The following is a 288,358-nucleotide window of genomic DNA, read 5'->3' on the forward strand; positions in this document are numbered from 1 at the left end:
CACACATTGTATTAACTTAGGCCCATTCAATTCCTTCAATAACTGGGCAACTACCAACTAATTTCTACCCAATTCGGGCTCGACCCAATTCCCTTTTTACTTCAGCAGTACACGTTGCAAGTTCCGTTGGCTTGGCTTAGACATAACCCATAAAATATGTAAAAAATTAGCCTAGGGTCCACTATAGCATGTTTCTAACCCACTTAGTCCACTGATCAAGTTTCTAACCCACTAAGTCCACTAATATGTATTTGGTAAGGCATAAAGTCCACTACATTTAAAAAGAGAATTATTGCCTAACAGAATTACCCTTCCATTCAAATCCCATCAATTTAGCCTATTATCCTCCCTTTATCTCTTCTAGTTTTGAAATCAAAATCCCATCAATTTAGCCCATTATCCTCTCATTATCCCTTCTAGTTTTGCAAATCATGCCAATCATGGGTATCTCTCTCTCTCTCTCGTCTCTCTCTATTTGGAATGTTGATCACGTCAATCACGGATATACTGATCTTGATATAGATTCGTATGTAACGTTGTTGTACTTATATAACGTTATATAACAGTCGAAGATTCTTTTTTTCTGATACACTATATATAACGTAGTGGACTTTATGCCTTACAAGAACATATAACATGAGATACTTACGTTTACATCTGAACGTAATATACTTGTTTGTCAGTTCACATTTAACATGAGATACTTACATTTTACGTTATATACTCATTCATCAGCTCGCATTTAACGTTATGTACTCATTCACTCATGACAGAAAACCACATATAACGATATTAATGATGCAAACCTAAAATGATTTTTGGTTGTTTAGGTTTAACCTTATATAATGTCAATATAACGTTATTGTACATATATAACGTTATATAACATTATATACTCGTTCATCAGTTCACAGTTATTGTGAGATACTTACATTTTACGTTATATACTCATTCATCAGCTCGCATTTTAACATTATATACAATGCAGTATAAACCTTAACATGCCATCAATTTCAATTTATCCAAAATGTACGACCTAAGTCAGTGGGCAAGTCAAAACTTGTTCAAAATGAAACATCATTAATGTTCGAACCATCGAAGACAAAGTTTGTTCAAACCCCCACAAAAAATAAAAAATAAAAATAAAAATTGTCCCAATGACACCATCTCAGTCATTCTCTATCACCATCTCATCAGTTCATCCGTGCTGGAGGATCTATCCTTGCTATTGGCGGGACATTATATGTTCGTTCCACAGGTACCAACTTTTTATCTTTCTGATTTGGTTTTCTCATTCCTGCAAAAATACACAGAGTTAAACATATGCAAATATATATAACCTAAACACTAGCATGGTAATAAAGTAGATTCAGAACAAAAACAATCCAAAGCCAGCAAGACATTAATAAAACACGTAACATTATGTCATATATATAACCATATATATTTAAGGTGAAAACATGATATATAACCTTCCGCAAGTCTACTGATCATATATAATATTTTATCAAAACTAATATGGAACATGTAATATTTGTATGTTGTTGCAATACAATGAAAATGATACGGTATATCATATATAACCATATATATTTACGTTATTGAATTGGTCCGCGCAGCGGTTTATAGACCTGAATATATAACCATATATAAACTTATAAAATAGTCACATATAATGTTATATATTATTAACTGTCCAATTGTGCTTTACTAATGAGTTCCTATATATACCTTGAACTGTACTCAGTTACCAACATTGATATAACCATATATACTATCAATCGAATCCCTAACTTAATTCAACTATACCATACCAGATCAAAGATTGATATAACCATATATACTCACAATCAACACCCTATCTTAACTTAACCAATACCTAACCGATTAGAGTTTGATATAACTATATCTACTCGCAATCAAAACCCTAATTTAACTGAGCCAAACCATTTATATAACCATATATACGATGAGAAACATAATCTACTCAGAACAGGGTCTCAGAGTCGACGAATACCAATCATAAATTTTCCCCAGGATGCTGTGTACAAAACCCTCAATCACAGGGCAAATAACTTAGGTTTATATACGAAGAGAAACATACCTAGTGTATCGATTGCGTTGTAGGATCTGACGAAGGCGATGGAGAAACGAAGGCGAAGAACGGCGACTATCACTGAAATGAAGGCGACTAGATTTGACAAAGGCGAAGAACGGCGTCCGACTGAAACGAGGGCGAATCAAAGGCGACTAGCGCAACGGAGACGAACATGGGTGAACAAGTGCGATCGTTGGTGAACGATCGCGATTGACGAAGGAGGGCGACGATGAAGGAGGGCTGATGATGACGAAGAAGGACCGGCGACGAAGAAGCCCGACGACGATGAAGGACTCTCAGTCTGGTTCGTTGGGTCAATGGCTTTTTTTTTTTCCTCTCTCTGGTTCATTTTGGAAATGGGGGGAGGGGGGGAGGGTGGACGGGTTTTGTAATGGGAGTAAATGGATATATTTGACATGGAGGAAAATACGGAGATTGAGAAAAAAACGGGGCAATTTTTTTTTTTGAAAGGAGGGGTATATTAGACTAATCAGGGTTATTATATCTTTACTAATAGGTTAGTGGACTTAGGAGGTTACAGAATTTAGAAGTGGACTAGATGGGTTTGGAAAGTGCTATAATGGACTTATGAAAAATTCTCCCTAAAATATGAATGGACCCCTCAATTAAATTAGTATCATTGGCCATGCTGGAACTCCACGTACCAATCTGCCAACTCATATGCCAATTTTGCCATAGTAACGCCCATTACAATGATAACCCTCCAAATACCTACAACACAAAATAAACCCATAAAACTCTAAATAATAATATAAATAGACGTAACAATGATAAATTAGAGGGCGCGTATGTAAATATTTACGCGCCTATCACACCCCTCAACTTACATTTTGCTAGTCCTGAGCAAAGAAAATAAAATGCAACTAAAGAACACAAACAAAAATCGATAGTTCTTTTAAACCCCCAGGCGGCCCCGGTAGGATGAGTGAAGTCTCGTGAGGGTTTTCAACAGTGATCACCCACAAAACATCGTGAATCCTCTTCACATGAAACCCGAAAACATGTAAGACAGCTCAATGATAGCTCAAGCAAAGAATATGAAGCCATCGCAAAGAGATAAGGACATAAGCAGTTCTAGATACTATCAAGTCATAAAAATGAGTCATGACACCTATACACAAGTGAAAAATAACCAAAAGTTCTCTTCGGACCGAGTCTCGACTTAAAATCTCACCGTGTCATGCACTCAACAAATGAAATCACTCGAAACAAAGTGCATATTACACTCAATATGTGCAGGCAGACGTTATATAAATGAAAGCAAAATACTTCTGCACATAATGACACAAAAAGAACGCTCTATAAAGTGGACACACGATCTCATGAAAGGAATACCAAGTGTTGAAAACTCTCTCTATCCACCAATTCATAGCCCATTGCCCCTAGGATCAAATAGGACTTCAATTTTGGTGATAACGTTAGGTAAGGGAAAGTATTTCAAGGTTAGGGTAAAATATTCAAGTGTCCGAGAATAGGCCAACAACTGCTCACATAGGGCAAATATAACAATGCGTGCCCTCTTTTTTTCTTTAATTTTTTTTCCTTCTTATCAACTCCACCACATCTCTCTTTCCTACCTTTAACACAATCCCACATTAAGAACAAGTGTATCTCATTTTAACAATAAGTTGGTGTCTTCCCTTTTTGTTTTTTTTTTTAATTCCTTACAAGCCCATTCTTTTGTTGTTGTTTTTTTTTTTTTTTTCTATTTTTGAATGGGAAAGATCACCACCAGTCAAGCATAATTCTCAACTCCACTCATCTCCTTTTTTTCTCAATAACTCACCTTCACATCATTAACTAGCCGTTTTCAAGACACAATATAGATGGCGGAGCTCAACAAGAGAATGGTTATTATGCAAGAGGCTCAAATAGGCTTACAAGGGATAAATGTATGAAAGGAATAAACTAACCTGCTCAAAATAGCAAAGATGGCCTATAATCCTCTTCAATGGGCAACACAACCATGCAACTTTCCAAACTCAAGAGATAAGTAGGCAATTCAAAACATTTCCAGCACTCGACGACAAAAATAATGAAGGAAACAAACTGCCGATCGAGGGACTAAAAGAAGGAAACCTTACTGGAATGTCAACCCAACTAAACAGGGAACTACTTTTTCGCCTTTTACTGAACCCGTGTCATGAATTTAAGATCGGAACACAAAACAGATACCATAGCTGCAACAAAATAAGACAAACCTTTTGGATCAATGATAATTCACTAATTAGATAAATTTATGCAGTCTGTACCGTACTTGTATTTTCACACTAAATTAACCATCAAACAAGAACAGAATCAAGTTAAGGACCTTGATTTATGGAGTTTATAATATCCAAAACACTTCCACTTGGCCAAAATAACGATAAACATTACCGAAACAAAAGGATCCTATCACAAGGCCCCTTGCCAGTCCCCAGGAGTTAAGGGTATTTACATGAGGCAGGTAATGTTGGCATCCACAGGGTATTTACAAGAACAGAATCAAGTCGCCAAGTTTTGTTTAGAGGACTCCATAGCCTGTATTCAAGCTATCCATGTCTAATGTCTAACTCTCCATGCTTCTTAGCTTCTCAAATTTTATCTCGAGCTGTGAGGTGGACTTTCTGCATATGTTTTCAAATTTTATCTCAAATTTGAAAAGCTTTACAACACCGGATTTTCGTCACCAATTTAATTCAGTGCTTACTGGAATATATGTGAATCATTCTACATTGTTGAAAACACTAAAAAGAGCCAAAGTTAGCGTGAATTCCATATTTTCATGCAGGCATAGAATAAAATGAAAATCTTGTCATAACAAGGGTTGATGAACGAACCACTTGGGTTCGAGGTTGTATTCATTTATCTTAAAAAGAGGAATCGAAAAAGTAATATTTGTATGTATTCATTTAAAACTCTTTTTTAGATTCCCATCAATCCTATGACCCTACATATACGTTTCGGACCCTCTAAAGATGACCGGACGCGTTCATTTTTTGTCGGGTAAGTGGAGCCGTTCATTTAGTTTAAAATATTTTTTTTAGGATTCCCGTAAAATATCAGCTTAGTCAAATATCAATAACGACGTTTACGTAGCACCCAACTTTGACTCAAAATTCAGGTCTGGACTTGCAAAGTTGAATGTATTGTAAACAGTCTTACCGATATCCGACTAAGCTAATCTTTTATATAAAGCTTGTCAAAATATTTTAAACAAAATGAGCGATCCTGATCATTTTTTAAGACTCGTGATAGGTCCAAAACGGATTGTGTGGGATCAAATGTACACTGAGTTGAGTGGGATCCACCTCGGACTTCTATACAAATGATTTGAACCTTGCATTTTATTAAAATAGCTTTTAGAATGTTGTTGTAAAAAAAATTTAGTTCAAATTGAGTACCGGTAAGATCTTATCAATTTTTTTAACTTTTGACTCCTGTAAATTCAGAAACCAAAAATCGACTTAGGACCCTTAAAATAATATTTTGGACAAATTGAATTGCTCGGATCAATTGTGTAAAACCTCGATGCACGTCCCGCCGGTGTAAACTTGGTGCACTCAATGATTTTCCCACTCAATTAAGTCCCGCCGCCCTAGCTTCTGTTGCGTATATATATATATCCCTATAACCTCCTTTGTCAATTTTCGAACGTAGTATCACACAGTCAGAGAGAGAGAGAGAGAGAGAGAGAGAGAGAGAGAGAGAGAGAGAGAGAGAGAGAGAGAGAGAGAGAGAGCAACATGACTGTACCAAAAGGCTATCACTTTGCGCCTACAGATCAAGAACTCCTTCTAAAATATCTCGACAAGAAGTGTTCCAACGAAGCCCTGCCTTGTGACGTCGTTATCGATCGTGAGATTTATGGCGACAAAGCCCCGTGGCAGATTTTTACGGACGAAGAAGAAGACCCATGGGAGATATCCAAAACCAAAGACAAGAAGACAGATTTATGGAAGACAGAAGGTACAATCTACGTTTTCACGACCTTGATCAAGGCCAGCCAAAACAGGATTGCCAGAAAAGCCGGTTGTGGCTCATGGCATGGAGAGACGGCTCGTGAAGAAGTTAAGAACGGTAAATGTGCAATAGGGTACAAGACAACGTTGTACTTTGAGATTGCCGCCGACGAACCTATTGCAATGGACGGGCCTGTGAAAAAAGGCCATTGGATCATGCAAGAGTACTCTCTCCATGATAGCAATACTGATAAAAGTAAAGGCAAATATGTTCTTTGCAGGATAAAAAGATTCGACACAAAGTACACCAAGATTTCTCCGAAAAAAAGAAAGATTGTTGAGGCTGCCACTACTGATAATGACCTTGTAGTTCCGAAATCCGCAAAGCGTCCGAAATCTGCAAAGCGTGTTAGACCTGAGGTTATGCAAGAAAAGAAGATGGAGTGTGTTATTACTGCGACACCGGATACAGAAGTTGTTCCCTTCTCAAAAGATCAACAATTTGTGCAAGATCAGAATTTTCTAATGAGTGATGATGCGAATGAGTTAACCATTGAAGAACTTGAAGCTATTTGGGAACAGGAGGAGCAAGTGGCATTGTGATAATTCTGCACTAGTTCATTGAAACGATTCGTTGTTCATTTTTAAGTACTCTAAATTTCAACAAACTGCAGAAATGATAGTTTAAATGTTGATTGTTTTTTTATTTATTTATCAATTAAGAGTTTTCTATACCTTTGAATGTAAGGGCCTCTTCCATCAGCCTATTGGTTTGCTTCTGTTGTACGTCGTGTACTACACAATCTCTCCATGGAGGCACGCATTCGACATTTGAAATATCAACTGATTTTCTCCTTGTTAAATGTTTGCCATCTATTTAGTTTGGAAAGTATGGTTCATAAAGCTATTGCGGGACATAATTTCAGCTTGTGGTTAGTGAAATGTAAAGGTATTTTAACTTAAGATGAGATGATACAAAGAGGTCACTGTGTCATTTATATTTACCATTGTGGTTTATGCCAACATGGGTGCAGCTAGAATTTAGTAGAAAACCCATCACCAGCTTGCCAACGAGTTCCTCTTCGTAGTAGCTCCTGGCCTCTCTCGACCCTTTCTCCACGAAAAACACACCTTAGAAGCATTTATTTCCTAGATGTTCTGCCCCTCCCCTTGTACTTGCGTCTAAAGACCCACAAACTCATTTTCTTGCACAAGTTGCCAACCCAGTTATGTTAAGAAGACTTTATAGCTTGTATTCAAGCCATCCATGTCTAATGCCCATCACACATTACTCTTAGGTTCACAGATCTCATCTCAGGATATGAGGAGGATATTCTGCTTGCGTTCGTCTTTTTCCTCTAAGAAATGAATGCTACAGCCTTATGAATCTATTGTTTTCTGCATAACATAAGCTAAGAGTTGATCGATGACACCCACCTGTGAAGCCTGTACGTAGACCCCTTGGGACTGAATTCCCGCTCTTTATCTCGGTGACCATTTGGCTTGCGTGTGTGTTTTGGGAGGGGGAATGAAAAACAAAAGAAATTGGAGCTATAGATGTTAGTTTATTAGTAGTTCATTTTGCCCATTCACTATTTCATTTGTAATTAATCAGAATTTCAAGTAACTGCTGATATGATAATTCGAATAATGCGATTTTTTTAGAAGTTATGTTTTTGCTTTGGAATGTAGAGCTGCTTCTATTTGCTTGATGGTTTGCTTCTTTTGTACGGTATGTGGTACACAATCGCTGCATAGAGGCATGCATTCAACATTTTAAAATAGCCACTGAATTTCTCTTTCTGAAATGTTCACTGTCAGTTTATTCTTGGACACAATTTCAGGTTGAACATCTTTGACTTACGTTCAGATGATGCAAAGGGATAGGAAGGAGTCACTGTGTAATTTAATTCTTCATGGTAGTTTATGCCAACAAGATGTGGTTACAGATGAATTTGGTGGCAATCATGACATAAATGGAATGAGGCTGTTGAGAGGGCAGCAGCAACAATGTATGCGTAGATGCTGGTCCGTATTAACAAGAAGAAAGATTGCAGCTTGAAGCCAAATATTTCACTATTAGGGGCTGCAAAATTTTTCCTAAATGCTCCTCAAAACCAAGTAACAAGCAAGACAAAAATAGACCCGTGACGACAAAAACAGATATCAAACCTACAGCATTTGCAGCCAGGATTCTTGACGGTTCACCACATACACATATCAAAAACACCACAGCTAAAGCAGAAACTTGGTAGATGTTTCGCAAAGGCTCCCAAATTCTCCTATTTTCCTCATAAGATAAAACCTTGTGTCAGATTCTATACAAGCTCTAATGAAACTAACGATGTTCAAAATAACAATAGCTTTAAAAGTAACAATAACACACTTTTGAAGTTCTAATAGGTATTCACGGAAAAGCTTTAAAATTTACGAAAGCTACCCCGCCGTGTCCCCATATGTGTCCCCGCCGTGTCCCCATGTCTCAAGCTTGTTCCACCATAAAGAAAATTAAAATTAAAAAAGTATTTTGGCTTCTCCCTAGTGTGTTGCGTGATCCCAAACTGTCCGATACAGATATGGAGACTCGTAGGTGTGTCGGTGCTTCATAGGCCAGCTCTAACTCCAATATTCAATTACAGAAACCCATACCAAGTATCGTGCAGCTGAACCTAAGATGAAAACACGTGCCTACAACAAGATTTATATGCATGTTTTTGTGTGAATATATGTGTGTGCGCGTGTGTGTGTGTGTGTGTATATATATATATATATAGATATATATATATATAAATATATATATATATATATATATAAATATAGAGAGAGAGAGAGAGAGAGAGAGAGAGAGAGAGAGAGAGAGAGAGAGAGAGAGAGAGAGAGAGAGAGAGAGAGAGAGACTAAAGTAGGCACATTGTTAGAAGGCATTTTTTGCTTATGATTAGAAGGCTTCACTTATTTACCAAACAGAATTTCCTCAACTAGTGAAGATGAGTTCGTAAAGCTCTGTTTGTAGCCTAAGGCTAGCAAATCCTTAAGGAGAATGGATCACTGATTAACTTGCACAAACAGATTAGTCAGGAAGTTCATTACAGGTTAGGGAATCTACCATCCACCGCCAACTAATAGACCTTTTCAAAACAGTTGGACTCCATCTTCACTTTACACAACATTGAGTTAACAGAACTTTATAAGATTTATAGGCCAATGTGTCAAGTTCTCCTATGAGATCAAAGGCATAACTACTACCAAAGGGATAGATCAAAGACAATCCTAATAAATGGGGGACATGGTTCTTCCGTCTACAGACCTCAACAGTTAGTGTGAACATTATATGCATCTGCACTTTTGTTTTCATACTCTTTAGCTAAGTTCCAAATCATCTCCGCACACAGCTTTCTGAGAATTCATTCATCTCCAAAACATCGCCACTACAATCATGAAGTCCACACAAACAATAACAAGAAGAACCTTTACCTCAGACTGAGAATTCTGGATAAACTGCAACCTATCTAAATGTCCACATATAGTCCATGTCCATCGTAGCCCCTAATACCAAGTTAATGGTAACAAGGTAACCTAACGATGATCCTCGCTTGCACAGAATCTATTCAGTAAGATAAAAAAAAAAAATGCTCATATAATTCCCTTTTCTTTTAATTCAGCAGGTGGTAATACATTTTAAATTAACCAGTTGAAAAAACTAAACAGCTTGGCTGTTGGAACTCCTTGCAATCCACAGAAACCTAAAATTGCCAGCTAGTGTGCTTGGCCAAGAAATTGTGTCATCATTCATTTACACTTGTGAAAACACGGACAACCTATGTGACAAATTAGGTTGTCATGCCTTTCATTGCTATTGAGATTCAACTTTCTTTTCAGTTACCAGAGAAAGGTCTTTTGGTGTTCAACTTAGTATAATTAGGTAAATCCTGTACCAACAAATGTTGCCATCTGCCATCTGTTCAATCTCACAAGAACTGATAATTTCTTCTACTAAGCTAAACAAGGTTAACAGAGCAATTCAGTCAGGCAATTATCACGATTCACATGCCACGTGGCTAATGATGCACACCTGCAATCAATTGACTAATGTCTATTTGATCTGCCACATCACTGCTCAAACAATGTGGATAATGAAATGATATTATACCGACTAAAGATAATTGGAAGTCCAAATAGAACTTTGATTTCCTATTTGGATAGTGAAGTTTTGACTCACAAGTTGCAACTCTATCTACGACCTCGAACATAAATCCCAATAGATGACTTGCATGACAACTGACGGGCTACTCCTACAGCCTACAACCGAATAACTAAAAAGCAAATCCCCACTTTTGTTCCTAACCCCATATTGGGCTTGGCTCGAAACCAAGCAATCTCCAAAATATTGCATTCTGCATCTTGATGAGCCAAAAGGAGATATGTGTACAAAAGTTTCAGTCTTTGACCATGCAAAATAGAGTTTATAAATACTTGCCATCAAGTTTATCGTAGGCTTCTTCAGATATTTTGTATTTCTCTACAAGTGACGTGTCTTCTAGCCAGCCGCCAGAGGTAACTGATGATGGATCGAAATCAATAACATGCAATCGATACCTATAGCATAATAGAGATAAGCCAGTTATCTAACGAAACCATGGACCTATTTGCATACGATTTGCCAAAAGTATACTTCTAAGAAAACAACAAAAAAACAAAGAAGAAAGAAAGAAATCAAATAATGCAACACAAAGTAATGAGTGCTATTGGTTAACACAACACATTTCAAGGCACGACCTAATATTTCATTGTAATGCACCTTAAGCAACGATAGTAAACAAGGAACAAACTCTTCAATGAAAATAAAACTAGTCCACCCATGTATTGGGTATATCACAACTTCAGCGTCGAGAATTTATCCAAGCAGCATAAAAAACAGCTTGACACAGCGAGGAAAGCAGGGGAAAACAGCCGATCAACAAAAAAGCTGGGGAAAACAGCTTTGAAAAGAAACAGGAAAAATGAACGCGAGAGCATTTAAAGATATATTCCTTAAATGGATTTTCATTTTTGGAAATGATTTTCACACTCTTCTCTCTCTCTCTCTCTCTCTCTCTAAATATATATAAATATCATATATATCCATACGTATGTACATTTATATGAGTGTATCCATAAATCCAAAATGCCTATCATCTTTTCTGCATATCTATGTCTATATGTGAAACCTATGAACACAAATCTAAAGATCACGTAGAATGCGTAAACCAAACTAAGACAACAATAGAGAGAACTGGTTCGAATACTGCAAAATTAAATTAGGGCAAATCGGAGGTTCCACAAACTTCCTGCATATTTAACGAAACGAGCATCGCATAGGGTTGGCATTTAATAAGTCCCATATCGTTGTAGATGCTGGAATGCAAACTTCCTACTGATGTTAACAACATAGAACATCCATAAGTGCCTCATAACAGTAATAGAGCAAAGCAACTAGCACTGCATAAATCAAAATATGCAGAGTCACTTCTCACAACATAATGCTTCTATTACAGATCAAAAGAACACTACAAAAGCATAGTCAACTAACCCGTCCTGTGGAGAATAAAAACCAAGAGGCCTCGAGTTATCACTTAATTCTGAAATTTTGGCACCCATGTCATCATATAGCTCAAGTCCCATTGAATTAACAGAAGTACCACATTTTTTCCACATCTTTTCCTTCACGGCTTTGACTGTCAACTGTCAGAGAAGTAACAAAACTTGGTCACAGAACACATTGCAAGTAGAGCAAGTAAGCTAGTTTCGTGTGTCAAACAAAACCCCCCCTCAAAAGTAAATCAAAGAGCATATTCAAACAAATTGCTAAATGCCAAATACACTATGAAAACACTACAAGTTAATGCAGCATATGAGCAAAATGCAACCTAGCAAACTAAAGCCAGTGGACTTGAAGAACAATGCACATTTCAACATTGAAAATCGGTTATGTTCAGTACCTGAAGAGAAAAGCGAACATCAGTAGAGAAGCTCTTGAGGTTGGAATGTGTAATGCGTAAAAGAACTGACTCGTCCCCTTGAATCTGTAAGCGAGACCCCATGGCCTTGAAACTCAACCTCCGTGTGTTCTCCCCAACTTCTATAGCAAGTGACGTTTTCTTGTCACGTAATTGGGCCCTTTATCGTTTTATCTGGTCATACATACACATATGCATATTATCTACAATGACTAACTGGTTGACTAAAATTGAACAACTGCATATTCTTCTCAGTACATGATTGTTGAGGTTTTACGTGGAAGTTATTTCCACGTGAAAGATATCAAAAGTGCAATTGAATAAACATCGCATCATCTTTTAGTGCTTGGTTGAATGTCACAAACTTTCAGGTGTTTGGAGCACAGCAACAACAGCAGCGCATAAAATTAACGAGTACGATCTCCCAGTCCAAAAAGGGAATTAATACAAGCTAAAATTAACAAGGATAACTACCCTGATTTTGAAGCCAAACAACTTTTCTTTTTTTGACAGCTCAGGTGTTCGAGCCAGCTTAAGCATACTTCAACTAATCCTATGGACCAATCCCACCGTCTATTAGCGGGGGCCAATTAAATCCCACTGGCTGCTAGCAGGAGCCAGTTAAAACCAAGGCACAACTCCGTATGGACTCACCCCAAAGGAGTTGATGGCACCTTAGGAGAGCAAACCCTAAGTCCTGGGTTTGACCACTAGGCCAACCCCTTGGATTCAAGCCAAACTAGTTTGCAATGGCTTTAAAGATGAAAAGCGATATTACTGATATGGAAGGCTGAATTTTGAAACCAACCCATTTAGCACATTTATAAATGCAAAGCAAGACACGAGATCAATGAATGACTTTGCCCTCAAGCTCATCCAAAAGGAAAAAATAGTAGACAAATCTGTATCGCGTCGGTTAGATGAGAATTGGTAGTACAAAGGTAGAAGGAAAGCAACTGAATGATTAATAAAATGCCAAACAAATATCCGAAATTTTTGCAGAAATTATGAAGAAAAAAAGCCTAATTAAGTAATTATAGATCTTGAGAGAGAGAGAGAGGGGACCTGTTGGGATTTTGATTAGCTTCGAGCCATTCGGATTCGTGAGATCTCTTTGAAATTCTTTCCCTGCTTTTGGTGGGAAGTGGGAGCAGGAAAGGGAAAAAAAGAAAAAAGAAAAAAAAAAGACGGTTTTTTTTTTTTAAAAAACAGCGTCGTTTTTTGGGTTTAAGAACCCCTGGGGAATGTACGGACGTTTTTAGGGCCTAGAATAATCGGATCTGTTCATTTTTTAGAACGGGTAGAAAATTTTGATTTTACAAAAAATTATGTTAATCGGATACCAACTAGTATCTCATCGAGGTGAATTTAACTTCGTAAAAATTGGTTTGGCCACGTTGAATTAAACCCACCGTATTGGACTCCTTGAGCCTATGTCGGGTTCATTACTTCATTTCGTTAATAGAAGGGAAAATGACTTTAAGCACGCCAAAAAATCATGTCGGTCTAATAAATCTCAACACATAACTCTTGAGACCCCATATTGTTTTACAAGATATTCTAACTTTGTTCCACAGAAATCATATTTTTCAACTATCAAATAGGCATGATTTTTGTCGAACTCGAATCGAGCTTTAAGAATAAAAATTTCTGATAATCAAAACAGACACGAAAAGATATCACAAAGAGCCCTACCAAGACGGTTCGTTCTTTTAATTCATGTATAAGAGGGGTACTTTTACAAGAGATTATTCTGTATTTCAGGAGCAATGATCCTCTTCCACACAAAAGTATGTGAAGTCCATGCGCCAAACACTTTTGTGAGAAGAAGAAGCATTGCTCCCGAAACACAAATAATTTTCTTTCTTTTTTTTTTTTTCAAAACACATTAGAAATTTATTAATATCAATAAGGATTATAACCTACCTTGTGTCTCTAATACGGATTTTCCTCTAACATTAATGTCAAGCAGTAGAGGAAACATGGCTAAACATTTGTGATGGGGGGTTGATGGAAAGAGGACTCAGGGGAGGTGCTGCCCCAAGCGCGTTGTCTTCCGTGTTGTGCCCCAAAACAACGTCGTTTTTGGGGCTGGGAGGATACAAGCTGCATGTTAGCCCATGACGGCCTTGTCACACCCCAAAATGAGAAGTGACCGGCCGTGAACCACAAGGCCAGCTCATGAAACACGCAGCCTAAAATAAAATAAGTCGTTGATCAATAAATATTTTTTTGTCATTAAATAAATTCCAATCATAAGCATGGGGCACAAACATCCTGTTACCCAAATTATGCAACCTAGAGGGGGGGTGAATAGGATTGCTAGTAATAATTACCAATAAAAATTTATCTCTAACAATATATGCAAACAATAAGTATGCAATCAAAATAGAGAGATAGAGAGATAGAACCCGTTTATAGTGGTTCGGTCCGGATTTGTCCACGGTCCGGCCCTACTCCACTTCTCCTCAAGCAATTACTTGAAGGTTAGACTAATCTTTAAAAGATTACAACTTGTAAGTCTTGCGGGTGCTTACAAGAACCGAATGCCTCTAGCTTTCCCGAGGAGCTAGCACAACCGCAAGAATTTTCTCCGAAAACTTCTCAAAAACAATAACACCCAAATTCCAACCCGAATTTGGTCTTCTAAGCTTTCAAGTGTTTGACTCAAACACTCACTTAGGAAATACAAGTATGTGAAGAAGGTATGAAAATTATCGCTCACGACTTGTACAAATTTTCTCTCAAGAATAATATGAAAGTGGAAGAACAATGAGAATTTTTGGCTTTGATCTTTTGAGAATTTGCTCTTGCAATAATATGGAATGTTGTAGCTTGTGTATGTGTTCATTAATGAGTTCTTGATGCCTTATATAGCCATCCATATGCTTCCTAGCCGTTGGAAACTAGCCGTTGGAACTAGCCGTTGGAAACTAGCCGTTTGAAACTAGCCGTTGGAAACTAGCCGTTTGAAACTAGCCGTTGGAAACTAGCCGTTTGATAGAGTGGTCATCCGGGTGGTCGTCCGGTTGTCACAGCTTTCTGTTCAGACAGCCGGCTTGTCAGCCGGTTCGTCAACCTGTGGCTCACAATTTCATCTAAACCGTTAAAGCATGTATTGAGCTCAATAGAGTCTTTGTAAATATAAATCATGAATCCAAGAGACTTTATGCTATATTTCAAGGTCACGAAAATATTTAATTCGGGAATCGACTTTTCGATAATTTTGTATTTGCCGAATAAAAATATCATTGAATTAATCATCAAAATAATTAATAGAGATGCATATAAATTTTCACAAATTATAATGCATACATTTTTCAACAATCTCCCCCTTTTTGATGATGACACAAAATGATAGTTTTTATTCAAGTAGGAGTTATGCCAATCTCCCCCTTAATACATGCACCAAAGCAGTTATCTATGATCAACGAGTAATAGCAATAATCATCAGATCATAGCAAGCAATTTTTTAAATTTGCCCAAAATGGCAAGATAGATCAATTAAAACTTGGCTTTTTCTCCCCCTGTGACATCATAAAAAAAACTAAAAAGAGAAAAACAATAGGGCCATGGTTCCAGCACCATGCCGCTCTTGCCCTGTAGCACTCTATCTTCGTTCATTGAGAGCTTGGCGTCCTTGATTTTCGTATTCTCGAATAATGGCTGCTACAACGGCAGCTATAATGCCAATCCAATACCACAGAGTATCCACATTTACATTCCACCCGAACCATGGTGGTATTCTTATTGTAAGTAACGCACACAGCAGAATGAAGATAAAGAGTTGCATCCAAATGGTTTGGATAAACAACCTGAACTCTGCTCGTTCGGCATCTCTTTCGTAAAACTCAAACGGTAACCCTTGCGGTATGTTTGCCATTGCTTGATGAGAGATTTAGGCCGAGAGAGAAGGAAAGATAGATAGATGAAGAGATAGAGATTGTGTTGTTGAATTTATAGAGTATGAGATTGCCGAATTGTTTGAAATGCTGCGCCGAAAGAGAGATAGATGAAGAGATAGAGATAGGATAGGGGATGCGGTAGAGATGCGGCGCCGAAAGAGATAGAGATAGGGGTGGCGCCGAATAGAGATAGGATAGGGGTGGCGCCGAAAAGAACAAGAATAGGGGAAGAAAATTGTGTTCGGGTGTTTATTGTTGTGTCCCCTTAATACATGCTCCCCCTAAAAGAGAGCTTTTTAAAGAATGCGAGGGGTATTACCGAGAATGATTATCCCTGCAAGCTTAGAGACAAGAAATTCATATCGGCGAAGTATATAAGAGACAATTTAAGCACTAAGCCATGAAGTTCATACAAACTAAGTGTAACAGACTTAATAAATCAGAGTTAGCAACGCAAAAGCTTGAATAAGTCTCAACCTCACGGTTGTCCGGTTGGACATCCGCTTGGACATCCGACTGACAAATGCAGGTTAAGTCCAGAAATCGTTTAAGAGGAGTAACATTAAAGACCATAAAACTGATTTTCTTCATACCAAACACAGGAAAATGAAACATATGATAAAATGTTTGGAGGGTGATTTCTTTATCAAGATCATTTGTACTCTCCATCAAGTATGATATTTACGAATTCAATCAACTCAACATTGAATCCAAAAAAAACTTTTGACATCAAGAACACAACTTTTTCATAAATGATTAGACATGCCGAGTTCTCGTCGAATGAAACAAAATTGTTCTTCACCAAGGGGTTTTGTGAAAATGTCCGCCAATTGCTTGTCGGTACTAATAAAGTTAAGTTCAATATCCCCTTTTTGAACATGATCTCTTATAAAATGATGTCTAATCTCAATATGTTTTGTTCGAGAATGTTGAATTGGATTCTTGGTTAAGCTAATTGCACTAGTATTATCACATTTAATAGGAATATGATCATATTGCAAATTGAAATCCTCCATTTGTTGTTTGATCCACAATATTTGGGCACAACAACTTCCGGCCGCTACATATTCCGCCTCGGCGGTAGATAGAGCTACGGAATTTTGTTTCTTGCTATGCCAAGACACTAGAGAGTGCCCTAGAAATTGGCAAGTCCCACTTGTACTTTTACGATCAACTTTGAAACCTCCAAAATCCGCATCCGAATAACCAATTAAATCAAATGCAGCTCCACGTGGATAAAACAATCCTAAGTCATGAGAACCGGCAACATATTTAAAAATACGTTTAATAGCTTTTAAATGCGATTCTTTAGGACATGATTGAAATCTAGCACACATGCAAACACTAAACATTATATCCGGTCTACTTGCCGTGAGATAAAGTAATGAGCCGATCATACCTCGATACATCTTTTCATTGACGGCCTTACCATTCTCATCTTTGTCTAGCTTAGTTGATGTGCTCATTGGTGTGCTCGTTGGCTTTGATCCTTCCATGCCAAACTTCTTAATAAGTTCTTTCGCATACTTGGCTTGGTTGATTAGGATCCCCTCATTAGTTTGCTTGATTTGAAGTCCGAGGAAGAAGTTAAGCTCCCCCATCATACTCATTTCAAACTCACCTTGCATACACTTAGCAAACTCTTTGCACATATTATCATTAGTGGCACCAAAGACAATATCATCAACATATATTTGAATAATGAGCATATCTTTACCTTTGGCTTTAATGAAAAGAGTAGTATCAATTTTTCCACGAGTAAAGCCATTGTCAAGCAAGAATGAACTAAGTCTATCATACCATGCACGTGGTGCTTGCTTCAAACCATATAAAGCTTTTGAGAGTTTAAAAACATGATCGGGGTATACATGATCTTCAAAGCCGGGAGGTTGTTTGACATAAACTTCCTCATTTATGAACCCATTCAAAAATGCACTTTTCACATCCATTTGATAAAGCTTGAAATTTTTGAAAGATGCAAAGGCAAGTAATATGCGAATAGCCTCTAATCTAGCTACCGGTGCAAAAGTTTCTTCAAAATCAATACCTTCTTCTTGATTATAACCTTGAGCAACAAGTCTAGCTTTATTCCTAACAATATTTCCGGATTCATCTAGCTTGTTACGAAAAACCCATTTAGTACCTATAATAGTGTGATCAAGAGGCTTAGGTACTAATGCCCAAACTTTATTCCTTTCAAATTGATTTAACTCATCTTGCATGGCCAAAATCCAATTTTCATCATCTTGAGCTTCCGGAAAGTTTTTAGGCTCAATTTGAGAAACAAAAGCTTGATTTTCACAAAAATTTCTATGAGACGAGCGAGTGGTTACCCCTTTCGAAACTTCTCCAAGAATCAAGTCCTTTGGATGGTTTTGCACGAATCTCCAATCCTTGGAAAGATCTTGGTTGTCTCCCATGGCATCTTGAGGTTGATTAATTACTTCATCTTCTTTGATTTGAGAGCTTTCTACTTGAGTATCACCATCAACTTTTTCTTGAATTTTCAAGTCATGAATCTCATGTGTAATTTCTAAGTCATCATTATCAACAACATCCTTAGTAGCACAAGGATTAGATTCATCAAAGGAAACGTGAATAGATTCTTCAACAAGATTAGTGCGCTTATTATAAATTCTATATGCTTTGCTAGTAAGAGAGTAACCGATAAAGATGCCTTCATCCGATTTTGAATCAAATTTACCCAAGTTATCTTTTCCATTGTTTAATACATAACATTTACAACCGAAGGCATGAAAGTAATTAATGTTGGGTATTCTACCATTCCAAAGCTCATAAGGAGTTTTCTTGAGGATAGGCCTAATTAAAACTCGATTCAAAATATAGCATGAGGTATTAACGGCTTCCGCCCAAAAATATTTTGGCAAAGAGTTTTCACAAAGCATAGTGCGGGCCATTTCTTCCAAAGTACGATTCTTTCTCTCAACTACTCCATTTTGTTGAGGAGTACGAGGTACAGAAAAGTTATGACCAATACCATGTTCATCACAAAACTTTTCATATAAAGAATTGTCAAGTTCTTTTCCATGATCCGTACGAATGTTAGAAATAACAAATCCTTTTTCATTTTGAACTCTTCTACAAAGTTTAGTGAAATTAGGATAAGCCTCATTCTTATGAGCTAGGAACATCACCCATGTATATCTAGAGAAATCATCAACAACAACAAGACAATAATAGTTTCCACAAAGACTTGGAGAGCGAGTTGGTCCAAACAAATCCATATGAAGTAATTGCAAATGTCTAGTAGTTGAAACAACATTTTTGGACTTAAAAGAAACCTTGGTTTGTTTTCCTTGTTGGCAAGGACCACAAAGTCTATCTTTTTCAAATTTGATTTTAGGAAGACCTTTTACCAAATTTTTTCTAGAGAGTTTTGAAATAGCATCCATACTTGCATGTCCTAGGCGCCTATGCCAAAGTCAACTATTTTCACTCAAAGCGGAAAAACATTTTATATCACAATTACTTAAATCATTGAGATTAAAAACATATACATTTTCAAGTCTTTGTCCAACGAAGAGTGTCTTGTTGCTTTTGACATTTTCAATGATACATTTGAATTTTTCAAAGATAACATGATTTCCTCTATCACATAATTGACTTATGCTAAGAAGATTGTGTTTTAAACCACTAACAAGTAAAACATCTTCAATAATAGGAGAATTACCTATATCACCGATTCCTATGATTTTGCCTTTGTTGTTGTCTCCAAATGTGACATGTCCACCATCTTTAGGCGAAAGAGAATTGAAAGCCCTCTTGTCACCGGTCATGTGTCTTGAACATCCACTATCAAGGTGCCAACTTCCTTCCTTGAGAGAACTTTTGAAGCATACCTACAATAGCACATCAATTCTTGACTTTTGGTACCCAAATCATCTTGGGTCCTCGAAGGTTAGCATTGATACGGTTCTTAGGAACCCAGACCTTTTTTGCATTAGAAGATGAGTATCCTTTCATAGGACAAGTAGGAGAAATATGACCAATTTTACCACAATAATGACATGTCAATTTAGAATGGCTAGAAGGAGGAACATCTTTTCCAAAAAGATTTTTGTGTTGAGTGGGATTATAACCAATTCCGGCCTTGTGAAAAGAAACCATTTGTTTTCCAAGAAGAATGTCTAAACTTTCTTTTCCATTAGTGAGTTTTGAAAGAGAATTAGTTAATTCATCAATTTGTTTTTCTAAAGATTCGTTTTTGGAAGTATCCTTCAAATACTCTTTTTCTTTTGCCAAAGAGGTTCTTAAACTTTCATTTTCTTCCTCCAAAATATCTTTCTCTTCAATTAAATCATCCATTTCTAGTGAGAGATCTTTAGCAACCTTTTTAAGAAATTTGTTTTTAGAAACAACCTTTTCAAATTCTACTTTCAACTCTTTATAGGCAATAAACAATTCATCAAAGGAATAAGATGAGTCGAGATCTACCTCATTTTCTTCGATGGCCATGAAACACAAGTTAGCGACCTCTTGTTGCTCATCGTCCTCATCGGAGCTACTATCGTCACTATTGTCCCATGTGGCCATCATAGCTCTCCTTTTGTCCTTCTTTGAATATTTTTTGGCATATGGACATTCACTTTTGATGTGGCCGGGCTTCTTGCACTCATAGCAAATGATTGGATCCTTTTTGCTACTTTCTTCTTTGCCTCCATCTTTTCTTGAAAATCCTCTACCTTTGCGAGATGCTCTATTTTTGAGGAGTTTCTTGAACGTTTTTGTGATGAGCGCCATTTCATCATCCTCACTTTCGTTGCTTGAATCCTCCTTGCTTTTTGATTTGCTTGTTGTACTTTTGAAGGCAAGATCCTTATCTTTCTTCTCTTTTTCACCCTTGAGGTTGTGATGCATTTCCTCCGTCATGAGAGATCCCATGAGCTTGTCCATCGTGTATGTTGAGAAATCTTTGGATTGTAGGATGATGGAGGTGGTAGTGTCCCAATTGGTTGGCATGGAACGGAGCACCTTCCTTGTCATTTCGGATTGACTGTAAATCTTTCCAAGAGCTTTTAAACCGTTAGTAATACTAGCAAATCTAGCAAACATTTGAGATATAGATTCATCCGGTTTCATTTTGAAGAGCTCATAGCTATGCACAAGAATATCAATTTTGGACTCCTTAACTTGACTATCTCCTTCATGTGACATTTCTAACTTATCCCATATTTCTTTAGCCGATTCACATGCGGAAACACAATCATATTCATTGGGAGTAATAGCACAAAAAAGAAGATTCATAGCTCTATAGTTCTTTTCTATTGAAGCCTTTTCCAAATGACTCCACTCATAATCTGGTTTAGGCATAGTCTCTTCTCCAACTTTCGTAGTAGGAATAATGGGACCATTTTTGATAATTTTCCATAGATCATAATCCGTGGATTGAATAAAGATCATCATTCTATTTTTCCAATGAGAGTAATTTTCTCCGGTGAACAAGGGAGGTCTATTGGACGATTGACCTTCGATACAAGAAACATTACTAGTGGTTGCCATGGATCTTAACTCTTAGATGGTTAAATCTACAAACAAGAGCCGAGGCTCTGATACCAATTGTTACCCAAATTATGCAACCTAGAGGGGGGGTGAATAGGATTGCTAGTAATAATTACCAATAAAAATTTATCTCTAACAATATATGCAAACAATAAGTATGCAATCAAAATAGAGAGATAGAGAGATAGAACCCGTTTATAGTGGTTCGGTCCGGATTTGTCCACGGTCCGGCCCTACTCCACTTCTCCTCAAGCAATTACTTGAAGGTTAGACTAATCTTTAAAAGATTACAACTTGTAAGTCTTGCGGGTGCTTACAAGAACCGAATGCCTCTAGCTTTCCCGAGGAGCTAGCACAACCGCAAGAATTTTCTCCGAAAACTTCTCAAAAACAATAACACCCAAATTCCAACCCGAATTTGGTCTTCTAAGCTTTCAAGTGTTTGACTCAAACACTCACTTAGGAAATACAAGTATGTGAAGAAGGTATGAAAATTATCGCTCACGACTTGTACAAATTTTCTCTCAAGAATAATATGAAAGTGGAAGAACAATGAGAATTTTTGGCTTTGATCTTTTGAGAATTTGCTCTTGCAATAATATGGAATGTTGTAGCTTGTGTATGTGTTCATTAATGAGTTCTTGATGCCTTATATAGCCATCCATATGCTTCCTAGCCGTTGGAAACTAGCCGTTGGAACTAGCCGTTGGAAACTAGCCGTTTGAAACTAGCCGTTGGAAACTAGCCGTTTGAAACTAGCCGTTGGAAACTAGCCGTTTGATAGAGTGGTCATCCGGGTGGTCGTCCGGTTGTCACAGCTTTCTGTTCAGACAGCCGGCTTGTCAGCCGGTTCGTCAACCTGTGGCTCACAATTTCATCTAAACCGTTAAAGCATGTATTGAGCTCAATAGAGTCTTTGTAAATATAAATCATGAATCCAAGAGACTTTATGCTATATTTCAAGGTCACGAAAATATTTAATTCGGGAATCGACTTTTCGATAATTTTGTATTTGCCGAATAAAAATATCATTGAATTAATCATCAAAATAATTAATAGAGATGCATATAAATTTTCACAAATTATAATGCATACATTTTTCAACACATCCCATGAACCAAACAATCTCAAAAAGATCCAAACATCTGACAAAATATTTCAATTGCGGAAGCGATAAATAAAATACTAAATTATGATGAGACACCCTAAGGAGGTCAAACAACAGAACACCCTGAGATACCACCAGTCTTCCTAATGGCCCAACTTGCCTGAAAAAAAGTTGGAATAAATCCGTCAGCTGACGAGTTCAGTGAGTAGCAAAGCATGTATATTAGAATAATGTTCTGAAACAGGGATTTAAATAATTTACCAGTCAACATAATTTGGCATATGCAGTGAACAACAAAATAATCCATTAATCCAATTAACGATTCATTCGATAAGTCTTAATGGTGTTATCAATCCAATCTCCAATAACAATGGGAAACCACAACCAGAACCACAACCAAAATCAATAGTACCAAGTGCCAGTGAATAAATATCTCTAAATTGGATCCAATATCGAAACTTAGAGTCACCACGAGTAGGCAGCCCGTAGAATTTTTCCCTAAGAATGATCCAGTCAATAACAACCATTGAGCATTAGGGTCACCGGCCTAATCCGGTCTCTTCCCTAATGGCCAGAGTCACCCCCGCACACAGATGATTAATTTCTCTGGACTTCCAAAATATGTTCCCAATAATATCCACAAAGTTCTCACCAAAAGATTATCCGAACAATAAATAGTTTCACCAATCTGTATGCCAATTTCAAGAACCAAATAAAACAAATACATGTTTCCAATTTCAATCATTAATTTTCTAAAACAATAATTTAAGGGATACGGGGAAGTTCGCAAGTACATAACATGCTTAACCACTCACTTGGGTCCAAAGCTAATGCAATCGAATAATGCGGAACAAGCCTAACCTGAACAAAGAATCATTTAACAATATTATCACTAACTGTATCGTGTATAATATTGTCTATAACAATGAAGGACTGTCTAGAAGAATATTTAACTAACCTAGATTAATTACCCAAGTCGCTAGACAACTAAGAACCCAAAACCCTAATTAACTATACCCATAGTAGCCACCAAAATCCATCCACGGAAACTCCAAGGATTTCTTTGTTTTCCAAGAACAATACCATGACACCACCTGCTACCCCTTTAAATTACTCACCTTTGTTCACCATTAAATCATGTATAAAGAACATGTACTCATATCAGTCCAAAATCAATATTTATTCCGAAATCAATAGTGCAATTGGTATCAAAATTATTAAACTAAGAACTCTTTCCAGTGCGTAGAACATCTTCAAAATCCCTATGCACAACACTAGATCACCACGCGCCACCACAAAGCCACGTAGAACACTCTGTTTGGTGCTGCCCCTTTATTCCCGTTTCAGATTTTTGGGACAATAAACCCTTCATCGACTCCTATTTCTCCCGCCAAAATCGTTCCTCCTCCTCCCTTATGGACTTCGGGTGCTTCTCCACTTCTCCATCGCTGAAAGCTAAATCTCCTTCTCCCACATTCTAAAGGTATGCCAAAACAACACCATTGATTGATAATAATTTTTTTCCCCTTTCCTTTTGTTTTGGTTTTTAATTTGGGTTAATTTATGTAAAAATCAAGTTGTTCATGATCGATTACTTCTTGGCCCTGAAATATGAGGATTGAAAAAAATGGGTGAATTGGTAAATGGGTAGGAAAACAACTAGCTCACCGAGAACAGGTTCATAGAATACAAAAACTCTCTCTTCTATTTTCAATATGTTTCTAAGAAAAATACTTTTAAAAATACTTTTTTATTTTTTTGCAAAAACTTGTTTTTTTTTCAAAACTGTTTTTTTTTTTTGTGAAAACTTTTTTTTATTAAAACTGTTTTTCCCAAAAACTTTTTTTTTTTTTTTTTGCAAAAATAGTATATTTCAAAATAATTTTTTAATTAAAACATTTTTATTTTCATAAACTGTTCTTTTTTTATTTTCAAAATCTTTTTCCCAAAAACCTTTTTTAGAAATGAAAGTTTTTAAAAAATTATTTTCTCTTTTTCTAATAACTTGTTTTTATTAGTTAGAAAACTATTTTAAAAAGTTTGTTTTCTATATCACAATTTTTAGATTTTTATAAGTTGAAAAAGTATTGTGTCAAGTTTTGGTTATTCAATTTTAATTGTACTATTGTAGACCTCTACATTGCTAACCTTAGCAACTCTTATATGAATAACCAAAGGATGATGTACAACTTTTGATTATTCCATTGCGGATGCTCTCATCCATTTCATTTTGATTATTCCATTACGGATGCTCTAATAGATTTTGTTCCATAATGAAGTTGAATGTACTTTTCTCCTCTTTAGAAATTGCCTTGTATATAGAAACTGATTTTCATAATCAAAAAATCTTATTTGCAGACCATTCCGTAAAGAACGCTTTATATAGCCAATCATGTATTGCCAAAGTATTTTTGACGGTTCGGATTGAAATTGAATTGTGACCGGTCAAAATTGAAAACGAATCTTAGCCATTGATTGCGCGAATGGATGGCTAGGATTGCGCCGCTCCGTGAATAAGTTTCTCTCTATCAATAATTCAATATAGGAGTATTTGCAAAAATTGTAGGGGCAAAACAGTAAAATCACAATAATAACTGCCACACCCAAAAAATTAGTTATAGCCAAGAAATGAATCTTGTATTTCTCTTCCCCACAATTCGCCCAAACGGCCAAACCCACCTTCAACCATACCACCAACAAACCCCCAAAAATCATTCTCGTTTCCCCTTCCTCTCGCGCTCTACTCGGTCGATCTCGCCGCCACGAATCCCACCGTGGAGAAGCTTGATTTTCCTTCCGCCGAGTGGCCCAAGGTTTGGGGATCTTGCCATGGCTTGGTTCTGGTTTCCGGCCCAAGTAACGATTCCAACTTCTTGTGGAATCCCTTCACTAAAGAATGTAAGAAACTACCCAAATACCCAATCTCTTGGAATCTGTTTACTATACAATTTATTCTATTTGGAGTGGGTTATGACTCGTCGACAGATGATTACAAGGTTGTGGTGCTCCTTTACCTTCTACGTGCTGTGTATTCATTGAAATCTGATGCTTGGGGGTAAGTCAAGTTACAGATTACAAGTATCCAGAGGTTCCGGACGGATTTTATTTTAATGAACGTCTCCATTGGCTTACTGTGGGTACCCCTATGACTGTTGCTGGTTTTGATATGTCGGGTGAGATTTTAAGGGAAATCAAGCTGCCTGCTTCTTTTGATAAGTATAGGTATTTTGGTGAGTTCACTGATCATCAAATGGCGGTTATTGGGGGTTCTTTCTCTTTGTTGTTGTGGCCGAGTCTTGACTACGGAGTTGAAGTTTGGATGATGAAGAAGTACGGAGTAAGAGACTCGTGGACCAAATTTACGATTTCTAATCCTTGGTCGGGAATATTCTATGTGTCGTATTTATCAGCTGAAGACAAATTTGTGTTGGCAATAAGGGGAAAGATATTTTATTTTTACAAAGAGATAGCGGATGAGTCTGTGGGAAACAAACTGGTTCTATACAATTCCGAAAAAAAAAACACTGAGGATCATAGTTGTTTCTGGCATTCCAACTGATTTTTATATTGGGGACCTGTACCTCGAGACCCTCGTCTCTCCTAATTATGGAGGACAGATTCGGAGACACAGTGAAGCTTCTTTAGGTGAAAGTTCAAAGCCTTATCAGGTATATTTCCAACATAGAAACCACTCTGTCCCTTCTAATAATTGATTAGTTGTATATACATGTCATATATTACATGAGCTTCCAACAAGCTGTCGGTAGCAATTTCATTAGTTTGGCTCTGGTAAATGGAACATATTTTGATCGAGGATATTGAAATAGAGGCTTTGAAATGTTAGTAAGCGAGTATTCAGTTGTGCCTCAAATGTGATTGGGTAGCTCCCCCATCTAGTTAAGAATGCCTCCGGTATTGGAGGGAATTGGCTCCATACTTCATTATGCCCTTTCCTATACCAGTTATTTATACTGCTAGGCATGGATTCTGGTATGCCCGTTATGTTTTCTCCTCATATGGTTAGAGATTGTTCTCTAATACGGATATATGCCTAGTGTTCAACACTTTTAGTTATGGACAAGTTTGGAAACAACAATCGTTACTATCATCTGATCTGCTGAAGGGTTTATTTGCTGTTGGTGTTATGGACAAGCTCAAGTCACTGTATAAAATAAATATACAGATAGGTACAGAGAATGATCATAGTCAAGGTCTATCATTAGTTCTGAATCAAAAGAGTAGCATCAGCAAACTACGAATTTTTTTGTCACGAAATAACCTTTTAGCTCAATTCCAAATGAAAACTTTGCTTTCCAAAAGGGAAAAAAAGAAAACAAGATTTGACAGTAAGAGAAGCACAACCAAATGACAGATTGTGCACAGATCTTTTGAAGCACAACCAAGCGAAAGGAAAGGTTCGGTTTTTTTGGTTTTGTGACAAATGAGAAATCTTGGTAAAATATGTGGGATTCTTAGATATATATATGCTTGAAAGTAGTTATATAGTAAGAAGAAATCAGATGGCACTTGGGAGTGAAGTTTTTGGAAATTAGGAAGTACTTATAGCTCAAGTTTCGTTAATACTTAATGAACAGAACTTGGTATTCGTACTTGTTCTGGGCCTATCTGAGAACTTGGTAGTGCATTTTACCCCGTGACTGAGAAAAATCAAAAGAAATGGTACCCCCAATTCCCTTTATCTCAAAGATTAAACATCATTATTGCTCAAGTCCCATAAGTGGAAAGAAGAAGAACAATAGGAAAGACTTTAGAAGGAATATACTTTACCTTATATCAATGATGTTCATACATTTGTTGAAAAAAATAAGAAAAAAGCTCAATCCTTTCTATAATTTGTCATTGTCGTTTTTAAAAATGAACTGTGTCATTTATTGGATCAAAACATAAAGCGCTTTTGTGTATAGTTAGTTTGTCATTATTTTTCATCAATTTAAAAATTAATTGTGATTTTTAAATTGGAATGAAAAAAGGTTAATGCACAGAAGTGTTTTATTTTCTTATTAAAAAACTGGCATGAATATTTTTATAAAGGGCTAAAATTAGGGTACGGGAGAATTATGATTAGCTATGTACTTATCCGAATGAATAAGTAATATGTTTTGTGCTTGTGTCCATGCTCTCATTAGTATGAACATGATCCAAATGTTTTTTGTTTTTTTTTGAAGGGCAGCATGGTTTCTAGGGATATGTATTGGGTAGCTATCAATTGTAGTGCTGGGTTTGAGAAAGGAGAGAGGGAAGCTGTGTAAGGGTGACACTGTTAGAAACTTAGAGTGGGGCAGCCCTTGGGACAAGAGAATGTCATGGGAAGGTTGTGGATTGCTTGGGATAGAGTCCTCATGAAAGCCAAAGAGAGGCCATGGCCTCAGACTTCTTGGGGCATTCTCACCTTGGGGCTTGTTAAGCAGGTAATTAAATAGCTAATCCCAAAAGTAGGTAATTAAATAAGGAAAATGTTTGGAACACAGACGCTCAGACATTGAGAGTGAGAAAAGGGATGCGGGAAAAGGGTTTGACAAAGGATGTTGGCTACCGTTGGGTTAATGTGGGTTGTGTTAACTCTTTTGTGTCTAAAAATCAAAAGCATCCTCAGTGTGATGAAATATATGAAACATTAGAACAATTAGCCTTAAAGATGAAAGATGCGGGTTATAGGCATGGCCTTGGTTCAGAAATAGGCACGATACCTGAGTTTGTGGAATGAATAACCTTACACTCTAGATTTTGACGGCATGTACTTCGTAGTAAACCAATCCACGAGCTATGGAATAGAGGCTTTGTTGAGTAAGTAGTGGCAGTTTTCATGTGAAGTCTTTTAGGGGACTCCGTTGGGAAGTAGGGAGAATGGATTCCCATGGAAAGGTATCTGGAAGGTGGGGGCCCCCGTCTCTCGCTGCATTCTATTTTAGGACCGCTAATCAGCTAGTCTTCTTATGGAAGACGATCTGATTACAAGGAGGAGGGTTGTCAATTGGTGTTGCATGAGTCGCGGGGAGGGGGGAGATTAGTCTTGCACTCTGTCGTGCATTGTGAATTGTCAAGGGATCTTTGTTCTGATTCTTGCTTGTTTTGGGGTGAGTTTGGTGTTACCGAAGAATATGGGCTGATGTTTTATTTGGAAGAGTGTATTAGGCTAGAAGAAAGGCTTGGCTACTCTCACCTCCTTAGTGAAAAGTAACGCGACAAAGGGACTTTTGCAGGGATAGAATTGTGGGTGCGCAGATTGAGAAGTTATTTTTTTGGTAATGCTGTATAGTTCGATTTTTGTGAGATAGATGCTTCTTTTTGATAGTCTAACGAATTTTATAGATTCATTTGTCTGAAGAGTATCCTTGTCTTTTTGGCTTGACCGTTTTTCTTTGCTCTGTTGTGCTTTTTTGGGATGTTATAAGTGTTTAATGTCCTTTCTCTTGTATTGTCTATTGGTCTTCAGATATCTTCCTAAGTACTATTAGTAACTTGAAAAAGAACTTGGCTGAGTAGCGTTCGGTTTCAAGTTGACAAAATCTTGGTTGCTTGGATCGCGTGACTAGAAGTCCAACATGATGCTTATTGCTTCTCTCTGGTGTCTTTCCCATGGCAATTGGCTAAAGTATTCCAAGCGAAACAGTCATGTCGATCACAGAGCAATGGAAACCTGCAAAAAAACTTCTAAAACTGCACATAATCAGCAGCTCCACGTTTCATTGGAGAATTAAAACTCTTATAGGCAGCATTAATTGAAAATTTCGATGACAGTAGGTTCCATGCTTACTGAACTTTCTTTTCCCCATAACAAGTTTCCATATGGAATATCCAGAAATATCATGCCATTCAACATATTGCCACTGCACAAAAATTTAGTTCCTATTTGTGATGTTTGGGTTTGATATATTGGAACATTTCTGATCAAACCCTTGCCTTTGTCTGTGTCCCATAAAGAACAATCCAACTGGAAAAGGTTAGAGATTCTAAATCAACATATGCTGATGGATTTCAATCCGGATTTGAGATTCTCTTGACAACAACTTATGTTTTTTTGGAAAAGGTAACAAGAGGAAACCAATCAATTAATGAGGGATATGAGGTTCTTGATTGAAAGATGAGACCCCAAAAAAATTGAGTATCAAGCCCATATTGAGAAGGATGGATTTCTAAAGACTGAAGCTGTTAGGGACTTTATCCTTCTTGAGTTTACGTGTTATAAGTTCACAGTTAGTCAAATCAGTAGTGAGTGAATCCTGTTAGTCAATGTTCTAAAAATCGCTAGGCGCGAATCGGGTGGAAAAGGTGCGCCTAGCGCCTAGGTGGGACTAGTCAGCTGTTTAATCTAGAATCAACATCTATTCAAATGTTGTTTTCGCCCACTCAACAGCCTTATTCCATTCATCACATTGCCACTGGATCGAATTAAATTTTATTTTTTACCGGGCATATAACAAAAACTTGTTGTCATAAACTACAAAGAGTGAAATAAATAAAACAGTGACTGCTTCCTATCCCTTTGGTATGTAGCGATTTTGGGCTACGTGTCATACAAAAGAAGCAAACCAATAGGCAAATAGGAGAAGCAAACCAATAGGCAAATAGCAGAAGCAAACCATTAGGCAAATAGAATCAGATCCACATTCCACAGCCTAGAATAATCATAAAACTGCCTAGAATAATCATAAAACTGACAAAAAAACATACTGTTTTTAATCTCTAATATCTGCAGCTTGTTGAAATTTTGATTACTTACAAGCAAATGATGAATGGGCTCAATGAACTACTAATTAAGCTATCATCTACAGATCCAGTTTCTTTCGTTCTTCATTCCCCCTCGGACGGACACACAACAAACATACCATAATGTGCACTCTCTTGCTCTTGATGTTGCTAGCTCCATTCTTCGTTCTTCAGGAATGATCAATCTCACCACCATATTGAGGGAAGATGTTCTTACATGTTATTTTTCTGTTGATCCAAAAACAAATCATTGGAAAAAGAGAATATCGATGATGGTTCCGCTGTGGCATGAACAGGGCCGGCACAATGGGGAGGCCCAAGAGGCCGCCGCCTAGGGCCTCCACATTTTGGGCCAAAAATGGGGCACCCCCTTCCTAGATAAGTATATATATTTTCTGTGTGTAATTATAATTCAATTTCCTTTGATGGTTCAATGGTAAAGTGTTGGCTCCTTTACATAAGTTGCCTAGGTTCAAATCCTGGTAAGGTATTTTTTTGTAGTGTCTTTTTGCCAAAAAAAATTTCCTCCTATCACACAAATTGGGGCTGCTGTGATTCAAACTTGAGTCTACTGAATATTATTGCAACCGTACAAGCCATTAAGGCCAAACTATTTACCATGTTAAATAATATGAATGAAAATTATATATAGAAAAGTATTTTTATTTATTATTTTTAAATTAGAAAATTTATGTAGGGCACTATTCTATCACTTGGCCTAAGGCATCCAAATACATTGGGCTGGCCCTGGGCATGAAACATGGAGTTTGGAGACAAGAACCGTTCACTCTCGCGATTGCTTGGAAGAAGCTTCACACTCAACTAGGTTTTTGCATTCTCCTGTTCCTCCCAAATGGCTTCAAATTCTTCAACTGTAAGCTCATTTGGATCATTACTCATCGCAAAACTCTGTTCTTGCACAAGTAGTTCTTCCAAGAAAGGAGCGACTTTTGTTTGTGTGTTTGGTGCCACAACAATATGGCAATCCATATTCTTTTCTTCCCCCAAATTCGTTCGAATACGCTTTGCAGGTTTCGGAACTCTAAGGTCATCATCAGTTGTAGCAGCCTGATCTACATTCTTTCCTTTCCTTGGTGATATCTTGGTGTCCTTTGAGTCGTCTCTTTTTATCCTACAAAGAACACATTCGCCACCATCGGGTAGAGAGTACTCATGCATGATCCAGTGGCCTTTTGTCACACTCCTATCGATTGCACCCATTTCGTTTGAAATCTTAAAGCACAAAATCCTCTTGTACCCTATCAAACTGATATTATCCTTGTCAATTTCCAACACTTGTTCAAGAGCGGTCTCTCCGTGCCATGAGCCACAATCGGCTGTTCTTGGTCTCTTTTTTCCTCTGCCCTTGATCAAGCTCGTGAAAACATAGATTGTACCTTCTGTCTTCCATAAATTTGTCTTCTCGTCTTTGGTTCTGCATATCTCCCACGGATCTTCGTCGGTAAAAATCTGCCATGGGGCTTTGTCGTTAGCCCCATAAATCTCACACTCGATAAACACGTCACAAGGCAGGGTTTGGTCCATAGACTTCTTTTTAAGAAAGTCTAAAAGTTCTTTATTTGTAGGCCTAAAGCGATATCCTGGTGGCAGAGTACTCATGTTGCTTCTCTCTCTCTCTCTCTCCAACTATCTACTCTATTACTAAGTACTGCTATTCTCTCAACTCTTTCTGTGAATGTCAAAGGGGTTATAGGGATATATATACACAAGAGAAGGGTGGCGGGACTTAATTGAGTGAGAAAAATCATGGAGTGACAGGAAAGTCTTGGACTCTTAACTCACTCAGAGTTTGTTGAGAAATTAAATATCGGACTAAAGGATTTACATCATAAGATGATAACAAATTAAAATTTAGGACAAATTTTCGTAGTCATCCCTCTAGTTTTACGGTTGTCTCAATTTCGTCCATCTACTTTCAATTGCTATCAAATAAACCGTGTAGTTTGTTTTACGTTCCCAATTGGTAAAATCGTTAACACCGTTAATGAAACTAACAGAAAAATATGTTTAAAAAATTAAGTGCTCCAATTTTCAATTCGGTTGAACCGGTGCGAAGATCTTATTTTTTGATCATTTTATCCTAGATGGTCGTTATGAATTTTTTGCTCTAAGGCCTTTCAACCGAAAACTCCTTATTTAGTTTTAGGGCTCTCTTAGGGTACTCATTGAAAGGCTTTAGAGCCAAAAATCCATTATGATCATCTAAGATAAAATGATCAGAAAAATAAGATCTTCGCACCGGTTCAAAGGGATTGAAAATTGGAACACTTATTTTTTACACCGTTTATATATTAAAAAATATAGTTAAAAAATTAAGTGTTTCAATTTTAATCTGTTTGAACCGGTGCGAAGATCTTATTTTTCTGATTATTTTAGCTTAAATAGTTATAATGAATTTTTAACTATAAGACCTTTCAATGAGCACCCTATAAGAGTCCTAAAACTAAATAAGTAGTCTTCGGGTGCTTGTTGAAAGGCCTTAAAGCCAAAAATTTATTACGACCATTTAGGATAAAATGATTAAAAAAATAAGATTTTCACACCGGTTCAACCGAATTGAAAATTTGAGCACTTAATTTTTTAATCATATTTTTCCATTAGTTTCATAAACAGTGTTAACGATTTTACCAATTCGGAATGTAAAACAAACTACAGGGTTTATTTGGTAGCAATTGAAACTAGATTGACGAAATTGAGATAACCGTAAAACTAGAGGCACGACTCTGAAAATTTGCCCTAAAATTTATCTAAAGTACCATGGGTATGCCAAAATGTGTGCACCAAGTTTACAACCGGTTAAGTGGGATCGATGTGCATCGAGGTCCCACACAGTCGATCAATTCAATTTTATGTAAATAGGAGTATTATTTTAAGGGTCCTAATTTGATTTTTGGTTTCTGAATTCACATGAACCAAAAGTTAAATGAAGTGATAAGATGTTACCAATGCTCAATTTGAACTAATTTTTTTTAACGGCAACATCCTACAAGCTATTTTAATAAAATTTAAGGGCTCAAATCATTTGTATGAGAGCCCGAGGTAGATCCCACATAACCCGGTGTACATTTGATCCCTCAAAATCCGTTTTGAATCTATCCCGAGACTCAAAAAATGACCAAGGCCGCTCATTTTGTTTAAAATGGTTTGTTCAGGCTTCATATAAAAGATTAGCCTCATTCCGATGTCGGTAATAGTTTTTACGATATATCCAACTTTGCTTCTCAGAGATAAAGTTGGATGTTACGTAAACGTCCTTATTGATATTCAAATGAGCTGATTTTTTACGGAAAGTCTAAACAAAATATTTTAAACATAAAATGAATGGGTTGACTTACCTAAAAAAAAATTGAACGGATCCGGTCATCTTTGGAGGATCCAATACGAGAGAAACTTTTATGTATATTGGGGATACCAAGGACGTTGATATCCCCTCCGGTTCGTTTTGCATTTTCTGGCCATGCATTTTCCGATCACATTTGGATGATCGGCTCCATTTATTTTGTAGAGTTCGGTGACAACCTTAATCATACCAAAAAATGTGTTTATCGAATTTTAGTAGGTATATGATCGGCACACATGAAAATTGAAGAAAACCAAAACTTGGTAAAAAATACACTAAATCGGAACCCAATTTTGGATTTTTTGCAATTTTCATATGTGCCGATCATATCAAATAAAGTCTGATGAATAGAATTTTTGGTATCAATAAGGTTTTCACCGAACTCTACAAAATGAATGGAGCTGATCATCAAAATGTGATCAGAAAATGGCCGAAAATTGAGAAACGGACCTGAGGGGATACCAACCCCCTTGATATCTGGGAGGTGCAGATGATGGTGGTGGTTTGGACCCCTAGCTCTGATGGTTGCGTAAATATTCACATAAACGCCCCCTAATTTATTCCCGCTAGGTTCATTTATATCGTTACTCGGGGTCTGATGCTTGATTTCTGTGTTATAGGTATTTGGATGATGTTGTAGAAAAAGAGGCAAAGTTGAAGTTTACTTGGTGTCGAAACGACACGATGGCCGGTCAAATGAATTTTTTTTTTATCCAAAACCCATTTCAAAACAACCAAAGTGGCTAAAACAGCAAATCCATCCTAGAACAGAGAAAGAGAACCTATAGCAAACCATCACAGAAAGAAAAACAAGAAAAAAGGTGACAAAGGGGCAATGGCAAACAGTCGCAATAACTAGTGTCTAGATCCAACCACTAGAGACTTGGGAAAGGCTTGAGTGCTTATGGGAATTGAACTCTGCCCATATGCATGAGAGTATAAGGTAGGCACCAACAGCATTCCGCCTCACTTGCAATTGGGAGGATTTGGTTCTTCCCTTTTCTGCCTTTTTCTTGGAGTATATTTTTATTTAAAATAGGTGAGGCCCAACGCCATGTAGGCGAGCAGTGGAAATAAGCGTTGGGGGTAGACTATCCGCATCAACATCTTTAAATTTCAGACCAAACTGCATCTTAAAAGGCCACTTCATTCCTATAGCCACTCACTTTTCCGCTAAACGTGTGTAGAATTAGCTATATATATTTGTCACACCCTAACTTTTAATCATGTGTTCTGACTTCTGAGTTTTCCACACATAATCCGTCAATTTCGATACATTCCGAAGAATCTTGAACAAGGGAAAAAGGTGTTTTTGACTTCTAATGTTTAAGGGAAGCATTTTTCTGTGGAAACAATTACCAGGTCTACTATGAGGCGATTCAACAAGAAACGAGGAGATCACGACGTCGTTCATCCTCCTGATGATGCAGTTTCTCCGCGAGCACAAGCACGATGACATTTCGCCACCAGTTAGTATCTCCGACCATTTCTCTCTTTCGAATTAACTATCTTTCTTGTTTAAGGCTGTGTTTGGGTCGAGTAATTTATGGAGGGAACCGAAAGAAACGATTTAAATGCTGAGAGGGGTCTTCAAGAACAGATGAAAACAGAGCATTTGGAATTCAAAACATTAACAAATCATGTGATAAACCAAATAGAACATGAAAAGAGGGGTCTTAGAGAGAGAGAGAGAGAGAGAGAGAGAGAGAGAGAGAAAGATATGATAGCTTTATTAATTTTTAACGGAAAAAAAACTACTCCAAGTTAGTTAGAACGGGCGCGAAACTGTTATGGACGTTGGTGAAAAAGTGGTTATTTTCATGACCCGTTTCAACACCTTCCATGCGTGCAACACCTTCTGATGAACAATAAAGAGCAAAACCAGTGCAGGAGACTCCCGCCATTACTGGGTCTGGGGAAGGGTTGATGTAGGCAACCTTACCTTTGCAAGCAGAGAGGTTGTTTTCGGACTTGAACAATTCTTTTTTTTTTTTAAAAAAACTTTGTGAATGCACGACCTACTACATTATCATTTACATGTATACGAAGGCTAGAATTCTAAAAGTCGGCCGCCTAGGCGCTGGGAGGTGATCCAACGCCTAGATGCTTCATACTTGGGGCAAATTTATTAGAATTGTGGAGTCAAATTCTTTTGCCAAATTAACAGGTACATGTGGAGGTGACTTGAAGTGTAGGTCCGCCCTTGACTCCACTCACCCACGCGTATTCACACACAGGAGGAAACCTACACTCACAAGAGCAAATCATTACAACGAAGAACAGGAGAATGATAATTACGAAATCTCATAACTGAGAAATCTCCATTTCAGATTTACAAAAGTCCCTAGCTAGAAGAGTATTTGAAGCCCAAAATAAAGAAAGAAAAGTCTGGACGTACGGCCTCTGGATCCGTTTGTGCAGAGAGAGAGAGAAGAACAATCCATGGCGATTCCATCTTTGTGCAGAGCGAGAAGAACAATCGGTGTATGTGTGCGTAAAGTTTGGGGATTTTTCTTTGTTTGCCCTCCTTAGTTTGGAGAAGAACAATTTGTTCTTAATTTTAGTGGGGATGCTTCATACTTGGGGCAAATTGAATTTGCTGGTTTTAAGTCAAGGATGTGCTACCATGGACAATCTGGAGATCGACCAGGTGAGAACGGAGGAAAATCGACTGTGAATCAGAATGGATTGTAAGTCGTAATGGTGACCCAACAACTGCTACTACACTCGATCACACATCATATTATCATGCAGGAAATTTCGAATCCAGAAGTGTTGAATACCTGACAAGAAGCATTGAGTGGAAAGGAAATACATTTTCATACTGCTTAGTGCCATCATTGCCGATACAATGACAAGTTCAAAATCATGTGTCGTGCACATACAATGCTATCCTCTTTCTTCCCGAAATCAGTTTTATAGCCAAGCGTATGTTTTTGAGCCAATGGATACCGTTCGAGGAAAGCTTTAGGAACAAACTTGTTCTCTATCATATGACAAGTTCAGGGGTACGAAACAAACTGCCGATCGAGGGACTAAAAGAAGGAAACCTTACTGGAATGTCAACCCAACATAACAGGGAATTAGTTATTGAACATGGAATGAGTCTTTGCTAAAGCACCAAAACTTGTTCTCTATCAAATTAGAATGAGTCTTTGCTAAAGCACCAAAGCTGAAACGCAGCCATGCGGTGACCAAGGAGCGAATTATTTTTGCCTTTTACACTACCGAAGCCTGTGGAATTTGCTCTGATCAGGCTTCTATATAGTTACTTGTATAGATAGGACCATAGTAGCTCTTCTGGCCATAGATAATTGTGATGCTTTACCCAGGTTGCTTGTGAAGCCTATACAGTCTTCTGGAATCAATCAATCCCATCTCAACCACCGAAGGAGATCAGATGCAAGGCCAGCTCTACCACGAGATCACAGAGATGATCTCACACTTATTGGGCGGTTGCTGGTTAACGATTTCCTAGTCCTAAATTAAATGGTTATCCCAAGCGTAGAGCTGAGACCGACGTAGCATAATATCCGGTGAGTCCGGAGTCGAATCCATAGAGACGGTGATGTGTGTTCGTTAAAAACTCGGGCTATTACTATTAGAAACGGGCTCTTAGGTAGCCATCTCTTATCAATTTGATTGAGATTAACTAAAACCTAAGAAATTGATTGTTCTCTTTGAATAATTTAAAGGAGGTACGTACGGTCGTAGGGGTCATAGCACTCGTAACTAGTCCGGATTAACCTGCTCCATTCAGTGTTCTTTAAAACGTTTGATTTTAGACTGAAAAAGATACCCTGCAAGAAGCGAACCCTTATGGTCGCCGTTTACCCATTAGCAACGGAGAATGAGTTTTGGACCCTCATTCTTCCGTTCACATGGGTTCCAACAATGCCCAGGTTCGTCTTACGAATGTTCTTAATTAACCTAAAATTGCCCTTTCAATTTTTATGTCAGAAAACAGGAGCAGAACGTGTCCGACCTAGTCACGGTGTGCTAATCACCCCGCAACCTTACCCCGACGTCTACTCACTCATTATTAAATAAGAAGCAAAAGAAACCATAATTAGAGACATGCTTCTATTACGCGAGATGAAAAATAAACAAGAAATATCAACTAATTAAATATCAATGAATAACTTTTATAAAGAACTGAAATTAAAACGAGTTACCAGAGTGTAAGTAATTGAACAAAACTTAAAACTAAACAATATTGAATCTCGCGGCAGCCCCGTTCTTTGTTTCTACTGTGGAAAAAAAAAAACCCCTTTTTTTAAAAGCTGCCGAAGTCCCCTTTTAATTTATAAGCCATGTAGCCGACATCATTAACTTAGGCCCATTCAATTCCTTCAATAACTGGGCAACTAATTTCTACCCAATTGGGGCTTGACCTAATTCCCTTTTTACTTCAGCAGTACATGTTGCAAGTTCCATTGGCTTGGCCAAGACATAACCGATTTATTCCCAAGGGAGTTAAATCCATAAAATATGAATGGACCCCTCAATTAAATTAGTATCATTGGCCATGCTGGAACTCCACGTACCAATCTGCCAACTCATATGCCAATTTTGCCATAGTAACGCCCATTACAATGATAACCCTCCAAATACCTACAACACAAAATAAACCCATAAAACTCTAAATAATAATATAAATAGACGTAACAATGATAAATTAGAGGGTGCGTATGTGAACATTTACGCGCCTATCACACCCCTCAACTTACACTTTGCTAGTCCTGAGCAAAGAAAATAAAATGCAACTAAAGAACACAAACAAAAATCGATAGTTCTTTTAAACCCCCAGGCGGCCCCGGTAGGACGAGTGAAGTCTCGTGAGGGTTTTCAGCAGTGATCACCAACAAAACATCGTGAATCCTCTTCACATGAAACCCGAAAACATGTAAGACAGCTCAATGATATCTCAAGCAAAGAATATGAAGCAATCGCAAAGAGATAACGACATAAGCAGTTCTAGATACTATCAAGTCATAAAAATGAGTCACGACACCTATACACAAGTGAAAAATAACCAAAAGTTCTCTCTGGACCGAGTCTCGACTTAAAATCTCACCGTGTCATGCACTCAACAAATGAAATCACTCGAAACAAAGTGCATATTACACTCAATATGTGCAGGCAGACGTTATATAAATGAAAGCAAAATACTTCTGCACATAATGACACAAAAAGAACGCTCTATAAAGTGGATACACGATCTCATGAAAGGAATACCAAGTGTTGAAAACTCTCTATCCACCAATTCACAGCCCATTGCCCCTAGGATCAAATAGGACTTCAATTCTGGTGATAACGTTAGGTAAGGGAAAGTATTTCAAGGTTAGGGTAAAATATTCAAGTGTCCGAGAATAGGCCAACAACTGCTCACATAGGGCAAATATAATGATGCGTGCCCTCTTTTTTTCTTTAATTTTTTTGCTTCTTATCAACTCCACCACATCTCTCTTTCCTACCTTTAACACAATCCCACATTAAGAACAAGTGTTTCTCATTTTCACAATAAGTTGGTGTCTTCCCTTTTTTTTTTTTTATTCCTTACAAGCCCATTCTTTTGTTGTTTTTTTTTTTTTATTTTTGAATGGGAAAGATCACCACCAGTCAAGCATAATTCTCAACTCCACTCATCTCCTTTTTTTCTCAATAACTCACCTTCACATCATTAACCAGCCCTTTTCAAGACACAATATAGATGGCGGAGCTCAACAAGAGAATGGTTATTATGCAAGAGGCTCAAATAGGCTCACAAGGAATAAATCTATGAAAGGAATAAACGAACCTGCTCAAAATAGCAAAGATGGCCTATAATCCTCTTCAATGGGCAACACAACCATGTAACTTTCCAAACTCAAGAGATAAGTAGGCAATTCAAAACATTTCCAGCACTCGACGATAAAAATAATGAAGGAAACAAACTGCCGATCGAGGGACTAAAAGAAGGAAACCTTACTGGAATGTCAACCCAACTAAACAGGGAATTAGTTACTGAACATGTAATGCTATGCTCCAATAGTAGAATGAGTCTTTGCTAAAGCACCAAAGCTGCAACGCAGCCATGCGGGGACCAAAGAGCGAATTATTTTCGCCTTTTACTGAACCCGTGTCATGAATTTAAGATCGGAACACAAAACAGATACCATAGCTGCAACAAAATAAGACAAACCTTTTGGATCAATGATAATTCACTAATTAGATAAATTATGCAGTCTGTACCGTACTTATATTTTCACACCAAATTAACCATCAAACAAGAACAGAATCAAGTTATGGACCTTGATTTATGGAGTTCATAATATCCAAAACACTTCCACTTGGCCAAAATAACGATAAACATTACCGAAACAAAAGGATCCTATCACAAGGCCCCTAGCCACTCCCCAGGAGTTAAGGGTATTTACATGAGGCAGGTAATGTTGGCATCCACAGGGTATTTACAAGAACAGAATCAAGTCGCCAAGTTTTGTTTAGAGGACTCCATAGCCTGTATTCAAGCTATCCATGTCTAATGTCTAACTCCCCATGCTTCTTAGCTTCTCAAATTTTATCTCGAGCTGTGAGGTGGACTTTCTGCATATGTTTTCAAATTTTATCTCAAATTTGAAAAGCTTTACAACACCGGATTTTCGTCACCAATTTAATTCAGTGCTTACTGGAATATATGTGAATCATTCTACATTGTTGAAAACACTAAAAAGAGCCAAAGTTAGCGTGAATTCCATATTTTCATGCAGGCATAGAATAAAATGAAAATCTTGTCATAACAAGGGTTGATGAACGAACCACTTGGGATCGAGGTTGTATTCATTTATCTTAAAAAGAGGAATCGAAAAAGTAATATTTGTATGTATTCATTTAAAACTCTTTGTTAGATTCCCATCAATCCTATGACCCTACATATATGTTTCGGACCCTCTAAAGATGACCGGACCCGTTCATTTTTTGTCAGGTAAGTGGAGCCGTTCATTTAATTTAAAATATTTTTTTTAGAATTCCCGTAAAATATCAGCTTAGTCAAATATCAATAACGACGTTTACGTAGCATCCAACTTTGACTCAAAATTCAGGTCTGAACTTGCAAAGTTGAATGTATTGTAAACAGTCTTACCGATATCCGACTAAGCTAATCTTTTATATAAAGCTTGTCAAAAGATTTTAAACAAAATGAGCGACCCTGATCATTTTTTAAGACTCGTGATAGGTCCAAAACGGTTGTGTGAGATCAAATGTACACTGAGTTGAGTGGGATCCACCTCGGATTTTCATACAAATGATTCGAACCTTTGCATTTTATTAAAATAGCTTTTAGGATGTTGTTGTAAAAAAAATTTAGTTCAAATTGAGTACCGGTAAGATCTTATCAATTTTTTTAACTTTTGACTCCTGTAAATTCAGAAACCAAAAATCGACTTAGGACCCTTAAAATAATATTTTGGACAAATTGAATTGCTCGGATCAATTGTGTAGAACCTCGATGCGCGTCCCACGGGTGTAAACTTGGTGCACTCAATGATTTTCCCACTCAATTAAGTCCCGCCGCCCTAGTTTCTGTTGCGTATATATATCCCTATAACCTCCTTTGTCAATTTTCGAACGTAGTATCACACAGTCACAGAGAGAGAGAGAGAGAGAGAGAGAGAGAGAGAGAGAGGAACAGCAACATGACTGTACCAAAAGGCTATCACTTTACGCCTACAGATCAAGAACTCCTTATAAAATATCTCGACAAGAAGTGTACGAACGAAGCCCTGCCTTGTGACGTCGTTATCGATCGTGAGATTTATGGTGACAAAGCCCCGTGGCAGATTTTTACGGACGAAGACCCATGGGAGATATCCAAAACCAAAGACAAGAAGACAGATTTATGGAAGACAGAAGGTACAATCTACGTTTTCACGACTTTGATCAAGGCCAGCCAAAACAGGATTGCCAGAAAAGCCGGTTGTGGCTCATGGCACGGAGAGACGGCTCGTGAAGAAGTTAAGAACGGTAAATGTGCAATAGGGTACAAGACGACGTTGTACTTTGAGATTGCCGCCGACGAACCTATTGCAATGGACGGGCCTGTGGAAAAAGGCCACTGGATCATGCAAGAGTACTCTCTCCGTGATGGCAATACTGATAAAAGTACAAGCAAATATGTTCTTTGCAGGATAAAAAGATTCGACTCAAAGTACACAAAGGTATCTCCGAGAAAAAGAAAGAATGTTGAGGCTGCCAATGATGACCTTGTAGTTTCGAAACCCGCAAAGCGTGTTAGAACTGAGGTTATTCAAGAAAAGAAGATGGAGTATGATATTACTTCGATACCGGATACAGAAGTTGTTCCCTTCTCAAAAGATCAACAATTTGTGCAAGATCAGATAATGAATGACGATGCGAATGAGTTAACCGTTGAAGAACTTGAAGCTATTTGGGAACAGGAGGAGCAAGAAAATTATTCACCTTGGCATTGTGATAATTCTACACTAGTTCATTGAAACGATTCGTTGTTTTTTAAGTACTCTAAATTTCAACAAACTGCAGAAATGATAGTTTAAATGTTGATTGTTTTTTTATTTATATATCAATTAAGAGTTTTCTATACTTTTTGAATGTAAGGGCCTCTTCCATCAGCCTACTGCAGAAATGATAGTTTAAATGTTGATTGTTTTTTTATTTATATATCAATTAAGAGTTTTCTATACTTTTTGAATGTAAGGGCCTCTTCCATCAGCCTATTGGTTTGCTTCTGTTGTACGTCGTGTACTACACAATCTCTGCATGGAGGCACGCATTCAACATTTGAAATAACAACTGATTTTCTCCTTGTTAAATGTTTGCCATCTATTTAGTTTGGAAAGTATGGTTCATAAAGCTATTGCTGGACATAATTTCAGCTTGTGGTTAGTGATATGTAAAGGTATTTTAACTTAAGATGAGATGATACAAAGAGGTCACTGTGTCATTTATATTTACCATTGTGGTTTATGCCAACATGGGTGCAGCCAGAATTTAGTAGAAAACCCATCACCAGCTTGCCAACGAGGTCCTCTTCGTAGTAGCTCCTGGCCTCTCTCGACCCTTTCTCCATGAAAAACACACCTTAGAAGCATTTATTTCCTAGATGTTCTGCCCCTCCCCTTGTACTTGCGTCTAAAGACCCATAGACTCATTTTTCTGCACAAGTTGCCAACCCAGTTATGTTAAGAAGACTTTATAGCTTGTATTCAAGCCATCCATGTCTAATGCCCATCACACATTACTCTTAGGTTCACAGATCTTATCTCGGGATATGAGGAGGATATTCTGTTTGTGTTCGTCTTTTTCCTCTAAGAAATGAATGCTACAGCCTTATGAATCTATTGTTTTCTGCATAACATAAGCTGAGAGTTGATCGATGACACCCACCTGTAAAGCCTGTACGTAGACCCCTTGGGACTGAATTCCCGCTCTTTATCTCGGTGATCATTTGGCTTGTGTGTGTGTTTTGGGAGGGGGAATGAAAAACAAAAGAAATTGGAGGTATAGATGTTAGTTTATTAGTAGTTCATTTTGCCCATTCACTATTTCATTTGTAATTAATCAGAATTTCAAGTAACTGCTGATATGATAATTCGAATAATGCGATTTTTTTAGCAGTTATGTTTTTCAATGCTTTGGAATGTAGAGCTGCTTCTATTTGCTTGATGGTTTGCTTCTTTTGTACGGTATGTGGTACACAATCGCTGCATAGAGGCATGCATTCAACATTTTAAAATAGCCACTGAATTTCTCTTTCTGAAATGTTCACTGTCAGTTTATTCTTGGACACAATTTCAGGTTGAACATCTTTGACTTACGTTCAGATGATGCAAAGGGATAGGAAGGAGTCACTATGTAATTTAATTCTTCACGGTAGTTTATGCCAACAAGATGTGGCTACAGATGAATTTGGCGGCAATCATGACATAAATGGAATGAGGCTGTTGAGAGGGCGGCAGCAACAATGTATGTGTAGATGCTGGTCCGTATTAACAAGAAGAAAAATTGCAGCTTGAAGCCAAATATTTCACTAATAGGGGCTGCAAATTTTTTTCTAAATGCTCCTCAAAACCAAGTAACAAGCAAGACAAAAATAGACCCGTGACGACAAAAATAGATATCAAACCTACAGCATTTGCAGCCAGGATTCTTGACGGTTCACCACATACACATATCAAAAACACCACAGCTAAAGCAGAAACTTGGTAGATGTTTCGCTAAGGCTCCCAAATTCTCCTATTTTCCTCATAAGATAAAGCCTTGTGTCAGATTCTATACAAGCTCTAATGAAACTAACGATGTTCAAAATAACAATAGCTTTAAAAGTAACAATAACACACTTTTGAAGTTCTAATAGGTACTCACGGAAAAGCTTTAAAATTTACAAAAGCTACCCTGCCGTGTCCCCATATGTGTCCCCGCCATGTCACCCCATGTCTCAAGCTTGTTCCACCATAAAGAAAATTAAAATTAAAAAAGTATTTTGGCTTCTCCCTAGTGTGTTGCGTGATCCCAAACTGTCCGATACAGATATGGAGACTCGTAGGTGTGTCGGTGCTTCATAGGCCAGCTCTAACTCCAATATTCAATTACGGAAACCCATACCAAGTATTGTGCAGCTGAACCTAAGATGAAAACACGTGCCTACAACAAGATTCATATGCATGTTTTTGTGTGAATATATATATATGTGTGTGTGTGTATATATATATATCGGGACGGTTCAAGAGACACCCAAAAAAACACCTAAAAAAACACCCCAAATCTCAATCTCATAGTTTCCGATCAAATTTTTATGATCCGAACCGTTCAATGTGTGCAGAATGTGATTTTAAGGGTGCCCGCGTGAAATTAGCAAACAAAATGACCGGGAAAGGCTTCATTTGAGCAGTTTTTATTTAAACCGTTCAATAAAAAACTGTTCGAAACTGTTTGGATCAAGCCCTTACCGATCATTTTTTTTGCTGAAATCTCACGAGTACCCTTAAAATCACGTTCTGATCACATTGAGCGGCTCGGATCATAAAAATTTGATCAGGAACTATGAAGTGTTTTTTTAGGTGTCCCCGGAACCACCCCGTATATATATATATATATATATATATATATATATATATATATATATATATATATATATAGAGAGAGAGAGAGAGAGAGAGAGAGAGAGAGAGAGAGAGAGAGAGAGAGAGAGAGAGAGAGAGAGAGAGACTAAAGTAGGCACATTGTTACAAGGCATTTTTTGCTTATGATTAGAAGGCTTCACTTATTTACCAAACAGAATTTCCTCAACTAGTGAAGATGAGTTCGTAAAGCTCTGTTTGTAGCCTAAGGCTAGCAAATCCTTAAGGAGAATGGATCACTGATTAACTTGCACAAACAGATCAGTCATGAAGTTCATTACAGGTTAGGGAATCTACCATCCACCGCCAACTAATAGACCTTTTCAAAACAGTTGGACTCCGTCTTCACTTTACACAACATTGAGTTAACAGAACTTTATAAGATTTATAGGCCAATGTGTCAAGTTCTCCTATGAGATCAAAGGCATAATGACTACCAAAGGGATAGATCAAAGACAATCCTAATAAATGGGGGACATGGTTCTTCCGTCTACAGACCTCAACAGTTAGTGTGAACATTATATGCATCTGCACTTTTGTTGTCATACTCTTTAGCTAAGTTCCAAATCATCTCCGCAAACAGCTTTCTGTGAATTCATTCATCTCCAAAACGTCGCCACTACAATCATGAAGTCCACACAAACAATAACAAGAAGAACCTTTACCTCAGACAGAGAATTCTGGATAAACTGCAACCTATCTAAATGTCCACATATAGTCCATGTCCATCGTAGCCTCTAATACCAAGCTAATGGTAACAAGGTAACCTAACGATGATCCTCGCTTGCACAGAATCTATTCAGTAAGATAAAAAAAAAATGCTCATATAATTCCCTTTTCTTTTAATTCAGCAGGTGGTAATACATTTTAAATTAACCAGTTGAAAAAACTAAACAGCTTGGCTGTTGGAACTCCTTGCAATCCACAAAAGCCTAAAATTGCCAGCTAGTGTGCTTGGCCAAGAAATTGTGTCATCATTCATTTACACCTGTGAAAACACGAACAACCTATGTGACAAAATTAGGTTGTCATGCCTTTCATTGCTATTGAGATTCAACTTTCTTTTCAGTTACCAGAGAAAGGTCTTTTGGTGTTCAACTTAGTATAATTAGGTAAATCCTGTACCAACAAATGTTGCCATCTGCCATCTGTTCAATCTCACAAGAACTGATAATTTCTTCTACTAAGCTAAACAAGGTTAACAGAGCAATTCAGTCAGGCAATTATCACGATTCACATGCCACGTGGCTAATGATGCACACCTGCAATCAATTAACTAATGTCTATTTGATCTGCCACATCACTGCTCAAACAATGTGGATAATGAAATGATATTATACCGACTAAAGATAATTGGAAGTCCAAATAGAACTTTGATTTCCTATTTGGATAGTGAAGTTTTGACTCACAAGTTGCAACTCTATCTACGACCTCGAACATGAATCCCAATAGATGACTTGCATGACAACTGACAGGCTACTCCTACAGCCTACAACCGAATAACTAAAAAGCAAATCCCCACTTTTGTTCCTAACCCCATGTTGGGCTTGGCTCGAAACCAAGCAATCTCCAAAATATTGCATTCTGCATCTTGATGAGCCAAAAGGAGATATGTGTACACAAGTTTCAGTCTTTGACCATGCAAAATAGAGTTTATAAATACTTGCCATCAAGTTTATCGTACGCTTCTTCAGATATTTTGTATTTCTCTACAAGTGACGTGTCTTCTAGCCAGCCGCCAGAGGTAACTGATGATGGATCGAAATCAATAACATGCAATCGATACCTATAGCATAATAGAGATAAGCCAGTTATCTAACGAAACCATGGACCTATTTGCATACGATTTGCCACAAGTATACTTCTAAGAAAACAACAAAAAAACAAAGAAGAAAGAAAGAAATCAAATAATGCAACACAAAGTAATGAGTGCTATTGGTTAACACAACACATTTCAAGGCACGACCTAATATTTCATTGTAATGCACCTTAAGCAACGATAGTAAACAAGGAACAAACTCTTCAATGAAAATAAAACTAGTCCACCCATGTATTGGGTATAACACAACTTCAGCGTCAAGAATTTATCCAAGCAGCATAAAAAACAGCTTGACACAGCGAGGAAAGCAGGGGAAAACAGCCGATCAACAAAAAAGCTGGGGAAAACAGCTTTGAAAAGAAACAGGAAAAATGAACGCGAGAGCATTTAAAGATATATTCCTTAAATGGATTTTCATTTTTGGAAATGATTTTCACACTCCTCTCTCTCTCTCTCTCTCTCTCTCTCTCTCTCTCTCTCTCTCTCTCTCTAAATATATATAAATATCATATATATAAATATCATATATATCCATACGTATGTACATTTATATGAGTGTATCCATAAATCCAAAATGCCTATCATCTTTTCTGCATATCTATGTCTATATGTGAAACCTATGAACACAAATCTAAAGATCACGTAGAATGCGCAAACCAAACTAAGACAACAATAGAGAGAACTGGTTCGAATACTGCAAAATTAAATTAGGGCAAATCGGAGGTTCCACAAACTTCCTGCATATTTAACGAAACGAGCATCGCATAGGGTTGGCATTTAATAAGTCCCATATCGTTGTAGATGCTGGAATGCAAACTTCCTACTGATGTTAACAACATAGAACATCCATAAGTGCCTCATAACAGTAATAGAGCAAAGCAACTAGCACTGCATAAATCAAAATATGCAGAGTCACTTCTCACAACATAATGCTTCTATTACAGATCAAAAGAACACTACAAAAGCATAGTCAACTAACCCGTCCTGTGGAGAATAAAAACCAAGAGGCCTCGAGTTATCACTTAATTCTGAAATTTTGACACCCATGTCATCATATAGCTCAAGTCCCATTGAATTAACAGAAGAACCACATTTTTTCCACATCTTTTCCTTCACGGCTTCGACTGTCAACTGTCAGAGAAGTAACAAAACTTGGTCACAGAACACATTGCAAGTAGAGCAAGTAAGCTAGTTTCGTGTGTCAAACAAAACCCCCCCTCAAAAGTAAATCAAAGAGCATATTCAAACAAATTGCTAAATGCCAAATACACTATGAAAACACTACAAGTTAATGCAGCATATGAGCAAAATGCAACCTAGCAAACTAAAGCCAGTGGACTTGAAGAACAATGCACATTTCAACATTGAAAATCGGTTATGTTCAGTACCTGAAGAGAAAAGCGAAAATCAGTAGAGAAGCTCTTGAGGTTGGAATGTGTAATGCGTAAAAGAACTGACTCGTCCCCTTGAATCTGTAAGCGAGACCCCATGGCCTTGAAACTCAACCTCCGTGTGTTCTCCCCAACTTCTATAGCAAGTGACGTTTTCTTGTCACGTAATTGGGCCCTTTATCGTTTTATCTGGTCATACATACACATATGCATATTATCTACAATGACCAACTGGTTGACTAAAATTGAACAACTGCATATTCTTCTCAGTACATGATTGTTGAGGTTTTACGTGGAAGTTATTTCCACGTGAAAGATATCAAAAGTGCAATTGAATAAACATCCCATCATCTTTGAGTGCTTGGTTGAATGTCACAAACTTTCAGGTGTTTGGAGCACAGCAACAACAGCAGCGCATAAAATTAACGAGTACGATCTCCCAGTCCAAAAAGGGAATTAATACATGCTAAAATTAACAAGGATAACTACCCTGATTTTGAAGCCAAACAACTTTTCTTTTTTTGACAGCTCAGGTGTTTGAGCCAGCTTAAGCATACTTCAACTAATCCTATGGACCAATCCCACCGTCTATTAGCGGGGGCCAATTAAATCCCACTGGCTGCTAGCAGGAGCCAGTTAAAACCAAGGCAAAACTCCGTATGGACTCACCCCAAAGGAGTTGATGGCACCTTAGGAGAGCAAACCCTAAGTCCTGGGTTTGACCACTAGGCCAACCCCTTGGATTCAAGCCAAACTAGTTTGCAATGGCTTTAAAGATGAAAAGCGATATTACTGATATGGAAGGCTGAATTTTGAAACCAACCCATTTAGCACATTTATAAATGCAAAGCAAGACACGAGATCAATGAATGACTTTGCCCTCAAGCTCATCCAAAAGGAAAAATAGTAGACAAATCTGTATCGCGTCGGTTAGATAAGAATTGGTAGTACGAAATTTTGCAGAAATTATGAAGAAAAAAACCCTAATTAAGTAATTATAGATCTTGAGAGAGAGAGAGAGAGAGAGAGAGAGAGAGAGAGAGAGAGGGGACCTGTTGGGATTTTGATTAGCTTCGAGCCATTCGGATTCGTGAGATCTCTTTGAAATTCTTTCTCTGCTTTTGGTGGGAAGTGGGAGCAGGAAAGGGCAAAAAAAAAAACAGAAGACGGTTTTTAAAAAAAAAAAAACAGCGTCGTTTTTTGGGTTTACAAAAAATTATGTTAATCGAGATGAATTTAACTTTGTAAAAATTGGTTTGGCCACGTTGAATTAAACCCATCGTATTGGACTCCTTCAGCCTGTGTCGGGTTCATTACTTCATTTCGTTAATAGAAGGGAAAATGACTAACGCCAAAAAATCATGTCGGTCTAATAAATCTCAACACATAACTCTTGAGACCCCATATTGTTTTACAAGATACTCTAACTTTGTTCCACAGAAATCATATTTTTCAACTATCAAATAGGCATGATTTTTGTCGAACTCGAATTGAGCTTTAAGAATAAAAATTTCTGATAATCAAAACAGACACGAAAAGATATCACAAAGAGCCCTACCAAGACGGTCCGTTCTTTTAATTCATGTATAAGAGGGGTACTTTTACAAAAGATTATTCTGTATTCCAGGAGCAATGATCCTCTTCCACACAAAAGTATGTGAAATCCATGCGCCAAACACTTTTGTGAGAAGAAGAAGCATTGCTCCCGAAACACAAATAATTTTCTTTCTTTTTTTTTTTTTGAAAACACATTAGAAATTCATTAATATCAATAAGGATTATAACCTACCTTGTGTCTCTAATACGGATTTTCCTCTAACATTAATGTCAAGCAGTAGAGGAAACATGGCTAAACATTTGTGAGGGGGGGTTGATGGAAAGAGGACTCAGGGGAGGTGCAGCCCCAAACGCGTTGTCTTCCGTGTTGTGCCCCAAAACAACGTCGTTTTGGGGCTGGGGAGGATACAAGCTGCATGTTAGCCCATGACGGCCTTGCCACACCCCAAAATGAGAAGTGACCAGCCGTGAACCATAAGGCCAGCTCATGGAACACGCAGCCTAAAATAAAATAAGTCATTGATCAATAAATATTTTTTTGTCATTAAATAGATTCCAATCATAAGCATGAGGTACAAACATCTCATGAACCAAACAATCTCAAAAAGATCCAAACATCTGACAAAATATTTCAATTGCGGAAGCGATAAATAAAATACTAAATTATGATGAGACACCCTAAGGAGGTCAAACAACAGAACACCTTGAGATACCACCAGAGTCTTCCTAATGGCCCAACTTGCCTAAAAAAAAGTTGGAATAAATCCGTCAGCTGTCGAGTTCAGTGAGTAACAAAGCATGTATATTAGAATAATGTTCTGAAACAGGGATATAAATAATTTACCATGTCAACATAATTTGGCATATGCAGTGAACAACAAAATAATCCATTAATCCAATTAACGATTCATTCGATAAGTTTTAATGGTGTTATCAATCCAATCTCCAACAACAATGGGAAACCACAACCAGAACCACAACCAAAATCAATAGTACCAAGTGCCAGTGAATAAATATCTCTAAATTGGATCAAATATCGAAACTTAGAGTTACCACGAGTAGGCAGCCCGTAGAACTTTTTCCTAAGAATGATCCGGTCAATAACAACCGTTGAGCATTAAGGTCACCGGCCTAATCCGGTCTTTTCCCTAATGGCCAGAGTCACCCGCACACAGAGGATTAATTTCCCTGGACTTCCAAAATATGTTCCCAATAATATCCACAAAGTTCTCACCAAAAGATTATCCGAACAATAAATAGTTTCACCAATCTGTATGCCAATTTCAAGAACCAAATAAAACAAATACATGTTTCCAATTTCAATAATTAATTTTCTAAAACAATAATTTAAGGGATACGGGGAAGTTCGCAAGTACATAACATGCTTAACCACTCACCTGGGTCCAAAGCTAATGCAATCGAATAATGCAGAACAAGCCTAACCTGAACAAAGAATCATTTAACAATATTATCACTAACTGTATCATGTATAATATTGCTATAACAATGAAGGACTGTCTAGAAGAATATTTAACTAACCTAGATTAATTACCCAAGTCGCTAGACAACTAAGAACCCAAAACCCTAATTAACTATACCCATAGCAGCCACCAAAATCCATCCACGGAAACTCCAAGGATTTCTTTATTTTCCAAGAACAATACCATGACACCACCTGCTACCCCTTTAAATTACACACCTTTGTTCACCATTAAATAATGTATAAAGAACATGTACTCATATCAGTCCAAAATCAATATTTATTCCGAAATCAATATTGCAATTGGTATCAAAATTATTAAACTAAGAACTCTTTCCAGTGCATAGAACATCTTCAAAATCCCTATGCACAACACTAGATCACCACGCGCCACCACGAAGCCACGTAGAATACTCTGTTTGGTGCTGCCCCTTTATTCCCGTTTCAGATTTTTGGGACAATAAACCCTTCATCGACTCCTATTTCTCCCGCCAAAATCGTTCCTCCTCCTCCCTTATGGACTTCGGGTGCTTCTCCATCTTCAATTCCTTCTACCTCTGATCAATCCTCTATCACCAAAGGTCTCCTAAACCGTTCCTCCTTCTCCGTCATGGATTCCTATCGCTGCTTCTCCATCGCTAAAAGCTAAATCTCCTTCTCCCACATTCTAAAGGTATGCCAAAACAACACCATTGATTGATAATAATTTTTTTCCCCTTTCCTTTTGTTTTGGTTTTTAATTTGGGTTAATTTATGTAAAAATCAAGTTGTTCATGATCGATTACTTCTTGGCCCTGAAATATGAGGATTGAAAAAAATGGGTGAATTGGTAAATGGGTAGGAAAACAACCAGCTCACCGAGAACAGGTTCATAGAATACAAAAATCTTCTCTCTTCTATTTTCAACATGTTTCTAAGAAAAATACTTTTAAAAATACTTTTTTATTTTTTTGCAAAAACTTGTTTTTTTTTCAAAACTGTTTTTTTTTTTTGTGAAAACTTTTTTTTATTAAAACTGTTTTTCCCAAAAACTTTTTTTTTTTTTGCAAAAATAGTTTATTTCAAAATAATTTTTTAATTAAAACATTTTTATTTTCATAAACTGTTCTTTTTTTTTTCAAAATCTTTTTCCCAAAAACCTTTTTTAGAAATGAAAGTTTTTAAAAAATTATTTTCTCTTTTTCTAATAACCTGTTTTTATTAGTTAGAAAACTATTTTAAAAAGTTTGTTTTCTATATCACAATTTTTAGATTTTTATAAATTGAAAAAGTGTTGTGTCAAGTTTTGGTTATTCAATTTTAATTGTACTATTGTAGACCTCTATATTGCTAACCTTAGCAACCCTTATATGAATAACCAAAGGATGATGTACAACTTTTGATTATTCCACTGCGGATGCTCTCATCCATTTCATTTTGATTATTCCATTACGGATGCTCTAATAGATTTTGTTCCATAATGAAGTTGAATGTACTTTTCTCCTCTTTAGAAATTGCCTTGTATATAGAAACTGATTTTCATAATCCAAAAATCTTATTTGCAGACCATTCCGTAAAGAACGCTTTATATAGCCAATCACGTATTTCCAAAGTATTTTTGACGATCCGGATTGAATTGAATTGTGATCGGTCAAAATTGAAAACGAATCTCAGCCATTGATTGCGCGAATGGATGGCTGGGATTGCGCCGCTCCATGAATAAGTTTCTCTCTTTCAATATAGGAGTATTTACAAAAATTGTAGGGGCAAACCAGTAAAATCACAATAATAACTGCCACACCCAAAAAATTAGTTATAGCCAAGAAATGAATCTTGTATTTCTCTTCCCCACAATTCGCCCAAACGGCCAAACCCACTTCACTTAACCAACCATACCACCAACAAACCCCAAAAAATCATTCTCGTTCCCCCCTCCTCTCCCCCCTCCTCTCGCGCTCTACTCCGTCGATCTCGCCGCCGCGAATCCCACCGCGGAGAAGCTTGATTTTCCTTCCGCCGAGTGGCCCAAGGTTTTGGGATCTTGCCATGGCTTGGTTCTGGTTTCCGGCCCAGGTAACGATTCCAACTTCTTGTGGAATCCCTTCACTAGAGAATGTAAGAAACTGCCCAAATACCCAATCTCTTGGAATTTGTTTACTATACAATTTATTCTATTTGGAGTGGGTTATGACTCGTCGACAGATAATTACAAGGTTGTGGTGCTCCTTTACCTTCTACGTGCTGTGTATTCATTGAAATCTGATGCTTGGGGGGTAAGTCAAGTTACAGATTACAAGTATCCAGAGGTTCCGGACGGATTTTATTTTAATGAACGTCTCCATTGGCTTACTGTGGGTACCCCTATGACTGTTGCTGGTTTTGATATGTCGGGTGAGATTTTAAGGGAAATCAAGCTGCCTGCTTCTTTTGATAAGTATAGGTATTTTGGTGAGTTCACTGATCATCAAATGGCGGTTATTGGGGGTTCTCTCTCTTTGTTGTTGTGGCCGAGTCATGACTACGGAGTTGAAGTTTGGATGATGAAGAAGTACGGAGTAAGAGACTCGTGGACCAAATTTACGATTTCTAATCGTTGGTCGGGAATATTCTATGTGTCGTGTTTATCAGCTGAAGACAAATTTGTGTTGGCAATAAGGGGAAAGATATTTTATTTTTACAAAGAGATAGTGGATGAGTCTGTGGGAAACAAACTGGTTCTATACAATTCGGAAAAAAGAAACACTGAGGATCATAGTTGTTTCTGGCATTCCAACTGATTTTTATATTGGGGACCTGTACCTCGAGACCCTCGTCTCTCCTCCTAATCACGGAGGACAGATTCGGAGACACAGTGAAGCTTCTTTAGGTGAAAGTTCAAAGCCTTATCAGGTATATTTCCAACATAGAAACCACTCTGTCCCTTCTAATAGTTGATTAGTTGTATATACATGTCATATATTACATGAGCTTCCAACAAGCTGTCGGTAGCAATTTCATTAGTTTGGCTCTGGTAAATGGAACATATTTTGATCGAGGATATTGAAATAGAGGCTTTGAAATGTTAGTAAGTGAGTATTCAGTTGTGCCTCAAATGTGATTGGGTAGCTCCCCATCTAGTTAAGAATGCCTCCGGTATTGGAGGGAATTGGCTCCATACTTCATTATGCCCTTTCCTATACCAGTTATTTATACTGCTAGGCATGAATTCTGGTATGCCCGTTATGTTTTCTCCTCATATGGTTAGACATTGTTCTCTAATACGGATATATGCCTAGCGTTCAACACTTTTAGTTATGGACAAGTTCGGAAACAACAATCGTTACTATCATCTGATCTGCTGAAGGGTTTATTTGCTGTTGGTGTTATGGACAAGCTCAAGTCACTGTATAAAATAAATATACAGATAGGTACAGAGAATGATCATAGTCAAGGTCTATCATTAGTACTGAATCAAAAGAGCAGCATCAGCAAACTACGAACTTTTTTGTCACGAAATAACCTTTTAGCTCAATTCCAAATGAAAACTTTGCTTTCCAAATGGGAAAAAAAGAAAAGAAAATTTGACAGTAAGAGAAGCACAACCAAATGACAGATTGTGCACAGATCTTTTGAAGCACAACCAAGCGAAAGGAAAGGTTCGGTTTTTTCGGTTTTGTGACAAATGAGAAATCTTGGTAAAATATGTGGGATTCTTAGATATATATATGCTTGAAAGTAGTTATATACTAAGAAGAAATCAGATGGCACGTGGGAGTGAAGTTTTTGGAAATTAGGAAGTACTTACAGCTCAAGTTTCGTTAATACTTAATGAACAGAACTTTGTATTCGTACTTGTTCTGGGCCTATCTCAGAACTTGGTAGTGCATTTTACCCCGTGACTGAGAACTATCAAAAGAAATGGTACCCCCAATTCCCTTTATCTCAAAGATTAAACATCATTATTGCTCAAGTCCCATAAGTGGAAAGAAGAAGAACAATAGGAAAGACTTTAGAAGGAATATACTTTACCTTATATCAATGATGTTCATACATTTGCTGAAAAAAAGAAGAAAAAAGCTCAATCCTTTCTATAATTTGTCATTGTCGTTTTTAAAAATGAACTGTGTCATTTATTGGATCAAAACATAAAGCGCTTTTGTGTATAGTTTGTTTGTCATTATTTTTCATCAATTTAAAAATTAATTGTGATTTTTAAATTGGAATGAAAAAAGGTTAATGCACAGAAGTGTTTGATTTTCTTATTCGAAAACTGGCATGAATATTTTTAGAAAGGGCTAAAATTAGGGTACGGGAGAATTATGATTAGCTATGTACTTATCCGAATGAATAAGTAATATGTTTTGTGCTTGTGTCCATGCTCTCATTAGTATGAACATGATCCAAATGTTTTTGTTTTTTTTTGAAGGGCAGCATGGTTTCTAGGGATATGTATTGGGTAGCTATCAATCGTAGTGCTGGGTTTGAGAAAGGAGAGAGGGAAGCTGTGTAAGGGTGACACTGTTAGAAACTTAGAGTGGGGCAGCCCTTGGGACAAGAGAATGTCATGGGAAGGTTGTGGATTGCTTGGGATAGAGTCCTCATGAAAGCCAAAGAGAGGCCATGGCCTCGGACTTCTTGGGGCATTCTCAACTTGGGGCTTGTTAAGCAGGTAATTAAATAGCTAATCACAAAAGTAGGTAATTAAATAAGGAAAATGTTTGGAACACAGATGCTCAGACATTGAGAGTGAGAAAAGGGATGCGGGAAAAGGGTTTGACAAAGGATGTTGGCTACCGTTGGGTTAATGTGGGTTGTGTTAACTCTTTTGTGTCTAAAAATCAAAAGCATCCTCAGTGTGATGAAATATATGAAACATTAGAACAATTAGCCTTAAAGATGAAAGATGCGGGTTATAGGCCTGGCCTTGGTTCAGAAATAGGCACAATACTTGAGTTTGTGGAATGAATAACCTTACACTCTAGATTTTGACGGCATGTACTTCGTAGTAAACCAATCCACGAGCTATGGAATAGAGGCTTTGCTGAGTAAGTAGTGGTAGTTTTCATGTGAAGTCTTTTAGGGGACTCCGTTGGGAAGTAGGGAGAATGGATTCCCATGGAAAGGTATTTGGAAGGTGGGGGGCCCGTCTCCTGCTGCATTCTATTTTAGGACCGCTAATCAGCTAGTCTTCTTATGGAAGACGATCTGATTACAAGGAGGCGGGTTGTCAATTGGTGTTGCATGAGTCGCGGGGAGGGGGGAGATTAGTCTTGCACTCTGTCGTGCATTGTGAATTGTCAAGGGATCTTTGTTCTGATTCTTGCTTGTTTTGGGGTGAGTTTGGTGTTACCGGAGAATATGGGCTGATGTTTTATTTGGAAGAGTGTATTAGGCTAGAAGAAAGGCTTGGCTACTCTCACCTCCTTAGTGAAAAGTAACGCGACAGAGGGACTTTTGCAGGGATAGAATTGTTGGTGCGCAAATTGAGAAGTTATTTTTTTGGTAATGCTGTATAGTTTGATTTCTGTGAGATAGATGCTTCTTTTTGATAGTCTAACGAATTTTATAGGTTCATTTGTCTGAAGAGTATCCTCGTCTTTTTGGCTTGGCCGTTTTTCTTTGCTCTGTTGTGCTTTTTTGGGATGTTATTAGTGTTTAATGTCATTTCTCTTGTATTGTCTATTGGTCTTCAGATATCTTCCTAAGTACTATTAGTAACTTGAAAAAGAACTTGGCTGAGTAGTGTTCGGTTTCAAGTTGACAAAATCTTGGTTGCTTGGATCGCGTGACTAGAAGTCCAACATGATGCTTATTGCTTCTCTCTGGTGTCTTTCCCATGGCAATTGGCTAAAGTATTCCAAGTGAAACAATCATGTCGATCACAGAGCAATGGAAACCTGCAAAAAAACTTCTAAAACTGCACATAATCAGCAGCTCCATGTTTCATTGGAGAATTAAAACTCTTATAGGCAGCATTAATTGAAAATTTCGATGACAGTAGGTTCCATGCTTACTGAACTTTCTTTTCCCCATAACAAGTTTCCATATGGAATATCCAGAAATATCATGCCATTCAACATATTGCCATTGCACAAAAATTTAATTCCTATTTGTGATGTTTGAGTTTGATATATTGCTACATTTCTGATCAAACCTTTGCCTTTGTCCGTGTCCCATAAAGAACAATCCAACTGGAAAAGGTTAGAGATTCTAAATCAACATATGCTGATGGATTTCAATCCGGATTTGAGATTCTCTTGACAACAACTTATGTTTTTTTGGAAAAGGTAACAAGAGGAAACCAATCAATTAATGAGGGATATGAGGTTCTTGATTGAAAGATGAGACCCCAAAAAAATTGAGTATCAACCCATATTGAGAAGGATGGATTTCTAAAGACTGAAGCTGTTAGGGACTTTATCCTTCTTGAGTTTACGTGTTATAAGTTCACAGTTAGTCAAATCAGTAGTGAGTGAATCCTGTTAGTCAATGTTCTAAAAATCGCTAGGCGCGAATCGGGTGGAAAAGGTGCGCCTAGCGCCTAGGTGGGACTAGTCAGCTATTTAATCTAGAATCAACATCTATTCAAACGTTGTTTTCGCCCACTCAACAGCCTTATTCCATTCATCACGTTGCCACCGGATCGAATTAAATTTTATTTTTTACGGGCATATAACAAAAACTTGTTGTCATAAACTACAAAGAGTGAAATAAATAAAACAGTGACTGCTTCCTATCCCTTTGGTATGTAGCGATTTTGGGCTACGTGTCATACAAAAGAAGCAAACCAATAGGCAAATAGGAGAAGCAAACCAATAGGCAAATAGCAGAAGCAAACCATTAGGCAAATAGAATCAGATCCACATTCCACAGCCTAGAATAATCATAAAACTGCCTAGAATAATCATAAAACTGATAAAAAAACATACTGTCTTTAATCTCTAATATCTGCAGCTTGTTGAAATTTTGATTACTTACAAGCAAATGATGAATGGGCTAAATGAACTACTAATTAAGCTATCATTTACAAATCCAGTTTCTTTCGTTCTTCATTCCCCCTCGGACGGACACACAACAAACATACCATAATGTGCACTCTCTTGCTCTTGATGTTGCTAGCTCCATTCTTCGTTCTTCAGGAATGATCAATCTCACCACCATATTGAGGGTAGATGTTCTGACATGTTATTTTTCTGTTGATCCAAAAACAAATCATTGGAAAAAGAGAATATCGATGATGGTTCCGCTGTGGCATGAAACATGGAGTTTGGAGACAAGAACCCTTCACTCTCGTGATTGCTTGGAAGAAGCTCCGCACTCAACCAGGTTTTTGCATTCTCCTGTTCCTCCCAAATGGCTTCAAATTCTTCAACTGTAAGCTCATTTGGATCATTACTCATCGCAAAACTCTGTTCTTGCACAAGTAGTTCTTCCAAGAAAGGAGCTACTTTTGTTTGTGTTTTTGGTGCCACAACAATATGGCAATCCATATTCTTTTCTTCCCCAAATTCGTTCGAATATGCTTTGCAGGTTTTGGAACTCTAAGGTCATCATAGTTGTAGTAGCCTGATCTACATTCTTTCTTTTCCTTGGTGATATCTTGGTGTCCTTTGAGTCGTCTCTTTTTATCCTACAAAGAACACATTCGCCACCATCAGGTAGAGAGTACTCATGCATGATCCAGTGGCCTTTTGTCACACTCCTGTCGATTGCACCCATTTCGTTTGAAATCTTAAAGCACAAAATCCTCTTGTACCCTATCAAACTGATATTATCCTTGTCAATTTCCAACACTTGTTCAAGAGCGCTCTCTCCGTGCCATGAGCCACAACCGGCTGTTCTAGGTCTCTTTTTTCCGCTGCCCTTGATCAAGCTCGTGAAAACATAGATTGTACCTTTTGTCTTCCATAAATTTGCCTTCTCGTCTTTGGTTCTGCATATCTCCCACGGATCTTCGTCGGTAAAAATCTGCCATGGGGCTTTGTCGTTAGCCCCATAAATCTCACACTCGATAAACACGTCACAAGGCAGGGTTTGGTCCATAGACTTCTTTTTAAGAAAGTCTAAAAGTTCTTTATTTGTAGGCCTAAAGCGATATCCTGGTGGCAGAGTACTCATGTTGCTTCTCTCTCTCTCTTCAATTATCTACTCTATTACTAAGTACTGCTATTCTCTCAACTCTTTCTGTGAATGTCAAAGGGGTTATAAGGATATATATACACAAGAGAAGGGTGGCGGGACTTAATTGAGTGAGAAAAATCATGGAGTGACGGGAAAGTCTTGGACTCTTAACTCACTCAGAGTTTGTTGAGAAATTAAATATCGGACTAAAGGATTTACATCATAAGATGATAACAAATTAAAATTTAGGACAAATTTTCGTAGTCATCCCTCTAGTTTTACGGTTGTCTCAATTTCGTCCATCTACTTTCAATTGCTATCAAATAAACCGTGTAGTTTGTTTTACGCTCCTAATTGGTAAAATCGTTAACACCGTTAATGAAACTAACAAAAAAATATGATTAAAAAATTAAGTGCTCTAATTTTCAATTCGGTTGAGCCGGTGCGAAGATCTTATTTTTTGATCATTTTATCCTAGATGGTCGTTATGAATGGTCGTTATGAATTTTTTGCTCTAAGGCCTTTCACCCGAAGACTCCTTATTTAGTTTTAGGACTCTCTTAGGGTACTCATTGAAAGGCTTTAGAGCCAAAAATCCATTATGATCATCTAAGATAAAATGATCTGAAAAATAAGATCTTCGCACCGGTTCAAATGGATTGAAAATTGGAACACTTATTTTTTACACTGTTTATATATTAAAAAATATAGTTAAAAAATTAAGTGTTCCAATTTTTAATCTGTTTGAACCGGTGCGAAGATCTTATTTTTTTGATTATTTTATCTTAAATAGTCATAATGAATTTTTAACTATAAGATCTTTCAATGAGCACCCTAAAAGAGCCCTAAAACTAAATAAGTAGTCTTTGGGTGCTCGTTGAAAGGCCTTAAAGCCAAAAATTTATTACGACCATTTAGGATAAAATGATCAAAAAAATAAGATCTTCACACCGGTTCAACCGAATTGAAAATTTGAGCACTTAATTTTTTAATCATATTTTTCCATTAGTTTCCTAAACAGTGTTAACGATTTTACCAATTCGGAACGTAAAACAAACTACAGGGTTTATTTGGTAGCAATTGAAACTAGATTGACGAAATTGAGATAACCGTAAAACTAGAGGGACAACTATGAAAATTTGCCCTAAAATTTATCTAAAGTACCATGGGTATGCCAAAATGTGTGCACCAAGTTTACAACCGGTTAAGTGGGATCGATGTGCATCGAGGTCCCACACAGTCGATCAATTCAATTTTATGTAAATAGGAGTATTATTTTAAGGGTCCTAATTTGATTTTTGGTTTCTGAATTCACATGAACCAAAAGTTAAATGAAGTGATAAGATGTTACCAATGCTCAATTTGAACTAATTTTTTTTAAGGGCAACATCCTACAAGCTATTTTAATAAAATTTAAGGGCTCAAATCATTTGTATGAGAGCCCGAGGTAGATCCCACATAACCCGGTGTACATTTGATCCCTCAAAATCCGTTTTGAATCTATCCCGAGACTCAAAAAATGACCAAGGCCGCTCATTTTGTTTAAAATGTTTTGTTCAGGCTTCATATAAAAGATTAGCCTCATTCGGATGTCGGTAATAGTTTTTACGATACATCCAACTTTGCTTCTCAAAGATAAAGTTGGATGTTACGTAAACGTCCTTATTGATATTCAAATGAGCTGATTTTTTACGGAAAGTCTAAACAAAATATTTTAAACATAAAATGAATGGGTTGACTTACCTAAAAAAAAATTGAACGGATCCGGTCATCTTTGGAGGATCCAATACGAGAGAAACTTTTATGTATACTGGGGATACCAAGGACGTTGATATCCCCTCCGGTCCGTTTTGCATTTTCTGGCCATGCATTTTCCGATCACATTTGGATGATCGGCTCCATTTATTTTGTAGAGTTCGGTGACAACGTTAATCATACCAAAAAATGTGTTTATCGAATTTTAGTAGGTATATGATCGGCACACATGAAAATTGAAGAAAACCAAAACTTGGTAAAAAATACACTAAATCGGAACCCAATTTTGGGTTTTTTGCAATTTTCATATGTGCCGATCATATCAAATAAAGTCCGATGAATAGAATTTTTGGTACGAATAAGGTTTTCACCGAACTCTACAAAATGAATGGAGCAGATCATCAAAATGTGATCAGAAAATGGCCGAAAATTGAGAAACGGACCTGAGGGGATACCAACCCCCTTGATATCTGGGAGGTGCAGATGATGGTGGTGGTTTGGACCCCTAGCTCTCATGGTTGCGTAAATATTCACATAAATGCCCCTAATTTATTCCCGCTAGGTTCATTTATATCTTTACTCGGGGTCTGATGCTTGATTTTTGTGTTATAGGTATTTGGATGATGTTGTAGAAAAAAGAGGCAAAGTTGAAGTTTACTTGGTGTCGAAACGACACGATGGCTGGTCAAATGAATTTTTTTTTTGATCCAAAACCCATTTCAAAACAACCAAAATAGGCTAAAATAGCGAATCCATCCTAGAACAGAGAAAGAGAACCTATAGCAAACCATCACCGAAAGAAAAACAAGAAAAAAGGTGACAAAGGGGCAATGACAAACAGTCGCAAAAACTAGTGTCTAGATCCAACCACTAGAGACTTGGAGAAGGGTTGGGTGCTTATGGGAATTGAACTCTGCCTATATGCATGAGAGTATAAGGTAGGCACCAACAGCATTCCGCCTCACATTGGGAGGATTTCGTTCTTCCCTTTTCTGCCTTTTTCTTGGAGTATATTTTTATTTAAAATAGGTGAGGCCCAACGCCATGTAGGCGAGCAGTGGGTGGAGCGGTGGAAATAAGCGTTGGGTGTAGACTATCCGCATCAACATCTTTAAATTTCAGACCAAACTACATCTTAAAAGGCCACTTCATTCCTATAGCCGCTCACTTTTCCACTAATCATGTGTTCTGACTTCTGAGTTTTCCACACATAATCCGTCAATTTCGATACATTCCGAAGAATCTTGAACAAGGGAAAAAGGTGTTTTTGACTTCTAATGTTTAAGGGAAGCATTTTTCTGTGGAAACAATTACCAGGTCTACGATGAGGCGATTCAACAAGAAACGAGGAGATCACGACGTCGTTCATCCTCCTGATGATGCAGTTTCTCCGCGAGCACAAGCACGATGACATTTCGCCACCAGTTAGTATCTCCAACCATTTCTCTCTTTCGAATTTACTATCTTTCTTGTTTAAGGCTGTGTTTGGGTCGAGTAATTTATGGAGGGAACCGAAAGAAACGATTTAAATGCTGAGAGGGGTCTTCAAGAACAGATGAAAACAGAGCATTTGGAATTCAAAACATTAACAAATCATGTGATAAACCAATTAGAACATGAAAAGAGGGGTCTTGAAGAGAGAGAGAGAGAGAGAGAGAGAGAGAGAGAGATGATAGCTTTATTAATTTTTAGCGGGAAAAAAAACTACTCCAAGTTAGTTAGAACGGGCGCGAAACTGTTATGGACGTTGGTGAAAAAGTGGTTATTTTCATGACCCGTTTCAACACCTTCCATGCGTGCAACACCTTCTGATGAACAATAAAGAGCAAAACCAGTGCAGGAGACTCCCGCCATTACTGGGTCTGGGGAAGGGTTGATGTCGGCAACCTTACCTCTGCAAGCAGAGAGGTTGTTTTCGGACTTGAACAATTCTTTTTTTTTTTAAAAACTTTGTGAATGCACGACCTACTACATTATCATTTACTTGTATACGAAGGCTAGAATTCTAAAAGTCGGCCGCCTAGGCGCTAGGAGGTGATCCAACGCCTAGATGCTTCATACTTGGGGCAAATTTATTAGAATTGTGGAGTCAAATTCTTTTGCCAAATTAACAGGTACATGTGGAGGTGACTTGAAGTGTAGGTCCGCCCTTGACTCCACTCACCCACGCGTATTCACACACAGGAGGAAACCTACACTCACAAGAGCAAATCATTACAACGAAGAACAGGAGAATGATAATTACGAAATCTCATAACTGAGAAAATCTCCATTTCAGATTTACAAAAGTCCCTAGCTGAAAGAGTATTTGACGCCCAAAATAAAGAAAGAAAAGTCTGGACGTACGGCCTCTGGATCCGTTTGTGCAGAGAGAGAGAGAGAAGAACAATCCATGGCGATTCCATCGGTGTATGTGTGCGTAAAGTTTGGGGATTTTTCTTTGTTTGCCCTCCTTAGTTTGGAGAAGAACAATTTGTTCTTAATTTTAGTGGGGATGCTTCATACTTGGGGCAAATTGAATTTGCTAGTTTTAAGTCAAGGATGTGCTACCATGGACAATCTGGAGATCGACCAGGTGAGAACGGAGGAAAATCAACTGTGAATCAGAATGGATTGTAAGTCGTAATGGTGACCCAACAACTGCTACCACACTCGATCACACATCGTATTATCATGCAGGAGATTTCAAATCCAGAAGTGTTGAATACCTGACAAGAAGCATCGCGTGCAAAGGAAATACATTTTCATACTGCTAAGTGCCATCATTGCCGATACAATGACAAGTTCAAAATCATGCGTCGTGCACATACAATGCTATCCTCTTTGTTTCCCGAAATCAGTTTTATAGCCAAGCGTACATTTTTTAGCCAATGGATACCGTTCGAGGAAAGCTTTAGGAACAAACTTGTTCTCTATCATATGACAAGTTCAGGGGTACGAAACAAACTGCCGATCGAGGGACTAAAAGAAGGAAACCTTACTGGAATGTCAACCCAACAAAACAGGGAATTAGTTACTGAACATGGAATGCTATATTCCAATAGTAGAATGAGTCTTTGCTAAAGCACCAAAGCTGAAACGCAGCCATGCGGTGACCAAAGAGCGAATTATTTTCGCCTTTTACTGAACCCGTGTCATGAATTTAAGATCGGAACACAAAACAGATACCATAGCTGCAACAAAAGGATCCTATCACAAGGGTATTTACAAGAAACAACGATAAGGGTATTTACATGAGGCAAAATAACGATAAACATTACCGAAACAAAAGGATCCTATCACAAGGCCCCTAGCCACTCCCCAGGAGTTAAGGGTATTTACACGAACAGAATCAACTCGCCAAGTTTTGTTTAGAGGACTCCATAGCCTGTATTCAAGCTAGCCATGTCTAATGTCTAACTCCCCATGCTTCTTAGCTTCTCAAATTTTATCTCGAGCTGTGAGGTGGACTTTCTGCATATGTTTTCAAATTTTATCTCAAATTTGAAAAGCTTTACAACACCGGATTTTCGTCACCAATTTAATTCAGTGCTTACTGGAATATATGTGAATCATTCTACATTGTTGAAAACACTAAAAAGAGCCAAAGTTAGCTTGAATTCCATATTTTCATGCAGGCATAGAATAAAATGAAAATCTTGTCATAACAAGGGTTGATGAATGAACCACTTGGGTTCGAGGTTGTATTCATTTATCTTAAAAAGAGGAATCGAAAAAGTAATATTTGTATGTATTCATTTAAAACTCTTTGTTAGATTCCCATCAATCCTATGACCCTACATATACGTTTCGGACCCTCTAAAGATGACCGGACCCGTTCATTTTTTGTCGGGTAAGTGGAACCGTTCATTTAATTTAAAATATTTTTTTTAGGATTCCCGTAAAATATAAGCTTAGTCAAATATCAATAACGACGTTTACGTAGCATCCAACTTTGACTCAAAATTCAGGTATGGACTTGCAAAGTTGAATGTATTGTAAACAGTCTTACCGATCTCCGACTAAGCTAATCTTTTATATAAAGCTTGTCAAAATATTTTAAACAAAATGAGCGACCCTGATCATTTTTTAAGACTCGTGATAGGTCCAAAACGGATTGTGTGGGATCAAATGTACACTGAGTTGAGTGGGATCCATCTCGGACTTCCATACAAATGATTTGAACCTTGCATTTTATTAAGGGAAATTTTCACCTTGACCCCTCATGGTTTGCGCCGGGTGCGGATACACCCCTCCTCCTTTGAATATCAGCACATAACACCTTCTGGTTTCTGGACTAATGTGCACAGTGACGATGTTAACGGAAACAATTAAAATACCATTTTGCCCTTTCTTATATACTTATACCCCTTTCCCTCCAAATCCCATTTCACGAAGAGAGAGAGAGGAGATAAGAAAGAGACCAACACCTAGGGTTTCTTTCTGGAGCTGCGATTCAATTCACAACGATCGATCGAGGTTGAATGCTTGGTCGCGACAGTGAAGACGTTGAAGGATCTTCTGCGTGTTCGTCAAAGTAGCCTTTATTTAGCGTATGCAGAGAAGGTATCATCTCAAACCCTTGAACCATAACTGGGTCAGACCAAATTATTTAAACTATGACTATTTTTCTGTCGATTTGCTTGATTTTTGAACTGTATGTGTATTTATATAGCCTTCGAAATGGTAGTTGGGATGTGGTCCCCCCATGTTTGCTCTATTTTTTAAAATGTGTGCGTAAGAATCGATTTTTTTACTAGTTGTGCACTTTTCACTTTTATTTAAAGCTAGTGGGTGTCGGTTGTGTGGGTTGGTGGGGTTTTGGTCAATGAATTAAATAGTGCATTTTTTGTTGCTTTGCTATGCTTTTGACAGAAATGGGGGACCAATACTTCAGCTTTGAAGTACACCATGGGGGACAATTTGTTTGGAATCCACAAGTGGCCTATATGGGTGGTAAGGTAGATTATGTAGGTGAATTTGACCCTGCTAGGTTGTCATTATTTGAAATTAGGGATGTGTACTACAAGATGTTAGGTGGTACAGGTGCAATTGACCTGTATTACAGGTGGCCTGGGTATACACTTGATACAGGTTTAGCAATGATAAATTGTGATGGTGATGTGCTAAAGATGTTAGAGATGTACAAGGGTTTGACTGTCATTATAATATATGTGGATAAGTTAATGGACCCCCTCCTAGTTATGTCATCCAATGGTGAGATTTTATCAAGTTCTCCAGTAATGCCAAATGGACTTGTCATTGACCTATCTGATAATGATGAGGGCACAGGGGTTAAGGACTTTGGGGCTGAAACTGTAACTGAAACTGAGGTTGAGGACATTGGGGATGAAAATTTAACTGAGGTTGGGGACATTGGGGATGAAGAAGAGGCTAGAATGGAGTGTGATCTTAGTGATGCAGATTCTGAGGACTTAGATTATGTTGCTAGTGAGGAAGATAATGACGAAGTTAGTGATGATGATGAAGTTAGTGATGATGCTAGTTGGATGTATGAGGATTTAGAAGGTCCAGATGATGACATTTTTGAAGTTAATTCCCATAGGAGGGTACCTGAACAACCTCAACCACAACCAACCAATGCAGATGTTAATACTGATGAGAAATGGTACTCTGACCCAGAGGATGAAGAAAATCTTAGTCTAAAGGGATCATCAGATGAAGAGGGGGATGGACACCCAGAATTCAAAGAGAAGATCCACATGGCCAACCCTATATTGGTAGAAGGAATGAAGTTTACTGGAGCAAGACAATTTAGGGAGTTTCTTAAAGAGTGGAATGTGGTCAATGGGTATGACATAGAGTACAAGAAAAATGAATCTACTAGGATTACAGCTGTTTGTAGGTATGGCTGCACTTGGAGGATTCATGCTTCTCCTATAATGAGGACCACAACTTTCCAAATAAAGTCAATAACAGGGGAACATGAGTGTGGAAGGCAGTATGATAATAGGCAGGCCAATTCCAGCTACATAGGGAAGAAGTTGTTGGATGAAATCAAGGACAACCCTGCCATTAACATAACTAGTTTGAAGAACAAGATAAGGAGGAAGATTATGGTGGATGCTAGTAGGTACCAAGTTTACAGGGCAAAGAGGAAAGCAACAGAACTGATTGCTGGTGATATCAAAGAACAATACCTAAGGATTTGGGATTATGCTGAGACAGTTAGGAAACACAACCCAGGGAGCCATATCATTATCAAAACTGATCCAGATACAGTTGAACCTACCTTACAGAGGATGTATTTCAGAGTGTCAGCAATGAAAGATGGATTCTTGGCAGGGTGTAGACCTATCATAGGACTTGATGGATGTCACTTGAAAGGTATTTATGGAGGGCAGTTGTTGACTGCTGTTGGGAGAGATGGGAATGATAACATGTTCCCTATTGCTGTGGCATTGGTGGAGCTTGAATCAAAGGATTCTTGGACGTGGTTTCTACAGGTTTTGCAAGAGGACATTGGCAGTTATGAAGAGATGGGTTGGACATTTATTTCAGATAGACAGAAGGGATTGATTGAGACATTTAATGAGCTGTTGCCAGGGTGTGATCACAGGTATTGTCTTAGGCATATGTATAGCAACTTTAAGGTGAAATTTCCTGGTGCTTTTTTGAAGGATTTATTCTGGAAAGCAGCCTCCACATGCAGTGTAAGTGGGTTCAATTATTGGATGAAAACAATTGAAGAAGCTGACCCCAAGTTAGATGAAAGGAGGCAGACAGCTGTAGAGTGGTTAAGGGCTATTACCCCTTCACTGTGGGCAAGGTCTCACTTCAGTACAAGAAGCAAATGTGATGTGGTAGTTAACAACATATCTGAGTCTTTCAATTCTTACATCTTGGAGGCCAGGGAACTGCCAATTATCTCAATGTTTGAATGGATCAGGAAGAGAGTGATGCAAAGAATTCAGGTTAAAAAGGCTGGGATGCAGAAATATTTTGGTCATTTATGTCCTAATATACATGAAAAGATAGAGAAGTTGAAGGTAGAGAGCAGGATCTGTGTTGCAGCTTGGTGTGGTGAGTTAGAGTTTGAGGTTGATTACTATGACAGGACTTATATAGTGGATTTGAGAACCAAAATTTGCAGTTGCTGCAGATGGCAACTAACAGGTATACCATGCTGCCATGCTATTGCAGCCATTCAGAAGAACAAAGAACATGTGGAGACTTACGTCCATCCTTATTTCACGAAGTCTGGGTACCTCGCTGCATATTCCTACATGATCCACCCAGTTCCAGATATGCTTGACTTTGTAGAAACAGGTTTTCAACCTCTAAACCCACCAAATTCTAAAAGGGGAAGTGGTAGATCCAAGAAACTGAGAAGAAGGACTACAGATGAACCTAGAGATCCAAACAAAGTTACAAGAAGAGGGTTGAATGTTACATGTGCCAAATGTATGCAAGTTGGGCACAACAAAAGATCATGCAAGAACAGGATCCATCCTAAGTCCAAGTTAGTCAAGGTAAATTTATGTCACTTAGTCATCTCCATATATTGCACTCATGTTTTCATTTTATTTAATGACGTGTATTTGTTTATGCCAGAATGGTCAGACATCCAATGCAACATCTCAACCAATGGGAACACATACTGATGTACCTCCCATAATAGTAATATTCAGAATCATTTCATGTTGTTTATCATTTCATGTATTAGACAATTTCATATTGTATTTGACTTGCTACTCTTGCATGACTTTTTAGGGCACAAGAACTAGAGCTGGAAGAGGAGCAAATGGAAGGGGAATGACAACTTCAATTGGAAGGGGAGCAACTGGAAGGGGTGTCACAACTGTTGGAACTGGAAGGGGAAGGGCAAGGGGGGCTGGATCTTCACAACCTCCAATTGGTTCATCATCACAACCAGTTGGAAGAAGTACCGGAAGAGGTGTGACTGGAAGGGGAAAGGGGGTTGGATCTACACAACCTCCAACTGGTTCATCATCACAACCAATTGGAAGAGGTACTGGAAGAGGTGTGACTAGAATAAGTGTTGGAAGAGGTGGCAAAGCTTCATCATCAGGACCAGTTGGAGGACCTTCTTTGGCAACAGTGCTTCAGAACATAAGGGCAAAAAAGCAAGCTACAGTCACTGGGATGTAGTGGCTTAGGGCTTTACTATGTGTTTGTGTTTTTTTTTGGGTTTCTGATACTTATGGTAACTGTTAAGTAATGTTGGTTGCTGCTATGCAATCTTTTTGACATTGGTGGTGTAGTTGCCAATGGTTAATTATGTTGAAACTGAATTATGTGGCTGCTATGCAGTCTTTTTGACATTAGGATTGTTTGTGTGCTTGCTCGGCAGGCTGCTACTTCATTAGGAACTGTTTGTGTGCCTGCTCTGCAGTCTTTTTGGTATTAGGAACTGTGAACTAATGTTGGTTGCTGCTATGCAGTCTTTTTGGCAATGGAATTCCAGTTATTATTGGCAATGGAATGTCTATTTGCAATGGAACAGCTAAGCGTATTATTTTATTAAGTTAGAACTGTATGTTTGAACTATATTCTACCCATATTTTTTCATGTTTGAACTGTGATGTGGAATGTGAGTTTGTATGCTAGAACTGTAATGCAAAACATTGGAATCACAAGCTGCACTATTACGATTCAATCACATAAGTTCAACACAAAGTTAGAACATTGGCTTTCAATTTTGCATTACACCAAAACACTCCCACTCCCTAACCACTTCCCCAGCTACTGGAAGAGGAACCCAACAAAAAAAACCAAAAAAAAAAAAAAAAACCTAATCCCCTTCCAAACCCTACTTACTGCCCAGCTTCCCTTCCAAACCCTACTTACTGCCCAGCTTCATTTCATTATCAACAAAATTGTGCAAAGCACACACAATGCAGAGGTCCACCAGATCCACTTCATCATCGTCTTGAATGCTTCCACATTTGCTTCCACCATCATCAGTCTAGCCATCAAATGTGGGTCTTCATGAACCACCCTAGGGCTCTCTTCCACCCTTGGCCTCTCTTCCACCATTGGGCTCTCTTCAACCTTCTCGTCTCCTACATTACTGATTTGAACAGGTTTACACCAAGCCCAGGTATCACAACCCCTTGGTTCAGAATCACAGACGTAATAGAGCTTCCCCTTCGATGGCTTCTCAGACTCCACCACTCGAATTGCAGCTCTCTTCCCACATCGACACTTCTTTGGTACGTACCTTAAGTCTAGAGCATCGCAACCCTTAGAGTTGGTTGTGGATGAGGAAGCCATGGCTGGGTTGCAGAAGATGATGAACGAAGAAGGAAAGAGGAATAGGAGAGACGTATGGGAGAAGTACCAAATGGATTGATAGGGTTTTGTTCTTATATTTGTTATTTGATACTAATTAAGGGCATTTTGGTCATCCATGGTAGGACAAAGTTGATCCAATTGCCGAAGAAGAGCGTGTACACCACGATCTGTTACTGTGGATGGAAATGCTCACTGTGCACATTAGTCCAGAAACCAGAAGGTGTTATGTGCTGATATTCAAAGGAGGAGGGGTGTATCCGCACCCGGCGCAAACCATGAGGGGTCAAGGTGAAAATTTCCCTTTTATTAAAATAGCTTTTAGGATGTTGTTGTAAAAAAAATTTAGTTCAAATTGAGTACCGGTAAGATCTTATCAATTTTTTTAACTTTTGACTCCTGTAAATTCAGAAACCAAAAATCGACTTAGGACCCTTAAAATAATATTTTGGACAAATTGAATTGGTCGGATCAATTGTGTAGAACCTCGATGTGCGTCCCACGGGTGTAAACTTGGTGCACTCAATAATTTTCCCACTCAATTAAGTCCAGCCGCCCTAGCTTCTGTCGCGTATATATATCCCTATAACCTCCTTTGTCAATTTTCGAACGTAGTATCACACAGTCACAGAGAGAGAGAGAGAGAGAGAGAGGAACAGGAACATGACTGTACCAAAAGGCTATCACTTTACGCCTACAGATCAAGAACTCCTTCTAAAATATCTCGACAAGAAGTGTACGAACGAAGCCCTGCCTTGTGACGTGGTTGTCGATCGTGAGATTTATGGCGACAAAGCCCCGTGGCAGATTTTTACGGACGAAGACCCATGGGAGATATCCAAAACCAAAGACAAGAAGACAGATTTATGGAAGACAGAAGGTACAATCTACGTTTTCACGACCTTGATCAAGGCCAGCCAAAACAGGATTGCCAGAAAAGCCGGTTGTGGCTCATGGCATGGAGAGACGGCTCGTGAAGAAGTTAAGAACGGTAAATGTGCAATAGGGTACAAGACAACGTTGTACTTTGAGATTGCCGCCGACGAACCTATTGCAATGGACGGGCCTGTGGAAAAAGGCCACTGGATCATGCAAGAGTACTCTCTCTGTAATGGCAATACTGATAAAAGTAAAGGCAAATATGTTCTTTGCAGGATAAAAAGATTCGACTCAAAGTACACCAAGATTTCTCCGAGAAAAAGAAAGATTGTTGAGGCTGCCACTATTGATAATGACCTTGTAGTTCCGAAATCCGCAAAGCGTGTTAGACGTGTTAGACCTGAGGTTATGCAAGAAAAGAAGATGGAGTACTGTGATATTACTGCGACACCGGATACAGAAGTTGTTCCCTTCTCAAAAGATCAACAATTTGTGCAAGATCAGAATTTTCTAATGAGTGACGATGTGAATGAGTTAACCATTGAAGAACTTGAAGCTATTTGGGAACAGGAGACCTTGGCATTGTGATAATTCTGCACTAGTTCATTGAAATGATTCGTTGTTCATTTTTAAGTACTCTAAATTTCAACAAACTGCAGAAATGATAGTTTAAATGTTGATTGTTTATTTATTTATTTATCAATTAAGAGTTTTCTATACTTCTTCCATATAAGGCCGAAACAACACAATGTCAAGGACTTGAGCCTCTTCTAACCGAAACGAAGTATCTAATGTCATATTCATCACAACAAACATTGCCAATCCCAAATGAGACAATAGGTACCATAGGCCGGGAAGCCTCTCCATCCTGGAAAGTGGATGAAGAGCTTGTGCTGCAGGCGATTGCGGTCAACAATGGATTAAACAGAAACGATACCGTTGGGTTGGGTTGCCAAACAGCAGCTCTTTGGATGATCTCGAGGAACTGTTTGCGAGTAAAGGCTTCAATTGTCTTGCATCCTCCATGTTGAGTTGGTTCGATGATCAGCCCACACCTAATCGCAAAAATAGTTAAACGCACGAGAAAAACAATCCAATAATGAAAACATGGACAGTCAAATGACTTCAAGGCAAAAAAAAAAAAAGGGTAAAGCCAGGTACACAACCATTCTGAAGATTTTTTATCTTCCCACTTCGGCCAAAACAATATTGATGTTCCTCTAAATTAGAAGCATGCAAAATCAACACGGAGTTAGTTTAACCACTTCAGTTTCCAATACACATTTCCCCAACAACAAAAACTGAACGGAAATTCTTTTTCAAGGCGATAAGACATAGAAAAGTAAAGGGCATCGATCTATATGGAACTTAAACAGAAAATACATACCAGGAGTTGGCTTAAGTAGAAGGTCATCTCTCATGCATGTTCCGAAAAGTTCCAAATTCTTATCAACCTATTCCTTCAACTTTCCGAAAGTTATAAAAGAATCAAGGGCCACCTCAACACCCCATCGTTTTCCAACATTGTCACAGATACAAGGACGTGAAACCACAATTTCTCAATAGTATAATTCAGTGACAAATTTCAATCTTGCTAAAATTTACCATTAGTCATTATAATGATCAAGTTAATGTCTTGTAGATTTGAAATGCTTAGTAAATTTACCATTTTACCTTTTAAATTATCATTTGCTTGGTAAACTTATCATTCCCTCTTTTATTGCATGATGGGAAGTAGGTTGGAATACATGAAGTCCAGTATTACTTCTTTTTCACTGATTTAGAGAGATTTTAGTTTTTAATGATGTAGGAACCACCCCATGGCAAGGCCTCTCCAAAACTTCTATGGTGCTCCCTAGTGGTATGGGAGAACCATACTCCCAATAACCTTTCCACAGAAATAGGTGTTATATACCATTGACTAAGGCAACACTTACTAACTTATAAAGCTAAACTTACTATAGAATATGACAACACTTACTATCTTAAAAAGGTAAATCACAGTCCTTGGATCAAACAATCAACAAAAAGTAGAGTGGTTTTGTTAAAAACGAGATGTTTTTTAAAACTTTTGACCAAAAAAATGTAGGATTTACTAACTACAGAAACAGATGTTATATACCATCAACTAAGGCAACACTTACTATCTTATAAGGCTAAACTTACCATAGAGTATGACAACACTTACTATCTTACAAGGCTCTACCAATGGTTGAGATGAAACCAATCAGATCCAACGATTCAGGAACAAGGGGAGTATGGTGCTCCCAAACCGCTTGGAAGCACCACAGTTGTTGCCCACATTGGTATGATTAATATGAATTGTACCATTAATAAGGAAAACTCGGACATATTCCTAACTTAGGAGCTCCAAGGGTAGACGAAAACTAGGAGGATTTATCTCCAAAGGGTTAAATTCCACGAACAGCCTCTCATCTATTCACTTTTCTCACACGCACCCTCCTAACTTTAAAAGTTCCCAAACTGATCCCTCGTCTATAAATGTTACCCGACTGGAACCCTTCTATTACATGACCATTTGTTGCCAGGGCAAATATCACGGGTTTGGGTACTTTTTGGATAAAAATGCCCTTGAACACCACTATATACATGCTACTGGGGTACATGACACCTCAACAGACTCCCATTGACGGGGGAGGATTCTGAGTTAACTTTGTATAGACATGGGTTACTTTGGTTTTATGTAAGGAGCTAAAAACGAGTCCTTCGGAGGGCTCCTCATTCTCAATGCAAGCTAGTTCTTACTTGTTTTTAGTGAGGAGGCTACCCTAAGATAGAAGTGAATATAGCCCGGTTGTGATTTCTTCCTTGGGCAGGCCTGACTCGGGACTATGGCAGGGCAGCACGCTCTGCTCTCTCGCGACCCCTACTGTCGCCAAACTACGACAAGCGTTTTGCCTTTTGAAGCGCCAGTCGCGTAGGGCGATTGGGCTAGGCCAAGTCAGAAAGGCTTTGGCAACGGTAGGAGTGACTTCCTCCTCAACTTCCCTAATAAGCATATTCTTTCTTGCGGATTCGTTATGCTCCGAGATGAGTGCCCAATTCTGGGCTTTTAACCCCACCTTTGCGTTTTTAAAGTTGAGGGGGTGTGTATGAGAAAAGTGAATAGATGAGGGGGTGTCCATAGAAATTAACCCTAAACTTTTGCTATAATGGGACTTGACACGAATGCCCCGGGTGAAAAGCAACGGACCTCACGAATGAAGGAAACATTTTATTCTTCTAACTTCCAAAAGAAGCACAAAAATAAATGGTGAAAAGCAACGGGCCTCACGAATGAAGTAAACATTTTATTCTTCTTACTTCCAAAAGAAGCACAAAAATAAATGTAGAGTCAGAAGCATGCAAAATGAACACGGAGTTAACCCCCATTATTTCCAATTCCCAAAAAATGAGAAGGATAAAATCTTTTGTGTGCTTTTGAGTTGGAAGCACACAAAATGAAAGCATAGTTAACAAAATCACTACCCATTTCAGAAACACCAACAACGAATTCCATTTCAAGACCATAAGACATAAAAAAGGAGGATCTGCACATAAGAAACGTATATCCTATTTGATTGGCAATTGGTTAATGTCATCCGTCTTGCATGTTTGGAAAATTTTCTAACTTTCCTCAACATGTCCCTTTAAGTATCCAGAACGTTATACAAAAAATCAAATGCCACCTCAACACCCCATCGTCTCATCAAGCAATGTCACAGATATGATAATACGAAACTAGATCTACACAATTTTCTTTCACAATTAACAGTTGGTTTTATTTTTGTTAAAACTTGGGATAAATCTGAGCAACGGAAGATTTGATCTTTGGTTTCAACAGCAACATTGAGTGCATCACACGGAGAGATAAAAAGATACAAAAGAACAGGTAGAAAAAAAACACCTTGTGTAATGAAAAGGGTTGGGAAAGGTGAGTAAGACATTACATCTGACCTTTACTTCCTTCAATACTGTTGTTGCTGCTGAATCCCATCGTTAGAGTTGGGCGAGACAAGGCTCTCAACGTAGGGATATGCACTAAAAGATGCAAAACAATTTTGAATCTTAGGATTACTAAATTTGGCATCTTTTGGACAGTACCTCACTAAATGCATCCCAGTACCCACTAAAACTTCATTGTTCTTCAAAATACACAAAGGTACGGAATAGGCATCATCTGTTGGAGTTAAATAAGGTATCGCAATCAACTTGGTCCAAGACTCTCTGATACCATAGTCCTTCATCACCCATACATCAGCACAATCATTATATTGACGCAACACACATAGGCATCCACTTAAAACACCTACTGTGGAGACCAAACAATAGTCTCTATCATAATCAGGTTGCAAAACCTCCCCATATGTCTCCTTTGCCAAATCAAGAGAAACAATAATATTCCAATAAGAATCAAGCGAAGGCCAATGGAGTGCCCCACTCACAAATGGAGTGCCCCACTCACAAATTTCCCCGAATCAGTCGTGTCAAGAGAATGAGGACAGTCTCCAATCCTCCTCCAAGAATGAGTCCTCAACGTATACACCTCCACTCTTTCCTGAATAAACATATCGACATCGACACCAAGGAAGACCACCACCTTGTAATCGTCAGTACAGTTGTCGTAACCGATACCGCATGTATTGATGAAGAGAATATTTGGCATTTTAATATCGGGCAGTTTCGTGGATTTCCTAGTGGCCGGGTTCCATAGATACATCATATAATCTGGAACAGTGATGTACATCAACCCGTTACCGGAACCGTTAAACTCAATCCAAACTCTTTCGCGAGGTTTTTCGAAAGGATAGTCGAGGTCAACAGCAGTAGTATCAGACTGCTCATGCATAATAGAACTAACGGAACAGGACTTGATTCTTGGATTCAGAAAACCACTAGTTAGGAGCAGTCTGTGGTGGGTATAATCAGTGCTGGCAGATGCTACATTAAGATGGGCTCTCGCGAATTTCGGATCGGAAATCAAAGAGCGCCATGATTTGGAAACGCACCTGAATCGCAGTAGAGGCTTGACGGGAACTCTGGAGAGTATTTCCCCGATGGTTTCGAGCGGGAGATGTGGCAGTCGCCGTGAATCTTCGAACCAAACGTTTTCCCGACGAATGGAGTAGGATTCGATCGCCATAGATGGTGCTGGTATGGTGGGGGTTTTTTCTGGGTTCGGGACGTAGATAAAATCATAAAAAGGCATGGAGAAGACACAGAGTCGAAGACCTACTGGTTGTAGAATCAAATAATTCTAGGTACCGTTGATTTATGTTGTAACGAGTAAAGTGAATCTTTATCTGTTTCGCTGATTTGTTTTTGATGTGAATCTATACCGTTATTTTATCTTTTCGGGATATATTTTTTCTGTTCTTAGCATTGATTTTGTAAAATTTTTAGAGAGGTGCCCCGTTGAAATTCTCTCAATTTGAATCGTACATGATACTTTTCGTCTAAACTACATGAATTGCGTGCAATATTCAAATTGTTTTTGATAAATAATATTTTAGTAGATGTATCTGGGAAAATTGATCAGTCTAAATATCCTTAAAAACATGCTTGAGTTCTAACATTAAGTTGTTGTTGCATACTTGTATATATATTTTTTCTAATAAAAAGCCAAATCAGTTTGATTTGAGGACTTAAACCTACACTTCGGTCAATTTTTCTTTCTATAAAAATAATAGTAATAATAATAATTACACTTCCGATCTCCTGTATCAATTTTCTCTTTCCGCCCTCTGTATTGCGGCTATAGTAATGTCACATTGTCAAGAGTTCAGATGTCTGAACTGTCGAGAAGCGTTGTTCAGTGTTGAATCTTTAGAGCTAGAAAGTTAAATGACGTGTTGCATTTAAAAAAGAGAGTATTCCATACTACAAATGAAAATTGGAAATCTAACAATTTTCGTTCTTCTTTCTTAATTTATGTATTACATGGGCGACATGGTGGCAACACCGGAAAGATGGTGTTGGTGGAGATAGTGGAGGCATAAAAGTGGAGACTTTATGGAACGAGTTGATAGTGGTAGTGATGGAGTGGTGATGGTAACCATCATGCATGTGGAGAAGTGGCGGTTTCGTTTATCGAGTACGTTCACCCTTGACTGAAGAAAATGGTTGTAGCAACGACCGTAAAGGAATGATGAAGATAAAGGACAGAAGAAAGCGAAATTAAAATGATAACAACAACAATGAGTGGACCGACAGAGAGTATAAGCCATTCGAAATTGCAGCGGAGGCGCTTGCGAAAAATAGACGAGGCCACGAGGGTCTTGAGAACACAATCAATATAAGAAATGCCAAATTCTAGCTTTCTTTCCCCAACATAGTGTTCCTTTCGTTTTAGCCTCAGATTGTACATTCTTATTTTGTGGGCTATGAAAGAGGAAGAGAGGATACTCTTGCCAAACCTAGGTAAATCCATCTCGAAATAAAATGCCAACTATGGCTTATTGAAACTGAAATACAAGAACAATAGGATTGAGAGCGGGAGCGAAACGAGGATTGGGATTGCAAGTACTAGGTTATGTCAATATGATATTAACATTTCAAAAACAAATAAAAGAGTACTAGCTCTGATTACCAGCCAATTTTTTTAACATAAAGCAAGTACAAGTCTTCACATCATGACAACTACAATGTAACCTAAGCCGATTCTAGAAATCAAATCTCCTCGTTCTCAGCTCCTGAAAACATGTAAAGCAATAACATAAGTTAACGCTTATATGCGATATTCCAAATAGAAGTTATAATGTGCCATGGACGAGTAATTGAGTAAACAATTCATGTAACAAGGAATTTGTAAAACCGGTTGATCTATAAGTTCCTCAATAAGCAATTCAATAAAGAACCATTATTATTTTTGTGCACGACCAACCAAAGGTCACTTGAAATACGACCGATCGACAACGGAACACACAATCTAATAAAGCCATAATCTTACGGTCCGGGCCTGCTCTGACTGTGAGTTCCCAAAAGAGCAATTATGAAAGTCAACGCAACAAAACCCAAAAGATCGACATGGAATCCTAAGACTATTCGATGGCATTAAAGCCATAATCTTCTCTGAATTTCTCTAACTAGAATTAGGTGATGGGACCACCTCAAATTCCATGGAAAGTAAACTTTTGAGGCCTCAACTAGACATGAAACTCAACTCAATCCGAGTCCAGATGGTGGAGATATAGTTGTTTGAAGTTGGTGGACCGTGCAACAAAAGACTGGTGCCTGGTGCCTAACTCGTGCCTAATCCACAATCGAGCGCCAAAAACAAAATGTGGCTCTAATTTGCGCCCAATGCCAATGCAACCCTTGTTGAGAGAGATTTCTACAATTCGACACAAAGAAAAAAAAGAAGAAAAAACGCCCACGATCTCAATTTCAGTCATCATAATGGAGTATCCAACTCCACATATCAATGCCCAAAATATTGCAAGTATGAACATGCAAGACTTGCTAAGAATTGAAGGATTCAAGCTCAAAAACTCATCAATGGTTACCAAACTCATACTTACAAGTAAACTAAGTGAAGACCTGAAAACTACTAAAACAAGTGGATTAAGTATGAATTAAACATGCATGGCTTTCAATTCTCGTCGAATTTTCGCTTCTTATTTGGCTTTGGCTACCGTAGGAGTGAGTCGAGTGACTTCCTCCTTAACTTCCCTAATAAGCATATTCTTTCTCGCGGATTTGTTACGCTTCGAGGCAAGTGCCCAGATTCTAGGATTTTAACCCCACCTTTGCGATTTTAAAGTTGAGGGGGGTGTATGAGAAAAGTGAATAGATGAGGGGGTGTCCTTCTAAATTTAACCCTAAAGTTTTGCTCTAATAGGACTTGACACGAATGCACCTAAAAAAAGGTGAAAGCAACGGACCTCCCGAATGAAGGGAACGTTTTATTCTTCTTCCTTCCAAAAGAAGCACAAAAATAAATGCAGGGTCGGAAGCATGCAAAATGAACACAGAGTTAACCCCCATAATTTCCACTTCCCAGAGGATAAAAATCTTTTGTGTGCTTTTGAGTTAGAAGCACGCAAAATGAAAACGCAGTTAACAAATACAATTTCCACTACCCATTTTAGAAACACTAACAACAAATTCCTTTTCAAGACCATAAGCCATAAAAAAAGAGAGGAGGATCTGCACATACCTAACGTATATCCTACTGGATTGGCAATTGGTTAAGTGTCATCCGTCTTGCATGTTTGGAAAATTTTCAAACTTTCCTCAACATGTCCCTTCAACTATCCGGAATGTTATACAAAAAATCAACAGCCACCTCAACTCCCCATCGTCTCATCAAGCAATGTCACAGATATGATAATATGAAACTAGATCTACATTATTTTCTTTCACAATTAACAGTTGGTTTTATTTTTGTTAAGCTTGGAATAAATCTGAGCAATGGAAGATTTGACTTTGGTTTCAAATCAACATTGAGTACGTCACGAAGAGAGATAAAAAGATACAAAAGAATAGGTGAAAAAAAAAACACCTTGTGCATTGAAAAGAGTTGGGAAAGGAGAGTAAGACATTATAAGACATCTGACCTTACTTCCTTTAATACTGTTGTTGTCGCTGAATCCCATTGTCAGAGTCAAGCGAGACAAGGCTCTCAACATAGGGATATGCTCTATAAGGTTCAATACTATTTTGAATCGTAGGATAACTAAATTTGGCATCATTTGGATAGTACCACACTAAATGCATCCTATTACCCACTAAAACTTCATTGTTCTTCAAAATGCACAAAGGTGCGGAATAGGCGACATCTGTTGGAGTTGAATAGGGTATCACAATCAACTCGGTCCAAGACTCTGATACCATAGTCCTTCATCACCCATACATCAGCACAATCAGCATATTGGCTCAATACACATAGGCATCCACTTAAAACACCTAATACATAGTCCAAACAACAATCTCTATCATAATCAGGTTGCAAAACCTCCCCATATGTCTCCTTTGCCAAATCAAGAGAAACAATAATCCAATTAGAATCCCACGAAGTCCAATGAAGCGCCCCACTCACAAATATCCCCGAATCAGTCCATTCAAGAGAATGAGGACAGTCCCGAATCCTCCTCCAAGAATCAGTCCTTAAAGTATAAACCTCCACTCTTTTCTGAATAGCCCTATCAACATGGGCACTAAGGATGACCACCACCTTGTAATCGTCAATAGAATCGTCGTAACCAATACCGCATGTATGGCTGAAGACATTATTTCGCATTTTAATAAGGGGCAGTTCCATGGATTTCCTAGTGGCCGGGTTCCATAGATACATTATATATCCTGGAACCATGATGCAAACCAATCCGTTACAGGAACCGTTAAAGCCAATCCAAACTCTTTTGCGAGGTTTTTCGAAAGGATAATCGTGGTCAACAGCAGTAGTATCAGATTGCTCATGCATAATAGAACTAACGGAACATGACTTGATATATGGATTCGGACCACCACTAGTTATAAGGAGTAGTCTGTGGTGGGTATAATCAGTGCTGGCAGATGCTAAACTAAGATGGGCTTTCGCGAATTTCGGATCGGAAATCAAACAGCGCCATGATTTGGAAACGCACCTGAATCGCAGCAGAGGCTTGACGGGAACTCTGGAGAGTATTTCCGCGATGGTTTCGAGCGGGAGATATGGCAGTGGCCGCGAATCTTCGACCCAAACGTTTTTCCGACGAATGGAGTCGGATTCGATCGCCATAGATGGTGCTGGTATGGTGGGGGTATTTTCGGGGTTCGGGACGGAGATAAAAAGGCGATGGAGAAGACAGAGTCAAAGACGAACGTACTTTATATATTTTTTTGATATTCAAGACGAACGTTCTTCGTTGTAAAGTTTCTAGGTGACTTGCGCTCCGAACTCTACAAAAATACAGAAAAATAAACAATAATGCCTTTTCGATTTTAGAAAACATACGTACCGCTATGTAAGCTAACTTTTTTTTATAGAACCTCATAAAAATATTTTAAAATTTATGCTTATTTTTTTTTATTTTTGTGGGGCCTGAAATAGGCCTTACGTACGTACTCCATTTGGAAAAAAAAAAAAATTTAGCAAAGGTGTTACGGTCACTGACCACCGCACGCCTACTTGAGGTCCACTCCAGACTCTATAAAAAGCGATGGAGAAGGCAGAGTCCGACCCCATTCCAGAAACCTCTTAAAAAAAATAGTAGTTTATTTCATATTTTTAAACTTAAAAATAATGTAAATAAAAATAAATTTTCAATTTTTTTTGCATTATATAAAAGATCTCGATCTATATTGCATATTTTTAGATTTTAATAAGTTCATAATTTTTTAGTTTGAAATTGCCTTATTAAAAAATAAGGACTTTTTTTGCATTCTAAAACGGGACCTCAAAGACCTACTGGTTGTAAAATCAAAATTCTAGGTACCGTTTATTTATCTTTTAAAATGAATCTATACTGCTGATTTATCTTCTGAAGTGAATCTATACCCTTAATTTATCTTTTCGGAATATATTTTCTATATTTCTAGCATTGATCTCGTAAAGTTTCTAGAAAGGCGGCCCGGTTGGAATTCTCCCAATTTGGATTGTACATGGTGCTTTTCGGCTAAACTACATGAATTGCATGCGTGCAATATTCAAGTTGTTTTTGCTAAATAATATTTTAGTAGAAGTATCTAAAAAAAATAATTTGTCTAAAAATCTGTAAAAACATGCTTGAGTTCTACCATTAAGTTGTTGCATACTTGTATTTTTTTTTTTTCTAATAAAAAGCCAAATCAGTTTGATTTGAGGACATAACCCTACACTTCAGTCAATTTTTCTTTTTATAAAAATAATAGTAATAATAATAATTACACTTCTGATCCCCTGTATCAGTTTTCTCTTCCCGCCCTCTGTATTGTGGCTATAGTAATGTCACATTGTCAAGAATTCAGATGTCCCTATTGTGTATAAGGCCCCGTTTCAGAACTTGAATAAGTTCTTATTTTTTTTCAATAATAAGGTTTGTTCCACAAAATAAGAAGTAAGTACTTATTTTTTGGTTAAGGCAACTTTAAGCTTAAAAATCATGTGTTTACGCAAATAATTTTCCTATCAATATACATCTTATTTGATAAATCTCATTGAGACTTTTAATACGGTGCAAAAAAAATTGAGAAATTATTTTTCATTTATGTTATTTTTGAGTTTGAAAATATGAAATAAGCTGCTTATTTGAGTTTTCTGAAACAACCCTTCTTATTTTTCTTTGAGAAGTTTCAAAATAAGTACTTATTTTTTAAGAAGGTTTCTGGAACGGAGCCTAAGTGTTATTCCCCCTTACATTTTTTATTATAGTGTATCAGGCATGGGCCCACAAAGGTCCAATTATACAGTGTAGTCCCCTTGTCAATAACCATAAGGGAACTGTCGAGAAGCGTTGTTCAGCATTGAATCACTAGAGCTGAAAAGTTAAATGACGTGTTGCATTTTAAAAAAAGAAGTATTCCATACTAAAGAAATGAAAAATGGAAATCTAACAATTTTCGTTCTTCTTTCTTAATTTATGTATTACATGGGCAACATGGTGGCAACACCGGAAGAATGGTGTTGGTGGAGATAGTGGGGGCATAAAAGTAGTGACTTCGCGGAAGTTGATAGTGGCAGTGATGGAGTGGTGATGGTAACCGTCATGCATGTGGAGAAGTGGCAACCATCATTCATGGAGAGAAGTGGCAGTTTCATTTATCGAGTACGTTCACCCTTGGCTAAAGAAAATAATTGTAGCAACGACCGGAAAGGAATGATGAAGATAAAGGTTAGAAGAAAGCGAAATTAAAATGATAACAGCAACAATGAGCGGACAGACAGAGTATACGCCATTCAAAATTGCAATGGAGGTGCGCGCGGAAAATAGACGAGGTCTTGAGAACACAATCAATATAAGAAATGCCAAATTCTAGCTTTCTTTCTCCAACATTTTAGCCTCAGATTGTACATTCGTATTTGTGGGCTATGAAAGAGGAAGAGAGGATACTCTTGCCAAACCTAGGTAAATCCATCTCGAAATAAAATGCCAAAAATGGCCTATTGAAACTGAAATACAAGAACAATAACATTGAGAGCGGGAGCGAAACGAGGATTGGGATTGCGAGTACTAGGTTATGTCAATATGATATTAACATTTCAAAAACAAATAAAAGAGTACTAGCTCTGATTCCAAGCCAATTTTTTTTTTACATAAAGCAAGTACAAGTCTTCACACCAGGACGACTAAAATGTAACCTATGCCGATTCTAGAAATCAAATCTCCTCGTTCTCAGCTCCTGAAAACATGTAAAGCAATAACACAAGTTAACGCTTATATGCAATATTCCAAATAGAAGTTATAATGTGCCATGGACGAGTAATTGAGTAAATAATGGGAAATGATATTGACACTCCAAAAATTGATGCAGACACTCCAAAAACAAAAGAAAATGGCTTTGGAATTACACTGCTTTTAAAGTGTCTGCATCGATTTTTAAAGTGCCGATATCATTTCCCGTAAACAATTCATGTAACAAGGAGTTTGTAAAACTAGTTGATCTATAAGTTCCTCAATAAGCAATTCAATAAAGAACCATTATTATTTTTGTGCACCACCAACCAAAGGTCACATCAAATACGACAGATCGACAACGGAACACACAATCCAGTAAAGCCATAATCTTACGGTCCGGGCGTGCTTTGACTGTGGAGTTCCCAAAAGAGCAATTATGAAAGTCAACGCAACAAAACCCAAAAGATCGACATGGAATCCTATGGCCCTGTTACAGAAATTTTCTTAAAAAATAAGCAGTTTATTTTACATTTTCAAACTCAAAAATAAAATAAATGAAAAATAAATTTTTAATTTTTTTTGCATCGTATAAAAGATCTCATCGAGATCTTACAAACAAAATCCATACTGCATATTTTTAGATTTCAATAAGTCCATAATTTTTTGAGCTTGAAATTGCCTTCTTAAAAAATAAATTTTTTTTTTTGGTTCCAGAACGGAGCCTAAGACTATTCGATGGCATTAAATCCATAATCTTCTCTGAATTTCTCTAACTAGAATTAGGTGATGGGGACCACCTCAAATTCCATGTAAAGTTAACTTTTGAGGCCTCAACTAGACATGAAACTCGACTCAATCTGAGTCCAGATGGTGGAGATAGAGTTGTTTGAAGTTGGTGGACTGTGCAACAAAAGACTGGTGCCTAACTCGAATCCACAATCGAGCGCCAAAAACAAAATGTGGCTCTAATTTGAGCCCAACGCCAAAGCAATCCTTGTTGAGAGAGATGTCAAAAATTTGACAAAAAAAAAAAAAAGAAGAAGAAAAAACGTCCACGATCTCAATTTCAGCCATGAATTCATCATAATGGAGTATCCAACTCCTCAAATCAATGCCCAAAATATTGCAAGTATAAACATGCAAGACTTGCTAAGGATTGAAGGATTCAAGCTCAAAAACTCATCAATGGCTTCCAAACTCATACTTACAAGTAAACTAAGTGAAGACCTGAAAACTACTAAAACAAGTGGATTAAGTATGAATTAAACATGCATGGCTTTCAGTTTTCGTCGAATTTTCGCTTCTTATTTGGCTTTGGCTACTGTAGGAGTGACTTCCTCCTTAACTTCCCTAATAAGCATATTCTTTCTCGCCGATTTGTTACGCTTCGAGGCAAGTGCCCAGATTCTAGGATTTTAACCCCACCTTTGGGATTTTAAAGTTGAGGGGGGTGTATGAGAAAAGTGAATAGATGAGGGCGTGTCCTTCTAAATTTAACCCTAAAGTTTCGCTATAATAGGACTTGACACGAATGCACCTAAAAAAAGGTGAAAGCAACGGACCTCCCGAATGAAGGGAATGTTTTATTCTTCTTACTTCCAAAAGAAGCACAAAATAAATGCAGGGTAAAAATAAACGAACACGGAGTTAACCCCCATAATTTCCACTTCCCAAAGGATAAAAATCTTTTGTGTCAAAATGAAAACGCAGTTAACAAATACAATTTCCACTACCCATTTTAGAAACAGTAACAACAAATTCCTTTTCAAGACCATAAGACATAAAAAAAAATGGAGGATCTGCCCATACCTAACGTATATCCTACTGGATTGGCAATTGGTTAAGTGTCATCCGTCTTGCATGTTTGGAAAATTTTCAAACTTTCCTCAACGTGTCCCTTCAAGTATCCGGAACGTTATACAAAAAATCAACAGCCACCTCAACACCCCATCGTCTCATCAAGCAATGTCGCAGATACGATAATATGAAACTAGATCAACATGATTTTCTTTCATAATTAACAGGTGGTTTTATTTTTGTTAAGCTTGGAATAAATCTGAGCAATGGAAGATTTGACTTTGGTTTCAACATCAACATTGAGTACATCACGGGAGAGATAAAAATATACGAAAGAATAGGTGAAAAAAAAAAACACCTTGTGCATTGAAGAGAGTTGGGAAATGCGAGTAAGACATTATAAGACATCTGACCTTACTTCCTTTAATACTGTTGTTGTTGCTGAATCCCACCGTCAGAGTTAAGTGAGACAAGGCTCTCAACGTAGGGATATGCCCTAAAAGGTTTAATACTATTTTGAATCGTAGGATAACTAAATTTGGCATCATTTGGATAGTACCACACTAAATGCATCCTATTACCCACTAAAACTTCATTGTTCTTCAAAATGCACAAAGGTGCGGAATGGGTGACATCCGAAGGAGTTAAATAAGGTATCACAATCAACTTGGTCCAAGACTCTTTGATACCATAGTCCTTCATCACCCATACATCAGCACAATCAGCATATTGGCTCAATACACATAGGCATCCACTTAAAACACCTAATGCGTAGTCCAAACAACAATCTCTATCATAATCAGGTTGCAAAACCTCCCCATATGTCTCCTTTGCCAAATCAAGAGAAACAATAGTATTCCAATAAGAATCAAGCGAAGGCCAATGGAGTGCCCCACTCACAAATTTCCCCGAATCAGCCGCGTCAAGAGAATGAGGACAGTCTCCAATCCTCCCCCAAGAATGAGTCCTCAACGTATACACCTCCACTCTTTCCGGAATAAACATAACAACATTGACACGAAGGAAGACCACCACCTTGTAATCGTCAATAGAGTCCTCGTAACCAATACCACATGTATAGCTGCAGACATTATTTCGCATTTTAATAAGGGGCAGTTCCATGGATTTCCTAGTGGCCGGCTTCCATAGATACATTATATATCCTGGAACCATGATGCACACCAATCCGTTACAGGAACCGTTAAAGCCAATCCAAACTCTTTGGCGAGGTTTGTCGAAAGGATAATCGTGGTCAACAGCAGTAGTATCAGATTGCTCATGCATAATAGAACTAACGGAACATGACTTGAGATATGGATTCGGACCACCACTAGTTATAAGGAGTAGTCTGTGGTGGGTATAATCAGTGCTGGCAGATGCTAAACTAAGATGGGCTTTCGCGAATTTCGGATCGGAAATCAAATAGCGCCATGATTTGGAAACGCACCTGAATCGCAGCAGAGGCTTGACGGGAACTCTGGAGAGTATTTCCGCGATGGTTTCGAGCGGGAGATGTGGCAGTGGCTGCGAATCTTCGACCCAAACGTTTTTCCGACGAATGGAGTCAGATTCGATCGCCATACGAATGGAGTCGGAACTCCGGAGAGTATTTGAAGACGAACGTTCTTCGTTGTAAAGTTTCTAGGTCACGTACGCTCCGAACCTTACAAAAATATAGAAAAATGAACGATAACGCCTCTTCGATTTTAGAAATGGCGTTGCTATTCGCAGCCCGGTATTTTCTTCCATAATCCGTTAATAATTTTCAAATATATTCGATAGTTAGTTACCGAAATTGAGATACATTTTCAGCATCCAATTACTGAAATATAATATTTTTTTCAACAGCTATTTACCGAAAATGTATGTTCGGCAGTTGTTTACCGAAGGTTGAACATATTTTCGACATGTAATTACCGAAATATAATCTTGTTTTCAATAGCTATTTGCTGAAATGTTATGTATGAATTTCAACAACTATTTACCGAAATGCAGTGGGCTAAGGGAGAAAATACGGGGCTGCGAATAATAGCGCCCTTTAGAAAACATACATACTGCTATCTAAGCTAATTTTTTTTTTATAGAATCTGATAAAAATATTTTAAAATTTATGCTTATTTTTCTATATTTTTGTGAGGCCTGAAATAGGCTTCACGTACGTACTCCATTTGAAAAAATTCTAGCAAAGGTGTTACGGTCACTGTCCACCGCACGCCTACCTGAGGTCCACTCCGGACTCTACAAAAAAATGAGGAGTTTCGTCTTTTTAAATTCAAAAAATATACTTATCGATATTTAATTGAGCTGATTTTTTATGAAATCCCATAAAAAATATTTTAAAACTTATGCTATTTTTTTTTGTATTTTATGGAGTCTGAAACGAGCCCCAGATAGGAGTGCGGTGGACTTGTGCAATGACTATAAACTTAATGAATTTCCATAGAGGTGCCCCCGGAATTCTCCCAATTTGGATCGTACAGAGTGCTTTTCGACTAAACTAAATGCATTACAACTTACATGCAATATTTTAGTTGTTTTCGTTGAGAAAAATAATCTGCCTAGAAAATTCGTAAAAATATGAACGGCCAAAACATAGACCATTTAATTTAGGGGAAATGCACTCTTTGTATTTTGTACTACTCCGGATTAATTTGTTGTACACTTTGTATTTTTCTATTAAAAAAAAATGCCAAATCAGTTTGAGGACATAAACTACACTTCAGTCCTTTTTCTTTTTTCCCTTTACACTTCTGATCAGCTGTCCAATTTTTCCTTCCCGCCCTCTGTATTGCGGTTATGGTAATTTCACATTTGTCGAGCGTTCAAATGTCTCCACCTGTGTATAATTGTTATTCTGCTTGCATTTTCTATTGTAGTGTATAGGCATGGGCCCACAAAGGACTAATTGTATACTATATTCCCCTTGTCAGTCTCCACAAGGAAACTGTTGAGCAAGCGTTGTTTACCGTTGAATCTCTTCAGCTGAAAAATTAAATTTAGTGCTGCATTAAAAAAAATCAGTCCATAACTAGAAATGAAAAATAGAAATCTAACAATTTTCGCTTTTCTTCCTTAATTTATGTATTACATGGGCAACATGGTGACAACACCAGAAGGATGGTATTGGTGGAGATAGTGGGTGCATAAAAGTGGTGACTTCGCGGAACGAGTTGATAGTGGTGGTGATGGAGTGGTGATGGTGACCGTCTTGCATGTGGAGAAGTGGCGGTTTCGATTATTGAGTTTAGTTCACCCTTGGCCGAAGAGCAACGACCAGAAAGGAATGATGAAGATAAAGGTTAGAAGAAATTGAAATTGAAATGATAAACAGTAACAATGAGCGGATCGACAAAGAGTACGAGCCGTTAGAAATTGCAGCGGAGGCGCGCTAGAAAAATAAACGAGGTCTAAAGAAAAGAACACAATCAATATAAGAAATGCCAAATTTTAGCTTTCTTTCTCCAACACAGTGTTCCTTTCATTTTAGCCTCAGATTGTACATCCGTATTTTGTGGGCTATGAAAGAGGAAGAGAGGATACTCTTGCCAAACCTAGGTAAATCTCGAAATAAAATACTCCCTCCGTTCTTTTTTAAGTGTCCTGCTTCGTAACTCCAACTTATTAAAAAGACATCATCATTACACCTTTCACATCAATTTTTTTCTCCATTTTCTCTATTTACCCATCATCATTACACTTTTACTCACTAATTTTTCAAAATAAAATCTACTTTTAGGGACAAAATAGACAATACACCAACTTTTACCCCTCTAACTTTACAAAATGAACACTTATTAAGGGACAACTCAAAATGAAATACTGGACACAAAAAAAGGAACGGAGGGAGTACTGAATATGGGCTATTGAAATTGAAATACAAGAACAATACGATTGAGATTGAGATTGAGAGCGGAACGAGAATTGGGATTGAGAGCGAGTACTAGGTTATGTCAATACGATATTAACATTTTAAAAACAAATAAAAGGGTACTAGCTCTAATTACATGCCAATTTTTTTTTACATAAAGCAGAACACAAGTCTTCACACTAGGACGACTACAATATAAGCTATTCGATTCTGGAAATCACATCTCCTCGTTCTCAGCTCTTGAAAATATGTAAAGCAATAACACAAGTTAACGCTCATATGCGATATTCCAAGTAGACGTTATAATGTGCCATGGACGAGTAAACAATTCATGTAACAAGGAGTTCATAAGACCGGTCGATCTATAAGCTTCTCAATAAGCAATTCAATAAAGAACCATTATTATTTTGGTGCACGACCAACCTAAGGTCACATGAAATACGACCGATCGACAACGGAACACAAAATCCAGTAAATGCTAGCATGCTTATTGTCCTACTGAACAAGAACTAATCTGCAGTGCCATTAATAGATAGCCCGTTCTAGAACACCTTAAAAAATAAGTACTTATTTCACATTTTCAAACTAAAAAAAAAAATTTCAATTTTTTTTTGAGATCTATCAAACAAGATCCATACTGATAAAAAAATTATTTCCGTAAGCACATAATTTTTGAGCTTGAAATTGTCTTCTTAAAAAATAAGTATTTATTTCCATTTCGGGATCGGGGCCAAACATTTGACACCCATAGAATATAATCTCGTGAAGCACGGAACTAACAAACATGGAATCAATACGGGATAAACAAGGTATGAAATACTCACCTAAATTCATAGCAGGATCGAATAATCCTGCATAATCAACTGTGAAAACGTGCAATTAGTGATTTGGGCACTCCACATTTAGCCATTGACACTCCACTTTTTGTCTTTATCCTATGTGAAATTATCAAATTATCCTTTATTTTGTTAGTGTTAATTTACTTTAAAGGGTACTGTTGTAATTTCAAATAGGAAAAAGACTAAAAGTGAAGTGCCAATGGCTAAAAGTGAAGTGCCAATGGCTAAAAGTGAAGTGTCCAAATCAATTTCCGTGGGAATACGCAATTGACTAACAAAGTGAAACTCATCTCACCAATGCTCAAAGGACACTCCAAGGTATGGTCCAAGGTCAACTGTGGTGTTCCCAAAAAGAGCAATGAAGTCAACACAACAAAACCCAAAAGATCGACTTGGAATCCTAAGACTAGTCGATGGCATTAAAGCCATAATCTTCTCTGAATTTCTCTAACTAGAACCAGGTGATGGGACCACCTCAAACTATTCAATGGAAGTAAACTTTCGAGGCTTCAATTAGACATAAAACTTGACTCAATCCGAGTCCACATGGTGGAGATATAATAGTTGTTTGAAGTTGGTGGACCGTGCAACAAAAGAGTGGCGCCTATCTCGTGCCTAATCCACAATTGATCGCCCAAAACAAACTGTGGCACTAATTTGCATCCAACACCAACGCAACCCTTGTCAAGAGAGATTTCTACAATTCAACACAAAAAAAGGCCCACGATCTCAATTTTAGCCACGAATTCATCACAATGGAGTATCCAACTCCTCAAATCAATGCCCAAAATATTGCAAATATGAACATGCAAGACTTACTAAGGTTTGAAGGATTCAAGCTCAAAAACTTATCAATGGCTTCCAAACTCATACTTACAAGTAAACTAAATGAGAAGACATGAAAACTACTAAAACAAGTGGATTAAGTATGAATAAACATGCATGGCCGTTAGTTCTCGTCTAGTTTTCGCTTCTTGATTGGATCTATTTGGGGTTCCAAGCAAGAAAAATGCTTCAGCCTTAACGAATCGTGTAACTAGTTAAGGAGCGCTAAGTCCAACTGTTAAAAGGTCAACAGTCCAATGTCCTCAAGGCAATTAAAGAAAAGTTGAAGCAGTGGACCTTAGCAATTAAGGGAACATCTTTTCTTTTTTTTGGCAAGTGTCATCCCAGGCTGTAGGTATTAGGTACCCTCCAGAGTTATGCAAGTACTAGCTAGCTAGTGTCCACATGACATTACAACAACAACAACAACAGAATCCATGTAGTCCCCAATCATTGGAGGTATGGGCGGGGGAAGACCGGAGACACGACATTCACAGTACTACAAAAACAAGTAGAAGAGTATCAGCTCCAATTACATGCCAAATTTGTGACATAGAGCAAGTGCAAGTCTAAGTACGAACATCCAAGACATTAGGTTTGAAAAATTCAAGCTGAAAAACTCAAATGCCCCCAAGGAAATTAGGAAACACAATTGAAGCAATGGACCTCACAAAAGAAGGAAACATATTGTTCCTCTCACTCCCAAAAAAGATAGAACATTGATGTTCCTCTTTTTTTTTCCGTTTTTTTTTTCTCCCCAAAACTTGATGTACTCTATGCTAGAAATGTTGCATTGGTAGAGCCTAGTTGATATCTGACTTGACTTACTGAACCGACAGTAATACGTTTTTTTTTTTTTTTTTTTAAAGCAGAACCGGCACTGCTAAGTTAGAAGCGCACAAAATGAGCACAGAGATAACAACTAATACTGTAATTTCCGCTACCTGTTTCTGAAAAAAGAAACACCAATAACAAATTCCTTTTCAAGACCACAAGGCATACAAAGAAAATTGGATCTATATGTAAGACACATATATCCTAAGATTGGCAGTCGGCTAAAGTGTTGCTCGTAATGCATGGTTTGGAAGTTTCCGAATTATCCTCCACCTGTTCCTTCAAGTTTCTGGAAATGTTATAAAAGAATCAAGTCCCATCCTCTCGATAATTAAGCAATGCCAAAGATATAGTGATGTGAAACCGTATTTACAAATGAGCAAAGGAACCTCTCCTTTTTTCGGTTTTAACATCGATATTGAGTACATAACTAATGAGTACTAAGAGATTAAAAAGATACAAAGGAAACATGTAGACACATTGTGCATTAAAAAAAAGTTGGGAAAGGAGGGAAAGACAGAATCAAACATCTAATTTTACCTTTTACTCCCTTTAGTATTGGTGTTGCCACTTAACCCCACTATCAGCATCAACTTGAGGCGAGACTAGGCTCTCAACGTAAGGATATTGGCCAAATAACCATGGACAATTATGGACCGTAAGATGACTAAATGTGCCGTCTTTGGGGCTGTACCGAACTAAACGGTCCTGGGTACGCAGTAAAACTTCACCATTCCTCAAAATCCACAATCTATCAATTGGATGTGAAACGCAAGGTACGGCACCCAACTTTGTCCAAGACTCTCTAATACCATATTCCTTCATTACCCATACATCAACACAAGAATCGCGGTAAAGGACTATACATAGGCATCCGTTTAAAATATCCAACGTGATATCATGCAAATAATCATCTCCATACTCCGGTTGCAAAACCTCTCCATATGTTTCCTTCGCTAAATCAAGAGAAACAATATTATAGGACTCACTAACCACAATCCAGTGGAGGGAGCCGTTCACAAATGTCCCTAAACCCTCCAGAAAACCACGATGAGGAAAGTCTCTGATCCTCCTCCACGAATCAGACCTTAATGTATATACCTTCACTTGAACCTCATGACATCCAGTACTTGAAAAGAATCTCACCACCTTGTAATCATCTATAGAATCATCATAACCAAACCCTTTCATCTCGCTGTAATGGTATGGCATTTCAGAGTCCGGCAATGTCACGAATTTCCTAGTGGACGGGTTCCATAGAAATACTTTTTCTCCTACAGCGACGCAGACTAAACCATCACAGCAACCCTTGTTCCTTATCCGACGATGGGGCACTTTAAAAAGGCAATCAAGCTCTACAGCAGTATCGGAGTGCTTGTGCAAGACATTGTAAAGAGAGCATGACATTACATCGTAAACGGGACACCTAGAGATTAGTAAGAGTCTGTGGTGGGCGAAATCAGTGTTCGTAGATGCAAGACTGAGATGGGCTTTTGCGAATTCGGGACTTGAAATCAAGGAACGCCATGGCTTGCAAACGCACCTCAATCGCAGCAGGTACTTGACGGGAAGTCTCGCCAGTATCTCGACCATGATGTCACGCGGGAGGTTCGGCAATGGCCGAGAATCTTCTGTCGGGACGCGGCATGGAGGTGTTTGATTGGTATTTTCGGATTCTCCACAAGTGGAGTTGCTTACGGTCGCCATGGATGGTTCTTTGATAGGGTTTGTGTCTTCGTGGTTGGCTTAGGGCTTGAAGCGTTGAACGAAAGAGAAAGGGTTCGTGCTCTGTGTATAATAGGATCGGTTTGGGTTCCTATTTATACTCGGTGAAAGTACACAGAGACCCCTCAACTATGCATTTTTCTATGGAGACCCCCTAACATTTAAAATTATTCATACAGACCCCCTCAACTATAACCGTTAACTAATTATCACCCTTCTATCAAAAACACCGTTAAGATGAAGGGGTCAGTGTGGACAATTTTTATAGATGAGGGGGTTAGTGTGGATGACTTTTTAGGGGTAGAATCGTCATTTTTTCTCATTCCGTTAACAGAGTTAGCCAATTTTTCATTTCATATAATTGAGCGGGTCTGTATGAGCAGCTTTAAATGTTAAGAGATCTTCGTGAAAAAAGCATAGTTGAGGAGGTCTTCATGTACTTTCGCCTTTATACTCCCTCCGTTCCTTTTTAAACAGAAATGATTCTTATACAGAGAATTTTGCACATATCTTGCACATACATTTTTATGGGATCCATATCGGGGTCCCACAAAATGATCCGAACTGTTCATCTTTTTCAAAATATTTTTTGAAAGATTCTTGTAAAAAATCAGCTCCAACGAATATTGATTTCTCATAAATCGTAAAGCGAATCATTCTGTTTTGCCCTATGAATTCTGAAAGCGCCCTTACCGATATCCGTTAGAGCTGATTTTTTACAGGAATCCTTCAAAAAATATTTTAAAAAAGATGAACGATTCGGATCATTTTGTGACACCCCGATATAGGCCCCACAAAAATGTATGTGCAAGATATGTGTAAAATTATCTGTGCAAGTAACAGAATTGCTTTTTAAAGCAGAAATGATATGAGTACAGCAAAAATTGTATAAACAGCTTGCAGATTTTACAAAGGTGATCTGAGCCGCTCATTTTGTTCAAAATTTATTTTTTAGGGTTCCTGTAAAAAATCATCTCAATCCGATGTTAGTAAGGACGAAGCCATGTTGAATGATTCATAAACGTCCTTACTGATATCGGATTGAGATGATTTTTTACAGAGACCCTAAAAATCAAATTTTGAACAAAATGAGCGGCTCCGATCATCTTTGTGGGACCCGAATTGGATCCAAAATGGATCTGTGCATGCTGTTTGTACGGCTTTTGCTGTACCTCTAGCACCTCTGTTTTTAGAGTCCATTATTTCATTTTGGACTGTCCCTTAATAAGCATCTATTTTGTAAAATTAATGAGTAAAAGTTGGTATATTTTTCATTTTGTCCCTAAAAATGGATTCCATTTTAAAAAGTTAGTGAGTAAAAATGTAATAATGATGTCTTCATAGAAGATAAGTAGAAAAAGTTGAGGTAAAAATTGATATGAAATGGGTGATGATGATGTTTTCTTAATAAGTTGGAATTACGAAGTGGAACACTTAAAAAGAGACGGAGAGAGTACAAAAAAATAATATGAGTACATCAAAAATGATCCGAGTTGTTGAATGTTTATCTTGAACAAAATGAATGGTTCAAATCATCCTTATGAAACTCAAACGGGTCTCAAAGATGTATGACGCGGGAATATGTACGACTCAGAGCCCGTTCCAGAATACCTTCTTAAAAAATACATACTTATTTCACATTTTCAAACTCAAAAATAATGTAAATGAAAAATAATTTTTCAATTTTTTTTGCACAGTATTAAAAATCTCAATGAGATCTTTCAAACAAGATTTATATTGCATATTTTTAGATTTTAATAAACCCATTATTTTTTAGCTTGAAATTGTCTTCTTAAAAAATAAATATTTATTTCGCGTTCCGGAACGGAGCTCAATACGATATTAACATTCCAGAAACAAATAAAAGAGTACTAGCTCTGATTACATGCCAATTTTTTTTTACATAAAGCAAATACTCCCTCCGTCCCTTTTTATGTGTCCTGCTTCGTAACTCCAACTTATTAAAAAGACATCATCATTACACATTTCACATCAACTTTTTCCTTCACTTTCCCTACTTACTCATCATCATTACACTTTTACTCACTAACTTTTCAAAATAAAATCTACTTTTAGGGACAAAATAGACAATACACCAACTTTTACCCCCCTAACTTTACAAAATGGACACTTATTAAGAGACAGCCCAAAATGAAATACTGGACACAAAAAAAGGGACGGAGGGAGTACAAGTCTTCACACCAGGATATGAAAATCAAATCTCCTCGTTCTCAGCTCCTGAAAACATGTAAAGCAGTAACATAAGCTAACGCTCATTTAAGGATTGAAAAGGATGGGATTCTGTGTAGAATTCAATTATGGACCAACTGGAATGCTTAGAGGGAGGTCTAGCCTACCATTTCTTGGGAAAAAAATTGTATGGTTTGCCCATCATGTCCCTAGATGGGCATTCATTGAATGGCTCATTTTCTGGGGCAGATTATCTACTAATTAGGACAGGCTGGGAAGTTGGGGCTTGCTGGTAGATATGGCACATGCATGCTGTCTTTGTAATGGCTAAGTGGAGTCCCATGAACATTTGTTTTTTTGCCCGTCCATTTTCTTGTCAAGTTCGGGGTAATTGTGTTTTTGTGTCAAGTGTTCGAAGGAGAGTGCAATTGTGTTTTTGTTTTCTAATTAATTATCTTAACTTGCTTCGATAAAATAAAGTCGGGTAAACGCTTGTGTATATCGTGTGGCAAGATAGCAGTTCCATTGACCTAAAATGTGCAGGCATAGTTGCAAAATTGGGATACGAATCATATATCATCTCTCTAGTTTCCTAAATCAAGTTTTGTATAGTATCATGCTCCATGTGTCTCAAAGACTCATAAAATAGAAAATACGTTCGGGGATCGGGGATAGGCCGCATCAATTCTTCTTGTTGACATATCAGAACACTGAATCGTGAATGATGCAAAAACTCAATGCAAACAGAAATCCAACTTCTGAAATTCTGATAGAGATAGAAGATCGTGCATATTCATACAATGACGCGCTTTATTTTATGCAAAAATGGATGGAAAATCACTGTTCATTTCCTCAAAACATATCAATCAACGAAGCAAACATAAAACTGGGTTCGGGGAAAAACCGAACCAATAGATACCTGTCTGGTATGGTTATAGATTAGGTGATAGAAACCCTGTCGGGTTTTGGCTTGATTTTTTGTTTTGGTTGCAAATTTTTGTTTGAAACGGATTTGGCAAAAACTCAGGTCGAACCGATCAGTTCTTGTCCCTACTTTCTTCCTTCTCTCTTCACACGCTCAGCACACGAACGAAGATTGAAATTCTCTCTCTCTCCCTATCTCTCCCACATCGATTTAAGCATCTTCTCTTAAGTTGTACCCTCCAAATACTATTATCAATTGGAATCCCAATCACCTAATTGAAAGACTATACAATGTACTGCAAATAGGTACGCGCATCTCATGAACAATATTGTAGCCCATGAGAATAGCTCGATCGGTACGTAAGCCTCATTCAAGCAGTTCAACATTTCTTGTGAGTTTGGTCCGAGTAGAAAAGATGTTTTTGTTTTGTTGAGATTATCGTAGAAATACAAACATCAACATGAGAGAATTTAGATCACTCATCGTATATAGTCATATCAAATTGTAAAGGAGACTGAAGTTACAGCAGATTTAGCTGGTACTAGCTGCTAACTAAATCTACTGCAACTTCATGAGAGTTGGAATCAGCTGAGGTAGAACCAACTAAATCTGCTGTAACTTCAGTCTCCTTTACACAAATCCATCTTGGTGGAAGCAGTATTTTCTGGATTTTAAAAATAAAAATACTACTCGATCGGGAGGTTAAGATAAGTTTACTCCCTATCTAGAAAGGTAATAAGCCCTAGGGCTGTCCGCGGATTGGTTTTGGACGGATCGGTTCCCAATCAGATCTGCTAGTGGCGAATTGTCATTTTCTCCATCCGCCACCCGTCCGTGAGTGTTGTTTGGTAGGATTGATTTGGAGGCAGTTTGGGCCATTCGGTTTGGATGGATTTGAGCCTGCAGTAATTATATACTAGAAATTTGAAAAATAGAGCACCAAAATTTAAAGTCCAAACAAGTGTAAGTATTCATCTTTGGATTTAAAGCCATCAAATATCTTTTCTTGACTTCCATTTTCTTGGCAACCAAACCAAAACTGTGTACAGTCTGTATAAACTATAAAGTATATATGTATTGGTCAAAAAAACTATAAAGTATATATGGACAAGAACACCAACAGAACATCCACGAGTAGATGCACAAACCATTGGCATGGGATTTTCTCATTCCCATAGCATCAGAATAGAGCCTGACGGCTTGGTTAAGCAACACAAGTTTAATTTGGTAACAGATAAACAGTGTACTAATGTAATTAGTCCTTCTGTGTCAATGTTCTGCATTTTCAACCAACCGGGGCTAGCTCAGTTGGCCTGCAGGACTTCTACATTTCACGAGGAGGTCAGGAGTTCGAGTCTATCCACCTGCTTGCAGTTATGTTGGATTTGTAGTGGTTGAGATTTCTTGCCGATTCTCACACAATTGATGTAGTGTCTCATGGTTTGTACTTTGTAATTCATACATGATCTAATGATCTCTCCTAAGTCCTATCGATTGACCAAAAAAAAAAAGAAGAAGAAGAAGAGATGTCCTGTATTTTCACATGTCTTTTGATCTAGCATTGGTGGCTTCTTTGTAACTACTTGAACAAAGCAAGAGATGGAAGAAAATGGAGAAACCCCCACTAAGGACCTTGATATGCTTGTGGTATAGATATTCGAAGTCTTCCACCAATGATCCTCTTGATGCCGGAGTCCACAAGTCCAAATTCAAGTCTTTTCGTGTAGTGGATGGATAACTGCAAAAAGCAATGAAAAGAAACTTAATTTGATAAACTTTTCTAGCCATCCCAAGCACAATGAAACAACCAAATTTAATAAAACGTCACATAATAACAGGAACAAGAATCTAGCAAATTTCTCTATAGTACTTTTGGAGTTACGGAGTAGTAACATAACCATAGTTATATGGATCCATCATTTTGGACTAAGTACCCGTGCCGACACGACACGGGTGTGGGATAGGGATCAGATACGGCTGTTTCGAAGAGGATGTGGTTGTGAAACTTCTAGCTTTTCTTTGTATAAATGTGATGAAAAGAAGAAAGTATTAGTATTGAGTCCATATCTCTTGTATTATAAGAACATTAATATTGTGGCATCTTTTTCAATTGTTTAGATACGAAAACATAATAAAAGATAATTATGTCATATATGTATCCTCCTATCACCCAAATTTGGATTACTTGCCCTCTATCTTCAGGTTTGAGACATCCGATATCTAGATACACACCCACACGATATTTGCACCTGAGTTAGGGTGTAGAACATAACATTCAGGCGCTGCCTGGCACCGTCATAAAACACCACAATTGAGCCTTATATATCCAACTAGCAACAAGTTGAATTTTTTTATCAACAGATGGAATGGTACTTGGGAACACAATATGTTTATAGTTAAATTATTCAAGCCAATTAAGCATACTAACAAGATCTAGTACTCGATGTAATGAATGGCGGGATAGACGCGGTTGCCTGTCTCGGAGTTAGCGGTACTGCCGTAACCATTGACAAAATTGGTGGTGCAGTGGGTTTCCAACTTTCCAATTCAACTGGTTTGACGCGGTTTCAACTAAGCAAGAATGAAAGACGACTTCCGAAGGTCATCACTTCCTAATTCTTCCAAAGTCACTCACTAAGTCTTCCCACTGCAATTGGAAAGCAGAAGGGGTGACCCAAGACAACTTCCTAAGTCACTTACTAAGTCTTGTTTCAAGACAAATGCATATATACTTGAGGCTCAGTTGGTTGTTTTCTCCTCCAGGACTTGGTTGGTGTGTTGTTGGTTTTGGACTGCCTGGTTGTTGGCATACCATTTTAACTTTATGGGAAAAAGTTGATCGGGTTGGCTCAGTTACTCCGGCCTTGTCTCGCTAATAAGCAGAACGCCTTTGTTCTCCGTGTGATATAAGAATTGATTTCACACACACACAAAAGAAAGCAGTGAAAAAAACATTTGAGCTCACAAATTTTTCTAACCATCCTAAGCACAATGAATTGAAGAACCGGAGTTTATGGAATTCTCACATAATAAAATGAACAGGAATCCAGCAAATTTGCTATATACAATGTCATGACATTCAGTTGCTAGCTAAACTAACCATTGGTGCCGTCAACACAACATCAGAATTGAGTCCCATCCCACAGATGAAATGGAAAGTGGGGAACACAAAAAAGCTCGAGTGCGGTAATGGGTAGTGGGTTTCCCATCAATTAGTGGAGTAGTGGGTTTCAACAAAGCAAGGATGAAGGACTAGGAATAGCCACATTCCCCATACATACCATTTTCACCAGTTTGCTTCACAACAACTGAAGTTAGAAAAATGAGAATGGAATTCATTACCTGGTTTTTCTCAATCACCACCCTCACAATCTTCTGCTCTATCACCATTCTAGTACACAGCCAATGCCTGGAGGATCAAAAATCTTTGTTGCTTCAATTGAAGAATAGCCTCCAGTTCGATCCAGATTCCTCTGTCAAGTTAGTGAATTGGGCTGGAACCAACGATTGTTGTCAATGGAATGGTGTGACTTGTGACCATTCCGGCCGTGTTATAGGTCTCGACCTGAACACGGAATCAATCTCCGGAGGTTTAAATGACTCAAGCAGTCTTTTCGGGCTCAAGTTTCTAGAGAAGCTGAACTTGGCTAACAACAGCTTCAACTTCGCAGAAATTCCATCCAGTTTTGGAGTCCTCACCAATCTAAAATATCTGAATTTGTCGGACACTCAATTTGTCGGGCAGATTCCGGTGGAATTCTCGCGCTTGACGAGGTTGGTGAAGCTTGATTTGTCTAATCACGATGTTTTCAATTCCTATGGAATCCGAATTGATAACCCAAATTTATTCACACTTTTTCGTAACCTTGGTGGGCTTACAGAGCTTTATTTGGACGGGGTAAATATATCAGCAAATGGGTATGAATGGGGTCAGGCCATTTCATCTTCACTGCCTAACCTGCGAGTTTTGAGCATGAGTGATTGTTTACATTTAGGCCCTATCGATTCTTCCCTTCAAAACCTTCAGTATCTTTCAGTAATCAATCTGGCTCAGAACAATCTCTCGTCTCCGGTCCCGGATTTCTTTGCGAATTTTCAGAACTTGACAGTTTTGATTCTCAGGGCTGCGGAATTGTATGGAACGTTTCCAGACATCATATTTCAGCGGGTACAAACACTAAAGACTCTGGATTTGTCAGGTAATAAACTACTCAATGGTTCTTTACCTGATTTCCCAGAGAATGGATCCCTTTGGAATCTGGTGCTCAGCGACACCAGTTTCTCAGGGAATTTACCAGAATCTATCGAGAATTTAAGGGAGCTAAGAAGGATAGAGATTCACGGCTGTTATTTCAGCGGACCAATTCCGAGTTCACTTGCAAACCTTAGTCTGCTTGTTTACTTAGATTTTTCAAACAACAATTTTAGTGGTTCAATACCTTCGTTTCAGGGATCCAAGAATCTCACTTCCATAGACCTCTCTCGTAATGCTCTAACAGGTCCAGTTCCTTCCATTTACTTTGAAGGCCTTTCAAATCTTTTAAATATTAATCTCGCATTCAATTCCTTCCATGGGAGTATTCCTTCTTCTCTGTTTTCCCTTCCATCAATGCTAGAAATTGACCTTTCCAACAATCAATTCGTTGAAATTTCGGGGTCTCTTCCCAATGGTTCCTTGTCTCCTTTGGTTATACTAGATTTGAGTAGTAACAAAATACAAGGGCCTTTCCCCTCGTACTTCTTTGATTTTCAAAGTCTGAATTCCCTCTTTATTTCTTCCAACAACTTGAGTGGCACTCTACAGCTTGAAAGTTTCCATAGGCTTCAAAATCTTGAAGTGCTTGAGCTTTCATACAATAGCTTGTCTGTCAATGCAAGTATTAGCGAGTCTAGCTTATCATCGTTTCCCCAATTCGTAGATTTAGCATTGGCTTCTTGCAAGCTGCAAAAGATCCCTCCTCTAATGAACCAGTCGAGCTTGTTGGGTTTAGACCTTTCTGACAACCAAATTTCTGGCGTCATACCTAATTGGATTTGGAATATTAGTAATGGATATCTAAATCTTTCTTTTAATCTCCTAGTGGGTTTTCAACAGGGTTTCATTATTCCTATTGTTGGTTACCTTGACCTTCATTCCAATCAGCTCCACGGTGAAATCCCAATACCAACAGAAGGAGCCTATGTGGATTACTCAAGGAATAATTTCAGCTCTTCTATCCCTGCTGAAATTGGCAACCGCCTTCCCAATGCTTGGTTCTTCTCTCTTTCTTATAACATGCTTTCTGGACCCATCCCTCCAACATTATGCAATGGGAGTCGCCTTGAGATTCTTAATTTGTCCAACAATAGATTCAGTGGCACTATACCTCAATGTCTGATAGATAAAGGGACTTCAACCCTCAGCGTATTGAATTTGCAGAATAACAATCTTACTGGTAACATAATGGGCACATTCCCGAAAGGTTGCACTTTGAGGACCCTTGAGTTGAATGGAAATAATTTCGAAGGGGAGGTTCCAAATTCCCTAGCAAATTGTGCAAATGTGGATGTTTTAAATCTCGGTACCAACAATATAAATGGTAAATTCCCTTGTTTTTTGGTGAACTTATCAGAATTGCGCATCTTGGTTTTACGATCCAACAAGTTCCATGGAAATATCGGCTGCCGAGGAATTCATAATTACCTCTGGCCAAAGCTTCAAATCATTGACCTAGCTTTGAACAACTTCAGCGGTATTCTGCCGTCAAATTTCTTTTCGCAGAGGAAGGCAATGATGGATGGGGGTAATCGACAACCAAATGCCACTCACTTGCGTTTTGATTTTTCTCAAAAGATCTACTATGTAGATTCAGTGACAGTTATCAACAAAGGGTCAGAGATGAAACTGGTGAAGATCTTAACTATATTTACAATCATCGATTTCTCTAACAACAGTTTCAAAGGAAAAATACCAAACTCGGTTGGGGATCTAAAATCCCTCTATGTTCTCAACCTATCACACAACGCCCTCACTGGTTCAATCCCATCATCAATTGGAAACTTAACACAGCTTGGATCACTTGACCTCTCGTGGAACAAGCTCGGCGGAAGGATCCCGGTGACACTTGCACATCTGACATTTCTTGCATTCCTGAATCTATCATACAATCAACTCGTTGGAATAATCCCAACTGGCCCCCAACTTCAATTATTTCCAAATACATCGTACCAAGGAAACAAAGGATTATGGGGACCTCCTTTGACTGCTAAAGAAGCAGAATTGGCACCGCCAACATTGAATGGTACACAGTCATATTTTGAGGAGGATGAGATTAACTGGGTCTACATAATTGCTACGTTGGGATATACTGCAGGGTTTGGAGTTGTTGTTGTGCCACTTTTATATTCAAAAAGATGGAGACAACGCTACTACAAACCTCTCGATAGAGTTATTGTGAGGATTCTCCATCATCGAGAGCAGCGAGCAAGACATCAAAGAGGAAGAAACAACACAAACCAGCTTCGGAGACGCCAGGCCAGCACAACTGGAGGGTTCAATTGAGTAAAATCAGGTAAGGGTTTAGTTATTTAAAATCTTTAATTAGAAAATGTAAAGAAAAGTATGCTTATGGAAAACACTACGGAAAATATGAAAACAAAAGATTAATTGTCCGCAAGCTAGCGGAAATTGTGGCAAACCGCAAACCTAGCTTTCCAATATATATACCGATAATAAGCTACTTTATCACTTATTTAATCAAACAGAACTTCTATTCAAGCCTATAAAAAGCTACACCAAACCTGCTTACAACTTATTTAAGTCTTTTAAGTAAGTAGTCAAAAAATCTATACTTAGATATGCAATAATGTGATATATATACACACACGGGGCGGTTCCGGGGATCCCTAAAGAAACCTCTAAAAAAATCCCCCAAATCTTAATCTCATAGTTCCCGATCAAATTTTGATGATCCGAGCCGCTCAATGTGTTTAGAATGTGATTTTAAGGATGCTCGCGAAAAATTGGCAATAAAAATAACCGTGATTTTAAGGGTGCCCGCGAGAAATTGGCAAAAAAATAACCGGGAAGGGTTTGATTTGAGCAGTTTTTTATTGAACCGTTCAATAAAGTTCACTAAAAAACTGTTCGAATGAAGCCCTTCTTGGTCATTTTTTTGCTGATTTCTCGTAGGTACCTTTAAAATCACGTTCTAATTACATTTAGCGGCTCGGATCATCAAAATTCGATCGGAAACTTTGGGGGATTTTTTTAGAGATTTGTTTAGGGGTCCCCGGAACCGCAGTATAAGTAATTATGTGTATATAAAAACTAACAACATATGTTATCGGGACCTCTACAAGTCAATTATTTGCGTTCATCAAATGCCACGGAAATAAGAACATATAATTTGTATGAATTATCTATTAACTTTGGTTATTAATTGACGCATCCGAACCGTCGTCCTGTACACTAGAGGACGATGCGGAACTAGTGGGATATGCAATATGAGGGTGCCGATGTTGTGATTCGATAATTTCACTAGTGGGGTAGCTCCCCACCACATGTTTGCTACGTATACGATGTTGTTGTTTGGCTTCGGGCCTATTTTAGTTCACAGGTTATTTCTACGATTATACAAGTTGATTCAATAGTTGTTAATTCCCATGGTAAACTTGAACTTTGGTATTTTAAATTCTCAGCTGGACTCGTTTATCCCTTTTCAGGCGATCACGTGGAGGGGACAAGATCGACTTAGCATTGGGTACTAAGTTGGCTATCCTTGTTTTATGTCATCTAGTAATTTCGGTGACTTGAATTGGATTATGTTATAATATGGCATGGCATGTTTACTTCTCTATTTTCTGCTTTTCTAGTTGGGTTTAGCAAACCCAATGATTTGAAATAAATTGAGCTTGTACTATTTATTTGTCAGTGTTCTATAAATAAAAGATCTGGTGGTGGATATATTCAATAATGCTTTCCCATTTTATTTTATTGATAGTCTCTTAGCTGGTAGAAATTGCCGGTCATAGATTCGTAGACCCCCGGGTTTGGGTTTGTGAAAAATCTGAAAAAGAAGAGCTATGTACGTAACATCCTTCCTATTCCAGTAGATTCTCTCACAGTCAGCCAGGTACTTGGGACTTGGGAGTGGCGTCTTTGGTATCCACCATGGTCTTAACATTCTGAAACAACAAAACTAAATAGGACTGGAAATTGAAATAGATGCAGCAAATTTAGTCAGCCCCTCCTCAATTCGGATGACGGCGCGCGGTCACCACCTATACAATCGAATTCCTGATTGCATGTGCCTACTACAACAGCTGGGCAAGCCACCGATTAAGCACATCATTGGGGAAAGAAACAAGTGCGCCGAGTCGCCAACCTTCAATTAAGAACAAGACGCTGAAATGCACTGTTTTTTCTTTTCTAAGTTAATCCTCATATTCCTAATTGCATTGAGATCCAACTTTCGCAAGGCGAAAGGGTGATTCTTATCCCCAAACTCTGTACCCGTAATTTTATTTTGTATTGCATGGTTTCCTGTTTAGCCAAAAAAAAAAAATTGCACTGTCACGGGCATAGGGTATATATCTAGGGTCCATTTGCGTGTCTCTGCTGATTTCAAATGGAGGGAATTGATCTATGTTCAGCTTCAGTAAAAGAGATCAAAGGTTTTGTCGGAGTAGTTTGCTGAAAGTAAACTGAACGATAGATCGAAAGTAGAAGAGAGTACGACGTGGAAGAGATGTCTTTTTATTGAGTTGAGAAACTACAATCCCTAAATACCCGGCGGCGGACACATAATTTTCACAGAGGGAGTCTCGTAAAAAAAGTTTACCAAGAGTTTGAAGAGTTAATATATTACTCAGTTTTTCAGTGAGAATGAAAATGTTTACAAGATTTATTTCAAGGGGTTATATTAATTCTAGTGTAGGGGAAGGCGGAGGGGATAGGGGTAGAGCGATGATTTAGATTGAGGTACGTGGCTCCATTTGTGTTGTTACGTGTTTTACGCAAATTAAAGTGTGAAGAGAAAGTTTTAGTGTCAAGACATGTGACTGAGTTTAATTTACTGGTTAATTTTGTCTTTTGTCGAAAAAAGAATCAAGGCTTGGTACAACTCTCTTGTGATTTTCAAACTCGTTCACTTTTCAAATCCCTTTTTTACAAAAACAAATTATACGGATAGTGGTAAGTGTCTAATCGAATTACATATGTAAAATAATTTTTCTTTTGATTGAAACACGGATGGGGTGGCACGTGCCCCAATTTCTCAACACAGTTTGGAAAGGGGTGAGATTTGGACCTGCACCAATGGTAACTGCTAAGGGCCACAAAATTACTACCACGTGAGCTGGCCACCATTTGCAAAGTTTACAACATATAGCTCTCAAACTCCATAACAAGTACTATCTAAAACTCTCACATGTAAAGTTGAGCTATTTCTTATCGAACAATAAGGACAGATCCCTCCATTCCAAATCTGTTGCTATCAAAATAGACTTGTCAAATATGGAGAAATCACTTGAGCGAATATATAGGCTGCTGATTTTGCTATTTTCTTTTTTGTTAACGCCACTTCCTTGCAAGTGTATTTTTTGTGTAAAAATACACTTGCATGAGAGTGACGTTAACAAAAAAGGAAGTGGCAAAATCATTTCCCAATATATAATATCTCTTGTGGAAAAAATGTAAGGACCAGACCCAACTAACTATGGATCCTCTTTTAGCCTATAAATTCGGCCTTAAAGGTATACCTAAGAAGGAACCATGTAGCATTTGGTGGGTGTTAATATATTAAGTGAGGCTCTTGCTTCCAACTAATGTGGGACTAAGCTAGCACTCACTTCTACTAGAACTTGAATACTACAATTTGCCTCCTCACGAATCCAACGTCTTCGTCGCATGGTCTCAACAACCTCTCTTGGTGTCTGTGGTGGGAGAACACCGCATCCTACCCACCACTTGGATCAGGGTGGGGGTCTAAAACTATTTGTAATGACCAAACTCAGCAAACAATGGGCCCTCTTTTGACCTGAACACTTGATCTTAAAAGGTATACCTAATAACATGTTGAGCAGGCGAACTTCTATACCATTAAATATTGTTTTGAGAAACAACTACAATATTTTGAATAAAAACTACGAATCTCATGAGTAGGGCAGTCGCCCGGACTCATCCAACCCTCGGTGCGCCCTTGCCTATTGACAAAAATCGAACAACACCATCACATAATAACAGGAAAAAAAAAAAATTACTCCGTACATGAATTTCCCATTATTTTGGACACCAACAAAGCAAGATATAACAGTAACACTAGGGACAAAGACCTTGACCTTGATGTGGTATGGAGATTCAAAGTCTTTAATCCAAAGGGGGACCAAGACGTACGACTTCCAAAGTCTTCCTATACCATTAACTGCAATTGGAAAGCAAAAGGGGGACCAAGACGACTTCCAAAGTCTTCCTATACCATTAACTAGACTGCAATTGGAAAGCAAAAGGGGGGGACCCAAGATGACTTCCAAAGTCACTTGTTAAGACAAATGAATATGTATAATATATTTCTTTGAGACCTCACTCACAATCTTCACCAATTTGCTTCACAACCAACAAAAAAAATGAAAATTCAACCAGTTACCTGGTTTTTCTCAATCACCACATTCACTATCTTCTGCTCTATCACCATTCCAGTACACGGCAAATGTCTGAAGGATCAAAAGTCTTTGTTGCTTCAATTGAAGAACAACCTCCAGTTCGATCTAGATTTCTCTGTCAAGTTGGTGACTTGGGCTCAAAGCAACGATTGTTGTCAATGGAATGGTGTGACTTGTGACCATTTCGGCCGTGTTATAGGTCTCGACCTGAACACGGAATCAATCTCCGGAGGTTTAAATGACTCAAGCAGTCTTTTCGGGCTCAAGTTTCTAGAGAAGATAAACATGGCTAACAACAGCTTCAACTTCGCAGAAATTCCATCCAGTTTTGGAGTCCTCACCAATCTAAAATATCTGAATTTGTCGAACACTCAATTTGTCGGGCAGATTCCGATGGAATTCTCGCGCTTGACGAGGTTGGTGAAGCTTGATTTGTCTAATCACTATGCTTTCAATTCCAATGGAATCCGAATTGATAACCCAAATTTATTCACACTTTTTCGTAACCTTGGGGGGCTTACAGAGCTTTATTTGGACGGGGTAAATATATCAACAAATGGGTATGAATGGGGTCAGGCCATTTCATCTTCACTGCCTAACCTGCGAGTTTTGAGCTTGAGTGATTGTTTACTTTCAGGCCCTATTGATTCTTCCCTTCAAAACCTTCAGTACCTTTCAGAAATTAATCTGGCTCAGAACAATCTCTTGTCTCCGGTCCCGGGTTTCTTTGCGAATTTCCCGAATTTGACAGTTTTGATTCTCAGTTTTTCGGAATTATATGGAACGTTTCCGGACTTCATATTTCAGCAAGTTCAAACACTAGAGACTCTGGATTTGTCAGGTAATAAACTACTCAATGGTTCTTTACCTGATTTTCCACGAAATCTGCCCCTTCGAAATCTGTTGCTTGGCGGCACAAATTTTTCTGGGAATTTACCGGAGTCTATCGGAAATTTGATGGAGCTAAGAAGTATAACACTTTCCCAGTGTCATTTCAGTGGACCGATTCCAAATTCACTGGCAAATCTTAGTCAGCTTGTTTCCTTGGATTTGGCAGACAACAATTTTACAGGCCCAATACCTTCATTTCACGGATCCAAAAATCTCACTTTCATAGACCTCTCTAATAATGCTCTAACAGGTCCAGTTCCTTCCATTTACTTTGAAGGCCTTTCAAATCTTGTAGAGTTGTCTCTCGGGGAAAACTCATTCAATGGGAGTATTCCTTCTTCTCTGTTCTCCCTTCCATCTTTGCAGCAAATTTGGCTTCCCAATAACCAATTTAGTGAAGTTTCTGAGTTTCTTCCAAACAAATCCTTGTCTGCTTTGCATATACTAGATTTGGAAAATAACAAAATACAAGGGCCTATCCCGTCGTACTTCTTTTATTTCCAAAGTCTCCGAAGACTCTATCTTGCTTCCAATAACTTCAGTGGCACCATACAGCTAGAAAGTTTCCATAGGCTTCAAAATCTCAATTTTCTTGACCTTTCACACAATAACTTGTCAGTCAATACAAGTATCAATGACTCTATCTTACCATCCTTTCCCCAACTCGGCGATTTAAAATTGGTTTCTTGCAAGCTGCGAAAGTTCCCTCCTATAATGAACCAATCAAGCTTGTTACTTTTAGACCTTTCTGACAACCAAATTTCTGGATTAATACCCAATTGGATTTGGAATGTTGGTGATGGATTTCTAGTTAGTCTGAATCTTTCTTGTAATCTCCTTGTGGGTTTCCAACCGGAATATGTTATTCCGGCTAGTCTTCGTACCCTTGACCTTCATTCAAATCAGCTCTGCGGTGAAATGCCAATACCACCGAAATCAACAATCTTTTTTGACTGCTCAAGGAATAACTTCAGCTCTTCTCTCTCTGCTGAAATTGGCAACGGCATTGCCTCTGCTTCTTTCTTCTCTCTTTCACATAACAAGCTTTCTGGACCCATCCCTCCATCAATATGCAATGGGAGCTACCTTGAGATTCTTGATTTGTCCAACAATAGATTCACTGGCACTATACCCCAATGTCTGATAGATAAAGGTACTGCGACCCTCGGCGTACTAAACTTGCAGAATAACCAACTTACTGGTAAAATAATAGGGACATTCCCATATGGTTGCGCTTTGAGGACCCTTGATTTGAATGGAAATTGCTTGGAAGGGCAGGTTCCAAAATCGCTGGCCAATTGTGCAAATGCCGAGGTTTTAAATCTCGGTACCAACAAATTAAATGGTTACTTCCCTTGCTTCTTGGCGAACTTATCCAGCTTGCACGTCTTGGTTTTGCGATCCAACAAGCTCCATGGAAATATTCACTGCAAAGGGATCCATAATAATATGTGGCCAAAGCTTCAAATTATTGACCTAGCTTTTAACAACTTCAGTGGCATTCTGCCGGCAAAATTCTTTTCAAGGAGGAAGGCAATGATGGATGGGGGTAATGCACAACCAGATCTCAATCACTTGCGTTTTAAGACGACTAGTGGTGACTACTATGAGGATTCAGTGATAGTTATCAACAAAGGTTTAACGATGGAGCTAGTGAAGATCTTAACTATATTTACCGCCATCGATTTCTCAGACAACAGTTTCAAAGGAAACATACCAGATACATTGGGGGATTTGAAATCCCTCTATGTTCTCAACCTATCACACAATGCCCTCACTGGTTCAATCCCGTCTTCACTTGGAAACTTGTCAAAGCTTGAATCACTAGACCTCTCGTTGAACAAGCTCCGTGGAAGCATCCCAGTGACACTTGCAAGTCTCACATTTCTTTCATTCCTGAACTTATCATACAATCAACTCGTTGGAATGATCCCAAGTGGCCCCCAACTTCAATTATTTCCAGAAACTTCGTACGAAGGAAACAAAGGATTATGGGGACCTCCTTTGACCACTAAGGAAGAAGAACCGGCACCGCCAACGTTGAATGGTACGCAATCATATGCTAAGGAGGATGAGATTAACTGGGTCTACATAATTGCTACGGTGGGATATACTTTGGGGTTTGGAGTTATTGTTGGGCCACTTTTATATTCCAAAATATGGAGACAATACTACTACAAACCACTCGATAGAGTTATTGTGAGGATCCTCCATCACCGAGAGCAGCGAGCAAGGAATCAACGAAGAAGAAACAACATAAACCAGCTTCGGAGATGCCAACACCACTGAAGGTAAGTTCTCGAAGCATAGTGTAATTTTTTATTTTTTATTTTTAACTTAATTAGCTCAACTTGTTTCAACTAAGTAAAACCAGATAAGGGTTTGTGTCCATCAGGTGGCAAGATAGAAGTTCCACTGACTTGAAATTTGTGCAGGCATATCACCCTCGATTTATTTTGTTGAGGGACGAGTTTGTTTGAGTAGGAGAATCCTTATCTTTTTTTTCACAATATCACAACTTAATTTAAGACTTTTAAGTAAGTAGTCAACAAAACTATGGTCAGAAAATCTAAATTATTATAAGTGATAGAAAATAGCGCAAATTATGTACCGTTTCAATAATACATTTTCAAAACATAAATGTGTGAATTTATAAATGTTCATAAGACTTAGGTAAGTTTATAAAGATGTTCTTTTCAGCAAGTCTAAAGATGTTCGGGCTGGTTCCTCCAACTATCGTGAACTTTCTCTCTCCTGGTAAAAAAAATTAACGCCGCTCTTTACCTCACCGTTGTTCTCTCTTCCTCCCTCATAGGGCCGACCCTAAGATAAGCACAAGAAGCTTCCGGGGGCAACCCCCACGGTCCCGCCATGCATGGGGCAACCGAAAAAAATTATCCATCAACTAAGTAATAAATATTTAAGTTAGTGCTATAATTTTAGTTAGCTACTTTGGCCCAGTGGAGAAGGTGTGTTCCACAAAACTTGCCCAGGTTCAAGAGTCCCCTTTTTCATTTTTTAATCCTTCCAAGGGAGCCTCCCTTCCTCTTTGTGTCTCCATAAAAATCTCTCTCTCTCTCTCTCTCTCTCTCTCTCTCTCTCTCTCTCTCTCTCTCTCTCTCTTTTATTTATAATTTGCTTAAGCCTCCTATTATTACTTCATTTCGTTTTATTTTTTCATGAATTAAAACTTAAAGGGTTTATTTGGTAAATAAACATCGTTGTAACATATTTCTTTTTATTTTGGTTAAACTAATTTACTTTCATATTCCTTTTGATTATAATAACTAATATAGACGTTAAAAAGTCTATATTGGTAAATATCAATACTCACTTAATTTTAATCTTACATGGTAGGCTTTTTTGATAATTTTTTTTTGTAAAAATAGTTGTTTTAGCGGAGAGTAGTTTTTCTTAGTTCAAGTTGCATGTAAATTTATCTTCGGACTATTACGTCACATGAGAGATTAAGTGGATTGCCAATGATTTCAATTGAAAATGAGTATATGGATAAACTGCTACAGTATTTTCTTTAAATCGGATCATGATAATCATAAAGTAATATAACTGGAGTTACATTTCTATTTTCATTTGTTGATGTAATTCAAGCTAATACTAAAAACACAATGTAACGTTGTTTTTTTTTTACTTGTATCTCCTTCTATTTTTTATGACTTAGGCCATTCACAATGGTATAATCAAAAATGAATAACCAAAAGTTGACACATCAGCTTTTGATTATTCATTTAAGAGGTTGTTAAGCTTACCAATGTTGAGGTTCACAATGGTCGCTTCTAGTTCATAACCAAAATAAGGGGTCCACAGCCTAAAATTGGTTATCCAAAGCTTAAAAATGCTTTTGATTATTGAAAAATGTTGCTAGTTTTGGTTATCCAAAACCTAAAATTTGATTATCCAAAACCTAAAATTTGATTATTTTTAAGGATGTTGCTAAGTTTGATTATACCATTGTGAGCCATTTTTTGCACAAATATTGTTAACTTTAAAAACAATTAACATTTGATTATACCACTGTGGATGACCTTAGTAGTACTTGGGCAACCAAACTTGAGATTGGACTTGGGCAACCCAAATATAAGGACCAGTCCTGCTCCCTCGCGACTGTTCTTCTTCGTCCTGCCTCATTGCCGCCATCCGACGAGGTGCTTGCTCCTCCGCCAGACAGATCAAGTTAAACATTAAGTTTCTGGAATGATTTTTCGGCCAAATGTACAAGTCCCAGTCGGTGGAAGTTAAAGGAAATCTCTGGCAACAATGTCATGCATCTCATTCAGAAAATCTCTGAAATAAACAAGGATAGGAAGAGAAAAATCATTCACCTTCCAGTACTCATCTTCCCGTTTGAAAAAAAAAAAAAAAACACTAATTCTTAAGCCCGCATCATTAGAGATGGAGAGAATCACAACGACGACATCAATTGCGGTGGAAATTGAAGGCGGCATTTGGTGAAGAGAATGATGGACCCCCGAGAATTAGGGCTTGGATTGGGAGTGAGAAAGATTACAGCCGGAGAAGAGGGCGGGTGCGGAGAAGCAAGAACCTCATCGGACGGCGGCGGCGGTGACGCGAGGACGAAGAAGAACATGCGTGAGGAAGGGAGAGAGAACAGAGGTGAGGAAAAGAACGGCGTTATTTATTTAAAAAGGGAAAATTAGCCATACCAAAGGTAAAATAGTTTTCATTAAGGCGAATGACGCCAACAAAATAGTTTTTAGCACAGATCCTTCAACTTTTTGAATTTTTTAGCCATAAGGCCAAAAGATGTTTAGACGCTTTCATAGGGTTTTAGGGTGTATTTTCTTATTATAGGATTTTAGTGATTTAAGCACTTTCATAGGGTACCTTAGTGGTTTACGCACTTTCATATATATGGTACCTTAGGGTTTTAGGCGCTTTCATAGGATACCCTAGAATTTTAAGCACTTTCGTAGGCACATTTGTCTTTATGTTTGATTGGAAAAAGTGTTTGTCCTTGAGCTCAAAAAATATAAATACGAAGGAGTTTTGGCTAAGTCGAGAAAGTTCGCCTTAGTGGGAGGAGAGAGAAGGTGTGTTAAGTTTTAATTTATGACGATTTCAATGACAGAGATGGAGTGTCAAAAATTGTGTAAAATTTTGTGTGGAAAGAACCGGCCAAAGACGTTTTTGTGCAGCTTCTAAACAAATAATGCCATGGAAATAAGAACATATAATTTATGTGAATTAGCTATTAATTTTGGATATTGTTGCATCCTGTACACTAGAGGACGGTGCAGAACTAGGGGGATAGACAATATATGGGTGGCGATGTTGTGATTTGATCATTTCACTAGTGGGGTAGCTAGCTCCCGACCGCATGTTTACTGTGCCGTTGATGAGCATCATAGATTTCATATTGTATATATACAATATTGTTCTATGGCTTCGGGCCTATTTTAGTTCACATGTTATTTCTACGATTATAGAATTTGATTCAATTGTTGTTAATTTCAATGGTAAACTTGTAACTTTGGTATTCTAAATTCTCAGTTGGACTGATTTATCCCTTTTCAGGCGATCACTTGGAGGGAACAAGATTTAGCATTTGGCACTAAGTTGGCTATCTGTGTTTTATGCCATGTAGTAAGTACATTTACTTGAATTGCGAGTGTGTTATAATATATGATGTAAATGATCTATTCTATTGACTGGGAAAAAAAAAAAAGAATTGCGAGCATGTTATAATATGGCATGACATGTTACTTGATTATTTTTTGCTTTTCTAGTTGGCCTTAGCAACCCGATGATTTGTGATAAACTGAGAGTGTACTATTTATCTGTGAGTGTTCAATAAATAGAAGCTTTGATGGATATTTTCAATAATGCTTTCGTGTTTTATTTCAAAATATTGTTTCAATTACTTAATTCAGGACCAACTGGAATGCTTAGAGGGAGGTCCAGCCTACCATTTCTTCGGGAAAAAATTGTCTCGTTCGCCCATCATGTCCCTAGATGGTGGTATTCATTGAATGGTTCATTTTCTGCGGAAGATTATCTGCTTAGGACATGCTGGAAAGTTGAGGCTTGATATGGCACGATGTATTTGTAATGGCTAAGTGGAGTCCCAAGAATTAATATTTGTTTTTTGCTTGTCCATTTTCTTGTCAAGTTCGGGGTTAATTCCTGGGTAAGAATGTTGCAAGGAATGTGCTTGGCCTAGCTTGGGAGAGAACTTGGGCTTTGTTGTCTTTGACTGCCTCTCTGTACTGGATTTGGAGGGAGAGGGAATCTTCTGATTTTCCAGAATCAAAGCAGGCATGTTGGAGGATTGATCAATCAAAATTAAGGAGGATGTTAAGGCTTGTATATATGTTCTCTTCGAGGTGCGTCAAGATGAGTGACTCTAACAGGCTGCTTGCCATCAGATGGAGGATTCCTTTTAGAATATTATGGATCGATACTGCTGCCGGCTTAGGCACTGTCACGGGCATAGGTTATATATCTACGGTCCATTTGCGTGTCTGCTGATTTCAAATGGAGGGAATTGATCTATGTTCAGCTTCAGTAAAAGAGATAAAAGATTTTGTCGGAGTAGTTTGCTGAAAGTAAACTGAGCAATAGATCGAAAGTAGAAGAGAGTACGACGTGGAAGAGATGTCTTCTTATTGAGTTGAGAAACTACAATCCCTAAATACCCGGCGGCGGACACAGAATTTTCACAGAGGGAGTTTCATAAAAAAAGTTTACGAAGAGTTTGAAGAGTACGTTAATATTACTCAGTTTTTCAGTGAGAATGAAAATGTTTACAAGATTTATTTCAAGGGGTTATATTAATTCTAGTGTAGGGGAGGGCGAATGGGATAGGGGTAGAGCTATGCTTTAGATCGAGGTGGCTCCATTTGTGTTGTTACGTGTTTTACGAAAATTAAAGTGTGAAGAGAAAGTTTTAGTGTCAAGACATGTGACTGAGTTTTACTGGTTAATTTTGTCTTTTTGTTGAAAAAATAATCAAGGCTTGGTACAACTCTCTTGTGATTTTCAAACTCGTTCACTTTTCAAATCCCTTTTTTACAAAAACAAATTATACGGTTAGTTGTAAGTGTCTAATCGAATTACATATGTAAAATAAATTTTCTTTTGTTTGAAACACGGATGGGTGGCACGCGCCCCAATTTCTCAACACGGTTTGCCTCTGGGAAGGGGTGAGATTTGGACCTACACCAATGCTAACTGCTAAGGGCCACAAAATTACTACCACATGAGCCGGCCACCATTTGCAAAGTTTACAACATATAGCTCTCAAACTCCATAACAAGTATCGAACAATAAGGACAGATCCCTCCCTTCCAAATATGTAGCTATCAAAATAGACTTGTCAAATATGGAGAAATCATTGAGCGAATATATAATATCTCTTATGGAAAAAATGTAAGGACCAAACCCAACCAACCAGGGATATCCTCTTTTAGCCTATAAATTCAGCCTTAAAGGTATACCTAAGAAGGAACCATGTAGCATTTGGTGGGTGTTAATATATTAAGTGAGGCTCTTGCTTCCAACTAATGTGGGACTAAGCTAGCACTCAATTCTACCAGAACTTGAATACTACAATTTGCCTCCTCACAAATCCAACGTCTTCTTCGCATGGTCCTAGCAACCTCTCATGGCGTCTGTGATGGGAGAACACCGCATCCTACCCACCACTTGGATCAGGGTGGGGGTCTAAAACTATTTGTAACGACCAAACCCGGCAAACAATGGACCCTCTTTCAACCTGAACACTTGATCTTAAAAGATATACCTAAGAACATCAGTGACTTCAGTTAATAAGAAATTTCCCATTAATGAAAAAAACTGGAATATATGTTTCTGTGCATTCTATTTAATTACTAAGATATGGTTGGTCATCTTTACATATAATTGCATACAATTTTGTGCATCGCTATCCATTTTGAAAAGCAAAATAATATCATAAAAGATAAATGTACTACTAGAATAGCATTATTTATTCAAAAATTCTTGGTTGAGAAGGTCATCTTGGATTGTTCAAAATCATGTTGAGTAGACGAACTTCTATACCATTAAATATTATTTTGAGAAACAACTAAATATTTTGAATAAAAACTAGAAATCTCGTGGGTAGGGCGGTCGCCCGGACTCATCCAACTCTCAGTGCACCTTTGCCTATTGACAAAAATCGAACAACACCATCACATAATAACAGAAACAAAAAACAAAAACAAAAAATACACCGTACATGAATTTCCCATAATTTTGGGCACCAAAAGCAAGATATAACAGTAACACTAGGGACAAAGACCTTGACCTTGATGTGGTATGGAGATTCAAAGTCTTTACCAAACGGGGACCAAGACGACTTCCAAAGTCTTCCTATACCATTAACTGCAAGCTAAAGGGGGGACCCAAGACGACTTCCGAAGTCACTTGTTAAGACAAATGAATATGTATAGTAGTATATTTCTTTGGGCCCTCACTCACATTCTTCACCAATTTGCTTCACAACCACCAAAAAAAAATGAAAATTCAACCAGTTACTTGGTTTTTCTCAATCAGCACACTCACAATCTTCTGCTTTATTACCATTCTGTGGGGGCTGAAAAAATCCTTGAACCTCTTCCACCTTACTGTTGTGCGGTGAAAGGGTTGAACGGTGAACTGAGAACCGAAGGGGGGTGTACCTCCTCCAACGAGCAAGTTAGTAAGAGCCCGAGAGGTAGAGGAAAATATGCTTTGAGTGAAGTTTGTAAGAATGAGAGAGATTAGATGTTTTTACCTTGTGGTATCACCTCTTATTTATAGGCAAGGCTTTGAGTGTTGGACAAGTAGATGATGTCACTTTCGGCTATAAGTAGAAAGCTTCTAGATCATATCACTTTCAATAATGCTTTCATGTTTTATTTCAAAATTTTGTTTCAATAATTTAATTCAGGACCAACTGGAATGCTTAGAGGGAGGTCCAGCCTACCATTTCTTGGGGAAAAAATTGTCTCGTTCGCCCATCATGTCCCTAGACGGGTATTCATGGAATAGCTCATTTTCTGGGGCAGATTATCTGCTTAGGACATGCTGGGAAGTTGAGGCTTGATATGGCATGATGTCTTTGTAATGGCTAAGTGGAGTCCCATGAATTAGCATCTGTTTTTTGCTTGTCCATTTTCTTGTCAAGTTCGGGATTAATTCCTGGGTAAGCTAGAATGTTGCAAGGAATGTGCTTGGCCCAGCTAGCTGGGGAGAGAACTTGGGCTTTGTTGTCTTTGACTGCCTCTCTGTACTGGATTTGGAGGGAGAGGGAATCTTCTGATTTTCCAGAATCAAAGCAGGCATGTTGGAGGATTGATCAATCAAAATTAAGGAGGACGTTAGGGCTTGTATATATGTTCTCTTGGAGGTGCGTCAAGAAGAGTGACTCTAACAGGCTGCTTGCCATCAGATGGAGGATTCCTTTTAGAATATTATGGATCGATACTGCTGGCTTAGCTAGGCCTTGTTTAATTTCCTCGATTGTTTGAGCTTATTCAAATTGCAGTTCGATCACGGAAATAAATTTTGCACCGAAACTGTGGTCAGAATGAAAGACTATCAGATCAAATTTAAAAGAGAATGAAGAAAGACTAGGGCCAAGGACCCTAAACTTGTGGTACAGCTAGCAGTCGAAGTCTTGAAGCAATAGCCAGTATTGTTCCTGCTTCCTCCCGTTAACTACCAGAATTGAAGGCCTTAGCAAAGGTCCCCGATCAATCAAGCCCACGGCTTATCCAATTTACATTTCAATTATCTTTACATTTTCAGCAAATGTCTTTATCTTTCATTACACTAGCCATGCATAGTTGATGTTTTATTTTCTTGTACCAACTTCGTTAAACCGTTAATAAAGTTCTTTTAATTTCATCGCACCTTGTTTCTTTTTCTTTCCATTTTCAACAACGGTTGGGAAATACTAAGTCCTAATCCCGACAAGGCAAACCACGAATTATATACGGCCTCACCCCTTAGGTCGTACGCAATCACTCTAGAAGAAGTCAGATTTGAGGCATTCAGGCCTTAACACGAAGTTGAACGGCAATCCAGTCCTGCCATGCCCGCATCAGGCCTAGAACTGCACTACTCGCTGTTTTCCTAGGCCAATTTTTACTTTTTGGGAACAAACAGTCTCTTGGTCTTTGAAGACGGATCTCACACACAGATAATATATGTGTGGGATTTCGGTAGAAACTAATTATCACACATACCACAGAACCATCACATAATAAGTACAGAAACACAAAAATCCATGAATATATTCCCATAGTTTTGGACACCAGCAAAGCAAGATATAAAGCTATAACACCAGGGACAAAGACCTTGACCGTGATGTGGTATGGAGATTCACAAGTCTTCAATCAAAAGGAGGCCGGACCAAGATGACTTCCAAAGTCTTGCTATCTCTTTGAGGACAACAACGGTCAAGTGCAGTAATTAATCCAGGCCAGTAATTAAGATGATACTCTATATCAGTTGAAGACTTGAAGTAGTGGGTTTCCATCAATTAGTTTGACACGGTTCCAACAAAAAGCAAGAATGAAAGACAAGCTGTGGTAAAAGGAGATCGAGGGCCCAAGATCATCCGTCTATGAGGACAATGAGAGAGATGTATAACCCCTCCTCCCCCTCTCTATAAATACACCATATACTTTCTCTCATTTCACAACAAATACTAATTTCGAAAGAGTTGCCTATATATATTACAGTAGTTTAATTATTCGGTAGAAAAGCCTTGGCATTGCAAATCTCTATATTCTAGAGTGTACTCATGGCCATCTCTAAGGCTGTGATTGCTTCACTTCTCGTTTCTCTTCTCATCTTCTATCTTGTTGAAGCTGATAATGAAATCGTGAGAATTTTCTCTCCTTCACCATTAAACTCTTTCTGTTCTTTGTTTCCATCTTCCCTCGTGTTAATTTCTATGTTTTCTAACCTTAGAAACAAATATGGCCTGTTTTGCATTATACAGGTGATCAGGGGCGACGGGAGCGGTGTTGCTTGCTCTCTCCTCCAGAAAACAGGTTCACTTTCCTATTATCCACGCTGATCTACAGTTTCTTTTCTTCTAGAAATTACACTCCTATATATACAAACATGATTCTTTCATCAACTTTCAAAACAAATTCAATCATCCGTGTTAAATTTCAATTGAAACTCACTTAACGAGGAACAAACAAGTTGTGACGGAAGGATATATAAAAGTCACCTTCCCCATTTCAGCATTTCAATTCCCATTTTCAATTTGCCTGGTTTTTCATTACCTGGTTTTTCTCAATCGCCACACTCACAATCTTCTGCTCTATCACCATTTCAGTACACAGCCAATGCCTGGAGGATCAAAAATCTTTGTTACTTCAATCGAAGAACAACCTCCAGTTCAATCCAGATTCCTCTATCAAGTTGGTGAATTGAACTCAAAGCAAGGATTGTTGTCAATGGAATGGTGCGACTTGTGAACAGTCTGGCCATGTTATCAATCTCGACCTGAACACAGAATCAATCTCCGGAGGTTTAAACCACTCAAGTAGTCTTTTCACCCTTAAATTTCTAAAAAAGCTGAACTTGGCTTACAACGATTTTGGCTACTTCACACAAATTCCATCCAGTTTTGGAAACCTCACAAGTCTAACATATCTGAATTTGTCAAACAGTGGTATTGTTGGGCAGATTCCAATGGAACTTTCACGCTTGACGAGGATTGTGAAGCTTGATCTGTCTAGTACGAACAACAGGTTCAAGGGAAAAATACCAGATACAGTTGGAGATCTGAAATCCCTATATGTTCTCAACCTATCACACAATGCCCTCACAGGTTCAATCCCATCATCACTTGGAAACTTGACACAGCTCGGATCACTAGACCTCTCTCAAAACAAGATCGGTGGAAGCATCCCGATAACACTTGCAAGGCTGACATTTCTTTCATTCCTGAACTTATCGTACAATCAACTCGTTGGAATGATCCCAAGAGGCCCCAAACTTCAAACATTTCCAGGAACTTCATATGAAGGAAACAAAGGATTATGGGGACCTTCTTTGACCGCTTGTTGCAAGGAAGTAGGACCGGCACCGCCAACATTGAATGGTACGCAATCATATATTGAAGAGGATGAGATTTACTGGATCTATATAACTGCTACGTTGGGGTATTCCTGAACTCCAAACCCCATAGTATACCCCAACATGGCGGTTATGTAGACCCAGTTAATCTCATCCTCTTCAGTATATGATTGTGTACCATTCAATGTTGGCGGTGCCGGTCCTGCTTCCTTGCGACAAGCGGTCAAAGGAGGTCCCCATAATCCTTTGTTTCCTTCATATGAAGTTCCTGGAAATGTTTGAAGTTGGGGGCCTCTTGGGATCATTCCAATGAGTTGATTGTATGTTAAGTTTAGGAATGAAAGAAATGTCAGCCTTGCAAGTGTCACCAAGATGCTGTGGGCAGCATGCCCTTGGAATTTCCAGATTCCAAAATGCAAGGGCCCAGATCGAGGGAGCGCGAGCGGGGAAGGAAGCGCTCGCAAAATACAGAGTCGCCACTCGGGTTTTGAAGGTCCGACAGCACTTGTCGCGCTGTTTGATTTGAAAAAGTTAAGGAACCAGTCCGTCATAACCATATCTGGGTTCGGGAGCCAGGTTACTAGAGGGGAAGGATTTTATGGCACCCCTCTCGCCCAATCCAGAGATCGGTCTCTACTTAGGCATTTGCGAAAATATTTGTTTGCGATTCTGTTTGATTAATCAATTCTTTAGCCATTTAGGGCGGGGAACAGTTTAAGGGGATTAAAACTGTAACAGTATGCAAGATGTGATAGATAGCATGAATGAACAGTTTGTATAGGATGAGAACAGACTCTTGTGGGAGTTTAAACAAACTAGGAAGCCCCTGTTTTGGAATGACGTGCGCAGGAAGAAACCAGCATGCACTGAACAAGTCACTGCATGCTGCTTACTCCTGCGCGCACACAATTCCAAGACAAGCGCGCCGGTAAACTCAAACCCACAGCTCTTATTCTCAAACCCTCTGGGCTCTGGAAGGACCAGTGCACACCCAGGATAAACCACGCAGTTATAAGCAGCATAATATACAGTTTAAAGGCTGTAAAGCCCTACAAATTAATAAAACACCCCATAAACAGTGTGGGGACAAAATAATGGCCTAAGGCCGAGCTACCCGTGCAAGGCCATTCACTGGTCAGAGGCAGTCTATTGCGCGACGGAGCCAGTCTGGCGCGAGATGGTGCGCCCTGGCGCTCTGTCGCGCGATGGAGCCAGTCTGGCGCGCGATGGTGCGCCCTGGCGCGGGAAGGTCGCGCCCTGGTGCAACCAGATCAGTGCTTGGTTTACACATTTCTGGGCTCTGGAACAGGTCCAGAATGATCCCAGGGGTACTCCAAAACAGCAAAAATACAAATTAACTACATACTAGCAGTTTCTAACAAAGGAAAGCAGTAAACTGATTTTTAACATGCTTAACAGCGATCTATATGTAAATAAAATACAAAACAGTAGGACACCAATCCCCACGCGGTCCATCGCGCGCGAGAGTGGGACCGTCGCGCGTTGGGTTCCTACCTCGACAGTTTTTGAAACCTTGCCAGCTTTAGGACCATGACTGGTATTGATTACCAGCCTTGGCCCTGCCAACCCCCCTCAGGGATCAGAACAGAGAGTAGAACAAAGGTAAGCTATACCTTCGGTTCTTGAGTTTTGAAAGATGTTTGAGCTTTGAATTGAGGTTGAGGTTGTTTGAGGTGTTTGAGTTGAAGAAGAACAAGCTATCCTCTTTATAATGCTTAGGGTGTAAACCTTTGAATGCCAATTTTTGTTAACCCTTTGAAATAGAACAAATGGAGGGTATTTATAGGAGGAGATGGGGGTGAATCTGGTTGGAAACAGAGGAGTTCAACCAGTCCATGAGGCCTGGCTGAGGTTGCATTGGTGGCCAACTATCCTCCTTCAAAAAGGTTGGTGGTAGGTTGGACCGTCGCGCGACGGAGTCAGTCTGTCGCGCGATGGTACGCCCTAGCGCTCTGTCACGCGATGGAGTGAGTCAGGCGCGCGATGGTGTGCCCCGGCGCCCGATGGTTGCACCCCGGTGCGGGATGGTTGCGCCCTGGCGCGCATCAATAGGGATTTTGGTTTTTGAAGTGGCTTAGGCTAGGTTAGGTTCAAGGGTTTTGCAAACACTCAAAGCTCAAACACGCTATCATTCCCAGGGTGTTCTTGATCCATTTCATTATCGGGGAATCAAAAACCGTAAGTAAACTAATTTGGAAGCCCAGATTGGGGTGTCTATAGTAGCCCTTCTTTGACGGCACTTAAAGCACCATCGACTTGGTACAAGTAACGTCAAAGAATTCTAGACACCCCTCAAGGCAATCCAGAGCAAAGCATACTAGCAAAGTAGATAAGTAAACTTAAGGAACCTGATCGGTGGAATGGACTGACTGTCCATTGCCGGGGATGGAAGTAGAAGTGGACGAGCGAATTGCCGCTTGTTGATCGAATTTGGACAGGACAGGCTGTCGTTGCAGATTTGGACGGGATAGGCCGTCGTTACTGGGGATCAAGCTATCCTCGGCACAAAGTATTCCAACAAACACGGGTAGGTCGTGTCAGGCAGGTTGAATTCCATCTGTTGGAAATTAGAGCCAATCTCTTTATCAAAGACCATCCGAGACAGAGCAATAAGCCTGCTGGAAGATGCGCATGAAGCTAGACTGAAGTAGAGGTAGTCGTTTGGGGCAGGCCGAGGCAGACTCTCCTAGGGAACAACTAGTTGCGAATGGGCGGACCATCGTACGATATCCTGATTGTTGTTGATCGGGGCGATCACAGACGATATGGTTGGTTGTCATCGCTGACTGGACAGAGACAGGTGATGTGGTTGGTTTTCATCGCTGAATGGACAAAGATAGACGATGTGGTTGTCGTCGCTGAATGGGCAGAGACAGGCGACGTGGTAGGTTGTCATCACTGAATGGACAGAGACAGGCGACGTGGTTGGTTGTCATCGCAGAATGGACAGAGACAGGCGATGGCTGATTGTCGTCGCTGAATGGGCAGAGACAGGCGACGTGGTTGGTTGTCATCGCTGAATGGACAGAGACAGGCGATATGGTTGTCGTCGCTGAATGGGCAAAGACAGGTGACATGGCTGGTTGTCATCGCTGAATGGACAGAGACAGGCGATGGCTAATTGTCGTTGATGATATGGCTGACCATCGGGAATGACTAAGTCGGACGATATGGCTGACCGTCGTTGATGATATGGCCGACCATCAGGTTGATTGGGTCGGACGATATGGCTGACCGTCGTTGGCTGACCATCAGGTTGATTGGGTCGGACGATATGGCTGACCGTCGTTGGCTGACCATCAGGTTGATTGGGTCGGACGATATGGCTGACCGTCGTTGATGATATGGCTGACCATCAGGTTGATTGGGTCAGACGATATGGCTGACCATCAAGTTTATTGGGTCGGACGATATGGCTGACCGTCGTTGATGATATGGCTGACCATCGGGTTGATTGAGTCGGACAATATGGTTGACCGTCGTTGATGATATGGCTGACCATCGGGTTAATTGGGTCGGACGATATGGCTGACCATCGGGTTGAGTAGGACGATATGGCTAACCATCGGGTTGAGTAGGACGATATGGCTAACCGTCGTTGAATTGAGACGGACAGATCAGTGTGCAGAATGATCGAGCCGTTGAGAATTGGACAGGACCGACTGTCATTGACTTGGATGGGCAGATCAGTGTGCAGAATGATCGAGCCGTTGAGTTTGGGATAGCACCGACTGTCGTTGATTTGAAAGGGCAGATTAGTGTGCAGAATGATCAAGCCGTTGAGATTTGGACAGGACCGACTGTCATTGATTTGAGACGGACAGATCAGTGTGCAGAATGATCGAGCTGTTGAGAATAGGACCGGCTGTCGTTGATTTGAGACGGGCAGATCATTGTGCAGAATGATCGAGCCGTTGAGAAATGGACAGGACCGGCTGTCGTTGAATTGGGATGGGAAGATCAGTGTGCAGAATGATCATGTCGTTGAGATTTGGACAGGACCGGCTGTCGTTGATTTGAGACGGACAGATCAGTGTGCAGAATGATCGAGCCGTTGAGATTTGGACAGGACCGGCTGTCATTGAATTGGGATGGGAAGATCAGTGTGCAGAATGATCATGCCATTGTGGATTGGGTTGATTTTTGATCCCTCAAACTGCATTCCCAGTGCCAGCAGAGTAGGATAGCGAGGTTGTGTGCTTGACGGTTGCCATGGCAAATGAGATAAGGAAAGTGACATGTGGCATTCCCCTATACTTGCACTATCCCACAAAAGCGATTCCAGCATAGAATTTTCCTGCTTTAAACTTTTGATACACACAATATGCGATGATATGTATACAATATGAATGCACAAATTGAAAATGCAGACACAAGCTAAGGGCGGCTCCTAGGAGGACAACAATGCCTAAGGACTGTCACTGAGCTCCAGTACTTTACTGTCTTTGGCTTTGCTTTTGAGATGAGCACCCAGACAAATAAATGTTGAGTGGGCTGGCGTGCCCAGTTGACATGTAGTAACGGCAGTGGGCCTGCATGCCCCTTCCTTTGATGCTTGGGCGGATGAGCCCTAGAGATGTGCTTTGCTTGGCCTTGGGCTGACGTGCCCTCACTGCTTCACAACATTCCATTGCTTGTGGGTAACATATGCTAGGGTAGCAATATAAAAGTTGCATTTTTCCAGTTTATGGACTAAAACTGACCCCTAATATCTATTTTGCATTGACAAGCGAGCTGAGTCGACACACAGACATGCGCACATGCACAAACTCGCCTAGCTCGACTGAAAAGAGAGAAAAATCTCAAGGATACAATGCGAATTCTTAGACACACAGAAAATAACGAAATTTTGGGCATTAAGAGTGCCAAAACTCACAATAGTCCCTTAGATAGGTGAAACTGACGCTTGCGAGGCCAAAATAGATACAAAGACCTACATGAACAAATAGAACCGAGAAAAGCTTCCCGAAACGACTATGAATTAAAAACTTAGAAAAATGTCCCAAAGACAGACATAAGACGTAAATGATGACACATATAGGCCCGGACTGAAACCGACACCCCCGTGCAGTCACATTAGGTCTACACGGTATTACCAAACTTGGCAAAAGCCCCTTGAATAGGACTCAAGGGCAGTAGCTGACTACTGTCGATTGTTGCGCGAATTGAAAAAGCGCGCAGGGTTGAGACCAACGCACTTAACTATGAACAAGTGCACGTGAACCTCAAACTAGCGCACATGACTACAAAGCTACTGCAACTGTTCACACCAGACTTCGCTGAACTTAGAATAAATTGTGAGCCGTTAGGCCTCGCCAGCATTTCGTTCTGTTTTTTATGCTTAAATTCTTTTAAGGCTTTTGCTCAGCTTTGAAATTGAAGTAGTAGTTTGAAATAAAACTGAAAAATGAAAGGTTTCCCCCTTCAAACTCCTCCCATGCAGCTTGATCTTCGATCTTCCTCGACCTTTGATGTGCACCAAACGTCAACCATGGATCCAATTGATAGATTGTGACCGAGTCTCAATGAGAAATTGCCTACGTATCCCAAGCTAGGGAATCAGGGCAAAACGTAGTTCAGCCCAAGGTTCACTCGTGTGTTTTACCTCACCTTTTACGATCTAACTTTTGCCTAGAACCGCCTATTCGGATTTTCGGTCTAGCGAGCTTTCAAATATTGCCTTTACTTTTGCTTAAACCGCCTTCATAGGTTCTCAGTCTAGCAGGCTGCTCTAACTTTTGCTTAAAACTGCCCACCCTTGGGGTTTTCAGCCCAATGAGCTTCTCTCAGGGAAAAGGCTTCTGAATTGATCCATGTTGACCAAGGTATTGATTTGTTGCCGAGGTCGATGACGTTTGGCTGTAGCCCCAGATAAGATGGCTTTTGATAGCACAGAGTCCAGAGTGTTTCAGTTGACATGCCTCGCTCCAGGCCAATTTTGAACTTTCTAACTTGTGCCTGGCGAAAGGCTGTTCCTGCAAACTTGAACATGGTATGTGGCGCTGGACCTTCTGAGCTTTTGCTTTTTGGCTTAGCATTTGGTAGCAGGGGAATTTGATACTTCTTTTATCTAAGGATCATCACCAGACGTGTCTTCTGTGAGACCACGCCAGGATGTTAATGAACTCTTTGAGCCTGTTTGACCGGGCGCAATGCTCCTCTGGGGACTGTGTCGAACCAATTTGAACCATTTGGAGGTACTTCATCTTTCAAGTTCATTTGAAAACTACTATTTCAATTAATAGGCTGAGCATGCCTTTTGTCTTCCCTTTCAGCGAGAGAACACATTTTCTTGGGGATGACCCCATCGAATTCTATCCCTTCGTCATCAGGGTCGACACAGTTTATTCAAAAGCCAGCGAAGAAGCAAGATAATGCATATCATAAAGAAAGCCCCGGGGTTGCCAAGTACACCAGACTTAAAACTTGAAACGAATGATACGACGTGGAGGGCCAAGAGGCACAACCTCCGACTCAGAGCTAGACTTAGATAGACTCAAAAGACTCTGTGTCAAACTCAGACAAAACACCAATGCAAACTAGATGCGGTTTGAAAATATAATTTTAACAGCTACCCTTAGCTTCCACAAAACAAAGTAAGATCCAGCGGGTGTCAGGCCCAAGCAACAACACTTTGGCTTCCTTAGTTTCTTCGACCAAACCTACTCAGTGCTCCCATGAAAAATGGACCTCAGTCGGTCAGTCTACTCCTTTGTAAGCTCCTCATTATTGTCAATCTAGGTGTCGGCAGTGAAGACCTCAATTGCCCAACCTATAGTCATCATGTTAATCTCCGATTCGAACGGGATGGATACAATTGGTTTGGATTGGCTTTTCGGGACGATATCGTGGCTAGGGTTGAATATGGTAGAGCTAGGGTTGATTTGAGTGGACGTGATAGATATTTGACCAACCAGAGGGTCAGAGTTGTGTTGAGGCAAGGAGTTGGAAATGACGTTGGGCTTTGGTGGAACTTGAACCGTGCCATTGTCAATGAGATCTTGAATCTTATATCGAAGACGATAGCATGCGTCAGTGGGATGGCCAGGCATTTGGTGGAAGGCACAGAAGAGGTGAGGTTTGTAACCAGAAGGTAGAACTTTTGGCGGAGAAGTTGGGGTCAAAGGTTTGAGATGCCCAGACTTGACAAGTTTTTCCATCACTGCGGATAGAGGTGCCTCGAAGGCAGAGAAATTCCGAGGCTGGGTTCGAGCCCGGTAGCTTTGGGCATTTTGAACTTGGTTGACATCGGCAGCGCTATTGGAGTCGAAAGCCGGAGCATCGCTCCCACTTGTAGCTGTATTAGAGTAGTTACTGTTACCAAACAACGTGCTACTATTTCCAGAATGGGGCCGTGGCTCCGCTTTCTATGAGGAGGACTCTTCCCTAGGCAGAATTCCACTCTGCAGTGCATATCCTCAATGGCTAGGCCTGACTCGAAGAAAGTCTCAAAGTTTGTAGATGCTTGGACCAACACGAGGTGCTTGGCGAAGTCAGGTTGAAGATTGCGGGAGATGATGCGGAGTTGATCCCTCTCGCTTGGGCGATCAGTCATTAGCGCAGCCTTGGCTCTCCACCTCTTAACAAAATCCGCAAAGGACTCCTTTGTTTCCATTTTGGTGGACTCCAACTCACGAGTAGTCATTTTGAGCTGAGAGTTATAATTGTACTGCGAGACAAGGGCAGCCCCTATGTCTTCCCAAGTTCTTCTTTTGGAGATGTCAAGCGACAGAAACCAATGGAACGCAGGCCCAGAGAGAGTCTGTGGGAAAAGCTGAGACATGGCCTCATTTTCCACACCCAACAGCTTCATGGCAGCATGGTAGCCAAAGAGATGAGTCTTGGGATCGCCACTCTCGTCAAACTTAACCAAGTCAGGCATCTTGAATTTGTCAGGAAGCCTAGCATTAGGGTACAGGCAGAGACGATCTAGGTCAATTCCTCCTGCGCTGATCTTCTCAGATTTTAAAACAGCCTCTTCCAGCTTAGCCATCTTGGCCATGAGAGCAGCTATGTCAGGGTTTTGAACAGGCCTAACAATAGCGGGGTTTGGATTTGGAGCAGGCATCCGAGCCTCTCTAAGAGTGGGCTGAACAACGAGACGCCTTGCATGATTTGGATCCTCAACAAAGACAGGTTCTGCATGAACATCCTCATCGTCCTCGCCTTCCTCTTCTGGTGGTGGTGGAAGACGAGTGTTGATAAGGTCATTCAGGTGGGTGATGTTAGCATCTGTCTGAGTGGCCCTCTGCTGCATAGTAGTGATACTATTCTGGAGGTTCATGAGCATGGCTTCCAGAGTGAGCAGCTGCGGCTGATCTGTCATCGCAGGTTTTTCAAGGGAGCTTGATGAAGAAGCTGAAGATAGGGAAGCCAGCGGCGTGGCCTTTTGCAAAATCGATGGCGAACCCGACTGTAGGGTGGCCAACAGTGATCCTGGAGAAGCCTCCGTTGTGACTGACTGGGAATCTAGCCTAACAAGTCTTTGAACCGGATTCTGAAGATGTTCCCAAGTAGGTTTGGCTCTTCCTTTCGGTACTCTCTTGTTTGGTGCAATAGTTCCAAACTAGACAGTAAAGTAATTGAAAGCTCAGTGACATTCCTGCAGCAAACTATGTACAAAAATAATGCAATGTACATGTCATTGTTGTCCGTGTTCTCCTAGACTCTACAACTAAAAACGAGTCTGTCTCATGACGTCCGGACGCTGCCAGAATCCTTAGAAATCTTTTCGAGGGTGTATCCTTATTTTGAATCGACTAACACTAAGAGATGTCAAAAACAGTCTAAGCCTTTGACTATTCCGTTCTTGAAGTTTCAACTTTGGAGTCAGAACAACTCGGTATTGATGACATGACACCTTAACCTTGAACACCGCGGTGTATACTGACTTCGCACTTCAACCTAGGTAGTGCCATTGACACAACATCCATACTTTGTGGTTCCTTATTTTTGGTTGAAACTTCAATTGGGCATGAGCCAAGGACTTAAAAAGGTTTGATTTCCCAAAGTCTCGCTGATCCAAGGACTTTGAAAATTGACAACGTGCTCCATCGAGATGCACGACTCTTCATCGGGTCTAGCAGCGTCCTAATAAACATAAGACAGACTCGAAAGAGACTACCTAGAAGCCGCCCTAAACATGCTCCTACGCATAACGGTATGTATGTACAAAAACAGAGATGAGTTTGCCTCGCGAATTTCAGACGTTGCCAGAATCCTCAGAATTCTTTTCGGCGATGTGTCCCTAAGTAGATCGACAGATCCTAAAAGATGTCAAAATAGACTAAATCTTCGACTAGTCCCATTTGAAGGTTCAACTTTGAATCTGGAATGACCCGGTGGTGATGACATGGCACCTTAACCTTAAACGCCGCGGTGTATAGTGACTTCGCACTTCAACCTGGGTGGCGTCAGTGACATGGCATCACTACTTTTGTTATTCCATATTTTCGGTTGAATCCTCAATCGAGCATGAGCCAAGGATGTATTAAATTTTGATTTCTCAAAGTCTCATTGAACTAAAGACTTTGCGATTGATAATGAACATTCAACAGAATGAACGACTCTTCATCGGGTCCAAAAACGTCTTAGGGAAAGCAGTATGCTCCTATGCAAAATAGTGTATGTACAGTACATGCGATAGGGAAAGCAGTAACACATAGACAGTATATGGGGGTTAGATGCAAGTAATCTTACCCTGTAGGTACCTGTCCTAGTTTGGAGAGTTCTAATGCTTTGTATATGCAAAGGCTGGTTTTGGCTTGTAACGGGTTCCTCGGACTAGAGCCAAAGATATACCTCCCATTGTCCGCGTAACCGCAAAGCAACAGTTGAACGGTTGAATGACCCATCATCGTCGGAGGTTGTTGGTCATTCGGGGTCCCCGAGCTCCGGTAAACCATGCCGGATTGCCAAAACGATCCAACGAGGCTTATCCCACATCGATGCAAATGAGACTGCTAAAGAAATTGAATCGCCAATTCGCAAATGCCGTTTCAAATTAGGCTCTCTTTATTTAATCAATACTTAGAGAAAACTACACGAGAGAACAATCGGAAAAAGTCCCAGATCGAATGGCCGGACACGAGGTCTTGTTAAATCACCAATCCTTTCTTTAGCAGCGCGAAGCTCACTATTTTGACAGACTTTTGTGGGATCGTTCTCGAGCATATTAAAATCTAAGTATAGATCAATATTGATTCGTATCCCTAGCAGAGTCGCCACTGTGGGCAGCGTGCCCTTGAAATTTCCGGATTCCAAAATGCAAGGGCCCAGATCGAGGGAGCGCGAGCGGGGAAGCAAGCGCTCACGAAATGCAGAGTCACCACTCGGATTTTGAAGGTCCAACACCCAAGGAACCGTATTTCGAAGCACTTGTCGCTGTTTGATTTGAAAAAGTTAAGGAACCAGTCCGTCATAACCATATTTGGGTTCGGGAGCCAGGTTACGAGAGGGGAAGGGTTTTATGGCACCCTTCTTGCCCAATCCGGAAATCGGTCTCTACTTAGGCATTTGCGAAAATATTTGTTTGCGATTCTGTTTAATTAATCAATTCTTTAGTCATTTAGAGCGGGGGAACAGTTAAAGGGGATTAAAACTGTAACAGTTTGCAAGATGTGATAGATAGCATGGATGAGCAGTTTGTATAGGATGAGAACAGACTCTTGTGGGAGTTTAAACAAACTGGGAAGCCCCTGTTTTGGAATGACGTGCGCAAGAAGAAATCAGCATGCACTGAACAAGTCACTGCATGCTGCTTACTCCTGCGCGTACACAATTCCAAGACAAGCGTGCCGCCGGTAACTCAAACCCACAGCTCTTATTCTCAAACCCTCTGGGCTCTGAAAGGACCAGTGCACACTCAGGACAAACCACACAGTTATAAGCAGCATAATATATAGTTTAAAGGCTGTAAAGCCCTATAAATTAATAAAACACCCCATAAACAGTGTGGGGACAAAATAATGGCCTAAGGCTGAGCTACCCGTGCAAGGTCATTCACTGGTCAGAGGCAGTCTATTGCGCGATGGAGCCAGTCTGGCGCACGATGGTGCGCCCTGGCGCGCGATGGTCGCACCCTGGTGCAACCAGACTAGTGCTTGGTTTACACATTTCTGGGCTCTGGGACAGGTCCAAAATGATCCCAAGGGTACTCCAAAACAGCAAAATTACAAATTAACTACATACTAGCAATTTCTAACAAAGGAAAGCAGTAAACTGATTTTTAACATGCTTAACAGCGATCTATATGTAAATAAAATACAAAACAGTAGGACACCAATCCCCACGCGGTCCATCGTGCGCTGGACTGAGACAGTCGCGCGCGAGAGTGGAACCGTCGCGCGTTGGGTTCCTACCTCGACAGTTTTTGAAACCTTGCCAGCTTTAGGACCATGACTGGTATTGATTACCAGCCTTGGCCCTGCCAGCCCCCCTCAGGGATCAGAACAGAGAGCAGAACAAAGGTAAGCTATACCTTCGGTTCTTTAGTTTTGAAAGACGTTTGAGCTTTGAATTGAGGTTGAGGTTGTTTGAGGTGTTTGAGTTGAAGAAGAACAAGCTATGCTCTTTATGGTGCTTAGGGTGTAAACCTTTGAATGCCAATTTTTGTTAACCCTTTGAAACAGAACAAATGGAGGGTATTTATAAGAGGAGATGGGGGTGAATCTGGTTGGAAACAGAGGAGTTCAGCCAGTCCACAAGGCCTAGCTGAGGTTGCATTGGTGGCCAACTGTCCTTCTTCAGAAAGGTTGGTGGTAGGTTGGACCGTCGCGCGACGGATTCAGTCTGTCGCGCGATGGTGCGCCCTGGCGCTCTGTCGCGCGATGGAGTGAGTCAGGCGCGCGATGGTGCGCCCTGGCACGAGATGGTTGCGCCCTGGCACGAGATGGTTGCGCCCTGGCACGCATCAGTAGGGTTTTTGGTTTTTGAAGTGGCTTAGGCTAGGTTAGGTTCAAAGGTTTTGCAAACACTCAAAGCTCAAACACGCTATCATTCCCAGGGTGTTCTTAATCCATTTCATCATCGGGGAATCAAAAACCGTAAGTAAACTAATCTGGAAGCCCAGATTAGGGTGTCTACAGATGCTTCCACAGATCTTGTACCGAGAGAGGTTTAGTGATCCGAGCTGTGTCAAGTTTCCAAGTGATGATGGGATTGAACCTGTGAGGGCATTGTGTGGACAAAGTCAGGGACAAGCTAGATGCTAAGTCACTAAAGTGCACGTTCATTGGGTACGGTGGCGAGGAGTTTGGGGGGGTCTATTAGTGTGAGTCAGCTGAACATCGTGCCGGTGAGTGCTTTGATAGCAATTCCAGGTAAGCAAGAGCGACAGAGATAATAGGGTCCCGTCAAGAGGAGGATTCACTGCTAGATGATCCCTCAACAAAGAACTTACTGTTGGCGAGGAAAACCAAATGGGTTATTCTCGAACTTGGAGAATGAGAATGTAGGGATTGTTGTCATTGGTAGGGATATTGCTATTAAAAAAGGAGATCTTGTCAAGCGGTCGTGACAGGTTGACCCATTATCGTCAGCTTTGCCCAGGCAGGTGAAGGAGAAGGATGTGGTCGTCTTCCTTGGGTCAAAAGGTTGATGGATGACTGACATTGCCACCAGAGAGCGATGTAGGACAAGTCCCCGCTTAAGCACAACAAGCACTCAAGCTCGTCTCATGTGGGACCCGCCTAAGCACGACAAGCACCTCAAACTCCTCGCTTGTTGGGCCCACCCAAACACATCTCTTCGTGGGACCCACCCTGCACTTCTAATTAGTGCAAGCTCTGCTACTAACTCTCAACCATTTTCAGCCAATCCACGTATGAGGCTTTATATGGCAGGAGATGCAGGACACTGATTTGTTGGAACGATGTGGGTAAAAGACAAATGTTGGCTCGGCAAATGGAGCAATTGAGCGAGGATTGGATGCTAGGTCCTGAAATGATTAAACAAACTGTTGATGGAGTTCAAATTATAAGGGAGCGTTTAAAATTTGCGCAAGATCGTCAAAAGAGCTATGCTGACAAACGAAGGAGAGATTTGGAATTTGAGGTGGTATCAGAGCTTGCACCAACCGAAAGTGTGAGGCGGGTCCCATGAAGAGACATGCTTTGGTAGGCCCAACAAGTGAGGAGCTTAATGTGATTGTCGTGCTTGGGTAGGTCCCACGTAGGATGAGCTTTGAGGTACTTGTCGAGCATGGGATGAGTCTGAGGTGCTTGTCTTGTTTAAGTGGAGTATTCGTCTCACATCGCTTGGTGGGTAGGTGGAAGTGATGGACCTTGGGGCGCAACAGGGACCTTGCGGTCCAACTAGGGGAGAGTACGTAGTCTTAACAGGTAGGAAATGAGCTATTTTCGTCAATCGATCCACAATAACCCAAATCGAATCATAACCTCCCTGAGAACGCGGTAGCCCTGTCACAAAATCCATTGTCACATGTTCCCATTTCCACTCCGTATAGGAAGATTTTGCAACAGACCCGCCGGTCTTTGATGTTCAACTTTCACTTGCTGACATGTCAGACAACTAGCCACAAATTCTGCAATCTTTCTCTTCATGCAAACCCACTAATAAAACTCCCTCAATCACGGTACAACTTTGACCTTCGTAGATGCATAGCATAAGTTGAACTGTGCACCTCCTCCAAAATTTCCCTTTTAGAGTTGCATTATCTGGAACACACATTCTATGTCCATGCAAAAGCATATCATCCTCTCGAATATTGAATTCAAAAGTCTTACCATTATGTTTTGTTTAAGTGACCCAGTAACTTATTTGTTGTCTTGTAGTGTCGTAAAGTATTTTGGCATAAATAGAAAAGGGAAGATAAAGATGGAGTAAATTAGTAATTTGGCAACGTTTTTGGGACGAGGAAAATTGAAAGATAATCAGAAGCCGGGATGTCATATTCAATGAGTCAGTGATGTACAAGGACAGGGATAGCAAACAATGCAGTAGGAGTTCTATTGAGGACCGTGAGGGTCCCACGGGGAAAGGTCCCGCAGAGGGTCTCGAGGAGGCGGTCGTGCGAGAGGATTGTGAGTCACCCAAGTATTTTACTTTGGAGGATCTTCTAAAAAGCAGTGAGGTTGAGTCGGGATCTGACCAGGCAGATGAGATACTTTCAAGGACAAGTTCGCGCGGGACAGGTTCTGAGGCAATTTTGCGGACATAGTCTGGGGCAGTTCTAGAGACAGGTTTACCTCACCAGTTGTCGCATTTAGGAGATTAACTAGGGTACCCAAACCTAATCCGAAATACCTATCGCCGTTGTATTACTTGCTTTTGATACATAGCAGGGAACTGTCTTGCTATGGCAAGGCTTTACAGGTCAGTGACGCTGTGAAGTGGGAACATGCTATGCAAGAGGAGATGGATTTTCTTCACTTGAATATGACTTGAGAGTTGGCAAAACTTCCCGCGGGGAAGAAAGCGCTACAGAACAAGTGGGTATACCATGTCAAGCAGTAGAGCGACGGCAACATGAGGTTTAAGGCCAGATTGGTTGTAAAGGGTTTCCAACAAAAAGAAGGGGCTGATTTCACGGAGATTTTTTCCCCAGTTGTGAAGCTGACCATTATTAGAGTGGTATTGAGTTTGGTGGTTGCAGAAAATTTCTACCTTGAGTAGTTGGATGTTAAAACTACATTTCTTCATGGTGACTTGGATGAAGAAATCTACATAAAGCAACCTATTGGCTTCGTTGAGAAAGGTAAGGAAGATATGGTGTGTAGACTCAAAAAGAGTCTATATGGGTTGAAACAGGCTCCCAGACAGTGGTACAAGAAGTTTGACGGTTTCATGCAGCACAGCGGTTACACAAGATGCAACACGGATCACTATTGCTACCTTAAACGATGTAAGTCGAGCTACATTATTTTATTACTCTATGTAGATGATATGCTTGTGGGTGGGTCTTGTTTACAGGAGATAAATAGGTTGAAGCAACAGTTGGCAGCATAGTTTGCCATGAAAGATCTGGGTGTAGCGAAGCAAATACTTGGAATGAGGATCTACAGGGACAGAACTCAAGGGGTCTTGAAGTTGAGTCACGCTGAGTACATTGAACGGGTTCTTGAAAGGTTCAATATGCAGAACGCCAAGGTAGTTGGCGCGCCTCTGGGAAGTCAGTTTAGACTTTTTGACATGCAGTCTCTAAAGATAGATGCTGAGAAGGAGTACATGGCCAAGGTACCGTATGCCTCGGCCATTGGTAGCTTGATGTACGTGACGGTCTGTACACGGCCGGACATTGTCCATGTGGTGGGAGTTGTGATCAGGTTTGCAAGCAATCCGGGGAAGCAACATTGGGAAGCCGTAAAATGGATACTGAGGTATCTCCGCGGGTCCGCGGATTTACCATTGTATTTTGTGAGAGCAGACTTGGTGGTGAGAGGATATGTGGATGCTGTCACGCCCTCGATTTTCAACATAAATTAACAATACCATTTGAAATACAAAGTCCTCACAATCGTACGTACAATACCCCAAAATACAATACAGTTTCCGATTCCATAAATTGGTCTACAAATACAATCTTTCAAAGTAGGAATTTCATAACAAAGTCGTTTGTTAAACAAGAAAAATAAAGTGCTCTCCAAAATAGCTTTAATCGATAATGTCAGCATGCACTCCAAGTACTCCATGACCATGACCATGACCTGCAATGAACCTGAAATGGTAGGTTGAGCAAACACGTGCCCAGTAGAGAAATCTACACAACTATTATATACGAATGGGATGACAGGTGGAATGAATAACAAAAGCAAGGTACGGTATCTCAAATGATGAAACGAAACACAACTAGTAATTTTCCCAAGGTCGAAGACGTAAATGAAGTACCGTGACTACACACCAAAACTCTAATTCAACCACGAGGACTTACTATCTATATGATTTTCTCATGACTGCCACTGTCCCTCATATCACTTCGAATCACCAATCCGATATCTTGACTTATGAAACTATCGTAATCAAAGAACCGCAACACCAATGTCTTTCGTATCACTTACTTACACTTTCACAATGATAGCCCATTTCCATTCACATTGTGTCACAATTTCCTCATCATTCTGTATCATGAGCAAAAGCTCCTGCCAGGCCAATTAAGAAATCCCGATACTCCCCACTAGTTTCGTCCTCACTGATGGAACTAATTCAAGTCACACATCAAAGGTCACCATACCACAATTCCTTCGATACACTTTACAATTTAGCCATTCATTCCAGTCACATATAATGAATTCACAACGAAAACTTATTCACATAAAAGTAGTACAGATAATTTCATCTCAATCAACTCGCAATCGTTACGTTAGTAATTTCTCATCACCATACAAGCACTCACACATCAAAAGATAAACTCTCATAGCGAGTTCATGGACTTCCACCTTGCAACTCGCAAAATCGTATAAGTTACGCAAGAGGTGTACCACATATCAAACACAAGGAAATGTCTCGGGTATCCATGCTTAGCATTGTTTAACTCAAGAAGAATTCTATGTGTTCGTTTTTCACTTCGCATGTCAACACATACAACATTTGGCCACATATACTCCTTATATTCTCTAAACCCTCGTTTCGGTGTCAAACGACTCATACGGAACCCAACGACCACTACCAAGCATTTAGTATACTACTAGCCTCGTCAAACCATTCAACTAGTACTCAGGGGAACCTAAGAACACCCATGTTTCACCCAAACGATTCTAAGGAAAAAGGATTTCCCAACGTATACGAATATATCTATCTTATTTTGGCTGCCAAATCTTATCGGTTAAGAATTGGGAGATGAGACCACCACCATTGGAAAGTACATTTTCGGTACATGAATTTTGATATAAAATTTGCCCAAAACAGAGTTCGGATGAAAAAGTTATGCCCGTTCGAAGTTTTGCCAAAATGCTGAATTTTTCATTTCCTACCGGTAGGACACATTTTCCTACCGGTAGGAGACCACAATTTCACGAAAATGACATTACTGGACAGCTTTTGTACCGGTAGGGCCAAAACTCCTACCGGTAGGACATGGGTTTTCACTGCATGATTTTCAGACTCCACCAGAACATTTTTAACAACGAAAACAACGATCTAGGGCACGATTCAAACACCAAATCAACACATACACACATAATAGAAGTGAGAAATCCCTACCTCATGGGTTTTGAGCAAAATCCGAGCCTTTGACCGAGTCAACCAAGCTCTAACGAGGTCCGATCATGAATTTTCTTGGATATTTGGAAAGCTCGTGCTCCGTATAACAACTTTAATTCTCTGGCCTTGTCCGGAATCACACCCTAAGTAGATGAAATCGAAGAGAGAAGAGAAGAGGGAGTTTTTCGGAGGAGAGGAGGAGAGAGAGATAGCCGAGAGAGAAAAAGAGAGAAAAAAAAAATGGGAGAAATGATTCTCCTGGGGAAATTATTGGCATGGGGATTAATCCCATGCTCCCACCCCCCACACACACATGTGCACCTCTCGCACAATTACCGTTATATCCTCCCACGAAGATGTCACACCGAATATCCGCACCGTCTATCTCAACGAGCCGTACGATTGCAAAAGAAAAAAAATAGTCTCAAAAATACGGGTCTCTACACCCTGCCCTCCTTAAAGAAATTTCGTCCTCGAAATTTGCCAACCCAAACCCAGCCGAGTCACCAATCGTACTACCAAACCTCATGTTGCAATTTCATACTTATAACATCATTCTTTCTTTTCTACGCAGATTCTTCCTTATCTCGTTTGCTCCTCAGAACCCTCACTAATGGTATGGTCTTATCACTCAACACTCAGCCACAAACCTCCATCATCTTTATCATATTTTCAAATCCTAACATCTATACCAAAATACTAGTCCCCACATATCTTCATGACAATCCCACCGAGATTCAACAGTTTATAATCTCACGTTCGTCGAACTCTAGAATTCCTCATTCTCATTCTTTTCAGTTTATTCCACTAAGTATCTCTTGAACTTCCCAGAAGGACATACTAAACTGCTTATAATAACTATAATTCTAATACTCATAAGCTTCATTTTCCCAATACCAACTGATAGATCAATCCATCAATATTTTTTTTTTTGAATACCCAAATACTCTCCACTGTAATAAAACCAAGAAACCCAAAACTCAATCACTACATAACGATCATCACCATTTGCTCAATTTTAACACCAACTCACCCTCGTTGAACGTCTCACATTTCAAAGCTATTAATACATCTTTCGTCTCCAAAAATAAAAATAAAATAAAATAAACACACCCCACAATTGATTCAATTCTATCAATACCATTGATAATAGATAGTTGCATTATTCTCTTTAACAATCTCAAATTATTTCACGCACCTCGCTACTCACTTCCCTTTCTCAAAGACAGGGTTCACCTCCCTTGGTACGACGAAACACACCTAACACAAAATCATCAACCTTTATCTCTGACTCACATTTCTGTTTACCAACACAACTTTTATATCGACTCTGCACAAATCTCAAACATTTTTTTCGGCCATTTAACACTCAAACACAACTAAGAGTTCAACACTACTTCATATTCTCTAGCCCACTCTGAATCACTATCGGTTTCTATTTTCGAAAATCCAAACTCTCCCCTATTGTAACGCGTCCCTTTTACATAACTCTTCACAAGACACATTAAAACCATTCTGGTAAACTATCAATCCACTATTTCCTTAAACCCAATTCTCCAAACATCGTTGTTGCTACTCAAGAAAGGCATACACTCATAGCAACTACCCACATAAGCATCACTGTTTATTCTACATCATATACTTAAAGCAAATTTCACGCATTGAGATTACATAATAAATCAAATATGTAGGTTAGAACTAAACAACAGCACATTTCATTCACGAAATATTTCAACAAACCCACAATGCAATTTAATAGCTTACACAATGCCAGACACATCCACGCATTAACAGGCTCACTCAGTATCCAGCAGATTCACCAACTCACAAAGTATCCAACGGACTCACCAAGTATCCAGCAATCTCACAAAGTGCCAATCAGACTCACAAAGTATCCAGCGGTCTCATAAAGTGCCCATCGGACTCACAAAGTATCCATCAGTCTCACAAAGCATCCACGGACTCACAAAGTATCCAACAACCTCACAAAGTGTCCATCGGACTCACAAAGTATCCATCGAACTCACAAAGTGTCCATCGGACTCACAAAGTATCCATCAGTCTCACAAAGCATCCACGGACTCACAAAGTATCCAACAACCTCACAAAGTGTCCATCGGACTCACAAAGTATCCATCGGACTCACAAAGTGTCCATCGGACTCACAAAGTATCCATCACTTCACATTTCATCACTCTAGAAAGCCCAATGGTAATCTCGTTCCTTTCAACTTCACGATACCTTTCACATTTTCTGTTTACCCATCAATCTCGAACACTCTCGTCAATTAGCCTACTCAAGTCACATGTTTCCCATTTTCACAATCTCGAATATCATGTAACAAATACGCAACATCAATATTAATCATTTCTCTATCAACTTTACAATCACACGATATTTCATCGCCCAAATACCTACACAATGTATGCAATAGTTGCACTAATAAACTTTTACTGCTATTGATTTTCTCGATACTAAAATTTTAAACACCAATATAAATACAAACAAATTGATAAACCTCTTCTAAACACTAACAAGACTCTGGGGTTACAAATAACATGTCTATATTCCTCTTTATATTCTAAGACTCGTACTACCTCATTACTCAAGAATCAATTTCACTCGCACCAAGAACTTCTAATAGTCTCACTTGCCATGAATTTCACACCATTCCAACTAAGGATGCCAACTACACTCCACTTCATTATTAGCCTTAACAGTTCACCCTTATATCGCCTTTACTTCAAACAATTTTCTTACTTTGCCTTACATTGACCACTTGACTTAAATCACATCACTATCTTTCTCCTTGTGTCTTATTTTCCCTATCTCCGAATAACACAACTAATATTCTCCTATCGACCCCTCATAACACTACCGCTACGGCAATCACCACAATGACTACGACAACACCACAGCACATCATTTTTCTACGAAATTTCTATATATAGTTATCTGCCTCAAGCCTAGAGATCTTACCCCTTAATATAAACCTAGTATCCGATTGACTTCCCGAGACTTCCATCTAGAAGGAGCGGTGATCAAGCGCCTCTTCCAACTGGATCTCTTCGGTAGTCGCCTGGGTGTCCAGAAGACACATACTGTTTCTAAACACCCTACCTACAACTCTCATCTTCCTAAGTCAATCTCAGATACTTACAAGGGTTCCACCTGTCTTACCTATTCTTAAAACCACTACCCCTATAACTACCATAACAATAATAAACACAATCATTACCACAACAAGACATCATCTCTTCATACATTCAAGACACTCACTAGTTCAATCCTTTAGCTATGATACACCTCGCATCACATGAAAATTACTTAAGGTATTTAAACTTAACACATAATCTACACAATTCAAATAAAACGCATCAAGTATTTAGCTCACAAACCTTGTTAACAATACAACACTTCTTTTACATACTAACGGATATCATCTTTCACATTTCAACCTCGCCACTACGCATAACCACTACAACAATCTCGACTTTTCAAAATTTTTTTTTTTGTCTAACATCTCATCTGAAAGGATACCTTACCACAAACGGCTCAAGATCAAAACTAATAACAGTAACTTCGCAACCGTAGTCACTACAAAGAGGTCAAACTTCTCTTCTTCTTCTTCTTTTTCTTTTTTACATGAGTCAACCACATTCCACCAATTCGCATAAACACAGATGCAATGCCACATCAATGAACACACATCAGTCAGGCAAGCACACTCATGTTTTGTTAAAAATATGCAATGACTTTTTTTTTTGAACCCCTGAGACTAAGTCTCCCCACGGTCTCTAGGTATTCAAACCTAATGCTCTGATACCAAGTTGTCACGCCCTCGATTTTCAACATAAATTAACAATACCATTTGAAATACAAAGTCCTCACAATCGTACGTACAATACCCCAAAATACAATACAGTTTCCGATTCCATAAATTGGTCTACAAATACAATCTTTCAAAGTAGGAATTTCATAACAAAGTCGTTTGTTAAACAAGAAAAATAAAGTGCTCTCCAAAATAGCTTTAATCGATAATGTCAGCATGCACTCCAAGTACTCCATGACCATGACCATGACCTGCAATGAACCTGAAATGGTAGGTTGAGCAAACACGTGCCCAGTAGAGAAATCTACACAACTATTATATACGAATGGGATGACAGGTGGAATGAATAACAAAAGCAAGGTACGGTATCTCAAATGATGAAACGAAACACAACTAGTAATTTTCCCAAGGTCGAAGACATAAATGAAGTACCGTGACTACACACCAAAACTCTAATTCAACCACGAGGACTTACTATCTATATGATTTTCTCATGACTGCCACTGTCCCTCATATCACTTCGAATCACCAATCCGATATCTTGACTTATGAAACTATCGTAATCAAAGAACCGCAACACCAATGTCTTTCGTATCACTTACTTACACTTTCACAATGATAGCCCATTTCCATTCACATTGTGTCACAATTTCCTCATCATTCTGTATCATGAGCAAAAGCTCCTGCCAGGCCAATTAAGAAATCCCGATACTCCCCACTAGTTTCGTCCTCACTGATGGAACTAATTCAAGTCACACATCAAAGGTCACCATACCACAATTCCTTCGATACACTTTACAATTTAGCCATTCATTCCAGTCACATATAATGAATTCACAACGAAAACTTATTCACATAAAAGTAGTACAGATAATTTCATCTCAATCAACTCGCAATCGTTACGTTAGTAATTTCTCATCACCATACAAGCACTCACACATCAAAAGATAAACTCTCATAGCGAGTTCATGGACTTCCACCTTGCAACTCGCAAAATCGTATAAGTTACGCAAGAGGTGTACCACATATCAAACACAAGGAAATGTCTCGGGTATCCATGCTTAGCATTGTTTAACTCAAGAAGAATTCTATGTGTTCGTTTTTCACTTCGCATGTCAACACATACAACATTTGGCCACATATACTCCTTATATTCTCTAAACCCTCGTTTCGGTGTCAAACGACTCATACGGAACCCAACGACCACTACCAAGCATTTAGTATACTACTAGCCTCGTCAAACCATTCAACTAGTACTCAGGGGAACCTAAGAACACCCATGTTTCACCCAAACGATTCTAAGGAAAAAGGATTTCCCAACGTATACGAATATATCTATCTTATTTTGGCTGCCAAATCTTATCGGTTAAGAATTGGGAGATGAGACCACCACCATTGGAAAGTACATTTTCGGTACATGAATTTTGATATAAAATTTGCCCAAAACAGAGTTCGGATGAAAAAGTTATGCCCGTTCGAAGTTTTGCCAAAATGCTGAATTTTTCATTTCCTACCGGTAGGACACATTTTCCTACCGGTAGGAGACCACAATTTCACGAAAATGACATTACTGGACAGCTTTTGTACCGGTAGGGCCAAAACTCCTACCGGTAGGACATGGGTTTTCACTGCATGATTTTCAGACTCCACCAGAACATTTTTAACAACGAAAACAACGATCTAGGGCACGATTCAAACACCAAATCAACACATACACACATAATAGAAGTGAGAAATCCCTACCTCATGGGTTTTGAGCAAAATCCGAGCCTTTGACCGAGTCAACCAAGCTCTAACGAGGTCCGATCATGAATTTTCTTGGATATTTGGAAAGCTCGTGCTCCGTATAACAACTTTAATTCTCTGGCCTTGTCCGGAATCACACCCTAAGTAGATGAAATCGAAGAGAGAAGAGAAGAGGGAGTTTTTCGGAGGAGAGGAGGAGAGAGAGATAGCCGAGAGAGAAAAAGAGAGAAAAAAAAAATGGGAGAAATGATTCTCCTGGGGAAATTATTGGCATGGGGATTAATCCCATGCTCCCACCCCCCACACACACATGTGCACCTCTCGCACAATTACCGTTATATCCTCCCACGAAGATGTCACACCGAATATCCGCACCGTCTATCTCAACGAGCCGTACGATTGCAAAAGAAAAAAAATAGTCTCAAAAATACGGGTCTCTACAGATGCAGACTTCCCGGGTAATCATGATACAAGGTGAAGTACCACATGATATGTCTAAACTTTGGGATCAACAGCGGTGAGTTGGGTCTCGCGTCTGCAGAAGTTGGTATTGCTGCGGCTGTCATTGGCATATTCCTTTCCCAATTTTTAGTAGTGATAGGACATGGAGGAATGTGAAGCCATCTCCTGCAGCTGTTCAACTTTGCTGTCATTGGCATATTCCTTTCCCAATTTTTAGTAGTGAGATAAGTCTAGAGTCTAGAGACTAGAGGTGGCTGGGATTTGAGGCTCAGTTGGTTGTTTTGGTTTTGAGCTTTTTTGCTCTTGTTTTTTGTTTGTCCTTCGTTTTCTGCTCTTGGACTTGCTTGGTGTGTTGTTGGTCTTGGACTGCCTGGTTTTTGGCTCAGTCGTTCCTTGTCTCGCAAATACGCAAAACGGCTTTTTTCTCCGTGTGATATAAGAAGTGATTTCACAAACAAAAAATAACATAATAGAATACGTTTATACTTTCAGAAAAGGAAAAAAAAATTGCAGTGAACAAACTTTTTTTTTTTTTTTTGAACGGGTAAAAAAACATTTGAGCTCACAAATTTTTCTAACTATCCCAAGCACAATGAAGGCCCGGAATTTATGAAATTATTATCACATGATAGAATAAACAGGAATCCAGCAAATTTGCTATACTTAGTTCTTCTACACTAACCACATTCATACCATCACCACCACATCAGAATTACGCCCCATCCCACAGATGAAATGGCAAGTTGGGGAACAAAAAAAGGCTTGACTGAGGTAAACAATTGACAAGATTAGTTGAGCAGTGGATTTCCATCAATTAGTGGGTTTCATGTTTTCAACGAAGCAAGAATGAAGGACTAGGAATATGGTAAAGCCACATTCCCCCTATATAACATTTTCACCAGTTTGCTTCACAGCAGGCTAAAATCAGAAAAATCGGGATTGAACTATTCCCCCAACATAATAAAAGATAATTATGTCATGTATCTGCGTATTGGTACCCAAATCTGGATTATGTGCTCCGTATCTTCAGGTTTGAGATGTCCGACATCTAGATACACATCCACAAAATATTTGCACACGAGTTAGGGTACCAGATATTACGTGCTCGGCTTGGCTCGCGTGCAACCCTAGATAATTAAGTCATGTATCCTCGTATCGGTGCCAAAATTTGGATCCATAATTACGTGCCCTCTATCTTCAGGTTTGAGACGTCCAATGCCTAGACTAGATACACACCCACAAAGTATTCGCACGTGAGTTACTGTAAGATAGAACATAACATTCAGGTGCTAGCTACACGAACCATTGGCACCGTCACAAAACATCAGAATTGAGCCTCATGGTACACTAGCAACAAGTTGAATTTTTAAATTACTCCAGATGAATGGCATGTGGGAACACGATGTGTTTATGGTTAAGTTTTTCAACCCAATTAAGCATATATAAAAAAAAAAGCTCTAGTGCTGTAAATCATCAACAAAATTGGAGGTGCAATGGGTTTCCAACTTTCCATCAACTGGTCTGACACGGTTTCGACAAAGCAAAAATGAAAGACTATCAGATCAAAAAAAAGAATGAAAGTCTAAGTCTTGAAGCAATAGTCCTTGTTCCTGCTGCATTGGGATATACTGTGGGGTGTGGAGTTATTGTTGGGCCACTTTTGTTTTGGAAAAGATGGAGACGATGCTACTGCAAACATGTCGATCGAGCTATTTTGAGGATTCTCCATGACCGAGATTGGCGAAGAGACAACAAGAATACGGTTCAAAGACACCAGCACCGCTGGAGGCCCTGTATTCGAAGCAGAGTGTGCTTGTGTTTTTTCCTTGGCTCAACTTTTTTTCAATAAAGTAAACTGAGGTAAGGGCGTGTGTTAAATGTGGAAGGCAAGACAGTAGTTTCACAGACCTAAAATGCGCAAGCATAGTTTTAAAATCGGCATGTGAATAGCGTATTTTATGGGAGTCTGTTTCTCCACAAAAAGTGCAAAAACCAAATCGGCATGGATTGCGCGGGCGTGCCAGGGCAGGATTGCTGTCCAAATTTGTGTCAAGGCCTGGAAGCCTCAATCTGACTTCTAATCAAATGAAAGTGCACGGCCTAAGGGTGGAGACCGTGAGGAGGTTCGTGGTTTGCCTTTGCGGGATAAGGACTTAGTATTTCCTAACCGTATGAAAAATAGGAAGAAAAGTAGAACAAGGCCTAAAACAAAATTAAAAGGACTTTATTAACGGTTTAACAAAGTCTGGTTACAAGGAAATGAAATAAAATCTAGGCTTGGCTAGATTGAACATGAAAGTAAAGATAATTGAAAGATAAATTGGATAAGCCGTGGGCTTGATGGTCGTGGACCCTAAGATAGAAGATGATTGAAAAATAAATTTGCATAAGCCGTGAGCTTGATGGTCATGGACCCTAAGATAAAAGATAATTGAAAAATAAATTTGCATAAGCCGTGGGCTTGATGATCATGGACCCAAAGATAGAAGATAATTGAAAAATAAATTTGCATAAGCCGTGGGCTTGATGGTCGTGGACCTTTGCCAAGGCCTTCATCTCTGGTATTTATAGGCAAAAATTCCAGGTCTTGAGCTGCTTGAACTGCTTCCATAGGCCTTCATGCATTGCTGCCAAGTGTCCTCCTGGTAAAGGCTTCAGCTTGAGCTGCTTCTACTTCCTCCAATGAGTGATTGCCACCTGTCCAAGCCTTGTTCCCCACTCCAAGAAATCAGCTGAGGTTTGAATGGCCTGAAAAAACTCTCATTTCCTGCATAAAAACTTGTAAAAGCACAAAAGTAATTTTGGTTGTGCAGAATCACGAAGGCCTTTTGAGTTGCTTGTATTCTGCTTGAATGCCTGGATAGAAGATCTTGGGCCCACCAAGGTTAAAGGCAAAAATTTTACCAGGCCTTTCAGCCATTTCATTGGCCCTTGAGCCTCTTTTGAGGGCCCACTTGCTATTTTTAAGTATTTCCATATATATGCATATATATACAAATACATTTATATATGGAAAAGAGAGATTTCGTGGGACTTGTGCCCTACCATTTGCTTTCTTTAAGCTTTCATACAGTAGGCCTAGTTGGGCTGCTTGTGAGCAGCTTGGAGAAAAACTTCTAGGCCTTTGAGCTGCTTGTGCAGGCATGAGCTGCTTGTGAGCTGCTTGGGCTGTCTCCATGCATGGCTGCCATGTGTCCCAAGCCTTACTTCATGTTGAAGGATAGTAGTGACTCAGGCCTTGAGCTGTTTGTAAGCAGCTTCCTTTGATCTGCCAAGAAAGAACATTCTAAGCCTTTGAGCTGCTTGTGAGCAGCTTAAGGCCTCTTCCTGCAAATTAAAGGCCATATGTGACGTTTTTAAGGAAGTAGGCCCATCTATCAATTGGGCCTGAATTTGAGGTGAATGATAGGCCTCCGTTCATTGTAAGCCTTGTGAGCCCAGGCCTGGATAGGAAACCTAGGCTTTAACTGATTTGAATCTACTAAAAGGCCTTATCATTTCTAAAAACTGGACTAGGCCTGGGCAAAAATGCTCAGCCCTAGTAGGTCAACTCAAGACCTTGGCCGGTCCTGGGCCTGAATTTGTGATAACGAAATTTTAGGCATTAATTTGGCCCAAACCTTTGCAAACTCAACTCGATCAGTAGCGTTCAAATTGGCTTGATTTCGTGGATGACCGATCCTGAGTCTTTTCAAGGCCTAAGACCATCATTCAAGGCCTTCTTCTAACCACCAAATTGATTTTTTAAATTTTGGCCAAAAATGGGTGTAAACAGAGTCATAAGATACGTAACATCTTTAATAACAATAAGATCAACCGTGTTGATCAGGAACATTGTGAAAGTAACAGTGCTAAGGAATAAAGATATGCATTCATCAAAAATCAGTATATTTTTAAAGAAAAAAATAAAAGATATGACACGCAAATGAATATACTTGTTCCCAATAACAATTATCCGCATCCTATTTCTGATTGCTATTTTTAATGATTTTTGCGGGAAGAAGGTCAAACAGGGAGGTTTGTGCGGACTTCTCCAGGAGTGTCTTTCTCTGGTGCCTAGGTTAGCTCTCTTTTTTTTTTTACCGCGAAAGCAATCAGGCAGTGGATATTTTGGCCAAACCGGCGGCTTTGGTGCAACGTGGTTTTCTTGTACCTAGTATCCCGCCTAGCTTTTTTTTATATTTATTTTTATCTAGGGCTTAATTGTATGATAGGCAGATTTGGAGTGATTAGAGCTCCTTCTTCTTGGTCTATAGAGTAAGATTGGGTAGTCAACCATACCAGAGAGAGGGGTTTTTATGCAACTCTGCTCAGACTGTCTTTGGCAGCGACCATTTGTCATCTTTGGTAAGAGAGGAATGCAACGATACTCCAAACATGGCAAAGATCTCAGGAGGGAGTTATTCAAGATATTGCAGAAGATTTGAGAGGGAAAGCTTTGTCATGGAGGAATGTGAAGCAATCTCCTGCAGCTGTTAAACCTAGCTAGCTGTCGTTGGCATATTCTTTTGCAAATTTGTAGTGGTGATCGATCGGTCCAGTGGTTGCTAACTTTGAGGCTCTAGTTGTTTGTTTGTCCTTTGTTTTCTGCTCTAGAACTTGGTTGGTGTTTTGCTGGTCTTTAACTTTACAGGGGAAAAAAAATGACAGGGTTGGCTCAGTTACTCCTTGTCTCGCAAATATGAAAAACGACTTTGTTCTCCGTGTGATATAAGAACTGATTTCATAAATAAACAAACAATAATAACTACATAGAAGAGGTTTGTACTCTCAAGGAAAAAGAAAAAAAAAACTACGAAAGCAGTGAAATAACATTTGAGCTCACAAATTTTTCCAACCATCCCGAGCACAATGAAGAACCGGAATTTATGAGTGGCCGGGGAACACAAAAAAACTCGAGTGCGGTAAACCATTAACAAGTTTAGTGGAGTAGTGAGTTTCCGTCAATTGGTGGAGTAGTGGGGTTTCAACAGAGCAAGAATGAAGGACTAGGAACATATTTCATCCCCCCTATTTACCATTTTCACCAGTTTGCTTCACAACAACTAAAATCAGAAAAATGAGAATGGAATTCATTACCTGGTTTTTTGTGGGGATTCGAACGTCCAAATCCACAATCAAACGCACACAATCGAAGAACAAACCAAGAACAGAAAACAATATAAAGTAAGAAAAGAACAAGACATAGAGATTACGTGGTTCCGACTTAAGCTGATTGCTTAATCGTACTTCCACGGGGTGCTGGGGTGTTTCACTATGATGAAAATATGTCAGAGTTACAAAAAGAGGCAGCCCTAGCTTTGCTTTTATATGTGCAAGCAAGCTAATACTAGAAAACCCTAAAAAACGCTAAAACCTGCGCTGGACGGGACCCAAAACCTTCTGGGTCATTTTTACTGCAACTCTAAAATTGTCTTCACATCTCAACAATCACCCACTTGAAGACATGATCAGACATCCAGCCAATCATCAACTATCATTAACACCACCAGCACCCAGCCTCCCACTCAAGCTTGGAGACCCATAGAAGCTGAACAAGACTTCAGCTTCTCCACAGTAACCACCTTCGTAAACATGTCTGCCGGATTATCCCTTGTGTGAATCTTCTCCAAAGTGAACTGCCCATCCTCCAACAAAGAGCGAATAAAGTGATACTTTATGTCAATATGCTTGGTCCTCGAATGAAAAGCTGCGTTAATTGCCAGATGTATTGCACTCTGACTATCGCTGAACAATTTGCAATTGTCCTGTTCCTTACCCAACTCTTTCATGAAGCTCCTTAGCCATACCATCTCCTTGCATGCCTCCGTGGCTGCAACATACTCCACCTCTGTTGTGGAAATAGTCACTATTTTCGGTAGCCGCGAGACCCCATCAACTGCTGCACTCCCTAGTGTAAAAACATACCCAGTAGTGCTCTTCCTGCTGTCAATGTCCCCTGCTAAATCCGAATTCACATATCCTTGCAAACAAATATCAGAACCTCCAAAACACAAAGCCAAATCAGAAGTACCTCTCAGATACCGCAAAATCCACTTGACTGCCTCCCAATGCTCCTTGCTTGGATTTGCCATAAACCTGTTCACAACTCCCACTGCTTGATGATTGTCTGGCCTCGTGCTAACCATAGCATACATCAAGCTGCCTACCGCCGAGGCATATGGAACTTTGGCCATGTAGTTCTTTTCTTCATCAGTTACTGCCCCTTTTTCCCTTGAAAGCTTGAAGTGACTTGCCAACGGTGTGCTAACATGCTTAGCACCTTCCATGTTGAACCTTTTGAGCACCTTTTCAACATATTCCTCCTATGACAACTTCAACTCCCAAGGATTTTCTTTGCAGAACCCAAATCCTTCATTGCAAACTCCTTGGACAGCTGTGCCTTGAGATTAGCAATCTCATCCATGCTTGAACCTGCAACAAGCATATCATCTACATACAACAAAAGTATGAGATACGATTTACCAAGCTTCTTAAAATAACAACAGTGATCCCCATGACATCTATTGAACCCCGTATTTGTCATAAAGGCATCAAACCTTTTATACCACTGCCTAGGCGCCTGCTTCAACCCATACAAACTCTTTCGAAGCTTACATACCTGATCCTCTTTTCCATTGACAACAAAACCCTCTGGTTGATGCATATAAATATCCTCCTCCAAATCCCCATGAAGGAAAGTAGTTTTAACATCTAACTGCTCTAAGTGCAAGTTCTCAACAGCCACAATATTAAGGACACATCTGATAGTGCAAATCTTTACCACAAGAGAAAAGATTTCGGTGTAGTCAATACCTGATTTCTGCTCAAAACCCTTTACTACCAACCTTGCCTTGTACCGTTTGCTCCCATCAGATTCTTCCTTAAGCCTGTATACCCATTTGTTGTGCAAAGCTCTTTTCCCCTTGAGTAACTGAACCAAGTCCCAAGTCTGGTTTGATGAGAGAGAATCCATCTCATCATCCATTGCTCACTCCCACTCTCCCCTGGTCTCCACCTGCAATGCTTCCTTAAAACATTCTGGTTCACCACTATCAGTTAACAACAAATAGTGTAAAGAAGGAGAATAACGCATTAGTGGTTTAACGGTACGTGTAGACCTCCTGAGTGGAGGAGTCTGTGGATCTGCCTGTGGAGTAGGTTGTGTATTAATATCCTAAGGCTATAAGACATTACTGTCAGGGATCCCCTAAAACTCTACAAAGTCTGAATTTTCATTAGTCTTATCGGGTTGATTCTGTCTATTTCTATACAAAAAAGACTCATTAAATACCACATCCATACTCCTGCGTGTTTTCTGATTTTCAAAATCGTATAGCCTATACCCATAGCTATCAGTACCATAGCCTATGAACACACACTTTCGAGACTTAGCATCAAGTTTACCCCTATCACTCGATTCAATATGCATATAGGCCATGCAACCAAATACTCATAAATGAGATAAATTTACCTCTTTACCTAACCAAGTCTCCTCCGGCAATCCATTGTTCAAAGGAACTGAAGGTCCCCTGTTGATCAAATACGCCGCTGTATTTACTGCGTCAGCCCAGAATTGCTTAGGTAACCCAGCATGTAACCTCATGCTCCTTGCGCGCTCTAAGATCGTCCTATTCATGCGCTCAGCAACTCCATTTTGCCTTGGCTTCTTTGGGATCGTTTTCAACCTTCGAATCCCATTTGCAGCACAGTAAGCCTCAAACTCACCATCACAATACTCGTCGCCATTATCAGATTTCAGACACTTCAATTTCTTTCCTGTTTCATTCTCAACTAATGCTTTCCAATTCTTGAAAACACCAAACACATCAGATTTATGCTTGAGAAAATAAACCCATAATTTTCTAATAGCATCATCAATGAAAGTAACAAAAATAACGTGAGCCACCAAGAGAAGATACCTGAGATGGTCCCCACACGTCTGTATGAACCAGCTCCAACTTCTCTGATTTTAGAGTCTTTGCCACCTTTGTAAAGCTAACTTTCCTCTGTTTCCCAAAGATGCAATCCTCACAGAAGTCCAAGTCCAGCGACTTACAACCCGGCAATTTCCCTTTTGACAACATTACTTTCATCCCCTTTTCGCTCATGTGACCCAGCCTACGATGCCACGTAATACAATTAACCGTTGATGCTGCCACTGCGATGCTACAGTAAGTACCCGAAGATACATATAGGGTTCCTTCCTTTTTACCGCGAGCCATAACCAGTGCCCTTTTGCTCATCTTCCAAGCGTCTGATGTAAATGATGTGACCACTCCACCCTCTGACAACTGACCCACCGAAATAAGATTCTTGTTAGACTAGGCACATGTCTAACATCCTTCAATTTCAGTACTGTCCCGTCTGTCTGAGTCATATACACATCCCCTTTTCCAATTATGTTGCAAGCTTCATCATCACCCATATAAACTTTTCCAAAGTTTTCCTGCACATAATTCTGTAGCACATCCATGCGTGAAGTAGCATGGAATGAGGCTCCCAAGTCTACAATCCAAGACTCATCGCGAGAATCCAGCGAACAAATCAAGGCTTCATTATCCGATTCCTCGGAAACATTTACGGTGTTCTTACCCCCCTGATTATTCCCGTTCTGCTGCTTTTTCGGTGGTGCCTTACAGTCTCGCTTCCAATGCCCCAACTGACCACAGTTCCAACAACCTTCAGGTTTCACTTCTCTACTATAAGATTTACTCCTGCCCTTGTTCTTGGAACTCCTTCTTCCCTTGCCCTTGTTGCCTCCCCTATTTGCAGACCTGCCTCTGTCCTCTGTATTAAGTGCTGAACTCGAAGCAACATCCTCACCCGATGCTCTCCTCCTAGCCTCTTCTCCTAATATCAATCCAGTAACATCCTTCAATTTAATTGTTGCAGACCCAGAGGAATTACTCACTGCCACGACAAGTCCATTCCAACTTTCTGGCAAACTCGATAGTAGAACAAGAGCTCTAATCTCATCATCAAAATTAATACCCATGGATTCTAACTGATTCGTGACCGTATTAAATTCATTCAGATGTTCAGCAACAATAGAGTTTTCAGGCATCTTTAGGTTAAACAACTTTTTCATAAGATATACCTTGTTCACCACAGAAGGTTTCTCGTACATCTTTCCTAGGGCTTTGAACAAATCTGCTGTAGTCTTTTCTTTGGCAATATTCGACGCAACCGACAGCGCGAGGCTCAATCGCATAGTCCCCAAAGCTTTGCGATCCAAAATATCCCAATCTGCTTGCTTTATGCTTTCTGGTTTTGTGCTACTGATCGGATGATATAGATCCTTCTGATACAAAATATCCTCCATCTGCATCTTCCAGAAAGCATAGTTTGTACCATTGAACTTCTCGATCTTGTATTTTTCTTCAGCCATTGTGTAAACCCTTGACCTCCTAACCTGGAGCTCTGATACCAGTTGTCGGGGATTCGAACGTCCAAACCCACAATCAAACTCATACAATCGAAGAACAAACCAAGAATAGAAAACAATATAAAGTAAGAAAAGAACAAGACACAGAGATTACGTGGTTCCGACTTAAGCTGATTGCTTAATCGTACGTCCACGGGGTGCTGGGGTGTTTCACTATGATGAAAATATGTCAGAGTTACAAAAAGAGGCAGCCCTAGCTTTGCTTTTATATGTGCAAGCAAGCTAATACTAGAAAATCCTAAAAAACGGTAAAACCTGCGTTGGGCAGGACCTAAAACCTTCCGGGTCATTTTTACTGCAACTCTAAAATTGTCTTCACGTCTCAACATTTTTCTCAATCACCACACTCACAATCTTCTGCTCTATCACCATTCCAGTACACAGCAAATGTCTGGAGGATCAAAAGTCTTTGTTGCTTCAATTGAAGAACAGCCTTTAGTTCGATCCAAATTTCTCTGTCAAGTTGGTGAGTTGGGCTCAAAGCAACAATTGTTGTCAATGGAATGGTGTGACTTGTGACCATTCCGACCGCGTTATAGGTCTCGACCTGAGCACGGAATCAATCTCCGGAGGTTTAAATGACTCAAGCAGTCTTTTCCGACTCAAGTTTCTAGAGAAGCTGAACTTAGCTTACAACAGCTTCAACTCCACACGAATTCCATCCAGTGTTGGAGTCCTCACCAATCTAAAATATCTAAATTTGTCAACTGCTGAATTTGACGGCCAGATTCCGATGGAATTCTCGCGCTTGATGAGGTTGGTGAAGCTTGATCTATCTGGTAATTGGTACTTGAGAATTGAGAAAACAAATTTATTCACACTTTTTCGTAACCTTGGAGGACTTACAGAGCTTTATTTGGACGGGGTAAATATATCAGCAAATGGGTATGAATGGGGTCAGGCCATTTCATCTTCATTGCCTAACCTGCGAGTTTTGAGCTTGAGTGATTGTTTACTTTCAGGACCTATTGATTCTTCCCTTCAAAACCTTCAGTACCTTACAGAAATTAATTTGGCTGGGAACAATCTCTCGTCTCCGGTCCCACGTTTCTTTGCGAATTTCCCGAATTTGACAATTTTGATTCTCAATGGTTCGGAATTATATGGAACATTTCCGGACATCGTATTTCAACGGGTACAAACACTAGAGACTCTGGATTTGTGGGGCAATACACTGCTCAATGGTTCTTTACCTGATTTTCCACGAAATCGGCCCCTTCGAAATCTGTTGCTTGGCCGCACAAATTTTTCTGGTAATTTACCGGAGTCTATCGGAAATTTGATGAAGCTAAGGAGTATAACGCTTTATGAGTGTCATTTCAGTGGACAGATTCCGAATTCACTGGCAAACCTTAGTCAGCTTATTTCCTTGGATTTTTCATTCAACAATTTTGCAGGTCCAATACCTTCGTTTCAGGGATCCAAAAATCTCACTTCCATAGACCTCTCTAATAATGCTCTAACAGGTCTAGTTCCTTCCATTTACTTTGAAGGCCTTTCAAATCTTGTAGAGGTGGATCTCCGGAATAACTCATTCAATGGGAGTATTCCTTCTTCTCTGTTTTCCCTTCCATCTTTGCAGCAAATTTGGCTTTCCAACAACCAATTCAGTGAAGTTTCTGAGTTTCTTCCAAACAAATCCTCGTCTACTTTGGAGGCACTAGATTTGGAAAATAACAAAATACAAGGGCCTATCCCCTCGTACTTCTTTGATTTCCAAAGTCTCCAAGACCTCTATCTTTCTTTCAATAACTTTAGTGGCACCATACAGCTAGAAAGTTTCCATAGGCTTCAAAATCTCAAGTGGCTTATGCTTTCACACAATAACTTGTCAGTCAATGCTAGTATCAATGACTCTATCTTACCATCCTTTCCCCAACTCGTCTTTTTAGGATTGGTTTCTTGCAAGTTGCGAAAGTTCCCTCCTCTAATGAATCAATCAAGCTTGTCACTTTTAGACCTTTCTAACAACCAAATTTCTGGTGTCATACCAAATTGGATTTGGAATCATGATTATTCTGCATTGAATCTTTCTTGTAATCTCCTTGTGGGTTTGCAGCGGGAATATGTTATGCCGGCTAGTCTTACGACCCTTGACCTTCATTCGAATCAGCTCCGCGGTGAAATGCCAATACCACCAAAATCGGCGACCTATGTGGACTACTCAAGGAATAACTTCGGCTCTTCTCTCTCTGCTGAAATGGGCAACGGCATTGCCTCTGTTTCGTACTTTTCTCTTTCACATAACAAGCTTTCTGGACCCATCCCTTCATCAATATGCAATGAGAGCAACCTTGAGGTTCTTGATATTTCCAATAATAGATTCACTGGCACTATACCCCAATGTCTGATAGATAATAGTACTATGACCCTAGGCGTACTGAATTTGCAGAATAACCAACTTATTGGTAAAATAATGGGGACATTCCCGGAAGGTTGCACTTTGAGGACCCTTGAGTTGAATGGAAATCACTTGGAAGGGGAGGTTCCAAAATCCCTGGCCAATTGTGCAAATGCGGAGGTTTTAAATCTTGGTACCAACAACATAAATGGTAACTTCCCCTGTTTCTTGGCAAACTTATCAGAATTGCATGTCTTAGTATTACGATCCAACAAGTTCCATGGAAATATTCATTGCCGAGGAATTCATAATTATACCTGGCCAAAGCTTCAAATCATTGACCTAGCTTTCAACAACTTCAGTGGTTTTTTGCCCCCAAAATTCTTTTCACAGAGGAAGGCAATGAGGGATGGGGGTAACGCACAACCAAATCTCAATCAATTGCGTTTTGAGTTGTCTACCTTTTCTTTTTACTATGAGGATTCAGTGACAATTGTCATCAAAGAGTTAGAGATGAAGCTGGTGAAGATCTTAACTATATTTACCACCATTGATTTCTCAAACAATAGGTTCAAGGGAAATATACCAGATACAATTGGGGATCTGAAATCCCTCTATGTTCTCAACCTATCCCACAATGCCCTCACTGGGTCAATCCCTTCATCACTTGGAAACTTGTCAAAGCTTGAATCACTAAACCTCTCATGGAACAAGCTTGGTGGAAGCATCCCAATGACACTTTCAAGTCTGACATTTCTTGCAATTATGAACTTATCGTACAATCAACTTGTTGGAATGATCCCAAGAGGCCCCCAGCTTCAAACATTTCCAGAAACTTCGTTCAAAGGAAACAAAGGATTATGGGGACCTCCTTTGACCTCTTATTGCAAGGAAGCAGAACCGGCAACGCCAACATTGAATGGTACGCAATCATATATTGAAGAGGATAAGATTAACTGGGTTTACATAATCTCTACATTGGGATATACCGTGGGGTTTGGAGTTATTGTTGGGCCACTTTTATATTCGAAAAGATGGAGACAATGCTACTATAAACCTCTCGATAGAGTTATTGTGAGGATTCTCCATCATCAAGAGCAGCGAGCAAAACATCAAAGAAAAAGAGACAACAGAAACCAGCTTCAGAGACGCTAGCACCATTGAAGGGTAAGTGTTTGAAGAAGAGTGTAATTCTGCTTCTTCTTCTTTTGTACTTAATTATCTCAACTTGCTTCAATAAAGTAAAGTCAGGTAGAGGTTTGTGTCCGTCGTGTGGCAAAATATATAGCAGTTCCATTTACCTGAATGTCCTGTGTGCAGGAATAGTTGCAAAATTGGGATTCGAATCATGTACCATCTCTCTAGTTTCCTGAATCAAGTTTTGTATCCTTTCATGTTCCATGTGTTTCATAGACTCATAAAATAGAAGATACATTCGGGGATCGGGGATGGGCATCAATTCTTCTTGTTGACATATCAGAATGCTGAATCGTGAATGATGCAAAAACTCAACGCAAACAGAAATCTAACTTCTGAAATTCTGATAGAGATAGAAGATAGTGCATATTCATACAATGACACGCTTGATTTTATGAAAAATGGATGGAAAATCACTGTTCATTTCCTCAAAACATATCAATCAACGAAGCAAACACATCCTTGGACATTGCCACACCAAGAATTACCATACCACGAAATTCCCTGTTCATTCCTTAGGTTCTGTTCAGTTGCCAGGAATAATGTGCAGAAAAATTATTCTCAAGAAAAGTGAAGTAAAAGAAAAAGAGATCTATTATTTTTCCGTGAGTGTTCATTTGACAAAAGAATTTTGCAAGAAAACTAAAGTTTAGTTCATTTGTCGGGAAAAAGACATTTATGAGAAACTTCTTTATTTTTATTCCCATGGCTAAAGTTTAGTTGTATACGATATTGTTGCTTGGCTTTGGGCACATTTTAGTTCACAAGTTATTTCTACGATTGTGGAATTTGATTCAATTGTTGTTAATTTCCATGGTAAACTTGTAACTTTGGTATTCTAAATTCTCACCTGGATTGGTTTATCCCTTTTCAGGCGATCACGTGGAGAGGACAAGATTTAGCATTGGGCACTAAGTGGGCTATCCCTATTTTATGTCATTTAGTAATTTCAGTTACTTGATTTGCGAGTATGTTATAATATGTGAGGTAAATGATCTCTTCTATCAATTAACAAAAAAAAAAAAAAAATTGCGAGCATGTTATAATATGGCATGATATGGTACTTGTCTATTTTCCACTTTTCAAGTTGGGCTTAACAAATCCCATGATTTGTAATAAATTGAGTTTGTACTATTTATCTGTCAGTGTTCAATAAATAGAATATATATATTGTGGATATTTTCAATAATGCTTTCACATTTTATTTTAGTGATAGTCTCTTAACTGATAGAAATCAAAGGTTGTGGTAGGTTAGCCTTACAGGCCGGTCACAGATTCGTAGACCCCCGGGTTTGGGTTGTGAAAAAACTGAAAACGAAGAGCTATGTAGCATCCTTCCTATTCTAGTAGGTTCTCTCCCAGTCTACTTGGGGAGAAAATTTTCAGTGACGGGTGGGTACCACGTCACCCGGCTGACGTGGTGCCCAAGCGAGCACATCCAAGCCATCCAAAAGTGTATTGGACGGTCCAAATTGAAACACACTCTCTCCTCTGATCTCCTCTCACCCCCACACTCTCTCTCCTCTTTCTCTTTCCAAATCCAAGCCGTCCAAAATCGAAATGGACGGCTCGGATGCACCGAGCGGACACCAAGTGGTACCGCGCTTGGCACTGAAAAATTTCTCCTACTTGGGACTTGGGCGTGCCTTTGATATCCACCTAATTAGAAGCGAGGATTGTAACAAGCTTGAGGATGGAAAAAGGATGGGATTCTGTGCAGAATTGAATTCTGAACCAACTGGAATGCTTAGAGGGAGGTCCTGCCTACCATTTCTTGGGGAAAAAAAAAATGTCTGGTTCGTCCATCATGTCCCTCGATGGGCATTCATTGATTGAATTACTCATTCTGGGATAGATTATCTACTAAGGACATTCTGGAAAGTTGGGGCTTGCTAGTAGATATGTCTTGTTGTCTTTGTAATGGCTAAGTGGAGTCCCATGAACATTTAATTAATTTGTTTTTTGACTGTCCATTTTCTTGTCAAGTTCGGGGTACCATATGCACCATAATTTTAAATCCTTGAATTTAAAAGTGAATAATCCAAACCACCCATTTATTAAATCAATTAATAAAATGAAAAAATGGCTTAGCAGGTAATAGGTTATTCTCTCTTCCTTGACTCTCTCTCCCTCTCCCTCATTTGTAAAATACTACAAATTATATAACATAACCATAATTGTTATGACAACACAAAAAATTGGCATTTTCTTACCACAATGTGTCGTACCAAAAGAACATTTAGAATTGTGCATTCAATATACTTGATATAAAACCAATTTATCTGTTGTAATTGAATGTATGGTTGATTTGCAACCGCGACACAATAATGACGATCAAAACCATTGATTTCGTTATATTTGTTGATTAAATAATCCATGTAATTTTTTGGCTTGATAGGGTTTAGAAAGCCCTTTCATTGGCACCCGGATTCAATAGTAAAAGGATTTTTTTTTTTTGTCAGATTAAGGGTCTAATGATAAGCGATCAACTTCATTTTTGTATCTGGATACATTAAATTTTTTTGATTACGCAGTTGTCGATATCTAATTTTGGTGACAATGCTGAATATCATATGACTTGATATTCTAATAGTTATGATCGATCATTCTAAAAATATACTCGCTAAAGACATTTAGCTATGGTATGATATTTTGACGATTATAACTATCGTTAACTGAATATTCTGATTGAATTTTTTTATACGACACGTTGTGAGTATGAAAACGTTAATTTATGTTGTTATCATAACAAATTTGGTTATATTACTGAATTTATGGTTTGGTATTTTTTGATTATAACTATTGTTAACTGAACATTCCGATTGAATTTTTTTCATACGACATGTTGTGAGTATGAAAACGTCAATTTATGGTATTATCATAACAAATTTGGTTATATTACTGAATTTGTGGTATGATATTTTGCTAATTATAACTATCGTTAATTGAAGATTTCGATTGAATTTTTTTATACGACACGTCGTGGGTATGAAAATATCAATTTATGGTGTTGTCATAACAAATTTGGTTATGTTACTGAATTTGTGGTATTTTGGTCTTGTTACGGAATATTTTAATTAATTTCCTTTGCTATGATAGTTGTGGGCATGAAAATGTCAAATTATGGTATTGTCATAACAATTATGGTTTGTTATATAAGTTGTAGTATTTAAATATGTTTTCTTTTGATAAGACACGTTGTGGTAAGAAAATGACAATTTTAGGTATTGTCATAACAAATTTGGTTATTTTACTGATTTTGTGGTATTTTACACATATTTTGTTTGGGTATAACAATTGTTGATTCTAGTACGACATATTTTGATTTTGTTACGGAATATCATACTTGTCAAAGAATTTTTGATACGACTCGTTGTGGTAAGATAATGCCAATTTATGGTGTTGTCATAACATTTGTGGGTAGCATTATTTAATTTGTGATATTGTACTCATATATTTGGTTGAGGTACAAGTATTATGGTTTCTGGTATGAATAATTATGGTTACATAGTAACAATATTTTTTAACTATGGGTAACCTGCTAATGACCTGTTCAACAGGTAAATTTTAAAGTAGAAGTCATAACTAGCATAAAAAATATGCATTAAAATACCAAAAATCGTCATAATGAAAATCACAAATTGTCATAATTTAGATATACGGTATACCCTGTGTACCATAGCTGTGTCCTAATTATTATGTTTTTGGGTTAAGTGTTCTAATTAAGCTAAGTGTAATTGTGTTTTTGTTACCTAATTATCTCAACTTGCTTCAATAAAGAAAACTTAGGTAAAGGTTTGTGTCCATCGTGTGGCAGATAGCAGTTCCATTGACCTGAAATGTGGAGGCATAGTTGTACCATCTCTCTAATTTTCTGAATCAAGTTTTGTAACGTATCATGTTCCATGTGTATCATAGACTCATTAAATAGAAGATTCGTCCGGGAATAGGCATCTCAGTTCTTCTTGTCGACATATCAGAACACTGAATCGTGAAATATTGATGCAAAAACTCAATGCAGCAGAAATTGAACTTCTGAAATTATGATAAGAGATAGAAGATCGTGCATGCTCATACAATGACACGCTTTATTTTATGAAAAATGGATGGAAATTCACTGTTCGTTTCCTCAAAGCATATCAATCAACGAAGCGAACACATCCTTCGACATCACCACACCAAGAATTACCATACCACGAAATTCCATGTTCGTGAATTTCTTAGTGATGTGCATTGACAGTTTGTAAATGGAATCTCTACTCTTCCTTGGACATAAAGGAAAGGAATATGTGTATTAGTCATATAAACCATCTCATGGATAAACACACCAGTCTGGTATGGTTTTTTTTGAAACGGACCAGTCTGGTATGGTTACGGTTTATAGGTGATAGAAAACCCGTCGGGTTTTGGCTTGATTTTTTGTTTTGGTCGCAAATCTTGGGTTTGGATCTGTTTTGGGCGGATCGGTTTAGTTCCCAATTCAATTCACAAGTGGCGGATTGTCGTTTTTTCCATCCGCCACCCGTTTGTGTGTGTTGTTCAGTCGGATCAGTTTGGATGCGGTTTGGGGCACGGAATTGAGCCTGCAGTTTATCTTTTTATGTATATCAAAAATTTGAAAAATAGAGGCGCCCCAAAACTTCAAGTCCAAACAAGTCTATACATTCATCTCTGGATTTAAAGCCATCAAATATCTTTTCTCGACTTCCACTTTCTCGGCGACCAAACCAAACCAAAACTGTGTACAAAGTATGGACAAGAACATTAACAAGACTACTTAATAATTAACAGGAATATGAACCCATGCATTTGCCTAAATTAAACTTCGGACACCAACAGAACATCCACGAGTAGATGCACAAAGACAATTGACATGGCCTTGCAAGGATTTTCTCATTCCCATAGCATCATTGGTGGCTTCTTCTTCTTTTTTCCTAAATAGTTGAACAAAGCAAGAGATGGAAGAAAAGTGACAAACCCACTAAGGACCTTGATATGCTTGTGGTAAAGAGATTCAAAGTCTTCCATCAATGATCCTTGATGCCGGAATCCACAAGCCCAAATTCGAGCCTTTTCGTGTAGCGGATGGATAATTGCGAAAAGCAATGAAAAGAAACTTTATTTGAGATAAACTTTTCTAGCCATCCCAAGCACAATGAACTAGGTCTGTCAATGGACCGAATCCGATTCGGATCCGATCCGATCCGATAACGTCGATCCGATAATCCGATAATCTGAATCCGGTAATTCAATACGGATCCGGATCGGATCGGATTAAATCCGTTATCAATCCAAATCCGAACTTTATTAAAAAAAAAAAATGTTTAAGAAGTTGTATTTTTATTTTTATTTTATTTTTTAAAATTTTTTTTCAGAAAATAATTTTTTTTTTGCTAAAATTTTTAAAGTAAAAAAAGTTTCCGGATCGGATTTTCGGATCCGGATTACCACTATCGGATTTGAGTCTTATCGGATCCGGCCCATTGACAGGCCTACAAAGAACAACCAAATTTAATAAAATATCACCTAGTAACAGGAACATGAATTCAGCAAATTTTTCTATAGTTCTTTTGGAGTACTAAAACATTACCATTGTTATATGGATCCATCATTTTGGGCTAAGTAGCCATGCCAACACGACATGGGTGTGAGATAGGGATCGGATACGGCTATTTCGAAGAGAACGCATTAATTGTGAAACTTCTAGCTTTTCTTTGTATAAATATGATGAAAAGAAGAAAGTATTATATAACCGTTGGCTTTGAGAATTTCGCCAAACGAATATGTAACCGATGACTTCGAGAATTTTGCCGAATGAATATGTAACAGATGGCTACGAGAATTTTGCTGCACGAATATGTAACCGAAGGCTTCGAAAATTTTGCCCAACGAATAAGTAACCGAAGGCTTCGAGGATTTCGCCTAACGAATAAGTAACCGAAGGCTTCGAGGATTTCACCTAACCATAGCGACGCGTAGGTATGCTGAACACTATGGGTGAAAGTGCTTGAACCCTAGCGACGCGTAGGTACGCCAAACGCTAGGGGTGAAATTGCCGAACAGTACCAGCCCCAACACCACTGGTGTTGTAGCTCCATCCACTTTCAATCTCTAGGCTTTTCTTGAGAACAACTTCTATTTGCGCTTCGACTTTTTGTTTCCAGCAGTGTTCTGAGCCCCAAATTTTTATAGGATGGGGCTCGGGAAGCTCGGCCAAGAACTCCGCTTTGTCAAGCTCCCGTTCTTCTTCAGCAATCTTCAAGTCATTGGCTTTTATCTTCAAGGCAAGGAGTCAACTCGGCAAAGAAACCTGCAAGAGCCTGGCCTTACCGAGGCTCAAACCGTAACTTGCGAGGTCTTGTGAGTACTTCAATATTCGGCTTGATGAATATCGCAAGGTGGAGATGATCGTCTTCATCTGCAACAGACGTAAGGAGGACAGTACTGACATAGCACTTCTTTTGACCGGTGTCGGTCTCTGTAGAGGCATTCCTGCCGACCAAGGAGGCTATTGTAGGAGCTCGGGGAATTGTCCACTACGAGCGGCTAATACAACCATCACTCGGGAGCTGGTGCGCACGGGGAAGGTAATCAAGCCGAGCGGCCAAACAGGTTCCCATGAAGCTGATGAGTGAAATTGGTGCGGTCTGGAGTCGGTTCGGGATAAGCCCCAAACACTTGTAAGTTGAGTAGAACACTACCTCGATCAAACCACCTTGGCCGACCAATACTCATTGATCGGTAGATTTATCAATGATAACGGTGACAGCAAGAGCGTCCGTGTGAGATGTCTGTATACCGTTGACATCTTTAGGACAACAAGAGGAAGAGAATGATTTTATTCAGTTCCACAACACAAAGAGCTAGGAGAAAGTTTCCCCTGCAGAGTCGCCAATTGTGGGGGGCTGAAAAAATCATTGAACCTCTTCCTCCTTGCTGTTGTACAGTGAAAAGGTTGAACGGTAAACTGGGTACCTGAAAACCGAAAAGGGGATATACCTCTGGGAAGACGCTTCGACGAGCAAGTTAGTGAGAGCTCGAGAGGTAGAGGAAAGTATGCTTTTAGTGAAGTTTGTAAGAATGAGAGAGATTAGCTTATTTACCTTGTGGTATCACCTCTTATTTGTAGGCAAGGCTTTGAGTGTTGGACAAGTAGATGATATCACTTTTGGCTATAAGTAGAAAGCTTCTAGATCATGTCACTTTCGGCCATAAGTAGAAAGCTTCTAGATTAAGCCATAAGTAGAAAGTTTCTAGATGGCCCTTTGATTCCCACTTGCAAGCACTATTCCTGAGATCTTTTCCCAAGTGATAACGTACCTTCCAAACGAAAGCTTTACACCGCCGAACGAGCTAAGGTATGCCAAGCGATCGTCCGGTTAAGACGTAAGAAAAAGTACGGTTGGCAGAACTGTTGGGGGTCGGATATCGTTCGGCCGAACAGTGGAGTGCCTTCCCGTGACGAGTAATGACGTTATTGACGAATTGAGAGCCCTGGGGATGACGTGTCTAGAACAGGTGATAGTTTTGACCTGATCTCTTGGGCCTTTCCGACCGAAGTTATTTTGGCCCACTACACTTGTTTGCCCCTTTTTAGGCGATCACTTGTAAGGGACAAGATTTAGCATGAGGCACTAAGTTGGCTATGTCAGTTTCATGTCATTTAGTAATTTTAGTTACTTGAATTGCGAGCATGTAATAATATGGCACGACATGGTACTTGTCTATTTGCCGATTTTCAAATTGGGCTAAGCGGACCCGGTGGTTCGTAATAAATTTAGCTCATACTCCCTCCGTCCCAAAAAGAATGACAATTTTTGAAACCCGTGTCATTTTTCATTACTTATATTTTTTAATCTATAATATTTTTTCAAGAGTTTAAAAACTTTGTATAATAGAACTAATCGAGAACTATCAAACAAGATCCATATTGCATATTTTTTGAGATCCATATTGAAAGATATAAGGAGTTAAAATTGACACGGATATCAAAAATTGACATTCAATTTGGGACGGAGGGAGTACTATTTATCTTTCAGTGTTCTATAAATAGAAGCTTTGGAGTAAGAGTTAATAACAATTGGAGGAAAAGTGAGGAAGTTATTGAATAGAGATGAATCTTGAGATATAGAGGTTTGTGATTGGAGTTTGTATGAATAGTAAACTTCTCTATATTCACTTTCAATTAAAATCCATTATTTCTATCCTCTCAAATGGAGCAATGGAGGATGTTAATTGGATTGGAGATGCTCTAAAGATGAATAATGAAATCCTCTAAATTTACTTTATGAATATGAAATAGTATTATTTTGATCCTCTATTTGGAAGTGTTGAGTTGGAGATAGTCGTGGTGGAAACCAACGATTGACGACTGGTTAATGACTTTGGGACTATATAGCACCACTGTAGGTGATTTGGTGACTTTAGGAAGTGTATATTCTACTCTCTTTTTCGACTTGCGCTTCACTGTACTACTAAAGCGCAGGCCTCGCTTCGCGCTTCATCAGCCCTTTGGCACAAAATTGTCCATATGACGATCGATTTCCCGGAAGAACTAGAAGCACCGAGTCCGATTTTCCCAAGAAATGACACATTCTGCCCTCCGTTATATATATAGACTTGTGGGAGAAGACAAAACAGGGAAATGACGTCTTGTTACAGAGCTATGCGTTAGGACATGCCGACATGATGATACAGGGTTTAAGGTTCTTCGAGTCAAAATTATCCTTTCCAATCCGATTTCCACGTAAAATTTCACACACCCAGCCCTCAAGTATGTATACTTGTGGGAGAAGACAAAACATCGAAACAGAGTCCGGTATAGAGTCATTTGCTGGGACTCGCCGATATGATAATTTGGGGTGCCAACGGTTTGGCATTAGGCTCCCACAAGACTGGTTGAGGTTCAAATCTTACACCTTATTACTTCACTTATCAATCAAATTGATCAAAATTTGATGTCCGTTTTCCACGAAAACTGACACTCTCCCAGCCTTCGAGCTCGTTGACTCCTGGGAGAAATAGGAATCTCCAAACGAGGTCCAATCACTTGTAGCCCAAACAAACTTGTAAAGATGAGTCGGTTGACTCTCAAACTCAATGTCTAGATCCCTTTCGAAACCATCGAATGTAACTTGTCAAGTTGAGCTATTCTCATGGAAATAAGGAATCTCTCAATTAGAAATCTACAGCCATCCAAACGGACTTGTCAAAGATGGAGAAATATGTCTACTACAAACATCTAATATAGCACCTTCCCAGTAGCAGCTCTGATCGATGGAAAAATACATCACTGACATCCAACAGCTAACAAGAATTTCCAGTTAACAAAAAAGAACACAACCATAGTGTACATGTAGAGCCAGTGCCGGCTCTTTGAGCTAAAGCTCGTAAAGCCGCCGCTTTAGGCCCCCAATTTTTTACCAATTTTGAGGGCCCCAAATTTTTTAGGTCCATATAGTAATTAGGCCTCCATAAAAGTAAATGATTGTAATGGTTATTGATTGGGTACTTAAACTCTTAAATGATCGTAATGACTTCCATATGAATTTTTTTCTACCTAAGTACTTTAACTATGCCAAGTAGATTCAGGGTCCCGATTGAAAATGTTTGCTTAGGCCTCACAAATGTCTAAGCCAGCCCTAACCAGAGCTTGAGCCTACAAGCCAGAATTCCAGATTACTATCTTGCATAGTAGACTGAAAATGTGTTAAAGCAGTCAAAAGGAGTTAAAGCTCCTATCCGGACCGTGGGCCGATCACAAGCCTTGAATTCGAAGATATTTTTTTTGTCAATCGGTCACCATATTATTTATTATTGCATGCATATTGAAAATATCTAACGAAGCCTCCCTACAAGTCCAGTCCGGAAAATTCTCATCCCAGTTGTAGGAAACTCAATTGATAGGGCATATTTGGCTATAGCATGAGCCACCCTATTACAATCGCGTCTAACAAAAGAAAACGAAACAGAATGAAAATGATGAGTTAAATTTATTACATCCATAATGTTCACCGCTAAAATAGAGCTAGCATTCTTCAACCCTTGGAGCATCTGGACAACTTCTATCTTTGTGTAGCTTATTCGAAGATATGATATGGGAATTTTTCAGCTCTCTTTGTGTAGCTGTTGGGATTTTGGTGTATTTGTAAAACTTTGTGAATGTGGCTAGACAAAGTATTAGTGTATATTCACTAGTTGTTAGTGTATATTCACTCGTTCTAGCGTAATACCCAAGAAGAGGTATTAGTGAATATTCACTAGTTCTAGCATAATACTCAGGAGAGGTATTAGTGAATATTCGCTGATTTTCTTTTGAGAGATATTAGTGAATATTCATTGGTTTCCTTTTGCTACTCATCGACTAAAACGTGTTCCTAAAATCTCTGATGATTGATTACAAAATCTATCCTTATTTAGTGCGGTAATTGAATTGATTTGATTTTCTTTCCAAAAAATCAAATCCTTAGACGCTCCTTCTCCGTCTATATATTCAAACTTTCAGAATCATTGAAATATAGAAATGAAAACATCTCCCTCTTCCTCCAGAAAAATGGTTTCTCTTTGAGTTCGAGCAATAGGGTCGATATTGTGTTTTGTTGTTGTTTTCTTCTGTGCAGAGAAGGCCGAACAGAGGTTGTATTCTGGGCTGATTTATCCTGGGGACGGTGTGGTAATGATCGAACTACTTGCACAATCTGGGTAGAGCCGCGAAACGTCTTAAACAGAGCAACCTAGTTCGCGACTCAACCCAAAATGCTGCAACCATTATTCGATTGGTAAATTTGTATTTCGGTTACAGATTATTGAGGTAATCTGTTCTTATTTTATAACAGTTAATCCAACAGTAGCTTATTCATGAAAAAAATCTCATCAATACGAAAATGGTAGCACATGATTTCATTTCGAAGATAATTATGTCATGTATCCTCGTATGGGTACCCAAATCTAGATTATGTGCCCTCTATCTTCAAGTTTGAGATGTCTAATATATAGATACACGTCTACACGATATTCGCACACGAGTTTGGGTAACATAGAACATAACATTCAGGTGCTAGCTACACGAACCATTGGCACCGTAACAAAACATCAGAATTAAGCCTCATACTACTAGCAATTAAGTTGATTTTTTATAATTAACATATGAAATGGCATGTGGGAACACAATGGGTTTATGGAGAGTTAAATTATTCAACCCAATTAAGCAGCGGTGTAGTGGGTTCCAACTTTCCATCAACTTGTTTGACACGGTTTCAACAAAGCAAAAATGAAGACTGTCAGATCAAAATTCTGTTAAATTTGTCAATTCCTGCATTTCACATGAGTCTTTTTGATCAAACATAGGCTTCTTTCTAACAACTTCACCGAAGAAAGAGCCGATAGAGAAGGGACAAACCCGCTAAGGGCCTCGATCTTGTCGTGGTATAGAGATTCAAAGTCTTCAATCGATGATCCTAGATGCCGGAGTCCATATGCTCAAATTCGATTCTTTTCATGTAGTTGATGGATATAACCGCAAAAAGCAGTGAAAAGGAATTTGATTTGAACAACCGGACTTAAGAAAATGTCACATAATAACAGGAACAGGAATCCAGCAATCTTTTGTGGTACCAACATAATCTTTGTTATATGGATCTATCAACCAGAGGGAAGTACCCATCTGACACGACACAACACAGGTGTGGGATAGGGATTGGATGCGGTTGTTTCGAAGAGGACGTAGTTGTGAAAATTTTAGTTTTTCTTTCTAAAAATATGAATAAAAACAGAAAGTATTATTGAGTCCATAACTAGTGTGGAGGCTTCGGTCATAGCCTCGGTAACCTTGCCAGGCCATCATCGACCGAGGGCTTATATCGATTCGGTATGTGGGGAAGTGCAGATGGGCCATGGCATATATCCTCCTATCTCCTCGTTCGGTATCGGGTCCCCTGTTAATGCTTCGGGGCATTACCGAAGTATGCCTTCCGTTAATATCTCTGGAAGGAGTATTGCGTACCAAAAGGGGACCATGAGCAATACGTGGCAGATAGAAGCATCTAGGCCAGGTCTGGCCATGTGCTTCGTAACCGCCTTATCCGGTGCGTCATCTGTGATGTCACCCGAGGCGGTTACCCGAGCGTATTCTTCACGCACTACCTTGGAGAACAAGTAAACCTAGGTCTATAAATACGAAGGGATTCTAACCTAAAGAGGTATGTCATCTTTCCCAAACCCTAGATCTACTTCCTCCTCTGAGATCTAACTTGATCGTCGGAGGGTCACTGGGCTATCTTGGCCCTAGTGACTTATTGCAGGTTCAGAGGCGGGTGAACGGAGCAACGGAAGAGAAGTACTGATTCAGGCAAAGGTTCCTCCAAATCTGAACCCCTACAATTGGCGACTCTGCTGGGGACCTAGCCATCAATCCAACATCCACTTCCATCCTACTCCATTCAACGTTCCTGAATCAAACATGGTGGAGATTGACGATACGCAGCACGATGGAACCGCCCACGGGCTCGGTTCCCTCGTGGATCACAGCCTGGCTTCCGGCGGAGCAGCCGCCCTGGGAAAGACCCATGTATCCGTCGGAATTGGCGCCGGAACGTCAGTTCCAGAAGCAGGACCATCTTCCGAGCTCCACTCCTACATCCGCCATCTTGAGCGGAAAATCGACGATCTCACGACGGTGATGGAGCGCGACAGGCACGTCCGAGATGAGTTGGCGGAGATTAAACACCTCCTCCAAATCTCCCCATCTCATTCCTCTGGGAGTCGCGGCGGAAGGAAGGACCGTCGTACCTCCCCTCGCAGCCACGAAGTCGGTCACCTGCTAGAGCATAGACCCCGCCCTTCCGTCAAGGATCGCCTCGAGTCACCTAGAGCAGCGGACACTCGAGCCCCGAGGGATACGTCGCACAGGGATCGTTCCTGCTCCCCCGTGCAACTTCGAAGGAGACCTTCGGCCTTCGAAAGGCTCGGTGCTGGGAGCGTCTCTACCTCCTCCACTCACTCGGTCCAGGTCGGCAAGGCAGGCCGGGAATCTACCCCTAGCCTCACAAGGGCAGCCAGGGGAGATGACGGCCTTGTGGAGATCCAAACCAGGGGATACCGTAAGGGCCTAAAGGGCTCCGGTCCCAGAAGCCCCATCGTCACAAATCCCCGTGGCGCACACAGCAGGAGCCCGATTACCGAGCGCCTCGAGTCTTCTGCTCGGGACAGCTACCGCCACCATCGCCAGGACCGCTTTCCCAGGAAATCGGTTAGTACTACCCCAAATAAAAAGGAATACGAACGATTGGACAAACTCGTTCCCAAGAAGCGTACAGCGACTGAGCATCCAGACGGCCCCGACCGTTCGATCCGACCTCATCGCGATGCACGACTTACGCGACTCACAACCTCTCCCTTTACGAGAGAGATCGACTCGGTTACCCCCCCCAAAGGGTTCACCCAACCCAAGTTTACCAAATACGACGACAAGACCGAGGCGTACACTCATTTGGTTCAATACAAGCTCGTCATGTCTTTGTTTCTTCGGAACGAACCCTCGGACGATGCCTTCTTATGCAAAGTATTCCCTGCAAGCCTCGGCAACCTAGGCCTTACCTAGTTCAATCAACTCCCGGCTCGATCAATCTCTTCGTTTGATTCCCTCTGCGACGCCTTCATGGCCCGATTCGTAACAAGCAACAAGCACGAGAAGGAGATCGATTCCCTCTTAGCCCTCCGCAAGAGAAATGACGAAATGCTTCGACAGTACGCCGGTCGTTACTGGGAACTGTTCAATGAGATAGAAGGTTGCGACGGCGTCATCTCTGCCCGAGGATTCAAGCTCGGTCTCACCTCCCAGGATGAGCAAGTCTACGACGACCTCGCTCGCCATAAGCCAAACTCTATGAAGGACCTTATGACTCGTATTGAGGGCTGGTGCCAGCTCATCGAATCTAAGGCAGAGAGAGGCATCGAGAAGCCGACGAGTTCCAAGACATTAAACACCTCGGTATCCACGCCGGCCCCCGCACCTGTCTCAACGCCAAAGAAACAGGTCAATACCATCAAGTAGTCGCAGAGAAGAGGACCGAAGCCAAATGACTTCAATGCCGAGAAAACCGTTTTCACCATTCCTATCTACAGAATCATTGATCAGGTGAAGGATCGGCCCTTTTTCTCCTTCCCAAATCAAAAGCTAGGAACCGAAAATGGCAAAATCAAGAACCCCATCGTCCGATGCAGTTACCACAACGAGCAAGGTCACTTCACCACAGCTTGCAAGCCCTTCAAGGCATACTTGGAACAGCTTGTTGCTGGTGGCCACCTCGGCAACTTCATCGATCACGAGAAGACAATGGCTCGGGCACAACGGACTGAAGCAAACACCGAGGAAGAAGTCCAGACAATCCATGTCATACATGGTCCCCTAAACCCCGAAGCCGCTCGCATCATCCGAGCCGATCTAAACGAAGCTTTCTCTTCCAAACAGGTCATGTTGGTCGGTCCCGAACCGAAGCGCCGCAGAACCGATGACTGTTCCAAATGGACGATAACATTCACCGAGAAGGATCTCGACCGCATCCAGCTACCCCACAATGACGCCCTCGTGGTCACGCTACGCATCGGAACTTTCAACGTCCGTCGCGTCCTCGTAGACCAGGGAAGCTCGGCCGAAGTCATGTACTACTCTCTGTTTAAAAACCTAAAGATTCCCGACACCGACCTCCGTCCCTCCGAAGTTCCTCTTATCGGCTTCAACGGAGCTCCTGTCTGGCCCATCGGCACGATCACTCTTCCTGTTCGTGCCGGTTTGGTGACTCTTGAAATGGAATTCGTGGTAGTTGACGTCCCTAGCCCTTAAAACGCAATTGTTGGACGCACCTGGTTGTATAGGCTCAAAGCGATTGCCTCCACCTATCACCAAGTGGTCCGTTTCATTGGCACTCACGGGCACCAGGAAGACTTGTACGGTGACCAAACTGCGGCCAAGAAGTGCTACATCAACGCCGTCCGAAGTAACAAACAAACCTCCCGGATTAACCTCATTGAAGTCCCCGAGGTCCCAGTCTTGGAAGACGTCGGTAGATCCCCCGACGACAAAACCATAGAGGACGTGGCAACCATCCCAATAACTGAAGACAGTTCCCGTTTCTTCCTTGTCAGTTCCTCACTTAGTGATACTGAACGGAATGACATGGTAGCTTTTCTCAATCGGAACATCGAAGTGTTCGCTTGGACCCCATATGAGATGCCTGGGATCGACCCCTTCTTCATTTGCCACGAACTCAACATCGACCGAGCCAAATGCCCGGTCTTGCAAAAGGCGCGATGGTCTTCTCCTCATCATTCCGAAGCAGTTATTGAAGAAGTTAACCGACTCCTGAACACAGGGGCAATCAGAGAAGTCCAGTACCCTAAGTGGCTGGCCAACACCGTCGTAGTCAAGAAAAAGAATGGCAAATGGCGAGTCTGCGTCGATTACTCAAACCTCAACGACGCCTGCCCAAAGGATTTCTTTCCACTCCCCCGTATCGACCAGCTCGTCGACGCCACCTCCAGACACAAGCGTCTTAGCTTCTTGGATGCCTACCGGGGCTACCACTAGATAGCCATGAGTGAAGGCGATGTAGAGAACGCCGGGGTACCTGGTTATGCCCTTCGGTTTAAAGAACGCCGGGGCCACTTTTCAGCGAATGATTACCAAGATGTTCGAAGCACTACTAGGCGACACTATGCTGGCTTACATCGATGACATGGTGGTTAAAAGTTTGCGCGCCGGTGATCATCTAACTCACCTCGCCGAAGTCTTTGAGATACTCAAAAAACACAAGCTCCGCCTCAATGCCGAGAAATGCGTCTTCGGTGTCAGCTCCGGCAAATTTCTTGGTCACCTCATCTCCCAACGAGGTATTGAGGCCGACCTTTCCCAGATTCTTGCCATTACTCAACTCTCGGCTCCCCACAACAAGCGCGACGTTCAGCGTTTGACCGGCATGGCCGCAGCACTGAATCGGTTTATAAGCCGCTCTTCGGATAAATGCCAGCCATTTTTCGCACTTTTAAAAGGCAGCCGACAGAGCTTCAATTGGACAGAAGACTGCAACCGAGCCCTCCAACAGCTGAAGGAGTATATTTCCAAAGCTCCACTCCTCGTCACCCCCCGGGACCAAGAGGACTTGTTCCTCTACCTAGCTGTCTCTCAGCACGCTGTCAGCTCGGTCCTCGTGCGCCAGGAAGATCGGGATCATCAGCCAATCTACTATTCCAGCAAAACAATGACTCCCGCCGAGACGCGTTATCTACCATTAGAAAAACTCGTCCTTGCCCTTGTCTCAGCCTCCAGGAAGCTCGCTCCCTATTTCCAGTCACACCGTATCATTGTCCTTACCGAGTACCCTCTCAAGTCTCTCCTCCGGAAGGCCGACCTTTCCAACCGAATCTCACAGTGAGCCGTCGAGCTTGCCAATTTTGAAATCCATTTTCAACCCCGAACAGCAATAAAAGCTCAGGTGCTTGCTAACTTCATAGCCGAGCTCACCCCAACCAGTACACCCGCTTCGGCTCCCACCCCGAACACCGAGGCATTACTCCAGGCCAACCCAAGCACAGCGTGGTAGCTTTTTCATGGCGATGTTTGGAAAATGTATGTCGATGGCGCCTCCAACAGCCGAGGCGCAGGAGCAGGAATCGTCCTCCTATCGCCCTCCGATGTCTTGCACAAAAGTTCACTATCCATCAACTTCCCAGCCTCTAACAACGAGGCCGAATATGACGCACTAATTTTCAGACTCAAAACTGCCGAAGCCATTGGCATCGAAGAACTCGTGGTTTACAGTGACTCCCAATTGGTGGTTAACCAGCTCTCCGAGGAATACGAAGCTCGGGACGACCGCATGCATACCTACCTCAGCGCCGCAGTACAGCTCATCAAACGCTTCAAAGCAATCAGAGTCGAGCACATCTCCCGAGAACAAAACGCCCACGCCGACGCCCTTGCAGGACTCGCCTCGGCATGCTCATCTAAAGGACACCGTTCTATCTCCTTTAACTCCATTGACAAGCCCAGTTTCGAGCTTGAAGTACTAAACAAGGAGATACTCAACATAGAGCTTGGCCCGAGCTGGATGGACGAAATTGTCCTTTACCTAAGAGATGACTCCCTTCCAGCTAACAAAAAGGAAGCTCACCGACTCCGAAACAAAGCCGCCCTCTTCTGGCTTAATCCCAATGGCAAGCTTTACAAAAGATCATTTACCGGGCCATACTTATTGGTTGCTCACTCACATCAAGTCCCGGGCATCATCGAAGAGCTTCATGCCGATGACAGCGGTTGCCACTCCGGTGGACAGTCCCTCGCCCACCGAGCCATCACTCAGGGGTATTGGTGGCCGACAATGAAGAAGGATTTCGAAGAATTCGTCAAGCGCTGCAAGAGGTGTCAGATGTTCACTCCCATTATTCATCAGCCGGCCCGAGACCTCAGCCCTCTCACCAGCCCATGGCCTTTCTCCCAATGGGGCATGGATATCGTTGGCAAACTCTCAGTCACTCCGGGGGGATTCAAATTCCTCTTAACCGCAACTGATTATTTTACAAAATGGGTCGAGGCCGAGCCCCTTGTTACCATCGAAGAAACAGACATCATCCGCTTTGTGTGGCGAAACATCATTTCTCGTTTCGGTGTACCGTTCGCCATAATTACAGACAATGGAAGACAGTTTACAGGACAGAAGTATCGGGCCTTGCTTGACGAATACGGTATCAAATGGGACACCTCCACTCCGGCTTACCCCCAGGGTAACGGACAGGCCGAGGCTACAAACAAAGCTATTTCATCTGGACTCAAGCGACGACTCGAGTCACAACGGGGAAAGTGGGCCGAAGAGCTACCCAGGGTACTCTGGGGTTACCGTACTACTCCTCGGCACTCCACTGGTCGCACTCCTTTTTCCTTAGCATTTGGAATGGAGGCGGTCATCCCTCTCTAAGTCGGACTCCCAACAATGCGTACAGAAAACTTTGACGAGTCGGTCAACAACAACAGCATTGCTTCGGACCTCGACTTAGCCAAAGAGGAGCGGGACAACGCAAGGATTAAACTCGCTTCGTACCAACAGGAGGTTGCAAAAGGTTACAACCAAAGCGTCCGCCTTAGGTCATTCAAGCCTGATGATCTCGTCTGGAAAAAGGTTGTGGAGAAATCCAAAAAGAGAAAGCTAATGCCCAATTGGGAGGGCTCTTACCGGGTTCTCAAACACCTCGGATCAGGAAATTACAAATTGGAAAAGTTGGATGGTTCCCCCATTGCTAAAACATGGAATGCAAACAACTTGAAGAAATTCTATGGATAGTGCTCGGTTACCGAAGCCCGCTTAGTCTTTATTATGTTGCATTTTCTTTTAAAAGTTTGGAAGGCAATTTGCTTATGTATTGGCAGCACTCCAAGTTTGAATGAGAATTCCTTCTTTGGCACTATTTGTTCAAATTGAGTCTGACTGTTTAAATTACTTACTCGGTCCGTTCTTGCCCGGACCGTTTTATACCGACTTCAGGGATATTGTTCTCCCATAGGTGATACCCACGGACAAAATTTCCACCAAGTCGCCCAGGCCCCTTCGGTCGTCTGGATTTCTGGTTACTCGCTTTAAGGATACTCGGCCTCCCCCCCCGAGCCCCATATACCGACCCACCAGAAGCTCCCCACTGCTCGGACTCGCCGCATCCCGAACCTATGGCAGAAGCCATACCCCTTCGTGACTCCGGCCTACATCCCTATGCAGTAGTATCATCTCGCATTTACTCGCTTGACTTATTTCCATTAAAAAACAAACGGGCGTACAGACCCAAAATTCATTTAATGGCTTCTGATTCGGTCCCTACCGACCCTCCTCGAAGCAGGGGCTTCGGATCAAATCACTTTTTCTTGATTAAACATCTTTTGCTAATTGGCAAAACTCTTCGGTTAACGCTCCGGCTAAAACTTGTTTCTACAAACCTTTCAAGTCTCACCGAAGCAGGGGCATCATAACCCAAGGAGCAAACCAATCACACAAGCATTTCAAAGATAACATTCAAGAAAAGAAAGCATTCACTCACAAAGCATTATGAGGTTTCAGCAACAATCCATAAACAAAAAGTTACTGCTTCAATATCAAATATTTACAAACTCTGGAACAGCAAATTCCCAATGTTCGGAGCCGTCCAGTCAAAAGTTACAGAATTCAAAGACATGAAATCTCAAAAGTAAAAGAAGACACTATCCTAAGAGCGAGCTGGGTGGTCGAGCTAGTCCTCGGACGCTGGGGCATTTGGATCGGCTTGGTTCCCGAGGCCTTGGTCCTCGAACGCAGGCTCCACCACCTCCTCCTCTTCTTCTGGAAGGACAAGCTCCTCGGGAGGCGCCTCGGGGAGTGTTCGGAGTTCAGAGTCCTCAGGGAGGTTGAGCCTCCTCACCAAGGCTTCATGGCCATACCGAAGGCCGTCCAAGAAATGGTCCCGATGCAGCTCAGCCTCAATCTCCCGAACCTGCTTTTTATATTCTACTCCGGCTACGTCCCAGCCTTCATCGTAGCCTCCCTTCCTCGCAAAGTCAACCTCCGTGGCCCGGGTGACTCGCAGTGTGTTGGCATCCTCCTCGGCCTTGGCGGCTCTGGCCTCTGCCTCCACCCTTTCCCTGTCGCACCGTTGGAAGTCCGCCAGGTAGAGCTCGCAAGTCTCCCGAGCCAGTTTAAGGTCCTCCTCCTTCCGAGCCAGCTCCCGAGCAAGCTTCTCAGTCTTCTCTTCCTGCGCCTTGCACCGGTCATTGATAGCCAATGCCCGAGCTCCCGCCTGCAAACAAAAAAAAGAAGAAATTCAACAATTGCAAACCCTCAGATTGAAGAGAACGGGACTTAAACCATTAACTTATATTGAAAAGGGCCTGAGCTATCTTGGCCGTGATGTCCTCGGTCAAGCCAGAGACTGCCCAGGCATCCCTCGGAAGGATGCTCCCTCGGAGCATCCCAAAGGCCACACCGAGGTTCTTCACACTGTCGGTGTCGTGGATCTGCCGGCCGGCAAAGTGATAGAACTCCGGACCCCAGGGGAGCTCCCTGGGATTAACCCATTCTCCACCCTCCTCCCCGGCGTTCCCGGTTCCTCCGCCCTGCTCCTCCTCCTCGGGGATTACGATTGTTTCTTGGCCCCCTCCTCGGCCATCCCCTCGGTCCTCGAGCCGCGGTCTCTTCTCTGGGGACTCTTGGGGGGAAGCGGGAGGTGCCCTCGAAGTCCCGGCACCAGGAGTACCGGGGACTATTCCTCTGCCCCGACCAGCCGGCCTCCGGCACCTCAGGTTCAGCACTTCGCGAGTTCCGGAGCCCACCATTTCCTCGCTTAGCCCGGTTCTCTCTGGGGTCTCACGATCAACCTCCTGGCAAATGACTCCCCAAGGCGCTGATGTGCTGCCTTCGGCTTCGTTCTCCCCGCCTGTCCTCCTCTCCCCTCTTCCCATACCTCTTCCGGTCCTCCCTCCTCGCCCTCGCCCTCGACCTGCCCTTGGAACCCCCTGCTGCCTCGGTTTCTTCTTTAAGAAGCTTGTATATGTTGGGACGTACCCGCGCAGCTCCGGAGCGTACCGACTGGTGATGGGAATGCCGTAGGCTGCTGTAATTCGGGACCGGTTAGCTCTCTCCTGAAGCTGTTGAACGATCCCCTCGGCTGCAAGGTAAAATCAAAACAAGGGATCAATATAAGAGCGCAGGGCATAACAAAAAGCAAAAGTATTTACCGAAGAGAAATTTCTACCGACCAGGAGCCCCGGTCCTAAATTGCACCCTGGTAGTGGTATCAGCATTTTCCCCGGGCCCAAACATAAAATTGCCGGTCACCGAGATGTAAATATTTGCCCACTCCTCGGAGTCGGGGAGACAATCGACGAGGAACGTATCGTACCCCGTCCTGCACGAGACATAGTATCGGTTGCTCTCCCGGTTGGCTCCTAAGAGGTATACTCCGAAAAGCTCCTCGACCCCAAAGGTCAGGTTGAACTGCCTCCTCAGCTCAACAATGCTTGTGATGATGAGGTAGGAGTTTACTGTAAGCTGGGAGGAGGTAAGAGAAAGGGTCCGGAGAACTCGTCGGACAAATTGATGAAGGGGGAATCTAATCCCTCCCTCGGTAATTGCCATCAAGGGAAAAATCAATTCCCCTGGTCGGTGAGGAAGGGTCTTGGGGTTGTTGTCAGGAAGCAACCGGACCTCTACGTCCGGAGGGATGCTGTAAACCCTTCTGAACTCGGCGAGGGCAGCCGGTGTCCCATTAAAATATTGATTCAGGTAAGGACACGGCCTCATCGGCCTCCTTCGTCCCCGAACCTTCTCGGGGGCATCGGCGAACGGGCCCGGTACGTGGCCAGAAGTACTTGGAATCTTCATCTCCCAAGTGGCAAAGGTTGTGACGGGGCGTGAAGTTCTAAGAGGATCCGAGGGCTCAATGACGTCCAAAGGGATTCGATAAACTGCCTGGGCTCGACACTCCTCAAAGATTTCCTCAAGGTCGGCAGAAGAGGAGCTACTGGCACTATCCGAGGAGACTTCAATAACCATTCGCCCCTACCTAGCAAAAAAGATGTATGCAAAAACCCGTTAGCTACGTGCCTAGGGAAAAGCAGCATGACCTAGTAAATGGGGGCGAAATGGTCATCACTCCTCGGTATATTCTTGGGGACCTCTCCCCGAGGAAGGTCTCCGAGGCCAGTGGTTGTTTCTATGGTCTCGGGTTGAAGATTGGCCTCGAGAAGAATATGGGCCTCGGTATTGAATTCAGACCTCGGGAAAACTAAGAACAGCGCAGGAAACACCCAGCGCCGCCGTAGGTCAAACGACGGCGAGCGGCGGAACAGTTACAACGTGTAAGGAATGTGGATTGGAGCGAAGAAAACTTGAAGAAAATGATCAAAACGTGAAAATCAGCAACTGAAGATTGTCATACCTGAGTTTCGTGTCGAGATCCGCGTCCAAAATGCTCAAAATCTCGATTGAATGCTGGAAACAGACGGCGGCGACGGTTCGACTTCAGAAGCAGAGGAAGAGTAGACGTCTTACGTCTGTCTTCCCTATTTATAATAGGAGAGACGGAGGGCTGCGCGGGAAACGAAGCATCGTGCACCGAGCCATCAGATCTTTGACGCGTGTCACGATCGGACGGCCAGTATCAGGGGCTCTGCACCGAGAACGGGCGCCGGATGTTCAAACCATAGACGTAATGACGCGTGTCGCCGAAGCGACGTTTCGTACCCATCAACTGACACGGCACGTGCCGAGACAGCCTGTCCATCCTGAGACCTCGGCAACTGCTGACACGTGGCTCTCATCACTGGCGAAGACTGAGTGGAATCTATCGAGGCAAGCGCCCTCATCGAAGCCTGATGTTTCATGCAATGGGGTCAAGACCCTGAAGCAAGATTGTAAAGCTCCAGGGGCTTGAGGGGCTATTGTGGAGGCTTCGGTCATAGCCTCGGTAACCTTGCCAGGCCATCATCGACCGAGGGCTTATATCGATTCGGTCTGTGGGGAAGTGCAGATGGGCCATGGCATATATCCTCCTATCTCCTCGTTCGGTATCGGGTCCCCTGTTAATGCTTCGGGGCATTACCGAAGTATGCCTTTCGTTAATATCTCTGGAAGGAGTATTGCGTACCAAGAGGGGACCATGAGCAATACGTGGCAGATAAGAACATCTAGGCCAGGTCTGGCCATGTGCTTCGTAACCGCCTTATCCGGTGCGTCATCTGTGATGTCACCCGAGGCGGTTACCCGAGCGTATTCTTCACGCACTACTTTGGAGGACAAGTAAACCTAGGTCTATAAATACAAAGGGATTCTAACCTAAAGAGGTATGCCATCTTTCCCAAACCCTAGATCTACTTCCTCCTCTGAGATCTAACTTGATCGTCGGAGGGTCACTGGGCTATCCTGGCCCTAGTGACTTATTGCATGTTCAGAGGCGGGTGAACGGAGCAACGGAAGAGAAGTACTGATTCAGGCAAAGGTTCCTCCAAATCTGAACCCCTACAACTAGTACAAAAAATGTTGTTATGTCATCTTTTTCAATTGTTTCGTTATAAGAGCATAATTAGAGGGTGTACCAAAATCTGGATTGATCCGAAATCTGGATCCATATTTCCGTACCCTCCATCTTAAGATTTGAGACGTCCAATACCTAGATGCAACTCCACACAACATTCGCACCCATGTTACGGTTACATAAAACATAAGATTCAGGTGCTAGCCAGTAGCCACAGAACCCATTGGCACTGTCACAAAACATCAGAATTGAACCGCTAGTTTTTGTCTAATTGTAGCAAGGCTGGATTCATGGGGAGCTTCAAAATTCACCCTGGTTTTGCTCTTTGCAATTCCATTTCTTAGGCCCCTGACTCTTTGAGAATTTTTTGGTGCGGTCTTTGATTGTTATATTTTAATTTGGAGTACATTTGAGTCAAATTTTTACCTCACAAAGATTGACTTTTATAGTCTTTTTCATCGTCTTATATGATACTTGTGAGTTAGGCCGCGAGCTAGATCAGCGAATGTATCATTTGGCCCATTTTTGACCATTTGTAGCTTCAAATTTTCGAAGCATGTAAGGGAAAAACTATTTAAGCTGAATTTTCTCAATAAGGGGCAACAAACACCGGTATTGCTCAATCCTTTTGGTTGTCTTTAGTTATTCCAATACCAGCAAAGTCACTCCTATGGTTTTTTTCAGTAGTGACGAGGATGTTCGGGCAACCGCTCTATCCATGTTCTAGAATTTTAATAGAATTGTGCTATTTTTTCCCCAAAACTTAGAAAGTACGTATATAAGTTCGCCGGCCAAACTCTTTTTGAACAATCCAAAACTCGCCCAGCCAAGTGTATTTTAAATAAATGTTACTCCCTCCGTCTCTAAATAAGTGTCCGGCGCGCAAAATTAGGCCTTCAAAAAGATGCATTTGTTTCGTTAAAAAAATTAATTTTTTCTCACAAATCAATAAATAGCAATAAGTTCTATTAGATTGTGAAAAAAAATTAAATTTTTTAATAAAAAATATGCATGTTTTGTAAAGCCTAGTTTTGCGCGCCGGACACTTATTTAGGGACGGAGGGAGTATCATTTCTTAGCAATTGTATTTTCTTTTGGAAATTACTTTGCTTTTTGAAATGGGTAGGATGCACATGATTGTATGCAGTTAACCATATATTTGTAATTGAATAGGTTTATTGAAACTATGTAAAAAAAAATTAATAGTATTGGAAAACAAAAGGCTAGTTGATAGCAATTTAATCATTAAAGAGGCTCTTATCAATATCGAAAATGCCAAAATTTAGCTTTATTTCTCCAATACTATAGATTATATTCAATTACAAAGTATTATGGGACGGACAATGTTCATGTTTTATCCAGACACTAACAAAAACAAAAAGCTTGTTTACGGCGTCCCCCATGCTTGTCATGAGTGCTGCTGAATTTGGTTATGAATTCAAGCCGTCGTGTTTGTATTAACACCACTTCGCGACACAAGCAAGACGAAGCGAATTATAACCAAGCTATAATCTCACTATGCGAACAATAGTGTTTTTGTTAAGGAACACCTACTAGCTCTCATTACAAGCCAAATTTGTGACATAAAGAAAGTACAAGTCTTCCCTCACGAGAACTACAATAAAGCAATTCGATTCTAGGAATCACTTCTCCTTGTTTCTGAGTTCCTGAAAACATGTAAAGCGCTAACATAAGGTAACGCTCGGAAGAGATACCACAAACAAATGTTATAATGGGCCATGGATGAGTAAACAACAAGGTGTTTGTAAGCCAAACGGTGTATAAGCTTCTTAATACGAAATTCAATAAACAACCATCCTACATAATGGTCCACAACCAAAGAAAGGTGACGTCATAGACGGCCAGCTTGACAACAGGACACAGTAACACCATCCTATGAATCCTTGCATGCTTATTGTCCTCAAGCACAAGGCCTAATCTATAGTGCCATTGAAAGATGCATAATCTACTGTTAATAGTTTAACATCCATAACATTCACTGAGAAATATAACTGCATAAAGGAACATACGAAAATGGAATAAATACAGCAATATAACCCAGGTATGTAATACTAACTTCAATTACGAGCTCAATCTACTAATCCGCATAAAGTTAGGAACATACAAAAATGGAATAAATATGACAAAATAACCTAGGTATGTAATACTAACTTCAATTCCGAGCTCAATCTAATAATCCTACATAATTCAATGTGAAAATGTCCACCCCAAAAATTGTAGGTATGAACATGCAAGACTTACTCAGGTTTGAAGAATTCAAGCTCAAAAAGTCATCAATGGTTTGTAAAACTCTATCATCCAACTAAACTAAGTGAATACATGAAAACTACTGCAACAAAAGGATTAAGTATGAATTAAACATGCATGGCCGGTTAAATCTTGTTGTTTTTGCTAGGCAATTAAAAAAGTTGAAGCAACGGACCTTGCCAATGACAAACAATTTATTCCTCACTCAAGAAAAGAGAACATCAATGTTCCTTGTAAGGTTTTTTTTTTAACTTGACGTCCCTTAAGTTAGAAAACTGTGAGATCCCACTTGACCAACATTGGGAAGAAGCAAGTGGAAGTAATTCACAACGTATTGTCAGCTATTTTATAACTCGAGGTTAACCTTATAAGCCACGTGGTTACGCTAAGGGCTAATAGGTCAATTGGCGTGGGTCATTACAGAAACCCCCAAAATGAACAAAGAGTAACCACTATAATTTCCAATCAATACTGCCTATTTCTGAAACACCTACAACAAACTCATTTTCAAGACCATAGGACATACAAAGAAAATGGGATCCATATATAAGAAACTTATAAACTTATTGATTGGAAATCCACCATGCTTGTTTTTGGAATATTTTTAAATTTTCCTCACTGAACCGGCACTAATAAGTTTTTTTTTCTAAACAGAACATGCATTACTAAGTTAAAAGCAAGCAAGAACACAGAGATTCCACCACCCGTTTCGGAAACAACAACAGCAAATTCTTTGTCAAGACCATAAGGCATACAAAGAAAACTTGAACCATATATAAGAAACTTATATCCTAATGGATTAGCAGTTGGCTTAAGTGTCATCCATAATGCAAGTTTGGGAAATTTCCAATATTTTTCCCAACGTGTTCCTTCAAGTTTCTGGAAGTGTTATAAAAGAATCAAGTGCCACCTCAACACCCATCATCTCCGTAAGCAATGCAAAGATAAATGACATGAAACCGTATTTAAATGATTTTGTCTTTGAGAGTTAACAGGTGATTTTACCTCAATTCAGCTAAGCTTCAGTACATATGAGCAAAGGAACCTCTCCTTTTTTTGGTTTTGAGTTTTGACATCAACATTGAGTACAGAACTAATGAGTACTAAGAGATCAAAAAGGTACGAAAGGAAACATGTAGACACATTGTGCATTAAAAAGTTTGGGAAAGACAGAATCAAACATCAAATTTTACCTTTACTCCCTTTAGTATTGGTGTTGCCACTAAACTCCATAATCAGCATCAATGTGAGGCGAGACTAGGCTCTCAACATATGGATATTCGTCAAAATACCTTGGACAATTAGGGACCGTAAGATGACTAAATGTGCCATCTTTGGGGATGTAATGAACTAAATGCGACTGGATACGCAGTAAAAATTCACCATTCTTCAAAATGCACAATCTTTCAATTGGATGAGACGTGTAAGGTATGACAACCAACTTTGTCCAAGACTCTCTAATACCATATTCCTTCATTATCCATACATCAGCACAAGCATTGCAGTAACGGACCATACATAGGCATCCATTTAAAACATCCAACATCTCGTGCAAATAACCATATCCATACTCTGGTTCCAAAACCTCTCCATATGTTTCCTTCGCTAAATCAAGAGAAACAATATTATCGTTGGACTCATTACCCACAATCCAGTGGAGGGCTCCGTTCACAAATGTCCCAACACCTTGCGGAAAACAACGAGGAGGAAAGTCTCCAATTCTCCTCCACGAATCCGACCTTAATGTATATACCATCACTTGAACCTCACAAAAGCAAATACTGCTACAAAAGAATCCCACCACCTTGTAATCATCAATAGACTCATCATAACCAAGCCCATACCTCGGGTGGTAATGGTAAGACATTTCAGCATCCGGCAATGTCACGAATTTCCTAGTGGACGGGTTCCATAGAAACACTTTTCTTTCTACCGCGACCAGGCTAAACCATCACAGGAACCCATGTTCCGTATCACACAATGGGGCCCGTTAAAAGGGCAATCAAGCTGAACAGCAGTATCGGAGTGCTTGTGCAAAACAGCGTGAAGAGAGCATGACATTGCATCGTAAACGGGGACCCAAGAGATTAGTAAGAGTCTGTGGTGGGTGCAATCAGTGTTCGTAGATGCTAGACTGAGATGGGTTTTTGCGAATTTGGGATGAGAAATCAAAGAACGCCATGACTTGCAAACGCACCTCAATCGCAGCAGGGACTTGACGGGAAGTCTCGAAGTATCTCGACCATGATGTCACGCGGGAGGTTCGGCAATGGCTGAGAATCCTCCGTCAGGACGTGGCATGGAGGTGTTTGATTGGTCTTTTCGGATTCTTGACAAATGGAGTTGCTTACGGTCGCCATAGAAGGTTCTGTGATAGGGTCTGTGTCTTGGTGGTTGGGATTCAGAGTAAACAAGGAAGCTTCGGACTGCTCTGAAATAAGGGCTAGGGCTTGAAGCGTTGAACGAAAGAGAAAGACGAACAGAATCCCACTGCACTCATCAGTGCTCTCTGCTCTGTGTATAATCGATGGATAGGTTTGGGTACCTGATTTATAGCAAAAATGAATTTGGGACCCGTTTTAGATTCCATAAAAATGGTTCAAATCATTTATTGTTTATCTTCAATAAAATGAATGGTTCAATTTTAAATCATCTTTGTGAAACTTAAAATGGTTGTCAAAGACGTATGACGCGGAAATATGTATCTCCCTATGTATGTACTTATATTTGGATTTTTGGCATGACCGTCTTCTGATTGTTTCATTTTTATTTCATGAGTAAATTTGGGTCAAATTTTTACACCACTAAGATTGATTTTTTTGTCGTTTTCGTCGTCTTATATGATACTTGTGAGTGTCATTCGGCCCATTTTAACCATTTGTAGCTTCTAATTTTGAAACATGTAAAGGACAAACTAAGTTGAATTTTTTCAATAAGGGCAACAAACACCGGTATTGCTTAATCCTTTTGGTCGTCTTTAATTATTCCGATGCCCACAAAATCACTGCTATGGTTTTTTTTCCAGCAGTGACAGGATGTTCGGGCGACTACCCTATCCATGTTCCAGAATTTTAATAGAATTGTACTCTTTTTTTCTCAAAACTTAGAAAGTATGTATAAGTTTCCCGGCCTAAACAATCCAAAACTCGCCCAACCAAGTATATTTTAAATAAATATTATCATTTTTAGCAAGTGTTTTTTCTTTTGGAATTTTACTTTGCCTTTTGAAATGGATAGGATGCACATGATTGTAGGCAATTATAATTATAGATAACCATATATTTGTAATTGAATAGGTTAATTGAAACTATATAAAAAAATAATAGTATTTTCAAAATTTATAATGGTCTGCTCTCTATTCAATCGTATGCAAAACTGATGAATATGGCGCGTGAAACAATTATTTTTATTTTTCATGGGAGGAGGCCCAGAATCAGGCCATGTGTCCAAAATTGCTTCTTTTTTTTTTTTGAAAATAGTCAATTCATTTAACAAAACCCGAAGGCAAAGATTACATCACAATAAACAGGAATGCACCAAATTATCTATACCCGAAACACGAGTTACTGCATAAAGCACACAGGCTACAGACTAAAGGACACCCTGCAAAAGTAGCCGACACAAGTGTCGACATAAGAATCCCGTCCAGGGCAAGACAGAGAGATACCAAACGAAATCTCAGCACAAACCATTAACATTAAGCACAGATGTAATCACACAACAACAGAATACAAGCAAAAACAAATATCTGCTCTCAAGGACATGCCTCAAAGGCCGCGCGGGCGGAATTGGATCGAGAGACCCAATCCAGAGTTGTGGAGTCCTCTAGGGCTCCGAGGCAAACCTCCACTGCCACGCGAGGCTCCGGGCGTAAAGGCCGAGCCAACACCGAGGACAAACTCCGGCAGGCCCAACACGCCCACGGCGGCCGAAGATCAAATACTCCCTCCTGCTGGATCTGATATTGACCACCAACCAAAATAGAGGGAAGCAACCGACCAACAGAACTGGATCAGATCTCGAAAAACCCCAACACAGCCACCACCAACCACTATTGTTGCTGCCGGGATAAACCCTAGTACTCTCCCATGACTGTCGCCGTACCACCGAAACCCTCTACTCCGGTCAGACCACCGAAACCTTAACTAAAATTATTCACCCAACACCTACCGAATCTAGAGCACTAGACCAGTACAGATCGGACTGGGGAGATCAGCCGGTAGAGCCCGAGCCAAACGGCTAGAAAAAAGAAAAAAGAAAGAAACCCTCACCCAAAACAACCGCACACCTTATTCCACAATGTCGGCCCCGAGCACCACAGATCTGGAATCACCGTGTGGGCCAACGGACTGTGGGACACCACCGATCGCCGGACAGAGCTGTCGCAAGGGGGCCATGCCGGACCAACGGCAACGGACGCCCAAACTGATAGGACGGGACGCCAAACACCGGGCGAGAGTCAGGCGAGGAGGGGAGAGGGAACAAAAAGGGGGGGAGGAGGGAGAGGGAGGCGGAGGCCTCCTCCCCTGCGGTGGCGATAATGAGTTTTTTAGCTTTTAGAGAGAGGGATTTTGAGATAGAGAGAGAGAGAGAGAGGAAAATGTGATTGTGAAAAATGTGTCCAAAATTGCTGATTGAAGTTGATAGTTCAGTTTTTTTTTTTAATCCAGGAAGAAAATATCATATATAAATATAAAAAATAACACTACCGGTCCAAAATACAAAAAACACAACAGACAAAATAACTGTGGATGAATTCGATTCTAGTAGTGTTCTTTTCCGTTTAAAAAAATACAAAATACAAAAAAGTCTTCTGGAACCAAAATGTCGGAGTTGGACCCATCGATCACACTCGTGAGGGTGGGCGGAAAAGCTAGGTATAAGTAGAGCAACTCTCGAGATAGACCCGTCGCACCAACTTGAGTTCGTTCGCCGCTGACTGACGCCGTCACCATCCCTGCTGAGCTGGTTCCAAAGACCAAGATGTAGAGCCCTAGAGCTGGTTCAATTTTTTTTAGGACATGAAAGAAGTGTTAGTTGATTTGATGAAAGTACAGGGCGTGTAAGTGGCAAAAAATGGAGTAAATGGGTGTCTATACAAATCTGGAAAAGTACAAGGGGTATTAAGTGCAAATTCCCCTTTGCTTTGTTCAAGCATGGATTCCAGTTCATAGTCGGAATCTACGTCCAGACCCACCAAACCAACCCTCTCTCTCTAGCTAAATCTCTCTCATCCTACGGATGTTCCCCAAGGAGACGTTTGATTGAGCCATTCACTCATGACTCAACTGTGCGGTTTGGCTCTCTCTCTCTCTCTCTCTCTCTCGATTTCCTCATCTCTGAATCTGTTAACAAGTGCAGTACAGTAGGTTTTTAAGCATTAGGGTTTTAACCGTTTCCACCACATTACGCAAAGAACCCTAATTGGCAGCTCGAATAAGGGCACCATTCTCGAAAATTTCCAAAACCCTCAAAACACAAGACACGATCACTGCATCATCTATGGCGTACGAAAACAGCTCTACTAGTCGAGAGCCCAAAAAGACCAAGCAGACCTCTCAAATCCCCCTTTCGACGGAATACTCTCAGCCGCTGCTGAGCCTCCCGCCCGAAATCACGGTCGAAATACTATCGAGACTTCCCGTCAAGTCTCTGCTGCGATTGAGGTGTGTTTGCAAGTCATGGCGTTCTTTGATTTCCAATCCCAAATTCGCCAAAACCCATCTCTGTCGAGCATCTATGAACACCGATTATACCAACCATAGGCTCATTTTCAGCCGTTTGTATCCCCGTACTGATGTCAAGTCATGCTCTCTTTACTCTATTGCGAATCGGAATTCTGATAGTGCTGTTCAGCTTGATTGTCCTTTGAAAGATCCTAATCTTCAAGTTACGATTTGGGGTTGCTGTGATGATTTAGTGTGCATCGGAACTGAAAGAGAAGTATTTATATGGAACCCATCTACTAGGAAATACAAGAGACCGCGGAACGTTGAACTGTCGTGCCAGTGCTATGCTGACGCGTGGTTTGGGTTTGGCTATGATGAGTTTATTGATGATTACAAAGTGGTGGGATTCTTTTTTGCTAATCGCACCAATGGTTTTGAGCCCATAGTGAAGGTGTATTCATTAAGGTCTGATTCGTGGAGAAGGATAGAAGACTGTCCTCGTCGTGTTCCGCGAGGTACTTTAGGGACATTTGTGAACAGGGCCCTCCACTGGATCAATTTGTCAGCGAGTAGCGGTTCCAAAGATATTATTGTTTCTCTTGATTTTGTGAAGGAAACTTATGGAGAGGTTTCGAAACCTGAGTATCAAGATAGTAATCTTAAAGAAACGGTTTTAGGAGTTTTAAATGGATGCCTGTGTATACTCTGTCAGTACTCCGGTGCTTGTTTTCATGTATGGGTAATGAAGGAATATGGTATTAGAGATTCATGGACCACGTTGTTTGTCATACTTTATGGGCCACCTCCATTATATTGTCCGTATTCTGCACCATTATGCATTTTGGAGAATGGTGAAGTTTTACTAAATCTTGCTACGCATACAGTTCGGTACAAACCCAAAAATGGCACTTTCAGTTTTCCTGAGATTCATAATTGCTCTCCACTTTTTAGTGCGTATATCTACATTGAGAGCCTTGTCTCACCCGACTCCAATGCTGACAGTGGGGTTCAGTGGCAACACCAACAGTAAAGGGAATAAAGGTAAGTTTAGATGTTTGATTATGTTTTATTAGGCTTTCCCAACACTAGTTAATCCACAATGTGTTTGTATTTGTTCTTGTGTTCATTTTTTGGGCCTTTCCAACGTAGAGGTACACTAGTTCAAATAAAAGAACTTTAGATCATGTTCTCCTTTTCTGGGAGTGAGGAATAAAATGTTTCCTTCATTGATGAGGTCCATCGCTCCGACTTTTTTTTAATTGCCTTGAGGACATTTGACTGTTGACTTCTAATGGTTGGACTTGCGCGATTAGTTAAGGCTGAACCATATTTCTTGCTTGGAACCCCATACAGAGCCAATCAAGAAGCGAAAATCCGACTAGAATAATTCTCACTTAATCCACTTGTTTTTAGAAGTTTTCATGTCTTCACATAGAGTAATTGGAAGTACAATCAAAATTTAGTAAGTCTTTCATGTTGATACTTCAATATTTTGGGCATCGATTTGAGGAGTTGGAAACTCCATTGTGATTGATTTGTGGCTAAAATTAAGATAGTGGACATTGTTTGGGTTGAATTGTAGAAAGCTCTCCCAACAAGGGTTATGCGAGTTAGTGCCACATACTGTGTTTTGGCACTCGAGTGTGGCTCAGGCGCCAATCTTTTGCTGCACAGTGCACCAACATCATGAAATGACTAAAAATCCATCATCTGGATGTAGATTAAGCCGAGTTTGATGTCTAAATTGGAGCCAGAAACCTCTAGTTTCCATGGGATTGGCGGTGGTCTATCACCGAATTTCAAGTAGAGAAAAGGTTACGGAACGGACTAGTCTTGGGATTCCATGGTGTTTTTATTTTTTTGGCTTGTGTTGCATTTTGATTTCATCACTCATTCAGGACCTCCACCGTTGACCTTAGACTGTACCTTACAGTATCCTTAGAGCCTTGGTGATATTATCTTTTATTTTTTTAATGTTGTCTGCGAGCAGCCACTTTGTGCATATATTGCCAAAGGTTAACTCTGTCTCCAATCATCCCCCGCCCATACCCCCAATGATTGGGGACTAAATGGGTTATGCTATGTTGTTGTTCGAGTACTTATTCCTAATAGTTCATTTTCGCAGTGAATTATGCAGGATTATTTGATCGAGCTTGGGATTGAGGTGAGTATTGCATACCTTACTTACCTGCCGTATTGATTCTATTTTTGTAAGTTCCTTTGTTTATGAAATTTTAATTTTCAATGAAATCTATGGATGTTAAACTTTTGATACTAAAAAAACCCTCAATCCTAGTTTTCTAGAACCCTTTGTAGAGAGAGAAGCTCCGCCGCTAGAGAGAGTTTTTACGAAAACCAGACCCCAACACCACACCCCCCCCCCCCGGTTCTTCCTACCGGCATTTTCCTTCTCGCTTCCCCCTCTCAATCATTCGATTTTGTTCTTTGTGTCTTCTCTGGTGGTTTGACTCTTGTGACGGGGATCCATCCGTGTTGTTCGGCGAATCTGGTGGAGCTCTGAGCTAGGTAAGTGTGGCGTGTGGTAGGCCGGCAAGCAGTGGGCGTCAGTTGTGGTTAATAAAGGTGAGGTTGAGGTTAGGGTTTGTTTTGTTTTTCTTTCTTTTCCTACTTTGCCGGCTGTTTGGCTTGGCCTTTACCAGCTGGTGTCTGGGTTGAATCAGTCTAGGTTCCCTAGATCCGGTGGGTGAATAATTTCTTTTAGTTTAGAGTTTGGTTGTTTTGGCTGGAGTTTTTTCCACCTGCGTAGGGCCTTGGTTGCGTGTTTGGGTTGTGCCGGCAGCTTCGGTACTGCGATTGGGGTGTAGTTGGGAGTTTCGGTGCTCGGGTGTGGTGTACAGTGCTTTGCCATGGTCTCGCGGGTCGTTGAGTCAGAGCTTGAAGTGCCAGCAAGGCTCTCACCGGCGTGGTTCTACCCGTTTCAATGGGTTCCGTTAGTCGGTGGTTACTCTTCGGTGTCACTGTGCCTTTGATTTGGGTGTGCCGGCGTTGAGCATCTCTGGACATCTTACCCGCCGGGGTTTCATCTTGTGCTAATTGTGGGTTTGAACTGGGTGTCTTTGGAGGCTCTACTATTTTTGTTGCGACTGGTTCTTATGTCTCGACGTTTATTGCCGGCCTGCTTCAACAGTAGGTGCCTTTGTAGTAGTTTTAGATAGTTTTGGTTCACTCCTGTATTTCGTGATGAAAAAAAAAAAAACTTTTGATACTCTCTTTGTCCCATAGTGTTAGTCCAATATAAGAAGTTGTGCAATTTTCGGATCACAAAGTAAACTACTTTCTTGCGAAATTTTTTGAACTTCTTTGCACCAAATTTAAGATCTTATTGTCAAAAATTTGCACGAGTTTTTAACTTTTTGTAGTGGACTAATATTTGGGACGGACAGAGTTGTAGATTATGAATCTATTAGTGGCACTACGGATTAGTCTTTGTGCTAGAGGACAATATCATATACAGGATTGTCAGTCTTGTTGTGACCTAGTCGTACTTCATGTTACCTTTTGTTGGTTGTGCACCACTATATATAAAATTGTGGAAAACTTTCAAAAAAGCACATAAACTTACACCTCAACGTCCCATAAACACCTGAACTTTTTTTTATTTCAATGAAACACTTGAACTAATCTACGGTTAATCAAATTGGGCAGCCGGTGTCAATAATCTACCGTTAATTGAATTGGACACCCGGTGTCAATTTCCGTCCATTTGCTAACAGAAATTGCACGCGTGGAATGTTTGGATGCTGAGATGGCTTCTTCTTTTTTTGTGGTTTTTTTAGGGAAAAAACAAATGCCACATGACTAAAAATTTGACTGGAATCATTATCAACAATTCAACATCAAGTCTTTCTCTTTTTCTCCCCCATTTCTCTACCATCATCATCATCAGCACCCACCACCACTTCTCACCACCCCCTCCACCGCCCCCCCACCTTAATGAATTGCTTTTTTTTTTTTTTTTTATGTTACCTTTTGTTGGTTGTGCTCATTGCATTCCAATCAATGAATTGCTTGTTGAGGAGCTTAAAGATCATTGGGTTTACAAACACCTTGTTACATGAATTATTTAGTCATCCCTGGCACATGATGACTTTTGTTTGCAATAGCGCATACAAGCATTAAACTTATGTCATTGCTTTACATGTTTTCAGGAACTGAGAATGAGGAGATGTGATTCCTAGATTCGGATAGCTTATATTGTTGTCCTCGCGGAGGGAAATCTTGTAGTTGCTTTTTGTAGAAAATTGGAACGCAATGAGCGCTACTCGTTTCGTCGTTTTTGTAATGTGAATTTCGCATGCGAGCTAATTCTCTTTTCTTTGTTTATGTAATGTTATTGCCACATGAACGTAACCTTTTAGCCACAAACTTGTTTACAACCCAATGTGGCTTTGTTACAACCTATGCTTATGAGGTCATAGGAATTTTCCTGTGCTCTATTTTAGTTGGCACTTGGCAATATTTGACGTTTTATTTGGAGATTTATTTAGGTTTGGCAAGCTGACTCCTCTCTTCCTCTCTCTCATAGGAAGCCAACAAAATACAGATGGAATTGTGGATTTGATCTTCTGAGGAGAAAATTAAAGGAACATTGAGTTGGAGTAAGAAAGCAAATTTTAGCAGTTTTGATACAGATTGTGTTCTCTTGCGTCTATTTTTCGGCACATCAGCCGGTTCTTGCATTACTCTGTCAGGCATTTTTTTTACGGCTTGTACTCTTCGTCGGCAAACTGATTGTTGTTAGCATTCTCATTTCGTTTTCTCTTATATTTTCTCTTCATTCTTCCTTTCCGGTCGGTTGTATAACTGTTTTCTCGGGGTGAGGGTAAACCACCACTTCTCCACTTCTACAACTGTTACCATCACCACCACGAGTGATTGTTCAGTGCCCTTGTAAATGAAGGATGATAAAGGCCCTTAAAGCATCACGTGGCGTTGCTCTAAAAGCAAGTAGTAATAATTTTCCCACCTCCACCACTATCGTCTCATTCCTTGTAGTGACCACTTTATGCCCCACTATCTACTCCAACACCATGCTTCCATTTCCACCATGGCACTCCCTTGATACAGACCTTAGAAGGGGAAAACTACAATGGATGCATTTTAGATTTTGATTTCTTTATCGTATCCTTTGTTATAATTAAACAGTAGTTTGTTATTCATTAAACGAATTTCTTGTTTAAGGGATTCAACATTCAATCGTTTTTTTTTTTTAAGTTTTTGTCGAACAACCGCATTTAGAATGTCGAAGAGCTAGTAGAATCTATAAGAGCATCTGGCCCTTACCCTTCTTTGTGCTTAGAATCAAAAGTTCGAGTAAAACCTAATGAATCTCATTCGAGCCCTTGACTCAAACTCATATTAAAATTGCGCTTTACTCAAATTATAACCAAATCAATCGAGATTCAAATTCTTACTTAGATCTTTTGGAAATCATTTCATCCCTCTCAAATTTAGAACTGTCATGTTTACCCAAATTCCTGCTTAGATTTGCATTTATTCATTGAAATGTTTCATACACAAGGAACCTTTTTAACTCTCATTGATGCCATTAACTATGTCAAAACCATGTCAATCAAAATTCAGTAACTATGATCGTCATGCATTTATTCTTTTTAAAAAAGTAGTATGTTGATATGCATGATCCTACTAAAACAGGTATACAAACACAAAAAATAAGAGTCCTTGAAAAAGAAGTTCCGGTGTTGGAAACTATCCTCATGGAAGTGGTGTTGGAAAAATTTGGCACGGACACCGTCACCTCCACCGTTGTTGAAGAAATTGGAGCCCATATAGTGAGATCAGATCCACGACAGATTGATGGTAGTCAATCCAAAAATGTAGGAGATTGGGGATATCTCATCTCTCACGAAGGGAGTGTTTCAACCCAAATCCACAAGAGGTAGAGAGGGTGTTCGGGAGGCAGGGGAGGGGAGGGGAGCGGAGGTGGGGCGGGGGATCTGTGAAACCCTAAGAGATGATACAATTGGAACAATACTCTTATAACATAGCAGTTTGATACAATCAATTGTACTACAACCATAGCTGACCAAATAGCAATTCAACTGTTGGAAGATGTTCTTGCAGTATCAGAAATGCACAAATACAACTTTCTGTATGCAATAGATAAATAAATTCTTTTCCTTTCACTTTCTCCTAAGAAAGTCAAATCCCCAATTCAACTTGCATTTTGTGAGCTTCTTATGAGAGAAAAAGAGAGGAGACTTTTACAAACTTAGATAAATTGCCAAATGAAATTATAAAAAATTGCGAGTTGAAATACACCAAAGGAAAATTCCTGCAATATCAGAAGCGCTTCATAGTGGGTCAAAACCAAAGCCACGTTGGGTTGCGACAAGAAGGGGAAAAGCTCAAGCAGAAGCAAATTAACTTTGTTTACCATTGAAGAGAGTGGACAAGCCATAATTAACAAACAAAGTTCCAAAAAGACCCATAGCTAGGTACCCTCCAAAGCTGTGCAAGTACTAGATTATGTCCATACCACACTAAAAAAACAAAAACAAATAAATGAGTATTGCCTCTCATCACAACCCTATTTTTTACACAAAACAAGTACGAGTCTTCACTCCACGAGGACTACAATACAATCATATCTCCTCGTTCATAGTTCCTAAAAACATGTAAATCCGATTAATGTGAGAACCCACTTTGGGAAAAGTGGGAATCAAGTCCCACATCGGGAGCTCTAGAAAATATGAAATGACATATAAGGATTCGACCACCAGCTACTGTATATTTGAGATTAACCTTTTGAGCCACGTGGTTAGGCGAATAGTTAACAAGACAGCTAGCGCGGATCGTTACAGTTGGTATCAGAGCACAACCCTGGTCTACATGGTGGGGGCCACCTCTAGAATTTGGTACAAGCACACTGATTGTGCTGTATAGAACTGAGTGTCACACCATGACCACCAGGAGAAGGTTACTAGGCGAATGCAACAGGGACCTTGTAGCCAAGGTGGGGAGATTGTGAGAACCCACCACCATGGAAATGAATGAAAAGAGTCCCACATCGGTAGATGTGGGAAATGTAAAATAGAATATAAGTAAAGGCCCTCCAATTAGTAATAACTCGAGGTTAATCTTAGGCTAAGGGTTAGCAGGTCAGCTGACGCGGGTATTAATAAGTTAATGTTCGTATGAGATAACTGCAAACAAATGTTATAATGTGCCGTGGATGAGTAAACAATTCATGCAACAAGGTGCTTGTAAACCAAAAATGGTCATTAAGCAATGCAATAAACAACCATTCTACATTATGGTCCACAACCAATGAATTGCGAAGTGAATTACGACCAGCTCGACAACAAGATGCACAATCCTGTAAATCCTGACATGCTTATTGTCCACGAGTAGAAGGACTTATCTGTTGTGCCATTAATAGATTCGTAATCTACTATTAAAAGTTTAGCATCCATAGAATTTACTGAAAATATAACTTCATAAAGTAAGAACTAACAAAAATGGAATCCATATTGCATATATAAACAAGGTGCGACCATTCAATCCAAAAATGGAATCCTCAAGCACCTCTCTATTTAAAATCGAAACCATTCAATGCATAAGCTCCATTCCCAAGTCTCCCATGCTTACAGAGATGATTTTGCCATATGAATCACCAAAATCCACCACCGTAGAGTACTAAAGAGCCACTGCCCCTAGCTCACTTTGTTTCCTACGGCTTCCTCTCCCCCTTCCGTTAAGGACTTAACCAATTTCTACTTTATACTAAAATTGTAGCTAGCTTGACTCATGAAAAAGATCTAAAAATCATGACACAGGTCCATAACTAATTCTTTGATCTGTCTTATGCTTCTTTTATTTTCTTGTCTCCTCCTAGTAAAAGCATCAAGTTTATCTACTTACCACTCAACACCATAAGAAAAAACGCCAACGACATCTTTCGGTGACAACAAATTTAACTTGTCATGGAAAATATACAACGGTGACTAGAAATTTTATAGCTTGTCACCGAAAACGTGCAAATTTAAAAATTTTATAACATGCATGGACTGTCTCAGTTCTCCATGAGCTTTCGCAAGACAATTAAAAAAGTCGAAGCAATAAGGCTCGCCAAAGAAGGAAACAGATTAATATTCCTCATAACTTTTTTTGAACTTGATTTTTATTTTTATTTTTTCTGAAAATGAACACAGAATTAACCACTATAATATGGCAATTGGACAAAGTGTGCATGTTTGGAAACTTTTTAAATTTGCCTCAACCTATTCCTTCAAGTTTCAAGAAGCATTATAAAAGAATCAAGGGCCCCTCAAGAACCCATCATCTCTTAAGTGATGCCAATGTTAAAATGATGCGAAACCATCGCTTTTTTTTCACAGTTAACAGGTGGTTTTACCAAAATTAAGTTAAACTTCCATAAATATGAGCAAAATAACCTCTCTTTCTTTTTTAATATCATTAATGTTGAGAACGTCACTAAGAGATTAAAAAGACACGAAAGTACATATATAATAACACGGCATTCTTTCAAATGAGTGGGGAAAGGCTAGTAAGACAAAATCCGACAATCTAAACTTACCTTCATTCCTCAATATAGGTGTTGCCATGGAACCCCACCGTCAGCATCCATATCAACCGAGACTAGGCTCTCAACGTAGAGATGCACATTAGAAAACGCTAAATCAATAGGAATCGGACGATAGGTAAATGTGCCAACTTTTGGATTGCATCGAACTAAATGCTTATGGGTTTTCAATAAAACTTCACCATTCTTCAAAATGCAAACTGGCATGGCAAACTTTAAATAGGATGGACTTGTCACATAAGGTACCACAACCAACTTGGTCCAAGACTCTCTTATACCATATTCCTTCAACACCCATAAATCAACACAAGTGCGGTGGTAGTCATGATATAGTACACACAGGCATCCACTGAAAGCACACAACATCTCATAGGAACAACCATGTTGATACTCGGGTTCCAAAAACTCTCCGTAGGTCTCCTTCGCCAAATCCATGGAAACAATAAGCCTATTGGTGTCCAACTTCCAATGGAGGGCCCCGTTGAGAAATACCCCAGGATGAAGACGAAAATAAGGACGATCATGAGGAAAGTCTCCAATCCTTCTCCACGAATCGGTCCTCAACGTATACACTTTCACTTCCAAAGCAATGCCAATGCTACGCCTATCTTTAAGCATTAACACCACTTTGTAATCATCAATAGAGGCGTCATAACCCAAACCAAACCCATCAAGTACCACATGAGCGGGCGGCAGATTAAGACTGGGCAATTTCTTGGATTTCCTCGTTGACGGGTTCCATAGAAATAAAGTACATTTACTTTGGATGCACATTAACCCATCACAACAACCTAAAATCCTTACTCCTCCACATACTCCACGTGTCTCACCACAGAGAGGGTAATCAAGTTCGACAACATCAATATCAGAACGCTCCTTCAAAATAGAGCAAAGAGAGCACGACGTTACACCGGAAGAGAGTCCGATTATTAAGAGTCTATGGCTGGTATAAAAAGTGCCCATGGATGATGCTAGACTGAGATGGGTTTTTGCGAATTGGCGATGAGAAATCAAAGAACGCCATGACTTGCAAACGCACCTTAATCGCAGCAACGGCTTGACGGGAAGCCTGGACAATATTTCGACAATGATTTCAGGGGGCAGGTTCGGCAGTAGTACTGGCTGAGAATCTTCGGTCTGTTTGGTGGTTTGGGATGATGAACACACAAGGAAGAAGCTACAGATTCGTCCGATTAGACCCATGTCGGACAGTTTGGAAGTCGTGCCCTTATCTCGCACTGCTCTGCTGCCAATTATTAGGACTTGTTGGGAAACCGAATCTCCAAGACCCAGTAGTAATATACGTACAGATTGGACAACAAAAAATTGCAAAAAAATACTTGTTGGGAAACTGAATCTCCAAGACCCAGTAATATACGTGTAGATTGGACAACAAAAAATTGCAAAAAAATCCTCCAAGGCGGAATTAAGATTTTACCACAAATCCCGCGTCACGAACGCTGGTTGAACTTGTTACAACATATCTTGCTGTATGCCACGAATACTGCTCGACAGTACCTTACGATCTTCTGTCATATTCCCTTATACCTCGAATCACGTACCCGTTTGTGGAAACTCTACGTGATTGTTTGTTTTCTCTCTCAACCTACTTTTTTGATTTCTCAAAAACATCATAATTGACCTAGAGAACAACGAAACGGTATTTTTATAGGGTTAGGGCAGAGACATAAGGAGAAATAATTCTAGGCTCCTTGTGTAAATAAGAAATCTTAATCCCACCAGGATTTTATTTCTTATCACACAAATTACAATTCACCCCACTACAGAATTGTAATTGCACTTCCGTCCGTATCTCAATTATATTTCGAACTCCATGTTATTAAATACTTATTAATCTCTCCACGTTAAGATTACAGATACTCATTGATTAAAATAAATTACTAACAATCTCCAACTTAATCAACATCTTCTCTTGAGACTATCCGCTTAATTTATTCGATATGTCGGATACAAAATCCACCTGCAGGGTTTGACATATTCGAAACTTATAAGCTTATTCAAGGGGTATCATCAATCTCTACTGGGACGTAGATTCCATCAATAATTAATAGTTGTCATATACATAATGTTGCTACCCAACTCACCGAGATAGTTGTCATATACATAATATTGCTACCAAACTCACCGAGACTATTGATCGTAAGGGAAAATGACAGCCTAAGACGTATTTTGATAATTAATAGCCGCTAAAGACAAGCTAAGAACATTTGTTAATACTGAAAATGTCCTTGGCGGATATTAATTATCAAAACACGTCATTGGCCGTCATTTTCCCCTTCAATAATGTCCATCAAGTAAGCCCGGCCCAAAGTTACTACTACAACTCTCTCCCCTACGCCGTTTACCCTCTCTCCTCTTTTTGTCTCCTAAAATCATGGCCGTCTAAAACACGGTTTCGATTCGTGCTTAGGTACCATGTGTCTCGTACCTTATTTGCACCCAAAAACTTTTCTGTCCGGAACTTGAATATGGGGACTTGAAGAAAATTTGGAAAGGAAAAAAAAAAATCAGAATTTTCCTCTCAGGAGAAATAATACTCTTATAATGGAATCCAAAAGAAAAATGAAAAATCTACAACCACAAACTCCTTACACAAATAAATACAAACTCTTTTTATAATTATTTGTAGGTCTCACACATTGGATGTATGAGTAATGCTACAAGTACCGACGAAACCCATAGGGAAATTGTACCGACGGCCGCGCCGGGCCCTCTGCGGCCACCGGACGGCCGATCCAAGCCGTTTAAAAATTCTATAAAAAAACCAAGGGGCCTTTGTGGGAATCATCGGCATCCGATGTGTGTATGGTACTTGATCTAAACACCCGATTTTTTGTGTATATATAGATCAAGTGCCCTATACACATCAGATGCTGTTGATAAAAGCATAAGCCCCCTTGTTTTTCTTTTTAGAATTTTTGGACGACTCGGATCGGCCTGATGGCCGAAAACGGCCCGGCGCAGCCTTCGGTACGATTTCCCTACGATTTGGTCGGTACCTATATCTTTTTCCATATGTACCATGTGTGGGTCCCTAGAATATTGAGTCCGACTCCTCTCCAATCCATAGGAAATTGGAAGATCCTCCAATTCCAATTCAATGGTCAAGATTACCCTAATATCTCCAGCCCCAAAGCTTATATGATATTCAACGGGCACTCAATTACTCCCCAAATATTCCCCAATTATCACATTTCAGACACCAATTTACCAAATTCCAAACATTAGTAAAATTTCATATCGTAACTTCAATAACAAGTGCAGATTCAAAGAACTATCAGATTCACAAGGTTAATCAAAGAACTCCTTTTGCATTTCTTCTAAAATATTTTTCTATAAAAATTATCTTACGTTCAATTACCTTACTCTTACGATTTCTTTCTAATTTCCATAACTAAATCTTTATTTCAACTTTCTTTACATAAAATAACAACTACATCAATGAGTACACGACACAGTGCGAAGCACATGTGGAAACATACTAGTATCAGTTAAAAAAATCTCATGAGCTACATAATAAGATAATATTAGCGAAAAAAACCATGCTGAAAGAAAAAAAATTATTGATATAATATTAGTAAGAAAATCCTCATGACCTATATGATATCGATTGAAAAAATCCTAATGAGATATATAAAAAAAGTTTTGCAGAGGCGGGTTTAACGAGGAGAGAAGACGCCTCACAAAAAAATTAATGATTTTTTTGTAAACTTCGAAGATTAATGAATTTTTTTGCTGTTTAAAAAAAATGGGGAAGGAAGACGCTTATGTAATTGAGAAATATTTGGAGAGTAATTCGGTGCCCGTAAAATACCATATGAGCTTTGGGGCTTGAGTTATTAGGATAATCTTGACCATTGAATTAAAATTGAAGGATCTTCTAATTCCCTGTGGATTGGAGAGGAGCCGAACTCATGAATATTAGTGTGTTTGTGCAACTATCAAATAATCATTATCTCTTTTAACCAGATTGAATGTTTCTTTTTTAATGGCAAAATATTATTAGGGAAATTAGATAATTGGTACATCAAGTGGGAGGACAGGGAGGGAAAATTAACCAAATTATACACGATGACCCATTTATTTTAATGGTCTTTTGATAGAAGGGTGCTGATTGTTTAACGGTTACAAATGAAGGGGTGCCTTTGGGCCTTTTTAAAAATTAGCGGGTGTCTTGTTCAAAATATATAGTTGATGGGGGTCTATGTATAATTTCACGAAAAAAATAACGCTGAGGCTCTGTTTGAAACCGATGAAAAATGGGAGGGGAAAATAAAAAAAATTTCCTAAAGTTGTTTGGTTCCTATTTGAGGAAAAGGAAAAGAAAGAAAAAGCTCTGGAATACGCTGAAAAAAATGGAGAGAAACTTGGGCGCGAGAAAAGAATCCACTTTTTTCACATTTTTCCTCTTTTTTCTTTTTCTTTCACTTATTTTCCTTTTTACACGTTACAAATAGAGCCTTTGCAACATGTGAAAAGAAAAGAAAATGAGTGAAAAATAAGAGAAAAATAGAAAGAAAAATTTAATATTCTTTAAACTTAAATTCTGTAGAGTGACTTTTGACCTGGCTTATAAACGACATTATATTAGTACTGCTATTTTATACAGTGATTGTTGATTTTTTCACTCTTTTTTTTTAATATTATCTTTTTATAATAAATATACTTTTACATCAAAAATATTCTTACAGAAAATAGCGTTAACCAAAAAATAAGTGACAAAATCATTTCGCTATGCAATATCGGAGTTATTCCCCTGTTCAAACAGAAAGTGACTAAATCCACCAATAGAATAGCCCGTGGAATGTGGATGGAAGCAACACCCACTATCCCGCCGGCGAAGGAAACCCTCCGAACGCACACACGAGGCTACCCACGTCCACTTTCACCTCCTCTGACTATGTGACCTACTGTTTACACCCATTTTTGGCCAAAAATCAGGAAATAGATTTACGGGTTAAAAGGTAGCCTCGAGGGTCGAGGCCCTAGCCTTGAAAGACCTTACGACCAGTTGCCCACGAATTAGGGCCGGTTCTTAAGAAATGATGGGCCTTCCATATAGGCCTAAATCAGTCAAAGGCCTAAGGCTTGAATCAGTCCACCATGCCTGAGTATTTCGTCCAGGCCTAACCCAAATTCCTAGAAGTAACAAAGGCCTAAGAAATGGGCCCAAATTGGTAGAAGCCTTGGTTTTCTCACCAGGCTTGGGCTGAGAAGGCTGACATTGGGCAAAGGCCCATGATTTACCAACAAGTTCAGGCCCAATTGATGAAAGACCCACTACTTTAAGAACATCGTTAAAGCCTTTAATGAGCAATTAGGGGGCCTTAAGCTGCTCACAAGGAGCTCAAAGGCCTTAAGCTGCTCACAAGCAGCTCAAAGGCCTTACGCTGCTCACAAGCAGCTCAAAGGCCTTAAGCTGCTCACAAGCAGCTCAAAGGCCCAGAATATTCCTGATAGGCAGGTCTGGGTAACCTTCTCACAAGCAGCTCAAGGTCTGAACTGGTGGGACCCCATTCTTCAGCATGAAGCAAGGCTAGAGACAGGTGGCACATATGCAGCCCTTGGAGCTATTGGTGAATGATTCATGCAGACCTAAGCAAGCTGCTCACAAGCAGCTCATCCAGGTCTGGTTAATCCTTTGTTTCTGGATCCTTCTTCCGTGAAAGATGAACCTCAGAGGATTTAGAGGGCCCACAAGTATGCAAGGTCCAATAAAATGATAAGAAAGGCCCGGTGAAGCATTGGTCTGCAGCTGTGGTGGGCCCGGAATAGCCTGGATACTGCAGAAACTGAAATTTTCTTTGCCCTTTTTCAAAGTTATATGCAGAAAAGAAGGATTTTTCAGGCCTTTGCCCTTTTCTTGGAGTAAAAGGCACGTTTTGTTGAGAGAGTAGCCCCTCATTGAAGCATTTCGAAGCTGCTCAAGCTCAAGCCTCTGATAGAAGGCCATGTGGCAGCCATGCATTGGAGCATTTTGAAGCAGCTCAAGGCCTGTAGCTCCTATAAATCACAGTTCTGAAGGCCTTGGTCAAGGTTCACGACCATCAAAGCCCACGGCTTATACATATTTATTTTTCCTTTATCTTTTATCTTTCGGTCCACAATCATCAAAGCCCATGGCTTATCCAAATTACATTTCATTTATCTTTTAACTATTTTTATCTTTCGGTCCCCGACCAAACAAGCCCACGGCTTATCGTTCAATTACCTTTACTTTCTAGAATAGTTTGTACTCAATCTAGCCAAGCCTAGATTTTATTTCATTTCCTTGTAATCAGACTTTGTTAAACTGTTAATAAAGTCCATTTATTTCTGTTTTAGGCCTTGCTCTACCTTTCTGTCCATTTTTCACACGATTAGAAAATTTTAAGTCCTTAACCCGTAAAGGCAAACCACGAACCTCCTCACGGTCTCCACCCTTAGGCCGTGCACTTTCGTCCAATTAGAAGTCAGATTAAAGCTTCCAGGCCTTGATACGAATTTGGGCAGCAATCTTGCCCTGGCACGCCCGCATCAGGCTTAGAACTGCACTACTCGCTGTTCCTAGCCCAATTTTTACATTTTTCGGAAACAAACACCTACCCCCAAGAGATCAATCTCACGCCTCCGGTTTCGAGCAAAACCCTTTTTTGGAGACAACCTTGTTGGGTTATCAACGACGTTATCGAATAGGGAAATATGGGTCTAATTAGACGAATCTGTTGCTTCTCCCTCATGCGTTCCCCGTCCCAATCCACCAATCCCACAGAGGATTCTCGGCCGGAAATCATCGGCGCGGAAGAAGAAGATTCTCATCCACCGCCCGAAATCACGATGGGCACGGGAGAAGAAGATTCTCAGCCCGTACCACTGCCGAACCTGCCGCCGGAAATCACGGTCGAGATACTGTCCAGGCTACCCGTCAAGTCGCTGCTGCGATTGAGGTGCGTTTGCAAGTCGTGGCGTTCTTTGATTTCTCTACGCGAGTTTGCAAAAACGCATCTCAGTCTAGCATCATCTATCGACACCGATTACGCCCACCATAGACTCTTGATAACCAGTCCATTTGCCGTTGTCATGTCGTGTTCTCTTTACTCTATTTTGGACGAGCATTCTGATACGGATGTTGTTGAATTTGATTACCCTCTGTATGGTGATGGCCGCAGTGGACATCTAGGAGTAAGGGTCTTAGGATGTTGTGATGGGTTAGTGTGCATCGAAACTAAAAGTACATTATGCTTATGGAACCCGTCAACGAGGAAATCCAAGAGATTGCCTAGTGTTAATCTGCCGCACGATCATGCAGTAGTCTATGGGTTTGGTTATGACTCCTCTATTGATGATTACAAAGTGGTGGGATTCCTTCATGGGCATAAGGGTATTGATTTTAAAGTCAAAAGTGTATACGTTGAGGACTGATTCGTGGAGAAGGATTGGAGACTTTACTCATGGTGATCTTCCTTATCGACATAGTTCAGGGGTATTTGTCAACGGGGCCCTCCATTGGAATGTAAGTAGGGAGACGAATGGGATTATTGTTTCTCTTGATTTTGGCAAAGGAGACCTATGGAGAGATTTTGAAACCTGAGTATCGAGATGATCGTTTGTATGAGACATTGTATGCTTTCAATGGATGCCTGTGTGTACTCTATGACTACCGCACTTGTGCTCATGTGTGGGTGATGAAGGAATATGGTATTAGAGATTCTTGGACCAAGTTGGCCGTGGTACCTTATGTGACTAGAGTATCGAATTTACAATATACCTTGCCATTTTCCATTTTTAAGAATGGTGAAGTTTTATTGTACACCCGTAAGCATTTAGTTCGCTACAATCCAAAAGATGGCACATTTACCTATCCTACAAGTCCTATTGATTTAGCTTCTTCTGTTTTGCATCCCTACATTGAGAGCCTAGTCTCGGTTGACATGGATGCTGACAAGGGGGTTCCATGCACACCAATACTAAAGGGAATAAAGGTAAGTTTATATTGTTTGATTATGCCTTACTAGCCTTTCCCTACTCTTTTTAAAGCACAGCGTGTTCATATATTTGTTCTTTGGTGTCTTTTAAATCTCTTAGTGATGTACTCAATGTTGATGTTAAAACCACAAGCGAGAGAGATTTGAAAGCACGGCGTGTTCATATATTTGTTCTTTGGTGTCTTTAAATCTCTTAGTGATGTACTCAATGTTGATGTTAAAACCACGAGAGAGAGAGAAGACGGGGGGGGGGGGGGGGGGGGGGGGGGGGGGGGTTTCCTTTGCTCATACTAACTGAATTGTGGTAAAACCACTTGTTAAGTGTGAAGGTAAATCAGGTAAATATGGTTTCACATCAATTTATCTTTGACATTGCTTAAGAGATGATGGGTTCTTGTCTTCTTGATATGCACTTGACTTGATTCTTTTATAATGTTTATGGAAACTTGAAGGAATAGGTTGAGGCAAATTTAGAGAGTTTGGCAAACACGCATGACAGATGACACTTAGGCCAAGTTCCAACTGCCAATCGATGGAGTATAAGTTTCTCATATAAAGATCCCCTTTTCGTTGTATGTTGTATGGTCTTTGTTAGTGTTTGTCCCACATTGGCTATTATAACCTTCAACGCAGTTATATTAGCCTGGAAGGCCACTCATTACCAATTTGTTTTGAGTTGGATGCCTTAACATGATATCAAAGCAAGGCTTTCGAAAGTTTTTGGACAAGACTCTCTTGATCGTTTGCCCCTGTTGTTTGTGCCTTAAACGCACCTTGTTTTGTTGTTCATTGTGAGCTCTATGTTATGGCTCTGTTTGATCAAATAAATAAATGTTATGGCTCCGTTGTTTACCTCTCCACTTGTGGGTCAAGGTCACATGTGGGGGTGAGTTTTAGGGTTTGTCCCACATTGCTTAATATAACCTCCAAAACTAGCTTATGAGCTTGTGTGGCCTCTCACTCATTGCCAATTGGTTTTGGATCGGCAAAAGTCAGTATTGTTATAATAGTTAGATTAACACATTGGAGGAGTTGAATTTTTGACCTCCTTTATCCTGGCACCTGAGTGAGTGAAAAAGTAGCCATATTAGTTAGATTAATGTTTATGAGGAACATTAATCTGTTTCCTTCATTGCCGAGCCTCATTGCTTTGACTTTTTTTAATTGTCCTGCGAAAACTCGGGGTGAACTGAGGGGCCATGCATGTTTAATTCATATGTAATCCTTGTGATTAATAGTTTTCAGTCTTCCCTTAGAGTAATTGGATGTATGAGTTTTGGAAGCCATTGGTTGAGTTTTTGAGCTTGAATCTTTCAAACCTATGCAAGTCTAGCATGTTCATACTTGCAGTATTTTGGGGGATTGATTTGAGGAGTTGGACACTCCATAATGAATTCAAGGCTAAAATTGAGACCGTGGACGTTTTTTTGGTGGAATTGCAGAAATATCTCCCACCAGCATATATGCTATACGTGCGCAAAATTAGTGCCTCTTCCTGTACGTGTAGCAAATTAGTGCCACATTCTGTTTTTTAGCGCTCGGATGTGGGTACCAGCCCTTTTACTGCACTGTCCACTAGCTTCAAACTACTATATCTCCGTGCGGCGACGCTTCACTCCTTCACTTCGTTCAGTCGTTCCGCGATATATGCTTTTCATTCCCTCCAGGAACATCCTGACTCTGATTGAGGCGAGTTTATGTGTTAAGTGGAGAAAAATCTTTATCGCTGTAATGCCACAGAGTAGTCTTAGGATTCTGTTTCTATTTTTTGGGTTTTTTTTGTATATATAAGAGCATCTTTGCAGTTAATTATGTAGGACTATTTGATCAAGTTCAGAATTGAGGAGAGTATTACGCGCACCTTGGTAAAACTGCAATAAGGATTCCATTTTTTGTTAGTTCATTACTTTATGTAGTTGTATTCTTTACTGAATTCTATGGATGCTAAACTTTTAATAGTAGTTTACGAATCGACTAATGGCACAACAGATGAGTCCTGCTCGAGGACAGTAAGCATGGTTGGATTTACAGGATTGTGCATCCTGTTGTCAAGCCAGTCGTAATTCATTTTACCATTCATCGGTACCGGACCATAATATCAAATGTTTGTTTATTGAATTGCTTAGTGACCATTTGGTTTACAAGCACCTTGTTACATGAATTGTTTACTCGTCCCTGGCACATTATAACATTCTTTTCCAGTTATCTCATAAGACGTTAACTTACGTTACTGCTTTACATGTTTTCAGGAACTGTGAACGGGATGTGATTATATTGTAGTTCTCGTGGAGTGAAGACTTGTACTTGCTTTGTGTAAATAAGGCAATGCTCATTTATTTGTTTTTGCAATGTTAGCGGTGGTATGGATATCTAGTACTTGCACAGCTTTGGAGGGGTACCTATTTGTGTAATTATGGCTTGTCCACCCTCTTCAATGGTTAACAAAGTTATTTTGCTTCCGCTTGAGCTTATTCCCTTTTTGTTACCAACCCAGCGTGGCTTTGGTACTGCCCTGTTATGATCTGGGTTTGTACCACACAAAGCTTCTGAGATTGTAGGAATTTTCCTGTCATTGTGTTTCAACTCGATCAATCCCTTTATCTCTCATTCTTCGAGAAACAGAAAGATCCTTCCAAGCTTGAATTTGTTCATTTGGAATTTGTGCAATTCTACGTCCTCATTTTGGAATTTGTTCATTTGGGTTCGTTGTTTTCTATTTTCACCCTGTTTTTCTGTATCGTTCCTTAAGATTAACATGTTGAAAATTACTATTTTGTTTGCTGAATCAAGTCATGGAAAAATCTAGCTCCACTTGTCTCGCGTCTCTAATGGAAATTCATCCTTGTGAACTATTGTTTGTAATCTCTTGACTCATCCAGCTATCGGTGCCTAGCTCCGCTTGTCTCGCGTCTCCAAAGGAAATTCCTCATTGCGAACTATTGTTTGTGTTCTCTTGACTCATCTAGCTATCGGAGCATCGGCCGATTTTTGCAACACTTCATTGTCCTTTTTGACAATTTATACTCATTGTTGGCCGACTCATTGATTTTATTTGTGCTTCCATTTCATGTTCCTTTGTCTTTTGTCGTCGTTCCTCCTTTGTTGTTGCTTTCACTATTTTCTCGCCCCTACGGTAAAAGTCTGCAATCATCGAAACCACCACTTGCTCACTTATACTAATGTTACAATCACCACGCCACTACCGTCACTATCATCCCAGTAAGCCACAACCTTTATGCCCCAACCTGGTCACCCCCTCCAGTCCTTTTGCTTAGAAAAAAATAATAATTTTGTAGCATAACGAAAAAAATAGTAGGGTACAAGTATTACTACCTCCGTCCCAAAATGTTGTCTGTTTTTTTTTTTTTTTAACGTCTCTAAAAATTATCTATATCTTTTAATGTATAATATTTTATATATTTAATATAGATCTTTTTTTTTTTTTGCTAAGCACAATTTCATTGAACAGCTCAAACGAATACGAACTAAAAGGAGCATCCCCCACTGTGAAACAAAATTCCCACTACAAAACGTAATAGGGGCATCCTTCGTGGGAAACACAAAAAACTTTACGGTATCTACTGGTTATACAATGTAAAAATGTTGATTTTGCACTTCACTTGTACTATCCGGAAGCCTCCATTTGTCACCCAAAGCCCTCTTCAAAGTGGAGTTCTTAGCACATCTTCTGGAGCATAGAAAATCTCTGATAGAGTTAACTGCGTTAGGGGACACAACATCAACCTGCTTGGATAGGCCTTTAAACACTCTAGCGTTCCTTTCAATCCAAACGCCATACACTACAGTTGCTAAGGTGCTATGTAACACTAAATTTCGAAAACCCTTGGATGTCCCATATTGGACAAGCCAGTCCACAATGTCCGTGAGGGTGTTAGGAATGCCTCGCGCCAAAGTCCCCACCAAAACTTGCTGCCAGACCATAGAGGAGAAGGGACACTGGAACAATAAATGGTAGTGTGTCTCTCTAGCGTTATTGCAGAGCACACATTTGTCTTCCACCTGCATCCCCCAATTAGCTAACCTGTCCTTAGTACTCAGCTTGGTTTGAACGGCCAACCATAACATGAAGGCCCATCAAGGGACCATTTGTTTGGACCAGAATTGCTGCCCAATGTGGATTTGGCCTTGTGGTTCGAAGTGCTTCCCATGCAGAGGCAACAAAATAATGGCCACTAGGATGAGGAATCCAAACAACATAATCCTCCCTTAAATAATGGAGGACCCTTTTGCTTGAAGAGATCTCCTCATATTGAAAACCACATCTTCCCCAAATCTCTTATGCAAAGGTCCCAAGGGATGTCAATTGTAATACCATAAGAAAGTCCCTGCACCATTTCCAATCCTATATTGGATCAAAGGTTGCCCCAAGCCCCTAATGCCAAACAAAAGTTTTGATAGATCTTATTTGATAGATCTCAATAAATTTTTTTACACAAAGATTTTGAAATCATAAAAACATTATAGATTATGATATATAGACAATTTTTGTGAGGTTCCAAAAAAGAAACAGACACAACAAATTAGGGCGGAGGGAGTATTTTTTAGTCTAATGATTAATCTATTAGACCGACTATAATCTATGATTTAGTATGTACAATATCAGGACGGGATAACATCAAGCTGAATCATACTCAACTGTGATGGGATATTTTATATTTTCTTCCAATCCACACCCAGTTGTGATCTTTTGGTCTGAAACCAAAATTAGTCAGACATATGTACAAGCGAAGCGCATATCGGATTATAAAAACAAAAGAAAGAAAGTGGGAAAAATGTTGAAACGGATTATAAAAACAAAAGAAAGAAAGTGGGGGTGGGAAAAATGTTGAAATGCGTGCAAGAAAATGTTGAAATGTGACATTAGCCACCGCGTGATTCAGTCAACCCACATTGCAAGAATCCCTTGGGCGGCTCAAGAGCAACATTCTCGAAAATTTCTCAAACCCTCAAAACTTTTGACACAATCACTGCACCATCTATTGCGACCAACAGCAATTCCACTTGTCGAGAAGATTCTCAGCCATTGCCCAACCTCCCGCCGGAAATCATCGTGGAAATACTATCAAGACTTCCCGTCAACCCTCTGTTGCGATTGAGGTGCGTTTGCAAGTCATGGCGTTCTTTGATTTCTAATCCCAAATTCGCGAAAACCCATCTCTGTCTAGCATCTGCAAACACTGATTATACCAACCATAGACTCCTTCTAAACAGTTTGTATCCCCGTGCTGGTGTCAAGTCATGCTCTCTTTACTGTATTTTGAATGAGAAATCTGATAGTGCTGTACAACTTGATTGTCCTTTGAAAGTACCTAATCTTCGAGTTACGATTTGGGGTTGTTGTGATGGTTTAGTGTGCATTGGAACGAATAGGGAAGTATTTATATGGAACCCGCCCGCTAGGAAATACAAAGGATTGCCGAATGTTGAGATGTTGCGCGATTGCTTCGCGAGGTTTGGGTTTGGTTATGATGATTACAAGGTGGTGGGATTCTTTTTTGATAAGCATGCTAGTGGTTCTGTGCCCAACGTGAAGGTGTATACATTAAGGTCTGATTCGTGGAGAAGGATAGGAGACTGTCTTCATTGTGTTCCTCCGGATGCCGTAGGGGCATTTGTGAACAGGGCCCTGCACTGGATCCATTTGTCAGCGAGTAGTGATTCCAATGATATTATTGTTTCTCTCGATTTGGTGAAGGAAATGTATGGAGAGGTTTCGGAGCCTGAGTATCGAGATATTTATTTTTATGACATCTCGTTGGGAGTTTTAGATGGATGTCTGTGCATACTCCATAACTGCTCCGGTGCTTGTTCTGATGTATGGGTGATGAAGGAATATGGTATTAGAGATTCTTGGACCAAGTTGGTTGTCATACCTTATCTGTCACATCCATCGGAACCTTATCTGTCACATTCGTCGGATTGTTCGTTTTCCGCACCATTATGCATTTTGGAGAATGGTGAAGTTTTACTAAATACTACTACGAATTTTGTTCGGTACAATCCCAATGATGGCACATTTAGTTATCCTAAGATTTATAATTGGAGTTACACTTATTCTCCAAGTTGTTTTAGTACTTGTTCTCCACGTAGTTTTAGTGTGTATCCCTACGTTGAGAGCCTTGTCTTGCCTGACTCCGATGCTGACAGTGGGTTTCAGTGGCAACACCAATACTGAAGGGAATAAAGGTAAGTATAGATGTTTGATTATGACTATGTAGCCTTTCCCAACTCTTGTTAATGCACCATGTGTTTGTGTTTGTTCCTTTTGTGTCTTTTAATCACCCAGTAGTGTACTCAATGTTGATGTTAGAAAAGGAAAAAAAAGGTCGCTTTGTTCATATTTTGTTGAATTTTGACTAAATTGTGGAAAAACCCTGTGTTAATTCGAAAAGAAAATCACGCAAATATGGCTTAATGGGATGATGGTTCTTGAGTTGGCACTTGACTCTTTTGTAACGTTTCCAGTAACTCGAAGGAATAGGTTGATGTACATTTAAAAATATTCCAAACATGCATGGCAGATGACACTTAAGCCAATATAAGTACATACGTTTCTACAACGTATAAATCCCCATTTCTTTGTATGTCTTATGGTCTTGAAAAGGAATTTGGAGTTGGTGTTTCGGAAACAGGTAATTGGAAATTATAGTGGTTACTCTATGTTCATCTTATATGTTTCTAATCAAGTTCAAATAGAATATCGTAAGAGAAACATTGATGTTCTCTATTTTGGGGAAGTGAGAGGAATAAAATCTTTCCTTCATTGCCGAGGTCTATGGCTTCAACTTCTCTTTAATTGCCTTGAAAACATTAGACTGTTGTCTGTTTAATAGTTGGAGTTAGCGCTCCTTAACTATAGGCTGAAGCATATTTCTTGCTTGGAACCTTGAATAGATCCACTCAAGAAGCGAAAACTAGACGAGAAACTGACGGCCATGCATGTTTAATTCGTACTTAATCCACTTGTTTTAGTAGTTTTCATGTCTTCACTTGGTTTAATTGGAAGTATGAGTTTGGAAGCCATTGATGAGGTTTTTATATTGAATCTCTTTAACCTCTGTAAGTCTTGCATGTTCATGCTTACAATATTGTGGGCATTATTCTGAGGAGTCATTAACTCCATTGTGATGAATTCGTGGCTGGAATTGAGACTGTGGATGTTTTTTGGGTCGAAATGTAGATATCTCTCCCAACTATGGTAACACAGGTGTTGGGCGCAAATTAGTGCGACATTCTGTTTTTGGCAAGTGTTGGTCAGGCACCACTTAGGCGTCGGTGTTTTGCTGCACGGTCCGCCAACTTCAAACGACTATTGCTCCATCATTTGGGCTCAGATTGAGGCGTGTTTCATGTCTAAATTGAAGCCCCAAAAGTTTACTTTTCCATAGGATTTGTGGTGGTCCCTTCACCTAATTCTAATTAGAGAAATTGAGAAAATATTATGGCTTTAATGCCACGGACTAGTCTTGGGATTCCATTTCAATTTTCTGGGTTTTGTTGCATTGACTTCATCACTCTTCTGGGAACTCCAGGAGTACCCTTTAGAGCGTTGGTGAGATGAGTTTCCCTTTGTTACTTGTTAGTCAATTACCTATTCCTAATTGCACGTTTATGCGGCATTATTCGATTGAGCCCCGAATTGAGGTGAGTATTTCATACCTCGGTACTGATTCCATTTTGGTTACTCCCTTACTTTACGAGGTTGTATTTTTAGTGAATTCCATGGGTGTCAAAGGTTTGATAGGGATTAGTTCTTTTTCGGGAGGATAATAAGCATGCTAGCATTTACATGATTGGGTGTCCTGTCGTCGGCCCAGTCATATTACCGAATTACGTGTTACCTTCGGTTGGTTGTGCTATTACGTGTTACCTTTGGTTGGTTGTGCACGAAAAGGTAACATTTAATAGCACATATTTGACATTTTCGTTAGGTTATGGGAATTTTCCTATTGCTTGATTTCTACTGGCAAATATTTGACATTTTTGTTTGGTTACTTATCTAGGTTTGTCAAATTGTCTCCTCTTCATCTCTCCTAAGGAGCCCAACAAAGTACAAATCCATTGTGGATTTGACTTTTGAGGAGAAAATGAAAGGCACATTGTGTTGGAGAGAGAAAGTAAAGTTAGGCATTTTTAATACTACTGATTGTGTTCTCTTGACCTTCTCTTATTTTCGGCTCATTGGCTGTTTCTGATGACCTTCTCTTATTTTCGGCTCATTGGCTGTTTCTGAAGCGTTGCCATTTTTTATGGCTTATACCCTTCGTGGGCTCACTCATTGTTGTTAGCATTACCGTTTCGTGTTTCTTTTATCTGTCGTCTTCATTCTTCCTTTCTGGTTGTTGCAAACCATTTTCCGGGGCCAAGGGTGAAGGTAATTATGTATATGTAAATACACACATATGTGATATAAGCATATGGTACGTGTGTGTATGTATTTATATGCTTTGATATTTTTGTAACTAAAAAGGTTAGGCGCAACACGTCAAAAATGTCATAATCCATAATCAAAATTCGAAAGTAGCCCCCGAGCTACTTCTCATATTGTAGCTCTTTAGACTGCATTCTTTTAAATTTATCTTAAAATAAATTGGTTTATCATTATTTGAATTTTTTTCTTATTTATCAATTTCGCGGCAAACTTTTGTGGATTATTGATTTGTCTCAATAAGAGGAATTGGAAAAGTAATTTTTTTTTACTTTTACCCGAGTATTTTAAGGAATAACCACTTTTTGGCAGAAAAAGTGAAATGCACAAATACAACTTTCTTTATAGAATAAATAAATAAATAATTTTCCTTTCACTTCCTCCTCAGAAAGTCAAATCCACAATTGCATTTTGATGATAGAGAAAGAGAGGAGACTTTTACAAAATCAGATAAATTGCCAAATGAAATTATAAAAAAATTGCGAGTTGAAATACAACGATAGGAAAATTTCTACAATATCAGAAGCTTTGGGTGGTACAAACCCAAATCATATTGGGTCACATTGGGCTGTGACAAAAAGGATAAGCTCAAGCGGAAGCAAAATAACTTTGTTAACCATTGAAGAGAGTGGGTGGACAAGGCAAAATTATACAAAAAAAAAAGTTCCCAAAAGACCCATAGGTACCCTCCAAAGTTGTGCAAGTACAAGATTATGTCCATACCACACTAAAATAACAAAAAGAAGAAGAAGAAGAAGGTACAAACTTAAAACCCTATTTTTTACACAAAACAAGTATGAGTTCACTCCACGAGGACTACAATACAATCATATCTCCTCGTTCATAGTCCTGAAAGCATTTAAAGCCAGTTAATAAGTTAATGTTCGTATGAAATAACTGCAAACAAATGTTATAATGTTATAATGTAACAAGGTGCTTGTAAACCAAACAGTCATTAAGAAGCAATGCAATAAACAACCATCCTAAATTATGGGCCACAGCCAATGAAGCGCAAACGAATTACGACCTGCTCGACAACAGGATACACAATCCCGTAAACCCTAGCATGCTTATTGTCCTCGAGTAGAAGGACTGATCTGTTGTGCCATTAATAGATTCGTAATCTACTACGGAGTATTAAAAGTTTAGCATCCATAGAATTCACCGAAAAATATAACTTCATAAAGTAAGAACTAACAAAAATGGAATCCATATTGCATATATAAACAATGTGAGACGACCCAGATCCTCAAACACCTCTCTATTTAAAATCGAAACCATTCAATGCATAAGCTCCATTCCCAAGTCTCCCATGCTTACAGAGATGATTTTGCCATATGAATCACCAAAATCCACCACCGTAGACTAAAGAGCCACTGCCCCTAGCTTGATCACTTTGTTTCCTACGGCTTCCTCTCCCCCTTCCGTTAAGGACTTAACCAAGTTCTACTTTATACTAAAATTGTAACTAGCTAGCTTAACTCATGAAAAAGATATAAAAATCATGACACAGGTCCATAACTAATTCTTTGATCTGTCTTATGCTGCTTTTATTTTCTTGTCTCCTCCTAGTAAAAGCATGAAGTTTATCTACTTACCACTCAGCACGACAAGAAAAAATGCCAACGGCGACATCCTTCTTTGACAACAAATTTAACTTGTCGCGGAAACTATACAACGGCGACTAGAAATTTTATAGCTTGTCACCGAAAATGTATGAGTAACCCACAGATGCCAGACGGTGCGCCAAATAAAGAGGAGATTTGGTGACTAAAAATCTAGTCACGTGCTCACAAACACCAAACACCTTTCTCTTTCTCTTTTTTTTTTTTCCTTGCAGACTAATAGTCTTCTTATAATACTTGCCTTCTTGAACGTAAATTTAGCCAAGGTACCAACAAAAAGACACTTAATTTGTAAAGATAGCAAGTATTTCTTCCATTCCACCCAAATCAACCCAACTTTAGCCTTGACTAGTGAGTATCCAACTCCTCAAATCAATCCCCCAAAATATCGCAAGTATGAACATGCAAGACTAAACACAGGTTTGAAGGATTAAGTTTGAATTAAACATGCATGGACTGTCTCAGTTCTCCCTTGAGCTTTCGCTAGACAATTAAAAAAAGTCGAAGCAATAAGGCTCGCCAAACAAGGAAACAGATTAATATTCCACATAATTTTTTTTGAACTTGTTTTTTATTTTATTTTTTTGAAAATGAACACAGAATTAACCACTATAATATGGCAGTTGGCCTAAGTGTGCATGTTTGGAAACTTTTTAAATTTGCCTCAACCTATTCCTTCAAGTTTCCAGAAGCATTATAAAGGAATCAAGGGCCCCTCAAGAAGCCATCATCTCTTAAGTGATGTCAATGTTAAAATGATGTGAAACCATCTCTTCTCGCTTTTATTTCACAGTTAACAGGTGATTTTACCAGAATTAAGTTAAACTTCCATAAATATGAGCAAAATAACCTCTCTTTCTTTCTTAATAACATCAATGTTGAGCACGTCACTAAGAGATTAAAAAGACACGAAAGCACATATATAATAACACGTCATTCTTTCAAATGAGTGGGGAAAGGCTAGTAAGACAAAAATCCAAGAATCTAAACTTACCTTCATTCCTCAATATAGGTGTTGCCATGGAACCCCACCGTCAGCATCCATATCAACCGAGACTAGGCTCTCAACGTAGGGATGCACATTAGAAAATGTTAAATCAATAGGAATTGTAGGATAGGTAAATGTGCCAACTTTTGGATTGTACCGAACTAAATGCTTATGGGTTTTCAATAAAACTTCACCATTCTTCAAAATGCAAACTGGTATCGTAAAATTGAAATACGATGGGCTCGTCACATAAGGTACCACAACCAACTTGGTCCAAGACTCTCTTATACCATATTCCTTCAACACCCATAAATCAGCACAATTGCGGTGGTAGTCATGATATAGTACACACAGGCATCCACTGAAAGCACACAACATCTCATAGGAACAACCATATTGATACTCGGGTTCCAAAAACTCTCCATAGGTCTCCTTCGCCAAATCAAGAGAAACAATAAGCCTATTGCTGTCCAACTTCCAATGGAGGGCCCCGTTGAGAAATACCCCAGGAAGAAGACGATAATAAGGACGATCATGAGGAAAGTCTCCAATCCTTCTCCACGAATCGGTCCTCAACGTATACACTTTCACTTCCAAAGCAATACCAATGCTACGCCAATCTTTAAGCATTAACACCACCTTGTAATCATCAATAGAGGCGTCATAACCCAAACCAAACCCATCAAGTACTACATGAGCGGGCGGCAGATTAAGACTGGGCAATTTCTTGGATTTCCTCGTTGACGGGTTCCATAGAAATAAAATACATTTACTTTTGATGCACATTAACCCATCACAATCACCTAAAATCCTTACTCCTCCCCATACTCCCCGTGTCTCACGACAGAGAGGGTAATCAAGTTCAACAACATCAATAGAGTAAAGAGAGCACGACGTTACACCGGAAAAGAGTCCGATTATTAAGAGTCTATGGCTGGTATAAAAAGTGTCCATGGATGATGCTAGACTGAGATGGGTTTTCGCGAATTGGCGATGAGAAATCAAAGAACGCCACGACTTGCAAGCGCACCTGAATCGCAGCAGCGGCTTGACGGGAACCCTGGACAGTATTTCAACAATGATTTCAGGCGGCAGGTTCGGAAGGGGGATTGGAGAGGTCTTTTTGGTGGTTTGGGCTGATGAACACACAAGGAAGAAGCTACAGATTCGTCCAATTAGACCCATGTCGGATGGTTTGGAAGTCGTGCCCTTATCTAGCACTGCTCCGCCAATTATTAGGACTTCAATAATGTCCCTCAAGTAAGCCCGGGCTAGAGTTACTACGACAACAAACTCTCTCCCCTCAGCCGTTTACCCTCTCCCCTCTTTTTCTCTCTCAAATCAAGACCGTCCTAAACATGGTTTCGATCTGTGCTCTCGAATATCACGTGTCTCATACCCTATTTAGTTTGGAGAGAAACAAAAAATAATAGTATCCCTATAATGGAATTTAAAAGAAAAACATAATGTCTATGAGCACAAACTCATTATACATTACAAGCAAATACGCACACTCTTACAATTATTTGTAGGTCTCACACACTAGATGTATATTGTGTGTGGGTCTCTATGTGAATATTAGTGTGTTTGTGTAACTATCAAATAATCATTACTCTCTCCATTTAATTTTAAGTGTCCAACTTCGAAACTCCAACTTATTAAGGAAATATCATCATTATGTATTTTCATCAACCTTTAGCTTCACTTTCCTTACTTACCCTCTATGGAGAAATTATAATTACATTTTTACTCATTAAAATGGAAAATATATCATGTTTTACTCACTAACTTTACAAAATGGACACTTATTAAGAGACAGCCAAAAATAGAATACTGAACTCTAAAAAGGAGACAAAGAAAGTATCCCTTTTAATTAGACTGAATGTATTTTTCTAAACGGCAAAATTATTATTAGAGAAACTTGACAATGAGTACATCAAGTGGGGGGAGAAGGGAGGGGAAATCAACCAAATTATCCACGATGACCCTTCATTTTAACGGTCTTTTGATAGAAGAGTGCTGATTGATTCACGGTTACAAATAATGGGTGCTTTCGGGTGTTTTTAAAAATTAGAGGGTGTCGTGTTCAAAACATATAGATGATGGGGTCTCTGTGTAATTTCACGAAAAAAAATAAAGCCAAGGTTCTGTTTGAAACCCATAGAAAATGAGAGAAAAGAAAGGAAAATAAAAAAAATTCCATAAGTTGTTTGATTCTTATTTAGGGAATAGGAAAAGAAATAGGAAGGAAAAGAAAGGAAAGCTTTGGAATATGCTGAGGAAAATGGAGAGAAATAAGGGTGCCAAAATCTGAAGACAACTCTCCCATTAATTTTCCCTTTCTTTCCATTTTCCTCCTGTAGCCAAACTAGAAAAATTTATTTTCTTGTAGTTTCTTTTCATTTACTTTCTACAATCAAATAAGAGAAAAAAAAATCACTTTCTTCACATTTTTCCTCTCTTTTCTTTTTCTTTCCTTTCCTTTCCACAAGTTCCAAACAAACCCTAAGTTTTGTAGAGTAACTTTTCACCGGGCCAGCTAATCAACGACATTATTACTATTTTTTACTATTTACAGCATTGGACTTAAAGCATCCGCATCAGCCTCATTAAATTTCAAATCAAATTACACCATAAACTATCACTTTATTACTTTATCTAGTCACTTTTAAAATTCATAGTCCATCAGACTCTCTATTCTAAGGGCATGTACACCAGTTGAGCTAAATGTCATTTTTAGCTATTCTAAAGAGGAAAAACCAAAAAAATTGGCTGCACCAAATTAGGTATAAGAGAATCTTTTTTACCTTTGCCACATTGCCTCGTTATTTTAAGCGATCCACTATTCATCAATGGTGAATTAAATATTATATTTTCACTCCAGCCGTCTCTCGTTTCTCTCACCCCATTGATTTCCATACTTCTCCCCCATTGAATTTAATAGTATTTTATAGGATAGAGAAGATGATAGAGACTGTTGGTGCAAGCCCAAACAAAAAGTTAACAGGTAAAAATAAAATTGATAAAGGTAAAATTGATAAAGGTCCAAATTGAGTAGGTTTTTTAACTAACCTTGATGTACATGTTTTAACATGTGATTTATTAAGTATCTGCTCTTTATTTGAGACTCTGTAGAGCAAAAATTTGATTATTAAAGTTTTAGAGACAAAAATTAATTACGACCCTTTATAATAATATGATCAGAAAAGTAAAATTTTTGCATTGGTTCAAACAGATTGAAAATTGAGCCCCATATGTATCAAATGCTCCGCACAACCATTCAAACCAATAACAGAATAATTAAAGAAAGAAAAGTGAGGAGAAGTTCACAAATACTGTATAACAAGGAACTGTACCAAAATTACAAATTTTGTAAAGCAGCAAGGTAGCCCACAAGACAAGACTGGTGCATCACACTTTTGAGTAAATTTGTAACGATTCGGATTTTTGACCCAATTTTTTTTAATACAAATTTATATTTTTAAATTCCTAATTCAATAATTAATTAGATTGAATAATTAAAATATATTATTATGTGTATAATTGATATTATTTGCATTATTGTATAAGATATGTATTTAAACTTTAGATATACAGGGAATCAGTGATTCATATTCATCTCTTATCTTTTCTATCTAAACCCTAAGTAGAACTCTATTCAAACTAACTCTCCACTTCTCTATCTCTCATCCTATACATAAAAGCGTCCAGATACATTCTCACCATGTACATATATGCGTCCACATACATTTGAATTGAAAACCCCCCAAATGTGGCACTTGTCACCCATCTTTTTATCATTATCAGTATCACTCTCCTTCCTCATTCCACCACTTCTACACTTATCATCTCACATTCTCACTACTTTATTCTCTCTCATTATACATACCCACATAATCCGAAAATTGAACACCAGTATATTATTTCACTCCCAATTTTATTGTTGAGTCTAGAATAGAGAGAGAGAGAGAGAGAGAGAGAGAGAGAGAGAGAGAGAGAGAGAGAGAGAGTTGTGGCCGTAGGTGCGTGCACACCGCTGCTGCGGGCCCTGTCGGAGTGCCGCCGAACGCTGCCTCGAGATTTCAAAACCACCATGGCGATCTACGGACACCGCATAACACTTATCCGAACTTAGAATCGCGTTTGAGGTAGTTTTTCGAAAATCCAAAACCTTTATCTGCATTTTAATGGAGTTACTTAGATTTAAAGTTTATTGAAGATGATGATCTGCTGTTAAATTGTTAATTTATTTTTAGTCCTGTTTATATTAAAATTTAGTCTGATTGTGCTGTAATGATTAGTGTTATATCCTGTGAAAATTTATGATCGTTTAACAAATGTTTGATTGTGAAATTATTATTGATGATACATTGTTAATTTGTATTTGAGTGGACGTTTACGTATTTAATAAATTATTGGGGTAGATAAATATTTATGAAATATTAACAAGAATATTTTATTAGTAAAAATTTATTTAGATTGTAAACAAGAAATATTTTAGATTATATATTAGTTAATCTTTAACTTTAATAAATATTAACTAGAATAGCCTCTCATAATTTTGTTGTTATAAAAATCTCATATTAATATTTAATATAGTTAATAAATACTAAATTTTGCAATAAGTATTTTTTTTCAATAAAAAAAATTAGTTTGTAAAATCTATAAATAGTATGAGAGTTAAAGAAAATGTTTAAATAGTAGAAATGTTTTATAAAATTTCTAAATGAGAGAAATATACTTAATTTTAAGTGTAGTAATTAATTGTTTGACTGAATATTATTTTGTTACTCGCATGATTAATTCTATGACAGGATTAATTTTATCGCATGGTTATGTGTTGTTAGTACTTTTAGTTGAAATGTTGAACCGTGTGATATTTTGTTGTGGCTGTAGATTGGACAAATAGGTTCCCTGGGTGGTTACGAGTAGTGACTCATGTAGACGATGTTAAGTAAATGGAAATTGATAAAGTGTTGGAAGTGTGATTGTGTGGATTGTGATTTGAGCCATGGTGATGGCAAGGGTAACCTATGGGGCCCTGTGTTGAAATGGGTTACCTGAGGGGCCCGGTGTTGTGACACTAACGTATGATACGTCATGGGAAGTTTCTCTTCGAGGAAGAGAATGGGTCCCATGAGACGATTACAGTTAGTGAGACGTTAATGTATGATACGTCATGGAAAGTTTCTCTTTGAGAAAGAGAATGGGTCCCATGAGACGGTTATAGTTAGCGTAGGGTAGTGGATGTCCGACCCTAATGTACGATACGTCATGGGATGACTCGATCCTCCTGTTATGGTCTTAAGTGAGAACATACTCGGCACATAACTTAGATGCGCTCACCTAGGACCCTGGTGCAGGACAAGCAAGAGGAAGGGTGGACCCATGAGACGATTGTAGTTAGTGGATGTGGGAGGAAAGGATCTCGCGGAGAGAATCCTTAGATTACATGTAAGATGATGGATAGTAAAGAAAAAGACGATGTGTTATTATTTTGTACCTTCGATGTATTATTAATTATTATATTGTTGATCTGCATATTGTGGTATTGGGTTTTAGGATTTCTACTTAGTGAATTATCACTCAGGATACGTTTGTATCCTGGCAAATCGTTTGCTTCGGCGTTCAATTTGCCAGAGTGTGCAGGATTCCACAGTGGAGCAGTTGATACATGTGGGACCCCTGAAACGGAGTCTGGGCCAACAACATTGCTTGGAATTTCGTGTCAAAACTAGAGTCGCTCTGGAGTTGCTTTTGTTAAGTAAATGTACGTAGATTTTTGTATTATTTTGAAATTGTAATTTTTGTATAAGGATAAACAGGGGCCTAATAGTTTGTAAAATTTAGTGTATTTTTGGGTTAATGCTTCCGAAATTCCTTGGAAAATCGGAACGTTACAAAATTGCTCGCTACACTAGCGGCAGGAGAGGAATAAAGAGGGAGATGTGGATGCTCCAGTTTCCCTTAAAAAATTAAGTACTTATTTATAACTTTTAAATTTAAAAATAATAGGTTTACTGAAATTTTAAAAATATGTAACATGAATTTTATTTCTATTATATCCTGCAAAAAAAATAAAAAATTATTTTCATGAATCAATTATTATTAAGTTTGGAAATTTATTTTTTAAATACTTATCCGAGGGAGTGGAAAGAAAGTAAGCAAAAAAAGACTCTTTAAAGTGTACATAAACGGCTCAAATATAATTCTTTGCTCATTTTCTTTGTCCCTGGCGAACTCTTCCACTATTCAAACAGAACGTGACTAATCCACCAATAGCCCGTGGATGGAAGCAAGCAACACCCACTATCACACGAGGCTACCCACGTCCACTTTCACCTCCTCTGTAAGAGATCAATCTCGCGCCTCCGGTTGGGAGCAAAACCCTTGTTTGGAGACAACCTTGTTGGGTTATCAACGACATCATCGAAGAGGGAAATATGGGTCTAATTGGACGAATCTGTTGCTTCTCCCTCATGCGTTCGCCATCCAAATCCACCAATCACCCAGAGGATTTTCAGCCGGAAATCATTGGCGCGGATGAAGAAGATTTTCAGCCACCGCCTGAAATCACGATGGGCGCCGGAGAAGAAGAGTCTCAGCCAGTACCACTGCCGAACCTGCCGCCGGAAATCACGTTCGAGATACTGTCCAGGCTAACCGTCAAGTCGCTGCTGCGATTGAGGTGCGTTTGCAAGTCATGGCGTTCTTTGATTTCTGGACGCGAATTCGCGAAAACCCATCTCAGTCTAGCATCATCTATTGACACCGATTACGCCCACCATAGACTCTTGATAACCAGTCCATTTGCCGTTGTCATGTCGTGTTCTCTTTACTCTATTTTGGACGAGCATTCTGATACTGATGTTGTTGAACTTGATTACCCTCTGTATGGTGACGGCTGTGGTGGACATCTAGGAGTAAGGGTCTTAGGATGTTGTGATGGGTTAGTGTGCGTCGAAACTAAAAGTACATTATGCTTATGGAACCCGTCAACTAGGAAATCCAAGAGATTGCCTAGTGTTAATCTGCCGCACGGTCATGGAGTAGTCTATGGGTTTGGTTATGACTCCTCTATTGATGATTACAAAGTGGTGGGATTCCTTTATGGGCATAGTGGTATTGATTTTGAAGTCAAAGTGTATACGTTGAGGACTGATTCGTGGAGAAGGATTGGAGACTTTCCTTATGGTGATCTTCCTTATCGACATAGTTCAGGGGTATTTGTCAACGCGGCCCTCCATTGGAATGTGGGCGGGGAGCCCAATGGGATTATTGTTTCTCTTGATTTGGCGAAGGAGACCTATGGAGAGATTTTGAAACCTGAGTATCGAGATGGTCGTTTGTATGAGACATTGTGTGATTTCAATGGATGCCTGTGTGAACTCTATGACTACCGCATTTGTGCTCATGTGTGGGTGATGAAGGAATATGGAATTAGAGATTCTTGGACCAAGTTGGCCGTGGTACCTTATGTGACTAGAGTATCGAATTTACAATATACCATGCCATTTTCCATTTTTAAGAATGGTGAAGTTTTATTGTATACCCGTAAGCATTTAGTTCGCTACAATCCAAAAGATGGCACATTTATCTATCCTACGTGTCCTATTGATTTAGCGTCTTCTATTTTGCATCCCTACATTGAGAGCCTAGTCTCGGTTGACATGGATGCTGACAAAGGGGTTCCATGTGCACCAATACTAAAGGGAATAAAGGTAAGTTTAGATTGTTTGATTATGCCTTACTAGCCTTTCCCTACTCTTTTGAAAGCACGGCATGTTCATATATTTGTTCTTTGGTGTCTTTTTAATCTCTTAGTGATGTACTCAATGTTGATGTTAATACCACACAAAAAAACAAACAGAGAGAAGAGGTTCCTTTGCTCATATTGACTGAATTTTGGTAAAACCACCTGTTAAGTGTGATGGTAAATCAGGTAAATATGGTTTCACATCAATTTATCTTTGACATCGCTTAAGAGATGATGGGTCTTGTCTTCTTGATGTGCACTTGACTTGATTCTTTTAGAATGTTTATGGAAATTTGAAGGAATAGGTTGAGGCAAATTTAGAGAATTTGGTAAACATGCATGACAAATGACACTTAGGCCAAGTTCCAACTACCAATCAATGGTGTATAAGTTTCTCATATATAGATCCCCTTTTCTTTGTGTGTCGTATGGTTTTTGTTAGTGTTTGTCCCACATTGGCTATTATAACCTTCAACACAATTATATTAGCTTGAAAGGCCTCTCCACTCATTACCAAATTGTTTTTAGTTGGATGCCTTAACATGATATCAAAGCAACGCTTTCAAAAGTTTTTGGACAAGACTCTCTTGATCATTTGCCCCTGTTGTTTGTGCCTTAAGCGGACTTTGTTTCGTTGTTCGTTGTGATCTCTATGTTATGGCTCCGTTTGATCAAAAAAAAAAAAAAAAAAATTGTTATGGCTCCATTGTTTACCTCTCCACTTGCGGGTCAAGGTCACATGTGGGGGTGAGTTTTAGAGTTTGTCCACATTGGTTAATATAACCTCCAAAACTAGCTTATGAGCTTGTGCGGCCTCTCACTCATTGCCAATTATTGTTACAATAGTTAAATTAACACATCGAAAGAGGAGTTGAACTTTTGATCTCCTTTATCCTGGCACCTAAGTGAAAAAGTAGCCATATTAGTTAGATTAATGTTTATGAGGAACATTAATCTGTTTCCTTCACTAGCGAGCCTCACTGCTTCGACTTTTTTTAATTGTCTTGCGAAAACTCGAGGTGAACTGACAGGCCATGCATGTTTAATTCATATGTAATCCTTGTGATTAATAGTTTTCAGTCTTCCCTTAGATGTATGAGTTTTGGAAGCCATTGGTTGAGTTTTTGAGCTTGAATCTCTCAAACCTGTGCAAGTCTTGCATGTTCATACTTGCAGTATTTTGGGGGATTGATTAGAGGAGTTGGACACGTCATAATGAATTCAAGGCTAAAATCGACCGTGGACGTTTTTTTGGTGGAATTGCACAAAAATCTCCCACAAGCGTATATGCTACATGTGCGCATATTAGTGCCTCTTTCGCAAATTCGTGCCACATTTTGTTTTTTGCTGCTCGCATGTGGGTACCAGCCCATTTACTGCACTGTCCACGAGCTTCAAACTACTATATGTCCATCATCCTGACTCCAATTGAGGTGAGTTTATGTCTAAGTTGAAGCCCAAAGTTTACTTTTCCGTGGGATTGGTGGTGGATCCATCAAGTAATTCTAAGTAGAGAAAAACTTTATCGCTGTAATGCTATGGAGTAGTCTTAGGATTCTGTTTTTATTTTTTGGGTTTGTTGCATTTTGACTTCATCGCTCATTTAGGACGTCCACCTTTGACCTTGGACCATACCGTAGAGTATTAGAGCATCTTTGCAGTGAATTATGTCGGACTATTTGATCAAGCTCAGAATTGAGGAGAGTATTACGCACCTTGGTAAAACTGCAATAAGGATTCCATTTTTGTTAGTTCATCACTTTATGTAGTTATATTCTTTACTGAATTCTATGGATTCTAGACTTTTAATTGTAGATTACGAATCGATTAATGGCACAACAGATGAGTCCTGCTCGAGGACAGAAGCATGCTTGGATTTACAGGATTGTGCATCCTGTTGTCGAGCTGGTCATAATCCGTTTAACCATTCATTGGTACCAGACCATAATATAGAACGTTTGTATATTGAATTGCTTAATGACCATTTGGTTTACAAGCACCTTGTTACATGAATTGTTTACTCGTCCATGGGAAATTATAACATTTGTTTGCAGTTATCTCATATGAACGTTAACTTACGTTACTGCTTTACATGTTTTCAGGAACTGTGAATGGGATGTGATTATATTGTAGTTCTCGTGGAGTGAAGATTTATACTTGCTTTGTGTAAAAAAATGGGTTGTGATGACAGGCAATGCTCATTTATTTGTTTTTGCAATGTTAGCGTTGCACAGCTTTGGAGGGTTACCTATGGGATGGCTCTTTTGGGAACTTTTATTTGTGTAATTGTGGCTTGTCCACTCTCTTCAATGGTTAACAAAGTTATTTTGCTTCTGCTTGAGCTTATCCCCTTTTTGTTACAACCCAATGTGGCTTTGGTATTGCCCTGTTTATGATATGGGTTTGTACCACACAAAGCCTCTGAGATTGTAGGAATTTTCCTGTCGTCATGTTTCAACTCGGCAATTTTTTACAATTTTATTCCGCAGTTTATCTAAGTTTGCAAAAGCCTCCTCTCTTTCTCTCTCATAAGGAGCCCACAAAATACAAATACAGATGCAATTGTGAATTTGACTTTAGGAGAAAATGAAAAAGAATTTATTTATTTATTGGATGCAGGAAGCTGTATTTCATTTCTGATACAGCAAAAACATCTGGACCTGCAGAATTGCCATTGGGTCAGTCATAGTTTTAGTACAATTAACGGTACCAAACTGCCATGTTATAAGAGTGTTGTTCACAATTCCTGAGATCACTTTGCTATTTGTAAGTCCTATGAGAGGAATGAAAACACCATTAGAGCAAGATTACTGACGAGAAAATCTTTTTTATTGAGTTATCTGGGAAAAAAGTGTTTGTGGAGCATCATCGCGCGCATTTAAAGTGTATTGTATGGTTCAGATTTTAAACATACTTTTTTGGAGAAAATTAAACATACTTTTCTGGAGAAAATTTGAACTCTTCTCCGGAAAAGTTTCATTAAAATCCAAACCGTTGATTGCCGAAACAGACAGCTGTGATCTGGCGCCTCCGTGATTTGCTTATTCATGGATCCTCCGTGAACTTATGTATCTAAATGAGAACAACATCTAAAATATGCATGGAATGCCCTATGGCCTGCGTAGTGCGTACTGTGTGTCCCGTGGTCCCATGGGCTAAAGGTGTGTGGTTCTCTCACAATGTCCCTCGGTGGGCCTTTATTGAATGGCTAACTTCCTAGGTAGATTATCCACCAAGGATAGACTTCTAAGTTGGGGTCTAAGGGTGAATGCAACATGGGTACTTTGCTGCCTGTAAGATGAGTCTCACGAGCACTTATTTTTTGAATGTAACTACTCCAAGTATGTGTGGACTCGTATGCTTGGAAAAAAACAACATTGTTAGGCCTTGTTATGGGCTGGCTAGGGAAATTGATTGGTTATGCACTCATATGAGGACGGACTCTTATACCAAAAGGACTTATAAACTTTCCTTAGCTGCATCCATCTATTGGATATGGAGGGAGAGGAATGTTAGGGTGTTCCAAGGAATTAGCACTTCTGCTGAAAGTTGGTGGTCCAAGATTGCAAATGAAGTCAGAGCAAAGTTGGTGGCCCAGGAGTTGAGTATTGTTGCTGTCTTTGATAGCTGGGTGTTTTCTTGTAGCATTGTTTGCTTTTTTACTTTGCTTTGTTTTGCTTTGGCCTTTTTGGCCTGACTACTTGTAAAGGCTATGCCTTATGTTTGGCTTTGTTTGCGTGCATTGAAATGGTTGAGTTACAAAGAAAAAAACATCTAACATATGCGTATACGCTCACAGTCTTATAATAAGAACATCAATTCTTTCTCAATCAATCTCTTTATTTCTCATTCTTCGAGAAACAGAAAGATCATTTCAAGCTTGAATTTGTTCATTTGGAATTTGTGCAATTCTACGTCTTCATTTTGATTTATTTACTTAGTTTCGTTGTTTTCTATTTTTCACTGTTTTTCTATATCGTTTCTTAAGTTTAACATGTTGAAAATTATTTGGTGCGCTGAATCAAATCATGGAAAAACCTAGCTCCGCTTGTCTCGCGTCTCCAAAGGAAATTCCTCCTTGTGAACTATTGTTAGTGTAATATTGACTCATCTAGCTATCCTTGCAAGGTTTGGCAATCTCTCGGCGGTTGATTGATGGAAAATAAATAGTTGAATTTTGGTGTCACGGCATGGATGGCTTTCAAAAATGCTAAGCTTTATTACAACAAAATCCTACAACATACTTATAACATCATTACACATCAGCATTGGAGCCCTGATATCTTGTAGGATTTTATTATAAGCTTATCATTTTTGGGATTGGCTATTGCCATTTGTGGTTCAATTAATATTTGGAAAAACAAAGATATAGAACTATGCCATTTTAGAACCAAGTTTGCCCCAAACATTGGACTTGGTCTTAGTAGTATCTAATAATAGTGTTACATAATTTCAACTCCAAATGGAGTGCTGCCTTAGAAGGAACATAAAGGAAAACACTACGTGAAAAGTATAGTTTTCTTTTAATTAATGATTGGAAAAATGACGGCCAATAATGTATTTTGATTCAGCATCACATGGTTTTAGAGTTATTGATGCATCATAGAAACGTAGAAACGAGAACAAGGCGAGAATCTTCCGTCACTCACGAACAAAGACAACTCTTCTACAAATTTGTTGAATCCTAGTAGTACCAGAAATATAGGAAAGCAAGAGATACTCTATCAATTCAATATCATTAATAACAGGATTCCGAAATATTGCCAGCATTCTTGAAGTACCAAAAAGGAAAATAAGATATAAGGAAACAAAATCAACCGTAATTCCGTTGACCTAGTAACCTTCAAAATAGGAAACATCAATCAAAATAAATTAGGAAACTAAATACGTCTACGTTATTCTGACTTAAAAATAAAAATACTAATTAAACCAAAATACGACTTTCTCGGAATTCTCCCTGCATCAATTGTCCAACACTGAAACTCATGTCACTGCTTTCCTGCAATGCCAACCAATTAATTAAACATCAATATCACCAACAAAAGAAGCAATTTCTCTATAGTTTTGTTGTTTTTGAATCTTCCATTTATACAAAAAAATGAGAAAAGGTAAGAGATATTATCGTATTACAAAGGCAAAATTAATATACGAAATCCCTAGACTCTGTGTATGCAATCCAACAAGGAAAGAGAAGACATTTTTTTATTTAACAGGAAATGGAAAATGATAGGAAATTGCGTGAAATATCGGTTCTTGATTCAAATACAATCTTTTAAAGAGTAGCTAATTTAGCATTTCAAGATTTTTTTTTTCACTTCATGGGAACTCAGTTTTGTTTTTCATTTAATTAATTTAACAAGAAAATATCGGTTAATGGATCATGTGTCCCTTACCTTGTTGCTGCATCCAGTCATAGCCAACCGAAGCCAACTACAAATTAGGAATGCACAAATTATTAATTAAGGAAGCTTAATTAATTTGTTCAGTGATAATAATGAATAAAGATAGAGATCTGATTTTAATTAATTACACTTACATTTTTCGCAGCTTGGGTTAAAGCCTGTTGTTGTGTTCTCTCAGGATGGGCAGCTATGAGACGCTCTGTCTCCTCCCTTCCATTGTAAAAACGTACATATGAGTCACTTGGTCAAGGGTTTCTTGAAAAAATAATTCGAAAAGTCTACAGAAACAGACCACAGCCACCAACGGGCGCACGGGACCCACTCCGGATCCCGCTTGAGTGATACGATTCGTTCAATAAATTTCAATAAATTTTTTTAAAAACCGAGCGGGCCATGAAGATCAGTTCAATCCAATATGTGTAGGTGCTCGATTCAATCTTCCATTTTTTCATTCCGATTCCGGATTCGTGGAAAAAATAGAAGATTGAATCGAGCACCTAGTACATATCGGATTGAGTTAATTTTTCACAAGTCCGCTCGATTTTTTATTTTAAAATTATTGAACGGCTCCAATCATCCGTCCCAAGTGAGCCCCGCGTGCCCTTCGGTGGCTATGGTTGGTTTTCATAGGAGGTATGAAAATAATTGGTGAAAGCGTTAGACGAGCAATTTTAATAATTTTTTCAAAATATGGGTAAAATTGTGTGGAATTCTTATTTCTATACTTACTTCATGAATTGGTGATATCGGCTATGGAAATTTCTTGGGGCAGCTGTGTAACAGATAATCCAGAAAAAAATCCGAAAAAATATAAGAATGGTTGGTTGGAATTTACTTATCAAATAATAACTGAAAAGAAACGGAATAAATATCGATATATACGTACGTTCTGCAACTAAGGGTGCTTCAGGAGACGGCGGCCTGATTGATGTGGATGAGGTTGATGAAGGCTCCCCCGCCTGGGATTATGCACAAGAATTTTCTTCTTATTTTACTTAAGATGTGAAAATATCGAATTTTCCAAGGAGATTAAAAAAGAGGAAACTGCAATTAGGTTTTTTATTTTATTTTTTCTTCCTGGGCATAACAAGTGAACAAAAAGGAAAACCCAACGGCCAAAAAACATGAATATTAGGTTCCGTAGTATATACCTACACACACAGTTGATGTAAAATTGAGAAATTTATTTACAAGTAAAGTTTTAGAAATAATTTTTCACCAAGAATAATGTGATCAAAGATTTGGAATTACGATAAAAGTGAGTGTCTTGAAAAATAACCATGTCATTCCATATGAAATTCTATACAAAAATCATGTTTTTTTTTTATCGGCAATTTTTTTTTTATAAATCGTTGAAAAAGATTACAAAAATTTAAAGGATCACAAGCACACCGGCAAAACGGCACCCGAGAACCAAACCCAAAAGAAGGCAAGGACTTTTATGAAAATCATGTGTTGGTATCAGGCTATCAGCCATCAGTGTTGTGATATAGAGGTCATATAGTTTTTGTCATAGACTTTGATTATCAGCCAAAAAGAGTTTTTAATTTTGTGAGTGAGGTTAATTTGAGTGTTGTGTGGGAAATTGAATTCTCTCTTTTTCCCGTCAATAAGCTAAAAATAAAACTAATTCTAACAAAGCTTTAACTTTGATCGAAGTACCTTTCATGAATGAATTAATTGCAATAAATTAAATAGAATGCTTATGAATAATAAAATAAATAGACTGCCAATGTTAAAAGTGGAACCTGGAGATAAGCTTCGGTTATAATCGTGGGTTTAGGGCAAAACCTGCATTCCACTATGCCTGCGGTTAACGACCCAACCTAGAGAGAGAGAGAGAGAGAGAGAGAGAGAGAGAGAGAGAGAGAGAGAGAGAGAGAGAGAGAGAGAGAGAGAGAGAGAGAGAGCATTTAGGAATCTACTCCATTAATATCAAGGGGAACAATTTAAACATCACAGACATTGACCTTTCTTTTGGCTTGCCCTTTTGAGGTTTTTTTTTTTTTTCTTTTTTCAGAGGATAGCTAGAATGTTAGTATGTATGTATATGTAAAATTACTATGAGAGTTAACATCCGTCCATAAAAGTCGAACTTTAAACTTCGCGCTCTAAAGAAACGTTGCACAATCATGGAAAGGGTGTATCAAAGTGATAGCTACTGAAAGGGATAGATGAGATATATAATCCAATTAAGAATACCATAATGATAACATAATTTAACTATTTCTGACTAGATGCTTTCTTTGGGGGGACGAATTTCATGCATATTGCAGATAGTTAAAGAATTTAAAAAAATCGTGCATATTTCGAGACTCGTATTATAGACGTATCGTAAAAGTATAAATATACTAATCTCGGTGTCTCTCTTTATGTATACTAATCTATGCATATGTCCAAAAGTATAAATATGTACCGGAATAAGGATGTTGCAGTAGGCGCAGGGTATGTAGCGATCCATGGTGTTGATTTTCTCTTTCCCAATATATGAATACAGGAACGAGTAAAAGGGAAGTGGTTTTGATGCTTCGTAGTGTGAGCTATATATATAGCTTCAAAGGTGGCAGATACCATAAACTAAATAGGAAATTAGCTAACAATCGCGGTAGCTTTTTTTTTTTTTTGGAAAGAGTCAAAAAAGGAAATCTAAGGTTTACTATTTTGATAGGAACTATATACGTACTCTTAATCATAATTTCCTCTTCTCTCCCAATTATAATATCACGTAAAAAAGGAATCTATATTTCAACACAGCAGGGAAAAAGTTAAGGAAAATATTCTTTTAAGGAATGATTTGTTTAAGGAAACAAGTAAATTCTATATATGTTCGAACGTCCTATTTTTGAACTATTTTAATTTCATAAACTCGAAGGAAATCTCATAAGAGTATAGGGCCGGGCTCGATGCTTGGGTTGTCCAAACTCGACTTCAAGCTTACATTGTGGTTTTAGCTTGAATTACATCAAAATATCAATATCAAAATGAAACCCGAGTAAATGCATGGTTGCCCAAAAATTATTTTTGTTGCCTCATGATAGGGGTTGCCTAAGGCGAAGGTCTTGTGGGGTTTACCTTTGGACCGGCTCTGTAAAAGTATCATTAATTCTAAAATGATTGTGTTCTGGTGGGAAAATTCTTCAGTGCCGAGTGGATACCTCGTGGTGTCCGCTCAGAACATCTAAGCCATCCATTGCATTTTTGTATGGCTAGGATTTGGAGAGAGAAAGTGTTAGGATGAGGAGACAAAATGTTTCAATTCGAGCCATCCAAAAATGTATTGGACAGTCCGAATATGCCGAACGAATACCACGTGGAATATACCTAGCCGGCACCGTCGTATTGGTGGTATAAACAAAAGGAGAGTTCTTTCCATGAAATGCGTGCAAGAAGCTTTTTCATTGGATCTCTTCCCTACATGACATTTTTTTTCTTCCCATCTCATCTTCACCTTATGTCACGTACACTTTCCAATTTCCAATTCACAAACCATTCTTCAATTTATTTATTTCCTTTTTCATTGATTTGGAAAGTACCGTAAAATCTCATTCCCTATTGTCATATATTTTCTTTTGGTCATACTACGGTTTAAATCAACGGAATTAGGGGTGTTAGTAAGTTAACAGGTTAGTCCACATGGGGTCAAAAGGCTGTCTATAGCTCTGAACTCCAAATGCGCCTACTGCGAGGCTCGAACCTACGCCTCAGTGGGAAGCAATGCCTCACACCAACTGCACTGCAGTGGGTTTGGCCCCATTTAGCCAATTGGCCGGCCAACTTCCAGCATACCTATTCACCTAACCTAATTATTTGCCTCACTACAAGAAAGAGTAACGGCACCGGCGCTTAAAAACCGGCGTTGAGGGCAACGCTGATCGTCGGCGAAGTAGGAAGATATACAGATGGTGGGGCGCGTGGCGTTCAACTTGTCATCGTTGTGTAATTTCTTTATCAAAATGTGTCATCCTGGCTATATAATTCTTTTGTTGCCGAAAATGTCATAATTATCATCTTGGTCTTTTTCATTTCTTTACCAAAGCATCGGGAAATGCTATGTCCGCGTTTTACGGGCCTTTTGCGGCGTTTATTTTAAAATGCCAGTAAATCTGTGATTTCTTGTAGTGGAGGCATTTTCTTAACAAGTATATTTTGAATCCGTATCATTTTATTTTTTTCATTTAGGCCACTATTTTTCATCTTTGAAATTTTCTGGTCATTGATGGCTCCGGTAATTGGTAAAGCCGGTTTTTTGGGCTTTATCTTAGATATTTTCAAAAATATAGAAGTTATATTTTTTTACTTTTCCGATTCGTATTGGAAAACCAAAAAAGTGAGGCGCAAACCTAACAAACACAAAAAATTTGAATGAGAACAAAACAAAATAACAAATAAAACTCAAAAAGGCTTAGCGGAATGCCAGCTAGCGCATGCCGCCTGAAGGCACGGGTCAAAGGATTGGGTATTCAATACGGCTCTGAGAATGCTTAGCAAGGTATGATAAGATATGAGAGTTGACAAAAAAAAAGACGTTATGTTCATATATTGCATTTACATTACGCTATATGGTTGTTTAGTAAAGTAAAAACACATGCCATTATCAAAATAAACGACGTGGATTTCGCAGATCACAATAGTGGTCTAGTATTCCAAGCCATCATTGATGCGAGCGGAGAAGGTACAGACGAATAGGTTGAATTAAACCCCTCTAATAAATGGAGAAAATCTTCCAAGTAAAATGCAAGATGTCAATAGCAAATATAATTCAACATCACAACTCAAGAAGAATTTTGTGCAGAGTTTTATGCTCCCTTGCTTCTCCATCATACTGAATGACACCAAAAGCATTTCCAATGAGATGCATCAGCAACGGTTCAGTGGGAGTAAGGTGATGTACGTTGAAGATGTGCCAGCCTACATCAGACTCATCTATGACAATTACCATGTCCAACCAACATGACTCTCCTCAAGTTATAGCGTAGTCTTGAACTATCTAAACAGATTAATTATAAGAAGCTATTATGCTGTGTTTGGTTTGGTATTTGAAAAGTTTTTTGAAAACTAGCAAGGGTAATAAGTGGAGAAAGATAGAGAAAGAAATGTTAGAAGCAAACTACTAATGCCTACCCCCCCACCCCCCCCCCCCCCCCCCCCCCCCCCCCCCCCCCACACGGCCCTCCTTCCCCCTTTTACCCTCTCTCTCTCTCTCCCAGCACTCTCCCTCTTATTTGATTTTTTTGTTATAAAATTTTAAATACTAATAACTTGTTTTTCACGTATTTTTTTAATAAATTTTATATTTTTGAAATCTACTCAACGAAATCTATCAAACAAGCCTAATATTGATGGTAAAATAATATAAAATGGAAAAATTATATATTTTACGTAGTCTAAACTGTTTAAAGAGGTTGAAAAATATGTTTCAAATTTCAATCCGTTTTTACGTAGTTTAATTATGACCATTTAGGATAAAATGAGCAGAAAACTAAAATCTTTCCACCAGTTCAAACAGATTGAAATTTGAAACACTTAATTTTTTAAACATTTTTAGACAGTTTATATATTAAAAAATATAATTAAAAAATTAAGTGTTCCAAATTTAAATCCAATTGAACCGGCGGAAAGATTTTAGTTTCCTGATCATTTTATCCTAAATGGCCATAATTAAATTTTGACTCTAGGACTCTTGTTGATAAGCCCTAAGAGATATTTGATTCTAAGAAGCCAAAAATTCATTATGACCATTTAAGATAAAATGAAAAAAAAACAAGATCTTTCCACCGATTGAACCGGATTGAAAATCGGAACACTAAAATAATTTTAAATAAATAAAAAAGAAAAAAGATACAGAGTATAAATATTATTAATTAAATAAAAAAATAACAAAAAATAGGTTCTCGGTATTTTTGGAATGAAAAGGTTACAAAATTAAGGTTGAAAGTTGGAAAAAAATTAATCGCACCATTGGTTGAAAGTTGCAACAATTGGCCAGTTTGAAGTTGGAAAAAAATTAATTGCACCATTGGTTGAAAGTCCTTCTGAACTCACATCATCTTTTTCAGATCAACAGAACCCTGCATTGATAGCGTTGGTTGAAAGTTGGACCTGCAGCATTTTTCAATGTTACCCGTTGCAAAATGCATCAAATGAAGCACAAGGATGGGCTCATCCTTATGAAGCACGCCTCCAATTGTGGTATAAAGTGATGCAGATAGATCCGCTGGGGCAACAACCACAACTTGGCGGAAATATTGACTAAATTTGTGTATTTATTTATGTTCATGTATTGATTCTATATACTTAATTATAATTAAATGAATTTCGATTTCAGTTTGTATTATTGATTGTTCAGAGAAATATAAAGTAAATTTAAGTGAATTCAACATACATAATTTATTTGAAAACTCAAATCTAGAAGTTTCAAAAAATGAAGGAAAAAAAAAAAACAAAAAGATAATATATTGGGCCCAAAAAAATTATTTAATATTTAATATTCAATATTAGACTTGTTTGATAGATTTCGTTGAGTAGATTTCAAATATATAAAATTTATTTAAAAAAATATGTGATTTCAACATTTTCAAACAGTTTATATATTAAAAAATATGATTAAAAAATTAAGTGTTCCAAATTTTAATCCGTTTGAACAGGTGAAAATATTATATTGTTCTGATCATTTTATCCTAGATGGTCATAATTAAATTTTGACTCTAGGGCTCTCGTTTTTTAACCCTAAGAGATATTTGATTCTACGAGTTTCTTAGGGTTAATCAACGAGAGCCCCGTATTCAAAATTTAATTATGACAATTTAGGATAAAATGATTAGAAAACTAAAATTTTTCCACTAGTTCAAACGGATTGAAATTTGGAACACTTAATTTTTCAAACTCTTTATACATTTTAAACTACCACAAAAATATAGTTTTTCTGTTTTACATTATTTCACCATCGATATTAGGCTCGTTTGATAGGTTTCGTTGAGTAGATTTTAAAAATATATAATTTATTTTAAAAAAATAGGTGAAAAAAATTATTAGCATTTGCAATTTTATAAAAAAATAAAATAAGAGTGAGAGAATGCGGGGAGAAAGAGAGAGAGCGCATGGGTAAAACGGGAAAATCTGATGGGCCGGTGTCAGACCCCCCGACACGGGGGGGGGGGGGGGGGGGGGGGGGGGGGCAATTAACACCTCTCATGTTAGAAATATGGAGAATTTATGGAGAATTTAAGCAAGTCAAAGGTTCTATTGGCACAGATATATAATCTATACCAATGTGTACAAATTCTTTTTGGAAAAAAAAAAATGATTGGAGCTACTCATTTTATTTAAAATACTTTGTTTACAGTCCTTATAAAAAATAAGCTCAATCCGGTATTGGTTAGGGCGGCACGAAACGTCCAACTTTGTCTCTGAATTCAGGCTTGAATTCTAAAATAAAGTTGTATGTTTTGTAAACGCCTTTATCAATATCGGATTGAACTTATTTTCTGTAAGAATTATAATCAAAATATTTTAAACAAAATGAGTCGCTACGATCCTTTGTTTTACCTAAAACTTATACACCCATTGAGTGCAGTGGCAAAAATTATACTATGCCCTTGGGGCATGGCCATGTGGTGCCTCAGGGGCTCTCTGCACCACACAAATATGTGCGGGCCTCATATTTGTGTGGTGTAGAGAGCTCCTGGGCACCACATAGCCATGAATAATCTCTCGTGCAGTGGAAATGTGGAATTCTGTTCGTCCTTCTCATTCGTTCAACGCTTCCAGCCCTAACCCTTATTGAAGCTTCCTTGTTTACTCTTTAAACCCAACCACGAAGACACAGACCCTATCACAGAACCATTTATGGCGACTGAAAGCGACTCCACTTGTGGAGAATCCGAAAATGCCAATCAGACACCTCCAAGATGAGTTCGGGCCGAATCTCCCGCCCGAACTCTTCGATGCCATCCTGTCGAGGCTCCCAGTCGAGTCTCTTCTTCGCTTCAGGTGCGTTTGCAAGTTCTGGCGTTCTTTGATTTCTCATCCCAAATTCGTGAAAACCCATCTCAGTCCAGCATCTATCAACAATGATTATACCCACCATAGACTCCTTATAAGACGTGACTATCACACTTATGATGTGAAGTCGTGCTCTCTATACGTTGTTTTGCATGAGCATTCTTATAATGCTGTTGAGCTTGATTGCCCTATTAAAATACCTCATCGCTATTGGTTTGGGGATCTATTTGTTGGTTGCCGGGATGGATTAGTGTGCATAGCAATCGAGAGGGAAGTATATATATGGAACCCGTCTACTGGGAAATCCAAGAGCTTGCCGAGTGCTTGTGCCATTACTTGGCGAGGTATGGGTTTGGGTATGATGACACTATTGATGATTACAAGGTGGTTGGGTTCTTTAGAGATGTTAGTAAAGGTCGTTATGAGGTTGACGTGAAGGTGTATTTGTTGGTTGCCGGGATGGATTAGTGTGCATAGCAATCGAGAGGGAAGCATACATATGGAACCCGTCTACTAGGAAATCCAAGAGCTTGCCGAGTGCTCGTGCCATTACTTGGCGAGGTATGGGTTTGGGTATGATGACACTATTGATGATTACAAGGTGGTTGGGTTCTTTAGAGATGTTAGTAAAGGTCGTTATGAGGTTGATGTGAAGGTGTATACATTGAGGTCGGATTCGTGGAAGAGGATTGGAGGCTTTCTTCATCATCTTTCTACTTTGGATGGTTTAGGGACATTTGTGAACGGGGCCCTCCATTGGATTGTGAGGATGAAGTCCAACGTGATTATTGTTTCTCTTGATTTTGCGAAGGAGACGTTTGCAGAGGTTTTGCAACCTAATTATCTAGATGGTCGTTGGTATGAAACATTGTTTGTTTTAAATGGATGCTTGTGTATACTCTGTGGCTACAATGTGTGTGCTGATATATGGGTGATGAAACAATTTGGTATTATAGAGTCTTGGACCAACTTGGTTATGATACCTAGGGTGGCACATCAATCTGGTTATTTGTATTCTGCACCATTGTGCATTTTGAAGAATGGTGAAATTTTACTGAAGATTGATTCACATTTAGTTTGGTACAATCCCAAAGATGGTACATTTAATTATCCTACGATTCATAATTGTTCACCATGTTTTAGTGCGAATTCCTACGTTGAGAACCTAGTTTTGCCTTGCATGGACGCTGACAGTGGGGTTCAGTTGCAACACCGATACCGAAGGGATTAAAAGTAAGTTTAGATGTTTGGTTATGTCTTACTGGCCTTTCTCAACTTGTTTTAATGCACCATTTGTTTGGGTGTACTTCATGAAACACAAGTTTGAAGTTTTTGCTAAGTTCAGAGTGTAGAAAGTTGAAGTGGAAAACCAGACAGGAAAAAAGATTAAGTGCTTCAGGATAGATAATGGGAAGGAATTCAAGAATGAGCATTTTCTAAAGTTTTGTGAGGAACAAGAGATTCAGCGACACTTTATAGTTCGAAAGACACCATAGTAGGATGGGTTGCAAAAAGGATGAATAGAACCATAGCAGAAAAGGCACGGTGTTTTGAGATTGAATGCGGGACTTCTAGAGGTTTTTTGGACAGAATCAGTGAGTATGACATGTTTTGTTATAAATAAGTCATCGAGTGCTGCTTTGGATGGGAAGATAGTTGAGGAGATGTGGATAGAGAAAGAGGTTGACTACTCAGGGTTGAGAATATTTGGTTGTCCAGTCTATGTTCATGTTCCTAGTGATGAGAGGTCAAAGTTTAATGTGAATTCTAGATAGTGTATCCTTCTTGGTTATGAGAAAGGGGTAAAAGGGTACAAGCTTTGGGATCCAGAGACAAAAAAAGGTGGTGATCAATAGGGGTGTGGTATTTGATGAGGAATCTATGGTCAAGGCACAGCGGAAGGTTCAAAAAACTGAGTCAGAGGAAGTGAGCAGTAGATAGCAGGGCATACAGGTTGAGCTGGAAAGTTTTGATATAGGTGATATGCGGCCAGATGAACAGCAGCAGCAGGAGCAGCTGATGCGCCCATTCGGTAGTCGTTGAAATTTACCAAATGACCGTCAAATTCAATTATTTATTGACCGGACTACAACTAAAGATTTGCATAGTATAGCGAGAAAGTCCGAGTTGATCCACAGGGAGCTCGAATATAGCTTGTTCGGATTGTAGATGTAAGGGTTTGTGGCGTTTAGGCGGCCAACTTTTGGTTTTCCTTTGAAAGGTGGAGAAACACTCTTATGGAAAAGACTAGAAATGAATTTTAACTAAGAATTAAAGGTGGCAAGGTAATGGAGTTACTAACGCCCGTAACTTAAGCCATCTAACAATTCTCAACGAAAACGCGGTTGAATCGCACGGCATAGGCTATGAACCGGAAGATTTCGCTATGAAAATGGTTAGACTTGATATAGAGTTTGAACAACAAGCTTAACACAATGCGTGACATCGCTCCCGGAACCATATGAGCGAGCACATGATCATCGGAGATTAACAACGCCAAAACTTGCATTGAAACTAAATATCAAGGTCAAGAACTAGAAGCATGGTTTGGAAAACAAGCAAGTTCTTCGGTTCTTTTGGCAAACACGAGGCGAGACATAGCTCACGGAACCATATGTGCAAGCATATGATCACCGGAGGTTAACATCGACAAGTTTTGTTAGATAAAAGGCGAACCACTCACATTTCCAAACCAAACCTCAAGTCTTAAGTTGAGAAAGGCAAGATTAACCAAAGTCACAAGGTGTTATTCACCCATGGCCAAGCTTTATTGACTACTCACACATAGCTAAAAGACTAGAAAGCATGCTAAAATTGGAAAACATGTTTAACCGATAGAAACGAAAATAAACTTGGTATTAAGGAGAATCTAGTCCGTAGCTACAACATTAATAAACGAGAAAACATCAAACTAGGAATTAAACTTACAAGTATTGAAGCTTGAACTAAGAACAACAATGGCAAAAAGACTAGAAAGAAAACTAACCTAGAGCATAAAGTAAATTATCAACTAAAGTGAGAGGGAAGGGTATTTATACAACTCAACTTCTCTCCCAACAAATATCCTATAAACATACCAAAAGTAGCAACTATTCCATAAATGAAAGGTCCAAAAAGCAGCAAATATCTGGCCGAAGGCTCGTGGTATCGATACGGATTAAGCAAAGTATCGATACCATGCTGCTAAGTTGAAAAGAGCATTTCCCTGTAGTGATCCCGTATCAATACGGGTTAAGGCCATATCGATACAACAAAACTTGTCTTCCCACGAAACTAATGCGTATCGATACAGAATAAGGCTGTATCGATACGGGGAGGTTATCTCCAGTCTTCAGGCCAGCTTTCAAAACTTGGCACCCGACGGCTCCCAGCAGCTTCCACAGCTTCATAGCACCTTATTTTCATTTTCTAAACTTAAGTAAAACTACATTTTAAACATTTCTTTTACATTTTCTTTACTTTAATTTATTTAATGAAAATAAGAAAGTACCCCCCATTTGAAAACAATAGCATTACCAGAATTTCAAGATTCCAATTAAATCAAAATGTCAACCCCCCACTTTTAGTGTAAAATGGAAAACTGCGCATTTTTCTCAAGCAAAAATGGCTCAAAACATGACATTGCTCTTCAAATAAAACCTTGTAACTTTGTAGTTACTCTTACAAAAATTCAAGGATCAATTACCGCCATTTTTAATCTCGAAAATCAATACTTTTTTCAGAAAGTCATTTTTTCCATACTTAGACAGATTTTAAGGGGCCGATAGGGTCTTCGGATACTTGGAAGCACTTGGGCCATCCATAGCGTTGAAATGCGCCTTATTTGCATGTTTTTCCTGAAAACACTAAAAACACACCTTACGTGCAGTATCAAATAAAAGCTAGATAAATGCAAGTTAAAACAACATAAAATGAAACTAGTCGCACCAAATATCTACAATATTGGGTGCTCATCAGCAGCACCAAAGCTTAGCCACTGGGAAAATCAAGCACACTATCAATCAACCGGTGAGATATGGGTTTGAGGAATTGGTTTCTTATGCATTGACTACTACTAGTGGTGATCCATCTACTTTTCAGGATGCTATCACGAGTTCTGAAAGGGACAGATGGATGGAAGCCATAGTGGATGAAATGGAGTCTTTACATAAGAATAAGACTTGGAAGTTGAAAGAACTGCCCAAGGGAAATAAGCCAGTGGATTGTAAGTGGGTATACAAACAGAACGAGGCAGCCACAGAAAAGGAGAGGGAAAGTTCAAGGCTTGGTTAGTAGCAAAAGGGTATTCACAGGGGAATGGGATTGATTTTGATGAGGTCTTTTCTCCAGTGATGAGGCATACATCAATCAGGGTTATCTTGGCATTGGTGGCTAGCTATGATCTAGAGTTAGAGCAGATAGATGTGAAAACAGTATTCCTTCATAGTGATTTGGAAGCAGTCATATACATGGAGCAGCCTGAGGGGTTCATGTAGCCAGAGACTGAGTATCTTGTTTGTAAGTTGAAGAACTCACTTTTATGGGCTGAAACAGTCTCCAAGACAATGGTATAAGAGGTTTGACTCTTTCATAATATGGATTAGGTATACACGCTGTGAGTATGATTGTTGCGTTTATGTTAAGAGTCTTGATGATGGTTCCTATATTTTCTTGCTTCTTTATGTGGATGATATGTTGATTGCTGCAAGGAGTATGGTTAAGGTAAACAAGTTGAAGTCTTTGTTGGATAAAGAGTTTGAATGAAGGATTTGAGAGCAGCTAGAAAAATACTTGGGATGGAGATTCGCAGAGATAGGTCAGCTGGTAAGTTGTGGTTATCTCAGAAGAATTATGTGGTGAAAATGTTGGAGAGGTTTAGTATGAATAATGCCAAACCGGTCAACACTCCATTAGTAAGTCATTTCAGATTATTTTCGGCTCAGTGTTCGATGTCAGATGAAGAAATTGAGGATATGTCGTGGGTGCCTTATGCGAGTGCAGTGAGTTGCTTAATGTATGCAATGATTTGTATGAGACCCGATTGGCACATGCGATTGGCACATGCGATTGGCATAGTCAGTAAGTATATGGCCAATCCAGGTAGAGACCATTGGAAGGCCGTCAAGTGGATGTTCAGATACTTCAGAGGTACTTCGAATCACAAGATTATGTTTGGTAGGCAACGGGATCAGATTTCAGTTGTGGGGTATGTCGATGTGGATTATGCTGGGGGTTTGGATGATAGAAGGTCTACAACTGGTTATATGTTTACACTTGTGGGTGGGCCTATTTGTTGGAGATCCATGGTACAACCTTTGGTGGCTTTTTCTACCACTGAGTCTGAGTATATGGCGGTGACTGAGGCTGCTAAGGAAGCATTGTGGTTGAAAGAGTTTGTTAAGGAGCTTGACATAGATTAAAGTGGAGTTCAGTTACATTGTGACAGTCAAAGTGCCATTTATTTGGCAAAAGTATCAGGTGTATCATGCTCGAACCAAGCATATCGGTGTGAGGTTTTACAAGGTGAGATAGTTGATTGATGCAGGTGATTTGATATTGGAAAATGTGCACACTTCTGATAATGCAGCTGATATGTTGACAAAGACGGTTACTGTAGACAAGTTCGAGCATTGCTTGGACTTGGTTAATGTCTCCCGGTGCTAGGAAAAGGAAGGCATCCCCCCTAACTTACTGGATGGTGATGGTTATCTTCTGAAGGGGCGAGAGTATATTCGCCAAGGTGGAGATCCTTGACGTAGAGGAATTCACGAGAGACTAGTTAACGTACTAGTCTAAAAGAGATAAACAACTTGTCGCAACGAGCTAATCTTGCACACAAGAAAGAAAGAGAAAATCTCTACAATATTATTGATTAAAAGCTTTAAAAGCTAAATAAGTGAATAGGTTACAATCCTTTTTATAAGTCTCTAACCTTAGAAATCTTACTGAAAAAGAAATCTTAAATCAAGTCAAAACAAGTGGCATTAAAGAAAAGATATTTCCTATTTAATTAAATAAAATTCTAATTCTTGTAGACCAATAATCCAAATAAAGGTAAAAATTAAAATCAAATTAAATATGAAAAGTTAATAATTCTAACCTAAATGAAAATATTCCTAGTAAAAATCTTATTCTAAAACAATAGAAATAAAATATAGAATCACCTCAATCTTGTCCTACATCAGTAAAGAATCAACACAAATATGCACAATTTACGAGTATAAAACAGTAAAGAATCAACATAAAGATATACGTGGTTTCCCAAAATCGGATACGTCCACGGGAGCGAGAGTAGCTGATGTTCTTTATAATCACAATATGGAATAGGGTTTACAATATAGAGTATTTATAACTACTATATTCTAACCCTAATCAGATTTGGCCTGTATCCCAAAAATACCCTTGTACGATACCGTACAATACTGCGGGGGGTGTTGCCTCCTTACCCCTCAATTACAGAACGCCTAAGCCTTCGGCCCAGTCTACTTTCATTGGATCATCGACGATGGGCCAGATGCCGTTGCTCTGCTACGCTCCACTCGTTCTGCTCCATTTCAACATCTGACATTCTTTATAGAACTCCTTAATACCTCTTCATACTTAACATATGACCCACAGTTCTAACAATTATTAACCAATCAGCATCCTTTTATCAAAAGACCATTAAGATGAATGAGTCAACATGGACATTTTTTCATAAGGGGGTTAGTGTGGGCGAGTTTTAAGGTATAGAATCGTCATTTTTCCTCATTCCGTCAACAGAGTTAGCCAATTTTTTTATTTCATATAGATGAGGGGGTCTGAATAAGCAGTTTTAAAGGTTATGGGGTCTCCGTGTCCAAAATGTATTGATGAGGAGGTCTCTGTTCATTTCATCTTATTTTTCTTCCTGTCATTTTTGTTATAATTATAACATGTCTTGATTAGCTTACGTGCATCTCGATTAATCATGAGGGACCAATTCTACTATCCATTAGCGATGGCCCCATTTAAATCAGAGCAAAGTTCTGTATGGCTTAGCCCAGAGGTTTCAAACCTGAAATCTTAGGAGGGAACAATCTCTGAAATATGATCATAATCGAGGCAACCTCTTTGGGTTCATTTTTTCTTCGCGTCATGAGATTGGTGAAGAGAGAGAGACATTTGTGCTAATTAACACTAGGATTGCATCCTAGGAACTAAACCACGCCATCAATTCCTTTGACAATAAAGATGCTAGAAGCCGGAAGGGGGAAAAATATTTGGGCAAATAAAAAGTGTCAGCTCTGGGCAAATAAAAAGTGTCAGCTCTAGTGCAAGTGGTCTAGCATTGCCTAGCAACTAGTATTATCATCTTTAATGGGGCCTCTTTTATATGAACCAATCAAATCATTTTTTAGTTTATTGAGGAGTTCATCATCGGGCCAGGCCACGAAGCTGCTACCCAAGCCCATTCGTAGGCCGGGCCTAGCAGTTTTTCTGTTTTGGTGGGCCCAGCGGCCGAGCTGGTCTATCTGTCAAAAGTTAAAGGGAAAATGACGGCCAATGACGTGTTTTGATAATTAATACCCGCTAAGGATATTTTGTTCATTAACAAATATTCTTAGCATGTCCTTAAAAGGTATTAATTATTAAAACACGTCCTGGGCCATTATTTTCCCAAAGTTAAAACCCGCGGACTTAGTTCTATCGTACGAGCCATGAGCCTGGCGGCCAAGCAGCGCATTTTTAATTTTTTTAATCTGAATTAAATTGCACATGCAAGTGCAAGTTTGAATAGTCCAACTTCAAAATGACATGGAAAAAAAATCCACTCTTGCCCTTACAACAGTAGATAAATAAACTATTTTGAGCCAACAAAGGCTGATTTAGGGGGGGGAACCAACCAAGTCCACTTATGGGGCCAATTAAGTATCGACGGTCTAAAACACTAACTTAGTATTATTTTTTTCTTTTTGATCGAAATACTACCTTTGTTAAGATTAAAAAAATCATATTTGTTGTTTCTTGTTTAGTTAAAGCCATAGTAACAATAACAAAATCAAACAAAACTACAAACTTGCAGGCCGTGAGATAAATGGAATATTTTATCAATTGAAACATGAAAAGAAATTATCTAATTTTCGTAGCTAGCTAGAAGACCTATTCTTGTGATTTGAACCCTATTAATGATACCATGTAAACCTATTGATATCGGAATGGGAAGGAAATCAAATAATAGTAAGCAACTGCAAGGTTAAATTAATGTACAGAACAATAAGGACAATAAATAGGGGCCGGGCAAGGAACGTACTCTAGCTCTGTATAGATATGATCGATCTCAAAAAAGCAAGCGCTCTTCTTCGTCTTGTATCGATACAGCTCAAGTGACGGACCCAGGAATTTCCTATACTAGGAGCATCTATTATTCATAATGTTCAACAAAAATAAGCAATCCAAACAGAATTACAAAACACTAGGCTCAAACATTGATTGCAAAAGAGTAAACTAGATAGAGTGCTCACTAACCTTGCTTGGTTGGATATGTTCCCTAATGCTGAAACTTGTTTTCTTGCTCCTTGGGTTTCAGACCATTGCCTTATCTCTGTGGCTATGGTTTCTCCCAATGGCAGAAGGAAGCCTCTTAAAATTTTCAACTTCTGGTTGCAACATCCTGATTTCGGTCAGATTTTGAATAATTCTTGGTGTAATCCTGTGGAAGGGGGGCCTATGTTTGCTCTCTTCTCCAAGCTCAGAAGATTAAAGAGTGTTTTGAGATAGCTGAACCTGAAGTGCTACTCTAACATCAGTAAAAGGGTTGTGGAAGCTAAGGTTGAGTTATGTACTGTGCAGGAAAGATTGTTTGCCTCTCCCACTGATGACACCTTATGCACACAGGAAAAGGAATTAGTTTCCAAGTATATGGAGTTAAGATACGCAGAAGAGGCTTTTGTTAAACAATGTTCCAGGATCAAATGGTTAGCTTTAGGAGATAACAATACTAGTTTTTTCCACCAAAAAGTTTGTGCTCACAGAGCTAGGAACACAATCTTGAGTTTTCAAAATGGTGAAAGCCTACTACTAGAAGATCCTATGGCTATTAGATCTGAAATTTTGGGTTACTTTGAAGGGTTGCGTGGTACCCCTTTTAGCAATAGAGTTGATGCTAAGCTCCAGCTTCAACATGCTATCCTTTCTAAAGTTTCTGATCCTCAGAAAGCAATGTTGATTGCTCCTGTTTCTGAGGCTAAGATCAAGAAGGCTTTGTGGTCAATTAATGGGGATAAGTCCCCAGGCCCGGATGGTTATAACTCCCTCTTTTTTCAGAACAACTGGCAAGTGGTGGGTGCTAATTTGATTACAGTTGTTCAGTCTTTTTTTGTACCTAGTGTCATGCCCCAAGCTTGGAATCCTACAGCCATTTCTCTTATTCCTAAGGTCAATTCCCCTACCTCTATTAAAGATTATAGGCCTATTTCTTGCTGTAATGTAGTGTATAAATGCATTACCAAGGTGTTGGCTAACAGATTGCAACCTCTCTATCCTAGTCTTATCAATCAATCACAGTCTGCTTTTGTCAAGAACAGATCTATAGTTGATAATATCCTCCTAATGTAAGAACTGGTTAGGGGTTATCATAGGGATGTTGGTGAGCCGAGAAGTGCTATTAAGATGGACTTGATGAAGGCTTACGATTTAGTGGACTGATCTTTCCTCTTTGACATTATGCAGCTAATGGGCTTTCCTTTTGCATTCATTAAATCGGTCAAAAGTTGTGCTTGTTCGGCTAGATATTCTGTTGTCATCAATGGGACTCTGGAAGGTTATTTTCAGGGCAAGAGAGGTTTAAGACAAGGTGATCCTTTGTCTCCCTGATGAGCACCCAATATTGTAGATATTTGGTGTGACTAGTCCCGTTTTATGTTGTTTTAACTTGCATTTATTTAGCTTTTATTGCGATATTGCACGTAAGGTAAGTTTTTGTGTATTTCAGGTAAAACGTGCTAATAAGCTGGTTATGAACGCCAAGGAATGCTCTGGATGCAACCAAGTGCCCAAGGCCACGTGCCACCCCGTTGTGGTGCCCGAAAAGTCATGAAGAGATGGTTTGGAGGTTGGTCGGATCGCCCAAAGGTCAAGGGAATTGAAGGAGAAGTGAGGATTTTACCAAAGCAACTCATCTTCTGACCAGCTGAGGGTAGAATTGTCATATCTTTTTATGTACAAAGTACTTTTGATCCAAACCACTTGGGTTAGAAGGTAGACTCGTTGAGCTTTCCAACAGTCCAAAGAACACCCAAATCCGAGTTCGGGAGTGTCCGGAGCGAGCCCGTGAAGTTTCCGAAAAAATCTGTCCGGTTGGTACCGATACCTCAAAAATAAGGTATCGGTACCTTGATGCTCCAAGTGAAGACAGGTTGTTTGGTACCGATACCTCAAAAATAAGGTACCCGTACCAATGCCCTTCGACCAGCACATTATGCTGAATGGTTCAACCTTCCATTTATGGAAAGTTTCCACTTTTGGATTGATTTTGGGATATTTTGGGGGCTTTTTTGTCCATTGTAAGGCTGATTTTATAAGCCCTATAAATAGGCTTGTATGCCATTTATGGAAGGATGGTCATTAGTTAGTTTTTAGGCCTAAGTTTCTTTCTTCCTTTCCTAGGAACTCCATTGTTGTTCTTAAGCTTTTCAAGTTATTTCCTTCAAGAACTCAAGTAAGTTTAAGTGTTTTGATGTTTTCTCATGTATTAATGTTGTAGCTACTTGTTAGATCTTCTTATAAATCTAGTTTATTTTTGTTTTCATCAGTGAATCATATTTTCCATGGTTAACTCTTTTTCTAGTCTTTTTGCTATGTGTGAGTAGTATATAGGTTTGGTCATGGGGTGAGGTTCACTCTATGATTTAGTTGTTCAAATGGTTTCTCTTAACCTTTAGCTTAATTTCAAGGTTTTTGAATGAATTAAACCCATGATGTTTAGTTTTGATCATGGGGTTGGTGGCTTCTTTGATCAATGAAGTTTATTGTCTTGTGCTACGAGCTTGATAATCCTACGTGTGCGAACGATTCTTTTTCATCTCTCACTTGCGTTAAATGAGTTCAGTTTGAATCAGAGCCTTGAGTTAAGTTATAAGTAGTCTTCAGCTTTTAATTCTTCTAGTGGAATCCAGACGGTTTCGGTCCACTCTTGAGTTAGATGAAAAAACCGTTTGATGGCTAAGTTGTGGGTAAATCAATCTCTTTGACTTGACCATCTCTAATCTAGTTTAATTCTAAGTTTAAATTTCATCATTCAAATCTAATACCAAAGTTGGCTGCTTGAACGCCACAACTCTCTACGCAACATCTAATCCGAATTAGCTATAGAGATTATCTCTGTGAGAACGATTCCGGTCTTACCAGTTATTATGCTTTCAACGACCTAGCCCTACGCTTGGGGTGTGAACCTTTCTAAGAGGTTAGGTTGCGGCGAAGCATATTTTTTGCGCCGTTGCCGGGGATGTCTTATTATAGCTTATTTGGAGGTTCGACAAACCATTTTAAGTATTCCACTTTATTTTACTTTGCGCAATTCCTACTTAATCTAGCAGAGACCTCTAACCGATCATCTTATCAAACTTGAGGTGTAACGAAGCCAGATTAAGTATCGATTGCCTTTTCTTTCTGTTGTCCATATAACGTGGTGGTGGCTTAACCCCACAGAACTGTTTTGAGAGAGGTGGCGGCATAGCCCTCTCGCCTATTTACTCTATGTCTTATCTATCTAATAGAATGGTGGCGGCAAATGGGGAAATAGTCCCCATGACTATGCGGGAGTACCTTTATCCCAATCAAATTTTTACACCCTCTTGCATAGTCACCCTTTCTGCCAATGTTTTAAGTGTTAATTCGAGCATGCTTCAAGTGTTGCCCCATTTTCATGGCTTAGCCTCTGAAAATCCATGTCCGCACATCATAGAACTCGAGGAGCTTTGCATGAACGATAAAGAGGTCTTATTTAAGATATTTCCATCATCTTTGAAAGACATGGCTAAGAGTTGGTTTCATTCCTTGAACTCAAGTTTAATACTTACTTGGCAAGATATGGAAGAGCAATATTTCAATAAGTTTTCCCCAATGCATGAGACTCATATGCTGCTACGTCAAATCGTAAATTTTTATCAATTTGATGAAGAGTCTTTTGCATGTTATTGGTGGCAGTTTAGATATCCTGTACTCTATTGGTCGCAGCATAGCTGCGAAACAAGGCACCTTATTCCCATTTTCTATAAGAGTTTAAATTCTACAACACGTTAGCTTGTAGAACATATGGTTGATGGTGCATTTTTGGATAAAATCGTTAATGAAAGTTGGGATTACTTTGATCAATTGGCTGAAAATTCTGAATCTTGGGTTTATGAAGTCAAAGTTGCAGATGCCAACTTAAATGTTGAGAAAGAGGAAATAGAGCCGCTTATCATTATTGAAGAAGTTGGTTTAGAGTTGAACAAACCCTCAAAGTTAGGATGCCGTGATGAGTTTAATGTCCAATGTTCTCCTCATGAGAATTCTGTAGATGCTGTCGGCACTCCTGTTGAGTCTTCACCATTCCAAGATTTTGTGGGAGTGGAACTAATTGATTTTCTAGCTGTTGATGACTTTGATTTGGGTTACCATCCTTACATTGTAGATTTTGTCAACAGTGTAAAAATCAATCTAGTTTGGAATGCGCACTTGGTTGAACATAAATGTATGAAACGAATTCGACAATTGCTTTACTCGAAGTATCTATTTTTGTGGCATGGTCGGATTCAATTTTTGAAGCAGAGTGTAGAGTGCAGTGCTATGTTCATTTTATTAGCTCTCATTGGCATGATAAATGTTCGGAGCCCACGTTTGCCTAACTATACATAAACTCTTTCTTTCTTTCTCTTTCTCTTTTCTTTTTTTTCTTTTTTGTGGTTTGGTATAGCCACCAGTTTCTCACTTGGGGAATGGGGAGAAAAGTAGTATTCGTTCAATCGCGTGAATATTTGGCAGTGGCACAAATCCTCAAACTTGGTTGAGGTATAAGGGGTGTCACGCCGTCAATTTTTAACATAAATAACAATACCGTTTTAAATACGAATCCTCACAATAGTACATACGGTTCCCCAAATTACAATACAGTTTCTGAATCTCACAAATCTGTCAATTGATACAGTATTCCAAAATAGAGAGAATAGTGCAATGCAATTTAATTTACGATGAAAGACAAGTACTTCAGAAAATAAATTTAGTTTGTGATGTCTTCATGCACTTCACACCCTCCAAGACTGTGTTCCTGTAGTGTACCTGAAAATGATAGGTTGAGATACACTAGCCCAGTAGAGAAATCTATACTCAAGTTATATGAAAATACGATGAAGTATGCACAAAGAGTGAAAGAATTCGATAAGTGAACATGAGAAACACAAGTTTACCACAACGAAAGACAGACTACGGCCAAAGAGTTCCAAACAACTTGTAAGTATTCCTAACCGTTCACATGTCATGTAGAAACATTATTACAGTCACATCAATCAAACGTACTCACAATAGGTTTGCAACCATTTCGACACTTCTCATAATCTCAACCATTCTACATTTCCACCCCTTACATTGCAGTCTCCATTACTACCCCTTGCGTTGCATCCATTTCCTCATTCCAATTCTCAATTACATTCACTCGAATCCCAACAATCACACAATCCCTTGAACAAATACTTCTCATAATCTCATGACGCAAAATCAAACAGACTTATAGGTTAAACACACATCGACAATCACATTTCAACGCATTCCAAACAATCAATCATAACATAACATCGACCGATAAAAGAGTACGCGCCTTTTTCTCTTAATATATCACAATATCGTACCAACCTCCTAACGACTCTACAACATACTACCCGCAAATATTAATATTTAGACCTCATGGAACGAGCGCTAAAAGAGTTTGAAGAAACCTGAACGATCAACGAATCATTAGAACTTGAGTAATCAAGCTTAGGAATGATTTAACGATGCTTAAAATGGATTAGAAGTGATCGAAAGTCAAAAAAAATGGGCGAATGAGAACTAACGGACCAAAACTGTCCCAGCGAGCAGTCAGTGTTCGACAATTCGTTAAAAATTTCATACTCAATATTTTTCAATGATTCCAACGCGAAAAGATCACCAACTTACCAATCTTTAAAACTCATAAGGACCCATAACCAATAGCGTCATTTAACCATAACAAACAATGAAAAACACAGCCCAGTGCGCTGCCCAGATTTTCAGATTTTAGTTCAATCTTCTAAAAATCACTATAAATCGAGTTCTTAATATTTTTGAGTGATTCCAATCCCAATAGTTGCATGATTGAATGAAGCTTAAAAGCCACGAAGGAACCCTTGTCAAATCTGCACTCCAAGGGTTGTTAAACAGGGGTTTTCCGAGGCTACACGAATCTGTCACGCAGCATGACAGATTGACACACCTCTACTCAAACGATCATAACTTTCTGTGTACTAAGAGTTTTAAGAGGATTCTAGTGAAAAATGAAAGCTGACTTCAAGACCTTCGAATCAATATAAAGTTTGCATGAAACAGACATTGGACGAGGAAGTTATGGCCATTCGAAGTGGGCTGAAATCCAGAACACGAGACAGATTGCAGACCAGTTTTCTAAAAATCACCATCAATTCAATTCTCAACGGTTTCGTATGATTCCAGCGGCATTAGAACGGGCTCTAAGTCTACTCTATTTCATACGAAGGAACCAAAATTCAAATATGAGCTTAAGAAGGCGTAAAACCTCAAAAACGCAGGCCCTGTTCTGCTGATTTTCGGAAATGGAAGGAACAAGCTTAAACAACGAAGCAGGATAAGATCTAGGTACATAAACACCGTATAAACGCATAACAAGAGTAAGAAATCCCTATCTTATGGGTTTTGAGCAAAACCCGGCCCTTTGACCAAGTCAACCGAGCTCCCACGAGGTCCAATCATGATTTTTCTTGAATATTCGGAAAGCCCGTACTCCGAATAGCAACTTTAATACTCGGACCTTGTCCGGAATCACAACCTAGGTGGATGAAATCGAAGAGAGAAGAGAGGAGAGAGAGTTTCGGAGGAGAGGAGAGAGAGATAGCCGAGAGTGAGAAAGGGGGAAAATGGGAGAAATTATTCTTTTGGGAAAATTAATAGCATGGGGAGTAATCCCATGCTTCCACCCCCCACACACACACATGCACCTCTCGCACAATTATTCTTATATCCTCCCACGAAGAAGTCACACCGAATATATGCACTGTCTATCTCGACGGGCCGTACGTTTATAAAAGAAAAATACGACCTCAAAAATACAGGTCTCTACAAGGGGGTTGACATTCCACCCGGAAGGTACGTTTACTCCCTCCCTTGTATTTCATTTCAATTGTCTTCATGCTATGAGGACATAGCATCGTTTAAGTTGGGGGGAGGGATATATATATGTTATATATATGTTCATGAGACTTGTCTCATTTTTTTTGTTTTTGGTAAAATTTTCAAATTTTGTGCAATCTTCCATTGTTAATAGTGATTTTTTTATGTTAGATACTTTAAATATGCTTAATTGTTCAAATATGGCAAAAGTCATGTATCCCGTCGAATTCGGTTGTGTGTTTGAATTCATGTCATGTGGATATACATGAACATGGATAAACAAGTTGAGCCTAAAAGTCAAGTTAAGCATTGTGCATCGCTAGAGTGGAGATTCGTTTCTTAAGCATCCCATGCTTTTTGCTTTCATTTCCCGCACTTGCGTAAATAATACATTTTGTTCATTCTTGAGTAGTGTATATATCTTTCATACATCTTGTTGGAGTTGTTGGCATACTTAGGAAATGATTCAAGGCATTTTTGTTTGATTAAACCACATAAGAATCTCCTCGTCCTTGTTTTGAACCATAGTCCGAGTCTTTTCCATTTTTCAAACTTAGGTAACCGTATGTTTGGAGGGTTGTGTGACAATAGTTTTCAACCATTCAAGGAGGTTTGGAGGTGGTGTGAATGTGATAGAAGTGGTTGGGATGCGCAAAAAGGCGAAGAATTGGTATGTGATTCCCTATCTCTCCTCTCCCACTACAAAAACTAAAGCCCCAAATTTTCATGTCCCTTTCTAAAGCCTCAAAATTGGCCCCTCAATCTCTCTCACTACAAATTTCACCTCAAATGACTCTATTCCTCAAAGAAAAATCAAAGAAATGCTATGAAAGAGCAAAATCATATTCGAAAGAGGGTTGAATATTATGATGAGAGGATTGGTGTGACCTTCGGGCTAGCATGCATTTCGGATGAGAAAGTGTCCGATAAGGAGGGGGAGCTCGATACTTGATACCGTGAGGAGCCGGATGGGGATGACGACTACATGTGGTGGAGTCGGTGGTAGTAGTTTTTCTTTATTTCTTTTTCGTAACTTTGTTTAGTGTTTGGCCGATATGTGGCCATGCCTTGGGTAATTTAGGGTTGGTAGTGCCAAGGGTAGATGAACCATGCAAGTCTATGGCCACTACATTTTTGTAGTCCGTTTCTCTTTGTATCCAAGGTCGTTATAAGCTAATAAAGTCCTCATTTGATCTTTTGTATGCTACTTAACTCCGTTTGATGCATGATTGATATCTATTACTTTTTGAGTATGATTTGTCCCTTGACGTGCATAGTTGTGAATAATTAACTTTCCTTTCGTTCTTAGCGCTTTTTTGATAGCATGCGTAGATTTTTGTCTCTGGCTATTGCATTTACTCGCTAGCGCTTGTCATGGAATGTATCTTGTATCTGTCACGCCCCAAATCCGGGAGCATGACCGGCCGTGCACCATGAAGCAATCATGGGATACGAAACCTAATTAAAAATATTTTTACAATTCGAACTACTAAGAGAAAGACTGTATATTTTATTAAAGCAAAACGTGCAAACTCAAAACTAGTATTTTTGTTAAAACATCTCATATTCTCCAACTCCAAACTCGACAATGAACTGCCAATTAATAAAAGTGCGGAAGCTAATAAATAAAAGTGCGGAAGCTTTTTGACAATAGAAAAGAAATAAAAATGCAGACGTCCTAGAGGTCCAAACAGAAGGTCCCGACAAAGCCACAGAGTCCACTATAATGCCCCATGCACTAGCCTAAAAAAAAAAAGTGGAATAAATCCGTCAGCTGACGAGCTCAGTGAGTAGTTAAGCATGCTAAGGGTGATAGTACAAAGTGGCATACTTTTGAACAAATGATAATGAGGGTTCCAAGAAGTGGTTTCAAATTAATAAGGGAGATAGATAGTTCAACGAATACTAACAGCAAACCGAATATTGAACAAAGAGATCAACTGCTCAACAAATAGTATCCATAAGATGAATAACGGATTAATGAATAGCAACAACAATAATCGAATCACTACAATAATTATTCCAAACAATGAGTTGTCCAATAATATCCAAAAGATGAACAACGATAAACGGAAGTATAAACCAGAGTGGGAACCATAATTACCAATTTCCAATTACCATTACCAAATGCCAAATATTTTCTCAGGGCTTCGCCCGTTGGATCCAACACCGTACTTAGAGTCACCACAGGATGGCGCCTGGGACCTTTTCCCTAAGCCGATCCGGAATAGGGTTACAGGGTATTCCACAAGTCTTTTCCCTATCCGTTGAGCACTAGAGTCACAGGGTATTTCACAAGTCTTTTCCCTAGTGGCCAAAGTCACCACGATATTTCACGGGTCTTTTCCTTGGACTTTCACAAATTAATATAAACATAAATCCATGGTCCCAAACACACAGAACAACGGCGAACCGGAGTCACTTGCACCAGGATTATTCTCCGTGTCATTGCAGAGTCACAATAATATTATGGAGCAATAAGAAAAATATGGGCAATCCAACAATCAAAAATATCATCAATAAACCTTGTATGCCAAAGGGTACGTCAATCGTCAATAAATATGAGAGCGACGAATAAGAACATCACTTATCGAATTACAGCGAGTAAACGAATTGTCAAGAACAGATAGGCTCAAGGGGAATCCAAAAGAAGGGATTACATGCTTAACCACTCACCTCGATTGGAACAATAGATCACCAAAATGCAATGCTCGCGTACTCTACTAATCTGAATTACAATAAGGCACGGGACTGTAATCAATTTACTGGAAAAACTATTGATTTGATTAGTACTAAAACTATGAATACTACTCTAGTTACCACTGTAACTAATAACAATATAATTAGTTGATTACTACAAATATTGACTCTTCCACAACTAAACTCCAGGAACAGTCGTATGGATTAATTTCACTATTCTCTCGTCTCAACACACGCACACACCGAAACGCCTTGCCACATGCCAAACTTTGGTACCCCAATGACAACAAATCAAAATCCAAACTACATATATAATATAGCTATGAAATACATATCCCGCACAAAGAAGAGAAAAAGAAAAGGAGAAGGTTATTACCGAGGGATTTCTCGATAGCCCACTACACCAAAATCCATCGCTGAACACACACACACACACACACACACACACACTCTCTCTCTCTCTCTCTCTCTCTCTCTCTCTCTCTCTCTCTAACGTGATGTATAAAAAAACAAACCCTACCACATGCCTTCCCTAAATAACTAACTACGTATAAATCCAACCTTTTTAGTCTAATTACATATTCAGCCCGAAATTTCGCTTCCACATACAATAATCACTCGTCGGGGACCCACTCCCAGTTTAACCAAACTTAGGATTTCAAGCGATACGTGTAAGTGACGCCAAAAATAAGCAGGCCAACATATATATATATATATATATATATATATATATATATATATATATATATATATATTTTAGCAAGAAGTTTGAAAAGAAAAAATGAAAGATTTAATTATTTGCATCAAAAATATTATTATTATTTTTAACTGAAAAAGTGGGACGTCACAATATCTCATTGTGTGAAAAGTCGAATAAGAGCGTATCCTTGTGAGTTTTGGAGTTGAAACTCATTGTGAGGCATATGTGCTTGACTGCTCTAATATGGCATAGTTTGTTCATCCTAGTTCATGGCATGTTTGTGCGTGGATTGCATGTAATCAGATTTGAAAGGGTGTTTTTGGACTCTTGCCTAGTTGTAGTTATTGAGCATAGTTTTTGTATCTTTGTTTTTGGAAGATTGCATAGTTTAGTTAAATACATTTTGTTTTAGTTTGCTAGGGACTAGCAAAGTTCAAGTTGGGGGGTGTGATGAGCACCCAATATTGTAGATATTTGGTGCGACTAGTCCCGTTTTATGTTGTTTTAACTTGCATTTATTTAGCTTTTATTGCGATATTGCACGTAAGGTAGGTTTTTGTGTATTTCAGGTTAAACGTGCTAATAAGGCGGTTATGAATGCCAAGGAATGCTCTAGATGCAACCAAGTGCTCAAGGCCATGTGCCACCCCGTTGGGGTGCCCGAAAAGTCATGAAGAGATGGTTTGGAGGTTGGTTGGATCGCCCAAGGGTCAAGGGAATTGAAGGAGAAGTGAGGATTTTACCAAACCAACTCATTTTCCGACTAGCTGAGGGTAGAATTGTCATATCTTTTTATGTACAAAGTACTTTTGATCCAAACCACTTGGGTTAGAAAGTAGACTCATCTAGATTTCCAACGGTCCAAAGAACACCCAAATCCGAGTTCGGGAGTGTCCGGAGTGAGCCCTTGAAGTTTTCGAAAAAATCTGTCCAGTTGGTACCGATACCTCAAAAATAAGGTATCGGTACCTTGATGCTCCAAGTGAAGACAGGTTGTTTGGTACCGATACCTCAAAAATAAGGTACCGGTACCAATGCCCTTCGACCAGCACTTTATGCTGAATGGTTCAACCTTCCATTTATGGAAAGTTTCCACTTTTGGATTGATTTTGGGATATTTTGGGGGCCTTTTTGTCCATTGTAAGGTTGATTTTATAAGCCCTATAAATAGGCTTGTATGCCATTTATGGAAGGATGGCCATTAGTTAGTTTTTAGGCCTAAGTTTCTTTCTTGCTTTCCTAGGAACTCCATTGTTGTTCTTAAGCTTTTCAAGTTATTTCCTTCAAGAACTCAAGTAAGTTTAAGTGTTTTGATGTTTTCTCATGTATTAATGTTGTAGCTACTTGTTAGATCTTCTCATAAATCTAGTTTATTTTCATTTTTATCGGTGAATCATATTTTCCATGGTTAACTCTTTTTCTAGTCTTTTTGCTATGTGTGAGTAGTATATAGGTTTGGTCATGGGGTGAGTTCACTCTATGATTTAGTTGTTCAAATGGTTTCTCTTAACCTTTAGCTTAATTTCAAGGTTTTTGAATGAATTAAACCCATGATGTTTAGTTTTGATCATGGGGTTGGTGGCTTCTTTGATCAATGAAGTTTATCGTCTTGTGCTACGAGCTTGATAATCCTATGCGTGCGAACGATTCTTTTTCGTCTCTCACTTACGTTAAATGAGTTCAATTTGAATCAGAGCCTTGAGTTAAGTTATAAGTAGTCTTCAGCTTTTAATTCTTCTAGTGGAATTCGAACGGTTTCAGTCCACTCTTGAGTTAGATGAAGAAACCGTTTGATGGCTAAGTTGTGGGTAAATCAATCCCTTTGACTTGACCATCTCTAATCTAGTTTAATTCCAAGTTTAAATTTCGTCATTCAAATCGAATACCAAAGTTGGCCGATTGAACACCACAACTCTCTACGCAACATCTAATCCGAATTAGCTATAGAGATTATCTCTGTGGGAACGATTTCGGTCTTACCGGTTATTATGCTTTCAACGACCTAGCCCTACGCTTGGGGTGTGAACCTTTCTAAGAGGTTAGGTTGCGGCGAAGCACTCCCTATCTTTTCCTCTTTGTTATGGAGGCATTTACAGCTCTTCTTCGTTCTAGAGTGGATATGGGTCCTTTCAGTTTTCATCCTAAACGCAGAAGTATAGGCCTGACTCACTTGGTGTTTGCTGATGATCTATTCATCCTGTGTGGTGCCTCTCAGGACTCTTTCAGTCTTATTAATCAATTGTTGACAAATTTTCATTCTTTTTCTGGTCTCAAACCTAACATGCAAAAGAGCTCTGTTTTTTATGTTAGGGTTTTTGAGACTGTTAAGCTTACTTTGAGTAGTATTTTGCCCATTCCTGAAGCTCATCTCCTTGTAAAGTACCTTGGTGTTTCTCTTATATCTACTCGTTTAAAGGCTGCTGACTGCTTGATTCTTAAGGAGAAAATTTTGAAAAGGATTCAGGGTTGGTCAAATAGGCCGGTTTCATATAGAGGTAGAGCACAGCTAATTCAGTTAGTGCTCTTTTCTGTGCAAGTCTACTGGAGCTCCATCTTTGTTATTCCTAGCAAAACCATCAAAGAAATTGAGAGTACTTTGATGGCTTTCCTTTGGTCAAGTTTAGAGATGAAATCCTATGCTGCTAAAGTCCAATGGTACCATGTTTGTAGCCCTAAGGAGGAGGGTGGTCTTAGCTTTAGGAGGATAAAGGAATGGAATAAAGCCACAATGCTTCGACACCTTTGGGCCATTTGTAATAAAGCTGACACTCTTTGGGTAAAATGGATTCATAATTATATTATAAAAGGACAATGTTTTTGGTCCATGGACATACCAAGTGATGCCTCTTGGACAATGAGAAAGGTGTTGAACCTCCGGAGTTTGGGTCAATCCCTCATTAAATACCAAGTTGGGAATGGTCAGAATACTCACTTATGGTTGGATAATTGGCATCCTCTGGGTCCTCTTTTTAAAAGATTTGGTGAGAGTGTTGTGTACAATCTTGGCAAGTCTTTGCTTTCAAAGGTGTCCTTTATTATTCACAATGGTGCTTGGAGATGGCCTAGGCAAAGAAATAGGGTTACTCAGTTTATAGTAGTTCACACCCCCGTAGATTCTCAGCCAAACTGCTTACATGAAGATTCAGTCGTGTGGCTCCCTCATCCTAGTGGCTTTTCAGTATTTTCTGCATAGGAAGCTATCAGGGTGAAACTTCCAGTTCAAGATTGGGCTCATGTGGTTTGGTATAAGAAGAATATCCCTAAGTGGTCATTTATTTTGTGGTTAGCTGTCTAACAAAAGTTAAACACTAGAGATAGACTTTTGAGGTGGGGAATGAATGTAGAAGGTGACTGCACCTTTTGTACCAATGGCCAAGAAACCCACCATCGCCTCTTTTTTCAGTGTCCTTTGTCTCTCTGTGTGTGGGATAGCATGTGGAGAAGGTCTTCAAGTGATCGAATGCCCTCTACCTTGCCTGAAGTCATTGCTTGGTATATCCAGCAAGTGAAAGGAACAAGTTTCAGAAGTTTGCTTTTGAGGAATGTTTTAGCTGCAACTGTGTATAATCTTTGGATGGAAAGGAACCAACGGGTTTTCAATCAAAATGCCTCAACTCAAGATCAGATTATACTTTGGACTATTTCTTGTGTTAAAGAATCTTTGTGTTTGAAAAGGGGAGTGGATAAGATACAACTAAATAGAGCTCTTTGCAATAGTTGGGGACTCACGGACAAGATTTTTGGCCCTTCGCACTAGTAGCTTTGGAGCTGGAAATTTGGAATTGGATGTATAGAATTCTTTCTAGTTTTTTTATTCTTGCTCATTTCAGTTGGCATTAGTTTTCAGATGTATAGGTAGGTGCCTTGTTCTTTACGGGGGAATGCCCCTTTGAGTTTGTAGTTGGGTTTGAGCTTTTAATAGAAAGTACTTATCAAAAAAAAAACATTGATTGCAAAAAGATCTTTAACAAACTCCACCTGGTTTGTGCTTAGAGCCTTATCTTTATTCCCCAGTCGGTCCCAAGCTCGGATAAAGGAGGAGGGTTGTGCGTTAGGTAACTGACAGCCAGCATGTAAAAAACCCCGTCAGATCTCTATGACATGAATCCAAATATGATAACGAAACATGCTAGGGCGTTCCCTTTAAGCGACGCGTTGTGCCTGCCTTCGGGTGCTTCGAAAAATGAGCAAGGGGCGCCACACCGGCGCCCGGGTGTGGTGATAAGTGAGCAAAGGTTCCCATGTGTACCTAGACGATCACGGGCAAAGAAGCTAGCCCAAGATTATAGGATTCGTTTAGCAACTTGGAATATAAGGACATTAACGGGTAAGACTAGGGAGCTAGTTGACACCATGCTTAAAAGGAAGATTAGTATAGCTTGTCTTTAGGAAACTAAGTGGGTAGGGGAGAAAGCTAGGAAAATAGAGAACACAGGTTATAAGCTCTACTATACAGGTAAGAATAGACATAGAAATGGAGTAGGTATCGTAGTAGATAAACACCTGAAAGATTCGGTAGTTACAGTCACGAGGAAAGGAGATCGGATTATTTTAGTTAAGCTTATGATTGGAGGGAGCATAGTTAATATTATTAGTGCTTACGCATCCCAAGTAGGTTTGGATGATCTCACTAAAGAGCAATTCTGGGAGCAGATGGATGACGTGGTTCAAGATGTACAAGAAAGCTTTTCAAGGCTCAAGCTACAATAACAAACATAGTATATTCGATTAAGAAAAGAAAGTTTTTTCTTCTATTGGATGACAAACACAGCCGACAACAAGAGAATCTGAGTAATGTATTCCAATAGCATCTATTAATGTATTCCTCTTCCTTTACACAGTTACACACAGCACTTACACTGTACACAAATGACAAACCACAGTTTTTTTTCCCCCAGCAATACACAGTGCACAACTTACACTGTACACAGAGAGAGAGACCTTGGTTTAATCATTGATTTGAGTTTCCTCGAGAAATCTGGGTAGATTGCGGGTTGGGCAAATCGGTTGCCGGTTGGTGATTGCTGATTGGTGAGGGAACCGGCCGGCGAGGCGAGATACACTGGTGACGACAAGGTGAATTCTCCATCATTTATGACTCGTGAGCGAAAGGGGCTGTGGGCATGCGTGCCCCTTTTTCTTCCCTAGGAAGGGATTCCGTTCCCTTCCTAAAAGAGAAAAGTGCCGGTTCGCGGGAGCGCCTAAGCTGGACGTCGAGCGCTCGCAAAATACAGAGTCGCCACTCGGGTTTGAAGGTCCGACACCCAAGGAACCGTATTTCGAAGCACTCGTCGCGCTGTTTGATTTGAAAAAAAGTTTAAGGAACCAGCCCGTCATAACCATATCTGGGTTCGGGAGCCAGGTTACGAGAGTGGAAGGGTTTTATGGCACCCCTCTCGACCAATCCGGAGATCGGTCTCTACTTAGGCACTTGCGAAAAAAAGAGTTTATTTGCGGTTCTGTTATATTAATCAATTTTAAGCCATTTAGGGCAGGGGAACAGTTAATCGGGGATTTAATACTGTAACACGTTTGCAAGATGTGATAGATATGGCATGGATGGGCGAGATAACAAATAAAAAAAATGGAATAAAATTCAAAATGTTGATCAAGCATCAAGACAGCGTTGTGTATGATTTTGGCACGAACAAACAACCAACTTGCATGCATGAATCAATCTGCATGCAAGAAAACCATCGCGCGACAATCCTATACTCTCGCGCGAGTATTGATGCCTCACCCACAGTTTGAATGTTATTCCCTTCTGGGCTCTGGAAGGACCAGTGCACACCCAGGTGCAAACCAAGCAATGTATATGTACTTGAAAGCAAATAATATTACAACAGGCAGTAATAATTTTGAAATACAACCCCTAAACAGTGGGGGTGATTAATCAGAGGCCAAGACCAAGTTGCCCATGCAAGGGCAATCTCTGGAAATCAACGTACCATCGCGCGACAGAGTGAAATACTCGCGCGAGGTTGATGACTGGACTTCCAGGAATTGCTTTGCATGCCTGGGCTCTGAGACATGTTCAGAAACAACCCAGGGGCATTCTTAAGTTAAATAACCTAGAGTTCTAAGTTAAATTACCAATTTTATCATGCAAGTCAGTGAGACAACTTTGAATATATTTCACAGTAAAGAGGAAAAATCTAATAAACAAGCAGGATCAGGATCCCATCCCCACGAGGACCATGTCATGCTGACTAGAACAGTCGCGCTGACTAGAACAGTCGCGCGACAGAGTGGGTCACTAGCGCGCGGGAGAGCTGGTCCGAGGTAACTTGTAACTTTGCTGGCCTTGGGGCCAGGACTGGTATTGATTACCAGCATTGACCCTGCCAGCCCCCCTCAAAGACCAAAACAGTAAACAGTAAGGCTATACCTTTACTTGAGTGTCTTGAAAATTGCTTGAATAAGGTGGTGTAGATTGGAAAATGAGTGTGTGGGAATGGTTTGGAATGGAAGAAGTGCTTCGGGCTTATGTCTCCTTCTCTCTCTTTCACAATTTTTGGCAACCCTTTGGAAGATGGACCATGGGGGGTACTTATAGAAAGGGGAGGGATGTTGGTTGGTGGCAAAACAAGGCAATACAACCAGCCAACTGGTTGGTTGTAGTTACTTGGTGGAGAAGTGGGGTGCCAAAGATGATGGGAAAGTGGGGTAGAGGTGGTGCAAAGGGAGCCCCCCAGAATGCTGTTCAGTCGACACAACGGGTTTACATAGGCCTGTAGCCCCCTGATTATCACGCAACCCAACTGGAAATCGGTGAAAATGACAGGTGTCGACCATCACGCGAGGGTCTGAATCCATCGCGCGAGGGTCAACAGTCAAAACTTCGACATTGACCACCACCTGGCAAGTGAATTATCGCGCGAGGGACCCAATAAATCGCGCGACGGTCGAACCTATGGTCTAGGTTCAGATTCAAGGGTTTCAGGGCTAAGAACGGGTTCCACACACGACAAGCTCGAGCCATTTCATTTTCTCAAGACCATTTTCGACCTGATTCATCATCGGGGAAATAAGAAACCGAAAAACGAAGTAAAGATGGGAAAGTCAGATTGGGGTGTCTACAGTAGTCCCTCTTTGACGGCACGCGGAGCACTATTGGCTGGTACGGGTAACGTCAAAGATTTCTAGACACCCATCTAATTTTACCCAAAAGCCAATCTAAACGAAAAATGCAAGCAAGTATATACAAATACCGTGCACCAAGGGATCAGAGAGTAGCTCAATCGCTGATTTGAATTCGGACGGATGGATCGTCACTGATTTGAAAGTGGACGGATGGATCGTCGCTGGTTTGAAATTGGACGGATGGATCGTCGCTGATTTGAAATTGGACTGATGGATCGTCGCTGATTTGAAATTGGACTGATGGATCGTCGCTGATTTGAAATTGGACGGATGGATCGTCGCTGGTTTGAAATTGGATGGATGGATCGTCGCTGATTTGAAATTGGACGGATGGGTTGTCGCTGATTTGAAATTGGACGAATGGATCATCGCTGGGGAAATAAAGGACATCTCGAAGGGATCCTAAAATCAATTGCAAGGCTCGAGTAAGACTCCTGGGCCATCATTAAAGCGATACATATGATCGGGCCTGAACCAGAGGCTGAACCTGGTCAACGGCCCAGTTTGACTATCGCGCGATGAAGTCACACCATCGCGCGATGAAGTCACACCATCGCGCGATGGTTTTTTGTTAGGGCTTGGATCTGAAACCAGCCCAGACCCAGCCCATGGCAGCCTTCTTCCTTTTAAACGACGGGGACGTTCTGAAACCGCTCACAGTAGTTTCGAACTTTACCTAACTCCATTCTCTCTCAAATTCCTCTTCCAAACCCTTGATTTTATTCCAAAACCAAGAAATCCATACGCGTACCAACATCCATGGCAGACCACGGCGTCAACCGGGGCAGTGGAGAAGTAGTTGATCGTCTGGAGGACGAGGAAGGACCAATGGAGGTCGAAACAGAGGATCAAACGCCAGTAGGGGCTGTTGCAGATACCAGTGCAGAGGTAATGGGCGGCGGCGATGGCGAACAGGGTTGCATGCAGGAAACTAGTGGTGGCGTCGAGCATCGCGCGACAGAGCCAGACTATCGCGCGGAGGAAGTCGGGACCGTGAGGCCTGGAGTCGAGCAACTAGACCCGAGCGAGACCGTGAGTGGCTCGGTGGTGGTTGGTGGTAGTCCTGAGGGTGCAGGCAGTGGAGGCGCCGCGGGTGGCGGTGCCGGGCCGAGCGAGACTCCGCCGAGGGATCCGGCGAGAGGTAAGGGCATAGCAACCGAGGAGGAGGGTGCCACAGAGGTTCCTGAAGAGGAGGTACTGTTTCGGCCAGCAGCAACATCGTCGGGCCACAAACCAATCACGAGACAGGATCTCGCAGAGTTTCTGAGTGATGAGAGACTAGCCCGGCTCCTCGAGGAGGATCCCATGATTTGGGCTGCTGTTTTGGAGGCTCGAGAGGAGCGAGAGCGGGTGATAGCCGCGTCAGAGGTCGCTGCGAGGGCCGAGAGGGCTAGAGCAGCTGAGAAGGAGGCTCTGAGGGACGTAGAGACCGAGGAGAGGATTGGAGCCAGGGTACACGGGCCTAGGGTGACAGTGGTGTCTAAGGCGGAGAGTTTGACTCGTGCTCCGTTTTCAGCAGAAGGGTATAAGCCACCCGTTCCACACTTGTTCGAACCATCGGGTCTTGCAGCTTACAACCCACGGCAGGCGGAGTACGACCCCGAGCTCATTCTGAGAGACCCCGATACCCATATTTCAAGCAGCTGGGCTGAGGTAAACTTTTGAGAGTCCCTCATTTCCTTTTGTGATTGCAAATTTAAATACAATGTATGTGCTTAAATACCTAGAAGTGTAGGGTAATCGTTTGAAATATATTCGAATGGTGATACCATGGTTTCACGTTGAATGCCATGTGTGAGACATAATAACTTGAACCAACCATCTACTGTTAGGTTACATTGATTACCTAGAACTTGAGGATGAAAACTTTACATACTGATATATCTCTTGTTGCTTATTTCTGTGTCTAATGCAGGAGAGAGCGAGACAGAGAGACATTCAAGGTTTTGGGGGCGCATGCAGCTCCTTGGCATTGTACCAGGGTTTACCTGAGAGGGTGAGGCAGTTGGTGGATGAGGCAGGCTTCGGGGAGTTCATACAGACCCTTTCCCCGGCCAGAAATGACCATGCTGTCCTGGTTGCACTTGCAGAGAGGTGGAGGGATACCACCAACACCTTCCACCTCTTGCTCGGGGAGATGACGGTGACGCCTACTGACTTTGCGGCGATCACCGGCTTAAGGGTTGGAGGTGATCCTATCCCGTTTGATTCAGGCATTCAGAAGGACGAGGCGGCCTTGGAATGGTTCTTGGGAGGGGTGCCCAAGGTTGAAGAGGGGATGGCGAGATATGGACAGTTTACCCGGTACCTCGCGAAGGAGGTGGCGACTGAGTAGGAGGCAGAACAAATGGCCCGGGCCTACCTGTTGTGTCTTTTCGGCGCTACCCTATACCCGAATAGGCGTAGCAAGGTTCACCTATTGTACTTGCCTGCATTGAAGGATCTGAGGACAGCCTCAAGCTTTGACTGGGGAGGAGCTGCACTTGGCGCAGCTTATGGCTTTATGGGGGACTCGTCGAGGACAGAGATGAGCACTGCTGGGTACTGGCGGATTTGGGAGGTATGATCATAATAGAGTAAAGCACATTTCCAATGTACACTTATCTATTTGAGTATATAACCTGCTTAATCATATTCCTGCGCTGTACTAATGACTTGATCTCTTGATAACTGTGCAGCTCTGGGCCTATGAGGTTTTGAACATGTGTCGTCCAGTGACGAAGAGCCTAGACTTGGGGATCCTCCCACGTGCTTATATCTGGAGCAAGAAGAACATGGGAGAGAAGAGAGGGAAAGGTGACCTGAATGGCTTCAGGATATACCTAGACGAGCTCCGACCTTCACAGGTATGACATGACTTTACCAAACGGGAGTACGCATCCCTTTTTATTGCTTTAATGTTGTCGCTGACCGATACTTGCATTGCTTGCTTGTGCAGGTAGAGTGGGATCCTTGGAGGGTGGCAGAGCCAGAGCCTGAATACTTGGCCAAGAGCAGGGTCGTGACAGCGAGCAAAGTGCTGCTCGAGTCGGCATTTGGTTGGCAGTGGTACTTGGGTGACCGAGTGACACGCCAGTCACTTGGCTATGCAGGGTTCCAGGTGCCTGGACCGCTTCCACCACGGGCTTCACACACAGGGGAGTACGCGCTGGCCGAGCTAGAGATCTTCACACGGCCTGACACCGACTTGACACGTTACTTGCGTCCTGGCATGGACTATGCGGTTTACCAGAGAGAGCGCTTGGCGGGGCCGCTGAGAGTGCGAGAGTTCAGGGAGGTCCGGAGTCAGGCTCGTGGACCCGCTGAGGAGAGGAAAGCCATTACCGTGAGGCAGAGTAGTGGCGAGAGTCGTGTGAGACGGGGTCCGAGTGGACCTGTGAGAGGTGGGCCACCAGAGTTGACGTGGCAGATAGCAGTGGTGGGCTCTCAGGGCAATCCAGCTGAGCTACACCTAGCCCCTGCCAGAGTTGAGCCAGCGCCCGTTACTGTGTCGGTAAGACATTGTAGCCTTTATTATTGTACTTCCATAAAATCTTGAAACACTGCCCAATTGCTTATGTTCAAATTATTCTTGCAGGTGCCCAATGAGTGGGTGAACGAGGCTGTTCGGCGTATGCTTGCACTAGAGAACATGATAAGGCGAGCGGCAAGTGACTTGCCTTTAGACTTGCGCTACCCACCACCGGCGGTTCAGAGACCTCAGGTATAACCTTCAAAACAAACGATACATTCCTGCATTCGATACTTGACATATGCATGCTTTGCTCGATACATAGTATTCCTTAATTGCCATTGACTTCAAAATTGATCTTACCTGCTTACAAACATGCAATACATAGAATGTATACTAAATGTGCAAAAATTTATAATGCAGACACAGGGACGGGTGGCTCCTAGGAGGAAAAGCGCAAAAGAGCCTCCACAAAAGAAGCTAGCAACTAAGACTCCTGTTCCTCCACCTACTACTAGACCACAGACGCGGGGCATACAGCCACCTGTTGCGAGTGAGGAGGCGGCCCGAGAGGCCGTGGCGCGCGCTGAGGAGAGGTATCAACTAAAAATGCGCCAACGGCCTTCGCAAGATGAGCCGGTCCGCAAGAAATGGCTGGTTCTGCCCGAGGATTCCGGGGAGGAAGGGGAAGAGGAGGAAAAAGGAGAATACGAGGAGGCGCCCGACAGCAGCGGTTCAGACGACTCAGCGGACGATCCTGGTTTTAGGCAGGATCCTAGAGAGAGGGACGACGACGATGACGACGAAGATAGTGATTGGTTCGGAGAAGACTGAGGGCTACTGAGAAACCTCATATCACTTTCCGCACTTTTGATTTTTGCTTTTGGGCCTGCGTGCCTGCGTAGATAGATCGAAGGTCGGAGTGCCTTAGTTGATACTTGATACATGTTTTTGAGGCCTGCGTGCCCTTTGACTTGATGGGCGAGTGTGCCCGAGTTGACATGATGACTTTTGCGTGGGCGAAGTGCCGCACACACAGTGGTTTACTTTGACACAGATAGATTATGGCTTAGCTATAAAATTTGCATTTTCGGTTTATTTCACTCTTATAATGAATTAGAGTAAATAAGCGTTTGCCACTAATACCATGCTTGCATTGATAATGTACTGAGACTGCTCACAAATACACGCATATGCACAGACAGAACTAGCTCAAAAGGAAAACAAGAATGTACTTTAGGATACGGCTAGAATACGAGGATACAAGGGAATGAAACATCAGTCATTCACAAGTCAAAACTCAAAATACTCTATCTTGGATGAAAATGATGCTTCCGTAAAGTCATGTATATGTGAAATAACCCACGAGAGCTGACGGAATTGAGAAACGCATCCCAAAACGCAAACTTAACCGAAAATGTTACAAAAGACACAAAACGGACACGAGATGGAAAAACATGACTCTATATGTCCCGGACTGAAACCGACACCTCCGTATAGTCATATTAGGTCACAATGACCTGTACGGCCTGAGTGAAAAGAGCTTGAACTTTTGAACTGAGTTTCGAATCCCCGAAATGGTTATTTGGACTTGAAACAGGCCATCGAGGGTACAAAAACTTCGTTAAACGCAATTTCTCAAATCCGACGATTGGATACGGTCACATATGCTCATAGTGACTTGCTAGAACCATAAAAGTTGCAAAAGAACCCTTGGAACAGGAAGCGACCAAAATTGGACAGTAGCTGGTGTAATCTGTCAATTTGCAGGCTGAACCATCACGCGAGGGAGTGAGTGTATCGCGCAATGGAGTGATGCTGCTCACTCGCGCGAGGGAATGAGAGCATCGCGCGATGGTTGGACCATACCAGGCCACCTTTATTTGACCGTTTCAGATTTTTAGGATAACCGAGCCTTGTCATCAACCTTTAACTGCTCAGAGTGCTTCGGGGGGGGTGGGGAGGAAGTGCAGAGATGCCTTCACTTTGGAGAAGAGGATGCCACGTTGTATGGATATTTGCACTGGGAAAGGACAACACTTTATGTATTCTGTCTATAAAGAGGCCAATGCTCCGCTAATGGAAAGCATTCCCCCCACAGTTTGAGAGTCCCACGAGAAGCAAAATGGCAAATAACCTTCCGGTCTTGATTAGCCCATGGCTCGCAGCCTTTGTTGCTGGAGATTGGCTGTCATTCAGGTTTCACGGGCTGGCCGCCTTTCGTTTTCTCCGCAATGTGAGGGTTCGTTCTGAATTTCTGAGGCCAACCCTACAATTCTGGGACCCGGAGGTTCACGTGTTCAGGTTTGGGGTTAATGAGCTGTGCCCAACCGTTGAGGAATTCCAAGCATACCTCCAAGGAGTCGCCTCAAGCGTGATTGTCGTGCCGCCTTATAGGAAAAGCATGCCAAAGCTCCTACAGTCAAGTCTTGACATTACCCGGGGAGCGGCCGAAAGTTTACTAACCGGAGGGCAAATCAACATCATATGCCTAATGGAGTGGTATGGGCCAGAGGGGGACGTAGAGGACATAGCCGCGCAGGCTCGGTGTCGATTTGCTCTGGCAATCAGCGTGCTAGCCGCTTATTTACTGGTATCTCCGAATGGGCAAGTTAACCCTATGCTGGTGAGCGTTGCAGCTCAAATGGGCGCCCGAAGAAATGTGGGGCCACTGGTTCTGGCAGAGATACTCATAGGTTTGGATTTGGTTTCTACCGGCCAAACAGACGTGTTCGGTGGTAGCCCACTCCTACTGCAGGTCGACTCTCACTCAGCTCACCTTTTTCCAGTTTTCTCACGTTCTGTTTTTTTGCCTCATCTCTCGGCTAAGGTTATATGGAAGCTTCTTACTTGTCTTTCCTCTCAAGCTTTATATGACTTCTCACTTGTTTTTCCACTCATGCAGCTTTGGCTGTCTGACAAATTGGGATTGCTTATAGCACCGAAAGCAAATTGGCCTCATCTGCCCGGTCGAATGCATTAGCGGGGCATGATCTACCCAGAAATGTCTGCGCATCAATGGTACATATTCATGAGAGAAATGCTGCCGAATGAAATCACATGGCGGCATGAAGCCTTAAACATTCCAGACATGGCCCTGAGTTCTGCAGATTTCGAGAGAGTAGTGATCGCTGGACTGACCGTTTTCACATTCTATATCCTTGGACGCATCCTTCGTCAGTTAGGAATGAGCCAAGGGCTCCATCGAGCTGGGATTGAAGACTTCCAAATCCCTGCTTTCACTGCCCGAAATTTGAGAGGATATGAGCACAATTAGGGCCTGAGGCAACTCGGGGGAGCTGACCCAGACTTCAGCACAGAACTTATGCACGGATATCAAGTATGGCTAAGAAGGGAAGTTGCAAGCAGGCAAAACAACAGCTGACTTCTGACGGACCCTGATGATCTAGAATAAACCGTGAGCCTGTAAAGGCCTCGAGCACTTTATTCTGTTTGTATGCTCAACTCTTTTTAAGACTGCTCAGCCTGTGTAATAGAAGTTATAATTTGAATAAAAATGAAAGTTTGAGAGTTTTCCCTTTTTTATTCAAGTGTTGAACCGTTGCGTCACGAAAGTATTGAGTTAACTTTTGGTAATAGGAAACCGTGGATCAAGTTGATGGATTGTGACCGAATCTCACAGAGAGATTGCCTACGTATCCCTTTTCAGGGAATCAGGTCAGCACGTAGTTCAGGCTAAGGTTCACTCGAGTGTTTTAGCTCTCCTTTTATGCTCTAAATTTTGCCTAGTGCCGCCACTTCGGGTTTTCAGCCTAGCTAGCTTTGATTGATGCCTATTTATTTTTGCCTAAACCGCCTTCTCAGGTTTTCGGTCTAGCAGGCTTGCTCTAATTTTTGCTTGGAACCGCCCACCTTTGTGGTTTTCACCCTAACAAGCTTCTCTCAAGGGTAGTACCGTTTGAGTTGATCCAGGTTAACCAGAGAGTTGAATTCATTGTCGTCGAGATCGATGAGCTGAGCCGCTCCCCCGGAAAGGATGGTCTTGATGATGTAAGGTCCGGAACGCTTGGGTCAGTATTTGCCGCGGGAGTCAAAAACTGGCACTCGAATCTCCTTTGTGACCATGTCCCCTTCGACCAAGTCTCTAGACTTCACTTTTTTGTTGAATGCCCGGGCAATTCTCCGCTGATACCGCTGAACGTGATATAGGGCCCGAAGCCTCCTCTCATCAAAAAGCCTGAGTTCAACAAATCTCCCACTAAGCCATTCAGATTCCGAGAGTTTCGATTCTACCATGATCCTCAAAGATGGTACCTCAAGCTCTATAGGGAGAACTGCTTCCATCCCGTAGACCAAAGAGTAGGGGGTCGCACCCGTTGACGTTCGGATCGACGTTCGATAACCCCAAAGAGCTAAAGGCAGTTGCCCGTGCTAGTCCCTGGCGGACTCTGTAAACTTTTTGATGATTGTCTCGACGTTCTTATTGGCCGCTTCAACTGCTCCATTCGTTTGAGGGCGATAGACCGTTGAGTGATGGATTTGGATCTTAAATTCTTCGAACAGCTCCAGGACCCTGCCTTTGAAATGACTCCCATTGTCGGATACGAATGCTTGCGGAACCCCATACCGGTAGATGATGTTTTTCCTGATGAAATGAGCAATTTGAACCGCAGTCAAGGTTTTATAAGATTCGGCCTCCACCCATTTGGTGAAATAATCTATCACCACGAGGATAAACCTATGACCATTCGAAGCAGACGGTCTGACCATGCCGATGACGTCGATACCCCATACAGAGAAAGGCCAAGGTGAAGCCATGCCAAATAGGTTAGAGGGTGGAACATGCATTAGATTAGCATGAATTTGGCATTTGTGACATCGCCGCACGTAATCCACACACTGAGATTCCATAGTAGACCAGAAATAGCCTTGGCGCAAGATCTTCCTAGCGAGCATGATGCCGCTCATGTGAGGGCCACAGACCCCCTCATGGATTTCCTCCATGATTCTGACAGCCTCGGTACCGTTGACGCAGAGCTTGTGCATTCCGCAATGAGATCTCCTATATAACTTTCCCCCACAAATGATGTACTGGGCAGCTATTCTCCGCAGCGCAGTTTGATCCCTTTTAGAGGCCTCGGCCGGATACAAACCACTATTGACGAAGTTCCATATGTCGTGGTACCAAGGTAGGCCATCATCAACATCATCGATGGCGTTGACATATTGATAAGCGGGGTAGTCCCGCTGTTCGATTAAGATTGGACGAAGTTTGACTCCCAAAGGTAACTCAACCATGGAAGCCAAGGTCGCGAGTGCATCGGCAAATCGATTCTTCAAACGGAGGATGTGGGTGAAAGTCACTTTGTTGAAGCGAGGAATTAGTCCTTCCAAATTCTGATGGTAAAGCTTCAACCCTTCTTCACGCACTTTCCAGTCCCCATTGGCTAGAGATACAACAAGATTAGAGTCCCCGACAAATTCGAGCCTTTCAACACCGAGAGTGAGTGCAGCCTCCATACCGACAATACAGGCCTCATATTCAGCTTGGTTGTTTGTAACATCGAAGTTAAGCTTGAATGCAAGCGGAATGTGAGAACCGTCAGGGGCGACTAGCAAGACTTCGATCCTAAATCCTTTCTGATTGGCTGCCCTATCGAAGTAAAGAGTCCAAATGTCTTCGACAACTGTTAGCACTTCCTCATCCGGGAACACAAAATCTGCATCCTCCGGTCCATCCACAGGGTGATCAGCCAAAAACTCAGCAATAGCTCACCCTTTCACCAACTTTCTCGTGACGTATTCAAGATCGAATTCTGCCAAGAGGAGCAACCAACGTGCTAACTTACCAGTGAGAGCTGGTTTCTCAAATAGATACTTGAGAGGATCCATTCGGGAAATCAACTTTACCAGGTAAGCCAGCATGTAGTGTCTCAACTTCTTAGAGGCGCAAACCAGAGCCCAGCACGTTTTTTCCAAGGCTGTGTAGCGCTCTTCAGATCCAACCATTTTCTTACTCAAGTAGTAAACGGCCTTCTCAACTCCCTGGTCCCTCTCTTGAGCTAGCAAGCATCCCATGGATGTAGAATTCACAGACAAGTATAGAATCAAGGGCTTCCCAAGCACTAGTGGCATCAAAACAGGCGGATTCTGTAAATAGTTTCGAATTGACATGAAGGCCACTTGGCATCTGTCTGACCATATGAACGAGGTATCCTTCTTGAGTAGACGAAACATCGGCTCGCAAGTTAAGGTCAACTTGGCGATGAATCTGCTGATAAACTGAACTTTCCCTAAAAAGCTCCGCACTCCCTTTTCAGTCTCTGGCGGCTTCATTTCAAGCACCGCTTTGAACTTTGATGGATCGACTTCAATTCCACGCGAAGTGATCATGAAATCGAGAGTCTTGCCTGCTGTGACCCTGAAAGTGCACTTCTGTGGATTAAGACGCATGCGGAACTTACGGAGCCTTTCAAAAAACTTTTTCAATACGGGAACGTGCCCCTCCCGAGCTTTTGATTTAGCAATCATGTCGTCCACGTAGACCTCAACCTCTTTGTGCATCATGTCATGCAAAATGGTCGTAGCGGCTATCTGGTAGGTGCGACCAGCATTCTTCAAACCAAACGGCATGACCAAATAACAATAAGTGCCCCATTCAGTGATGAATGTCGTCTTCTCACGGTCTTTCAGCGCCATGAGAATCTGGTTATATCCGGAGAATCCATCCATAAACGAGAGCATGGCATGGCCCGCCGTATTGTCGACCAGTACATCGATATGTGGCAGGGTAAAGTTGTCCTTGGGGCTTGCCTTGTTCAAATCTCTAAAATCAACACACACTCGAATTTGTCCATTCTTTTTAGGAACCGGGACGATGTTGGCAACCCAAGTGGGGTATTGAGAAACCATAAGGAAACCGGCGTCGATTTGCTTAGTGACCTCCTCCTTGATCTTCTGTACCCAATCCAGCCTCATCCGCCTTAATTTCTGCTTTACGGGTTTGGCATTCGGTAGCAAGGGGATTCGATGCTCCACTATTTCTGGGTCAATGCCAGGCATGTCCTGATGGGACCACGCAAAAATGTCACTGAACTCTGAGAGCAGTTCTTTGAAATCATGATGTTCCTCTGGAGATAAAGTGGAGCCCACTTGAACCATTCGGGGATCGTTCTCATCTTTCAAGTTTATTAAGACTATTTCTTCTTTTAACGGCTGAGCATGCCTTTCATCTTCCCTTTCGATGAGGGCACGGATTTCCTTGGGAATGTCCCCATCGAAATCCATCCCTTCATCGTCGGGTTAACACAGTTTATGTAAAGATCATTCATGTAGTCAGAAGAGGATTCCCTCAATTCATAAGACCCTACAGGGTCGCAAAGTACAAGGGAATCGAATTCAAAGTAAAAGCTATGACGTGGAGGGCCGAGAGGCACAAACTCCGACTCAAAGCTAGATTTAGACTCAGACGACTCAACAGGCTCACTGTCAGACTATGATACATCATCAATGCAAGTAAGGCACGGTTTGAAAATGCAATTTTTGAGGCTACCCTTGGCCTCCGTGATGAGGGAGATAGGATCCTTGAGATCGTCGGACTAGAGCATGAACACCTCGGCCTCTTCAGCTTCCTTGGCCAAACCCACTTGGGAGAACTCATAGAACAACTGCTCCAAGCTCCCCTGATCAAAAGACATCAGCCAATCAGTCTTCAGCTTAGGCTGGCTAATCTTCCTCTTGAACCCTGCCCTCGCTGGTTCTTCATCACTAGAGGACCAGGTGTCATCAGCAAAGACCTCAAACCCGGGTAACAGCTCCCCGGTGACTGAATCGATGAAAGACTCAAGCTGCCCGGTGTAGATATCATTCCCCACCTCGCGTACAAAGTAGCTGTCGGGCTCACCATAGAGAGATCGAGGTTTTCCCGTGCATTTCCTTCTTTTGGCATCCTTGGTAGAGGAGGAGTACCCCAGACCAAAGCGGCCCTCACAGGAAGGAAAGACAGGGAACTCCGGGATCCCTTGTTGGTGAATCCCTAAACCAAGACCAGGTAGATAGGACATCTTCCTCATGATGTCTAAAGCAATAGAGCTTATGATGAAGTCCCCATCCACGTTGATGGCCAAAACCGAACCAGAAGTGTCAAAAGAGAAACCCCCGAGATCAACATCTTCGTCACCGTGTGCAATCCCCAGAACAGGTGTGCCATCTTCCTTAAACGGCCGGATGCCCGAGTCCCCGCAGATAGTCAAAGTGCCGGAAGGGAGACCCAACATAACCTTCTGATGAAGAGTAGACGGTACAGCCATGATGTCGGATCGGTGAAGCCATGGCCTTCCTAGTAGGAGATTAAAGGTGGCAGGATATCAACTACATGGAACTCGACATCCATCTCAAAACCCTCAGCATTAAGCTTGAGCACAAGTGTGCCCTCGACCACGCGACGAGTGCTGTCATATGCCTTGACAGCCAGGTTGGAAGGCGCAAAGTCCTTTTTGGCTAGCCCTAAGCGGTAAGCCACTCTCAACAGGCAAACATTAATCGCCGACCCATTGTCGATAAGAACAGTTGGAATCCAAAGTCCTTTACATTTAACGGTGATGTGTAAGGGGTGATTGTGATCAACCCCTTCGATCGGTAGATCCTTGTCAGTGAAAATCACGGTGTGCTTAGAAGTAGGCGGGAGGATAATAGATACCATTGCTTCAGGTGTGACATCTGGTTGAATCTCAAGACGAGAGAGAGTGTGGCAGAACTTCCGATGATGTTCACGGGAGGAACAGATTAGTCCCCAGAGTGATATAGCAGCAAGAATCCGCTCTAGCTGCCTTTGAATCATGTCATCATTCGGGGCGCTAGGAGGTACCTCGAATGGTGCAGACCTTGAGAAAGCAGAAGGTTCGTTCCTTTGGTTAGAAGAATTGGACGAGCTCCCAGCTTGCAGACTAGTTGGCTGAAAAACTCGTCCACTCCTCGTAACGTTGAGAACGTTCTCTAGAGAGGGCACCACTTGAAGGTCTTGACTATCATCCCAAAGGTCAACAGGGACTTCCCCTAATTTGCATTTCCCTTTGTCAGAGGGTGGTGGGGCTATGGGTGCTTCCATGCCCAAGCCTAGGTCTTCAGCCAGATCATTTAACAACAGCGATTCCCAAAAGTCTGGATCCTTAACAGCTGCAGCCTCCCTGATAGGCTCCGTATTAGCAATAAACAGGACGTCCCAAAGTCCCCCATCGGCGAAAGAGCGGTTAACGGTCCAAACCTCGGACCCAACTTGGATATTGACCACATCATCAACGTCCCAGAGGTCGGGTGGCGGAACAAGGTCTGTAACCATAATGCCGCAATCCTCCTCAACTAGATAAGGCGGTGTGGGGCACGAGAGTTCTTCGTTGACGATGTAAAATGTAGGGTCATACTCGATGTTAGTTACTGAGTCAACCAGCCTGTCGAGAGTAGAAGGGAGAAAGCATTCCCCCAAGACACGAGTTTCTTCCTGAATGAGACCATCTTCTATAAACTGAATCTCATGATTGGGCAGAGCATATCCTTGGAGAGAATTAGGGTCAAATTCCAACGGAAATTGCCACGCGGGCTCGGGGTCCCAATAGTACTCCTCCTCAGGCAGAACGGGCTCAGGCTGTTGAAATAGCATATTCAAAAAGAACCCATCCAAAGGATCAAGCATGTCTGCCTCATAATTAGCCATCCAAGTGTCATACCAAGCGTGGTTAAAAGGGACGTACTCAGGATTCTGGGGGAAACCGTCCAATTCTAGCTCCATCCATTCATTGATTATGAGGGTTGCATAGTCATCATTATCAGCTATGGCCCATCCCACTACTGGCATATCAATCTGCTGTTCCGGTAGAAGAGGGACAGCGGACCTAAAACGGCTTACCAAATTCGGAGAGGGGTTTGGATCCGTCACATCGAAGTACAGGCTATCCAAGGAAGAGGCAGAGTTAAGCTACACGGAAGGGATGGACTGGTGAAACAGATCACTGATAGAAGCGTTGAACACAAATGTTCCATTCTGCAGGCGTGCGGAGGGCACATTGGAATTGGACGACTGTCCTTCTTCAAGATGAATATAGAAGATTTCGGTTTCGGGTTGAGAAGGTACGGGCGCAACTGGCTTAGGTTGGTCTGTGGAAACTATATAGTCGGTAGGGTTGAATATAGTGAAGTTAGGGTTGATATTAGTGGAGCTGAGGGATATTTGGTTGATGTGGGGAGCAGCATTGTGCTTTGGCATGGAGTTGGAAAGGATGTTTGGCTTTTGGGTTGGTGGAGGTGGAGCATGGAGAGTCCCGTCATCTATGAGATCCTGGATCGCATGTCGGAGACGGAAGCAAGAGTCCGTAAAATGACCAGCCCCTTAGTGGTAGGCACAATAAAGATTGGCTTTAAAGCTGGATGAAGGGTTCTTAGGCAGAGGAGTCGGGTCGAGGGGTTTCAGATGCCCTGATTGGATCAATTTCTCCATAACGGACGACAACGGAGCTTCAAACCCGGAGAAACTGCGGGGCTGACTGCGGGGCCGGTTATTTTGAGGGGTTTGCACCTGATGAACCTCAGCAATATGATTGGTTGCATTGGAAGAAGAAGCGTTAGTGCCACTAGCCGCTGCGTTGGACAACGTCCCACCGCCAAACAATGCATTGGTATTTCCTGAGTAGACTCGAGGCTTTGATTTCGGAGGGTTAGAAGACTCCCCCCTTGACAAAATTCCACTTTGTAGCGCATCCTCGATAGCCAACCCAGACTCGAAGAAGGTATCGAAGTTTGAAAAAGCTTGGACAAAGACCAAATGCCTAGCATAATCTGGTTGGAGATTGCGGGAGATGATTCGGAGATAATCTCTCTCACTCGGGCAATCGGTCATCTGAGCGGCCTTTGTCCTCCATCTTTTGACAAAATCGGCAAAGGATTCCTTAGCTTCCATTTTGGTGGACTCAAGCTCCCGGGTTGTCATTCTGAGTTGGGAGTTGTAACTATACTGCGAAATAAACGCAGCACCGATGTCCTCCCAAGTCCTTCATTTGGCGATGTCGAGGGACAAAAACCAGTGAAAGGCAGGTCCAGAAAGAGTCTGAGGGAATAGCTGGGACATGGCCTCAGGTTCAACAGCCAAGAGTTTCATGGCAGCATGATAGCCATAAAGATGAGTCTTTGGGTCGCCACTTCCATCAAACTTGGCGAGATCAGGCATCTTGAACTTGTCGGGAAGCTTGGCATTGGGATACAAACAAAGGCGATCTAGGTCAATCCCCCCGGCACTGATCTTCTCGGACTTGGAAACAGATTCCTCCAGTTTGACAATTTTCGCCATGAGAGCAGTCATGTTAGGGTCTAGAACGGGTCTCGCAGTAGCAAGGTTCAGGTTCGCTGCTTCCTGGCGAGCTTCTCTCGGGTTGGGCTGAATTATGATCCACCCTGCATGGTTGGGGTCTTCAACAAAGATCGGCTCCGCATGGTCATCCTCATCGACCTCGCCCCCCGTTTCTGCAGCTGGCGGGAGACGAGTGTTGATAAGGTCATTGAGCCTAGTGAGATTTGCATCGGTCTGAGCAGCCCTTTGTTGCATGGTGGCAATGCTGTTCTAAATGTCCATGAGTATGGTTTCAAGACTTAGCGGTTGCGGATGATCTGCCATAACAGAGGCCCCAGATGAACTTGACAAGGACAAAAAGGTAGGTGACGCCGGAGATTCAATTTCCTGAATAACCGACGGTGATCCTGACTGTAAAGCGGCCAATAGGGAACACAGAGAGTCTTCCGTTGTGACTGACTGAGCTTGCAACCTGACTAGCCTTTGAACCGGATCCTGATGCAGACGTTCCCAAGTGGGTTTGGCTTTCTGCCTCGATACTTTTCTTGGTGGCGCAATGGTTCAAAAACCTCCTTTGCTTTGCTTTGAAAAGAAAAGGTTCAATAAGGGCCGTGCAGCAATTTTACTCTAAATAAAAAAACTGAAGCGATAACACAGCCATCGTCGTCAGTGTCGCCCCTAGACTTTAAGACTACCGACGAGTCTGTCTCATGACATTTGGACGCTGCCAAAAATCCTCAGATTTCTTTTCGAGAGTGTATCCTTGCTTGAATTGACTAATACTAAGAGATGTCAAAAACAGTTTAAGATTTTGCCTATTCCGTTCTTGAAGTTTCAACTCTGAACTTGGAAGAACTTGGGGTAGATGACGTGATACCTTAACCGGGGCGGTGTAGGCGATACGATGCCTATAGCCCGAGCGGTGTACGTGCTGCGCACGATAATCGGGGTGGTATAAGCATCACGGTATCCTCTCCGTTGTTCCTCGTTTCCCGTTTGAAACTTCAATTAGGTATGTAGACAAAGACTTAGAAAGTTTTGATTTCCCAAAGTCTTGTTGATCTAAGGATTTTGAAAATTGACAACATGCACCATCAAGATGCATGACTCTTTATCGGGCTGTGGCAACGTCCTAATAAACATAAGACAGACTCGAAAGAGAGAAAACCTAGAAGCCGCCCTAAACATGCTCCTACGCAAAACGGTATGTATGTACAGTGCATGCGATAGGGAAAACAGTAACATGTAGAGAGTATATGGGGGTTAGATGCAAGTAATCCTACCCTGTAGGTACCTGTCCTAGTTTGGAAAGTTCTAATGCTTTGTATATGCAAAGGCTGGTTTTGGCTTGTAACAGGTTCCTCGGACTAGAGCCAAGATATACCTCCCGCTGCCCGCGTAATCGCAGAACAACAGTCAAATGGTAGAATGACTCATCATCGTCGAAGGTTGTTGGTCATTCGGGGTCCCCGGGCTCCGACAAACCGTGCCGGATTGCCAAAACGATCCAACGAGGCTTATCCCACATCGATGCATATGAGAATGCTAAAGATTTGATTAATGGAACAGAATCGCAAATTCGCAAATGCCTTTTCAAATTTGGCTCTCTTTATTTAGTCCATACTTAGAAGAAACTGCACGAGAGAATAATCGGAAAAGCCCCAGTCAGGATGGCCGAACACGAAGTCCTGTTAAATCACCAATCCTTTCTTTAGTAGCGCAAAGCTCACTATTTTGACAGACTTTTGTGGGATTATTCTCAAGCGTATTAAGATCTAAGCATAGACCAATATTGATTCGATCCCCAGCAGAGTCGCCACTGGGGGCATGTGTGCCCCTTTTTCTTCCCTAGGATGGGATTCCGTTCCACTCCTAAAAGAGAAAAGTGCCGGTTCGCAGGAGCGCTTAAGCTGGATGTCGAGCGCTCGCAAAATACAGAGTCGCCACTCGGATTTGAAGGTTCGACACCCAAGGAACCGTATTCGAAGCACTCGTCGCGCTGTTTGATTGGAAAAAAAGTTTAAGGAACCAGCCCGTCATAACCATATCTGGGTTTGGGAGCCAGGTTACGAGAGGAGAAGGGTTTTATGGCACGCCTCTCGCCCAATCCGGAGATCGGTCTCTACTTAGGCACTTGCGAAAAAAAGAGTTTATTTGCGGTTCTGTTTTATTAATCAATTTTAAGCCATTTAGGGCAGGGGAACAGTTAATCGGGGATTTAATACTGTAACACGTTTGCAAGATGTGATAGATATGGCATGGATGGGCGAGATAACAAATAAAAAAAATGGAATAAAATTCAAAATATTGATCAAGCATCAAGACAGCGTTGTGTACGATTTTGGCACGAACAAACAGCCAACTTGCATGCATGAATCAATCTGCATGCAAGAAAACCATCGCGCGACAATCCCATACTCTTGCGCGAGTATTGATGCCTCACCCACAGTTTGAATGTTATTCCCTTCTGGGCTCTGGAAGGACCAGTGCACACCCAGGTGCAAACCAAGCAATGTATATGTACTTGAAAGCAAATAATATTACAACAGGCAGTAATAATTTTGAAATACAACCCCTAAACAGTGGGGGTGATTAATCAGAGGCCAAGACCAAGTTGCCCATGCAAGGGCAATCTCTGGAAATCAACGTACCATTGCGCGACAGAGTGAAATACTCACGCGAGGTTGATGACTGGACTTCCAGGAATTGCTTTGCATGCCTGGGCTCTGAGACATGTTCAGAAACAACCCAGGGGCATTCTTAAGCTAAATAACCTAGAGTTCTAAGTTAAATTACCAATTTTATCATGCAAGTCAGTGAGACAACTTTGAATATATTTCACAGTAAAGAGGAAAAATCTAATAAACAAGCAGGATCAGGATCCCATCCCCACGAAGACCATGTCGTGCTGACTAGAACAGTCGCGCGACAGAGTGGGTCACTCGCGCGCGGGAGAGCCGGTCCGAGGTAACTTGTAACTTTGCTGGCCTTGGGGCCAGGACTGGTATTGATTACCAGCCTTGACCCTGCCAGCCCCCCTCAGAGACCAAAACAGTAAACAGTAAGGCTATACCTTTGCTTGAGTGTCTTGAAAATGGCTTGAATAAGGTGGTGTAGATTGGAAAATGAGTGTGTGGGAATGGTTTAGAATGGAAGAAGTGCTTCGGGCTTATGTCTCCTTCTCTCTCTTTCACAATTTTTGGCAACCCTTTGGAAGATGGACCATGGGGGGTACTTATAGAAAGGGGAGGGATGTTGGTTGGTGGCAAAATAAGGCAATACAACCAGCCAACAAGGCTGGTTGTAGTTACTTGGTGGAGAAGTGGGGTGCCAAAGATGATGGGAGAGTGGGGTAGAGGTGGTGCAAAGGGAGCCCCCCAGAACGCTGTTCAGTCGACACAACGGGTTTACATAGGCCTGTAGCCCCCTGATTGTCACGCAACCCAGCTGGAAATTGGTGAAAATGACAGGTGTCGACCATCGCGCGAGAGTTTGAATCCATCGCGCGAGGGTCAAACTAGCCCCGCGAGGGTCAACAGTCAAAACTTCGACATTGACCACCACCTGGCAAGTGAATTATCGCGCGAGGGACCCAGTAAATCGCGCGACGGTCGAACCTATGGTCTAGGTTCAGATTCAAGGGTTTCAGGGCTAAGAACGGGTTCCACACACGACAAGCTCGAGCCATTTCATTTTCTCAAGACCGTTTTCGACCTGATTCATCATCGGGGAAACAAGAAACCGAAAAACGAAGTAAAGATGGGAAAGTCAGATTGGGGTGTCTACAGGGGCGAGCGAGTGGCAAGAGTGGGCAAGGCGCCTGGGTTTTTCCGATTTGGGGGGACAAGAGAAGGGAAGGGTTAGCGCTCTTTTCGTCTAAAATAAATTATTATTTTTTTAGAGGGGTGGGGGCACGTGAACCCATGTGCCCAATGGTCGGTCCGCCCATAGATACAGTACAGTACTTTCTTCTTCTTGCTCGAACAATTCTCAATCGTTAATTAGGACTATTTTCCCCGGTTCATTGGTCCGAAAAGTGTTGCAAACCGGTTCTCCATTCAAGCTCAATATCTTTCTTAATTGCCTAGATCTGAACAATTAATAATGCTATAGGAGCCCTCGTCTCGTCCGTGGGGATGAATTCCTCCTTGTAGTTCACTTCCCAAAACTGTCAAGTCCCAGATGAATGTGGCTCTCCAACCTGTTCAGTGATGTTAACATCATAACATCAAACACTTTATCAATCTCATGAATTAATGCCGCTGAATGGAATGACCATCAAATACATAAACAAAGGGCCCAAAAAAAACATTCTCTTGACACATGTAGCTAGTGTTCGTTTTAGAACATACATACATACATACATATATATATATATATATATATATATATATATATATATATATATATATATACACAAAACTTCTAATAAGGGCGCCCTTACCGTATTACGGTAAGGACGTCCCTTTCCCGACCAATTTGTGATGATCCGAGCCGCTCAATGTGTTCAGAACGTGATTTTAAGGGTACTCGTGGGAAATTAGCAAAAAAAAAGACCGAAAAGGGCTTGATCCGAGCAGTTTTTGTTTGTATTTTATCGAACGGTTCAAATAAAAATTGCTCAAATCAAGCCCTTTCCGGTCGATTTTTTTGCTGATTTCTCGCGGGTACCCTTAAAATCACGTTCTGAACACATTGAGCGGCTCGGATCATCAAAATTTGGTCGGGAAAGAGAAGAAAAGGGGAAGCCCTTACCGTAATACGGTAAGGGCGCCCTTATTAGAAGCTTACTATATATATATATATATATATATATATATAGAGTCAGTCTCAAATGAGGGAGTTCTTATTTTAGTTAAAATGCGGACCTCCTCATTTTTCCCATTTTCCGATCGAATTTCGATAATCCGAGCGGCTCAATGTGTTCAGAACGTGATTTTAAGGGTATTCGCGAGAAATCGGCAAAAAAAATGACCAGGAACGGCTTCATGCAGCAGTTTTTGTTTGAACCGTTCGATAAAAAACTAACAAAAACTGCTCGGATGAAGCCCTTCTCGGTTATTTTTTTTGCTGATTTCTCGCGGGTACCTTTAAAATCACATTCTGAACACATTGAGCGGCTCGGATCATAGAAATTCAATCGGGAAAGGGAGGTCCGCATTTTATTAAAATGAGGTGGTCCTTACGGGAGACGGACTATATATATATATATATGCATTTTGTTTAAAGAAAAGTAGCTAGCTAGATTTGTACGTACGTGCATGTATAATAAATAGTAGTACAAGATTTCTGGTCAGTCAATTGCATGCGATGGTACGTTATGGACATCTGCTTAACACATGCAGCAAATTGCCCGACATTCAACAAAAAATTTATGCAGCCATTTTTGACAATATATTTCCAGCAGGATTTTCATTTTTGACCATTGTTTACAAGGAATGTCACATTATGAAAACTTGGTATTATCCGTCCTTAAATTAATTAACTCCGTCTCCGTATAACATTGTGAACTGATTTTACACCTATCAATCGATCGGGACGTACCTTTATTTTATATGTTGCATGTATTGGAAAATTTTAAATTCGCCATCTTTCATTAATACCGTTCATGCAGGAATTTTTTTTTTTTGCCAATATGATAAAAATAAGATGATGCTAAATGTTCTTATTAAAATACAACAAACAAACTGTACAAGAGTCTAAACATACGTTTGGTTTTCATGGTTTCGCTGATGACTTTCACGTACAAAAGAAAACTTAAGTCACCTTATCTCCCATAGGAAAATTCTATGTACCCCGAAAGAGTACCTAGAAATTACCCTGAATTTGAAAATAAATGGTCCAGATTCAAATTCGGGATAATTTCTGGACCATTGATTTTCAAATTCGGGATAATTTCTGGGTACTCTTTCGGGGTACCTAGCACTCCTCATCTCCCATATGGTAGTGGTATTGTTACTTTGATGAATCTTATTTTACGTCACATTAGGGATTATCACATAAGAAGATCTTGGTTCCAATTATGGAGCCCTCCTGTAGCATGGGGACATTTCCCTAGTGTAAACACCCGGCATTTTTAATAAATATTAATAAATATTGAAACAATATATATATATATATATATATATTAATTTGCTCGTTAGTTTATTTAATGCGAAAAATTATTTTCAACGTTACACCAAATTTTATTCCGTAATCGATCGTCTGCCCGTGCACCTGACGAGTAATTTCCTTAGTGTGTTACACCAAATCATTTTTCTTTCAACCAAACCCTTCCCCACCTTCTTATTTGTTCGGCCAAGAATGCTACGTACACTACATGATCCACTCCACACCCCAAAACGACGTCGTTTTGGGGCGTCCCTAAAAAAAAAAGAAACCGAAAATCCAAAATCCAATAAACGAGCATCCCAAACCAATCGACCGAGAGAGAGAAGAAGAGGGGGAAGACACCACAGCCAACCCAACCCACCGACAACCACCACCACCAACGACACCAACGAAAAAGATGCCTTGCCGACCGCCGCCGCTGTACGCCGACGAGCTTCGAACCACAATCACTAGTATGGATTTCGAATGCTCATGAAGATCTCGACCACCATGGCCGCCATACACCAACAAAGGTATCTCTCTCGATCTCAAATGCTGGTTTCGATTGAACTAGGGTTCCAATTTCAATTCGTAGATATTAGGGAGTTTTGCACAAAAAATTAGGGTTCCAAATTCACTAAATGACTGAGGTTAAATGGGCACACTTCAAGAATTCTCCCCACAACTTCAGGTATTTCCAAATCTGCAGTAGCATATTCAATCTGTTGTTTAATAAGCCTGGCCTTTGGAGAGCAACACACATTTAATGACAATGGTTTATGTTCAGTTACCTGCTTACTTACAAGACGCGAGAGGATTTCCATTATAAATTCCACCTATAACATAGCACCAATAGAGCTCTTTAAATATATGATGCACAGTTTTGGCTGTTCAGTTTTGGTGCATTTTATTCTTTGTTCATGTAGCAATAATTTATTTTTTCTCATTTGATTGTTTGCAAATCTTTGATCTCACCTCATTGTGAACATTTTTTTTGAATTTTTATGTCTTTTGTTATCAAGTTGTGTTCTGTTTCTGCAACGGAAAGGTCATGGGTTCAAGTTTCATTTTTTGTATCTATTTCCGTTTGATTAAGCTTCTCTGTTCTTGGTGCACATTATCCATACTTCAAAATCTGCTTCTAGAAACTATAGCATGATCTTGTGCTAGAGTATGTTAATTTTCGTCAGTTTATATAGACACTGGGCTTCCATTTGGTTGTTTTACTCTGAGAAACTCTGAGAAAAGGGCCATAACATTTCGCTTCACAAAACAGTATGTTAATTTTCGTCAGTTTGGATCTGTTTTCTTTTATTTGTTTTTGTTTGTTTTGGATTGGAATGGTAATCATTGATTGATTGAGTGAGCATTCATGAGCTTCTAAATATGATCTGTCATCACCATGTCCAATATTTGGTCTGAACTACTGTTTTATTTTGCTGCCATAACATCCCCACTACCATAGTTAAAATGGGAAAACAGTGGCAGCAGGGGCAGACAAAGGAATTGCTGACTGAGCTAAATAGTATTCCCTGTTTGCTTGCTCTTTTCAGATTTTTCTTAAAAAGATAATAACACATGGTTATCATATCTGATTGTTTTCTTATCTAATTGTTTGCAAGTCCTTGTTCTTGTTGTCAGAGTTAAGAAAAAGTGTATAGGGTATTGACTAACCCTAACACAAAGATTCATTATTTATATTATGAGATAACTTGATACAAGACTTGTTTAACCAATGTGGGATAAGACTCATAACTACTCAAATATTCCAACACTCTCCCTCAAGCTGAAAAATAGATATCACAAAGTCTCAGCTTGTTACATAACAACTCTAATCGGGGCTTAAACAATGACTTAGTAAACATGTCAGCTAACTGAGCACTTATAGACACAAAGGGAGTAGCTATTACACCACCAGCTAACTTTTCACGCACCAAAAGACAATCAACTTCAATATGCTTAGTCCTCTCATGAAATATCGGATTGGATGCAATGTGAATTGCTGCCTGATTATCACAATACAAATTCATTGGCAATTGCACACTAAATCCTATCTCCTCAAGAAAAGATCGCACTCATACAATCTCACATGTCGTGTGGGCCATGGCTCTATACTCTGCCTCTGCACTAGACCGTGCAACCATTGTTTGCTTCTTACTCTTCCAGTTGACAATGTTTCCACCAAGAAAAACACAATATCCTGTAGTGGATCTCCTGTCAGAAGGTCCTCCTGCCCAATCAGAGTCAGTAAAAGCCTCAATACATTAGTGATTATTAGCTCGATAAAACAAACCACGTCTTGGATGAGCCTTGAGATACTTTACAGTTCTAAGAACAGCCTCCCAATGTGGAAGACGAGGAGCAAGCATAAACTGACTCACAATACTAACTGCGAACGAGATATCTGGACGTGTAATAGAAAGATAGTTCAATTTACCAACCAAGCGACGATATTGGTCAGGGCTAGAAAGCAGCTCCCCCTGATCAACACACAGTTTGACATTAGGATCCATAGGAGTTTCGACAAGCTTTGGCCCCAATAAACTAGTATCATCTAGACTATCTAGCACATATTTTCTCTGCGATAAACTAATTCCATTTTTAGATCGTGCAACCTCAATACCCAAAAAATATCACAGCCTTCCCAGATCTTTGGTATGAAACTTACTCAGCAGAAATTTCTTCAACTCATCAATACCTCCTTGATCATCGCCCGTAATAATAATATCATCCACATAAACAATCAATAATACTTTCCCTCGGTCAGATGTGAGAGAGAAAACCGAATCATCAGACTGACAGCGACTCATCCCAAATTTCAAAACTACATCACTGAACTTGCCAAACTAGGCCCGAGGAGACTACTTAAGACCATATAGTGCTTTGCGAAGATGACAAACCTGATTACGCTCCCCTTGAGCAACAAACCCAGGAGGTTACTCCATATAAACTTCCTCCTAGAGATCCCCATGAAGGAAGGCATTTTTAACATCCAACTGGAATAAAGGCCAAAGAAGATTGGCTGCAAGGGAGATAAGAAGGCGAACAGAACCAAGCTTGGCAACTGGAGAAAAAGTCTCAGCATAATCAATACCATAAGTCTGAGTATATCCCTTAGCAACAAGACGAGCTTTGTAACGCTCAACAGACCCATCGAGATGATATTTGACCATAAATACCCACCGACAACCAACAGTAGACTTGCCTGACGTAAGAGGAACCAACTCTCAAGTGTCAATGTCATGAAGAGCAGACATATCAGCCTCCATAGCTGTCCGCCACTCAGAAATAGATAAGGCCTCCTGAACAGTGTTAGGAATAAAAATGGACGAAACAGAAGTGGTAAAAGCACGAAGGAACGGAGACAGGTGAGCATAGGAAACAAACCTATCAATAGGATGAGAAGTGCAAGACCGAATACCTTTATGAAGAGCTATAGGAAGGCGAGGTGATGATAAAGGTAGAGGTAGTGGTGGTGGTGGTAGAGGCGGTGGTGGTGGTGATGGAGGCGGTGGTTGTAGAACTAGATCTTGAGACGAAGGAAGCACGGCGGAAGGCACTGATGGGGCTGTTAATACTTTCTGCCGACGAACATACACCTGCAAGGGTGGCATAGATGGTACACAAATAGGAAACACAGACTTAGACTCAGGAAGGTCAACTGGAGTACGATGACCTGAGTAAAAGGGTAATGACTTATTAAACGTGACATTAGCACAAATAAAATGACGACGTAGAGACGGTGAGTAACACTTACACCCTTTTTGAATGCGCGAGTATCCCAGGAAAATACACCAAATTGACCGTGGATCAAGTTTGTCCCGGTCAGGATCAAGAGTATGAATATAACAGGTGCACCCGAACACTCGTAGGGATAATGAATGGAGAGGCCGATCAGGAAATAAAACCGTATGGGGTATCTTACTGCCAAGGACTCTAGATGGCATACGATTGATCAAATAACATGCTGTAAGAACAGCATAACTCCAGTAAGACTTAGGAACTTGCATTTGGAATAACAGAGCTCGCATAACCTCTGATAAATGCCTAATCTTGCGTTCGGCAACTCCATTTTGTTGTGGAGTCCGAGCACAAGAAGATTGGTGAATTATACCATGATCATCAAAAAACTTAGAAAGAGAATTATGAAAATATTCACACGCATTGTCAGAACGAAATATACGAATGCAAGTATCAAATTGAGTTTTGACCTCTGTATAAAATGACTTAAAAATAGAAGACAACTTTGACCTCTCTTTTATGAGATAAAGATACGTGACACGAGAGTAATCATCGACAAAGATAACATAATATTGGAAGCCAAAAAATTAGGGACACGCATTAGGCCCCAAATATCAAAATGAACTAATTGAAAAGGACGGGGCACACGACTCTCAACCCTAGGATAAAAAGACACTCTATGATGTTTACTAAACTCACAGACTTCACAGAGCAAAACATCAACACAGCTACATGAAGGTACTAGCCGTTTAAGGTTCTGAAGAGATGGATGACCAAGACGACAATAATGTTGATAGGGTGACACCGAAGACTGTAAGGCAACAGAGCTAGGGTGAACAGCATCGATAAAGTAATACAGGCCACCACGTTCAGTACCATTACCAATTTTCCACCCCGTCTTGAGATCCTGAAACACACAACCATCGGGAAGGAATGTAATAGAGCAATTTAAAGATTTGGTAAGTTTACTAATAGACATAAGATTTAATGGAAAACGAGGAACATGCAATACAGAATTCAAAGTCAGAGAGGAAGTAACAGAAACAGAACCCAAACCAATAATATTAGTGGTAAACCAATCGGCTAAGGTAATATGAGATGGTTAATCAATAGACTGGTGGTCAGAAAAAATAGTAGAAGTACCCGTCATATGATCAGATGCACCAGAATCAATAACCCAAGGAATAGAAAAATGGAAAAATGCAATACAAGCACTAGAAGAACCTATCTGAGATAGCATAGCAATAGAGGAACTTGTCTGACGTAACACATGGCGTTGGTACTCTTCCACAGAAATAGTCACCATAGTAGTAGAGTGAGTAACCTGCCGAACATCTTTGAAAGGAGTAACCCGATGAGCCTAAGGAAAACCATGTAGGTCATAGCAATACTCCACTGTATGATTTGTTCCCCCACAATGAGTATACAGTCTGAAAATTTGACCTCGACTATGGCCACCTCCCCCTGACATGCGGCCCCTAGGACGAAAGCCACAACCACCATGACTAGAATCATGACCACTAAAAAACATGGTCAAAAACCCGACCACTGTACCCAGAATCATAACTGCAACCACGGCCACGACTGAATGAAGAACTAAAAGCACCAGAAAGAGCGGAAGTATAATCAAATTAAATTGCAAAAATATCTCATACAATGAGAGGTAACTAGTCAACTATCGATAGATCAACCAACCAAATATGTCACCAACTACCGACCAATCAACCCACCAATCTAGCAACCGAGGAAGAACCACCGAACAACTAATAAGCAATAAAATAGATCACCAAGCAATGAACATATCAACTCACAAGACAAGATGATGGCCCAAATAAACAGGATCCGATAGCATTAAAGTCGAGAGAAACAACAACGCAACAACGAATCAGTAACCAACCTCCAATACGAACGAAATAATCATCAACTCAAGAAAGACCGCAACAGTAACTACTATGCTGCTAGTGCAAAAACTCAAGGCTAATAC

At 40.1% G+C, this 288,358-nt stretch overlaps 25 protein-coding genes, 2 long non-coding RNA genes and 1 pseudogene across 35 annotated transcripts; 15 read left to right on the forward strand and 13 right to left on the reverse strand.

The window, feature by feature from the left end:
- Positions 1–5,844: 5,844 nt before the first annotated feature.
- LOC131327842 (NAC domain-containing protein 41-like) lies at positions 5,845–6,663 on the forward strand. Its single transcript, XM_058360970.1, has one exon. The coding sequence runs from the start codon at positions 5,845–5,847 to the stop codon at positions 6,661–6,663; it is 819 nt and encodes a 272-aa protein (XP_058216953.1).
- A 1,354-nt stretch (positions 6,664–8,017) lies between these two features.
- Positions 8,018–13,254, reverse strand: LOC131325900 (tubulin-folding cofactor B-like). 2 transcript variants are annotated; one of them, XM_058358379.1, is made up of 5 exons: positions 13,122–13,254; positions 12,039–12,230; positions 11,630–11,781; positions 10,538–10,656; positions 8,028–8,342 (listed from the first exon to the last, which is right to left on the reverse strand). In XM_058358379.1, the coding sequence occupies exons 2-5, from the start codon at positions 12,138–12,140 to the stop codon at positions 8,296–8,298; spliced, it is 420 nt and encodes a 139-aa protein (XP_058214362.1). In that variant the 5' UTR covers positions 12,141–12,230; positions 13,122–13,254; the 3' UTR covers positions 8,028–8,295. The 2 variants fall into 2 exon arrangements, with proteins under 2 accessions (XP_058214361.1, XP_058214362.1); XM_058358378.1 differs by lacking the exon at positions 10,538–10,656 and having other exon boundaries at positions 8,018–8,342.
- Positions 13,255–31,139: 17,885 nt separating this feature from the next.
- On the reverse strand, positions 31,140–39,756 carry LOC131327844 (NAC transcription factor 29-like). Its single transcript, XM_058360971.1, has 2 exons — positions 39,737–39,756; positions 31,140–31,932 (listed from the first exon to the last, which is right to left on the reverse strand). Exons 1-2 carry the CDS (start codon positions 39,754–39,756, stop codon positions 31,140–31,142), a joined length of 813 nt encoding a protein of 270 aa, XP_058216954.1.
- Positions 39,757–41,357: 1,601 nt separating this feature from the next.
- Positions 41,358–45,412, forward strand: LOC131327845 (NAC transcription factor 29-like). Its single transcript, XM_058360972.1, has 4 exons — positions 41,358–42,150; positions 43,315–43,367; positions 43,524–43,665; positions 45,375–45,412. Exons 1-4 carry the CDS (start codon positions 41,358–41,360, stop codon positions 45,410–45,412), a joined length of 1,026 nt encoding a protein of 341 aa, XP_058216955.1.
- Positions 45,413–46,134: 722 nt separating this feature from the next.
- LOC131325901 (tubulin-folding cofactor B-like) lies at positions 46,135–49,195 on the reverse strand. 2 transcript variants are annotated; one of them, XM_058358382.1, is made up of 4 exons: positions 49,082–49,195; positions 48,027–48,218; positions 47,618–47,769; positions 46,135–46,605 (listed from the first exon to the last, which is right to left on the reverse strand). In XM_058358382.1, the coding sequence occupies exons 2-4, from the start codon at positions 48,126–48,128 to the stop codon at positions 46,473–46,475; spliced, it is 387 nt and encodes a 128-aa protein (XP_058214365.1). In that variant the 5' UTR covers positions 48,129–48,218; positions 49,082–49,195; the 3' UTR covers positions 46,135–46,472. The 2 variants fall into 2 exon arrangements, with proteins under 2 accessions (XP_058214365.1, XP_058214364.1); XM_058358381.1 differs by having other exon boundaries at positions 48,027–48,247; positions 49,082–49,171.
- An 8,980-nt stretch (positions 49,196–58,175) lies between these two features.
- LOC131327846 (NAC transcription factor 29-like) lies at positions 58,176–59,142 on the reverse strand. Its single transcript, XM_058360973.1, has 2 exons — positions 58,666–59,142; positions 58,176–58,565 (listed from the first exon to the last, which is right to left on the reverse strand). The coding sequence occupies exons 1-2, from the start codon at positions 59,140–59,142 to the stop codon at positions 58,176–58,178; spliced, it is 867 nt and encodes a 288-aa protein (XP_058216956.1).
- Positions 59,143–66,262: 7,120 nt separating this feature from the next.
- LOC131327100 (uncharacterized) lies at positions 66,263–69,390 on the forward strand. Its single transcript, XM_058360097.1, has 4 exons — positions 66,263–68,372; positions 68,455–68,520; positions 68,614–68,797; positions 68,912–69,390. Exons 1-4 carry the CDS (start codon positions 66,279–66,281, stop codon positions 69,010–69,012), a joined length of 2,445 nt encoding a protein of 814 aa, XP_058216080.1. The 5' UTR covers positions 66,263–66,278; the 3' UTR covers positions 69,013–69,390.
- A 2,309-nt stretch (positions 69,391–71,699) lies between these two features.
- On the reverse strand, positions 71,700–76,288 carry LOC131325853 (F-box/kelch-repeat protein At3g06240-like). Its single transcript, XM_058358330.1, has 2 exons — positions 74,992–76,288; positions 71,700–72,089 (listed from the first exon to the last, which is right to left on the reverse strand). Exon 1 carries the CDS (start codon positions 76,241–76,243, stop codon positions 75,476–75,478), a length of 768 nt encoding a protein of 255 aa, XP_058214313.1. The 5' UTR covers positions 76,244–76,288; the 3' UTR covers positions 71,700–72,089; positions 74,992–75,475.
- Positions 76,289–77,520: 1,232 nt separating this feature from the next.
- Positions 77,521–80,835, reverse strand: LOC131325852 (F-box/kelch-repeat protein At3g06240-like). Its single transcript, XM_058358329.1, has 2 exons — positions 79,593–80,835; positions 77,521–77,726 (listed from the first exon to the last, which is right to left on the reverse strand). Exon 1 carries the CDS (start codon positions 80,753–80,755, stop codon positions 79,772–79,774), a length of 984 nt encoding a protein of 327 aa, XP_058214312.1. The 5' UTR covers positions 80,756–80,835; the 3' UTR covers positions 77,521–77,726; positions 79,593–79,771.
- A 2,291-nt stretch (positions 80,836–83,126) lies between these two features.
- LOC131325851 (F-box/kelch-repeat protein At3g23880-like) lies at positions 83,127–93,315 on the reverse strand. Of its 2 annotated transcripts, none has more exons than XM_058358327.1 (2): positions 92,034–93,315; positions 83,127–83,334 (listed from the first exon to the last, which is right to left on the reverse strand). In XM_058358327.1, exon 1 carries the CDS (start codon positions 93,198–93,200, stop codon positions 92,046–92,048), a length of 1,155 nt encoding a protein of 384 aa, XP_058214310.1. In that variant the 5' UTR covers positions 93,201–93,315; the 3' UTR covers positions 83,127–83,334; positions 92,034–92,045. The 2 variants fall into 2 exon arrangements, with proteins under 2 accessions (XP_058214310.1, XP_058214311.1); XM_058358328.1 differs by lacking the exon at positions 83,127–83,334 and adding an exon at positions 89,013–89,234.
- Positions 85,551–86,708, reverse strand: LOC131327847 (F-box/kelch-repeat protein At3g23880-like). Its single transcript, XM_058360975.1, has one exon. The coding sequence runs from the start codon at positions 86,706–86,708 to the stop codon at positions 85,551–85,553; it is 1,158 nt and encodes a 385-aa protein (XP_058216958.1).
- Positions 93,316–99,621: 6,306 nt separating the features above from the next.
- Positions 99,622–104,285, forward strand: LOC131325848 (receptor-like protein 33). The gene is made up of 2 exons (XM_058358322.1): positions 99,622–102,884; positions 104,038–104,285. Exon 1 carries the CDS (start codon positions 99,656–99,658, stop codon positions 102,872–102,874), a length of 3,219 nt encoding a protein of 1,072 aa, XP_058214305.1. The 5' UTR covers positions 99,622–99,655; the 3' UTR covers positions 102,875–102,884; positions 104,038–104,285.
- Positions 104,286–106,919: 2,634 nt separating this feature from the next.
- LOC131325849 (receptor-like protein 33) lies at positions 106,920–114,670 on the forward strand. Its single transcript, XM_058358323.1, has 2 exons — positions 106,920–110,156; positions 113,419–114,670. Exon 1 carries the CDS (start codon positions 106,939–106,941, stop codon positions 110,152–110,154), a length of 3,216 nt encoding a protein of 1,071 aa, XP_058214306.1. The 5' UTR covers positions 106,920–106,938; the 3' UTR covers positions 110,155–110,156; positions 113,419–114,670.
- A 3,895-nt stretch (positions 114,671–118,565) lies between these two features.
- On the forward strand, positions 118,566–163,912 carry LOC131325850 (receptor-like protein 33). 5 transcript variants are annotated; one of them, XM_058358324.1, is made up of 4 exons: positions 118,566–118,735; positions 118,856–118,907; positions 152,969–156,099; positions 163,727–163,912. In XM_058358324.1, exon 3 carries the CDS (start codon positions 153,325–153,327, stop codon positions 156,085–156,087), a length of 2,763 nt encoding a protein of 920 aa, XP_058214307.1. In that variant the 5' UTR covers positions 118,566–118,735; positions 118,856–118,907; positions 152,969–153,324; the 3' UTR covers positions 156,088–156,099; positions 163,727–163,912. The 5 variants fall into 5 exon arrangements, 3 of the variants coding, with proteins under 3 accessions (XP_058214307.1, XP_058214308.1, XP_058214309.1); XM_058358325.1 differs by lacking the exon at positions 163,727–163,912 and adding an exon at positions 157,004–157,210; XR_009199850.1 differs by lacking the exons at positions 152,969–156,099; positions 163,727–163,912 and adding an exon at positions 157,004–157,210.
- Positions 135,395–137,360, reverse strand: LOC131325856 (uncharacterized). The gene is made up of 2 exons (XR_009199853.1): positions 137,125–137,360; positions 135,395–135,643 (listed from the first exon to the last, which is right to left on the reverse strand). It is a non-coding gene; the product is annotated as an uncharacterized LOC131325856 (long non-coding RNA).
- LOC131325855 (uncharacterized) lies at positions 140,992–142,936 on the reverse strand. Its single transcript, XR_009199852.1, has 2 exons — positions 142,700–142,936; positions 140,992–141,218 (listed from the first exon to the last, which is right to left on the reverse strand). It is a non-coding gene; the product is annotated as an uncharacterized LOC131325855 (long non-coding RNA).
- A 16,757-nt stretch (positions 163,913–180,669) lies between the features above and the next one.
- LOC131325854 (F-box/kelch-repeat protein At3g23880-like) lies at positions 180,670–183,992 on the reverse strand. Its single transcript, XM_058358331.1, has 2 exons — positions 182,631–183,992; positions 180,670–180,836 (listed from the first exon to the last, which is right to left on the reverse strand). The coding sequence occupies exon 1, from the start codon at positions 183,302–183,304 to the stop codon at positions 182,660–182,662; it is 645 nt and encodes a 214-aa protein (XP_058214314.1). The 5' UTR covers positions 183,305–183,992; the 3' UTR covers positions 180,670–180,836; positions 182,631–182,659.
- A 2,424-nt stretch (positions 183,993–186,416) lies between these two features.
- Positions 186,417–191,634, forward strand: LOC131325859 (F-box/kelch-repeat protein At3g23880-like). 2 transcript variants are annotated; one of them, XM_058358334.1, is made up of 3 exons: positions 186,417–188,147; positions 189,244–189,270; positions 191,276–191,634. In XM_058358334.1, the coding sequence occupies exon 1, from the start codon at positions 186,940–186,942 to the stop codon at positions 188,134–188,136; it is 1,197 nt and encodes a 398-aa protein (XP_058214317.1). In that variant the 5' UTR covers positions 186,417–186,939; the 3' UTR covers positions 188,137–188,147; positions 189,244–189,270; positions 191,276–191,634. The 2 variants fall into 2 exon arrangements, 1 of the variants encoding a protein (XP_058214317.1); XR_009199855.1 differs by having other exon boundaries at positions 186,418–188,147; positions 189,232–189,270.
- A 3,941-nt stretch (positions 191,635–195,575) lies between these two features.
- Positions 195,576–196,941, reverse strand: LOC131325858 (F-box/kelch-repeat protein At3g23880-like). The gene has a single exon (XM_058358333.1). The coding sequence runs from the start codon at positions 196,894–196,896 to the stop codon at positions 195,697–195,699; it is 1,200 nt and encodes a 399-aa protein (XP_058214316.1). The 5' UTR covers positions 196,897–196,941; the 3' UTR covers positions 195,576–195,696.
- Positions 196,942–202,299: 5,358 nt separating this feature from the next.
- LOC131325862 (F-box/kelch-repeat protein At3g23880-like) lies at positions 202,300–203,296 on the forward strand (annotated as a pseudogene).
- Positions 203,287–206,137, forward strand: LOC131325860 (uncharacterized). The gene is made up of 2 exons (XM_058358335.1): positions 203,287–203,675; positions 205,928–206,137. Exons 1-2 carry the CDS (start codon positions 203,379–203,381, stop codon positions 205,934–205,936), a joined length of 306 nt encoding a protein of 101 aa, XP_058214318.1. The 5' UTR covers positions 203,287–203,378; the 3' UTR covers positions 205,937–206,137.
- A 333-nt stretch (positions 206,138–206,470) lies between these two features.
- On the forward strand, positions 206,471–209,874 carry LOC131327848 (F-box/kelch-repeat protein At3g23880-like). The gene is made up of 3 exons (XM_058360976.1): positions 206,471–206,532; positions 206,645–206,747; positions 208,564–209,874. Exons 1-3 carry the CDS (start codon positions 206,471–206,473, stop codon positions 209,872–209,874), a joined length of 1,476 nt encoding a protein of 491 aa, XP_058216959.1.
- Positions 209,875–214,755: 4,881 nt separating this feature from the next.
- Positions 214,756–215,925, reverse strand: LOC131327849 (F-box/kelch-repeat protein At3g23880-like). Its single transcript, XM_058360977.1, has one exon. The coding sequence runs from the start codon at positions 215,923–215,925 to the stop codon at positions 214,756–214,758; it is 1,170 nt and encodes a 389-aa protein (XP_058216960.1).
- Positions 215,926–221,019: 5,094 nt separating this feature from the next.
- LOC131325857 (F-box/kelch-repeat protein At3g23880-like) lies at positions 221,020–224,830 on the forward strand. Its single transcript, XM_058358332.1, has 2 exons — positions 221,020–222,461; positions 224,599–224,830. Exons 1-2 carry the CDS (start codon positions 221,184–221,186, stop codon positions 224,605–224,607), a joined length of 1,287 nt encoding a protein of 428 aa, XP_058214315.1. The 5' UTR covers positions 221,020–221,183; the 3' UTR covers positions 224,608–224,830.
- Positions 224,831–235,783: 10,953 nt separating this feature from the next.
- Positions 235,784–236,552, forward strand: LOC131327850 (F-box/kelch-repeat protein At3g23880-like). The gene is made up of 2 exons (XM_058360978.1): positions 235,784–236,243; positions 236,338–236,552. The coding sequence occupies exons 1-2, from the start codon at positions 235,784–235,786 to the stop codon at positions 236,550–236,552; spliced, it is 675 nt and encodes a 224-aa protein (XP_058216961.1).
- Positions 236,349–237,133, forward strand: LOC131325861 (F-box/kelch-repeat protein At3g23880-like). Its single transcript, XM_058358336.1, has 2 exons — positions 236,349–236,903; positions 237,043–237,133. The coding sequence occupies exons 1-2, from the start codon at positions 236,669–236,671 to the stop codon at positions 237,066–237,068; spliced, it is 261 nt and encodes an 86-aa protein (XP_058214319.1). The 5' UTR covers positions 236,349–236,668; the 3' UTR covers positions 237,069–237,133.
- Positions 237,134–256,733: 19,600 nt separating this feature from the next.
- On the forward strand, positions 256,734–257,846 carry LOC131327851 (uncharacterized). The gene has a single exon (XM_058360979.1). It carries the CDS (start codon positions 256,734–256,736, stop codon positions 257,844–257,846), a length of 1,113 nt encoding a protein of 370 aa, XP_058216962.1.
- Positions 257,847–264,737: 6,891 nt separating this feature from the next.
- On the forward strand, positions 264,738–265,875 carry LOC131325865 (uncharacterized). The gene is made up of 2 exons (XM_058358338.1): positions 264,738–265,289; positions 265,374–265,875. Exons 1-2 carry the CDS (start codon positions 265,008–265,010, stop codon positions 265,503–265,505), a joined length of 414 nt encoding a protein of 137 aa, XP_058214321.1. The 5' UTR covers positions 264,738–265,007; the 3' UTR covers positions 265,506–265,875.
- The last annotated feature ends 22,483 nt before the right edge of the window (positions 265,876–288,358 follow it).

Source organism: Rhododendron vialii, chromosome 5a (assembly GCF_030253575.1).
Source record: "Rhododendron vialii isolate Sample 1 chromosome 5a, ASM3025357v1".
Lineage (NCBI taxonomy): Eukaryota > Viridiplantae > Streptophyta > Magnoliopsida > Ericales > Ericaceae > Rhododendron > Rhododendron vialii.

Excerpts from the sequence above, each read along its gene's own strand:
- LOC131325852 (XM_058358329.1), bottom strand. The coding sequence starts at position 80,755 with ATGGCGATCGAATCCGACTCCATTCGTCGGAAAAACGTTTGGGTCGAA.
- LOC131325849 (XM_058358323.1), top strand. The coding sequence starts at position 106,939 with ATGAAAATTCAACCAGTTACCTGGTTTTTCTCAATCACCACATTCACT.
- LOC131327847 (XM_058360975.1), bottom strand. The coding sequence starts at position 86,708 with ATGGCGATCGAATCTGACTCCATTCGTCGGAAAAACGTTTGGGTCGAA.
- LOC131327849 (XM_058360977.1), bottom strand. The coding sequence starts at position 215,925 with ATGGGTCTAATTGGACGAATCTGTAGCTTCTTCCTTGTGTGTTCATCA.
- LOC131325859 (XM_058358334.1), top strand. The coding sequence starts at position 186,940 with ATGGCGTACGAAAACAGCTCTACTAGTCGAGAGCCCAAAAAGACCAAG.
- LOC131327842 (XM_058360970.1), top strand. The coding sequence starts at position 5,845 with ATGACTGTACCAAAAGGCTATCACTTTGCGCCTACAGATCAAGAACTC.
- LOC131325861 (XM_058358336.1), top strand. The coding sequence starts at position 236,669 with ATGAAGTCCAACGTGATTATTGTTTCTCTTGATTTTGCGAAGGAGACG. Across the intron at positions 236,904-237,042 it reads TAGGGTGGCACATCAATCTG|TGCGAATTCCTACGTTGAGA; the intron begins GTTATTTGTATT and ends ACCATGTTTTAG.
- LOC131327846 (XM_058360973.1), bottom strand. The coding sequence starts at position 59,142 with ATGAGTACTCTGCCACCAGGATATCGCTTTAGGCCTACAAATAAAGAA. Across the intron at positions 58,566-58,665 it reads TACCTGATGGTGGCGAATGT|AGTTCCAAAACCTGCAAAGC; the intron begins GTTCTTTGTAGG and ends TGATGACCTTAG.
- LOC131325901 (XM_058358382.1), bottom strand. The coding sequence starts at position 48,128 with ATGGGGTCTCGCTTACAGATTCAAGGGGACGAGTCAGTTCTTTTACGC. Across the intron at positions 47,770-48,026 it reads ATTTTCGCTTTTCTCTTCAG|TTGACAGTCGAAGCCGTGAA; the intron begins GTACTGAACATA and ends CTTCTCTGACAG. Across the intron at positions 46,606-47,617 it reads TTTTATTCTCCACAGGACGG|GTATCGATTGCATGTTATTG; the intron begins GTTAGTTGACTA and ends ATTATGCTATAG.
- LOC131327100 (XM_058360097.1), top strand. The coding sequence starts at position 66,279 with ATGGAGTGTGATCTTAGTGATGCAGATTCTGAGGACTTAGATTATGTT. Across the intron at positions 68,373-68,454 it reads CTAAGTCCAAGTTAGTCAAG|AATGGTCAGACATCCAATGC; the intron begins GTAAATTTATGT and ends TGTTTATGCCAG. Across the intron at positions 68,798-68,911 it reads TGGAAGAAGTACCGGAAGAG|GTGGCAAAGCTTCATCATCA; the intron begins GTGTGACTGGAA and ends GTGTTGGAAGAG.
- LOC131325850 (XM_058358326.1), top strand. The coding sequence starts at position 153,325 with ATGGAATTCTCGCGCTTGATGAGGTTGGTGAAGCTTGATCTATCTGGT.
- LOC131325860 (XM_058358335.1), top strand. The coding sequence starts at position 203,379 with ATGAAGGAATATGGTATTAGAGATTCTTGGACCAAGTTGGCCGTGGTA.
- LOC131325857 (XM_058358332.1), top strand. The coding sequence starts at position 221,184 with ATGGGTCTAATTGGACGAATCTGTTGCTTCTCCCTCATGCGTTCGCCA.
- LOC131327848 (XM_058360976.1), top strand. The coding sequence starts at position 206,471 with ATGGAAAAATCTAGCTCCACTTGTCTCGCGTCTCTAATGGAAATTCAT. Across the intron at positions 206,533-206,644 it reads ATTCATCCTTGTGAACTATT|CTATCGGAGCATCGGCCGAT; the intron begins GTTTGTAATCTC and ends TGACTCATCTAG. Across the intron at positions 206,748-208,563 it reads TATTTGTGCTTCCATTTCAT|CCACCGCGTGATTCAGTCAA; the intron begins GTTCCTTTGTCT and ends ATGTGACATTAG.
- LOC131327850 (XM_058360978.1), top strand. The coding sequence starts at position 235,784 with ATGCCAATCAGACACCTCCAAGATGAGTTCGGGCCGAATCTCCCGCCC. Across the intron at positions 236,244-236,337 it reads TTGTGCCATTACTTGGCGAG|GTGTATTTGTTGGTTGCCGG; the intron begins GTATGGGTTTGG and ends GTTGACGTGAAG.
- LOC131327845 (XM_058360972.1), top strand. The coding sequence starts at position 41,358 with ATGACTGTACCAAAAGGCTATCACTTTACGCCTACAGATCAAGAACTC. Across the intron at positions 42,151-43,314 it reads AAATTATTCACCTTGGCATT|CAGTTATGTTTTTCAATGCT; the intron begins GTGATAATTCTA and ends CGATTTTTTTAG. Across the intron at positions 43,368-43,523 it reads CTGCTTCTATTTGCTTGATG|ATGATGCAAAGGGATAGGAA; the intron begins GTTTGCTTCTTT and ends ACTTACGTTCAG.
- LOC131327844 (XM_058360971.1), bottom strand. The coding sequence starts at position 39,756 with ATGGCTGCGTTGCAGCTTTG. Across the intron at positions 31,933-39,736 it reads ATGGCTGCGTTGCAGCTTTG|TACTCTGCCACCAGGATATC; the intron begins GTGCTTTAGCAA and ends AAGCAACATGAG.
- LOC131325851 (XM_058358327.1), bottom strand. The coding sequence starts at position 93,200 with ATGGCGACCGTAAGCAACTCCACTTGTGGAGAATCCGAAAATACCAAT.
- LOC131325853 (XM_058358330.1), bottom strand. The coding sequence starts at position 76,243 with ATGCCTTTTTATGATTTTATCTACGTCCCGAACCCAGAAAAAACCCCC.
- LOC131325858 (XM_058358333.1), bottom strand. The coding sequence starts at position 196,896 with ATGGGTCTAATCGGACGAATCTGTAGCTTCTTCCTTGTGTGTTCATCA.
- LOC131325848 (XM_058358322.1), top strand. The coding sequence starts at position 99,656 with ATGAGAATGGAATTCATTACCTGGTTTTTCTCAATCACCACCCTCACA.
- LOC131325854 (XM_058358331.1), bottom strand. The coding sequence starts at position 183,304 with ATGTCTTACCATTACCACCCGAGGTATGGGCTTGGTTATGATGAGTCT.
- LOC131327851 (XM_058360979.1), top strand. The coding sequence starts at position 256,734 with ATGGAGGCATTTACAGCTCTTCTTCGTTCTAGAGTGGATATGGGTCCT.
- LOC131325900 (XM_058358378.1), bottom strand. The coding sequence starts at position 12,140 with ATGGGGTCTCGCTTACAGATTCAAGGGGACGAGTCAGTTCTTTTACGC. Across the intron at positions 11,782-12,038 it reads ATGTTCGCTTTTCTCTTCAG|TTGACAGTCAAAGCCGTGAA; the intron begins GTACTGAACATA and ends CTTCTCTGACAG. Across the intron at positions 8,343-11,629 it reads TTTTATTCTCCACAGGACGG|GAGAATTTGGGAGCCTTTGC; the intron begins GTTAGTTGACTA and ends TGAGGAAAATAG.
- LOC131325865 (XM_058358338.1), top strand. The coding sequence starts at position 265,008 with ATGGACTATGCGGTTTACCAGAGAGAGCGCTTGGCGGGGCCGCTGAGA. Across the intron at positions 265,290-265,373 it reads CAGCGCCCGTTACTGTGTCG|GTGCCCAATGAGTGGGTGAA; the intron begins GTAAGACATTGT and ends TTATTCTTGCAG.